This window comes from Pieris napi, chromosome 20 (genome assembly GCF_905475465.1).
Source record: "Pieris napi chromosome 20, ilPieNapi1.2, whole genome shotgun sequence".
NCBI classification, from domain to species: domain Eukaryota; kingdom Metazoa; phylum Arthropoda; class Insecta; order Lepidoptera; family Pieridae; genus Pieris; species Pieris napi.
This window is the reverse complement of record NC_062253.1, coordinates 7,601,117-7,857,337: the sequence shown is the minus strand read 5'-3', so window position 1 is coordinate 7,857,337 and position 256,221 is coordinate 7,601,117. Positions and strand designations below refer to the sequence as shown.

Sequence of the window (256,221 nt, the reverse complement as noted above, 5' to 3'; positions counted from 1 at the left end):
AAAGTTAACAATGGATGTTGTAAAAAAAGATCAGTCACATCTCGTTTTGAAGATGTTTTTTGACATATGTATGACAGGTGACAGTTATCTGATATGTGGCCTAGTATCTTACCTGCATTGTTAACGATGTCAGAAAGTGAGAGTGATTAGACAAAGTTTGGAATCACTGACAATTCCAAAGATACCATAAAGTATTCGTTAAAAGCATCATAGTCAAGTGACTTTGATATAAGTAATTTAATTAAAGATTTGTTTTTTTTTTCTTAATTTGTAATAAAAAAACATTTAATAGTGTTTTTTATAAAATGAATCATTTGCCTACAAGCCCTTTCTAAATGTTTATACTTTATTTGCAGTTGTAGGTACATTGATTGTAAGATTAAATATGTTTTTGTTATTTAATCTGAAAAATATTCTTTCTTGATCTTTCTTTCCCTGTACCCTTCAGATGCTGTACTCTCAAACACACATTACAACATAATTTAGAATAAGCCTTCGCTCGACGATTACACAAATAAAACACAAATTGTAATTATATTCGTATTTATTTTGTTTAATAATGAAACAGCAAATTAATTTGGGACTTGTTCCTGGTGTATATAAAATATTAATCACTTAGGACAAAATAAATAATAAATGCCCCTATGGCGTCTCAGTTAAATAAACAACTGAATTTCTTTATGCTTTGTCACTTGTGCAACATTCAACATGAAGAAATTGAACCGATGGCCTCGATTTAAAGTCGCACAATCTTCGTAACGGAGCTTAAATTAAAAAATCGTTCGGACCCATTACAATGAAATGTACAATCGGTATCCTACAAATGATCGGGTCCCTTCGGGCTAACAGCATTAAATCTAAATAAATAACTATAACATTACCGATCAATTGTACTGATAAAGCACATATTTACGCAAATACTCCGTTTACACTAAACAGCAATAACAGCAATGGCTACACATACGGTTAAGCAACATTTACCTTATTCAAAATCGCTTGGAAAATCGTCCGATCAACATTCGACATTATTACCAGGTGACAAGTACGAAAATCCCGTACGACATCGCAAAACTAGAGACTGTCCAGAAAAAGTTCTTTGACGATTAACCAAGCCTCCTAAGACGAGGGGCGTAAATTAAGTGTTTATTAAGGACTTATATCTAAAATTACACATTTCATAGCGTAGGGTCAAAGGTAAAAATCGAGGCCAAACAAATCGCCGCACTCCACGTCTGGTGAAAGGTGAATTTGCGATGGGCCCCATTTCATACAAATGCATACACCAATTAAAAACATGCATTTAATCGAAAGTATTAAATATGATGTGATCTTGAGATAAATTAATTAACTTAATTTTAACTTGATAGGAAACGCGAAAAATAAGGAAGCTATTTTAACATAATGCAAAACCATATTGTTCATGAAATTTAAAAAGACGAAATATCGCTTTTAAAATTCAAAAAGCAAAATTTATAAAATACATCATGATATCACCTTATCTAACACATAACCACTGTTACTATTTTAACGTCAAAATATTAGCAATTTTAGGTTTTTTAAGCACTTCAAAACTATAAGTCGATGGTCACATCACAATGTATTATTTTATCATGAACGACGCAAAAAATTGAATTCAAAATTATTAATCGCGTATGAGTAAAAAAAAGTTACTTCGTCCTATGTATGACATATGTCATATGGATTTGACATACGCGCTAAGTCTAGATTATGACAGTATGAGAGCGGTTCTATGAAAACAGGCCCATATCGTGAAGTGAGGCGATGTAAGCTATGTCATCATGGCCGCATGATGCAACACGCCCCTTCAGAGCGGACACTTCACTAATGCTAATTCTGATTCACTCGCTAAACAATCATTTAGATACGAAAGTTAACGTACGTACGTATACGTAAGGCAAATACATGTTTGTATTATTGTTGCAAAGTCTTTTACTCAGAGTCGACACAAATCCAATACGTTTCTGGCTTAAGTCACACTCAGCGCTACATGTCGACTTTGAATCTGACCCTGAGTTTTTAAACACTAAATGTATTTTTTAAATGTGATTTAAAACAAAAAAAAAACCTATACTTCTAAAACAAAAGGAGTGAGAGATATGGAAACGACACGGATATCGAGGAAGTCCGTCATTTTCAACGACGAGAATGAACGATTTCCTAAAAAGAACTTTTGGTAGTTCTCGGTGAAGTGTATTAGAATTAGCACCATTTAATCGTTCTGAGCCGTTTAGAGAAAATATTAATTCAAACAAGGGTCAAATATTACCAAATTATTATTATTAATGAGTAGACAAAAGAAGCGGAAAAGAGAAGAATTGAGAAGAGAAGAAATTAACAAAGATCAGTTTCCTTAGGAGTTTAGTTTACACGGAGGATTCGACTTTAAACATTCTCTAGAGAGAAAATTGATAAAGATATTATAACAAAAGAGATTTAGTAGTATGCGCCGGCGCTGAAATTAATGTATATTTAAAGATTTGACACTTGAATTCCCGCTAAACGACAATGTATAAGAAGTGACCACTCTGAGTTTTAATCTACATTAACCTAACGTCTCGCTGAGCCACTTTGGCTGAATTTTAACTAATTAATTTCTAATATATTTTGATTCACCTTAACCGCGGCGTGAAATCAGTTAACAAAGATTCACTTATTCGAAAAATAAATACACAATCGTATAATAGTAAAAACGAGAGAATGGAGTGACACGTCAAAATGACCGCATGAAACTGTTCACCCATTTTGCAATTATTTTAATGTTTTAATTTTAAACTTGACTTTTTCCAATATAATTAAATCTCACATAGAGGAAGTTCACATATATAGAAAGACTAGCCGTTTCGCGCCCGCTTTGCTGGACTATTTAAAATAAATTTTATGTTTCATTATTTTATTTTTTTTCATATTTTTATTATTCTTCTTTTTAACTACCCGCTAAGAAAATTGAAATATTTCGAAAATCGAGTTTTTAACAGATGTTGACGTTTAGAGGTTCTAGGAAGCCTCCCCGAATGTTTCCGCGGTGAAGTCCGTATGGATAAATTTTCATAAAAGTAAAACAGCAATAAAAAAATGAAGGAACGTTGGAATTTAATAAATAAATAGACATAAACCATCTAGGAAAAATTTCGCATCGAATGATGGTAGTTTCATGTCGATCCGATCGATACGATCAGTGGTTTAGGCGTGATTGAGCCTCAAACGAAGACCATTTTCATTATATATATATAGAAGATTTGTATGTATCAAATATTTCAAAAATTATTTCTAAGAACTTTCTACCTCCGAATACATTTCCAAAATATTTTGAAAAAAAAAAAAAGCCTTACTAAGTTCGCTAGTAATTAATCTCTCGTACTAAAGCGATTAACAGTTTCACGCGTCAAATGACCTTAACATAGGAGTTCCATTCAACGTCAAAATGAGTTTGACCCGAGATCAAAAATCGTGAATATGGAAATGAGTTACTTTTGCTGAATATTCACATGTTAATATTGCGTGGGTCGAATTGCAGGGTCAGGTGTGGGTCACTCGGCCATGCCGTTGATCGCGTTGCTTTTGGCGTTCGATATACCGCTATTCTGCAATCTAAACAAATAAAAAAATATTATTGTCTTTTCTATGGGTAGAATTTAGTCGATATTTCACTATATCAAATCAAATGTTTTTGACAAACAATTAGTGTTAAGTTTTGACACTTAGGGTCACAATCCCTAACTATGTTCATATGTTTTATTTATTTATTATTTGAATTTTATTTTGTACGAGGAATTAGAACCACATAATACGTGAGAACTTTTAAAGCACAATTAAAACTAAACGAATCTGCATCTTTCGGACAGAATATAAATAAATAAAATAATATATGTAGTAAAAAAAACTAAACAAAAGTCAACATTAATAATATTATTAATTAGGGTGTACTGACTGTGCAGTGGGAGCCTGCGCAGGCGCATCCAACCCCATGCCGGCGAGGGCGCGCAAGGCCGCCAGAGCGCACTGCTCATGCGAATGCGCCGTGGAGGCCCCTCCCCCGTGGCACATCACGGGTGGCTCCGTTGACAGAGACACCAGAGACAGGAACTCGCCGTGGTTGCGCTGGAACATTTAGGAATAGATTTTTTTTAGAATATTAATTTATTGGCTTCAGAGCAGTGAACGTCAATAATTATTATACATTTATTACAAGACCAAGGATACAAGTTCTTCTGTCGGAATAATAGAGTTGTGAATGTGAAGTTGAATGTTTCTAAATTTATTGCCAGATCTCGAATCAAACTTCAAACGAATGAGAAAAACTATCAATAAACTCCGTTAAACTGTATAAAACAGGACATTAAAATGGAGTAAAATACTTTGTTAATTAATTTTTAAAAAATCCATAATTATTTTTTTTATTTTCAGTCACATGACACAAAATCGATGTATAAATTATATAGTCTTAGAAGTTATCTAAACCTCGTCAGAAGAGGGTAGTAGTATTTCTTACCTTCGGGAAGTCAGAGAATTGTACAGTGAAGCCCAAGAGCTGTGCCAGGTACATCAGCTGATCTTTAGCGCCGGGCGTGTTTCCGCCACTTCCACCTAAAGCGCTGCTCTCGCTTGCCTTTACTCCTGGAAATTTAACAGATTGATTACCAAAATGAACAAACTTCTATTTTAGGCCAAAAATGTAATCCCGAGCTGACTCTTAAAAATGTATAACCCATATTTATTACACACGTATAAAATCATTTAAACGTGTTTTAATTGAAATCAGAATTATTGGTACAATCAATAAAAGAATCCGTTTCGTGCGTTTTTTTTGGTGAAACTTCTTTTTTTTGTCAGCCAATTATGTTTTTTTTTAATGGCTCTGGCACGATTTGTGCATTAGCCAGCGTCAAGTATAGGATTTTTATAATTCGTGCTTGTCTTTAGAAATTCGACCGTGTCCTCCATGTACGGTTTTTAAGCACTCGCCCGGTACCGCACAACCCTCCCAAAGGCCGAGAACAAATGTAAATTAAATTAAAACTTGCCCTCGAACCGGGAATCGAACCCGGTACCCCTCACCTAGCTGCCACTTAATAAGACCGCTAGTCTACGAGGCCCTTCAGTTATGTTTTTATACGATGTTCGATCTCTTTATTTAAACAAGAGTACTGAGAATATCCAAATTCCAAATCTCAAGGGATTAATCCTTAAGTACTAAAAAGAAAATTTAATCCTGAAGTATTAAAAAGAAAATTTAATCCTTAAGTATTAAAAAGAAAATTTAATCCTTAAGTATTAAAAAGAAAATTTATTCCTTGCTTACAGGAAACCAGCTCTTACAATAGATGACAAATTATTTGCGTCTTATGTTTTTAATATGTCTAAAATAGTAAATCACCATTGGTCTGCACTGGTTGACCAGATCTGGCGTGGTAGTCCACCATCAAAACTCCTGGCACTGGTTGTCGCATGTCACCACTAGTTTCATCCTGTAAGATAAATTTATGTTTTAAAAAAATATTCTTATGATTGAAATTGACAAATATTGTGTGTGTATTACACGCAAAGAGAAATACAAGCGGGTCTTTTAAAATTCGAGAATGAAAATGTATTAAAAAAAAAATAAGCATTAGGTATCACTCCCATATAATTGTCAATTCTTGGGTAATGTATAGGAAATATGTATGAAGCTTATCTTATATTATCATATGTTTAATTTTCTTTTTTCTACTTTACATTTAAATTTAAACTTTAAAAAAAAACCAATTTAACAGAGCACATAAGCTTTTAAACTTAAAAAAAAACAAATAAACTTTTAATATACAAATAAATTGCTATATAAAATATATTAATTTTTATCACCTTCCGTTTTCCATCAGTAGCAGGTTTCACATCCCCGTTGGTTATAGGCTCAGTTGTAGAGGTCAATGAACCCGGTTCACCGCCATTCGCCATTTCCATCGCCAAAAGTACATCTGTTAAAAAATATTTTTATTTATCTATTATATACATGTTCTTAAATAAAAAATAAGTTGATGTGGTGGAAACACAAACTGGACACAGTATGGCCATTGGAACTTTTAAGATTGGATGTGTTTTCCAACTCCCGCAAGCTTTCTTCAATTTACACTGGGCACTTGAAGGTTCTAACTAAATGTTAAATATTTGTAAAATTCATATTTTAATAAGAATAAGTGCACAAATTTTCTTTACCAATTGGCGTCTTTTTTATGTAAACAACGGGTTTTAGGTTTTATTAGTCGCTGAAAGACAACTTAGTATATTTTTTATAGCATACGGGCAGGAGGCTCATCTGATGTTAAGTGATACCGCCGCCCATGGACACATAGCCAAAAGGCTCGCTAGTGCGTTGCCGGCCCTTTTTCAAGATTAAATTTACGATTAATTAGTATTTATTGATTAACACAGCTGAAAACATTTACATTCATAAAGGCCATTAACCGCAAACTAAATATTGTAATAAAAAAGCTAGTCTTACTATGCGCAGCCCTTCGCTTCGCAGTCTTCTTATTGGGCCCCAAACCCGTGGCACTATGCGGTGGGGCATCACACTGTACCAGGAACTCGCGTCGTCTGGCGGCCCCGCGTTCCTCCAAGACGCGGTACTGGGGCGATCGGGCCCTAACAGCGTGCCTTGCGACCGCTAATCTAGATATCGGATTGTCTGGGGCCCCACCACCACCACCTGTTTCTGATGTATCGCCCGTAGCCCCTTCCTGAAAATTTAATTTATTGTATAGATTTCAGGACATTAAAACAATTCACGAAACCCACGAAATGGACCTCTTTATCTCAACTCAACTGAAAATGAAAAAAATTATTACTTCATTAATCCAAAGACTATTAAAATCATTAAAGTCAAATTTTGTCTGTCTCCTATTTCGGGATAAATCTGATTAAAATTGAAAAAAAATCATTTTGACACAACTTTTAGTTTCTGAGAAATTTACGAAATTTAGAACACATGCAGTGCATACATAATAATATCGAACCATAAATATTGCATTGGAAGACATTTTTTAAATATATTTTGTAACATTAATCAACATAATTCAACTTACAAAAGGGACTCGAGAATAATAATGTACATATATAATATGTCAAGGTTTAATCGTAAATGGATTATATTATGAAATGGCTATTTATACACTTATGAAATAATCAATTTTACCATCAGGCCACAACATGTTAAAATAATTTTAGACTCTAGTTAAGTTCGTTTTGGTTCCATTCATATCTCAAGACACAATTTTGGTTTGAGTGCTGTCATATATATCAAACTTCAATTGTCAAAACAGTTTGACAGCTCCTAAAACGTCATTTAAGTTTGATTGACGATACGAGCCTAGGAGATAAATCAAATTACCTTAATCAAATTCCGTGGCTTCTTCTTAGCAGGGGGATGTCGCCGCTTGTCCACAGCGGGCCTCGTGCGCAAGGCAGCCGCGGGCCAGCGCCGGCGCATCTCCTCCAGCATCCGCTCAGCTGCGCGACGCTTCGACACTTTCTTCCCATTGCCCTCACCCTCCGTCTCCATTTCGCCCACTTTGCAAATCGTTATGAACACCTGAAATTCCGACATTTTGAATTAATATAAATCATTGTAATATTTTAATTGTCAACTTTCGGTATGATGAAATACTATCAAGTTTTCAGGACACTTTGAAACCAGGGGACGTGCTTTCGAATCCAGGATATAAACTTTTTTGTATATGTAACAAAGGCAAACTGCGTCAGGACAAAATGTCATGGCGTGGCATAAACAAAATCATCTACTTATCTAATTCTTAAAATTTATATTTATATATTGATTTGGTTATAGTTTACCCTTAATATTTTTTTATTTTTATTTTTCCTTACTGGGTTGCCTGGAAGAGATAGCTTGTTATTGTTAATGATAAGCCCGCCAGTTACATCCCTAATAATAAATGTTATTTTTTTTAATTATAATGTAACGTAGTTAAAAAAACAAATAAAATAATTATAATTTGCTAAAATCTTGACATTTTCTAATATAATCGGAATGTTTACACAATAGTTCTATATTACATTACATTTAATATTAATAAAAAAAATAGGCTGTGACCCAAAAGGCTTGTTTGTTGATGTAAATTAAATTTACCCTCATATGCGGCGGTCCGCGTTCCGATTTGACGGAAAATGTGACGTTGAGATTCCTCTTGAGAGCCAACTCGTGGACCAAAGAGACTGGGGACTTCACATCCGAGTTGAGGAGGTCTGCTTCGCTTTCTCCTAATAATCAAAATAATTGAAAATATATAAAAAGTTTAACTTATAAATATAATATGAGTTATAATTGAAAATTGTAACAAAATAAATATTATAAAAGTACATTGTGATTTCATTAATTTATATGTTAAAAAAATTATATTAATAATTATTAATGTAACAGACTTCGGAGAATTTAGGTTTCGAATTAAATTAAAGTTTAGAAATTATATATTTGGGTGAAGAGATAAAGAAAAAGTTAAATTAGTGCATGATCAAAAACAGTTTGTCTTAAATGACATGACGGCCATGACAGGATGTCACTGTCAAATGTCAACTTTATTTCGCCATGACATATATATATTTCATTTTTGTAATGGCTGCCATTAAATTTATAGTTGAAACCTTTGAGCAAGATTATATCCTGCAATAGCTATTCTTTGTCTCTTGTTGTAATGTATATTAGAATTATCCCTCTCAATATCGATACACCCGCGAACATTCGAATAGATGGGAAGCCATATTAAAGCTTTTTTTTTACACTAAAGTAGTAAGTTATACATACTAAGAAAAAATCGTTACACTTCTCTACAAGTAAAACATAAAGTAAAATCTAAAATAAGTACCAGGTGTATCCGGATGCTGTGGCGGTGTTTCGTGATGTTGAGGCCTAAGGTCGACCAAGGCCCGAGCAGCTGCATCGTGTCTGGCTGCTTGAGGCGTACTGCCCTCACCCAACCACGCACGATCGCCCACGCATACACGGAATCTGCGAATAATAGTTTATAGAGTTAACACTATTTCTAACTGTACTATGTAATGTGTATAACAATACAAACATTATAAAGTTGTATTTTTTGTTTGTTACAAAAACTACTGGAATGCTAACAAAACTGCTTCACCGTTAGAATGCTATATTACTCAGTACATACATACGTATATAGGCTATAGTTAGTTCAAAAATATCGGTTCTCTGTAAAGTCGGTTTACTGACGATAGTTGAACGTGACGACGTCATAAGAAAATACTGATGGAATGGTTGCATTCTTCAAAATAAACTTTTAATTTTATTTGTTCGATAGATATTTTGTATGGATATAGAGAAGGAAGTAAATGGAAATCACAATTGAATTGATCAAGTTACATTTATTTGTACGCATAAATACAATTATGCCAATTTTTGTGTGCAACCGAGAGCGCGGAACGAGTGCTCTCGCTTGCACTTCAAGCCTTAAATGGAACGCCTCAGAGGTAACGCCGCATGAGTAATGTTTTTCCGTGCGTGCAGCGGGCTCCATCGAATTATAAGACGTTGTCACGTCAAAATATTTTTACGAAATAAATGTTCCGGCGTACGACTTTTATATTTACAATTGTACACTTACAAATTATATAATTATATATTATTGTATGCAATCATATATTACTACATCCCTGTACTTGAACATTTATATAATCTATTTAGCTACATTGTTGGCAAATGATTATATTACCGTTAGATAGTTAAAGAGAGCAACACAAATACTCATTTTAATAAATCTATAAAAGCGATGGTGAACCTCACCTATAGAGCAGCTGCGGTCCGGGCTCCATAAGCCTAGGCGGGTGCGGGTAAGGCGGCAAGAAGGGCAGGCGGTAGGGTGGAGGCAGGCGAGCTCTTGGCCGAGGGGCGGGTACTGGTGGAACCGATGTGTACACGGCGGGCTTGCACAGCTTCATGGCCAGCGCGTTTAGTTCCACCGTTGGCATTACTGCGCCTGCGCAAACAAATGTTAATGTTTATATGTTTCCTACTTTATCACAATAAATAAAATATTTTTATTGACATTATTAATGACCTGTAGTGGTCATTTACCACCTCTTATTTACTTCTTAAATATTTTTTTTTTTAAATTATATGTATGACTTTATACTTGTATACTAAACTTGGTAAAAAGAAATGTTTATTCAAAACTTTAACAATTATATTTTATAAAAGATTACTACATTTTATCTTTAGGTTAACTTGAAAGGAGCAAAATGATGAATGAAGAAATTCGCGTTTAAAGCCCTATCACAGCACGAATTGCTATGTCAGTGTCTCGGGGTGGACTGCGGACAGTGGAGAGCTGGAGCACTGAGGCACGCCAGCCCGTAATAACAATTACTTGTGTGAAACATTAAATTAATGTAATTTTATCATTATTTTTCTGAAATAGATTACTTGGCTTGCGATAAAATATATCGTGTAAATTTCAAAATCATGTTCTATTTACATTTTTGCCATAAAATGAATTCAATGTATCAAAAAGTGGCTATATTTGGATTTTTTTGTATCGAGCGAAGTTGTTTAAATCGAGTATCGATCTTTCAAAATGGATACATAAACCACTCAACTCCACCATATATTTTTTCCATTCACCCTACTTTAAAAAACGATGACGAAAAATGGAATGAAACAATGTACTTTTTTGGGGTATGGCGACCATATCTGTCCTTAAAGCTAATTAAGACGTTTATCACTTACCAGCATGCCTGTGATGATGCGAATGTGAAGCGTGAGTGGGAGCGGCCCTTGGCGGTGGCGGCGGAAAGCGGGTGCCGCTTAAGGCCGCGCTTGCTGCCGCGTGCTGCGCTCGCTTTATAGAGGACCCCTGTAACGCGTTTTCAAGTCAAGTCAAGTCAAAAATCATATAGGTAACAAAATGTACACTTATGATCGTCAAAAAGAAATATGTACATCAAATGCTTCTAATTTTACATTTACTGCCATTTCTCAAATCTAGGGCGTAGAACGGAAGAGAACTGGCAATAAACTCTCCGGCACTCTTTTTAATCGCCAAGTTTTTTGGTCCTTTAAGTCAAATTTTGGTCCTTCGAGCCGGGTACTGTTGATGGCATTTACTGACTAGTCTTAGCTGCACTAAAGTATATTATATTCTTTACTTATTTGTTACATGTATCTTCAGATTTCCAGTTATTACATGTTATTTTTTTGTAATAAGTAATTTATGTACTGAATTGTATGATTTTCAACATTTTCCTGATGTTTTACGTATATAACTTAATATCGTTATCAAAGTTACTTTTAGCTTAAAAAATATTTAATTAAATTACATGACGATGAATAAATTATACCTTTTAAAAATAATTAGATTTTCCTATAACATACCTCAGCGGTGTATTCCTCAGTATCACCCAAGCGAAGTGTTACTGTGAATATTTTTTTGTGAGCGGGTCCTGTCTCTGATGTGAGGCGATATTGATGCTTAATCTAAAACGAGTAAAGAAAATAATTATAATAATAGAAGTTCATAATAATAAAGCTTTATTTAATTCCAACCATATTTAACATTATAATTTGATACTTATTAGTCTATAATAATCAATAACAGTTGTTACGCTTGTATGAATTATTTGATTTCTAATTATAAATTCTATTTTGTAATTATTATTTAATTTATTTATTTTATTGTTTGATTATTAACTAATTTATTTTATTTTAATATAATAATTATTATTTTTATAATTTAATTAATGGACCCCATTCCGGTAAAAGGAATTCCATCCTTCTCTGTCGTTAGCTCTGTCTAACCAACTTCCACCCGCGCATGCTTCAATTTCGTCTGCCCATCTGGCCTTCGGTCGACCTCTTCTAGAAGTTCATACGAGACAAGTATCTACAATATGAAGACAGGCTCACCTTATTGTACCTGGCCAACTCGTTGACCAGGCACATGGGCGTCTTCTCTTTACTGTTGGCCTGTGCAGGCGACGGGCGGGGCGCCTCGCTCTCGCCCGCCGCCTGCTCCTTGTCGCTCTCCGCGTCCGCTCCGCTCGCGCTTACGCTCACGATCTCTTCCTGCGACTGATCGGTGGTCACTGACACGCTTGCCGTCGCAGTCATTGTTGTTACTAGAGAATTAAAAAAATATGTTGTATAGTCGGTTTACTAACTATAGTTGATCGTGACAACGTCATGAGAAAATACTGATGGAATGGTTGCATTTTTCAAAAGAACATTTTTTTTTTTGATAGATATTTTGTATGCATATTGTGAAGGAGGTAAATGGAAATCACAATTGAATTGATCAAGTTACATTTATTTGTACGCATAACTACAATTATGTCAATTTTTTAACTAACGAGCGCTGCCGAACGCGGAGGCCAATTGTGCCTCTTTGTCACTTTGTGCAAGTGAGAGCGCGGACGCACTCACTTGCACTTCAATCCTTAAATGGAACGCCTCAAAGCGAGGTAACGCCTCAAAACGAAATAACGCCGCATGCGTCATGTTTTTTCGTGCGTGCAGCCGGCTCCATCGAATTATAAGACGTTGTCACGTCAAAAAAACCGTTTTTATATTAAAATAAGTGCATGATATACATTTCAATAAACACATACGGCTAATCGCATTGTGGTTTAAATTATTAAATACAGCCTTCTTATAGTACTTTTGCAAATAAAAATCTAAAGCCACTATATATTTTGATTACCATAGACAACGAAAAGTAACTACTGTAAATACAACTGACCAAAATCTGAACTTAGCTTTGGCTGCATCGGCCGAATAGGAGAAGGTGGCCTGCACAGACCTACACAATCCCACATCTATTAAAAACTAAATACTAAATTAAATAGATATGACATCCTATGATTTCGACATTTCGTTTAAGATTGATGAGGCAGACTAGGCTACAATTTCCTTAATTCTGTATTATTAAAACTGGTAGCAATCTAACTAAAAAATTATTCAGTGGCGCTACGACCTTTTTAGTTCTAGGCCTCAGATTTCTGTATCTGTTTCATGATCTAATAGGCAAGTGCCAAGTAGGTGATCAGCCTCCTGTGCCTGACGCACGCCGTCGACTTTTTGTGTCTAAGGTTTGGCGATTTCCTCACGATGTTTACCTTCACCGTTCGAGCGAATGTTATATGCGCACATAGAAAGTCCATTGGTGCACTGCCGGGGATCGAACCTACGACCTCAAGGATGAGAGTCGCATGCCGAAGCCACTAGGCCAACACTGCTCAGAAATCTAACTGGCGCATGATTAACAGAATATATTTATATGTAAAGATATGTTTATTGGCGTAAAAATTAATGTATATAATAAGTATGTTATGAGCTGTAAATGAAGGATCTCATAACTCTTGCGCATATTTTAAACCTATTAAAAGCTTCTAACAATTAATTTACTTTAATATCGGTTCTATCATAAAACGTTTTACACTGTCTTATAAGCCATTATATAATATTAGCTCATTATCATTAGTCAACAGCGACATTGCCAATCCACCTACGTTACCCCAGAGTTATTTATCGTCTTAAATAAATTCAAGATAAGATAATAATTATTAACATTAGATTTAATACGCACAAAAATAAATACGTAAAAATAAACGTGAATATAGTGTAACAATAGATTTTGTATAGTAAACTAGCAGACCGGCCAAGCGTTGCTGTGGCTAAGGTTTTAGTTATATTACATAGTAGTAACCTATTCAAGGAAAACGGTAGAACACCGGTCATGGGGACCACCATGCTTTTTTGGTGGTAATGCCATTAAATTGTAGCGTTGTACGTTGGTACTTTCAACACAGCGCCATCTGTTAGAATTGTACCTATCAAATAATAAACAAATATTTTGCAATAAAATAATATTGCGGGTATAAATTAAGATGTAAGCTATCCTATCTTTTAAGTTAGATCAAACTGCACACGGTGTGCAAATTTGATTGATTTTTTTTATTAAGATTAAATACCTTACGGTATTATTAACAACTTGCTTGTAAATCGTGAAAAAGACTGAAAATAAATTTACTAATATACCAGGAGCCTGATGTGTGGTGTGAGCGCTGTGTTCTGCGTGCGCATGCGGCGGTGGCACGTATCCGGGCACGCCGCCGTATCCGCTGCTCATGTAGGGCCGACGGAGCGGGCGATTTTGGGGCTGCAATTGTATATAGAAATCCGATAACCAATTGGAACATACACATTTGTTTTGATAGCCTCCTGGAGATATTGTGACAAAGTTTTTCCTATCGCAAAATTCGCCTGACAAACATTTGTATGAAAAGTATTAAGTTCTTATCAAACTTATAATAGACCTTTCGCCGACGGTCTTTCGACTTACGAATTAGTATATTAACAGTAGTTCGATTAAGAATATTATACCCTAATACGCTGCCGTTCCGGATTTATTTGATGATAGATTAATAACTAATTAGTCATATTCGACATAATGTTTAAAACATAAAAAAAATTAAGATATTTAAAAGTTCTAATAAGATTTTTTTAAGTAATTTAAATTTAAATGTGATTATATTTAATAGTCATAAGCAATCTCCTTACCGGTGGCATATTATGATGTTGTGCAGGCGGATGATGCATGGCGCGAATGGCGTGAGGCGGTCTTTGACCGGCAGCATGGTGCGGTGCCACGGTCATGGTTCCCATGCCGCTCATCTGACCATGCCCGCCCATGCTACCGCCCGCCGCTGACGGACCCAGTGTCACTCTATACAGATAATTCTTCGTGGATTAAACTGCAGATCGCATATGTTGTATGTACTTTTAGTTTTAAAAAGCATTAAAAGTATGTTTTATAGCATGGGCATTTGATGTTAAATTATAACTTTAAGATCAACTAATTTAATAATTATGGAGGGTAACTAGATCATCCCAAATATAACATGTGAAGCATGTATAAAGCCACACAAAAGTAAAATTATTGAATACTACACCTTTTCATACAATAAGAAAGTTACAGTAACAATTAAAAAACATGTTACTTCTAATAACTTGATGAAACAACTTGAATATAAAACACATTTTTATTAACTTAAACAAAACTTAAAAATAAATATTTATTCTACACTTATACTAAAAACCACACAAAAACACAAAATCAACTTTACACTACACTAACATAGTACATGAGAAATTGGAAAAGACTTTCTAGGGGTCCATTTAGCAAGCTGCTCGCTGCAACACTGTTATTTCAACTGCTTTTTATTCAATAAATGCGATATATCAGGCTGAGCACAAAACTCACATTCAGTACTAGATCAGTTGGTATCAAAGCCACTGTCATATGTTCTATTCATGACCAGTTTAAGTAACAAAGAGAGCCGCAAAGGACCCTCCACATATCAACAAATTACACATTATTTGCATATGAATACTGCCGCCAGTCTATAGACAGGGTAAAACAGAGGGATTTTATTTTATTGAACAGTGTCAATGTTTGAGTGAGCCATTCTTTGCTCAAGTAAGATATAAAGCGAGATAGAATACAACATGTATTATTATGAATAATGTGTGTTTAAGGGGATTTAGGAAGTCAACGTGGGTTTTTCAATGAATCCACTTCTGTTTAGGCAAATAAGCTAAGTAGATTTAGGCTTAATTATTTAGCATTTACAACAATATAGAATATAGATTTCTAATACTGTAAAGATATAAATAAGAATGATATTGTTCAAAGTGGCAGTCAATCTATATGAAAACTTAGTTTTGCTTCTAGTGTTAACAAACATAACTAATATGCAAATTATTTGTGAATTAACGAAAATTATTAGTATAAATAAAGCTCATTTTTACTTCAATATGATAATATGACCTATACCTATTATTTATACTTAAATATGATTGAAACTTTTTGTTTGATAGCTTTGATTAAGCATCATCAACACAACATAGCACAAATAAACGTAGTTATCTATTTTCATTTAAGTAATTCCTTTTAAGCTAAAAAAGCTACTAAAATGGCCATTGGACCTTATTTAATTTATATAATATATCTAAATTTAAACTTGTATTAGTGTATTCTTGTTTATTCATAATATGCATTCCTAATTCTGTGTAGAATTAGGAATGCATATTATCACACTCAATAATTGTAGCCCAAAACAAATAACTTATTAAACTTTGAGACTAATGTATATCCTTTGCTAGCAAACCATTACAACATCTTCCATTTGATTTATAGTCAAGATTTGGCACTAATGTCAAAAACATTTTGGACTTAGACATAATATGAGAAACTTAATTCATTTTTAAATAATTAAATAATTATATCTTATGTTATTAGAGTTTATTCTAATGAAATATGATTCCTTAATTCTGCATGAGACACGCAAAAATTTTAATGCTGAAACTAAGAACTACACAACACATTCAGAAAAAGAAATATTAAGAAAAAGGTGCAGCATTTGCTAGCAAAGTGCTAAATCTAAAGATACAATACCTTGCACTATTAGATTCAGAATTGAGACATAACATATTTCAAAAACATATTGGATTTTTTTTTATAATTGATCAATCTGAATGTGCCATTTACTTTGCAAATAAACAATTATTATTATTATTATTACATGTTTCATAGTTAGATACTATAGTTAGTAGTCACAGAACTTCGAGCTATTAACAAAAAAAATGTGTTTACTGTTGATTGTGATATTTTGTATAGATATAATATAGAGGTTTGGCACTAAAAAGGGATTCTATTCCTTAAAATCTGCAAGCAACAGGTGTCTGTATTATCAAAATATGTTAGATTGTAAATATAAAACTTTTGATCTTATTGTTCATTTTAGTAAATAAAATATATTTTTATTTCAAAATTTTAAATCCCCCAAGTATTTATTTAATTACTTACACAGTATTTTAACAAACCATTTTTTTTGCTCCATTACACTACGTAAATAACCTTCCCCTTACATTAAATAAGACATGTAAATAATTTGGATATTGTTAGATAAAATTAAGAATTTACAGACCTAGCTACTTCAAAAGCTAAAAATCTGATGAATGATACGCAAATAAATAGTAAAAGAAGCCGATCGTTACCTAGTTAATGTTACGTGCCTGTTCTCTCTATGTATTTGATGCGGCGGCATCTGATGATGTGCAGGCATGCCTTGGTGGGTCGGAAGATGTTGGGGCGGATGTCCCGACATCGGTTGATGGTGCATATTCGGATGATGCATCATCTTTGTAATCGCTGCCGAGACACAAACAATTTCGGCATTAAACACTGATCACTCTGTTTTTGTATATAGTCAATGTTACTCTTACCGTCGAGACTATAATATTGTATTTTAGTTTAATACGCTGATAAAATTGTACACACCCAAGCTAATGTATAACTAAAAGTTTATTTGGCAAACAGTAAAGAAAATCGTTTCATTCAACATGCGGCCATGTTTAAAAGTGTTTGTGGATTTGGTCAATGGATAATGATTGATGATTTATGATTAGTGATGTATGAGTATCTGTACTTTTCCAGAGATTATATTTCTTTACTTTCTACAGACTTGAAATAGAAACCTTGGGGTCTAGCCATATTGGTGTCGAAAAGTATTCTACATACACTACCGCTTTTGCGTAATTGTACTGTCGAAAACGCTTCGTTCGTAGCCAAGAGGCATGTCGATACATTACCGCAAAGTCGACAACGTAGATGCGAGCTGCTGTTCGTAGCACCTTATTCCGTCATATTGTCTCTGGATTAAATGTATTCCTAATGTCACTTTTATAAACAAATAGAAGTTAAAACTTTACAATATTATTGTAAATTTGCAATTGGAAGCTGCAAAAGGGACATTAGAATGTCAGCAAGGTCGGAACAATTTTCGATTTAAGTGGAATTTACGGAAAGTGCAAAGTGAATATATGAATTTTTATTGCATGTTTAAATTAATTATGGTTTGTTTCATGTTTTCTCAGAAATTGAAGGCTACAAATAAATACAATATTTTGAAATTGCATAATCGCGATATATAATAATTAGTAGTACTCATACTTTGATATTTTTAGGATTTGACCTCACAACTAATCTGCAAAATGAAGAAGCAACATATTTTGTAACTGCTTAGAAGAAACAATAGAAATAGTACTGTGGATTGATAAATAAATTGGAGTGAAAATAAGGTTGACTAGAAGTTGATAAAGTCCAAGGAATTAAAAAACAATAGAAAAAAAACGTGGACTAGTGTGAACACTGAAATTAGAATTTGATTTAAGCTTTAATTAGGTTTGGTGTTTGTGCTTAAACATTTTTAATGTCAATTTGATAGCAGATTTATATATAAGTGTAGATTTTATTAGTGATTTGCTACTAGTTAATATGTAAATGCAAAATCTGTTTAAGTAAGAAATGAATAAACATTGTATGTTATGTATTTGTCAGTTTTATTTTTGGCAATTTACCTATGTCTTCTTTAGTAGGAAAAGCCATTAAAGTGGTTCACAATATTAGTTTATTTTACAAGAATATACAGATAACGCATGTATGAATGACCCGTACCTACTAATAGTTGGGAATATTAAACAAACAGCAAAATAAAAATGTTTCAGTTATGGTTATTTTTTATTAAAATAAGGCACCAAATATCTTCCTTAACATAATGCAGTCTACGTAGAAAAATAAGCATAAGTAACAACTTATTAAACAATACAGACATTACTACTGAACACACACAGGTGTACCAAATTCAATGCATTACTACCTAATGTAGATGTATTCATATTTATATATGTAGATAATTAACTAATAAATGTAAGTGTTAATTTGCAGCAATGTCAATATCTTGTTTGTGTGCTGTTATATACAAAAAATTGTTCAATTCATAAAACCTAACGCTAGATGTCGTGATGATTTCATAAAATTACTATGATACCTACAGTTACTATGAATACATCCTGGGCGATTAAAAAAAATAGTGATTGTTTCCTTAACACAACAATGGTAAATAATAATAGTTATTGTAAAGATATAATTCATCCCAAAATCTACAAATGCAGTTTGTTTATAATAATATCTCATTAACATTCCAACTGCTGAACTTATTAAGATTAAATGTGGAAGAACATAGTTTCAGTTACTGTTTCCTGTTCTTGAGGTAATGTTACTTAACCAACCATTATTTCATACTCCACTTGTCTTATTTTTTACATTATTCATAAAATGCTTCGTTCCCCATTATCAAATTCATTTTCAGGTAGGTACATAATATAACACTTAAATTAATTAAAAGATAAGACTTTAATAAAACTTGTCCATTTGTGTTTTTTTTTAATACTTTTAGTTGTCTTGTTGGCTTCTTTTTTTCTGAAAAGAAAATATTTTAGTTAGTACTTTGATCAAATAGAAAACTGACAAACTAAACCGTAAGATTGGTCCAAGGTTTGTTCAATAGGTAACTTTAATATAAAAACTCTTTACTTAATTCTAAACTTAAAAATATACTTAATTTGTCACTTTGCTGCTTATTTACAATTAAAGTTTTTAATAACCAAACAATGTCAGTAACTCCCAAGGGACTTGAATTCAAACTTCTCATTCATTAACAATATTATAATAACTTCTCTAGTATATTAACTTAGTAAATAATTAAAGAAAATATCTGCTTACCATTACTTAGTATTGCTCACTAGATTTTATATGTATTTCCAAAGTTTATGAAGTATAAATCCACTTTATTTGATTAATTTAAATCAATATTATATCATTAGCTTCTATTATAATTACAGTAAAATATATTTAGAACTTCTTATTAAGTATGTTCATTAGTGACTGCTTTCTCATCTGAAATATACAAATAAAATGTACAATCATTTTACTTTGTGATTACATAATATAAGCAATATTAAATGGTATATGTATTTTTCAAATTAAAGAACAATTTCATGAACTTACATGCAATATAAAAGATAAAAAAGATATCCAATATAACTAGGATTTACCTCTACTAATTTGCTGATTTTCTTGATATTTTCATATTTATCTGTGTCTATTATGTTATCCTCGCATTGATTCATAGAAAATTGAAAACTCTTAACTTAAAAATATTAACTCTATAATAGTTTAAATTATTATAATTACACGAGAAAGTTTAAAAAGAGACAGATAACATATTAAAACCATTTTCAAATTCGTTAAAACGTACAAAATATGACATGTTTTTAAAACGGTAGCCATTAAAGATGGCAATAGTTGTACTGAATTATTGCAAACAGCAGCTTTTGAGATCACGCTAAAACATGGCGGAGAAAAGCCGTTTTTTCTACACTGCCGAAACATTAATTGGCCGTTGGCTACCGAATAGCGTAAGCGTTAATGTGTGTCTTTTCGTAGCACTGTCATGGCGTCGCTTATTGTATCCCGATTCACGCCTTTAGGGCCTAGGCTACCGACTGTCGACACGAGCTGTCATTTTCATACAAATTTAGTTTTCGACTTTCTACATACACTACTGTTAAGCCATCTTGGCTAGACCCCCTTATAGAGACTGTGTTCCAAATGGCTGTGTTATATTTGACGGCCTAAAGGTCTAGATACCAGGCCATAAACTCCAAAAAAAAAAAAAAGAATGTTATATTTGACTTTGACGAAATTGACGTAAAACTTTGTTTATAGCCAAGCCAATCAGCGGTGTTATAACGTCTGCTAACCTAACTTTATTCGCACTATTTTTAATTATACAATAAATTTTCATTAACATGTTAATATATGAATAGTTAAACCAATATAAATTCAAAGTGATTTTTGTCGAATAAAGTATGTCATTCTAAAAACGTTTGCGTCTAAATATTAATCTTCTAAAATGTCGGAACCGACAACTCCGTAAGTTTTAAAAGTTATTTTATTCTGAGAGTTTATTTATGTATTTATTTACTGAAATACATACATATTGTATGACTTACAGACTATGACAATACGATAATATAGAGAAAAAATAAAATCAAATATATAAAGTATATATAATATTAAATACAATATTTTATATGTTTTATACCCCGCAAATCTGGTTGTTTTAGTTATTGGAAACAGTTATGGCGTTGGACCACATCACAAAGTCTTTCAAAGGAAGAACTGAAGAAAGTCCTAGATAAAAAAGAAGTTGTAGAATGTTTAAAGCAAGGCTTAGTTTGTTATAAGTCGTTGAGAACAGAAAAATTCTCACAACTACAGTCAAAATATAGTGATCAAACAAGACTATTAAACGTCGTCCAAACCTTGCAGAATTACATAGTAAGTATTGTTGTGGTGTAATGGCAATAATAAACAACTTAAGAATTAAGTCTGAATCAAGTTTAATGTATAAAAAATTATCTTTTTTCCAGGATGTTGATTGTTTCCAAATATGGGATTTGATAAAACACTACCTTTGTGATGTTTCATATGGCACTGCAGCAAATGCTTTGAAGAATGTAGCTTTTGTTGATACCCGACCATCATTTTTGTCACCAAATGTTTGGAATTTTTATTACGCTGAAAGATTGTTTCTTTTGAAACTTATACAGTATATGATTCAATTTAAGTCAGATGTGAATCATAAGTATCATGAATTATTTAGTAAGATTATCCAAGAAATAGGATTAAATGATTTAAAGACTTCACTTATAAGTCAGTTTGAGAAACTTTTATCAACACCACCCCCATCAAGGAAAATTCAAAATGATTTTAACAATGACACTGTTAGGCAGGACTGGGCTAAATCAAATCTAAGAGAGCAAGTAGCAATTCTACAGAATTTAATGATGATCGCAAGTGACTCTGGGATCTCTGACACTGAATTTATAACTTTGTTCAAGTTGTTTAGAAAACATGATTTTGGTAAGAACCAAGGTTTTAATGATCTCTTGGAAGAAAGGCACAAAGAGACAAGTCTTAGAGTCATGTACATGGAGATTGGACTGTTCATGGTCATATGTGATAGTAAGAAAATGTAAGTAAATGAATTTTAGTGGATGTTGATTTAATTTTATAACTTATTTTGTATGTTCTATTTTCATTTATGTATGTGTTTCATTGATCTATTATGAATTACGAGATAAGCATTCTGTGTATTTTGCTAGAAAGAAACCTCCAGATTATATCCATATTTTGAATTAATTTCTACTCCAGAAGATGGTATAACTTTTTGCTATCTTCATTAATGCTTTTTGTCCCTCTTTATTTCGTGAAATGGATGATAAAATTTCACAAAGTCTGATTTATATCTTATTTTTAGCCAAAATTTGTCTTCATGGATTGAAACAACAAAAACTACTGTAGAGACTGAATTTACCAAACTGCAACCTTGTACTGAACAGAGCCCCATGCTGATGATGTGGATGATGATAACTTTACAGGTAAATTTTTCCTAAAAACAAAACATTTACCCTGTTGAATATATGTTTTTGCTAATTAAAATAAAAACCCACACACATTTCTTAATTAGTTCCTTGGCTTAATTTTCTATATAGTCTGGTGTGTAATCAGCATTTTAAATATGATAAATTTTATTACTATTTTTGAAGTTATACTTCTTTAGGCGCGTTATGAAAAATTGATGAGAGTGAAATTTTACGATGCGCGCGCACCGTGACAGAATATTAACAGAATGAAGTTGCCCACGGAAGATGCTACGGCATTGGACATAATTTAAAAACAACATTCGAATAATAATAGAATTTATGTTACACTTAATGTAAGAGAATAATAATAAATATTTATTTATTTAATTTTTCAAATGTAAACTGAACTTTATTGACTATAATGACTCATTTTCCAGTCTTTGATTATTTAATTGTAATTAATTATTTGCATGCAATCAAAAACTATTTTTAATAATGCCAAAGAAGTATAACTTCTTACGCGCGTACATAAGTACACGCACCCTTTTTTTTTATTGTGCTCCATATCTCTTTATTATATGAAACTTTAACCAAATGCTAACCCGTTAGGGTTTAGTTATGTTTTGTTTCATTGTTTATTTCTACCTGCCCTTTTGAATTAATAGGTTTGACTACTACATATATTCAATTTTTTACAGAGTGAACAACATGTACGATTGTTTGAGACTCAGTACCACCATTATGGAGCCACAGCATTGAGAATGAGAGTCTTTGAGTTTATGCAACAAATGATTAGTAGCAATGTTTTCAATGTAAGAATCCTTTATAATGCTTAATTCTTTATCCATAAAACTATGAATTTTACTGTTACAGAAAATGATGACAACTCAAAAAACAGTCATTACTTTTCTCATTTTAAGCCTATCAAATAGATTTCCTTTAGAAACACAATATACAGATCTTAGTTTTTAAACATTTAATTTTTGCATATATCTATAATGATATTCTAAAAACTCTGGCATCTAAACATTAGTTAATAAATTATGAAATGATGTATAGAGTCATAAATCCTCCTATCCTGCTTTCAACTGGATATATCATGAACAAATTAAAATCTTATATATCCTAATAGAATGCTTAAGAGTAAGTTTTAGATTTAGGCTCAAGGGAGCGTTCAAGTATTACGTCACACAATTTTTGGAGATTATTGACCCCCCCCCCCCATGTAACGCGCCGTAACGTTTTTCTGTACCCAAGTATAGTAAAACTATTCGTGACCACCTAATGACTCTTTATACCTAAAAGTTACCATTATGTAGTGTAAAAATAATATTAACAATAACGCGTAATTCAATCTCCGCCCCGCATCGTAACGTTTTAAAAAAGGACCCCCCCCCCAAAATTCGTTACGTAATACTTAAACGCTCCCTTATACAAACTTTAATTAAACTTAATAATTTATTTATTTCTAGGATGATTCAACTTGTGCTGAAATAATCAGATACAGAGTATTTAGACTATTGAATGAAATTTGTGATAAATTTGATGGTGACAGTACCATCAGCTGTCAGCCTGGAGTTATGCCATTGTGTGCAGATTTAATCAAATATCCAACCATAGCCAAAGAATTCTGGCAGTTACAAAATGAGAATAACATTGGTGTTGTATCGTTATGGAATACAGCTTTAGAATATTTCCCCTTCAATTTTAAGGCCTTATCAGTATTGTCCACAAGTTTGGCTGAAGCCGGGAAGGAAAGTGTTCGGAATGTAAGTATGAATATTGAACATCGATAAACATCAGTGGGATGAGCATTTGGTGTTGTGCATAGGTCTTGGGTGTTTAAATATGTATTTATATGTCTATCTATCTATGTATGTATATCCGTTGCCTAGTACCTATTTCACAAGCTTCACCAGCTTAGCATGGGACTCGGTCAATTGGTGTGAATTGTCTTTAAAAAAAAAATTTGTTATAATAGTTGTCAACAATCAATTGATACAATCAAATACAATCAGTCATATTCCTTATATAAATATATTGTGTTATTAATCAGCTTTGCCTTGCTTCTTGTAACTGCCAAATTAACATTAATACAACAAAAAATTTTAATTAAGTTAAATTGAATTTTGAATCCCTGAATTGGACCCAAGACCACAGTCTTATATATACTGCACTATAGATACATACTCAGTGATATAGTAGAGTGGTAGTTTTTTAAAATATTGTCATCATATAGAGACATTAACATAATGTATAATGCCATCTAAACTTTTAGTTATGTTTGTACATAACTAATTCAAAAAATTAAAAATAAAATTCAGTGGCGCTACAACCTCGGTCTGGGCCTCAGATTTCTGAATCTGTTTCATGATCATTTTTAAATCTAATAGGCAAGTAGGTGATCAGCCTGCAGTGCCTGACACACGCCGTCGAATATTTGGGTCTAAGACATGTCGGTTTCCTCACGATGTTTTCCTTCACCGTTCGAGCGAATGTTAAATGCGCATTTAGAAAGAAAGTTTATTGGTGCACAGCCGGGAATCGAACCTACGACCTCAGGGATGAGGTGACGCTGAAGTCACTAGGCCAACACTGCTCCAAAAACTCCTGCTAATTCAAAAAATTAAACTTACATGTTACTTATATGTTTAATTTAGTTTTTTATGTCTGATTCCAAATATAATATCTAATAGACATCTGTTTCTGTTCCTTGGGTAAAATAAATATATATAAAACTCTAGCGACACTAAATTGACTTCGCAATTTCTGTAATTATAGAGAATTGTCATTTATTGTATGGTCTCAACGCAAACAAACTTTGATTAATTCTAGGTAGTTGTGTTTACAGTGTATTGTACCCTGAGGTCGTAGGTATAGGTCGGTTTGACGGACAGTCTTTTCATGATGCATATTCAGTTTGACATAACGCCTCGCGCTTATTCACAGACATTACACAAGCACAAAGTGTAAATGTGTTGAAGCCGCCAGCTTTAGATAACATACCAGTAGGAGGTCGTTCGAATTGGAATATTTTGTCTATTTGCGGATTTTAATCGTTGCTGGTATGGTGAAGGAAAACATCGTGAGGAAACTGATCACCTACTTGCCTATTAGAAAAAGAAAAAAAACAAAAGAACACGAAACATAATTTATAGAAATCTGTATTGATACTTAATATGCAAAAATCAAATCAAACTATATTTGTGTTCTCTTTTATAGTACACATATATAACAATACTATATCATTTACAGCTTTTAGGAGAATTAAAAAATTTACCAGTTTTCACCGAATTATACAATCCACAAGCAGTATTAATAACCGCCCTACAAGCAGAGGATGCAATTATTGGGAGAGACTATTGCCCACTCGGAGACCCCTCCTATACAATAGAAGCAGGCTCTAAAGCGACCATTTTGGATCGGAAAGAGGGTACAATGATTCATTTCCGCACACCATATTCTTATTGGACCGTGTTCAATAGCGAAATTGAAAAGGCATTAGATCGGAAACAAAGACATCATGATATCAATGTGACCTTGGAAAGAGTGTATGAAGGTACCAGGGTTCTGAAAGGTATACTTAAAGCATTGGTCAATGATAAGGAGATTCCGAAAAGCCTAGTAGCACCAAGTGAAGGGGTTTTTGATATATTAGTGAGGTTTATGAGGGCTGAAAATCCACCTTTGCCGCTCTTGGTTGAATGTTTAGATGTGTGCACTGTATTGATACCGTTGTTTTCGAAGGAAATTTATTCGAGGTAAGTTTATTCATCGGTGATTGGTCATCTTTTGGTTGGTTCTTGTGTTTTAAATAAAGATCGTTTTAAACCTTTTTGTCGTAAAATATATTAAGATTATTTTCAGTAATAACAAGATAAAAATCTTTTTAAACATTTTATCTTTCGCCTTATTCGACGTTTGTAGAAAAAACTACACTAACAATAGAAAAAAAATACTCTCATCATTTTTACTCCCTTACGCGCCAAAAGAAAGTATAACTTCATAAAATCTAAAATGTTGACTATAGCTAACTTCAGGGTGTCGGTTTTTTGTGATGTGCGCGCGCATTGAGTTTGTAATTTCATTTTTTAATGATTCTTAGCTTCATCACAAATATTAATTTGTGTACTTTAATCACATATCAACCCACAAGGCATTTTTATCTCGTAAAATTCAAGATTAATATGGGTATTATTTATTTTGAAGATTAAGTGATGGCCTAAATCAATAAAATATGTCTTCCCAAAGGGATTTTATTAAACAATTCTCAACTACAATTAACACGAAACTTAGGTACTTTTTTTGCTCATTTTGGTAATGAGGCAGCGTCTTTTTGCCTTAATGATTGACGTCACAGCTTACAGAAAAATTCGATACGTCAGTAAAATACGTGCTATAGGTACTCTAGATATATGTATCTACATTTTAATTACTTTTATGTATTAGAAATTCTAATTTTCTTCTAGACTAATAAATACCGGTCTTCTACCTCGTGTGACGAGGCAGCAGCTATCTCACGCGGAGTACGCTACTGGTGCTTCATTGGAATCTGGGGCCGTTGGGTCATATCTGGTAACTTTGGAGCAGCCTACTGGAACATACCGGTTCCTTACAGCATATATAGATATGCTATGCGCTTTTCATAAGGTAATATATATTTTGAATTAGTATTTGACAAGTTTTTTAAAAGCCATTTTAAGTTATAGTGACTCTAAATAAATTGGTATTTTTATATTCTGATAATTATTTAACTTTAAAAATCTCATAAACATTTTAAATTATAAGAACCCGCCAAAGCTATCCAAGATGGCGTCGCACCAGTCCCTTTGTCGTACTATTCTTGTAAACAACCGTCAAGCTTTTACTAAATACACAATCTAAGAAATCTAATTTCAAGGCGCTTTTAAAGTGCAATTGAAGCATTGGGTGCAACAAGGGCGTTCGGTACCTAAAGCCCGTTTTGATGTTATTACATTAAAACATGCACAGAGCCATCAAGTTTCGTATCCCAAAAACTCGTTACGATCAGCCGCTTCCAGATGGAGTAGGAATCATTAATTTCGAAGGTGGCGCTACGCCCTTGTTGCGTAGATAACAAAAGTGCGTTTAAATTCGAACACGTAAAACCTTATTAATATAAAAAATTACTGAAACGAGTGATTCAAGTGACTTAAGATCAGATGCTGGCCAGAGTGAACATTTGCCCCCCAAAATAAGGGAAAAAAGAAGGTTATGAATGTAAACTTGTGGAAAAGAAATGTTCGAAAGTTAAAGATAAGTTTCGGTGAGGAATACACATCAGCTCTAGGAAAGAAGGTTTAGAAAGGTGGTTAAACATTTTACCACGTGTTGTTCCAAAAAATGATGTATTAACCTCGATTAAAATACATAGAGATTTTTTTGTGATTTTTGGAAAATAGGTGAAAAAGCGCAGCAAGATACCCTCTTAATGTCGTGGTTAGAAGAAGTGTTAAAGTTGAGAGAATGTTGGGCCTGACAAGTTGAAACGAGATAATCAATGGAAATACTTTTTCCTCCTGGAAAAGGCCAGTTGCAGCTGATTCCCTTCAGTCTAGTGAATATTTTGATAAATGTGATTAAACACACGAAAGCCAGAAAAAAAATTAAGAAAGTTGAATATTTAAACGGTGATTGTAATAAATACACATGAATAACTTACTTTTAATTTAAAATAATTACATAAGTATTCAAATTGTTATTTATTTTCCCTAAAAATCAATGGAGAAATTAACGTCCTATGTGTTTTACCAGTTGGGTGCAACAAGGGCGGATAACGCAATAAAAAAAACGATGATATTACGATGTTTCTGATTGCTTTAAAATAGTTATAATACCTTAATATTTTTGCTAAATCATACGACTAACAAATAATAAAGTTAATGTAAGTCAAATTATAAGTATTAAAATAATATAAGACATTAAAACTTTCAATATCAATTTTCTCGAAACTCTATTTTACAACATACGCCCTTGTTGCACCCAATGCTTCAATTATTTCCTTAGAAAACTAATTTCTATTATGAAGGATCTCGTTTAATAATCATTGAATATTAAATATATAAAGATACTAGCCGTTTCGCGCCCGCTTTGCTGGACGAATTAAAATAAATTTTATGTTTCATTATTTTTTTTTTTTTTTCATATTTTTATTATTCTTCTTTTTAACTTCCCGCTAAGAAAATTGAAATATTTCGAAAATCGAGTTTTTAACAGATGTTGACGTTTTGCGGTTCTAGGAAGCCTCTTTTGTTTTTATTAGCGGGAAAAATTTTCATAAAAGTAAAACAGAAATAAAAAAATGAAGGAACGTTGGAATTAAAAAAAATAAATAGCCATAAACCATCTAGGAAAAATTTCTCATCGAATGGTGGTAGTTTCATGTCGATACGATCAGTGGTTTAGGCGTGATTGAGCCTCAATCGAAGACCATTTTCATTATATATATATAGATTATTATTATATAGCATTACACATTCACACACACCACACAATATTATTATTATTAGGTATTTATTGTCATATAAGTTATGGAACAAGTAATTTGTATTTACTTAAAAATGGCCCAAATATTGTATACAATTCTAGTTTCTATATGGTATAAAATATGTGTGCGAAAAGACAACTGTCAGGATTTGATGTCGCAATGTTTACGTTTTTTGTTATGTTACGTCGTTATAACTCGAAAGTAATTATAAATACTTAATATAAACAAATTAAAAGTATATTATTTGTTAAATTAAATGACGCGTAGCAAAAAACTTAAGTTCGCATAACTCCTCGCAATGGTTCTCTTTCTGCATGCACCAATATTTTCCCGCTCAAAAGCTTTTATTAAATCCTCCAGGCGACAATAGAAGATCGTTTAGTAACAGAACTACTTCTACCAGGCCTGGTTTTGCTTCTACGAGAAGTATTCCCCAATGTGTATGGTTGGAGATACCGCACGGTTGTAGAAAGACGGTCCCTCATACACAAGTGTGCGGATTTCTTCACTCTGGTGTTGCAACAAATGAATTGTAGTCCCAGTGTTACCACGTTGAAAAAGACTTGTGTCTATGGTCTGTTATATACGGAGAACGCTTTGGAGTTACTGAAGATCGCGTCTATTGGTATGTTTATTAATATATTTAAAGCCTTTGTGTCCTACACATTTATGTTTTATTCATATATATTCTAATGAGTAAAGATTTGTATGTATGTAACGAGTAAACGACTCCTTGGTCTAGTGGTTAGTACCCCTGACTGCGAATCCATGGGTCCCGGGTTCGATCCCCGGCTGAGGCGAACATCGATGTGATGAGCATTTGGTGTTGTTCTTAGGTCTTGGGTGTTTAAATATGTATTTATATGTATATCTATCTATAATATGTATGTATATCCGTTGCCTAGTGGCTAGTACCCATAACACAAGCTTCACCAGCTTAGCATGGGACTAGGTCAATTGGTGTGAATTGTCTTAAAAAAAATTACTAGACCTATTTCAAAAATTATTTCATTATTAGTAACATAGGCTATAATTATTAAAAATAATATATGCAAACTGCCAAAGTCAATACAAATTTGCCGCAATTAAGCCCGGGTCTATGTGTGGAAACGTGAGGCCACCAACCATTACCATTACTTAATCCTGGATGCAACATACCAGTCGTATTTTCTACGAGTCGTAGTTTCATCTATCGAATATGGAAAAACACTGAAGTCAATTTTTTTTCAGGTAATGAAACCCTGGAACGCCTAATCCATGACGAACCAAATTGGATTTCTGGTTCAGCGTTTCAGTACACGTTCACATTACAACGATGTATCGCTATAATTATATTCGCTTTACGAGAAAAGGCTCTAATCGGGTAAGCGTTCATACTAAATATGACTAAATTTGGTATATTATAAACCCTATATTTTTTTTATGATATAGCATACAAAAATACATACAACCCTTAATTTTCATCTACCCTCTACGATCAACCCCTATTTTTTATTTGTTGGTTAAGAACTTATAACTTGAACTCTGAGTTTTATATAGAGGAAAATCACAGAAAAACCTAAAAAGTTTTCATTCCGGAAAACTGAACAGTCTCTGGGGTAGCATAGCAAAATGTTCCATGTTGATATGTACTAAAAAGGTAGGCTAAGTAAAATCACATTAAGGAGAAACGAAGTTCGCAGGGGCAGATAGTTTAGTAAAAATAAATATAGTTAAAAAAAACTATAAATCACGCTTTTAAAGCACATCAAACTAAAAAGTGAAAAATAATTCCTAATTTAGGCTGAAAATAATAAACATAAATAATGAACAAAAAATACTGGTATTATTGTGAAAAAGCGTGGGTTGCTCGATAGACGAAAAATATGGCACAGAGCGCCCCACGCTTTTTCACAATAATATTTTTTTCCACTTTTTAGTCCTAGCAGCAATACGTGTTGTCTCAATTTAATCGTATTGCTTTGTGGACTTAAAAAAAATTTCATTGATTTTTTCGAGATAAACCTATGAAATTATTATATTGTCGCTGATTCTTTATAAGTGTACAAAGTTTGAATTAAATCTTTCCGTTTAAAGTGGGTCGAAATCGAGTCCGAAGGAGTTGGTTACATACATACATACATACAGGTGAAGCTAATATAAAGCGTGTAAAAATCAACTAGAAAAAAAATGCGTGTCTATGAATGTGTTAAGAAGAAATAATATTTTCTCATCAGCTGTACTTCAGTAAGCCCCCTGGAGCAACTCATCTTCGCTCAGAACAAACAAGTGGACAGTCTGAAGGTGGTTCCAAATGTGACCGGGTACATCAATCACGCCTTTAACCGGGGCCTTGCAGTACTCTCATGTCGATTACTTAGGAAATTCGCTGATGTAAGTTTAAATAGTAGATTTTGCTAGTGAAATGAAAAAAGGTCATTTTTATTAAATACTAGTGGACCCGACAGACGTTGTCCTGCATGATATTTCAAGCAATTAGTCAAACAAAGTATGAAAGTACCGACTGCAGCGCCATCTGGCGGGCTGATTTGTGAATCTAAACCATTCCCAGATCCCCTTGAACACACACAAAAAAATTCATCAAAATCGGTCCAGTCGTTTGAGAGAAGTTCAGTGACATACACACTCACAGAAGAATTATATATATAAAGATATGTTTGAATCAAAATACCAACGAATTCAGGCGAAAAATATTCAATCTTTTGAATTTTTCTCGAAGTCTTAGAAGTGAAACTTATGTTATTTAACATATATATATAATATATATATATGTATATTAACGCAAAATGTTTATGATTTTCGATTGCTCAATTCTGATTTACTATAGGTATAGTATATTAGTAGTAGTATTATATTTTTGGATGGAAGACACGAACGCACCCGTTTTCTATACAATAATGAGTTTTTAAGAATTACAAAGAATTTTTCATGCATTTGGTGCACTCCACGAATAATATTTGAAAAACTTATGATTAATCGTTTAGTTTTTAATACGTCTACCAAGAATAGAAAACCAACCCAGAGAAGTTTGAAAATTACCACTCCAGGTTTTTTCCATCTCCAGCTTAGAATTTCTAAGATTATAGGTACATGAAAGCAAATTTTCCAGGGCTTCCAGATGTCTCTCTTCGCTTTATTAGACATGACAGCGCATCAGGTGCGAGTTATATTTCTGGACAGATTGCGGGATGAGCACGAAAGTGTGGAACTCAAAGTTGCAATTTTAGCCTTTGTCACTACGTGTGTGGGGAAACAACCTGGGTTGACTGAAGCTTTCTTCATGATGAATCATGAACGGGCCAAAGCAGACGAGAACGAGAAGGAGAAAGAAGTTAAAGAGAATAGTGAAGATGACAGGTTTGAAGGAATTTTGGGGTATATGGCGGATTATTTGGGGACTGTCAAATCTGTAAGTATTTTGCAATCATTTGTATGTAAAGTTACTTTTCCAGGTTTTTTGCTTATGAAGTATACTTCTGTATAACTTTGATAGAACTACTATTTATTTCTTGATTTTAAAAGATATTTTATCTTTCAGGACGCTAAATTACTGCAAAGTCCGCTTCTTGGATGCATAATGGCGTTATTCCATGCCCTCTGGAAGAATAACATGCAAATCCTTGTCAAGAAGTTACAAGAACATCCCAATTTCTGGGATCATATGACCAGCCCTTTATTTAGCGAGATCCAACCTGATCTCCGTACTTATAGTCAAATTTTCAACGTCCTCGGAATAGAATTATTCGTTTCCCGGGAGAAACTTGAACCAAATTTCAAAGAAGTGCTCGAACGCTTCTTCGATACGAACAAAAATCAACTAGATAACTGGATAGATCATATATTTTCCTTCAAAGGTCGATCCCTTGAAGAGGTTACCGATAAGGTGCCGATCTGGTTAAGCTTGCTCACGTCGTGGAAAGATTTCACAACAATTTTCTGCAAATGTCTTCCGTTCAGTTTGAACATCGCGCACAAAGCCAAAATGGTTGCGCCTTGTATGAACGCACTTTTGCAAGAACTGGACGACTTCAAAGATGGCCGCCTTGTTGTAATTTTAGCAGAATTATACGTTATAATGCTAGCTAATTGGAAAGATGATTGCTTTGACAACAGAAAGACAAGTGCCAAACAGATTGACAGCTTACTTTCGAGTGGGGCAGCGGTTTATGAGCACTTGCATCTCAGAGCAGTCCGAGCTATCCTATCTATAGGAACTGTCGCGATAAGCAGCTTGGATTACGAAATTAAAGCGAACAGCACTTTGGCTCAAAGCATTATTCGCTCAGTGACGAATATAAACAGTTTGGAGCTCCAAAAGCTCTTCGATGACATCAAAGACGAGAACAAACTCGAAGAAGAGAACGAAATCCCGCCCATCGTGATCGCTCTGGCCATGCTCGAACAGTGTCTTGAACTATACGATGACGTTTTCTCGGGATTATCGCAGTGGTTTCAATCGACGAAGTTCGTCAACAAATTATTGTGTTGCCTCCAAATCAGTCTTCAAAATAAGCGTCACCAACACACGTCTTTAGCTGCCTTACGATGTTTGACAGCGTACGCGAGGGGACCCTTCTCGAAGGACCTGCTACTGAGCGATGTCGATCAGTTCCTGTGGCTACAATTGCTTCCTCCCAAAATGGAGACGAACTCCAATGGGAAAACTTGGACGCCGCAAGAATGGTGGAAAGTTTATGGGTACAGTTTGGATTTTATAGCCACGATGGTGATGAAGCACGGTCAGTTTTTCGTTGGAGATGCGATAACGTTTGTTGGAGTGCATTTGGAGCATATTGTGGAGGCTATATTGCTTCCGCGACAGATGTACAGTATTGCAGCGTTGAACCTATGTGCGTCGACGTTAAGTTTGATCGTTCAGCTGGTGAAATTTGAGGCAAGATGGCGGATTTTGAATATTAATTCGCTCATCTGTATTATGGTGAGTTAAATGCTTTTAATAGGTTATTTTTTAATCTTTCTTATCTGTCTTATTAAACGGTGTTTATTACTGACAGAAGTAACATAAAGAAAAAACTTTATAAAGGGTAGATATGCCAATATCATTCTTAATCTTAATATTTTGTCTTACTTTCAATGTATCAATCAAGAGCAGTGTTGGACTAGTGGCTTCAGCGTGCGACTTTCATCCCTGAGGTCGGAGGTTTGATCTCCGGCTGTGCACCAATGGACTTTCTATGTGCGCATTTAACATTCGCTCGAACGGTGAAGGAAAACATCGTGAGGAACCAGGCTTGCCTCAGACCTAAAGAGTCGTCGACGGCGTGTGTCAGGCACAGGAGGCTGATCACCTACTTGCCTATTAGATTAACAAAGGTCATGAAACAGATACAGAAATCAGATCGGACCTACAAAGGTTGCAGCGCCACTGATTTATTTTAATTGTATCAAATGATCATTAACTCATCTGTCTCATTTCATCATAGCATAGATACAATTTGACAGAAAGAGACAAGAGTTCTTTAGTTGAAAGAGTGCAGACTGATATAATAATAATAGGTTAAGCTATAAATTAAATATCCCCACAGCGTAGTATAAGTGCGTGCGTGTATCAGTGCGTGATGTTAATGTTGCGCGCGCGTCGTCCGTCAGACGCCGGCCTGCACTCTGATGACGTCACACAGCCTTCACCTACCGCCTTGCATAGGTATGGTTTAATTATATTATTTCGATCTTTTATTTATCGAAAATTAAATAGTAGTATTTTTATATTGCCAACATCTCTTAAAACGTGTTGAACGTTTAAAAATATTGTAAAATTTCAATTATTAATGTGTTTTTGTTATGTAAATTTGTCTTCTTAATGTATGGTCTGCCAAATATTCTACGTTACTTTTTAGGATGAAGCATTATTAATTCTTTTACATGCTTTTTCTCTAATCAATATTTTTTTCAGCCTTGAGTCAAAAAGGAATAATATTTCGCCATCGAAAATACTACACAGTCATAGTTAAAATAGTTTTAAAATTTTTGTAATTAATACATACAATGAAATTATTGAGGATTAAAATTACGTCTTTATTTATATTAAGATGTATTTTGCGCTGTATTAAAGTTACAATACTTATGTAAACATTGTAAGCAAATTATTTTTCAGGGTGATTGAAATCCTACACATGGCAACACTGTGCCTGCTGTCATTTAGTCCGGATTTGTTATCTCTACTCGCCGAGCCAGCTTTAGATTTAGAGCGCTGGCAACCCCTAGTAGAGTTGCACTTTGGAGCTCCCAAAATCACATACGAACATTTTCCTCAATTGACATTTGGAACAATTCTATCAGCTATTTGCTTGCTCACTCGCTCTTTGAATCACGTAAGTTTATATATTTTTGAAGTGAAAACTTCTGTAGCGGCGTTGTACACTATTTTTGGAATGGGTAAAAAATGTTAAACTCGCGTCAGGTCACGTGACCTGATCGAAAATTCGTTAGACGAATGGAGAGTAGACAGCTGGCGCGGCGTATTTAATGTAATATAAATTGTCATGTTTGTGTACGATAGCGCAGCAATAAGTAAATATTGTATTCTACCACATAAATTATAGTTTTATACTGATAATTAAAGCAATTTGTGCAAAATTATTCCCTAACCATTCCAAAATATCAAAAATGCACAACGTTAATATTCAAGTTTTCACTTCTGCCGGCACTCCTGGAGTGCAACCCGTCGTTTTTTTTTTAGTTTCTGTATGTACACAGAGGTACACACACCTTTACATTATAATCGCTCAAGCACACGTATAACTAGCGGCACGAAACTCTAGCGCTGACCGTTATTGCGCAGAAGTAAAAAATAAGGTACCTGAGGGGGGCTAGCGGAATGAAGAGCGTCGATTGGCTCTCCAGTCGCATTTTGTCCCCCGCGCGACAGTACACATGCGCAGCAATCCCCGCCACGTATCGGCCAGGGCTAGACTTACGTGCCGCTGGTTATATATTTAAATTTATGTAATTTATTATTAACTGTATATTTTTAAATAATAATTGTACTTTAGAAGAGTCTGGTTATTAATGAAATTTTATAAAAAAAACCGCAGTCGTGGTATTTTCAAAATTTAAATACAATTTTTTTTATTCTGTAGACATCCAGCGTCTGTTGAAGACAACAATAGAATGAAGTTTATTAAAAATGTTTTATTTATTTACACTTAAAAAAAAGCAATTTCATTTTCAAAAATTCACACAATTTTTGTATAGACATATCACGCAGAAGAAGTAAGCGGCTCGCGATCTCCTCGCGGGTCTGCGAGCGGGGGACGTCGCAAGGCGTGTTCGTGTTCGCACAATTCTCCCGGCGATCGACGACTCAATCGCAGCGAGTCAGTTGCGAGTGTGTCTTCTGCAGCGAGCGCTTTGCCTCCCACCGATGAGAGGTTGTTGGTTGGAGCGCTACACGCTACGCTTACGCTGTTAGCTTCACAGGTATAATTTTTAACTAAATTTCGCACAGATAATATGGCCATGACTTATAAACAAAAAATGTGTGCGTGTACTAGGTGTACACACGTAAGAAGTGAAACTTCTTTATGACCTTATTTTTCGAAAAATGATCTACTATATGCAACTTTACAGAAATTGGTTAAATAAAGTTAAATTAGATAAAGTTTAAAAAAAGGCTTTTATCATCATAGACATGAATACAAATACAATTATTTAATTTTACCTTATTACTAGTAAGATTATTACAGAATTTCATTAATTGTAATTATTACTATCATTGTTATCGTTATTATATATTTTTGTTATTAATGCCTTTTAATCTCGTCGGATCAACCGTGGTAGGGACAAGAAAAAGATGGCGCGTAACTGAAAAATGTGACGGTAATTTTTCCAACCCCGATAAAGAAGTTTGACTTCAAAAAGCAACATGGCGCGTAACCGAAAAACGTGACGATTTGCTACAAAATTTCACCCATACGTCGATAAAGAAGTTTCACTTCAAAAATGTTACATTAAATTTTTTTCCAACCCCGATAAAGAAGTTTCACTTCAATAATTCTTAAGAGGGGGAAACATTGATTTAATTACTACAAATAAAAGAAGCTAATCCATTTTTGATGTTATAGATAAATCAATTGGTTTTAAACACTTTTTGTAAAAATTACAGTCAAATTTTGAATCCTTAGTAAATCTTTTATTCGCATTATTCTTATTAAATTGAAATATTTCAGGCACTCCTAGCTGTCCGTGATCCAAGTGTTCCAAGCCGTCATAAACAACTCGTCAGACGAGAATTAGCATCCGAGCTAACGGTGTATCACGATTTCGTGCGAAAACGAATTTTGTGCGCCGCGCACGCGCGTCCGCATCTAGTGCGGAACAAACTTGGAGCATGGCCCCTTGGAGCTGATGAAAAGGAAATCAAAAGAATCGAAGAAGCAAGAAACGAAAGAAACCCGTCTCCGGAAGACGAGAGATCTTTGCCCCCACCTCCACCACCTAAGCGCGCCTCGCAAGACTCCATGCGAGAATTCATCTTACGCAAACATTTTTTGGACAAATGTGCTCAAACTCCCACTAAGGAACCACCGACCCCGGTATCGCACTCAACGCCAGCTTCGGATAAGAAAAGAGAAAGTTCTAGAAGCCTTAAACGTGTCTCTTGGGCAGAAACTACGAGAGATAGCGATGAAATTCTCGATACGTCGCTACAAGAAATCGAAACTCCATACTCTAATCTAACTGAAGTGCAGATCAACAACGACGAAGATTATTTCCATTTTATGTCTGTAGTTTTTCTTTATGTTTGCCAAACTGAATTATAATTTTTTTTTTAATTAAATGTTTTTTAATATTGGTTGTTTGTTCCATTGTCTATAAAATTATTTAACATTTTACGTATATTCGTGTACGGGTGGCAGCAAATAGAGTAAAAATATGTTGACAATTTAACCTTTAATACACCTAAATCACTTTGTCACAGTGGCTCTTTTTTAACAGGGGCCAAACAGGCAGGCTCCCTGATGTAAGATGTTAATTAGTGTCGTCGCTACTCATGGATGCACACTCACGGCCAGAAGGCTCGCCAGTGCGTTGCCGGCCTGGTTTCTTTTTACATCTCATAGCAAACAATACTAAGTGTCCTTCAATTTACTGGTTCTGACGAATTACTGATGAAAGGATTAGCCCAGCCTAGGCGACATAAATAGTAAGTATGGTTTTCGACGTTAAAATAAAATTATCAGTGCAATAGTTTGTCTGCCATTTACATACAGTGCAATAAGTTGAAATGTATTTAAAAAAATGTATATGACATATTTCACTTATACAAATTACACATATTAAGTATATCTGTATTAACTGAAACTGAGTTTGGTTATCTGTCTTCGTATTTTTTACTTTCCTTTAATGTCAAGTCATGACACGTGATTTATGTGACAATCTTTTTTGACTTTGACATTAACAAAACAGGTGTGATGTGTCAGGTGGGCAAGCAGTCAAGCTCAAGCAGCCAGCAGCATTCAGCAAGATTACTATTGTAGATCACGGCAATTATTTAAATTGACCACGAGATTGACTGCACTCAGCTTAGATTCAATTAAACAGGTAGGTAGGGTCAACATTATAGACATTTCAACATCTAACGAGTGTGTATTCTTTATTTATTACTACATTACATGTGTTGTCTGCGAAGGCCTAACAGCCAACCAGGCTTAATTAGAATATTATGCATGTAGCGAAATGAGAAGTGCTTTTAATAGACGTGCTTACTAGAAAAATATATTTCAGATACTATGGCACCGACAGCCGCTGCTGTAAGACCTAAGCCAGATGAAGACCCTACTGGTATTAGAGCAGTACTATTGGGACCGCCAGGATCAGGCAAAGGCACCCAAGTGAGTAGAAAATACAAGACGTTTATGTACTATATTTAAAATACATATTAATAGTTTTTTAGTTATTCACTCAAATGTACCAACCTCTTATCTTGTCTTTGTTTTTATTTAATTACCACAACATGATTATGTAACTTTATTGATAAAAGAATTAAGGTGAATCACGATTTTTTTAATTTTAAATTTTAGGCACCTCGCTTGAAAGAAAAATATTGCGTATGCCACCTGTCTACGGGAGATATGCTCAGAGCAGAGGTTGGCTCTGGCTCGGAGCTGGGGCGTCGCCTTAAGAAAGTAATGGATGAAGGAAAACTAGTATCAGATGATATGGTGGTGGACATGATTGATAAAAACTTGGACCAACCTGAGTGTAAGAATGGATTCTTGCTTGATGGTTTCCCCAGAAGTGTTCCACAGGCTGAAAAGGTAGGATATTTTTTTGCAAAATTATTTAATTGTAGGCAAAATTCAATAGATGAATTGTGTATTTAGTAATACTTTTATATTCCTTAAGTACATAGTAAAAAATACATTATCCTTTCAGCTTGATGGCCTGTTAGCTAAGAGGAAGTCCGCATTAGATGCAGTCATTGAATTTGGAATAGAGGATAGTTTATTAGTGCGTAGAATTACTGGCAGATTGATTCACCCATCAAGCGGTCGAAGTTACCATGAGGAGTTCCACCCTCCCAAAAAGTCTATGACTGATGACATAACTGGGGAACCCTTAGTAAAGAGGTCTGATGACAATGTAGATGCTCTTAAGAAACGGTTAGCAACATATCATCAACAAACAGTTCCTTTAGTAGACTACTACATGAGGCAAGGCCTACATCATAGAGTGGATGCATCTAAGTCTGCTGAAGATGTGTTCAGCAAAATTGATAACATCTTCAAGACCCGTATCTTTAGCAGAGCAAGATCATCATTATAATTGTATTAATAAGTGAAATGATTTGTACAAACTGTTTACTAATAATAATTCATTTGGTGACTGTTTAAGTATTTACTGTTTTTCATGATCATAGTTAAATCTATTTTAGAGATTTTTTTCTTGTACAAATACAGTGGATATTGGAAATATACTTTTTATTTTAAAAGCCTTGTAGATATTAGTTTTTGGTAGGTAAATTTCAAATTATATTAAATACCAAACTTACCAAATTATATTAATTACTAGACATATAGGTTCAAATTAAACAGCAGTAATAGTTAATAATTTATTGTATGCTAAATATTTTTACATATGAAATCTTTAAATGTAGTTGTGTCTATTTTTTCCATATTGGTTTGAAGACATTTTGAAGCTCAGACAAGGTCAAGAATTAATAATCATAATATATTTTTCAAAGTTCCTATTTCAATAACCTTCTACAATAATAATTATTAAATGTGTTTTAAATTTATTACCATATAATGGCAATAAGCATTTTTTCTATAGTTTTTTTATCATATTGTATATCATTGTGGTTCTCTGCATGTCTAATAAAACCAATTTATGATAGTTGTTGCTTATATATAAGTTTTGAAGCTTTTTATAAAGCAATTTTTGCTGACAATAGCATTTATATTATATATTCCATTATTGAAAGAAACTTAAAGCATTTTTATGAAGCTAATCAAGCCTTGTAAGAAAGAGTGTTAAAGTGCACTCCAGATGGATGCTACCTGGTATTATGTTTGTCTTTTATTATTAACAAAGTTCATTTCATTTTGTTGAATAGCTAACTCAGGATTATTATATAGTAGCAAAAACCATTAAATATTGTTATTTTATACTTTGATATAATTTTTTAGGACAAATAAGAATAATATAGGGATATATATTCAATAATTTACTTAAGACATTTTAGACTTGCAGAGAAAGTATATAACTACAAATAGAACAGGTATTTCCAAAAGTTCTGAAGGATATTCTAAATATGAGTAATCTATAAGTTGTCCCTGGGGTTCACAGCCGTACTTATTTTATTTGCACTTTCAATAATACGGAATTACACATTTACTAGTACATTATACAAACTTTACAAAATCTATGTATTGATGAAATAAAGCGTGGATTATGAAACTGAGCAAACAGATTAAAATAAAACAAAAAAAATGGTAAAATCCTTGTAATATTTATTTTGCATGATTCGTAACAAAATGCATTTGACAAATAATAATGACATCTCAAATACATACCAACAACACAGATATAAAAACGTAGACTAGTAGACACCTAGGTATTTATAACACCAAAAAGCAAATAGGCACCACCTCACTCACAAATACTTTTAAAATACAGCATATAACAAAATCCCGTACACTGTTTACTCTGAAATATACCTTAAACATGATCTATCAAAACAGCTATGCGATATATAATGACCAAATGTATGAATAAATTTGTTAAGTGAGGAAGGTACTACTTAAGATGTAAAGAGACTAACGTTGACCAGTTGAATCTGTGGCTAACCGCTCAGGTCGAGTTGTCCTTAGCGCTCGTTATAACTTAAGTAGCGCGTTTCAGGGTATGACAACATCCCAGTAATTTGTAGCCGAAGATGGTAGGTCGCTACAAATTGATCTGTCCATTTTTAATTACTTTCTCGTAAATATTCACAGACAGTTTTAAGCACGACATCTGACAAAATCCGTATGTCAATTGACAGATGGGATAGAATCGAAGAGTACTAAGAGTTAATTTGACAGATGGAAGAGTCAGCTTGTCAATGAATGTTAGTTTTAGTCAATAGACTCTACAATTTATGCTAATTTCAGAAATTACGGGGTTTTCGTTATATGCCGTTTTGAAATAACAAACGCAAAGCGACAATGATATGATTACATGGATATGATACTTTGATAGCTACAATCTTTATCTTACAACCTTAAGAAACATTTCACGATATTATTATTGTCTCAAACTGTTAAATTATCCTTAATCTGCTATGGGATATATTTTGGTTGTTGCATCGTGAAATGAAAGGGTAATACTAATGTACCAAACTATCTACAGATTTGTCATGGACGTTTGAGACTAACTCATTTCAAATAAATAACTAAAACTAAATATTTACAAGTGTTGGAGTCAGAGATAGGGTTTATTTGGTTTAGATTAAACGTAAAATGGTAGAAAATATAAAAGAAAACGTATATGAAATTTTAGGTCCCAAATACAATGTTAAACTTCCCGAACATTGAAATATCGATACAGATATTTAAAGATCTATTAATACTTTGTGTTATAAAAAAAAAACCAAAGAATTTGAATTTGCGAAACCTTTAAAAAAATTATGGATTTATATTGCATACCGATCTTTAAAAAGATAATTGTCAAGGTCTCCTGACAAAAAACTTTGAATTGAATTATATTACTTTGTAAGCGCTATCTGTATCACATTACAAAGTGATACGGTAGAATTTCCAATGCATACAAATGTATTGATATTTAAGGGCTCGTGAATTCATTCGTGTAACAGAGATAACGCTCTACGAAGTCACTCATTATCTCTTTCTAAAGGTCGATGCAATTATCTCTTATTTAAGTTTTCATATATAGCAACTCTCATGCCGCTTAACAATTTTCTACGCCACTACACTTTGGATACTCATACACATCTAACACTTCCCCTTACTTATAAAAATAGCTGTAAAATTTACATTACTTAAGTTCTAAATCATTATTAGTAATATTAAGATGAGATATGTTTATAAGTAAGGGGATAATACAATAAAGCTTTAATAACATTTATATATAACACACAAGCGGGTAAGCGCACTTCGTTAACTTGGATTATTGAAATGTCAGATTTTGACTTAACTAGATTCGGGTTATTTTCTAATAAGGGAGCGTTCAAGTATTACGTAACGTATTTTTTTTCCTTTTGAAAAACGTTACGATGCGGGGCGGGGATTAAATTACGCGTTATTGTTAATATTTTTTTCGACTTACACCACATAGTAACTAAAGAGTCACTAGGTGGTCACGAAACGTTTTACTATACTGGGGTACAGTATTGTACTTGGGTACTGAATAAGGTTACGGCGAGTTACATGGGGGGGGGGAGGGGGTTAATAGTCTCCAAAAATTTTCGTTACGTAATACTTGATCGCTCCCTTAACTAGAGTCGGGTTATTTTCTCTCTTCTTTGATAGAGCTACAAACGTCACAGTATTAAAACTACATAAAGGTGAGCGAAACACAGTGCACTAAGTCAAAAAGGCTCACTAAGGTACAAAAACGCTAAAACTTCTAGAAATTATTTACAAAATTTTGAAATGCATTCTATGCCCAAATATAACAGAAAACGCGTAAGACCTTCATGGCTGTTGACAAGAATAATCATCAATAGCCATATGTCTTAGCAAAGAAGTCTTGAAATTGGGCTAAAGCTATTGGTCAAAGGCTCAAACTGATTTGCGAGTCAACGCCATTCCAGTTTAGTGGTCGTGCAGTCGGTCGTGAGATCGACTCGACGAGCGCGAAGTCTTACGCTGGTCAAGATAAGCCGCCGGCGCCCAGCCTTCACCTTGACCACCTGCAAATTATTGTTACATAGTATCTATATACACAGAAATAAAGATACACATACATTAATTAATATATTTAATATCTAAACATACTTGTAGAAATCGAACTTTATTAAAAAAGTAGGTTCTGTTAAAACTCCAAAGTCAGTAGTAAATATTATAAAGTAAAATAAAGTCTGCTATTGCTTTCAAACCGAAAATATATTTAACATAATTCTATTCATATATAATTAAATATATTACATATAACTAGCGGATCCGACAGATGTTTTTCTGTACACACGTCTTACATAAAAAAAATATCTAACAATGTAAATCATTCTCGACTCTACTTTAACACACAAAAATTTCATCAAAATCTGTCCAACCGTTTAGGAGTTTAATTATGAGCACACAGAACAGAAGACTTATATAATTCTGTGGCCATAGGTCAGAATATGATAAATGCAATTTCATTACGTTATAGGGACAAGCAATTAAATTATTAAGAGATCTTGAAGGCATTATTAAAATATGAAACACTCGATATATGAACGAATGTACTTATCATTGTCTGATCTATGACCACAGATATATACCAGCTGTTTATTTGCTGTATAGATAAATAACCTAGTTACTGCAGCGCCATCTTCCGGGCTCATTTGTGAATGTAAACCATCCAGGGCGCCACCCAAACGCATACAAAAAAATTCATTCAATCGGTCCAGTCGTTTAAGAGGCGTTCTGAATTATATATATCATAAATGTTAATTGATCCGATGGAGCAGAAGGCTCACAGATTTCCACACCTGGCTTATCAGCCTATTCCCATCACCTAGTAATATAGTTACCTGCAAGTCGCACGTACCACCATCCCGCGCAGCCCACCTTAAGCAGCTCTGCGTGTTGCCCTTCCCGAAGAGATACCTCACTGGCACCCACCGCGGTGTAGTCCGACAGGGCCATGAGCGCGCAACCCACCGCCTATTCACCAAATCCCACGTTAACATTGTACCAATTGTACAAAAACAAACCTTTAGAGTTAGTGTCTAGTGTACAAGATTGTTCTGGGTACAAATAGTTATGATCGTAGAATAATGTCAGATTTGAAAAAAATCCAAAATTTACTTTTTATCATATTTGGATACTATATTGACTAAATATTACGGCTACATAAAAAAAATCCATGTGTTTTAAATTTCAAATTAATCAGTCTTTTGATAGAAACATGTGATTTTTCTAGAAAACTGTGTAATTTAATGTTATTATTATTATTTTGTTTCAAAACAAACCCGTTTGTTTGTTTGTATGCCAATTTTCATAATAACAGAATATGAATTAAATAGTTATGACAAAAACTAACATGACTATATTATTTTGAAATGGCTGCCCTGTAAAGTTTACTATTTGTCAGATACGTCACAATTCTACGACTATGACTTTTTTAATAGTCGTTGGAAGTGCGGTTGTTAATGTCAAGTATGCAATTACAGATAGAAGTGTATAATAATTATCGTGTGGTATTTATCACATTCATTTTTATTCTAGCTAAAGGTAGTGAAACTTGTCACGAGACAAATGTATGTCGTGGCTAATCTAGGCGAGTTTCCATGTAATGTTATTGTCCATATAGGTGTGGCATTGTTAATGTGTTACCGTTCATCTATAACACACACTCATGCACCTTAATCTTCCAATAACCACATCATGCGTGACCAAAACTATTATCACCTCGCGTGTAAAATGTTTTCATGCACGTTGTTAGTACTTTCATATTAACAATATTTTAACTGCGTTATTCATGATTTTAATAGTGGAATGCAGTTGAAATAATTTTAATATAACGCGTTAGTTTGTTTCGCGAAGCCATGCACGAGTACGTTGTTACGTACGCATAGTTTGGAAAACCTGAAGTCGATAATGTAATTTATAGATAGACTTAAATATATCAATATATACTTATAAATATATCCGAATTATATTTGATAGACACCTAACCAAAATGATAATTAAAATCGTAAATACATACATATTTTTAATCCCTACAGATAGTAACTTATTGCTATAACCTAATGTTTACGATCATCAAATATGTGTATAGATAATATATTTAATAATGAAGATATAGATCTACATTCATAAGAGTATAGTAAGAAGTCCTGACCTTGACAGAGACCAGTGTGTGCCATGAAAGATGTGCCGTGCGAGACTATAGTTTACCCGTATATATACGTAAATACGTCCCAATGAATCTATAGCTGGTAAATAAATGATACAACATCGATAAGCGAAGCGCACAGTATCATACGCACACGACAATGAGTACAAACAAAACACTTACACAATGTTAAATCAGCGACTACACGTCGTCTTTGGCAATAAAATTATCTAAATCAGTCTTATATACAAGGCCCGGATTGGGCTAGTACTGGGACACGTAAAACGTGGAGTTGGCTTGTGTGGAGCCCGATACGGAAAAGAACTGAACCATTCTGTGTATGGTACCGTTGAGACCGACGGCCTCCGTCACCTGTTGAAAACACAACATACATTGCTCCCTAGGCTAATTCCGAGTGACCAGTGCAAACGTGATCGAACTATAAGCGATGACTGTGGCAAAACAAAATGCGGCAGCGGTTGTGAGTCTGTTAGAGCTTGGTAAAGAAACGGAACGGAAATTGCTATATTCTTTTTTGGAATATTCCTATTTTATATTCTAGACGAATGTCGAAGCATAGATAACAAACCAATGATTATTTAAATTAACAAAATACATATTTGAAAATAATTAAATAGCGTAAGATTTAGTTTGTTTCTAAAAAACGTTTATTTTCTAACATATTTCCTATCCTGGTACCAAAAATTTAATATAAAACAATCGTTTTTAAAGGAATAATATGTAATACTTAAAAATAATCTAAAATAATCTTCTGCATTCAGACTACTGAAAGTAGTTGGATTACTGATGTGATATTGCAGTACGTAATTAATCTGTTTTCAAGTCAAAATGTCTATTTAAAGTTATTTATTTTATATTTTTTACATATTCTGTAAATTCCTAATAAAACACTTATGTATAAATTTTAATTAATATACTAAATATTTTATAAAGATCTATTTGGGAAGCACTCATTGTAAGTGAGTTTATAAAAGGCACGTATACGATGACGACCATATAGTTACTGAATAGGTTAACGGACTTTTTTCATTGTCCTTTGAGTGAACTGACTAAAGTTCAGCTATTCGCCAGTGCCTATATTGCTCTGTTTATCTATTACAGGTTAGGTTTGTGCGTGTATTTTTTATAGATTCTTCTGCAAGATTTTATTTTTTGTAAATAAAAGTCTACAGAATATTCACGATACAAAAGCACAACCCCGTTCCGTTTCTTTACTCTATCACCTCTATATTGAGATACTATAAGACACTTTGTATTAATTCGTGGCCTAGTTAGTTCCCGGGAAGCGAAGTGCGTCAGGATGGCAGCCTAGTCATGCGCTACCCGGTGACACCGGTCTAGAACCCACATTCCTATAAAATCACTTTCCACTTACATTATTGAGCACTTCACTCACACTGTAAACCCAAAATTAGTCACCATTATTACCGTTTACATCCCAGACCTCTAATCCTACAGTTAGTTAGCGGATTTTATATCCAAACCAGTCGTAAAAGATACGGCACGTAATATAAACAATCGACTCGCGAATATGATTGGTAATTGGATATATAACCCGTTTAGGAATTAGCCGAGAATATACAAGAGATATTGCCTTATTAGTTGTAATACAATTGATAATAGCCTGCTTGAACGCCATTTTTTATTATCTTTTCCTTAATGTTTTTAGACGTACACATTCAATGCTATTTTTAACAAAACGTAAAAAAATTATTAAACCTATCTTTTATGTTACAAACATAAAGCTCTGTAGAAAAATGATTACATAACATTCATACAAGAGCTCAAAAACTAGAATTTCACCGATTTAACAATAAAATTTTCTCTCTTTTAATCACAGCGTAAACACAATTAGACAGAAAGAGACGAAGGTATTTAAATCCGTTTAAATACAATGTCTTAATGAATGAGATCAAAGTTAAACGAAATTAACGTACGCACGTGCGCGTCTACGTACCGGTGCGTGCTCGGGTTCGTCTTCTTCGTCCTCCGACGGGTCTGTGGACCAGCAGGGCTCATCGTGATTATCACAAGAACCTGTTCGAGATGGATTCGAGGGTGGCTGTGGTCGCTCCTTTTGGGGACCCAGGTCCCAGGAGCTGGTTTGTATTAGTGTCCTGGAATTATTTTAACTTTCCGAATCAAGACTATTAAAGAGAATCTATTTATTATACCTATTACTATGTACTATACGATTTAAAAAAAAATGTTGAGACATCGGTTATATTTTTATAAGTACGTAAGTTGTACTTTAATGATTAGAAACGCGTATTTCTGACATTATTGTCAAAACTCGAAATTTCGAGTGCTTTCCGGCAATGGTGGTGACGAGAGACTTATATTAATTTAACAAATTTGATGTCAAAGTCATTTATTCATTTAGGCAACACAATGCACACTTAAGAACGTCAATAAAGAAATACATATTAAATGCTTCTAATTATACATTTACTGCCAGTTCTCAAATCAAGGGCGTAGGAAGAGAAGAACTGGCAATAAACTCTCCGCGATGTGGTCTAATTGTGAATGTCGATGAAATTAAAATGATAACTAACGCATATTAATAGGATTTCTTTAATATCATATTATTTACTGTATGTTGTATATATTTTCTTTAAATGACAGCTTTAAAGTGTATTTCGTTTAGTAAAAAAACTGTGACTTCGCTTAGCAATAACGTGTTTAAAATCACATCAAAACTCACCTATGATTCTGTGCGTATTGCCTGACCCGTTCTCCCTTGAGTTCCTTGAGCTGGTCAAGTAGAACCCTTTTGATCCTCTCGACCCACGCTCTTTTGATTTCAGCTGTGGGCGCACTTATCGTATGCACTTCGGCCCTGCCTTGACGCCATACTTCGAACTTACGCACATCACCCTTTACGGACTCGGTTAGACCGATTTGGGACATCTGAAAACGATTAATAAGGATATAGTTTTGACTCCAGTTTTACTGAAAAAGTCTAGTTTTTGCGTTTTTATTGTTAGGGTTCCTCGCCGACAGTTCTTGGTTCGAATACGGGGGAAATAAGATAGAAATCTGTTGCAAGTTCTTTCTGAAAACACTTTTTTTTTATTAATCATATCGCCCTTTGTCTTTGGGTAAAACATACTTTTCCAGCTAGGTTACTCTGTAAAACCGATTCCAATAATAATAACGTTATCTAACAATGAAATCCAATTCCCACAGAGTACCTCCAATTAGGATTACTGAAGATATTTTCCTGAACCAGAAACTTCAAATATCCATACAACTTTAAAAAATATATGAATTAATCGTGGATAAAAATTTTCATGGTTACCATGGTTACCATTATTTTCCTAACATCGTATACATGGTAACAAACGTTTTGTAAAGGTCAACCTCTTATTTAGTCTCACCTGCAAGTCATGTTTGAAGTGGTAAGTGGCCTTATTGTGGCTGTTCTTAGCGGCTGGTTTGCAGAAGAGCATGGCTTTTTCGTAAAGGAAAATATGTCTGCGTCGCGGACGTATACGCAGTCGGAGATCGCGTTTGGTCTCAGAAGATACGAGGAAGGATCCTTGTAATAGAAGTTCGCCTTGTTGATTGAGATCAACCTGTAAAGATATAAAAAAATAATATTCATTATATTAATAATGGCTCTACAATAAAATGGACTCCGCCCCTCCAACGTGTCATATCATGACCGTGCTAGGACCGTGTCATACCATGACCATGCTAACAGTAGCAGTGTAACAGTGCCATACTAAAATCGTGTCAGATAAAAACATATTCAAAGTAGAGATTTTGACGCTGATGAAACGATCCGTGGATGGAACAATGCAACACTGGTCCGTGAAGGCGGCAAAACGGTGAGCGGGTGGTGACCGTTGTATATGTTGCCTGACTATATTAAAACAATTTTATATAAAAAACCCTCATAACTCATTGACCATAGCATGGTCATGACATGACACAGTGTAGTGGAAATACTGCTTGATTTTTTAAATATGCATGATATACATTAGATTTTAAAAATTTATGTTAAAATATACTGACCGGTACACCAGTTATAGCGATCTGGTGCATGGAGTCATTCACGCATTTGAGGACCACCAACATACAGTCCAATGCCTGTTGGAGACCAGCACTCATTGTCCCACAATCGCTATACCGGAGGAGATCCTGGAATAAAATGATAATAATATTATTGCTTTATTATCTAAATATATTTTACACATTTAATATTACACTTTTAAGTAAATTGTAATTTGGGCAGAACATCCCATCAAATCCAGTTTGACAGTTAATTAAATTTAAAAAAGTGTACTATGTATGTGCGAATATGTCTGAACAACTTAAAACAAGATATAATTTCCTAAGAAACCTCAACAGTAGCGAGAACTGCTTTTGTACTATGTTACAGACAAATAATTTCTAAAATACATTTAAGGTCATCTTTTTAAGATTACTAGAATATCTATGTTCAGACATCAACGTCCGTCCTCTTTAACATCCAATATTGTCGATATTAATAAGAAGTTACAGGGTAAGTTGTACTATGCGCTGTGTTCACTAGTTTAATCACTCCTCACAAATAAGTAACTATTAAATGTATTTCGGTCCAGATATCGCTGTAAAGACGCCGGAGAGAAGGACCTATGCGTTAGCAAGTAGCTCGTGGGTAAAGCGTTCTCTAGTTTCCAAGTCTCACTTTAGATCGCTGCGCCAGCGGAGTAAGTAAATAATTTGTACTTAAGAAATTCAAAATGTGGTAAATGTACGTACGTATTAATGTATGGACCGGACCAAACATGTATCCGTAAGCCTCGTTCGAATTCAATTTACCAACTCAAATAAGAGAATATCATCAATACATAGTTGTTCTATGTACTAAACATGACGAAGTTAAATATTTTAAAAGCTTGGCACCCCGATACGGAGACTAAATTAAGTATTTTTAGATTAATTATTTTAGCAAGATGTCCAAATTTCCTCAGTTCCCGTTTATTCCTAACACCAATAAAAGGAATAATGATAACTGACCTTTAGTAAAAGCTGATATTTAGTAATCCTTTGCACTGGTTTGAGCAAATAAGCAGCTAAGGGTAGCTTGTGACCGAGACGTTGTTGGCAAGCCTGAAGAAATAGATGTGTGTCCACCAGTGTCTCTCGAAGCCTTTCTGAACGAGGTATGTTTTGGCAATAATAACTGTATAGGCGGAAGAATGTTTCTCTCTGAAATTTTTAATATTGAAGTATAAATATAAGGAAGAAAGAACAGAAGATCGCATCTACTCTAATGAAGATCTTTTTGGAAGTCTGAATGCCGTGGTCTAGTGTCATATAGACTGTAATATGGTCTACAAAAGTGATTGGTTAATGATAATGATCAAAATCCAGACTTTTATTACTAAAATGCCTGCAACGCACACGCGAGTCCTGTAGTATTAACAGCAGATAAGGCTCCTACCAGTTTATGCCTGTTCTATAAAAAGAATTTGAAATTACCTTTTCAACAAAACAGAGCGCGACAAGTTCTGTCGCTGAGATAGATTTTTCTAAATCCTTAAGAAATATTTCTTGATGGAATGTGAAGAGTTCGTGAAGGTTCCCAAACAGAACATCTGCCTGTCCAGCTAGTCCTGGTGGCAGGGCGTGTTGGTTTTCCGCTTTTTCAATTTCATCTTTGTATCCCTGTAACAGACAATAGAAGATTACATAGTGTTTCAGTCTCGTTCCGATGTCTCAAAATTTGTGTGCATGTGGGTGAATCAAGCGGAGCTGCTTTTCTAGTTATATTTAATTTAGATAAGGTGACGAGGTTCACAGAAGGTGCACATACATCCAACCTAATAAAGGATGCCATGACTTTGAACTGTAACACATTGTCTTTTAAAAAACAAAGCATATTGTGTAAAGATAATCAGGAATTTTGACTTTTTACTTGGACACATTTGTCTTTAAAGCAAACTCAAGCGCGAGCTAAGCTAAAAGATATTTTAGTACATGATGTACCGAGTCAAACGAAGACGGGTATTCACTGATGGCATCGCACCACTGTTGAAGACGCCTATCGTAATCTTCATAAATTGCTTCCAAACAATCGCGATGTGTTATATTTTCACCGTGCTTTTGGAAGATGTTTTTAAAATTCTGTAACGTCGACGACCAATTACTGAACGTCTGATTCTTGTTCAGGCTTCGAGATTTTTTGCGATGTTTACTTTGATATCGTTTGCATTTATGACTATATGTTTGTTTATGATTAATTGACAATTTTTCGCGCCTTTTCTTTCGGTACGATAACGTTGAATGCAAACTCCGCACGTAGCTCTCTGTGTTGCTCTTCGAACACATTGTTGAACGTTTTGAATGGGAGCCCGTGGAATAGTGGTCTATTATAGTGTTATTCCATTCTTTCATTATTCTTTTATAATCATTCATTATATTCATAAAAACATCGTTCGACGCTTTGCTGCTTTCCATTGTATCTCGTATTTCTGTACAACTGTTAGTTTGTAATTGTGAATCTTTGGTAATTGACGAATCAGTTAAATACTCTGTAGTCGATACGTGGACGTCCGTTTCTTTAAAGCCGTAGATGGGATTTTTTACGGTGTTCCCAAAAGAAACTAGAGTTGAGTTACTGCTTGCTAATGACGTCAGTTCAGTGTTTTGTCGTTCAGATACTGTCAAAACATCGGAATCCGGCAAGTAAACAATCTTCTCTTCTGTTTTCGGCGTGTCTTCATAACCAGGTAGTACTTCACCGTAATAAAAGTTTCCAATAAACGGTAAAAGGTACACTGGCTTTAAGTTCTTTTTCTGGCATTTTATTCGATTTGGTACGACACTAGGATTTTTCTTCTTTTTATTTTTCGTTTTATCGAAGAGCGATATTTGATTCGCATAGTCACTGAAAAGAGTCGATTCGGAGGTGGTTCTCGAAAGTTTCTTCTTTCGCGTTGTGGTGCTGTCATTTTTTCTGTAGTACCATGAGTAGGAAGTGCCAATGCTAAGATCGGCGGAAGACTTGTGGAGGTCGTATTTTCCATGTTTCATATTGCACTAAACAAAAAATACACACGCGACGGAGAGTTAGCATCGAGGTGTACTTTGCGAATGTGCTAAATGTAAAGCGTTGGCGTTCCATTGAGTGGGCCCGCTGCGCCTGAGCGGTCGTCGCGTGCGTGGCTTGTACATCAGATAAATGGTGAGATGTCAGATGGTCCATAGCGGGCCACTGAGCGTGGCACTACTATGTGAATACAATGGCATATTTAATTTTCAGAGCGCGTAACGCACAAGAGATATCGAGGTGCTTAATGGACCATATCAGCGAAATTACGAAATAGAGCAGGAAAAAATCTTACAGTGAGAATTGAGCCCATTTCCTGTACGTAGATTCTTTCAGTCTGTAGAAGTTCCGCAAGAACGTGGCCTCTCCGTGACCGCCGAGCCTCTGAGTCTTCTCCTCCAGAACTCTCTGACCCTCCTGACGTCTCCATCTGTTGATAAGGCAAAATTTGTTTTAGTATAAATTACTTACAATCCTGACTGCATTTTTAGGCCGTCCGAGCAACTGAACTTTTACCACTTTTATTCAAAACAAGTCTTAAGACAGCTATACAGTTTTATTATTTCTAAACAACAGCCACAAACATTAATTGACACTGACATATAGAAGATACTCGAACATCCGTGATACAGATCTAATCGGATAATCGCAAAGGATATTCGTATAAAAAAATAAATGCTTAAATTATAAATACATTTATTGTTGATAATTGATTAAAAATTACTAATAAAGGTTACATTCTGGTCTAAAACACAAGTGGCAATGGCCAATATAGCAAGATGCACAGATAAAAGATGGACTTCAAAGACAACTATGTAGAAGGGACCAAGGGGAAAACGAAGAAGAGGGCGCCAATGGTAGATAGAAGAAATAGAAGCGTTAGCAGGAAGCGAATGGAGAAGGAAAAGCATGGATAGAGAAATTTGGTAAAAACTGGAGGTCTTTATTTATTTTATTTATTCTTCACATAATGAAATAAAAAGGAGCGAAACTGGCGGCCTTGTCGCTTTCGAGCGATCTCTTCCAGGGCACCACTGTGAAAATTAAAAATTAGATAACGTAGGCGCAAGAAGTAAAAGCATACATAAGGCTACATATATTATTTAGACAAAACGAATGGAACGAAACAAAGCAACTAAATCATATGTAAAATGTGATCAGGACAATAATAAAAGCAGGTACACATGGATACATATGTAAATGAAAAAGTGCATATGAATCACGATAATTTTAGATAATTTAGTACGAAAGTTAGGGATACGTGAATTCCGATCGATGGTACTGAAGGAAGTAAGGATAACAAGAAAAAATTAAATATATCAAATTAAACTGTATATTGGAAATAAACCGGATTAATTATTATTATAGTTAACGGTCAAATAAATAATTTCGAAGGTAAAAATACTTTCCGGTATAGCATAAATTATTGTGAAAGTGTTAAGTTTCACCTAAATTTAGTCGGAACAAATGTGCAGAAATTGCATACGGTCAAGTTTAGCTCTAGTAACATGTAATCGAGTACGTTTGCTTGTAATTTCCGTTATTATTCCGCTAACCCGTTTTATACGTTATAGACATGCAATACTTAAAAACAGATTTAGGTATGTAGGTTGTAAGTTCCGAAGGTAATAAAAGTCGTAGATGAAATCTTGTATGAGGATTTTTTTTTTAAAGACAATTCACACCAATTGACCGAGTCCCATGCTAAGCTGGTGAAGCTTGTGTTATGGGTACTAGGAAACGGATATACATACATAGATAGATAGACATATAAATACATATTTCAACACCCAAGACCTAAGCACAACACCAAATGCTCATCACATCGATGTTCGTCTCAGCCGGGGATTGAACCCGAGACCCATGGATTCGCAGTCAGGGGTACTAACCAATGAGTCGTCATCCACCAGTCAAGACCAGTCGATTCTATGAGGTATACGTTTCAGCGCCAACTTCATTTGTTTATTGTTTCGCTGAGGTGAAGCCAAGTCTAGGTATCGTAATTACTAAGTCATATAAGATAGAGACAGATACCTTCTGTTACTTAAGTAAAAAACAATTCCTATAATAGTAGTAGTAGATTGTATAGGTTTAATTTCTTTATGAATATTACTACCATTTTGCAAATAAATTTAGTTCAACTTTTAAAGCTTTGAATGCTTTTGAAACTCAAACAACCTACTTTTATGAATGAACCTAATTTATACATTTTTAAAAATAAAGGCTTCAACTCACGTGAATATGTTGTTCGGAAAAATCCTTAACAATTTTGTATCCTGTTTTCAGAACAACGTTTAATGTATCCATCATTGCACATACATTTAATACATTACACTTTGTGATTCATTGCATTTATACGTAACGTTATTTAAAATCAGAACAGGATGCAAGAGCACATGGCGAGTGTTTTAGTAAGAATAAGGAACTGATGGTCGGGATATAAGGGGCGAGGGAATACGTTGGGTTTGTAAAAAAAGTGGTTGCCTCCACCCGTGTATTGTAAACAGATCGGCATGTTGCTCTACTTTAATTACATTTCAATGTTTTCTGATAAATTATGATTGACACGTATTTATTTCAAATATTAAAGAGGCGCTTGGCGTGTTTTACAGTTAGTCCAAGTCCTAGGGTCCACCAAAATCAATAATTGTAACTTATTATTAAAGTAATCTATTGAAAAATAATACTAAAATATGATGACTGACTGATGGTGATAGACTTCAAAATCATTAGATACTATTACTAACTGGCTTTTCATAATTTACTTATCCTATCATTTTAGAACAAATGTTTAAAAAGTCTGTCCATTGTGGTAAACACTAAATAAGTAATCAAATACCAATAATAATGTGAAGTGACTCAAATTTCATTTTAACTTCAACTTAAACAGAAAAATAGTTTACAAAGAATGAGTTAAGTAGAGCAACATATTCGGAGCTTAAAGTTTTAAAGAACGTGCTATGTACGGCTCGTTACAGAATTGCCTGTGTGTGTAGTACACTAGTGTTAGTGCACACCTGCCGACTACTGAACAATTATTATTGGAGTGTAGACCAAGCCTTGGAGAGCCTTAAAGAACGTGCCCGCCTGGGGCCATTACAAATTATAGATGCTTTTGATATTAATTGGTATAAATTATTAGTCGTATCGAAAAATGTTTTATGTACCTGTTTATATCAAATTATTTTTTTTTTTAAATCAATTAAGGATCTAACAATATTTCATTAAACTTTGTCTATAATTGTTTTCGATGTGAGTTTTTATTCTGTGGCAGCGAGCGTCTATGCTTTCTATAGACAGTTCTAAATTCGAATTTAAATACAACACAATAGTCAATATGAATTTTTTCGCCATCTTTGAGTGATTTTGCTTTGCGCGTAATATTTTTGACGCACAGAAATGCGAATGTCCGTTAGTTCTTTACTTTAATATAATAATGAAAGGGATGTTTCAAGGAATAGCCTATTGAAAGACGAAAAGCATTGATCTCGACTGTCAAATGTTATTGTTTATTTTTTGTATCTTGGTACAGCTGTAGCCGGTTTTTGTTTGGAGCACATGCAATGCAGCACGTGCTTTGAACTTGGTGGGAAAATAGATAGATTATCATATTTTAGAATACATATAACATTACTACAGCGAGAGAAATTTATAGGGTTATTGGATTGGATTTTATGATTAAATAAATAAAATGAACTTTTGTTAAACTACACGGATTAATAAAATATTTATAATTATTATAATAGATTTACATCATAATTTTTATAACTTACGCATTTTAACGGTCATATTACAATTAAAAAAATGATAAAATAATTTGATAGCACAACGGGCGGTAGGATTTGGTACCTGGAGTCTTCCTATCGTTCTCTTAACTAATAACCCTTACTATTCTTTATTACACAAATTGTCGCATGTCAAATTATGTCGATAATCTGTGCTAGATTACTTCGGTACTTATGTTGACGTATCCCCATAGACAATCGATGATCTCCTGAAGAGTACTCGACTAGTACTTCTTCAGATCCAGCTTTAGAACACATACTACTAACTACCCTAGGTAAGGGGAGAATTGGAAACCTTTTTCGATTTAACCTCTTCAAAAATATATGCATAAAGTTAATGATAGTCCATAGAAACTATTAGGAGGTTATTATTATGTTTATTTCTTTAGGTATCTATAAACTTTATTGAATTTAGTTCAAGAGCTAAATAAAATTAGTGTAAAAAAATCCCTGACCTCAGATGTTTTGTGAACTTGAACTGATCGTCCAATGTCCTTATAACGGACATCCTCAATTACTTTCATGTGAGAATTGTATATCTTTATTTTGCCTGACGTGTTTAGTATTACTCTTATCAAAGCGTGGATGAATATAAAGAAAGAGTATGTAATAAAATATTATATTATTTTCAGAATATTATTTTAATTTTTTAAGGATTTTACAAGAATCTTAGCGAGTCCTATAAATAAATTAAATAAAATAAAATATTGTCTATATTTTATTTTTAACAAGAATTGTGTTATAATACGCGATTGGACCTATATTATATACATATGTATATCTCATATAAGAGGTATTAGAAATTATAGGAAAGAATAACGCTATTATCATAAATAAGTTTTTCATGGCAAAAAACAAGCTGGAGATGTAAGTGATACTACCATGGACACACTGCCGGAAGGCTCACAAATGCGTTGCCGGCATTTTAAGATTTGGTACGCTCGTATCTTGTAAGACCTTAGTCTATTTGGTTCGGAAATACTTCCTAAGTGAAAAACAAAATAAATGTCTTGTATCGTAGTTATAATTATAAATTGCTGAACGGGAATACTTGACCATAATATACGAAAACATAGATAAAAATATACAACATATATATGTCGCAGCCAACGAGCCTTATTAGCCATTCAATCAACAGCCTAGCCTTTTAACTAAACAGCGCCGTTTAGCTAGCGGCCTGAAAGATATTCAGCCAGTTAATCAAACAGCTAGGCAAATGGCTTAGACCGATAACGTTACATTACTTGCCTAGCCTGTTGACTGTAAACTGCAATTTAGTTCCACTTTCTGCCACCTAGTGGCTAGCGTCGAAACTCTTCAAACTGTCAATATGGCGTCGGCAAACCACATCTTGGATGGTGTTTTCCACAGTTTAATGAAAAATAACAAGTACAATGGAAGAGGGTAGTGGCAATAATAATGTGAATTAAGCTGTGATATTGACTTTAATTTTTAAAGAAATATTTTTTTATGTCATCCATTTTATTTTTGTCACATGGTCACTCTATCGTACGAATGGCTTAAGCATTAGCTAGTTTATTCAATGTTGTTAATCGGCGCTGTTTAGTTAAAAGGCTAGGCTGTTAATTGAACGGCTAATTAAGCTAGTTGGCTGCGACATATACATAACATAGATAAAATCATCACATATAAAGAAATAATCGATACAAACAGATTCTACGGCTTCCGTAGTTTCGAGGGACATTGGTTCTTTAAAAGAGTTCAAAAGTCGAATCGATATTCGTAACCAAGGAAGTAAAGGCACATTTATCAAGTGAAACTTTTTCTTAATTTTGTAGCAACCTGTTTGACGATCTCATAAATATAAATGAAGCCATTGGGCACGCAACGCACGCACTTTTCTTTCCGCGCCATGTTCCTTTGTGTCGAATTGATTTTTAGTATAAAAGTTTCTTCTTGCCCATTCTTCTCCACACGAAACTACCTTTTGGAAGGGGCAACTAGAATCTTCTTTATATATATTTTTTTTGACGTTCAAAAGTGCCATTTTAGATGGTCTAATTGAAATAAATGATTTGACTTTGACTTGACTTTTCTAATATACATTCGGTATTGTTCATCGCATAATGACCTAATTACAATATTTGATTTTAGACAAAGTATCACGTATACAATATACTCATAATCACAGTCAAATATTTTAATGGTAACCTTGCACAATGCTTCCGTGGGCGTTTCCAAATCTTAACGGACGTAAATACTTCGAATGTTTGTGTATGCAAGATGAAAGACGATATTCATATAATTTTTAATAACAGTTAAGGATATGTTTGTTTTGTTATACACAGGTTTAAATTCCAAATAACAATATTAAAAGGTAACATTTTGAGCAGTGTTGGCCTAGTGACTTCAGCGTGCGACTATCATCCCTAAGGTCGTAGGTTCGATCCCCGACTGTGCACCAATGGACTTTCTTTCTATGTGTGCATTTAACATTTTCTCGAACGGTGAAGGAAAACATCGTGAGGAAACCGGCTTACCTTAGATTCAAAAAATCGACGGCGTGCGTCAGGTACAGAAGGCTGATCACCTGCTTGCCTTTTAGATTAACAAATGATCGTGAAACAGATGCAGAAATCTGAGGCCCTAAAAATTCTGTAACGCCACTGATTTATTAATTTTTATTATAACATCTGTGACCTCAGTTCTAGTATCAAGAACCTAATAGATTTCAAATATTTCATCAATAGAATGCTACGATATCCTCAGTTGCAATATTTTTTTATAAATACATATTTCTGTTGACTCGTTTCCACCCATACATAGGCCTTTGAATATGGATTAGACTACAAGATGAAGCCGTGATAAAAATTCGTGCGACAAACGAGGACGCCCACATCCGGGAACTTCGCACTACAAATCTTAAGGGCACTTCCCGATTTAATTAGCTACACTCAAGGGATCATAACATCCGCTATTACAAAAAATCTGATATCATGTTGATACAATTTAATTAAATAGAATTTTTTATACCTACATTAAAATATTTCAAGCATAGCTAATTATGTATAGCTTTCTACGCTGTTTACAAATATGTTTATGGTATGTCTTTTATAGACTTAAATAAAAATTATTCCAATGATTCCGGTGCCCTGGTGAAGACTATATCTTGTGCAATACAGTATTACTATATATTTGCACATTACTTGGCACTCTTTCATCAAACACTATGTCAATAGCCTTATATCTTAATCATTAACGTATAACCAATAAATAATTTAGTTTATTGTCACATATTTATATAATAACTAAAAGGCAAAATTACTAGTAATTAATAAAGCTTTTATGTTCATAAATGACCAGAATTCGAATACTCACGGCTGTTTTTCAAACATTTTGGAAATAAATATTGCCTTTGCTACTCAGAAATAACGTATTTATCGGTGAATTTTTTTTTCAATTGTAAAAATTGAAAAATGTGAAATTCATGAGCATTTGTTAATCTAATAGGCTAGTAGGTGATCAGCTCATGCCTGACACACGCTGTCTACTCTTATGGTCTAAGGCAAGCCCGGTTCCTCACTATGTTTCCCTTCACCGAGCGAATGTTAAATGCGCACATAAAAAGAAAGTCCATTAGTGCACAGCCGGCGATCGAACCTACGACGTCAGGGATGGGAGTCGCACGCTTTAGCCACTAGGCGAACAGATTATTAAGGGGCTCCTAGACGGGCCATTTTATCACGAAAATGTATAGCTGCAAGGGTGTGGCTGGTAGCATCAGCCAGCATTTACGGCTAGACTATGCAATACTCGGCAATATTTTTAGTATGGACGGGAAATATTGAGAAATATTTTTTGTATGTCCGAGAAATGCTTAGTGTCACAGCCGTATGGCCGGAACGATCGCTTTGCAATCGAAAATACTGCAAAATTTCTCAGCCATATTATTGCTGTCTTGCTTTACGGCCTAAGTGCGTCCCTTTTTCATGCTAATCGTAGAGTTATAGCTAATCTTGTTTAGGCATAGATACGGCAACGCACAATATACTGAAATTTCTCATGACTTACAGTTAACATCTGTGTGATTGCGCGAACTATGAACTAAACAATGTCGTAACAACGCAAAAACATATACAACAGTTGCGTAACTGATTTGAACCGGGACACTCCGTTAACCCGCCCGTTACACTAATATGGAACCTATATACACTTGCGCAAATTATAAGGCAAGTAAATCAATTACAATACGGTACTCCTGAGAAATATGAAATATAAGACTTGAGAGAGACGTTTGAGAAAGCTTTCTGATTCGAAAAACGATTTACACACAAATATTTCAATTTGTTTAATCTTGTGATGAGAGATACATTATACAAAACTGATTGATAGCTGTTGCTTAATTTAATTTATTACTGAATTATTCCAAATAAATGAATTATAACAACTGCAATTTAGTTAAATACTTTAATGATTAAATTTACTTTCATTTTGTTTCATTTATGATTTTTTACGATTATATACATATACATACACTTTTGCACACAAATTAATAATAATGTTAACAATAAACATAAAAAAAACATGGTGTAACTCGCAGCCTTATCGCGGCTAATTAGCGATCTATTCCAGGCAAGCCTATTTAGTATCTATTAAAATGCGTTTAAGATAAAAAGGGCCAGAGGGTTTAATTAAAAATTAGAAAAAATATTTTTTAATTCTGAATATAATTATGTTGCAGTCAGTTTTTAACACTCGAATAATATAGAAATTTAAGCATTTCCCGTTATTGTTCTCGGATTATATATTGTTATAATATATATTTTTGATAAGTACCTATATTAAACTAGCGGACCCGACAGACGTTGTCCTGCATACTTCAAGCGATTAGGATATTAAACAAAGTATGAAAGTACCGACTGCAGCGCCATCAGCCGGACTGATTTGTGAATCTAAGCCATCCAGGGCGCCACCTAGACGCATAAAAAAATTTGATTAAAATCTGACCAGCTGTTTAAGAGGAGTTCAGTGACATACACACGTGCAGAAGAATTATATTAAGGTTCTAGGATACTATGACTCGTGTGTATATACGTTTTTGACTGCGAAGAAAACGCGTGAACTCTCGACTATGTCTCTGAGGTTTCTTGAAGCTTGTTTATATGACACCAGTTTTATGACTATAACATAAATAGCATGGCAGTAGGAATCTGCTGCGAGTGGTCATTTAATAGCTGTAAACAGTTTTTATTACCGACCAGTGGTTTCAGCTAAGTTGTGGTTACTTTACACCGTGTTTATATTGCAAAATAAACTGATGCGTTGTGGGAATCTAAAGTGCCTTAAGAAATAATTTGTAATTCTACCCGACAGTTGATTTTAAAAATCTAATACGGTCATTATTTTGTTCCTTATTTTATTCTTACAATAACTTAATACTAATAGAATATGATAGTTATTAATTGAAAATTTAAACTGAACATATAAACAAAACAAGAAACATAAATCCTAAATCTTTTTGTAGAAAATTATGAATAATGCAATCTTTGTAAATTCCGCCAGTGTGCAACCAGGCAAAAAAGTGCCTTATTTATTATTTAAATAATAAATAAGGCACTTTTTTGCCTGGTCCACCACTGTGTGAACCTACTGAAGTATTTAAGAACCAATTTGACTTAGGGTCCTTCATACGACTAATTTTTAAAAGACCGGCAACGTATGGGCTGTATGAGTAAACAATAATTACATATTAGAATTTTTTGAATGTACTGTCATGTGGAATCAATAATTGCACTGATTGAAAAAATATTGCTGACACTCTGTCGAAAATAAAAAAAGATAGTCCATTGAAATGTTACAATTTGAGGGTCAAACTGAACATTAGTTAGAGGACGCAATTTTATTTATGGGACATGTAGGGGGGGTCAATACAAGCTTAAACCCAAGTTTGTGTGGTTGGCGCTCTTGTCCCCGGCCGCCATCTTGGAAAAAGGGGAGGAAACACGTTTTTGGCTATATCTCCTAAACTATCTATCGTACAACAAATTATATATTTTGTAGCAAATTGCCTTCAATTATGTCTATGAGATTTGTTATCATATGGCCCATAAATAAACAAACTCTAACAAATGTTCAGCCCATGTAACATTTCATTGGTCTAAGAGTATTTTTTGTATATTGATTTCTTGACCTATTGCCCCTAAAGTCGGGAGTTATGTAACTTCACATTATCTATGAGATGTTTAACATATTAAGCAAAGCAATTAACTTTCTTAACAGTCCATGTGACATACATAAAACAAATCGTAAATTTCGCGTTTGCTAACAAATATATAGGTTAATTACAACACAATTCACACAAAAACTTACAGAAGCCAACTTCCACGATATTTCTTCTAACACTTGAGCCCATTGCATTTGGTAACTGACTCTGTCCCTTTGTTCCTTGGACCTCTTCCATAGATGTTTCTCTTTCTTCTCCTCTTCACTTCTTAATACAACTTCATCGGATTCTATCGTTCTCCACGTTCCGGACATATCACAATTTGATTCGTTCTCCGTGTTTTCGACCATTTTTAATCATTAGTACTGAACATTTATAACAACAATGAAGAAACGCGGTCACTTTACGAGGTCGGATTGTTCTTCCGGGCGTTTGATTATTTATTTTTGCGGAATTTGTTTTGTGTTATGTAATATCGTGTCGTAATATTAATTGGAACCTTAAAGATTTGTGCTATTAGTAATGGTAATTATATTTGAATGTAAAAGTTATTGTTTGCGTTCTAAAAATAGGCATCACTAATTTTAATATTGAATTCGTAAAGCGGCCATGTTTACGGCAAATATACGTTTAAATTTAATTAATTATCGCAACTACATTTTAATGTTAAAAACTTATTATTTTTATTTCTTATACAAGTAGATGAAACGTTTAGCGACATTTTGTAAGAATCTCGATTTAGCGAAAACCGATTACGGGCATATCGAGGCGTGGAATATTTAATTACTTTGACCTGAATGGCAACAGAAATCATCGTATACGTATATCACATAACTTGTACATAAATTTAGCTACCGTGGTAAATTATGAACTTAGAATCACTCAAATATCGCTTCTAATCTAATGCTTTTGTAGTCCAAGTAAAGAAATTACCTATCTCGCTAGGCTTGAGGTTCAGGAGAAATGTATTAAAATATCATTTATATAAAGTTCATTGTTATCAAATTGACGTTCAGTCAACAGTACATTGTATATTAGTTTTATCTCTGTAATACTGCAGATGCTTAAGATATTAAACACAGATTTTGTATAGTAATTTTGTCACAAATAGAAAAGAGTGAAGGAAACCATCGTGAGAAAACCAGCTTGCCTTAGACCCTAAAAGTTGACGGCGTGTGTCAGGCACAGGAGGCTGATGACCTACTTGCCTATTAGATAAACAAATGAACATGAAACAGATACAAAAATCTGAGGCCCAGATCTAAAAAGGTTGTAGTGCCACTGATTTATTTATTTCTTGAACTCTAAGAAAGGTTGTTTATGGAGAAATAGAAAAAATAGTTTTAATTAGACTTAAGTTTTTATTCCGCAAAAGCGAACTTTCTCTATGGGATTACATAGAAAAATGTCCCATACGTTGGTATGTAGCTACTAAAAAGGTAGGCTAAGTAAAACATTCATACTAAGGCGTAACAAAGTTCGCGGGGGCTAGTTCAAAATATAAATACTGTCAAACCTTTGGACGCGACATATTTTATCAACTATCAGATTACAGACCATCTTATCAACATAAGTCACGTCAACGTTAGATCCAATTTATTCACATTGTTACAGTTATTATCACCATACAGGATTACATCAGAGCGTGGGAGGATCTTTGAACTCTGACCCATCTTCCTACTTTTGTACTATATCTTCCGAAGTTCATACGTAATACGTTATATAAAAACGCGTGATTTATAATTAACAAACCGTTCCGGCTTTTCAAAACGTTATTTAATATTTTCTCATACACACACATAGAACGCACATTCACGCCAACATTTATATTATATTCTACTACGGGAATTAATGGTAATGTTAATGGTATTATTTTTCTTATTCATGACATTTAGATTTATATTTATGCTGTTGTATATCTAAATATATAAAATAATACTTTAATAAGTATATGTCTTAGCTCAGGTTAAGATTCTTATTAAAATGCATTAATTGTATGTAGTATTATTGCATTATTTTAATGAAAGACATCGTAAGCTGCAACTGACATTTAAACTCAAATGACGTGTGTCAGGCAGAGAGCATAGATGTGATTTTTTTTAAAACGAATCGAATAAAAACGTTTTCCAAACCAATTAAACATCGATAACGACTCAACCGGATTAACTGTCATGCGATAGCTAGGATTTGTAGTCAGACGACAATTTAATTTTGTTATCCAAGTCCAATGTACATTGGAATTGGATGATGAACTTCGATTCAATACTACTAATGAAGTTTAAGGCACATTAATAAAACACAGTGAAGCCTTTTAGGACCTTTTAGGTCTGTGCTTGAGATTTCTGTATCAGATTCGTGGTCATTTGATTTTTATAATTGGCAAGAAAGACAACTTTTTGGGTCTAAGGCTATAATAAATTAAATAGGCTGCTTAATAAACGCTGGCCGTCTACAATCTAAAAATACGATTAAAGGACTGGCTTATGAACACACCTTACGCAGTGTTGGCGATGCTTCTGAGACCTAATATATATTTACGCAATTCATTCAATCACACACACACACAAAATAATTAAAAAAAAAAAAGTTTATTATGGAAGAGCTGGTAGCCCTGACACAGTCTGTATTTTTTTACTTAAAAGTGTCCCCAAATCTTACATCTTCTAATGAATTGTTGTCAAATGAATAAACACATTTTTATTTATAAGCCACGCCGGTTTCCTCACGATGTTTTTCGATTATGAGCGAGTGTTAATTGCACATAGGTGCACAGCCGGGCATGAAACCTACGACCTCAGGGATGAGTCGCTGAATACACTGCTCAATTCTTTAATCTTTCAATAGGTGTCAATCGATTTTTCTGTATGAGTTTGACATATTTGACAGCGCTCACGTGACTGAAAATTTGCACATGGACCTTAAATATCTAAAACTAAAATTTATTTATTTGTTTATAATTATTTAACTAAACTAAATAGTATATAAGAAGGTATATTATTTGAATTAATAAGAATCGCATTCATTATAACACGTTTACGAAGGACGAGACTACCCTACTAAAGTAGGTTACCATGATGGGAAGTTGACGAATTGTTAAGCTTGGAGTGGAAAGTCCGGCAAAAAGTGGTCCGACCCACTCTACTACCCTATGCCCGAAGCCCCAAGTGTGTCAAGACGCTCCGTTACATTATTACCCCGCATGGGTATTAAATACACATTAATGATGTCCTGTTATGTCGTGGTATACACTTCTAAAACTATTAAACTGTTTCATATAGAATTCAGTAACAAGTTTGTGATAGAGAGTTAAATATTTCGTATCACTTGTTTTATTTTTGGTTGTCAAACAATTTACTGCGACTTGTCAATCGGCACATATTGATAATATATTTATTATTAAAAGAAAGTACTAAGGGCCCAGATTTTAGGTAGCTGTTATATTATACCGATAGACGAGAAATCAAATATAACAAAATCTGTATTTTTGTCCCACTTTTAAAACTGGGTAAGATTCAGTATCGAGACGTACCGCCCCGTACTTCTCCTGTTTGTTAAAAACGTATCAAATTTTGGCGAAAGTTTGCGCTCCGTTCTGATCCTTGTATATAGTATCGTCGCTGTTGAATGATAACTTCGTATCTCCAGAGAACCAAACATTACAGGAAACGAAAAAATGTTTCATTTCGTCAATGTTCGTTATAATATTATTATGTGATTTTGACGTGATAACGTCTTTAAAATCGTTTTAGTCGGGTGACATGTTCAGAAACTTGTGTCACACCAAAACCTCACGAGCGCGATCGCAGGTATAACGAGAGAGAGACGGACCGATCTCTCGTCTCATCTCGAGCGCTGCCAGTTATTCCGTGAATGTATGAAGAAAAATGTATATCATAGTCGAATAAGTAAACTTGTCATTTTACACCCGAAATTTATCATCAAAAGTGTGAATAAAACGATAGATGTAATTTAAAATTTGAAAAAATTGTTATCTTCATTAATTCCTTACTTCCCAAAAACTTATATCACCAATAAGACGTTATCACGTAAACATCTCGATCGTAAACCTACTTTACAAATAACCAATATTATTTTTTCCATAGTTTTAGATGGTAAAAAGGACTTATTTATTAATAACATAAATAAGTCCTTACTGCATGATTATACCAGTAAAATGACATAAGAGTCTATTCTCGAGAATAAAAAATAAATGGTTGTTTGACATACGAGTTTATCATTCTACAGTGACGGTAGGTATGTAGTGTGGACTCGGTGTCCGTACTTAGACGCTCATTTATCCGTTGTGCGTAAAGTCCTGGCTAATTAAGTCAGCCGAGCTTCTTCCAGAGCCGTTCTGAATATATTAATTATATAAAAATGAGTCAGTTACTTCCTAATACAAAACCAGAATTCTAAAGACGAATATGGAATCGGAGAAAGTGGTTATTCCATGTGTGGAAATAATATTAAAAGCGCCAATAGATTTGTATATAAATACAATTCTACACTATTCATTCTAAATCGAATTGGTTACTAAAAATGACAATAGCACATACTGATAACGTGATATTATTAAAACAAATGATTTACGAAGTTCTTTTGTTTATAACGAAATTTCCGTGTTCTGTCATAATTTATATATACAAAAGTTTTGTATTTTCTCTCTATATAATATTTTATCTAAATATGTATAAAGCTTTTATTTATTGTATATAGAAAAACATGCGCGTCGAACTACAAACTCTATGCATTGTCTAAATATTTTAGCGTCTAAAAATAAAACATTTACTTTCAAACAACTTTTAGTAATAAGGAGAAATTGCTCAATTCTATAAAAATGTTAACAATTTATTTTCATTACAGTAATTATACAGGAAATACCTACACATGTTAGAAAGTAACTTGTGAACATTGCGATTACACAGTTCACGGTAGCAAATTATATATTTTATACTGAAATTATCTAATCGCGACAAAAAATAGTACGACCATATTTCAGGACAAAGTACACATGTCGAAAATTAATACAAATTATAAATTTAATTTTTTAAATATATTTCTTCGATAATAAAAACACGTGGCGTTTTAATTTACAATACCTACTAATATTGCATAAGTTCTCTGTACGAAATTTAAATTTTAAAAATATAATTTCTATAAGGTTCAATCGCTCTCTCCCTTTTCTTCGAAAAGAACGCTGCACATCCTCGTGACGTTCCATAAAATTTTTCCCTCATGCGCCTAAGAAGTTTCACTTCAATAAAAAAAATTAACTGCAGTAGTGTTAAGTAGCTTTCTTTCTATGTACGCAATTAAAACCCCCTTGTGAAGGGAAACGTCGTGAGGAAACCGGCATGCTTAAAACCAGTGTTTCCCAACGTGGACCCACGCCCCACCAAATTGATTGTTAGGGGGGCCTTTTCGAAAATTTATTAAAATTACTTGGAATTTGTTTTTTCAGATTTTTCTTGTTTTGAAAATTTACTTACTGTGTATCGTTAACAATTATTATGTGTGTTATATAAGAATTTTAGAAAGGCCAAGGTGGGGCATGGGACAAAAACGGTTGGGAAACACTGCCTTAGACCCTTAAAATCGACGGCATGCGGCTTGCGTCTCCCCCGTGTTTTACTTTTCGCCTCGTTAAATATATACTTTGTGTTAAACAGAAGACATAAAAGACTAAAAAACTATATCTCAGTCTATATAGTGGTCATAATAATCTGTCAAAAACTATCGTGTTACCCGCATGAACAAAATTTTAACTCAAAAAACAAAAGACAGCATTTTGACAAATGACAACTTTCTCTCAACACAAAACATTATGTGACGTCATCGTATACTTTTCTCCGTTTCATTAGAATTTACATAAACGAGTATACATGTAGATTAGGATTGTTATGTAATTCGCAAGCTGATGAGAGCGGTGTCTAATCTTTATGTATCTTTTTACCATAAGTATTTAGATTTATATAATAGTGGAAGGTTTAACCATAGTTGCTGCTTACGACAAAAATTCCTATTATGCTGATGACAGATAGCGTTTAAAGCTGTACCAAGATATTAACGCTGTAAGAAACATTTAAATAACCCTACTAAGTATATTTACTGTAAGTAAATATTTATTTGAGCAGTGTTGGCCTAGTGGCTTCAGCGTGCGACTCTCATCCCTGAGGTCGTAGGTTCGATCCCCGGCTGTGCACCAATGGACTTTCTATGTGCGCATTTAACATTCGCTCGAACGGTGAATTAAAACATCGTGAGGAAACCGACATGTCTTAGACCCAAAAAGTCGACGGCGTGTGTCAGGCACTAGAGGCTGATCACCTACTTGCGTATTAAATTGAAAAATCTAGATTCCGATTCAAATTGAGGCTGTACATATCGTTACTATGAAATTGCATTTATAGTTCTTTACTTTTTCTGGTTTGTGTCAACTCACTCAAAATAACTTTACAACCAACTACACTTATGAACGTCAACGGAAAAGATGTTAAATTAATTCTAAATTTACATTTACTACCAGTTCGCAAGCCAAGGGCGTAGAGCGGGCATGAAGAACTGGCAAGAAACTCTCCGCCACTCTTTAATCGCCAAGTTTTGATCAAATTTAAGTCATACAAATTGTTTGAAATGGAGCAAATCAATCTTAAAAAATTATCGTTAGTTTGTTTTAGATGTAATATATTATTTGTTTCAATTTTAATTTATCAATAAAAATAAACAAAAATAGCCTGAATTCGAGTATTATTATTAGGATTACATTAAGTTTATGTTATTTTATTTAATATTAGGACACGCTCTCCTACAGAGTGAAGACCTCCGCCAAATTCTACAATTTGTCTTTCATCTTCGCTATTATTTTGAAATCTTCACCGCTACCCTTTTATTTCATCTTTAATTTTATATTAATATCAAAAATAAATACCTACACGAAACGCCGCAGACAGTCATACATTTCATTAACGGTAGAGAGCATTACGCTCTTGTCCCTAACATGCGTATACTGTTTACCACAAAGTGAATATTTAATGGGGCTAAAAGTGTAAACCACGTGGAAGATGCAAGCCAGACAACCCATTGTTGTGGTGAAATTGCTCTACCATTAATTCGATTTCTTAACACGTTAGAAACTATGTAAACAATTGAATATCTAATAAAATTGTGAAGTGTTGATATATGTCAAAACTAATATTATCCACGAAGTTCTTATTTAAACTACGATTTGTGTCTTATTGCTCTGTGCCTGTTGATAACATCGTAATAGCGTAGTACCTCACGAGTTCTCTATCATATGTAAATACAAATGTTTATTAATTAATATCTGGGTTGTTTTAGTTTCTGTTTAGGTTTATTTTAAATAAGCGTTGTGCGTATATTTTTGTTGATTTTGTGTGTTTTTCCTTCCTTGTTTCTAATATGATTTCTGATGTGTATTTGTGTAAAATTTAAAACTTCATTATTTATTGTTTAAACCACGCCTACTGTTTTAGAATAGATAATTAAAAAGGAATACATAGAACCCTAAAATATATTAAAAGAGGTTTGTACATGTATAGATTGAATGCTGGCAGTATTTCCTCCCTGTATTGCGATACTTGTAATACAAATTAGTTATAGAATGTCACAATTTAGGCCTCGATATATATGTCACCGTAAATTGTAAAAACCGTTAGATTGTAATCTATCTCGCGAGATTGTAAACTGTCGAAAGATTGTCAACTCAACATACTGCTTGCAATTTAACGTATTATTATTCGGTAGTTATATGAAATTGTTGGGAAGTAAAATTAATCTGTAATTGACCAAAGAAGTTTGAATGATAACTAAGTTAGTGTAGTACAATCTACCGAATACTGATAACCGATAACCGATAGATTACAATCTAACGGTTTTTACAATTTTACGTTAACATATACACCGACGCGAAGTTACGAATTAGCCGCGTGTTATGGAAAAGTAGTTCATGTAAAAGATAAAAAATCATGAACATTGGACTCTCTTGTTGAACCAGGACTAGCGATATATGATATTTATTTAGCGATATATGAAGAGCGAATAAACAATAACAGTGCAAGCCACCGGGTAGTAATGTATTTCTACGTATCAATATGAAAATGAGTGATGAGTCATAAAACTGATAGTGAATCATATAGTAGACGACAGTTATGAAAATGTCCTTGTGATGAGGAAGAGGGGTTGACCGGTATAGTATTCTTATCAAGTTTTATATGCAAGTACTCAAATAATGTTTCTATCAAGTCAAGTCAAGTCTAAAATCATTAATTCATATAGGTAACACAATGTACCTAGTTGGCCTAGTGGCTTCAGCGTGCGACTCTCATACCTGAGGTCGTAGGTTCGAGACCCGTCTGTGCACCAATGGCCTTTGCACACTATGAAAGTAGTGTAAAAGTATTTATTAATGCAATTTTCAACTTTTGGAGTATGGCTTAGTACTCTGGCAGTGTGCCAATGGAGTCTTCTGTACGCGATAACACTTGCTCGTTTAGTAAAGATCTAAAATTCAAACAATCTAGAGGTATCACGAAAAGTAACGCTTATATCAATAAAAATAACTACGGTAAATAAACATCAAAACCTAATTGAACCTGATTTGTGGTATTTGCGCAAAGTAGGCGGTTCAACCAAGGAGATCCACATATAAGGTACTGCTACATTCCACGTGAATTAGAACAGTAACTCGTGCCAATGGTGACAGGGACCATCTGTCTTCGTCAAATGGTCAAGACGATCATGAATAATTTTATGTCGGAGCGAATTGAATGGCGTAGATAATTTTAGGGTAATGTTATTTTATCTATTGAGAGTTAAATATCTTCTTCAAAACTAAAAATTATAATAATTAATACTAAACTGTATAGGTACCTACTGTTCATTAAGTTTTAAAGGATTATACAAGCCAAATTAAAATAAAAAAATCAGTGTAGCATACAAGTTTTTTTTAGGTGTGGGCCTCAGATTTCTGTATCTGTTTCATGATCATAAGTGAATAGGTATGTAGGTGATCAACCTTCTGTGACTGATGCACGCCATCGACTTTTTGGGTCTAAGGCAAGCCGGTTTCCTCACGATGTTTTCCTTCACCGTTCGAGCAAAAAGTCCATCGGTGCATAGCCGGGGTTCGAACCTACGACCTCAGGGTTGAGAGTCGCAGGATGAAGACACTAGGCCAATTCTGCTTCAATTAATACTAAACTGTGTACTAATTAAGAGTTAAAGGATTATACATCCTAATTATCTAATTAAATTTTCGCGTGTTAATTTTCAAGTAAAATTTTAATACCTAATCAAATATTAATTACCTAGATACCGGAACACAAAAAATATTTAATTAATCACGGAATTAAATAGCTATTCCTCATTATACTTATATCAAAATAGATTTCGTAACTATAAGGAAGAAAATTCCTTCTACACGAAAATACATACAGATTATTTGAGTATAAATTATAAAACAAAATCTTCGAAAGCTAGTTCTGATTTTTTGGCGGTCTGTATGTGTAATACATTATTAAAAAGATTTAGAACATAGAAACAGTATAAAATGTAAATATGTATAAGTAATCCAGTAAAATGTTATGATACAAAAATGCGTTCGTGAGAAATTGTCGAAATTGAACAAGACGTGACGATAATATTTATCGTTAAATGAACCAAGTGGTTTTTTATCTTATCACGATGGGCTTAAGAACTTTTTATAAAGAATTAAAATATATTTATTTATTAATACTTCGTTGCAATAACATAATAACATTGACAAAATTAAATGATCTCTTCCAGGCAACCACTCACTATTATATGTAAAATAGTATAAATAAAACAAAAATTAATTCCTTTACAAATCAAAATGTAAAACTAACGATAGGTGTTTGTTTTATTGTGAATGATCAAAATCCAAAACGCTACCACATGTCATTACGTTTGCTGAAATCAAATACATTCGTTTTATTCACCACCCAGGCCCGAAAAACATGATTTATTTGTTGATTTAATTACGATTCGACAACAGGACTGTAGTCCAATCACAGATAGGCTACACGATCCGTCACTTCGTTTGACCAATCACAATCAAGCGAAAACGTCAGGACTCAATTCAATGTTCGATTTACAATCAATTTACGCGGCATTTTAGTATATCTTACAGTTCCGTTCTAGTTTCCAACTCGCAAATACATTAACAACGGAAAGGGTACGTAATCTCGTTAAGTGCCCAAGGGACAACGACCCATTGTAGACAGGTTAATGATATAGCGTTGATGTGAAACCATACTACCTTCATTAGAAATGCACTTGCTAAGTAGAAAGTGTTAAGAGGAATAGTTAACACTAATTCATATTATATTTATAAAACCTCGTTTCTTTTGAGCTCAGAAATTTGATTTGAGTGTTGTTTTTATAATCATTGAAAGGTCGTATCATAACCATCGTATTTTGTCGGATAATAACATGATTTTATAAATGAGAATTGTACATTCAAAAAAATGCTTCTGTTTTTATCACTTCAGGTGTATATCTCACACCGTTGAATTTTATTTTGCAAGGGATTTTGTAACAGCCGTATTATTTGTGTTCATTTTTAATTCTACCACGGATGCGATAGATCACTATTAATGTTACTATTACTATGTAGCACTAAGTATTTTGTAAGTAAGCGTAATTACTACAAACACTTCGCGTTAACTCTCGACTCTGAATCTGCGGGTTAAATGGACAATTATATCGGCAAGTACTTTCCATACATGGTAATGATTTTTCCGTTAAAACCATTACTAATAATATAGTAGTACATAAAATATATTGTTAATGTAATTTTTAAGTACATATTTTAAATTCCACATTTTTGTATGCCTTTACGAATAATTAATTGTGATATAACAAGGCGTAAAAGCAACAAGATAACTGATATAGCTGTGTTCTTGAACTTTTGTGAATTTGGTAAATGTCACAGTGCGCTGTAATATTTGTTTTGTTATATTCTTTTATTAGCTCATTCGGTAGTGAATTGCTTGTTAATTTACTAAGAAAAAAATGCCGGTAATTTTTTAAAGTTTTATCAATTTGATTAAATTTGTAGCCATTCTAATTTAATATAACGTTGAAACAATGTTATCAAACAAAACAAAATCGTTTACCGTCATCTTTACCTACGCTTAGACCTCTAAACAACCCAACATGATCTAATGTGGTCATAGGAGAAGTGATTTAAGATATTATTATTATATATGGATGTTATTATTCGCGCTAAGTTTCGACTCTCAATGTTACCTTTACACACTATAAACGCAATTATTTAAATTAGTCTTCACAATAAGGTTTTTGTTTAAAAGAACCTCTACTTAGTATGAAAAATTGTTTACCTTCGATTATCGTTTTCATTTCGGATAAAATAATAATAAAATTTATATTAGGCAAATGATAAAATACTAAACCGTTATTCCGAAGTGGAAATCAATGTTACGTTTAGACATATTAAATAAACGAATACGTTCTCATTTAAAAGTGCTTGTAAACAATCAATTATCGACAATATGTAATACCGGTAGTGAGCAAGAAGTTTGCTCGGACCACTAATTGCCAATTGTTCAGTAAACACGATTATCGCATAAACACATCAACTATTCTTACAAAAATGCAAACTGACTTATGTCAGAAATCGAACCGTCCAGGAGTACAAACAATATTTTGTGGAAACGTGTGAGAAAAATAATTATCGAAGTTTCGCGCAACCTAGCATTTAAATCTCTCACTGAGACTGAAATTGAAAAGCTAAGATCATTCTAAATAAAAAATAATGAAATCCGTGCTATTGAATGAGCAATAAACAAAGGAATGCGTTTATTCTATCATAACAATGACACTATTTAGGTCGTGATAAGTTAAACATTTATCAAATGTATTTTTCAATTAAAACCTCTTTTAGATAATCACTATAACGATAATTGTTATCACATTGTTAAACATTGTTCAGTCACAACACTTTAAATTTAATTCAATAAAACACGAAATACGCGCACGAATCGTTCGCGGCGAAGGAAAACTGAATAATTAATACACGAAAATAAATGCAATGATATCCTGTTAAGCGTCAAAGGTCGTTATGAATGTTTGATTAATCAGCTGTTAAAGGATTACTTATCGTGTTTATCATATTAATATTGTCTTATGCCAACCACTTTTTATCTTTATATATCAGATAGGACATCTTTTAATAATTGATAGAGTAAGGTGTGATAAAATTTGGTAACGCGTCCATGAAGGTTTCTGTGACATAAAATTAAATAGATGCACGCATATCTCCGCTTGGATATTTTTTTCTGTAAGTGTTATTAAAATTCTAGTTAAAACTGTGGAGCAATAGGTTTATTGGATTCCATAGATGTCGTTACAATCGATCATGTTAAATAAAAAAAAAATAAAAAAATAGCTTTGCGCGAAACCACGACTGAATCCAAAAGGTGATACATATTTAGAAATCAGTATCACATGTCAAAAATCTATTATTGGATTTGCATTGCCTAATTACCTCAAATGCCCTAAAACAGAAGTGTCAATGGGTGCATATAGCAAGATACACCGATAATAGGTGGACCTTAAAGACAACTGTATGGAAAGGACCAAGAGGAAGAAGGAGAAGAGGTCGCCCAAAAAAAAGATGGATAGAAGAAATAGAAGCGGTAACAGGAAACGAATGGAGAAAGAGAGCCATAGACAGAGTCAGTTGGAAAAAACTGGAGGAAACCTTTACCCGTGAAGGGGTTCCGATCGACGGTACTGAAGTAAGCTAGGATATAGGATAACAAGCAAAAGAAAAAAAATTTAACATAATCTAACCTGTGTATTATAATTAGTTTTTGTTATGATTGGAAACAAAACGGGCTTTATTATTATTGATTACCTCTAAATCATATAATAAAACATGTCATAAATCCAAGAAAATTTGTCAAACGGGTGTCAAGCTGATTTCAGTTTCCGAATCTTACCCTAAGAGTAATGGAGATTCCTTGTAAATTGAATTTTATTTACTCAATTATTAAATCTCTTTAATAAAAATGCAGTTTTACCGATTCAAGGTTGACTGATATTCATAGTTACGTATACTGTTATATAAACTACAGTATTTTCTAAAACTTAAATATTCAACGCGTCATAATTTTGTGAGTACCTATCTAAGTTATCTGTCATTCACCTTGAATTTTATATGTGATTAACTTCCGTAGTAACAATTTCTTATAAATTTCCCGCAAACAAAACCTACATTAAGTGAATATAATGTTAGCGCAGTCTACGTTAAGCCTTATTCATTTGTTAAACAAAATGACGTATAAAGCCTGAAATTCTTTAAAAATTCTAAAACAAAAGTGCTCTAAAAACCTAAAGTTTCACTTTTCAAGAGTATTGTCAAAGAGCTATTGTGCTACAGTACAAAGAGTATAAAACCTCACTATTTTTTCAGCGCACCGTCAGTTTTCCAGAATTTTTAAGGTACACGTTTTTCATAATGAATACGACCATTTTTCATGCATTGTTTGAAATTTTACGGTGATGTAGAGAGGTAGTTCAGTGTAACGTATGCGTAAATCTAAATATATACTTGTATACGAACAATGCTGAACATAATAACAATTATTGTTATATGCGCATAGCACGCATTTTGGCCAGACAATTTGGCCCACTTTAGGCAGAATTTGCCACGCTTTGTATTGGCTGTAGAAATTTTCACCGATACGAATTAAGGAATGCCTTTGAGATACACATAGGCCGGCATCGCATTCGTAAACCACCCAACGTTAATTACTTTTATTCTTTCTACATCCTGTCTCATAATAAAATTTGTTGAAAATGATATTGATACGAATTTATAAAAATGTGTTATTAAAATAAATTTCCTTGAAAATTCACATATTTACAGTCATTTTTGGTAGGACGGGTTCGTTTCTGTAAATGGTCATAATTATCGTTAAAATTTCAAGGTAAGACTTTGAACTCCGTTTATTTTGCCTACGCATTGAATTATACTAAATATTTTAGTATAGAGTAAATGTAATTTAAACAAAATTTATACTATAACTACATTTTTGACGTTAAATTAATCTTAATTATGTCGAGAATGTAAAAATCGTGAATCGTACCAAATTTATAATTAAGTAGAAATCTGATCATATACTAAAAGAGTTTGGAAGGCACTAGACTCAAAATCCAAGACAAAACAACAATAGTTGCGAAATTGCGCAAAATATCTGACCAAAATCTGCGTAGGATTGGATTTATAAACGTTTGGGGCCTTTGTCTATTATAGACACAGATCAGTAACTCCTATAATTAACAAGTCAACAACTTTCAAGTGCACAAGAATATCATAATTAATGTTTACCAGACAATGTTTTCTAGAATATTCAATCCATAGCTAGTATCTAGGGTCTCAAGATTTTTACTATAGGTACCTTTGAAGTATAACTTTCTACGCTCCATTAGCATAGCAAGATAAGCTTACAGTCATCAGAATCCCATCATTACTGAGTACTGATAATATCATTGAATAGTTCAACGCGAAAGTAGATTATTATTCACGAATGGTTTTATAGAAATGGGGTTTTTGGGCCGCACAAAAGGGAAACCACGTAAATGCAATATAAAGGATTTGAGTTTTTTATAACTGTTAGGAGAAAGTAAATACTGTTGAATGTACTCAATAATCTTTTTATAGATTTTTACATATAAATCAGGAAACACTTTACGTCATTTGAATTTTACGTAAGGGGTCGACGGACCTTGAGTTAGATGTGATAGATTTTCTCGACACCAATCTTACGACGAAAAAAAAAAGCCAACATCACGAGGTGTTCCCAGGCGGTCACCCATCCAAGTACTGACCTCGCCCGACGTTGCTTAACTTCGGTGATCGGACGAGAACCGGTGTATTACAATAGCAAATAGCAAAAAAGTGTCGTGACAACTTTTCGTAAGAATTTTTTCCGTGTAGCCCCCTTTCACAACGCGCGATAAGGAACTTCGTTCCAAAAGCTAATATTTGTAAACGCTCTGATAAAAATAGACTCTTATCACGATAGTAATGCATTATATTATGACTACATCAGAACCAGATAAATAATTTAACACATAAATTGGAGATTTTTCGTATATTAAAAAGATATACCTTATCACTACAGACACAAACGTAGTTAGGGTTGCAGTAAGCGCAGTCACATTCGGGACATTCGCTCCAGAAAATTTCCCCGTTACAGCCTAACCGGCCGCCGGTTTCCACCTCTACCCACGTCGAACGCTTCATCAGGACGATGGTAACAAAAATTTCACAAGTCCACAGTTAAGTACAAAACTAACACTCTGTCACTGCACACAAGATTTCTTTGTCTTTGAAAACTTACAAAAGCTCAAGAAAGCTCACAAACAAAAGACCGCGTGAATAAAGTACTAGGTTCGCAGAGACGCGAGAAGGTCGCGCGAGCTTGGCGGCAGAACCGCCACTCTACGGCTCATCGGATCGACTGAGTAATGAGTTACTCTGAACGTATGCGGTCCCGCAACGCACTCTCGAGAAGGAAGTCCTCAATGGCAACTTTATAAAATCATTTTCAAATAAATAATTTTATAGGATCTAAATGTTTCTGTCAAATATAATCAATAATAGACAATTGTGTGTTATTTTGAATCGTGTCGATTTACCGTTTATTATTTCGATACATTTGAATATAGTTTTTGAATAACTGTTTAAATAATTTATTTTAGTTGTTACTTAAAGTATTGGTGTATTTTTATAAAACTTGCCGATTTCAACATCGTAATCAACCTGTTTTTTAACACTTTGAATTTGTTACACATATTTACTTTTGATTAAATATAACATCAATCCGACCACAGATAAAGTATAACTGATGCAATTTCATGTTTCGCTGAAAGATGACGTCTAACTTCCATTCATGCGATAATAATGCGTTGTTTACAAATATTAGTGGCATACTCGCATTCTCTCATTCGTTATTACTTTACGATTGTAAACAAATGAATGGCGAAAGAATAATTAAAAAGAAAAAAACTGGGAAGGAATAATTTGACGATACATTACAAATTTATCTTCTGTTTTTTATTTATGGTTTATATTAGGTGTTTATTCTCTAACTAGCCAAATAAATGTTTATGAATATGTAATTTGGGAATTATTAATAACGTATGATATGATATGTACAATACAAATAATATAAGAGTTAACCAATTAATATGACTAAAAATGTAAAATGCCTTTAAATACAAATTTACGCGCCATTGTGTGTAGAATATGCGAACTTACGATTGTACCACCTTCTTGGTGGTAATATGGTACAATAATGTGGTCATTATTGTATCATATTCTTGCAATAAATTATTATTATTACTAATTACTTGTATTGCAGACCCTGTAGTTTCCTTCAACCTATTACAGTGAGAAGGAACGTTTCTATTATGCGACGTTAGTTGTCTAAATAAATCTCTTAACAAATTACAAGATGTAAAACTCTAAAAGCCGTAAATTTAGGTTACACAATTGTATCGTTTTCTTTCCGCAATCCGCAAACAAATGATGCACGTTTGTTTTGAATGCATTATTCACAGCACGACAATCTTTCACATACTTGTTTATATGTAAATTTTTAACAGAGTACATGCAAATAATATATAAATAGAACAATATTTAAACTACTAATAAAAAGCAATAATACTCGAGTGGTTAAGCGTTCGATTTTAAACCCGATTCGATTTTAAGGTTGTGTATTCGTGTCTGGCTGTGCCTCAATGAATCCTTCTATATTACCACATGATCGCAAGGTGAAAAAACACATCGTGAGGAAAGCGGTATCCATCCAAAAATGAACGTAGAGTGACCTAAATATCAAAAAAAATTGATTTTTGAAAATATTAATAAATAAAAATTAAAACATTTTTTGTATAATTTTAAAGTTAATAAATCTAATTACAATAGCTTACATCTTTGAAGACGTGAACGCCTAAAAGACTTTCTCTAACTATTAACCACTAAAATTTGAACATCTACTTCATAAAATATGCAAATATCTAAATTGCATGGTGTCACAATTTATAATAGCGCCAAAAATGTTATTACATAAATGTATTATTTCTCAACGTATATAGATCTATCGGAACTGGTATAACACTTTCGTTTCTAAATAAAACAGAGAAATCAAGTCTGAGTGGGACAATTCCGTGATTCGCGTCTAACCGATTAAATTGTGTCCAAATTGCTTGCTTCACGACGTGTTTTTAAAACGATTTTATCAGAATTTAAAATCATTACCGGTAGAATATATATATATGTAAATATGAGAGAAATAACATAGCATTCAAAAAGTATTCCTATTAACGTATTAATGAAGAAAGCAAGTATAATTATTGAAGATGATTCGATGATAAAATAATCTACAGTTGCTCGACTATAGAGTGACTTTAATTCATACAACTTAACTTAACTAACTAACAACAACAAGATAGATGTTTAAATCCATTATAAATTACAGAAAACCAACGACAATTCCTAACGTAACTAACGTTCATAATACGTATAACAATATTAATTAAAAAATCGTCTCTTTCATCTCAAAACGCCACGATTGTGATAAGGATAAAACATTTATTATTTGAGGCTTATAATTAGACACTAATATTAGTAATGCCTTAGAGTAAGGTAACGAGCTAGAGCTTAGAGCTAAGTCGGACTTCCGTATCTCAAAAATGTATTGGATTTTGACACAGGTGTCATAGTTCGCGTTCTCGTTTATGAATCGCGACCTTTGAGTCTTGACTGTTGTGTCACAATATTTAAACATTTATTTTTAATTACGTGTGTAAAGTCGAATGGCCCTACAACATTAGGTCTGGTCCTCAGATGTCTGTATCTGTCTATGATCATTTTAAATACACAAGTAGGTGAGCAACCTCTGTGCCTGACACGTCGTCGACTTTATGGGTCTAAGGCATGCTGATTTCCACGATGTTTTCCTTCACCGTACGAGCGTGAGTCAAATGCACACATAGACACGTCCATTGGTGGACAGCCGGGGAACGAACAGGGATGAGAGTCGCACGTTGAAACCACTAGGCCAACACTGCTCTATAGTAAAGTAATAGAAAGGAGAAAAATGTGACAATGTTCGTCTCATTAGTTCAAGTATATTACGTCTCCTATAATCAATTATACACTTTTCTAGTAATATATTTCTTACGCAAGGTTCTACAAAGAATGCGGCAATGACAGCTTGGGCTCAGTATTCTAGACGAGATTCAAGATAAATAATGTGAACCATACAATTATATTTATTTATTATAAAGCTAATGTATCAAAATTAAATATAATTAGAATATTAAATATAAACTAGAATAGCTTCACATATAATAAAAATAATTATACACAGAAGATATAATGATCTATGATGCTCTATTTTCGGTATACATGTCCTTTCCACAATAGTTCTTTAACTGGCGATAATTAACCGATACAATATACTCGTATCAATAGAACAGTTAACAGAGGCTAAAATGTCTCCTGATAATAACTGAAACCGCCGCCGGCCATACTCGTAATTCCCAAATGCGTCATCAGCTCCGAATTGGCGGCTCTCGAATTGGTACGCTTTAAGTGTTGTAGTCCTTCAAATGGGATGGTGGTGATGGTTATACTATAGCAAAATTATTTCAATATTTTTTAGATTTCTTGGCATGTCCTTATTATAACGTATATCAAATTATATGTCGAGCATTCCTAATACAGCTTCAGAGTAATAAAAGACTGTTAAGGTAAACTTCATAAATATGATTGCGTCACCGCGTTAACCACATATTATTGGCAACCACTTTCCTAATTCAATTTATTTATCATTGACGTAATGTATTATTACTAAACATACTTCCAATCTAGCTCAGCATGGGCTTACTTGTTACCCGTACCTTGCCATATACTATGCTAAATCCTCATGATGAAAACAAATGAAAATCGGTGCAGTTGTTAATTTATCGCACACAGCCAGACAGTGGTGAACTTTGATCTATATAGATATATGGCACACATGACGTATGGAAATAATTTATTAACTGCATATTTTTTGTTATTTATCTGTTGAATTACCTGACACAAAAGGTCATCACAAGGTGCTTCATACTGTAAGAAATAGTTAGCCTTTTTGTAAATATTTTAATCTATTACCATTTTCTTTGTATGTGATATAAGTGTGGTGTAATCTGTAATGGTAGCTTATTTTGTTATAAAAACAAAAAAACCATTTGTTAAGAGTAAATATTAAACATAAACAAAGTTATTTTCTAATAGAATGTTTTCACCTTAACAAACATCGAATCCTGATGCCAATTTGTACCGTTAGATTAATCTGAAGCATACAAATAATTATGATAATAGTAGCAGTACATAATTAATATTGACTGTTGAATAAAGATGCCCACGAGTGTTGACGGCAGACGATTTTGAAGTCATGATGACGGAGCATAACAAACAATTACTAGGAGATAGTTTCATTATATTACGATCACTATCAAATATGTATGAGTTTAGATGAATAAATCGATACTCGAGATGGGCAAAAAATGTGAAAGGTGTGCCATTTTTGACGTTTAAAACAAATGCTAAATAAAATATATATTGCGATAAGTTTAAAGGGTACTTTAAACCCTGACTAAATAAAGTCCAGTAAACTTTATATTTATTCTAGACTTTTTTTAAATAAAGGGAATAAAATCTAAGAAGGATCCAATTTAATTAAGAAACATATTTTTTTTATTTATTTATTCACACAAAACATTTATACAAAACCAATAACAAATAAAAACGATAAGGGATGCCACGGGCGGCCTTATCACTAACAAGCGATCTCTTTCAGGCAGCCCTAGTAAGGGAAAAAACAAAAAAAAAAAAACAAAGAAATATAATAGATAAAGTGTATTACTATTAAACATACTAGCAATCCAGCTCATCAGGGCTGAGATATTATGTAGCGGCTGGGCTAAAAGTATAGTAAATACTTCTTTGTCTGACTTAAAGGCTCTTTTATCTCTGCCGTTTAATACATTTAAGAAATTTATTAAAGAAAAACTGTGTAAAAAGGCTTACTATAAAGTTAACGATTATCTAGTTGATAAAAGGGCCTGGGACTAAGACTAGACGGCCTACTTCTAATTAATTTGCGATATTTGTTTTAAAATAAGTGTTGTTTGATGATTTGCTATTTTAAAAGAGTACCGAGAGTTTTTTACGCCTGTTTTTTCTCTCGGCCTACACCCTCTGTCTTCTTTGCCGATGAGTAGGGATGCCTACAAATTCAAATTTAATGACGTGGAATTAGTGATACATGTATCTTATGTTCCATAATAAACATATTTTATTTTTAACTAAGAGTGTCTATACGAAACATTGTAAACGTAGTTTAGAACCAATAACGGTAAAAAAACATTGAGCGTTGGGGGAGTGCTGCGGTATAATAGACTTCCACAAAATATAAAAAGTGCAGACAGCCTGGCAATATTTAAATTTAGACTAAAAGACCATGTCCTGAGTGATCCCAGTTACCTGCGTAAATGAAAGTCCTTGAAGCTTAAGCACGACGTGATAAATTGTATCTTTAGTATATAAGTTCTCATGTAAGTGACTATTGTCTGTTATGAGAATAAATCAATGTCTTTAAACCTAACGTAGAGAAATCTCCAAGTCTTGTTTCTTAATCATACCCTAACAGAATGTCCTTAATCGACAGGAACATTTAATGTACTGATATGTCTTTAGCCGCACTCATAATATTTAATATAAATATAGTTTAGAGAGTTTAATATAAAAGTAATACCTCCACATTCATGAAATATATACTTTCCTTTCGTCACATACAATTTATACAGTTACTAACGGTTAATCATCAAAAATGTTTTCGTTTCGAAGATTTCAATTGGCAAAATTGTTTAATACATTCGTAGACATTGAATATAAATCTTAATATATATAAATTACGCGTCACGTTGCAATTTGCACACCGTGTGTTTTTTTTTATTTATTTAAGTTAAAAGATTGGATAGTTTACATCTAAATTTATATCCGCAATATTATTTTATTGCAAAATATTTGTTAATAATTTGACAGTCACAATTCTCACTGATGGCGCTGAGTTGAAAGTATCAACGTTCAAAAAAGCATGGTGGTCCCCATGACGGGTGTTCTCCTACCGTTTCCCTTGAATATTTTACTACTATGTAATATAACAGAAACCTTAGCCACAGTAACGCTTGGCCAGGTCTCCTAGTGTACTATATAACTAGTTTTGAGTTTCGAGTAATGTAATTTTCAATTTTATTCGAATATTCGCTAGAGGAAACATTTTATAGGTCATATACTAGTCAAATAACTGATTATTACCAACTTTGGCACAAATAATGGTCAATGGCCATCATAATAACATGTAGTTCGCCCACTCTAAGCCTAATTTTGGCAGTGGCCGTGAGATATCAAAACTCAAGTTGAGAGAACTTGTAATAATTGCATGACATTTAGAAATATGTGTACATTGTAAATTTGTTATGGCGAAATGTTTTTTTGTGTAATCAAGGATTATAGATTTACCTACGACCCTTACTGCATCCTCTATGCGGCAAATGTACGAACTCAATAAAACGAGTTGAAGTAACTATTTTTAAACAATAAGACCAAAAGAAAAAATACTAGAAAATTGTGGAAGAAGTTGCCAATTTAATTACTTAGTTATACGAAGCGTTTTACTTATACTTTAACACAATAATTACTAACACACGATCAATGAACAAATATTTAAAAAGTAATGATGAATAAAATAAATGATGATTTAGTTGGCTGACAAATATCACGCTTCTAAGAGTATTATAGTGGCTCAAATATAATTATTTCGATTGGCCGTTTATTACTTTATTACCCTTACATATAGAGCATTGTTGGCCCAGTGGCTTCAGCGTGCGACTCTCATATCTCGAACCTACGACCTCAGAGGTTCGATCCCTGGCTGTGCACCAATAGACTTTCTTTCTATGTGCGCATTTAACATTCGCTCGAACGGTGAAGGAAAACATCGTGAGGAAACAGGCTTCCCTTTGACCCAAAGAGTCCACGGCGTGTGTCAGGCACTGGAGGCTGATCACCGACTTGTCTATTAGATTGACAAATCATGATGAGACAGATTGAGAAATCTGAGGCCCAGACCCTATTAGGGTTGAACCGCCATTGATTTATAACTAATTTGTAAATAAATAATAATTAAAATTCATTTAATATTTTTTTATACAGAACTGGAGATACGTTTCCCACCTGATGTTAAGTTAGATGTGGCCTATTAGATATTATGTCTATTCAACCGCCGCTTAAATGAACAAAATAAATATTTAAAACAAACAAACACAAAGCAACACCACGATAAACATTAAATTCAACTTGTATAAAGGTTTCTATGGGTATTCTAATAAAGACGTATTTTGTTGACTCGAATTTAATTCAAAACAATGTATAACTAAAACGTGATCTATGTATGTAAGATGAAAGTGTATACGAGTTTCGTTTTTTACATCGAACTTGCTTTCATTTGACCTTAAGTTGGACCTTTAAACAGCCTTCTGCACCGGACGTGGCATCATAATATGTTTCTTACACTTGTTACTTCCTAAATACCCGCGAGTTGGTGTTAAAAGTTTTAATCATCGGATTTTTCCGTCTAGTAACTGATTAATTAATTGTTTTAATTCTAATCTGTATTTATTGTTACGCATTACGTATATTTGACTTGGAATTACGGATGGTCTTATAAAAGCCACTATTTAGGACAATATACAATATCTAATAGAATTATTTTGTTGCAAAAGGTAGATATTAACTTTAGTTTATCGTTAAGCGATCTTTTCTAGATAATAAAAACGAATCTTTAAGAATTCTTAAAGAACAAAGATAATCGCAGGCCAAAAATGATTATAAGCCTGGTAATAATATCTCAACAGCGGGTTTTAATGAGGAAAAACGGGTGTTCAACCACGTGCAAGGAACACAGAATGGCACTAACACCATTGAGGGCTTCCCATGGCGTAGTTCACATGAAGTGGTCTGGAAAATGTGTGGGATAACAAAGGGTATTCTTTTTTGATCAAAGTAATTATAATTTTCAAAGGAATCACTTCCTTTAGAGTTTTATGGGCTAAGGGGATACCTATGTCTAATTTTTACAGATTTACTCTGCCAAAGATATACATATATTTATATGGTATAATAATTATTAAAGTTAATTAATACCTTATTGATTAAAGTAGTTGTGTTTGTATTTCTCTCTGTGTGTGTGCTTTAATTAATAAAATAAACGTTTTTCTTCTTTTATTTATTGTCAATCGGTAGATTAATTACGTAGGATTCTAGTATATTTTCGTAGTTACCGGTACGGTAAGATTCTAAGTAAAAATTTGGGGGCGTCATGCGCCAGAGAAGGGTCACCTAACCTTAAAACTAAAAAATTGCTAATGGTCGTAGAAATGTGTCAGTTCTATGCGCTTTCTGGATTTCTTATAATAACATGTGGTTAATTAATAGCACTACAGTTTAATTCAGTTCTATGTAAGTGTATATTAAAGCGCTTCACGAATTCTTATAATAGAACTAGCTTTGTTATGTACGCTAATGTCGGCTATGACATAATGTTTTTACAAGCTGTAAATATACGAGAGCAAATCAACCTGCGTTCACCTTGAGAAAGGAATGTAGCGTGTATTCGCTACTCCAATTTAACAATAACTTGCATAATATATCATTTTAAACCCCATAATTGTGCTAATTCAAACAATTAAGGCTTAAATGGAAAATATTTTTAGATTAATACATATATGTTTCAGGCGATTGTGTTTTTGCCGCACATTTATGTTCGGTGTCATTAATAAATTGTCTAGTACAGAAAGTAGGGGATTAGCCTGTGCTATTACAAATTTATTTGGGCCTAAGACGGTTTCCTCACGATGATTTTTGCCTGGTACGAGAGAGTGAAGTGAATATAGAAAGGCCGGGGCGTTCAAACCTCATAATTAATAATACGGTGAGGCTAGTAATAATTACTATTAAAATATAATACTAGGCTAATAATATATCTTAATATATATAAATTACGTGTCACGTTGTTTGTCCGCTATGGACTCCTAAACTACCGAACCGATATCAATAAAATTTGCACACCGTGGGCAGTTTGATCCAACTTAAAAGATAGGATAGCTTACATCTCAATTTATATCCACAATATTATTTTATTGCCAAATATTTGTTTATTATTTGATAGTTACACTACTAAGTACTAACAAATGGCGCTGTGTTGAAAGTACCAACGTTTCACATAAGCTACAATTTAATGGCATAACCACCAAAAAAGCATGGTGGTCCCCATGACTGGTGTTCTCCTACCGTTTCCCTTGAATAGTTTGCTACTATGTAATATAACAAAAACCTTAGCCACAGCAACGCTTGGCCGGTCTGCTAGTTTAATATAAGATTGTGTTTAATAAACTATGTGGACTGACGACATAGTCAGAAGGTCGGCTCACAGTGGATGCAGAGAGGCCAGTGCAGGGCGTACTAGCGGAAGATTTATCGAAATTTTACGAATAATACTGTAATAGAGGTTTGAGTAGACGTGTCTAAAACCGGACTACGCAATTACGTAATTAAATTTTCAATTGTGATAAGTTTTACAGCCTATTCAGAAATGAAAGTAGCTCGGATGCCCATCATGGCGTGTACAGGAGCAAGGAACTCTCAGCATGGTATCATGGTTAGTCTTACAAAAACCTCAATGTATGGAATTCCATCAGTCAGTTAACGAGCTCCCTTGAACATTAAATCTCAGTTTTTGTTTTTATCCTTCAACCAACAGTTAGATTTTGCCTTTTATCTAGAGATAAAAATTACTCAGGCGTATATATACTATATAATATACTAAGAACCGTGTAAGTCGTGAAGTTAACACAATTGGACAGTGGAATTTTGTAATAAAAATATCATTAAAAACCGCAAATTACTTAGGTATATAAAATTCTTGTTTTGTAAGAATGTCTCTGATAAGAATCAAGTTCCAAAAATATTTTACTATTATATAATACGTGTTTTGATTTACTGTTTATTTTGAATAAGCTTATACAAGAATGCTAAAGATAAACCTAAAAAGATACTTATTAACACACCAAATTTAATTATTATTATTAGTTAAATGAGAAACATTTAAATTGGTTTTGAAGCTGCGAGCCATACTTCAATATAATTAAAATGCAACCTAGAGGCCAGCAGATATGAAATAAAATAAGAAATAGGCAGTGGCTATCCTTAGTAATTTAAATTCAATGTTAAATGTAATTTGCGTAAATATATTATTTAATTAACATTTACTTAGGTATTAGGTGTGGAGTACAATTCATTTTTGACCTTGTGAATTGCATTCCTTTGAGCGGGAAGCTGTATTAAGTTGATTGAAATAATTGCTTGATAAATATAGCATAAAGCTCTTAGATGCAAGTAATAAACCTGTGTTACAACTCTTTATGGAGTTTGGCTTCAGATTTCAGTTTAATGGATTTATTTTAATATGGTAGAAAGAAAAGAAAAAATTGCATCATCGTAAGGTACGCGCCCGTAATTGCGCGTAATATTCTTGGAGATATCTTAAATCACATCAAAGAGGAATTCTTAAAAACAGCTATATACTACTGGCTACTATTACTCGAATCAAATCATAATGTAATTCATTCATATAGTTAAATGAATACTTATGAATGTCAAATAAAAATTATTTAAAAAAAGGTTTACATTTACTGCCAATTTTAAACCAAGTTGTCCTTGTTCAGTTCTCAAATCGAAGAAACTGGCAGTAAATGGCTACTATACTTCGTCATAGAAGGAGTGAGAAGAACTGGAAATAGTGCCGTACCTTTTTTAATCGAAGAGTTTTTTACAAAATCCACTATCTCCAAATTACACTATGCTCCTCATAACTTAAAGAAATTGTAAGTATAATAATAAAATAATAATAAACAAAATAGCTATTAGTCTGTGTTTTAAACTTTTAGTAACTACATATACTGTTGTAATATACGTATAGAGTATGAATAATATACTGCATAAGCCTAAGGATGATAAAAATTACGCACTCTTATCTGATACTTTGTACCCTTTACCATATAATATGTGCTATATACATTTGTTTAACGCGAGAACTACACAAATAAAACGTCTCTACCGCAACTTAAGAGTATTGGTTGATTTCGGTCATGTATTTGGGCCCCTACGTATATTTCTATTATAACGCTCGCTTATACGATAAGAGAAAAGACCGTATGGAACATGCCTTAAATACAAAAATCTACGATTATATTGACGACGAATAGACGAATAATAAATAACGAAAAAGATACAAAAATCTGAAGGCAAGGTACACACAGGCGATACTGGTTCATACACTTTAATTGTAGGCGTACGCACGCACACAACGATAAAAAGTATTTATCAAATTACAAACTAAACGGAATGTAGAGATATAGAGAGAGTTTAACAGGATTATGAATCTTTAATTTCATCAGTAATCACACTAGTAAATAGGTACAATGAGTTCATTATACAAATTGAATTTTCTCGTCACTTCATTCAATTGACTCTCCCTTTGTTCCATTTGGCCACCTTTGGCCTAGTTTCCATTTTATTGCCCATGGCAGCAGCTGCGTTGATTTAAATATTTAGCCCATACTAAGTTTCACTGTAACAATAAACATAGCAAGAAACTCATGCATTTTTATTCAAACCTGACGTTCGTCGTAGGAACGATTTAAAAACGTTAATCAAACTAAAATTAACAGCTGTCAATATGTGAAGTTTGACATGTGTCTGGTCTTGACTTGACTTGAGGTACAAATTGGACATGTTATTTGATGACTCCCATAAAGTCACTCAAAGAAATTAGGGTAATTATATAATAAATAAGATAATTTTATCATGTTTAATCCGTGAATTTGCGAATTTTTGTACCCCTAATCAAAAAGGATTTCCGGGACACAACAGTGCGTGAATACATGGGTTTTTCATTATTGAACGCGTTGCGTAAGCGCAGGAAGTGCACTGAACCTTTTTAAAACTATTGAAGCGAAAAATAGGCACCAGTGCCATACTGGCAAACCCTCGTTATGTATGACTTTCACTCACACCATAATTCATGTAATCCATTCAAGACGTGTGACCACAACTTAGTTGCGATCCGATGATTCCACTGATGTCACTTTGTGGCCATAGCGTTAAATGATATGCAATGGTCCAAATCGATTGAAATACAGGACGTAAATACAGTCAAGCGTATCACTAAAGGGAGAAACAAACTGCTTATTGTCTCTAAATGTAGAACAGCGTCTTTTCGCGGATTTTGATACTATGCAACAAACCATGGAAGAACCTGCCACCTCCAGCCCGCAACATCCAAGATGAAATGCAAAAGTCTTTGGAATATCAGTCGGCTGGGCTGGGAATTTAGTTGCATTGTGTTATAGTTTTATGTTTGTTTGTCTTAGTAATACTTTTTTTTTTTACTTTAATTGATTACATTTTTGTTTAATGTGTATAGCTGTCACTCTGCACTGTAAATCAGTGCTTCTGGTGACAGCAAGTTTAAGATGAATTTGGCCCATTTTTTATTTTAAGTTTTTATTGTATTTTTTAATGTAGATATGTCAAATCTGCCAGATTGCGTGACTGATAGGCTAGGATGTAGGGGTCCCTTTTAAAAAAAAATGTAGATATGTTTCATTAATCAAATTTTGTTTTATTCTTTAAATGCTACGATTCGTAGTTGGTATATTTTGTAAACCATTCTTATTTTTAAATATATATAGATCCAGATAAATAGAAAAAACCAGACAAAAATTAGTCATAACACGTCATCAAAATTTTCATGAAAATCTATAAAACTTACAAACCATTTTAATACAACTCGTTGGCAACATATTCCAAACATAATTAAAGCGAGATAGACCCATTACTTAAGGAATGCAATTATTATATAAAAGATATACGTAAGTCCTCAGGAAATAAACATGTTTCCTAAGAAATGCCCTTAGGAACTACCTGATTGACGGCTTCCTGGTACCAGCCCTAAAAAAGTGTTATTTAACTTACTTATATAAATTATACAACTTTCTATTGAATGTAATTGAGATATATATTATTAAGAAGATCGTGTATTATAAAAAAATGTATATCTAATCATTTTAATTAAAAAATTACGTTTTTTAGACAATATTTAGTTCGTGTAAAATGAAAATTCATAAATTGACTATTTAATTACTGGCATTTATGCGTATTGTTTTTATAATCATTTACTTGTGTTTCTAAGCATAGACATGGCATATGTGTTTTAAATAATAAGCTATTATTTATTCACTATGTCATAGAATAAACAAAAAATAATTAATATTCTATAGGCAAAGGGTCACCGGTCTGCGTGGTAATCATATCACGTTTTTACGTGGGAGTGCCATGCTGCTGCTTTAGGGCTTCAGCCAAATGGGCAGGCACGACCGGGGCAGTACCACTGTCTCACAGAAAACCGGCGTGAAGTGATGCAATAAGTTCATCTTATTGTACTCGCGTTTCGTGCGGTGAGTCATGAGTGAGACTCCCGGAGCCCATCAATCCCCCCCCCCAAAAGTATGAAGATGCAGTTTAAACAGAGATTACCCCAGGGGGGTACCACACGTTTACGCTGTGGAGAATCCCCTTCTGGGCGTCCATCATCGGAACAATTGGTATTCGATGGTGGATGCACAGGCTGCCCTTCGTATTCTGGGGTGGGCAAAAACTGCTCTAAAAACTTATGCATTAATAGGTTTCGATCTCGGGGCAAACGGAAGCATTTACCTAAGGCAACCCCTTCCACGCTCACGGTGGACTTTACAAATGTTAGGGGGCTAAAAACTAACCTAAACGCGGTTCACTTTTACTTAGAAACTGCGAAGCCGGCCTTATTCTTCCTTACTGAGACTCAAATATCCTCCCCGGCTGATACTTCTTACCTCTCCTACCCGGGGTACAAATTGGAACATTCATTTGTGCCGCGGGCGGGAGTTTGCGTGTACGTCAGGGAGGATATCTGTTCTCGTCGCCTCGGGACGCTTGAAGGAAGGGACCTATCTAACCTCTGGCTGCGCGTAGACTGCGATGACCATCCGCGATTCTATGCGTGCCTGTATAGGTCCCATAGCGGAAATGACGAAACTAACCGACTCATCGAGCACATTCAAACGGCTACAGATTCCCTGCTCGAAAGGGTTCCTACCGCTGAAATCGTGATACTTGGCGATTTTAACGCCCACCATGCCGATTGGCTTGGCTCTGATACCACCGATCACGCGGGAAGATCCTTTCACGACTTTGCTTTAGCCTACGACCTGACACAAATGGTCCCTGCGATTACGCGAATACCAGATGTGGATGGTCATAAACCCTCTTTGTTGGATCTTCTGCTGACTTCACATCCGGAGAACTATCAAGTCTCTGTTGACCCGCCATTGGGTTCATCAGATCATTGTGTGGTCCGGAGTATTGTGCCTTCTACGCGCCCTTCACGGCCCCGCTTTTTGGGTTGTCGCCGTATTTGGCACTACAAGTCAGCAGATTGGGACGGGATGCGGTCTTTCTTTGCGTCCTACCCTTGGGGGCCTATGTGCTTTTCGTCGGAAGCTCCAGATTCCGTCGCTGCCTCTGTCGCCGAAGTGGTTCTGCAGGGCATGGAACTCTTTATTCCATTTTCTGCGATGCCGATCGGTGGCAAGTCTCAGCCCTGGTTTAAACGTTCTTGCAAGGCGGCCTCGTGTCGAAAGCGAGAATGCTTTAAGGCATGGGCGGAAGCGGCGAAATCTCGTGATGCCAATACCAGCGAACTTAAAAAAGCATATAACTCAGCCTCCAGGTCCTTCAAACGGGAAATCACTAAGGCAAAGTCAGAGCACATTGCCAGATTTGGCGAGAGATTGGCCCAACTCCCTTCAGGGACTCGAGCCTTCTGGTCTCTCGCCAAAGCTGTCCAAGGGAATTTTTGTCAGCCCGCTATTCCACCACTGCACAGGGAGGATGACTCGCTGGCCCACACTGCGAAGGAGAAGGCCGACCTTTTAGGCTGTCTCTTCGCGTCCAACTCGACTTTGGATGACCGAGGAAGATCACCACCGACCATTTCGCGGTGTGATTCTTCGATGCCGGAAATCACATTCCGGCAACGTGCTGTCCGCAGAGCACTATCTTCCTTGGACATTCATAAGTCGAGCGGGCCGGATGGCCAATTGTGCTGCGTACTTGTGCTCCTGAGTTGGCTCCGGTCTTAACGCGCCTTTTCCGGTACCTGTACTCGCTTGGCACTGTCCCGAGGTGCTGGAAAACCGCATCGATACATCCGATCCCTAAAAAAGGCGATCGCTCTGATCCGTCCAACTATCGCCCAATAGCCATAACCTCCTTGTTCTCCAAAATAATGGAATCCATTGTTAACTGCCAGCTCTTGAGGTATCTAGAGGGCCACCAGCTGATTAGCGATTATCAGTACGGCTTTCGTCGTGGTCGTTCGGCTGGTGACCTTCTTGTATACCTTACACATAGATGGGCAGAGGCAATTGAGTCCAAGGGGGAGGCGCTGGCGGTTAGTTTGGACATAGCGAAAGCCTTCGATCGGGTGTGGCACAGAGCACTGCTCTCGAAGCTTCCTGCCTATGGGCTACCCGAGAAATTATGCGATTGGATCTCCAGCTTTCTGGCCGATCGGAGCATCAAAGTCGTCATCGACGGAGCATGCTCCGACCTTAAACCCGTGAACGCGGGGGTCCCACAAGGCTGTGTTCTATCCCCGACCCTGTTTCTTCTGCATATCAATGATATGTTGCAACTTAGCAACATTCATTGCTATGCGGATGACAGCACTGGGGATACTTTTTACACTGGCCGGGCAGGTATTTCTCGGGCAGTTGTCGATGAGTACCGGAACAAACTTGTGTCTGAAGTCGAAACTCTACTACGTGGAGTCTCAGACTGGGGCAGACTAAACCTGGTCCAATTTAACCCCAAGAAGACACAAGTTTGCGCGTTTTCCGCTAAAAAAACACCCTTTGTCGCTACTCCTCTTTTCGAAAACACTCTTCTTAAAGCCACAGCCAGCATTGGAATACTTAGCGTTGACATATCGAACGACGTTCAGTTTCGTGGTCACTTGGAGGGAAAGGCTAAATTAGCCTCCAAAAAGCTTGGTGTGCTCAGCAAGGCGAGACGGTACTTCACTCCGGGCCACCGCATGCAACTATATAAAGCGCAAATTCGGCCCCACATGGAGTACTGCTCTCACCTCTGGGCGGGGGCTCCCCAGTACCGGCTCCTTGCACTTGACCGTATTCAACGCAGAGCGGTTCGAATCGTCGACGACCAATCCCTTTCCGAGCGGCTTGATCCTTTGGCGTTGCGTAGAGATGTGGGGTCTCTCTGCATCTTCTACCGCATTTACCATGGAGAGTGTTCAGAGGAGTTGTTCGGATTAATACCTGCAGCTGAGTTTCGTCATCGGACGTCGAGGCAGAGTACGAAATTCCACCCGTATCACCTCGACGTCCGCCGTTCCACAACTGAGCGTTTTTCAAGGCAGTTTTTGCCGCGCACCACCACTTTGTGGAACCAGCTGCCCATTGAGGTATTACAGAACCAATTCGACTTAGGCTCCTTCAAGAAAAGAGCGTACCGATTCCTGAAAGGCCGGCAACGCACTCGCGAGCCCTCTGGCATTGAGAGTGTCCATGGGCGGCGGTATCACTTAACATCAGGTGAGCCTCCTGCCCGTTTGCCCCCTGTTTTAATAAAAAAAAAAAAAAAAAAAACGTAATAGATATACACGATCTATTACGAAAGTTATGCGCCATATACATATTTCTAGATTTTTCTCGCGATAAGCTAGCTGGCATACAGATTAATATGTTAGGAGTGGACATATGTCCTCCCGTCACAATTTTAAATTGTTTTTTTTAATTATACTTTTTTACGACATCTCATTGGTCTAGTGGTTAGTACCCCTGACTGCGAATCCATGGGTCCCGGGTTCGATCCCCGGCTGACACGAACATCGATGTGATGAGCATTTGGTGTTGTGGCCAGGTCTTGGGTGTTTAAATATGTATTTATATGTATATCTATCTATAATATGTATGTATATCCGTTGCCTAGTACCCATAACACAAGCTTCACCAGCTTAGCATGGGACTAGGTCAATTGGTGTGAATTGTCTTAAAAAAAAAGTGCTTTTTTGAAGGTATTATTTTATGTTTGCCTGTGACCTGAGGAACGATATACCTAGAATTTAATGTAATAATAAAATTTCTGATATAGTTTTCAATAAATTTAGCCATGTGCAAAGTTACAATACCAAAACAAAAATTGCACTATATCCTATGAAACTATAGCTTTCAAATTATTTTGTATATTTATTTACACTTTATTACCTTATACAAAAACATGCATATAAAAAAATAAAAAGCTGGTCACATATATTGAGAAATGTATTATATAGTACAAAGTATATAATAAAAATATAGTGGACTTCAAAATGCAGTATAAACTAATACTTTTGTTTGAATTGATAAAAGAAATCAGATAAGTATATACGAAAGAATTGGTATTATTTTTGATTTATATTGGAAATGTCGGTTCAAATTAGATACGCGGTTATCATTAGTAATAAAAAGCTTATTGAACCGTGAAAGCATCTATGACCTCTGCTTTCGCCTACTTTCCATACTCGACACTGGTTTTTGCGACTTTAAAAACTTGAATTAGAGTAATTGACGTCATAGAAAAAGTAAATAGTATTTTGTTTAGGCTAAATAGACCGCATTGAAACAAGATTATTACAGTATAAAAATGTTCTTCTAAGGGTCTTTCACAATGTACGGATAAGTTCTAAATTAGCTATTTATTACTTATTGGTAGGATAAACACTATTGTAGCGTTTCACGACTGTCAGATAGCGCTATTCGTCACATAAAGTCCATCATAAGTTATGAGTCCGATGAAGTGTCAAATAGCTCAATTTATCTTCCAAATAATTTATGTTTTGCATAGCTATTTGGTAGTTTATCCATACATTGTGAAACAGACCCTAAAGCTGTCAAGCACGCGAAACGTTCATTATCGTTTCATAGGTATGTCATTATATTATTTCTCATACAGTACTCGCTTCATACGATTTACAACATTACGCTGTATATTTGGTTCATGAAATATTAGCTACAGGTAAAGTTGACTGTCCTGAGTTACTAAGTAAGGTGTGTCTCTGTGTGTACAGTAGGACGCTAAAAAATATGCACCTAAAGTCAACACCAATTACAGAGGGAACAGCTTTATGGCTAGGCCGGCGAGTAAGTTTAACAATTTAACTGTTCGCCTTTAGTGTGGTGTCGGCAAGGAGAGCTCTGATATCTGAGTTCCTCAGAGGAATAAATACTATTATAAGTCTTTATAAGTGTATAAGTCATACTAAGTGTTTCTGAACTAATTTTTAGTAAGTTTATTGCTTTCTTTGATATTTATATTTGGATTTAAATGATTTTATTGTTACCCATCCAGTTAATTATTAAGTACTTAATTATATGTAAGATGTTTTTAGTGGCGTAAAAAGAATTATATTTATAAAAATATTTAAAAAAAAAAAACACTTCTTAGCATATCGTCTTAGCATTAAAAAAACGTCTTAAACGAGTCTTCCAGTATTGTAGTTACATCCTACAATGTTGTACAAGGAAAAACTTAGAAAGGTTTACTTTCATTAATAATTATCATTCTGCACTCGTGTGCGAGAGACGCCCTTGTAGCACCGAATTAAGCTGGCCTATGAATATTTATGAGTGCATGTCAACAAAAACGATAATTGAAATCGTGTACAGGTAGGAATGGTTCTGGATTTCTTTTTTTAGATTTCTAACACACAGCAATACTAAAATACAAAATTAAAAGAATAATCTGAATTTTGCTTAGTTCTAGTATTTCTTAAGGTAAATGTATTTACTCAAACGTTTCTCCGGTGAAAATTTGCTAATATGTTACGCCTCAATCATGTCTTCGACAATCTTTTTTATATATTTAATACACCAATATGACAATTTGATTCTACGTTATCCAATAAAAGACTCCACTAATAAAAAAAATTGTGCCGTTAATCGTGTAGTGATAATATAGATCCGGGTGAAGGTTAATTAAAGAAGACTATAATTTTAAATAAAGATATTTCAATAAACAAACCTTTTCGGCTAGTGGTTGTATGGCAGCACTCTGTGGTGGGACAGACTGCACGGGACGAGCAGGCTTAGCCGCTGCTCGCTGAAGTGTCGCTCGCTTCACAGTCACCATTAACCACACATCTTCTACTCTTTGTGATACCTGGGATCAGTAAGTAAAGGTTAAAGGAGACATTTCTGTTGAAGCATGTTTTTTTGAAGTAAAACTTCTTTAGACGCATGAGGTTAAAATTTTTACGGAACATCACGAAGATGTGCAACGTTTTTATCGAAGAAAAGGGAGAGAGCGATTGAGAGAGTGAGGAGGGCGAATTACCTTTTAGAAATTCTATTTTTAAAATTAAAATTTCGTAAAGAGAATTTATGAAATATTAGTATTTTATGCAAAATAATTTATTGAAATCTAAAATGACAAATTGTTAATTTAAATGCCGTGTTTTTATTATCGAAGAAATAAATTTAAAAAAATTATAATTTGTGTTAATTTTCGAAACTTATCTTTCTTTTTCCCTCCCTCTAGGTCTTGGAAATCTTAAGTTTTAGATGTTCATAAATATGAACAAGACTTAAAAATTAGTTTGCCAAAGAAGTTTCACCTTTGACATTGTACGCACGCACTTTTTTATTTAACAAGCGAATGTTTTGTAAGATCAGCCTAAAAGTTTGCTCATAAATATTAATAGAAATTTCAGCAGTATTTCCATAGGAGACGTAATTAAATTATAGTGGTTGATTAAGGAAAAAAATAATATTTTATTTATTATCTAAGGAACTTTACAATGGTGAACTGTGAAAGGTTTTAGCTTCCGATAGGATTAATGCAGAACTTTTTACATCTTTTCTTAATGTAATAAAATAATGAACGACTCTAATAACAGCTGTTAATATTTTGTTGTATTCGACTAGATGACATATTTTTTTACTTTTATAAATTGATATGTTTATATAGAATTTCTTCAAATTCACTATCGAACATCTCTTGAAATAATTATTCTTTGACTTATTTCCTTTAAAGTACAATAACCACAACAAATAGTACTACACTTTTGAGCGCCAAATCTTATTACTTCGCATGCTTTTTTTTTTAATTTTCGCCCATGGCGCAGGCTATATATATAGTCTTTCAACCATACCGCCTTTACTTCGCATGCGCTAGAGCGGGCGTCACACATCACAGATTAGTAAAATGATTTACATGTCATAGAATGGCATATTATAGAATAAATAAAACCTTATTTGCGTTTGTTTTTTTATTTTTTTTTAAATAAGCAATCTTTATCGTTTTTAAAATTAAATATATCGCAAAACTAAATTTTATGCAGAAAGTCAAGAAGCTAATTTACCTATGTGACAATTGCCATTTGCGTATACTTTTTGTTAGTTTATTTTGATTTATTAAATAATTGAAAAATCAATGTAGAATACATTCGATAATATTTTTTATTTATATAGGGTTTTCTATTCAGTACAAAGGTAATATGAGAAATTAACCACAGAGTAAATATAATTTTTTATCAATTCTATTTACTCTATGGTATTGGTAATTTCTACATAAACTGCTTATTTCTACAATTGCTTTGGCTCTGGATTGAGCTACTTTTTGAATATGTATTTTATTAGTTGAAATTATTCTTGTAATAAAAAAGATAAGTTTACTTGTGTAACTAGCGCCCTTGTTTCCTGTGTTGCAGATTGCATAAGCATCTCCCGGAACTCTTCGGGTGACGTCAGTCCGAATGACTTCGCATCTTCTATTAGTTTATCCACAGCTATTAGACCGCCTTCTCCCGCCAAAATTTCAACTCCAGTGGTACACCATTCATTTGCCTTAAAAATAAAATATAAGTTGTGAAACATGTGCAATGTTGTATTGTCTTTTATTGACATAACTTTTACACATTTAAGGAAAACAATTTTATCACCGGATTGAAGTTATTTATTATTTATAAATTTACAATAATTTTATTTTTAACCGACGTTTCCACATGACCACGCACGCTGTAAAGGACGCGAAACGTCGGTTAAATTTAAAATTATGTAAAATAAATGTAAATTTATAATTATACATAACTTCAATCCGGTGAAAAAAATGTTTTCTTTAAATGTGCAATGTTGTGATTAAGTTGTGTTTAGTTTTTTTACGAAGAATACATTAAGGACTAAGTGTTAATGGCCTTGGCAATTTTTTACGTAGAAAATACTATATTTAACTTGGATGCGACATTCGCTAAGATAACGCCAATTTTTTGTTTATTTGGTTTTAACAAAGTGAAATAAGTATTACGTAACTGAGCAAGTAACAACTATAATAAGCCATGAGTATATTTGACAATGTTATCGCATAGTCTTTAAGTAATCATATTTATACAAATGAAATAAAACACCTCAGTTTTTAATTCTAATGTCTATGCCTACAACTATGGTCTATGGCTATTAAACTTTACCTTGTCTATTCGGTCCATAACTTCTCTCGCTTTAGCCAAAAGCAGATTTCGTTTCTGTATTTTGTCCAACAGTAAAGCACTTGTTCGTCTTAATTCTTCACATTTTGACTCGATATGATCCACTGAACTCAATGGATCTTGCATCAATGTTTCACCTGAAAATGTTTTTTGAAATTTGTTATTAAGTTATTAATAAGTAAGGTTAAAAAAAAATCTTAATTATGCCAAAATTAATTAACTTGTTTAGGTTAACTAGTAGAAATTAACATTCGCATTCATGAAACAGATACAGAAATCTGAGGCCCAGACCTAAAAAGGTTTTTGCAGCACTGATTTTTTTTTAAATTCAACTAGTAATAACTAAACCAATCATGATCTTATGAATCGTATTAATTTAATTAACACTTCGTTGCAAGAAATACGCAATTAAAATAATTAAATAACGGGCGACTCTATCGCTTTCGAGCGATCTCTTCCAGGCAACCACCATGGTTAGTTTAAATTATACCATATTTTAATTTTACAAGTAACACGAGATCTATTATACCTTCGTCAATTACTGATGATGCAGCTTCTAGATCTCCATTGCATAGTTGTTCAAAATCGTTAGCCTCATGTATTAGGCCATCGACCCGGTTCGCAGTTTCGCCCACTTCGGTCATATCACATGCTGCCTTTAAATGCGTGTCTAAAGTCGCCTGAAAATAATTAAACATATAAAACCTCAAACTTCACAGAACCTCTTTAAGAAAATATATCGTCTATGTAGGTTGTCAAAATGTCTTAGCCTAGCCTTCTTTTCAGATTTAAATAAAAAAAAATATCTGTCACGTATTTATTTACGCTTTCTTTTTGACTTTTCTCAAGTGTTAAAGTTAGGATTCAGTGTTAAAATGGATATGTTAATGTCATCATTAATTTTAGTGCATTAATTAAATTAATTTTATGTGATAATGACTTTAGATATTGTATGTAATTTTCGTAAATGCAGAAGATCATTATCTAGTCAAGCTTGGGTCACGACGTGTTCACACGCATTTTGCGTGGAACATGGAAAAAGCGAATTTAGGCATAACGCTGAGAATTCATTGACTTGTCCCGCATGCGGAAATGAATTGCGAGATAAATTCGACGTTATTCAAGCTGATCTTAAACCAAGTGAAACATTTAAGTCAATAGTTTTAGCGGGATTAAAACCCGACACCATAATGGATGTAGCCATGCGTGCAATGTCATTTTGGTCATACCAAATTGAACAAGAGACTTTATATCAGGAGTCTTTAGCAAAGCATTCAAAAGAGAAGCTTCAGTGTCTAGAAGAAGCCAGTAATATAAATATGAAAAAACTTCACGCTGAACTGGAAAGTTGTAAACGTAAGATTACCACATTACAAACAGAATTCAATAAAAAAAGGAAACAAACGGAGGAATTAAGTGCAAAGTTAGAAGACAAGACGCGTAGACTTCAAAAATTGACATTTGAACTAGAGTCATACAAGCGAAAGGATATTAGGTCAAACAATTTTCAGGAAAGCAATACCAGTAATCGTGATGTCTTTATGGATATTTCTGAATTAGTCGTGAATAGAGTGCCATCAGAGCCTTTTATATTCAAACCTATGAAAGACCTAGAGGAATCACGAAGAATGAATTCCCCCAAAACTCCAATGTTTGATTTTCGTCATAGAAATAAAAATCGACGCGAAATAAATACAAGTTTTAATTTTAGACCAATACAATAAGTTGCATGATAGATTATAATTACCTGCATTTGTTTAAAGTTTAATAAAAATGTTCGGAACTTGAGCCAATGGTTTAATTTCATGGAATGTTTCTTCCAAAAGTTGTCGAATTGTTTTTCAGTCTCTTCGAGTTGAACAAGTAGCCTGAAAATTTGTTTTTGTTTAGTTATGAATTTGATCTTAAAAGTAAAATGAGCGTTATTGGCCTCGCTAAACGGTATAAAAATATTTACATTTAAATGCCTATTAAAAAACCTAATTTATAATCAGTTTAGTACTCCGATATATTTTCACAACACTACATCACAAAGTTATCACTATCTGCCATCGGGACACGACTTGTATGGCAGTACATTCCCGGCGACACAATTTTTGTTTAAGTTGGTAGGCTGATCACTTTTCATCAGCAATGTCGTAATATTACTGTTCTTATCACTTTGTATACGTATTATTGTTTTTTGAAGTCAACAAGTTCGTATATAAGAGAAAATTCTGAATAAATAAATGGAGATTACCTTTCAACAGCAGCCACATGACTAATAATATTATAAGTAAGATTTGGTTTTCGCACTTGGGTCAGCAATTCTTCGCCCTGCGTTGTCGCTGACGCCAGTTCGGTTTTTAAAGCTTTATAACTGAAAAGGGTATCAAATTAAGAAATTAAAATTAAGTAAGAATATTGAAGAATCAACAGATTTTTACGAAATCATTTTAAATAAAAATATAGATTGATATTGATATTCAATCAATGATTAATATCGATTCGGTTATATCAGTACTTGTATGAGCAAAAGCTGTACATTTTGTTTGAGTCATGCCCCGAGAGTATAGCTAGATGCAGGCACTCTCTTCAATTTATTCTCAGCCTTCATTTCATAGCAATTAGCATTTAATTATTTTGCATTTATTCTATTGTTGTACGTGAGTGGTTAATATACAGTAGAAATAATATCCTCTATTTTTTAAAGCATCCAGTTGACCCGGGAACCGAACAGTACTTATTGTTACTAAGTCAATTATTTAATATATTGCCTATATATTATACTAGCAGACCGGCCAAGCGTTGCTGTGGCTAAGGTTTTTGTTATATTACATAGTAGTAAACTATTCAAGGGAAACGGTAGGAGAATACCAGTCATGGGGACCACCATGCTTTATTGGTGGTATGCCAATAAATTGTAGCTTATGTGAAACGTTGGTACTTTTAACACAGCGCCATCTGTTAGAATTGTGACTATCAAATAATAAACAAATATTTTGCAATAAAATAATTTTGCGGGTATAAATTGAGATGTAAGCTATCCTATCTTTTAAGTTAGATCAAACTGCACACGGTGTGCAAATTTGATTGAAATCGGTTCGGTAGTTTAGGAGTCCATCGCGGACAAACAACGTGACACGTAATTTATATATATTAAGATATCACCATCCATCTGTTCGTATTCAAAATGGGAATGTTATTAAATGATATTTTTATTTCAAATGAATTGTAAAGTAATAAGTCATTGTGTGAGTATCTAAGTGTGTTTATGCGAATAGCACACTTATATATATATATATATGTGAGCTATTACTAGTACAAATATAAGCAAAAATAGACTCACCTAGATTCTTGACAGTCTAAAAGGTCTTTGGTTTGTGCGGGATCGTTTCCCATGTCGCAATCACATATTTCGTGCATAAACTCGTCCAATTTCGTGGATATCTCCTTCATTAAAGTCGAAAATTTCTCTAAAGCCTGTAAATCAGATACGATTCGTAAGTTTTTACGATACAATAATGACTTTTGATAATTTAGGAAATATTCAGTTTTTCATACAGCGATCAGCTATATGAAAATTCCCGGATATCTACATGGATTCAGAGCGCAAGGGTTTCATCATTTATAAGCCTACTACTTATACATACCTTAAGTGTGTGTTTCGTATAATTTGTGACTATTTATATTATATAAAAGCCAAGAAATAAATTTGCAGTAAAACGCAAACATATAATTCATATTATATACATAATATTATCATGGCGTTTGAAAATGGTAATTAATATTTAAAAAAATGGTAATTCGTTATTTGTAGGCACAACCTTTTTATATGATCTGCACGTACATGAGTTATAGAAAAATATAGTGTCAGTACAAACATTTAATCAGCTACTTGGACTTGCAATATATCAATAAAATAGACAAAAATCTTACCCTAGAGGCATTTGTAAGTCACAAATCTAGTAAGGAAAGTAACTAAAATCGTACTACTTGATCGTTGACGTGTATAAATGGCATTGAATTGTAAAGATTGTAACTAAACTAATGGTACAAAAACACCAAAAAAATCACCAAGTGCATTGGTTTTTAAAGGGCACCACAGTAGTAGTTCCTTTACTTAGAAACAAAATACTTAAGAGAATAAATGATTAATACTATAAATAAAAACAAAGAGAAAAAAGAACTTACTATCCGTTGTTGTATCCACTCTGAATGTGAGTACTGTAATTCACCGCCCAAATCTGGAGTTAACTGTGACCTGTCGAAGTGTTCGTACAACTCTTCCACACAAGAACAGACCAGCACACGAAACCGGAACTCCTCTTTGAATAATTTACTGCTCACTTCCGATAATGCCTTTTGAAGAAAGCTCGCCGGGCGTAAGACGTACACCGTATGGATTACGCCAGGGAAGAATTCCTGGAATGGTGGGATTTATTTTAGTATTTTTATCGGTTAAATAAAAGATTTTTGGTATTTAATTACGTAAAAACTCGATATAGGTACACTTTATAATAAAGAATAAATAAAACAATATTCGGTTTTTATACCACGTGATCCCTAACCTGCGACATTAGGGAAAGGATATTTATTGCAAGAACTAAATCGAATTTGGCAACTTAATATATTATACGTATTCCTAAAATGTATGCCTTTATACGAGAAATATATGATAATACAAATTATACACAACAATAATATCAAAACAGAAATTACAAAATAAATAATCATAAGAGTTAGTTCAGATTTCATTTGAATATTGGTCAACCATTAACACGGCTAACGCGATTGTCCCAAATACATATAAAGGCTTGACAGCTTACAAGAATAATCTTATATGTATGTGTATAAGTATAAGTAGTATTTAAGATATTGTTTTATACACAATAAACTAGATTTGAATAGTGCTCTGTCTTATTCATTTCTCGCATCCTCTCAAAGGCGCCCCTTTAGAGGATGGGAGAAATGAATAAGACACTAAGACTCGTTCAAGTCCTCATCGTAGTGTGCTGCCTATAGCTTTGAGAAAATCCCTACCACCTTGAACTTCTCATCGTACCCTTAGAGCTCCATCTGTTGCATTAAATCTTTTGTTGCAGACATTCCGTACTTATCTAGATATTTATTAATTCATACATACTTATGTCTTAGGGTACAAATGTAGGGCTTAGTTCTCACCCTAAAATACATACTTTCTTATTTCATTATTTAAATACATAATTTATAATTACAGAATCTATACCAGTTTAATCCGGTAAATGTTTTAAAACAATTAGTTATTGTGCTAGACAACATAGGCTGCAATTCCTAAAACAAAAAAATTACAAAAAATTTAAAATACTTATAAAAAAGCTACACTTACGGATATTCTCAATAACGTTGCTTTTACAGAGTTCCATCTATCTTTCCGCCGGTCAATTATTATGTGGAAGCCCATTTCCGCTTCCAGTAGTCTGAAAATAAAAGGATGCATACAAATAGACAGAATTGTTCAATTAATTCATCGTCGCTATAGATAAAATAACTCATTTGTCTATGCGTCTCAAGGTGGGATATAGTTGTGTAAATTATACATGTCAAGTGTCAACTCAAAAGTCAGTCAGTTGTCAAAAGGTGTTTTTTTTTGGGTTTGACGTGTAAAGTTAGATATTAGTTTCACGTATATCAGTCTAGCTCCCTTCACATCACCGATAATCAGCCTAAAGTACTCTTTCGTCTCTTTATGTCGAATTGCAAATATGTTTATGCTGTCATGAAAAGAGACAGGTACAACTAAGAACATATCTGTCAAAACTATGATTTGATATGTAACAGAATACGCTTCTAACTTAAAAACTATAACATATGGTTTTGGCTGTGAAAGTCGTATTTCCAATCGATTTAAAGAGAATTCCCCCCCCCCCCCCAAGTTTTAGTTGATCACTTTGTAAAATGCCATCGTATAAATGACCAAATTTTCGGTTTAGGTCCCTTAAAAAAGGAGCTTGGAACAATTTTTTTTACATATTATAGACTTTTAACAAGTTGTCATCAGTCTTCTGTGACTAATCAAAATAATAATTGTTTCGGAAATAGAAACCCGCATATGAACGTTTTAGAAAACACTAAGGTAACGGAACAAAATGGTATAACTCCTAATAAAGCTAAAATTTGTCGCGATGATAAAAATTTACTATCGCGTAAAAATGCAATCACCAGTGATTCATTGAGCGTGTTATCTGATAGTGGATTTCATCTTCATCTAAGATTGGGCCGGTTCTCCGCGTCGTGCACTGTTTGATACGAGCTATTTGACCGCGTGTGAAGCCAATAATATACTATATTTCACGTATGTGGCATTTTTCAATGCTATCAAGCAGTGGTATTTCTTTTTCGAAGTTTTCTACAATCGTCGGTTATAAAAAGGGCCAATCACGACATTTATTCCAGATATACATTTTTATGCACCACCATTTAGTCAAAGCAATTTTTTTATAGAACAGGTGGCAAACGGGCATGAGGCTCACCTGATGTTAAGTGATAACGCCGACCCTGGACCCTCTCAATGCCAGAGGACTCACGAGCCTTTAAAGAATTGTTACGCTCTTTTCTTGAAGTCGACTAATTTAAACTGTGACCATAAGTTCGATGACGTGCGTCAATCACCTATCCGTGTTTAGATCGCATTGTTCCATTCATTTGAGGTCTAAAGAAGGTGCTTTAACTGAATATCTATTGCTTGTGGACTTAGAATTTATTGTGTTCTTTCATCAAAGCTTTACATTTAAGTTTAATTTTGCAATACTTGTGGAAAAAGTAATGAAAAATAAAATAAAAAAAAAACAAAAAAAATTGATGCGGATTATATATCATGTTAAAATTTCAGCTCGATCGGTGCAGAACTTTTTGAGTTTTTGAAGCGTACACAAACCAACATAACATTTTTATACATATAGATAGCGTAAAAAAATACTTAAACTTACGAGGGCACTGAGGTGAGGTAGAGAAGAAGTCGGCGGTATTCACTTGGCGTAAGTACGTGGAAGTTATTGTTGTCTGGGAAGGTGATGAGAGGCCGGTGGTCCCGCGCCAAACCGCCAGTGGCAAGGGCATACTGTGGCAGCAATAACTCCCCAACATTCCGACCTTCGTCATTCTCGCTGCTGCATCCATCGCATTCCGCTTCTGTAATGTACAAATCTATAATATAAAAGACCATAGTATATATATAATAATAATCTTTATTCATTTTTTCTCACAAAAACTTAGTACATAAACAAGTGACAGTTATATACTATTATAAATAAAATTTTGTCTTTCTTCTATTTTGCCTGCAAAAAAAATTTATAAGGAAACCACAAGGGGTATGTATTTGCGCGTGTATGTGTGTGGGTGGGTGTCTGTGTGTGTCTGTGTACATATTATTACTAATAAAAAGTTAAATTAATAAAGCTAAAACTATTATACTATAGTTTTTATTATCTTTTTGTTTAGTAATAATAAATCATTTATTTGCAAGAAAATGGTACTTTATATCGATTAATTATAAAAATCCGCACAATCAGCCAAATAAAAATAGGCATGCAAATGAATATGAATGAATGAATGTTGATGAATATTTCATTAAGTCATATAATAAGAACATCAACCCCAAGTCATAATAATAAGTTAAGCTATTTATAATTGTTGTCAAACTTACAACAATTACAAACGCCCACGCTATAAATATCGTTGGTAAATAAGTTGCAAATTCGTTCGACGTCCTGGTGGAAAGAAAAACTTGGTATAATAATGAAACAAAAATCCTAATTGCTAAAAGCTTCCTTTGGACCATCCAAATTTTTGTTGGTTGATCGTATATTGGAAACATAATATTTTTACTGATCAAAGGGGATCGCCATCAATGACAAGGATGTACGGGTATTACTGTCAGTTAGGCCCCCTTTATAGAATACGCGAAATGAGACACTAGTTAAAAAGAAACATTTTTATTTATACAAACTTATTTAAAAATTATAATTTTTAAATAAGTTTGTATATTCATAATGTATAATTAAAAAATTATAATTTTTAAATAAGTAATTACTAGTAAACATTATATTAGTTGTTGAGTGTAATTTTTTGTAAAATTTATGTTCACTGTAGTTGTCATGTATTTTATAGATAGATTGTAACTTATACAATAGAAAATGAATTAAATATTTGCGGTTTATTTTAATAAATAAATAATAAATATCTTTGCGGACTTTTTACTTTGGTTTCTTGTTAGCAACGCAGACACGAGAATATTCATCTTGTATAATAAACTATGCAATGACAACAGTAAATATACATATCACGAAACCAATTACAATACCGATCAAATCGAATTTTTCGCCATCACATTCGATGTCAATCGACTACAAAGGTATTCGATTTCCCGACAATTTCGTTAGAACCGCTGACAGAGTCCAGGGATTGCAAACCAGTGGAACGCGTTGCATACTTGATAATTGACATGGTTTTAGGGAATAATTAACGTATTAAAGTACCTGTTTTTCTGTTTCGTAAATTTGGTTAGCAGTTCATTATAAGAAAAGGTTTGTGCAATGAAGTGATAATAATGGGAATGTGTAGAGAGTAGAGACGTCGGAAACCGCGTTAAGTGGAGAATAGTGTAGGCGGCACTGGCCTGGTGGGCCGCAGGAAGGAAAATAAGGAAGAAAACGCATTTTAATAAATACGTATTTGATGTATCGAAAATATTAGTATGATACAAGGCCATTGGAAATATCGAATTTGATTCCTTATAAGGAATTACTAACATTATATGTCATCCTTTTAGCAGAGCATAATTTCAGCATTCCTATTTATTTAGCGACTTTAGCATTATTTCCATGAAAATTAATCAAAGTTATGCTTATCAAATAAAAATGTTTTATACGTATATACGCCACTCTTACGGACTTATATCAAAAGTAACTATATAGTAGGTCCCCGTCACGAAACAACATATAATTCATTGACAATATCAGTTCGCAAAACGACTTTGATTTTCACGAAAAATCATTAAACTCAAAACTTACTAAATGACACTTTATTTTTTAAAGATCTAAATCTGGCAGGATGCCCATGGACACGCGAATGCGTTGCGGCCTTATAAGAGTAGGCCTTATAATGGTGGTATTCTTGAAAGAAAGAATATCCTTATTAAAGGAAATGCTAATCAAATATATTTATAAGAAAAGTAAGTTTTCTTGCAAAAAAGTACTAAACTGGTGTCCAAGACAAACGAAAAAGAGGAAGACAACTTAGAAGGTACATGGCAGAGAGCGGCACTGTGCAGAGAGGAATGGCGGGATTTGGAGATGGCCAAAGAAGGGCACACACACTATTATTATTAACTTTTCTTGACTTATATAAAGTATTTTAGACATTTTACTTACAAGTAACATAAGACAAATTGAAGCTTAAGATTTTATAGCCTAGTTTTTATCTTGAAAATAAACGGTGTTTATTCACATACACGATTTATCTGTAAAAAAATAAATTTCTGAATAAAAGGTTGACCTCTCCTGGACAATAGCAATGTTCGTTACCGCTGATATATAACGATACATCTATATACGTATATACCTGTTCCAACCCATTTACTAGTTCACAATATTGTTCATTACAATGTGAATTCAACTGGAAAACATTGTAACAACAATGAAACAGCTATAAGACAGTATGTTATTTTTTTCTAAACTTCGTTATTATGTCAAATCAACCTTTTAATATGCATCTGTTCTATTGATTAAGAGGCAAATATCTGACAGATATATTCCCGGTTCTGCACCATGTAACGTACGTATATTAATAAATACTATATTATTAATATACGTACGATACGTAGATAAATTTCATTGCTGCAAAGCCTATTAGAACAACATCAAAATCACGTAGAGTCAATTTGTTATCGCCGTTCTCTTCTTATTACTGCTGTCTCAACTTCGTTAGTCCTAATAAAAATTCTCCGGTAATACTAAAGATTATACGTAAGTAGATCAATGAACTCAATTAATCCGAAGGTTAATCAAGATATATCTTCAAAGCGGACTTTTGAGGTTTAATTCTGGGTTTCAAAAAATTCTTGTATAGGCAGAATATTTAAGACAGGTAAAGCAATATATATTCTGGAAATCATAAAAAAAGAAGAGAGGGTAGACACGCAGAGAGAATGTCATACAGATTTTATTTAAGAAATTGTGGTAGCACACGCACTAGAAGACACAAAATTCTATCCTTCAAACTTATTCAAGAAACACAACCTACAACGCAATCAATATTATTTTAAATTTGGCTTTAGAATGTTCTTCGCTGGTTCTTTGAGTGAAATCATCATAAGGAAACCATTTATTTATGTTCTGGCTTTTTGCCAAATTGAAAGGTATCCAGTATGGATTTTGGCTTTAGGTAAGCAGGTGAAAATTTAATTCACTTTTCATATACTTTATAGCTGTACCCCAAAGCTGGTGTGTTCCTAATCTAGAGTCTAGAGGATATACTACTAGCAGCTGGTGTACTCTGTCCCAGCGCTTAGAGTTAGTTTGAGTAAATAATGTGTTACTATTGTTTCCGTTAATTGTGATTACTACACATAATACTGGAATTTTCCTTTTCTATCTCTATTAGGTATATGTTGTAAAAGTGGGAGAAATACATATTAAGCTGGCGATATTACAAGTATAGTGCTGTTACTGACAAGTGTTACTTCACCTGTAATGTTAAGGGAATAAATGTTATTCCAAAAACGAATTAAGTCTAATAACATAGTTTTAACAAAAGTACTGCTGTCTCTTTTCATTACAGCATCAATACAAATTTGTCAGAAAAAGACGCTTCTCTCTGACACTAACGCGTTGATATACAGTCACGTGATAGTTTAAGACAATCATTATGTTACAATTCTCAATTTCCGCAATTTGCATCATTTCATCGGCGGCTGCGTTTTTGCCTCTGACGGAAGTTCATCAAAGCTTCATTACCTTTATTGTCGCACTCAGTAGTCAGTCATGCACTGGTTACGTCAATAAATTCAAAGCAGTCTCAAATTCGCTTCAGTCCCGATAATTTCGCAGGAAAGCAAAATATTTTACAATATGCGTTGTTTGGAGATATCTTGAGGGAAAAACTACAAAGAAGTGGCAATGAGCGAGGCATATAGCAAGATGCACAGATAGAAGGTGGACTTTAAAGACAATTATAGGACCAAGGAGACGAGGGCGCTATGAAAAGCAGGATAGAAAATATAGGAGCATTAACAGGAAGCGAATGGAGAAAGAAAGCCCTGGATATATATTTGAAAAAAGCTGGAGGAGGCTGAGACTGAAGGATGTCAGAATTAAGCTATGAAAAAAATTTATAACAAATCTAAACTGGACATTAGTAAAGATTGGAAATCAACGGGCTTTATATTATTTTCGAAGTTTATTTATTGAATATTTGGACGCTTTACTAGGAACGTAACTAATTCGATTTCATATCGGTGGCGGAAGGTGGCGATTCTATGAATTGCTAGATTAAAAAATCTTACGCAACAACTCTAAAGAGAGGGCAATGAACCTTTTAGACATTGTTCTAACGTTTCTAATTAAGATTATAATATCATTTAATGTTTACCAAATAACAATACCGGAAAACGTATTTTGATAATATATAAAAGGAAAGAGAACACAATTATTTCGCATAAGTAAAATATTCGACAATAAGTGTTCAACTGTAAAATTCTATGTAGTAATTGCTACCACAACTTCTCCTACAGAGTCCTTTATTAAGAGTTAAATCATAATTATACACTTAAGAACACCAGACACCAACATTGAAGCTGCAACTTCTTTCATTGTCCTAATCATAAATAAATCAGGAACTTAAAATTCATTATGTTATGTTATATAGATGATTAAATAATCAACTAGTTTATAGTTAACAATAAGTTTATATTTGTCCTTTATACTTGATGCATTCTTATGTATTCTTTACCTTTTCTTTAATAGAACAAAGGGCAAAGGGGCAAGAGGCTTATCTGATGTTAAGTGATACCGCGCCGGACGCTCACATTGACAGAAGGCTCGAAAGTGCCTTGCTTGCCTTTAAAGAATTGGTACGCTCTTTTCTTGAAGGAGCCAAACTCGAATTGGTTCGGAAATACTTCAGTGGGCAGCTGGTTCCACAATGGTGGTGCGCGGCAGAAACTACCTTAAAACCGCCCATTTGTGGAAAGCCACGAGGTGATAAGAGTGGAGGCAGGTATTTATCCAACTTACTCCGAACACTCTCCCTCGTATGCGGTAGAAGATGCAGAGAAAGTGACTGGTCGTACTTGTACTCATACAAAACCCAGTAATTAACAAATTAGTGATATTAATATGTTAATAATCTTAACATATAAAAGTTAATTAATTAAATACAAGTTTTATACGTATTTGTTTGTACTTGCCTAACTTTTGGCTCCTGAAGCTGATTTTCATAAGAGTTAACAAATATTTAATTCGACACATTTCGATCTTCAAAACTTCACTGTTCACATTACTAATGAAGTCCAGTAATAATTTTGACCACATAAACGTGAGATGCGTGCCATAGGCAAATGTGTACTGAATTGCAATTTGCGACAGCTGCGCACGCGGCGATCTTAACGGAGCATTTGCGAGTAAATCTTAAGATGATCTTAACAATATAACAGCTGTCTCAGCTGATATATTTAGGGTTGTCACTTTAGTGTTTTTATTTTACGATATTTATTTAAATATTTTTTATTAAATCTAAATAATATTATCCGCGCTATACTATACGTACCGTCTGCAATTATACTGTCTTATATCGGCTGGTGGTTAACACATGGTCTTTTTTTAAGAGTTATTAACCTGTAGGTCCTCGGTTCAATCTTGGTTATATTGTTTCGGAATGGTAGATTTGGCTAACCAAAACCTCAGTTAAAAAATTTAAATTACTCAGAATTGTATCTGTGGTATTAGGGACAAAAATAATAAATTAAATGTTTAAAAACATACAAACCACATTACAAATGGTGCCAATAAATAAAGAAAAACTCGCTATTTGGCAGCCCTAACATAGTTAGTTGCATTTATCAGATACAGCGGTTCCCTCACTTTGAGGTGGGAAAATTTTATTCCCATTGTTATTATTATGAAATGACCTAGTATAGGATTAACCGCATTACATAAATGTAATTTAAATGCAATTTTATGAAAGTATTGCTCAAACACTAAGTATTTTTATTAAAATTACTTCTATGGGTCTTTTCTTTCTATATGAATGTTATTCAAGCTGTAATAGTCTCTATTAAGACTGACCGATGTAGAATTACCGTACGACAAGTGTGCTTTCTATTTCATTCTCATGATGTGTCCGCACATGTCGGACACAGTACCAACAGCTTTTCGGTTTCATTCTGTTCAAACACCGCTTACCCACCTTAGATGTAACAATTAATAAATTAATTAATTAATTATATTAAGATACGATTCAGAGAGACTTACCGCTAAATAGGATATTCGTATGTCAAATCCAATGGGTTTTTGATGTCCGAGAGTTAAGGGCTAAGTTGCGAGTGAAGGTAAGAAAATATACCTGCCTCAATAGCTGTCTCTTCAATTTAACATGCTTTCGAAAGAGATAGCGTCTACTAGTTTGGTTGTTGTGGAAGGTCACATTTCAGCGGATCACGTGGCGGGATGCGGACAAGCCCCCGCTGTTACCGTGTCCTGCCTCTATTGCTGGTGGCGCCGATGGGTTTTAGTGGGTATACACAATAGCAAATCCCACATAAACCTCCACCACGCAGTCCCACCGCGGAAGGGTAACGCATTTTCCCACGAAAAAAAGGTATCACATAAAACTGATGACTACTTCAGTATGAAGTTGTGACTAGGCAAATCAAAGTTAGTCATCTGTTATAGATATTTAACGAGTTTTGTACAATTAAATCAGTAATTGATTTTTAATGTCAAGCGATGTCACGAATTACAGCTATACAAAAAGTGTTGAACATTAAAATTTTCTACGCTTTCTCGAAATTTCACTCCATTAACAATGTACCGTACACTATTGTATAGTACTGGTAATATTATACAATTTTATTAAACAGATAATGTTTGTTTTATTTAATAATTTCGAGATGTGATGTGTAAAAATCGAATTTGTCTTTGAACATGTGTATAGAGTATATAAGCTAATACGTTTTAATAATAATAATAATCAGTGGCATTACAAGCCTCATACTTTATTAGGCCTCAGATTTCTGTATCTATTTCATGATCATTAGTCAAGTCACGAAGGTGATCACCCTCCATTTCCTGACACATTCCGTCGACATTTTGGGTCTAATGCATGCCGGTTTCCTCACGAATTGAAAAACGGAATTTTTAATGCGCACACAGACAAAGTCCATTGGTGCACAGCCGGAGATCGAACCTACGACCTCAGGAATGAGAGTCGGTCGCTGAAGCCACTAGGCCAACACTGCTCTTTGACGTTTTACTTTCCTTATTTATTAATATTTGGTATTTTTTAGAAATACCTGTCATTTTTATATACATATATAAATCATTTATTTATAAGCTATGATAATTGAAAATGAAATTTGAAATCCTAACTAATTTAAGCTTAAAGTTGTTTTAACTTTATAATTCAATGTTTTGTGTTTTTTTTTAATTTACTTTGAATCAGTATTCATTATAATCTGAATATCAAGTGACCCCAAATTGTTAGAGGCGGTTTCTTTTGATACCTAATGTCGTTAATTAAGTCGTTATTTTGCTGCATTGTAAGAATTGAGATTATCTACAAAGAATAAATATACGTCGTATTTGTTCTTTGTTAGTTACACGTGTAAAATGCATTTTTATTCATTACCGTAAATTCCGAAACACTGCATGCTCCGTCGCACGCGACAACACACCGCGCCGCTTGTAATCACACTACTATTATCAGACATTACACACCCTTGACCTTAGACAACGAGTCCAGAGCACATACGGAATGTCAAAAACGTATTGGATTTTGACAAGTGCGAGTCATAGTTCGCGCAAGATTACCTTAACCACGCATTTAACTTTGTTAAACGTTTACCGCGAAACACGATGTTCTTAATACTAATCTCTTATCTGATATCGATGAGATAAAATCTTGTATCACTTATTTTGTTAAATGGATATGTTGTAACTGTCAAGCCTGTCAAACGTCATACGCCATCTTTGAATTTAGATTAATTTACCGATTACCAAAGACTTCATTATTAGTCATTAGATTAGCATTTCAGATACATTATAGAAAGTGTCGCTATTTAACACTTTCCGAAAATTGTGAGGACTAACGTTATGTTAAAAATTTATATAAATTTTGACATTAAATTCTAATCTTTATTATTAGGGTTACATAATAGCATAAAACTCCGTATCTATCCTATAGATATTATTACTTTATCATATAAAAAAACTAAATATATAATAATGAAGCAGCAGTGGTCTGTCTTCTGCTTGCGACTCTTATCCCTGAGGTCGTAGGTTTGAAACCTTTTGTGCACCACTGGAATTTTGATTCTATATGCGCATTTAAAACTCGTTAGTACGATGAAGAAGGTATCGTGAGGAAACTGACATAGACCTAAAAACAGTAGCATGTGTCAGGCGCAGAAGACTAAAAACAAATTATGACATACAGAAATCTGTGGTCAAGGCCAAGGTTATAGCCACAGGTATTTTTTTATTTGCTCATACCTCTTTAATTACAGAATAATCAAGCGTCTAACAGGCATTATAGATTACAAATTAATTAATTAAAAGTTTAAACGACAGCTAAGTCTGTTACTCAATTTGTAGAAATTAGGGTCAACGAAAACAAAGGTGTTAGAAATTTAGGACAAGATCGGCTGCATTGTTCCAAACGATCAAAGCACTTCAAGACATTTGCCGTCATCCAAACACTGCCGGTATGCTGTAACCTGTATTATTTATAGATTGCATTGTATGAGAATGAGATCGGGAGACATAAAGAACTACATTGAAAGAAAATAAACTCGAAAAGAATGTAGGAAGACCCCTTCGGAAAAAAATAGTAGGTATTGAATAGTTATGGTGAATTGGACGTAATTGCTATTTTGATTCTTTCATCCATTCAGCAGCAGTGAGCAGTTGTTATTAAAAACAGATTTTTCTAAGTGTAATTAATACTTCCTTATACGGTCTGCATAAATCCAAGAATCAACCTGTATGGGTTCAAGTATTTTACGTACCTTAGCATCATAGGGGCGGGGGGGGGTCTTAGATTTTCTTATTTGGAGATTACGTCAACAGTAATTATTTACTTTTTTACACATATTACCCACACATTTTAGTTGCTTAGAAATGAAATACATTTTCGAGGATTCCTACAAAAAATTAATACGTTTATGTATTATTATTTTTGCTTAGTTTTACTGACAAGAGGGGAGGGGTTAAATTGCAGTAAATCTGATTACGAAGTACTTGAACGGCCTCTATCTGGCACATAACTTAGTTCACCTTCTTGACTATGTACTAGATATCATCTAGGACCAAAAGTTGTAACGCGTCCTTCTTGGAACGTCACTCCACGGATTGTAGTCAAGTCGAGTAAAAAAGCGGCACGGTCGTACAATCCTTCTCTCGAAACAGTTTAGGTCATTTTCGACTGCATTTAACTTCGTTGTGAATAATATTAGAAGCCTTAATTTTCAAGTCGAATTTATTTAAAATATAAAAGAATTTTAATATTGATAAGATAATAAGATGTTAATAGGTTAGCTAATTACGTAATAACTTAAGACAGAAGGTCTGAGTAGGGACTGATTAAATTAACCGACTTTTTATTACATAGATCGCACAACTTACGGTAGACGTTCAAAACTTGTTTTTTACAGGTTATGTTTTTGATGCTACGATTAGTAATAATGAATAGTTTAAATATAAATCCAAACGTGAAATAACAGAAGAGCATTACAGACTTCGTGTTTAATTTTTGTAATAACGAATTACATCCAATTATCTTTCAACATTAACAAAAGATCCGGTTTATTATTAGCAATATTTTAAACGACAAAAAGTCTTGGGAAAATTCACATGCATGAATATAGTCTGGTAAGTACCTACCAAAAAATGTATTTAAAATCAAAGCGTTCAAGTACGTAAGCGTAACGAATTTGGGGGGGGGGGTCCTTTTGTAAAACGTTACGATGCGGGGCGGGGATTGAATTACGCGTTATTGTTAATATTATTTTCGACTTTTCAGTACTTTACACCACATAATGGTAACTTTTAGGTATAAAGAGTCACTAGGTGGTCACGAAACGTTTTACTATACTTGGGTACAGAAAAACGTTACGGCGCGTTACATGGGGGGATGTGTCAATAATCTCCAAAAATTGCGTGACGTAATACTTGAACGCTCCCATATGTGTTTCATAAACTGTGATAAATGTTTAACATCTATATTCATTTCTTTATATTATTAATTCATTATTCTAATAATAAATAAAACTATTATCAGTATAAAGTGGCTGTTTCTGACCGATTAAACACTTGTGATTTATGATAACCTCGTCTAAATGGCTCTCTTAATGAAGGACTATGTCGTTTGTTATTGAACGAAAGGGCTAGACGTCACTAGAAACACTTGCATGGTGTTTAAAAATACGCGATTGAAAGGTTTCTAATAGAGCTGTAATCCTAATTATACAAGCATTATACAGGGGCATTGCACTGTTAAACAATTTATCGTATACATTTAGTAACGTTAGGGAAAAGCTTTATGGATCTCACATTTCTCTATGATTATTTTTACATCGAAGGTGACAAAGGTTAAGATGAAACTAGGGTTTAAAAAGCCAGTTTCTTTGCATGTTAATGAAACATCGGTTGTTTTGTGATATTTTGAACAAATATTATTTGTTCAGAAGTAAAGCAAAACATTGTATAACTTATATTATAGATTTATTCGTATGTAATCATAGTTTTGCTGATGAAATAGAAAGATGGGTTTTATACGTTTTTATAATATTTGTATAAAGCTAATTAAAAAAGAAAGAAAACAAAAAAGTATATTACACATAATAAAAAAGGATAAGTATCGCAATACAATGAGGAGCAAACTTTTTAAATTTGTTTTAATATTTTCTTATTATTACTATGTAGGTTAAGAAAATTGTATATTTGATTGTTACAAGCTACCTATTCTAAAATAAATAAAAAAGGCTAATACTAGAATTCCCTGTGTCGTGGGCAGTGGTTAAAGATGGCAGGCCTCTGACAGAGAAAGAGCGTTGGGCGAAGAAAGTGCGTTTTTTGGGTAGCCTAGTAGGATTACGCTGTGTATGTGGTGTGGTCGGTGTTTGTTTCAGAAAAAAATGCATCTTGTACTCACAAATCTTTGTAAATTACTTGTTCAAATTTTTACAGAAATATATACAACTGAACAAGGATATGAGAAAAACGTTCCTGAAACAATCAACAGCCTTCTTACTCATGACGAAAGGACTGACATACATATTCTTAAAAGGATTTTCATTGTGGAAATGAAAATTCCATTTTTTCTAACAATCGCCTACGTTGCATCGAGCTCATGTTCTTTGTACTGTCACGTTTAGCCCATCAATGCATTTAACACGATTCTAATAAAAAATAATTTTAAAATACATTTCTAGTCGTTAAATAAGAACAAAACTTTGGGACAACAGTTATATTTTTTTCAGCTGAATTTAAATTATAATTAGAATTATAATTTAATTAAATTTAATTATAACCTTTTATTTTTATTATTTGGTTTGCTAAGAACCTATTTCTATAATTAAGTATTTACGAACCAATTCGACTTAGGATCCTTCAAGACGGCGTACCAATTTTTTAAAGGCCGAAAAGGCACTCGCGAGCCTTTTGCCATTGAGAGTGTCCATGGGCAGCGCTATCACTTATACCTAACACTTATGCTCACATAAGGTGAGCCTTCTGCCCCTGTTTAAAAAAAAGAACTAGAGTCGTAATTGCTACTAAACGTCGGATCTTCTGTAGAGAGCGCATATTTTGTTAGCCATTCTGTTTGTATAGAACTACGACTCGTAAGTAGTTAAGATATTGAAAACGGAGCGTTATTTTTTTTTAAATAAAGATAATTCTACATAAGCATTGCAAAGTAAACTTTTTTTTAATTATAAAAACACTGTCAATTGTCACTGATAACGAATTCATAGTAGTTGTTCCAATTTCTTCTTTTTCTCTAGAATTTTATTACTAGAATTATCAAAAATCACAAATTATTCAAATGTGATACGTCAAAATAGCAAAGACATTAAAAACTCTATGACGCAGTTTAGGTCAAATAGAAGACAATAGTGTCGTAACGCGAACATTAGATGTAGATTTTTAGCCACAGACTATAACTATAAAAAAAATCGACCATAGCCGTCATAAACTGATGTAAGAAATTATAATGGTTGAATGGAAGTTTCGTCGATAAACGATGTGTTAAATAGCCTAATTATTTTAATTACCTTACGATAAACGTTGCTTAAGAGAGGCGTTTATTTACGCACAGTAATAAGAACATTATAAGAATAACACTTATAAACTTGTAGGTGTCATTAGTATGTAAATAATGAGAAAAAGTTTCACTTTCTAGCCTTCCTGCAATCTACACACAGTCGAGAAAACTTTCTTTATTTATAATATTACCCTAAGAACACTATACAATCCTTAGACGTTCCGACTCTGTCAAGCTACAAATGTAAATCATTATTTTATCAAGAAATAATAAATTAAATACATAAAGTAAAAAAACGGACAATCAGGCACATAAAAGTAGGCATGCATTATATTAATTATCATAATGGTATAAGAACAGTTAAATTATTTATAATTATTGTCAAAACTTATGGTCTAATTACCCTCCAAAGCTATAAAGGCACATTGTCTTTAAAAATTGTATCATCTTCCCCTTTAAAGCATTACACGTATGGGGAGGTGACTAAATAGTTTGATAGCCAAGGCGTAACAGTTTTTTAAATATGTACATCGTGGTGCAACATGCAGGCACCCACTGCCGTGTTGGATCGCTCAGTAGATACAGGGAAGTCGCTTTAATCGTTTTGAATAATTTTTAATACTTTTTTATAGTCATAACTGCTTCTAGGATATATAAACTTGGTACTGTCAAAATATGGAGTTCAAAAAAAAGTGTCTACAGATTACAAGAGGATTTAATAGGCCTAATTAATATTAATTACTATTGTATATTTGCGCGACTTTCTTGTGTTAAAAGAGAAGGTACGATCTACGTACTGTTACCCGTACCCGCGTACAGACTGCGGCAAGCGGTTTTGATTTAGTGAATTTTCTTATAAATAAACAATTTATTAAATCATACATATATTGATAGTGCATTAAATTAAAATATCCAATCCTTTTATTTTGGTCTGGAATGTCATTATATAAACGTATTGATAAACCGTCAAGTACCAGGGTAACAAAACTGTTAAGAAGTTACCTCGAAAATCCCCGAACTTGTTGGAAACAGATATCGCGTCTATGATTCCCACCGTTTAATTTCATGTATGATTGATTAATCATGCGGCACGCCTCATGCTTGTAGCACAATTGCGTTACCTGTACTTTTCTATTCTCATTCTCGTTAAAGGTGTGGAGAAACTGAAATTCACATAGTACCGTAGAGCCTAGAAGATAAAGGACTTCGCTCGTGTACTTATCTATATTAGTAAAGGATACATGTACTAATTCTATTGTCAGACTGGTTCTGACGCAAAAGCCTCGTGCATTGTTCTGTGGCCTTGGTGTAGATATCATATTTTAATCACTACAAGTATAGTTTTGAAAATTAATTTGTACCGTATGCAAAATCTAATTCCTCAAGTAACGTATGAAGTCTACATTCCGTTTTATTCATAGTTTTATAAAGAAATACTTTAGGCACGTGAGCAGCCGGTGTTTGACACGTTATTCTTTGTCCTTCAACTTTGTTTTTTCACTTTCTTTCACCACACGAACTAGAATTAATGTGCTATTTGACAAGGTTTTCAAAATCAATACAGATTATTAACGTCTTAAGATTATTATTACAGACTACAGAACCTACAATTTATTTTTAATTTATTATCCTGTCAAAGGTTTGAAATTTAAATATTACATGTTAATTATTATTCTTAAATTAGATAAACACAGATATTATATTTATGATAGGCGAATAATATATTTCAAAGAATGCTACGTCAATGTCGATTCAACTAATCTGTGACCGTTTTGACATTGACCGACGTATATTTTTTTTTCAAATTCCTGATTATTATTTATAACGCTGTGTACAGCCCTGTTTTACACAGATTACTGACTCACGTCATTTTTCTTACTGCCAAATAGCCTATTGCGCACAAAGAAAGAATCTATTGATGTCAGATTTCGTACGCAGGGCGAGAAATATACGTTTTACCACAGAGCTAGCATAGCTCTTAAGTATTAGTAAGTTGCCATATAATAAACTTAATAAATTAGTAGTTGTATATAGTATGGTTCGTAAAAATCTATTAGATGACGTTAATTAGTTACGAGGTAAAATAGTTTTTATTAACTGTAAACAAAAAACATGTTCATGTGCATTACGCAAGTATTGTATATTTTCGTTTTAATTTCGCATATAATCTTCACTTGTTTTAACAAAGAACACCGGGGGAAATTCGCAATGACTAAAGCTTTTGTTTTGGTTCAAGGAATAAAACGTACTTCTCTTGTCTTCCAACGCGAGAAACAGGTTTAAATTTAATTCAAGATTTGTCACATATTGTGTACATTGTCATAAATACTTAGATTGTGATTTTAAAACATATTAAAACAGAGGAAATGGCTAAAGTTTTATGACTTAGGTACTTATATCAAAGAATATTCATACAATGAATGAAAAGTTGAATGAATGTCATCTTCCTCTGTTTTCGTTCTTATTCAACGTTCACTCAAGCTATTCTTCACAGTAAGGTTAAGGGCAACGTTCGCGGGTAATCACGGAGAGTGTGCGTGTATTTCATCTATTTTGGAATTAACTTTAGTTTCCGATATTAGCTAGGAGTTCTGGTATAAAGTTTCCTTATTTTCTCGATAGATGATTATGTCACTGCCATACTGATAAATTATGTTTTCGTGTTTATGTAATATGTATTTGAAGTTATACTTCTTTTAGCTCGTTAGGGAAAAATGATGACAGTAAATTTTTAAGATGCGCGCACCGTCACATAAAACCGACACCCTGAAGTTAGCATAGTCAACATTTTAAAACAAAAAATGTCAATTTCTTTAAGTATGTAGAAAAATTTTTATTGTGATATTTAAATAAACTTTATTTAACTAGATAATAAAACTTTAAAAGTAATAAATACCTTTTATCTATTGTTAGTGTAATTTTTTCTGCAAACGTAGAATAAGGCTAAAGATAAAAAAAATTTAAAGATGTTTTTCTTGTTGCGCCAAAGAAGTATAACTTCTAATGCAAATGTTTTTTTACGTTTATTAAGTCGTATATTTATATAAATTAAACATAATATAAAGCATAGATAGTCGAGACAAACTCGAGAGAGAGAGAGATAAGTAGGTACATAGCAAAAAGGTAATCAACAAATAAAAATATGAATGTATGTCGCAGATTAATTCGTGAAATCTATTGAATTGAGTTTCATTGCATCTTAACCATATAAACAGCTAAAAGTATAGCAGCAAAATGTTTTGACCTATTATTAGTAATCAAATCATTAATTATTGTGAGCCTTTTCATGAAATGATCTTTCTCTGAGATGTTTTGTTATCGGGCCACGACATATGGATTGCGTTCTTAAGTGGATAGATATTTTCTTTAAATAGGGGATAGCCCGTAGGACGTCTGATAACACCCGTCAGTTGCATCACAGGTGCGTCGACCACCTTTCAAGTATTGATAGTTTTCTCATTAGGGTCAATTGGTCGTAACGACAAGATATTAAAGAATTTGTTATCTAACCGTTAAATGTAACAGTTAAATGTCTCTCCGCGTTATTAATCGCTAGTTACGTTGATTAATTTATTCGAGTCATCCGGAAAACTTGGTTCGATTTCTAGATACAACCTGTATTAATTGTAAAGAACCAAAAATAGACGTGTTTTGTGACAGGAAATTTAGTCTACGAACGTATAAAGTTGATCTACGATTATTATTGCAGTGTGTTTAATACCAAGTTCGCCGGGTTAGCTAGTTGTTAATACACAAAAGCGTTATGCCATACGATTTGCGTACGCTGTGATATCATGTCCTCGGATTTCAATAGCCGCAGATAATAGACAAACAAATGCATACATACAAAGTACGTAACATGTTTAATATGATAGAACACGTTTTGTCGGCCTACTAGGGAAGGAAACCTTAGGCTAGATTAACATAAAAACAATTGTTGTAAAAGTCTTTAGAGCTTATTTAGATAACTAAAGTGAGACCATTTCTATAGTTTTTTTTTAATATACCTAGATTGTATTTTGTTTATCATATAATTGCATTTTTTTAGTCGACCTTAAAGGAGAAAGCAAGGTTTTTTTGTTGTTCATTGTTTAATAGATTTGGGACTCCGTTATTTCTTTAAAGCAGTGTTTCTCAACCTTTTTTGTCCCAACCTTAAATTTCTCAAAAAACACACCTTTTTATTTTTTTTATGTTTTCACAATTTTTAATATTTAAAGATTAAATTTTTCACTTAAAAAACATAAATTAGCGTTTAGGAAGAAATAACTAGGAAGTTGTTAACGAAAAACAGAAAATAAATTTTCAAAACATAATGACAACTGAAATACAAATTACAAACAATTTAAAGAAATTTTCAGGTCTATTATATTAACAATCAAATTTCTCTCCTGTGGAGCATGGGCCCCACTTTGAGAACAGTGGTTTAAATGTTATTATATATATATATATATTAGTTTTGTCGGTCATAGCCACAAACAGCGTTTTAGGCACTCCACTGGGCAAAGATCGACTTCTAACAGAAGACAGAACAGGTTTAACGAGCCGTGTCGAACTTTTTGCTCTTCGATAATCGTTTTGTTATTGATTCAACAGCGCTATAGTTTACATGGCTCAGGAGTTCAGGTACTTAATTTAATTCGATGTCGTCCATGAATATAGCATAAACAATCTTGTGTAAAAATATTAATTCCTGGGATTTGATTCAATTGCAAAATTAGGTACACAAATGGATAAACAAGGCATCTGCCCACCTTAATGCACCTGTAATTTACCTATTTTTAAACGAATTCAAAAATGAAATTGGTTTTATCAATATATTATGTATATCAAATAATAATTATATACGAAATAATTGCCAAATTGCCATTATTTCTTATATATAATCTGATAAAAGCCATGAGGCTGATTGCAGATGGATAAAAATTAAAAAATAAAAAACACATCAAATAATATTTATTAAGAAAAACACTTATTATCATATAAACGCAGATTATTGTTACATTTAAATAGGACGTTAATTTGTTTGTGCCGTTCGGCCTCTCCCGCAGAGGAAACTAATAATACAGCTTACGGAAAATATATTGCAGAACTTATTTTTGTTGTTTATGAAAAATATATTTTACATATAATTATTATTTTCTATTAATTATATCATTTAGATAACGGTGGGACGATGCCATTTATGGCTTAGTTTTGTTTATGTTATTGGTTATTCTTACTTTCTTTGTAAGTATTATATTTTTAGGTATAAGGTACGCCTAAAGGAACCATTCCTACCGAAACTAAATTCGAAGGAAGGATTTAGCACTTTGCTATTGTATATGTTATTTTTTTCACAACAACAGTATATATAAAGGGTATTTCAACAAGAAGTTTGTTTTTCAATTGTGGCAACACCGAGAACGTGATAGTTTTGACATTTAGTTTTTGGCGGTATTCGTAGCAGGTGCTTTGGCAATTATTACAATGAATTCAATTTCGCTCGAAAATCGCATTAAAATAATTCAAATCCACTATAAAAATGGTGGTTCTGTTAAAGTTACATTTCGTAAAATTCGTGATATTTTCGGCCAGCATAATCGTCCTTCTGAGACCGCTGTTAAGAATTTGGTCGCGAAATTTGAGTCGACAGGCTCGGTACAAAATGTGCCAACACCAACACGTGTTCGACCGGGTCGTTCAACAGAAAACATCGCCGCCGTGAGCCACAGTGTTGAAGAAGATCAAAATTTGTCAATTTCACGACGTTCTCAACAATTGGGGTTATCCAAAAGCACAACATGGCGAATTTTGCGAAAGGATTTGGCTTTGAAGCCTTACAAGATTCAACTGGTGCAGGAATTAAAGCTGATCGACCATTCAAATCGCCGCAGATTCGCTCAGTTCATTCAGGAACAACCTGCTGGTTTTTCTGAAAAAATCATTTTTTCAGACGAAGCCCATTTTCATTTGTCAGGGTACGTCAACAAGCAAAATTGTCGCATTTGGGCTTCTGAAAATCCTAAAGCAATTATTGAGAAGGCTTTGCATACTCAACGTGTTACTGTGTGGTGCACTATGTGGTCTGGAGGCGTGATTGGGCCGTTTTTTTTCGAAGATGAGGCTGGAAATGCGGTAACAGTCAATGGATCACGGTATCGCGAGATGTTAACCACTAAATTTTGGCCTATTATTGATGACATGGATATCACTGAAATGTGGTTTCAACAGGACGGTGCCACATGTCACACAGCCAATGAAACGATCAATTTATTGCAAACCAAATTTCCCGAGCGCATAATTTCGCGAAATTCAGCTGTTAAGTGGCCAGCCAGATCGTGTGATTTAACACCACTGGATTATTTTTTGTGGGGCTATGTTAAAGACAGAGTCTATACGGAGCCAATCGAATCGATTGCAGCCTTAAAACTCAAAATCCGTGATGTCATTAACGAAATAGACCCTCCATTTTGCCAAAAAGTGATTAAAAATTTTGATGAAAGAATCAACATCTGTCAGCGTGGTCGTGGTGGACATTTGCCAGATATCATTTTTCATTCATAATTGCCAAACTTTTCTCTTTGTAATACAATAAAAATTTTATTCATTTTCCTCTAAATTCTTTGTTTTATTTTGTTTTAGAAAACAAAGTTCTTGTTGAAAAACCCTTTATATATTACGTATCCTAAGAATATTTACTTCAAAATGTGTTTATCAGTTTCACGGTTTATGCACACATTTATTAAGTTTTATCAATTTAGTCAGTTTTATTCTAAAACGCAAATATAAAGTTTGTTAAAACTTACTTCCTCTCCCGAAAATAATTTCCAACTTATTGGGCACTTCGAAGCGTATTTTCATATCACTGGCCGGTCATTCACAACCGTTATTTCAAAAAAACTATTCCAAATTTAAACGGAATTTGACACACGCAATGGCGCGCATCGGTAACACTGCGATGACAACACAACGCGGACTGGCGCGTAGCGCGGTTTTGGCCTCGCGTCTCCCGCCGCGTCGCCCTAATTTACTATGCGGCTGTGATGTAATCTTTGTCAACTGTCAATCAACTGATAAGCGATAACTGTCATAGCAACGGCGTCAACATTCTTATAATAACCTTCTCTATCGGCATCTTATTAATACTAATTAGCTTTCTACATTTTCTCATTTTTACATTGCTTAACGTGATTGATTTGCAGTTTTAAACTTTTTTAGTGTTAAATGATGACAGTGATAATTGTTACTATGCTAACATCATGCTTATTTTTTTGCATTTGTAACATATTGAAAATTTGTAATAGGATAGGTACGCGTTGTGGGACTTAAAACTTGCGTGCTTGCAAATCGGTAATAAGTATTTTACCTACATACAACCATTAATCAAATTACCTTCGTGTAATCGGACTGTTTATACTTTATATTAATATTATTTTTATTCTGAAAACAAATTCCTGAGTAAAAACGAGAGAAGACTATAATAATGATTCAAAATTTACACGAATCGAAATTTGTGTTTACCTTATTTATTACATTATTAAAAATAATTAGGTAGGTACTTATTATTATCTCTAAATAACTACACATACATTAGTATGACTTTTTTTCAACACATCTATGTTTACAAAACAGAAAAGGTTTAAATTAGTTCTAAATTCTAATGACGTAAGTATGTATAAAAAACAAACGCGTCGAATTGTATTGCAAAAACTGCCTTAAAAAACGCTCAGTTGTGGAACGACGGAAGGACGAGGTGATACGAAATATCGCATCTAATCGGAGCATTATTCTATTAAATTTTAATGCATATATACAACGTTCCCTATTGGGTAGCTTCTCAATTTAATTAATTAAATTTAGCTTCATGTTCGCAAACTAATGAAGCCGTGAATCACGTTATTTTTGGATAGTGCTTTCAATAATAGTGATAAACATCCTATTTCCGGTGAAAGTGTTTTATTTAACAAGAACCAGTAATACTATCTAGGGCACATATTTATACTAAATTGTTTACTCAAACTCAAAATAGCTTTATTCATATAGGTAACCAAGTACACTTATCAATGTCAACAGAAAATATGTTAAATCGATTCTAAATTTACATTTAATACCAGTTCGCAAGGGCGTAGAGCGGGCAAGAAAAACTGGCAGGAAACTCTTCGCCACTCTTTTTAATAAGTTTTGAGTCATATAAATTGCTTGCTTCGTACGTTTAATTAACTGCCTAGCCTCTTTACTAAAGCGCCGTTTAACTAGTGGCCTGAAAGATATTCAGCCGTAGCATTTGTAACAACATTTAAGAAACTAGCTGGCTAATGCTTAGGCCATTAGTACGGTAGAGTGACCATGTGGCAGAAATAAAAGAGATGAAACATATGGTATAAAACATATTTCTTTAAAAATTAAATTCGCATCGAATGGTGGTAGTTTCATGTCGATACGATCAGTGGTTTAAGCGTGAAAGAGCCTCAAACGAACACCATTTTCTTTTTATATATATAGATAGAAGATTATAACGCCAAATTTATTCTAAATCATTCAATCTCTGTAAACTCACAATCCCTTGATGACGATCTAATAATTAACTAACTTAAATTTTGTTAAGGTGAAATATAATATGAAATATTTAAATTAACAAAAAATTGTCTAATATAATACTTGTAATAAAAAGAACAACGAACTCTGCTAAGATATACGTGGAATTTTAAATTCAGTTTATACGAATTAAGATGCAAAAAATCTTATCACTTCAGACATTCCAAGGAAATTAGTTTCAGTTTCTGATGTGTGAAAACAATAATTAAGACGTTGTAATAGTCTCACTCAAAAAATCTAAATAAGTCTATGCTGTATAAACTAAAGTACATTACTCATAAAGGGGTTTGTCAAGATATTAACTAAAACCTAGACTAACATTTATATATAGACTATACTTTTAAGTGCATTCAATTAAAATTATTAAACCAGCTGCCCACTGAAGTATTTCCAACCATTCCAAACCTTTAAGACAACATCATACCAAAAACTAAAGCGTAAACTGTGTCAATGGCGAGCCTTCTCCTTCCATAAATAAAGAGATTGAACATTTTAAGAATGGTCCCTATTGCTTTCAAGGGGGAGGTGATTAAATTTTTAAAGGCAAGGTGCCTTTATAGCGTGGGCGAGTATTTAGACCATAAGTTTTACAACAATTATAAATAACTTATTGTGATAATTTATATGACATTTGCAATTTTCATGCCTATTTTTATATGCTCATTGTGCGGATTTTTAAGTTTTCTTAATAAAAAAACTTCCTAAACTAAATTAAATACTATAATAATAAATAATATTTGCATATAATGCTCAAATTCATTAAATACTAGTTATGAACTGCGTAATAATTTTTGTGATATTGCGTGTAAATATATACATTATATATTATAACAAATAACCTATCGGACCTAGAATCTAGATCACTTGATACCCACGTTAACCGCAAAGTATTAAGTATTCAATTTAAAGATTACCCTATGTGATATTGAGCAAAGCTATGTGATATTAAATTTAAACACGTGATAGACTTGATTCGTATTGTTTTATTATACTGAGAAATAATATTTCCTGTGTCCAATGTCATTGTTCGCCATAACCATTGATACATCCTTTGAGGATTGTAACTGCCTATTTATTAGAGACCAAATACGTTTGAGGTTCACATTAGATCATCTATCTATGAATTACTTGGAGTACATATTTCTTTAAAGATTTATTAAAAATAAAAGTAGTATTTATAAAAATTATTGAGTACGGGTGTTATCATTATATTTTGTGTATTATGTAAGTATATTATATCTGCGTACAGGTATTTAGGTCCTGTATCTTTATTAAGCATTATTTTTGCGCCGTTCGCACCAATTGTCACAAATCTGTACTAATCTGTAAACCTTCTTTTTCTTCTTGGCCTTGTAGTGTATAAATAAAATATTTTGTGTATGTTAGTAAAATTCCGACGCAAAAAACAGAGTTTTATAAGTTCGACGAGTGTTTGTACGTGGTATCGTTGCTCCTAAACGTAAGGGCCGATATGACGTTGATTTTTAGAAAGCTAATTTATGGATTTCCGGTTCAAGGGCATCAGTTCGAAGGTTGTGGGTTACTCACATTTTTTTAATTACATATGTTATCTGGAAGGTTAAATATATATATATAAAAGAAAGTCGTGTTTGTTACAACACTTATAACTCGAGAACGGCTGGACCGATTGCCATGGTTTTTGATTTGTTGGATTTGTTTCCGTCCCGAATAGCAGAATAAGCAATAAAATATCGGAGAAGTTATCGAATAACAATAAATTAATTAATTAATTTTACGAATGCAAAAACCATATGGTGCCATCTGTTGACAAAACTACGCATCATTGTACGTCGAATTCGTGTCAGTTCAAGAAATTCCGATCTTGAGGTGAATGAGGAGATGCATAACCATGCTTTGATCCTGATCAAAAGATGTTGGATATCAGAAAGTGCTTAACATGCAGTATCGCCATATTGACGCTAGAGAGAAGATGTCTAATGTGTAAAACTGCCATTCTTCTTTCGCAATGGCAAGCAATAAAACATTTCTGTATTTGCAAAAAAGTTGTATTAATGTAATACTTAACATTAATGAAATCCTAAAATAAGTTAAACTAAAGTAACAACGATATTATAAGGTTGTAGGGCGGAACGAAGTTAGCCAGGTCAGCTAGTGAATTTATAAAAACAACTAGGAACTTATATGACATCTAGAGAAGATTATTGCGATTCCGAAAATCATAAAACGCAATATTTTAATCTATAATACATGATCAGTTCCACAGACAACGCTTAATTGCAGACTAAACAGAAAATAATTGTAGGTATTTTTATCTATAGCATTTACTAACCTAGTACTTAAGACAGTAAAAGTAACAAACATAACTACGTGTCTTGAAAATAAACATTATACATTGAATAGGGCCTTTATTGTTTTATTATATGTATTTTACAATGCTTAATAAGTTCAAGCAGATCCTAATAATTTAAAATGATTTTTATGTGTAATGTTTGTCACCCTTCCTTCGCAATTTTTATTGGTTTGATGGATTGTAATAGGGTGTCAGACGTTTTGATTAATCGTGAGAATTAATCCGAAAGTGTTGATTTCCGGTCAGTTTGCTTTCTTATTACCACTTGTTTAGCAATTCGAAAAATATTTTAAATAATCCACACAAGACTACGGCTGATGCTACAACTGATGTAAGCTAAGACTAAAAATATATTTAAAAAAAATCAGTGGTGCTACAACATTTTTAGGTCTGGGCCTCAGATTTCTATATCTGTTTCATGATCATTTGTCAATCTAATAGGCAAGTAGGTGATCAGTGTGCTCCTCCTGTACCTGATACACGCCGTCGACTTTTTGGGTCTAAAGCAAGCCGGTTTCCTCACGATGTTTTCCTTCACCGTTCGAGCGAATGTTAAATGCGCAGATAGAATGAAAGTCCATTAGTGCACAGCCGGGGATCGAACCCACGACCTCAGAGATGAGAGTCGCACACTGAAGCCACTAGGCCAACAAACTGCTCGAATAAAATATACAGATAAGAAAACCAGTACTAAAGGAATACATTTAAAAATACGTCGATGTAACCTACTAACTATGAGATTCGTCAATTCTTCAAGGAAGCAAAAATATTTAAGGATGAGCTACATAGGACTTCGTATGGCATTGTAAGAAGGAACAGGACAATGAAAACTCAAACAAAAGACGGGCACAGCTTGCATAGCAATCAGGCCAGCCGGTCATTTCTAACGTCACATATAAAGATACTTTTACAACGATTTACCGATAAAAGTGATCATTGGTAGGCGAATTAATTTGAGTAAGTCTAGCTTGCGTTTATATTTGCAGATTTTAAACGTTATTGCGTGCGTGCGTTATTTGGTGATTATACTTAGGTTTATTACTTGACTTGAGACTTAAAATAATAACAGACCAGTTCGTAAATTTACAACTTTCTTGTTTATTGAAATACATCTAAAACTAAAGTCATGTGATTCTAGCAGACGTCGCAAAAATAAACAAGAGAATTGGATAACAAGCTGGTCAAGTGGTTCATTCACTTTGTCATTCTTTTTATTAAGTTCACACAAAGCTTGTTAATTTTACTCATAAACAAACTAATGTAGACAAAGAGTGACCGAAAGTGTTTTGTTTAAACAAAAACTTTTTTAAACCTTTTTTATACCAATACAGCTTAGGGGGCGTTCAAGTATTACGTAACGTATTTGGGAGGGGGTGGGGGGGGGGTTTGTCCTTTTGTAAAACGTTACGATGCGGGGCGGGGATTAAATTACGCGTTATTGTTAATATTTTTTTAACAGGAAACAGATTGCGGTGGCGAAAGATACTTCCGGAGGCTAAGCCCCACAAGGGGCTGTGCAGCCATTGATGATGATTAAACCTTCCGATAACAAATAATGGCAATGCCACTCTTATGAATTTAGTCAGTTTTAAACTGAATAAGTCAGGTCTTTACCGCGACATTAAGTGTGCACGCGAATGTGGTGAATAGGAGCAGTATACAAAATAGAAAGAAGATTGAGCAGTGTTGGCCTAGTGGCTTCAGCGTGCGATTCTCATCCCTGAGGTCATAGGTCGTAGTCCTTTATATGTGCGCATTTAACACTGGCTGGTACGGCGAAGGAAAACATCGTGAGGAAACCGGCTTGCCTTAGACCCAAAACAATTGACGGCGTGTGTCAAGTACAGGAGGCTGATCACCGACTTGCCTATTAAATTGACAAATGATCATGAAACAGATACAGTAATAACTGATACAAAATAGAATACTATAGTGGCAAGACCTTTTATAAGGCACCAAAATTTGATAGACTTTTAAAAACCAGTTAATGTTCTGCTAGATATCAAACGCCCAAATTTTTAAATTAAGCATTGACTAACTGATATAGGAATGCTAATTACGTTTAAATGAGAATATTTAACACAAAACAGATAACGAGTGGGTTAAACTAATACGTAACCATTATACGTAATCATAATAACCATCGCATAATTTCTTATAGATCTACCTACATAAATAGAATAGCGCTGATATATGATCTATGGTTAGTAATATTGTAAAATAGATGATCTTGAATACACGTTTACAGGTACATTTCAAAGTTAATGAAATACCTAAACAATTTGGTATTTAATCTATATATAAAATATTTAATCTATGTATAAAAGGTGTCACAAATCGATTACCAATTCGATATGTTATAAAAAAGGTATTAATGTGCTTCTAATACTCACACTTAAAAAATTATAGTACCTTAAATAATTTACAAAGCGCGTCGAATTCCACCATATTTGAATTCACACAGCAACTAGTCTATAATAATTTATTGTCTTTACAGATAAGTTCAAGTACATTAGTTGTTCACAATAGGCAACATCATGCAAGTAATATCTATGTAATACAATATCAATAATATGTATGCTTATGTACATCTTGAAAGTGGGTTAATACTTCACTATTAATTAGAAAATATAGATCAAACATATTAAGAGTATGTATTGGTGTAAACATACCATTTACGCGTAGTTTGCGCTTAAAACAACACTTCCAAAACTTCATTTTGATTTAGTGGACGCACGCGCCGACTCAAGTGGTCATACACAACTGTCCGAATGAGGACGAAACAATGAGTTTTGTTTACAATTGATGCGGACTTAGTGCACACACCCCGTATTCACTGGGTAATCGGAAAGCGTAGGTGTCGTGTTCTGTACCCTAATTTACTTCGCCAATATAGGGAATATGTCATATCTATTTACATTTTCAACAACGCGTGTGAATTTTCTTAGGAGTCAAAACTGTACCGCCTCTGCAAGGCCCTGTCTATACACATATAACCAAAACTTGAGAAACAACTGAACAGATTCTTTCACGCTGACGAAGTCACACTATCTAGAATTACATAGATCGCAAATTTGTGTGAAATCCAAACAAAACTGTTTAAAAATCAGCCATATGCAATTCAATGTTAAAGCATCGGAAAGCGAGGTAGTCGATTTTTGTGTCAATAAGCATGAGTTTTCAATTACGAATAATTAATATTTACGGTATTCATACATTTAAAGGGAGTAAAATAATGTTATAAATTGTGTTCAAAATTTATCGTTTAATCATAATTTCCTTCCTACCTTCATCGTTTGTATTAATAAATTTAATAAACCTATAAAGTACTGGATACCTCGATGCGGCATGGATACTTAAATAATCTGCGTTTTTATTAATTTCAAGTTCTGTGGACAAACTTCATCACTATTAAGTCTTAAAACAAAATGTTTGAATAATAAAATACGAGGAAAATGAAGTTACAAAACAAAACAGTTTCGATGTAAACATTGTAAATAAAATCAAGGAACAAACAAATGCCAGTCGTTTTAAACAGTTTAAGCCTCATGAGGTAATTATGAGCATTAAAAAAATTGAGAACAATAAGGGTTCAATTGACCACTTAACCAGTAGTCTAAAACCGTATCATCACACTAGTATTAATAAAAGAAAGTGTAGTAGTGTAAAAAAGTTTATTCTCTATCACAATGTATTCCTACAGTTAAAAAATTTGGAACATATGCCGAATATTCTAAACGATCCGAAGCTTGACTTTAAAACAATTCGAAATTATAATACACTCTGTAAACTTTCCTAGCGCCCACAAATTATTGTCCGAATAAGGACATGCTTCGAATCACTGACACTATAAAAATATACGAGTAAGCATATTTTCTAGGCACATTTCTGTACTTTCTACATTACTGAATGGTTACACACTAATTCTAACTTAGTTTTAACTTAGATCGAAGAGATTTCAAACTCAAAATATATTCATTCGACACTACTCAGTAGTACATTTTTTTTAATAAGCACGTTTACAAATATTAATAATAACTAAAATATTTTTTATAGGTGGTATATTCTTCAATTCATTTAATAAACATGATTTAGATGATTTTAAACGATACATTTTTAAATTTTAAACCTAAAAGAAATTTGAAATTTATTCCTAAATAAAACTTGTTACAACTACTCTGAGGCAATATATAATTTATGTTTTCTTCTTGCCCTGTACTGTTTTTTATTATTTTAATTTATTGCAATCATATATTACTTATTTGTGCATAGCTGCAAGGAGTATTTCATAAAATTTCCACAATGATTAAAATTCGCGATTTGTTATAAAAGCAGTTTTCCAATTGATATGTATAAATCGAAAAATATTAAAACCTCAACATTGATTCTAAAATTAAATAAACTAATTCGAGTATGAAGGCACTGCTTTCATTAACTGCATACGTTTTGTGATGATTTAAATTAAAAAATATCGAAATAGTTAAAATACACTAGATATCCTAAAAAACACAATGAGCACTCTCACTTTGATAATAAAAGAAGAATAGGCTTTTTAAAGAAAAATATATTTTGGTTTATAAATTCTAAAATATATAAAATTGCTTTTCAATAATCATTCCGAAAGAGTAAGTGCCTACTCCTCTTAATTATCTTAAAATAAACTACATAGCTACAGCTAAATTGATTGTGTAAATATGCTTAATATTATTCTTAAAAATTATTGTATAATCCGTTCTCAACCAATACTGAAAAGGTCTATCTTTGCTAACTTATTGCCCGGTTACAAGTAAGTACGTACCTATAAAAATGTTTATGAACGCAGGCACAGCCTCCATCTTGAAATTATAAAATGTCAGTTTGACATTGCACCATTTGCGAGTGTTCTATATTCAAATTTAACGAATATTTTGTATCAAGACTAGATTAATTAAGGCTTCACTTTATAATCTATTTTATTTGTAATGAGAACAAAAATGGAATCTGCATCTTTAATATTCTGCGCATAAACATATTCATAAGACCAGTATGGGACCAAAGTAACTTATAAGTAAACTTTGTGCTTCCCATTAGTTGATTCCACAGATAATACATTATCCTGTCAATGTCTATACCAAGTGCCCTGTACTCGTGTTTGGAAATGTGATACAGGTGTCACTATAGCATAGGCTTGTTGTGGCTGTTGTACTACTGCGAGAGGAATTGTGTGCACTTGCTGTGACATTTCTACTGGCTGGCCATTATCTTCAGATACACCGAGTGGCTGTACACAGTGTTGTTGCGACACTTGTTGTACACCACCAACTTGTTGTGTTAAAACTTGCTGGTGTTGACTCACTTGCGGCACCAGCATTTGTTGCTGCATTTGCTGCTGTTGTTGAGACTGCTGCTGGTGTATCACAACATGCGGCTGACCTTGCATTTGCTGATGCTGAACTTGTACTTGTTGCACTTGCTGCTGCTGTTGTTGTTGTTGTTGTTGAACCTGTTGCTGCTGAGCTTGTTGTTGTGCGTGTTCTCTATCATGTTCTTCCTTTTTCTTAGCTTCCATAGCTGCTTTCTTGGCATCTGCTTTTTCTTTCTCTTGTTGTATTCTAAGCGGGTCCTTATTTTTATCGTACGTCATACATTTTCCGCTGCGGAATGGCACCATGTCTTTCGATAGTTCCTGCTTTTTCGTCGCGAACTTAACGTGAGGGAATTGATCTTTCATAAATGCGCGGAACGTCGAGTAGCCCATTAGTTTAACTCCAGGTTCAAGAATCTCTCCATACTCCTTGTAAGCTTCAAACAAATGTTTCCTAGAGTCACCTTGTATGATAACTGTCTTACTCCCCTTCTTGCCACTTTCGGCAGATGGTTGGACATCTTTAGGTGAACTTGCATGTTGTTTTAAATATTCTTTTAAGAAATTAGTTGCATGTTTATAAATATCCAAAGTAAAAGTGTTGTACGGCTTCTTGCCCACATTGCCGTGTATGCGAGGGGCCACTCCGTGCGTCATCACATGTTGTCGAATGCGTTTTAACTGATAGTGAGTAACATTTTCAAGGTACAGAAAAGCCTCCAGACATACCTTTCTCCCTTGGTATACATAACAGGCACGTAATCTCCTCCTAACTTTATGCCGTGACGTCTCTGCTGGGTTTGCAAGACTGGCCATAGTGATTCCCATCAAATACATGTCATGTTCACTTTTCGTCAATTCCGCGATATTAAGACGGTGCCGATACACAGCTTCAGGGTTGAGGCCGCGATAACAATTGTCTTTGCAATCACAACCTCTCCTCAGCCTTTCCTTCACCTGCAAATTAAAACAATATAGTTAAATTATTATTTTTTGTAGTATTGTAAATTACAAATCTAAAAAAATTACATGTCACATTGTTTGTCCGCTATGGACTCCTAAACTACCGAACCAATATCAATCAAATTTGCACACCATGTGCAGTTTGATCTAACTTAAAAGATAGGCTAGCTTACATCTCAATTTATACTTGCAATATTATTTTATTTCAAAATATTTGTTTATTATTTAAAAGTCACAATTCTAACAGATAACAGGCGCTGTGTTGAAAGTACCAACATTTCACATAAGCTACAATTTAATGGCATACCACCAATAAAGCATGGTGGTCCCCATGACTGGTGTTCTCCTACCGTTTCCCTAAAATGGTTTACTACTATGTAATAAAAAAAACCTTAGCCACAGCAAGGCTTGGCCGGTCTGCTAGTATTATATAAGACAGGCGGCAGTCGGACATGTCAGAACTAACACTAACTAACTTAACTAACTTTTTAAACAAAAGATGTGTTAGAAACTTTAACAAAAGCTTCCAAGTAAATATTTTGGTACCAAATTTATATGTATTATCAAAGTATGTCTCATCCTGTGTGTTGATATTATCTACTATTATGAAATTTATGTAGATAAATGTTTTTCAAATGCTTTTATATTCTTTAATAACTTTTACAACATAATGAAACAAAAAATCATAAATGTGGTTTTTAATTATAACCTTAAAAAAATTATTTAAATACGCAATTTGTGCATTAGCTAGATTTTTGACCACCATATAATAATTCATTTAAATATCAGCTGGGTGAAGTGTTAGTTGTAGTATTAATAAAATGTTATGTTAAAAATATATTATTATAGAGAAAATATAGATTTCTACAAATCAAGCAACGGAAAATTATATCAAAGGCGCTGTATAAATAAATGTAGAATAAATCATCTAAAAAATATGGTCCTACATATGGTTACAGGATATGATTAAACTGACTAAATAATTTACATCCAGAATATGGTCTATTATAATGTATTTCAATATGAATCTACATACTTGATGGGTCAAATGCTTTGTAGCACTTTAAACAGCTAGAGAGATAATGTTTACATTATGTTTTAACTGTTTTAGCAGAGTTAATAAAAATGGTTGACATACATCCATATATTTTATAGCATCAATAGATACTATAAACAAGTGATACATATTTGGTCTACTTATCATCTTTCTCTACCAAACAGGTTAAAAGTCTCTCATCTCTTTTAAATAAATAAATAAAGTTTCCATGGTTATGACCCGTAGGTCCACCATTGTTAAAGAAATGTCACTGTAAGGCATCAATTATTACCTGTTCAGGATTGTCCTCTAAAGAATTTCCCAGTACTTCATCATCACTATCAGACTCTGCTACTTTCTTCTTTCTTTTGATACCAGCTTTCTTCTCCATTTTAGGCTTTGTTTCCACATCCATCTCTTGGTTCTCAACATTAGCCTCAAACTCTATACTATATTGTGTCTGCATGCCTTGGAGATTGCCATCACCATTCTCAACTTGTATTGTATGGCCTTGCCATAATACCTGTAATTTTTATCCTAAAGTCAGCAATTGAAATCAGCTAAAAATACATATTATATGTTTATTAAATGTGCGGGCCTAAAACTCACAGAACCTACCATGTATAACAAGTGGTATAAAAGCAATTGCCACACAAAAATATTGAATATGCTTCGGGATTTTACTGGATACATACCTGTTCTTGGTGCCCATTATAGCTATGTTGTTGCATATTTTGAGAGCCAAGTTCAAATACTGAATGTTGTCCCATTACTGGTGTATGCCACTGAGCGCTTTCACCATATTCACCTCCCCCATTCTGGTCCGATGGTATTGATACGATGATTGCTTCTTTACTGTCAACACTACGCCGCTCCACTGATAACAGTGAATGCAGAACTTCGCTCGCCTCCTTTTCAGCTGGATTAACTACTTCCATTTTCTCAAATGACATCGAAACGCCGACTCTAAACTACAACCAAACTCTCATGTCAAATCACATGTACATATGTACATACGTGTATGTACATTGTATTACAATGGCCATTGAACGAACTACAAACCCGCCCCAACCGCACCATGATCTTACAACCCCGTGATTATTTCAAGAAAACCGCGATAACTTTTCAAATTCATGTAAATAAACATAACAAAAACCGTGCAATTATTAACCTTAATCGCGTTTTTTAAGTTTCATTATCGCATAGCGGATCGAACTCCTGTGGAATATTGGGCCATATAGTCATAGCAAAGGAAGGACAAAACTTACCTTTTTTACGCGATATCAAGATGTGAGAAACGTATAAATGAATCCCACGTATCAGTAAACGTTTGAGGATTGTTTTATATCACTTCATTTTGATATTATAGTCATAATTTTAGAGAAATGCACAAATATTTCACTGAATTCACGGAAGCAATATGGCGATACACTTTCCGTGAATAAGATCTGAGGACGCCGTAGAACACGTCATTAGTACAGTGCGCGGCCGCAAGGCGGCGCTGGTACCGCTGTTTCCGTATCGATATTCGACGCCGCGCAGCTGTCTCACTTTAGTGCGGGAGATTCAATTTTACTCCAAGGAAATAATTAAATGTTTTGAAGTAGTTTTGTTTGTTTGTAGTTACGAATATATAATAATATATACTTTGATTAGATATATTGTGTTCAAAACACAATAAGCATAAAGAATAACGTTATTGTACGTGCAATGTAGAAGATGTCTTGTATATGAAATATGTACATATAGTTTTCACAGTAAAAGAAAAATTAATTATATTATATTATATTAAACATTGAACTTACGGTGGATGAACGAGAAATGACTTTTTCGATTATTTCAACACACAAATACATCTACAGTATTTACAATTCTCTTAATCTACATATAGTAATACTAATAATTAAAAATTTAATTTAATTTAAATCACATGTACAATATGTATATATGTACGTCTATGTACATATAGTACATAAAATTAATTTACAATAAATTTAATCCTTTTTCGATTAAAATCTCAACATTCTTATTTCCGTAAGTAGTGATTCAACTGCGAGGGTCCGCATTAGCGTGGAACCGAAGCGACCATTCAACTTCCCCACATAATGCCGTGGTCGGTGACCACCCGGTGTCTGGCTGTTATCTTTATATTCAAACGACAAAATAAAATAATAATTTACTCACTAATAAATTAAACGAAAATATGACCTTTAAAATATAAAAAAATACAAAGTTTTTGCTACAGTTGTTTTTTTTAATAATATTACACTCGAAGGCTAGACACACTATATCTTTACCTCTCAATCAATTTTAATAGACTTATACGGACATTTTCAGGCAAATTAAGGTCAATAGAGACATTAAATAATTTAAATAACAAAGTATTTTTAATTCAATAGTGTTTTTAAATTATTTTATGATACCTATGTACCTGAGTAAATATTTATTAATTACAATTAGATGAAAAAAATCTCATGTTTAATTGTTATAAAGTTCTCGTTTAACGCTGAACTTATTTAGATGAAGTTTGCTTAAATCCCATCGACTCTGGTTTAATTTGACAGTTGTGACGTCGCAGCTCGCAGAGTATTAAAAATTTATAAGTATAGATTTTAATCTTATTTAAATATGTTACGTATATGTTTATCAACACTCTGCAGTCTCTCTCTGTAGGTTATAGAAAATATTATCATGACACGTTTTTTTTTATCATTAGTCGTTTCGGCGCGAAATATCATACAAAAATAAGTAATTTAAATGTATTAAGAATATATCGACTTTTTAGTCGTGGCCGATTTAAATATGTTACGTAAAATAAGTTAAGTAACTGAACGTATTGATAATAAACACGAATGGTTTGGTTCCGTCTTCACCACGGTCTTCGGCTTGGCTGTAATAAATAACTTATCAATATCTGGTACTTACTGTGTATTCTATATTTAAAACTTAGTAAAGATACACGTAATAGGAACTTATTTAAATAATTTATTACTCGTTCGTTATCGACTGATTACGCTCATAGTTACGTTAAATGAAACAAATTCAAACATTTAAGTAAATAGCTGGGTTCTTAGATATTATGTATACGTACCAACAGGAGAATCTAAGGTGAAGCAGCTACTGCGTGATTTAACTACTCCACCTGGCAATGGCCCGTCAGGCCACTCCATCCGTTCTTCCATTGCCTTCGAAGCACTTTTTTTAAATTGTTCTAAGAAACTGTCTATTTGCGTCTCAATACTTGTTGGGGAGTTGGCCATCGTTACCACCGAAACACCGCAAACAAACAACACTGTTTTCCGATTATGACATTTTGGTATTAATATCGACTGAGTATTTTTTGTACTTAAGAATTTTAATACAAAACACGCCGTCGAAAATCGGTATCGGACACTTGTAATTCGAATTCATTTTTCCTTTTTCAAATTTTAAAATTAAAACGCAAGTCTATTTGAAGCGCGACTTATTTTACTACGGATACCGTTATGCTGCACGAAGCATCTAAAATAAAGCGACACTCACCGACATCTATCGATCGCTATGAACAGCTGTAGATGTGTTGCCATTGTTTGTGCAACGACGTTGCTAGTAACAAAATATAAAGCCAATAAAAACGTTAATAACATTACACAGCAACTAAATATTTGTTGGTGAACAACAATATTGTCTTTATATTTTTATCATTTTTTATAGATAATTGTACCCAAATTAAATAGTGTTGGATTTAACATGCGTGAATCGAAACGCACGTCTCTGCCGGTCGTAAGAATATCGTGCTCGCTCGGCGCTTCATGGTTGGTTACGATTTGAGTTATCGTAGATCGTGCATGTAGTACGCATTTGCTACTTGCCGGCATAACTCGACGAGTGCGTTAATTTAGTGATAAATAGAGGTGACTGGAACTGTCACTCGAGAAGCCGGCTAAAAAATGACAAGTACGTAATATATTTAATACACAATTTAATCAAAAATTTTAAACGTAGATGTATGTAAAATAACTTTCAATAATAGTAAAGATATTTAAACATTTTATTTAATTTTGGTACATGAAGGTAGTCAAACTTGTACGGACTTACTTTATAACGATTAAACATACCTTCTCATTTATCACTATACATTTAATAAGGTGCAAATTAAATGATAATATATTTAAATCAAGGTATTCATCAGATTGACTTATATATGACAATATTTTAATATTAATTATACTTACTTAACAAAACTAATTTTATGCTGTTTTGGATATTGTCGATCATTAAAATGACACTTCTAGAGCGAAATAAAAAAATAATGTTTTAATCAAAGACGCGCACTTACGATAAAGGTCAAACGTTTGAAGGTCCCATGTTCCTTGTTACGCAATGGGAAATAGGAATCTGGTATGTAATTAGTTCTTTGTGAGTTATGATTTATGGCTTTATATGTCCCGTAAAATTATTGTTTTAAATTTATGAACTTCACATTTCAAAGAGAAAGATTCTAATTCAGAACTTACTTTGTCATTTCCAATCAAAGCCATAAATGGACAAAATAATCCAAATAAAATTGAAGAAATTTGTTACATAATTAAAACTCGTTTAACATATTTAAATAATTTATTTCGAATTTAAAATTAGACCACTTCGTTGTTTAGTGTGTGTACATTCTAAAAGATAATTATTAAAAAAATACTCTAATTGTCTTTGATTAAAGTAAACATGGTGGAGGGTCGAGGTTACACACCAACTGCCTATCCAACTCTCTCGGTACTTCTTTTAGAGGAAGAATATTAGTATTTGTGACGCGGGAAATATATTTTAGCCACAGACTATAATGTAAAACCTTGTCTTATATTTATTAGCCTCTTCAATCAACGCATTTGAGTCACTTTGTATTTGCCAATTGTCGAAAATAGGTTATTAATAATGTTACAATGAATAAAATTCAATATGATGAAAATATTTAGGAATTACATGACTTATTTTTTGCACTGATTTGTCTCTTAGCATATTCTCAACAATTTCTAGTTTTAAATCCAAAATATAAACATTCTATGATGATATTAAAAATGAAAATAGCAGAAAACCCGATTAAAAATAATAATTCAGTGCCGCTATGACACCTGGACCTGTTTTGTTATTGTTACGTTACTATTATAATGGAACGGACTAAGAAATGCCCTTTATAACCAAACAATATTTGCCTTCATATAAATTCTTTATGAATTAAAAATGTGATGTAAAACATCTCAAGATCAAGGCATATGAATTGATATTATGAATTTATGATAATGCTTGTACGTATTTATAGCATTGGCATGTTTACAATCGTAATAATACAATCTGATAAGAACATGCGTAAGCGCAATTCAGTGTAAGTAATTTTCAACACAACAATTTTACATGTGGAAAGTGTTAGCCTAATCCTAGCATGCGGTTCTCAAGTCTTATGATATAATATGCAATAACTCGCTTAACAGTGGTGCTATATGCACTTGATCGCTCTTCCAATAGCGATACTGACAGCAGTGGCGTAACTATACCATCTAGGGCCCTAGCAAATTCTTTTGATGGGGCCCTATCAGTAAGCATCGTCACGTTGTACTCATCTGAGTCATTCGAAGTTTATTCAAATAAATCCTTATTTCAATAAACTTCGAGATTTTCAGCGTACTCAATTACACGTTGTGTATGTCTCACTAAAGGCGAGAGGAAATGGTCTGTAGTCCCAACGCTAGCCCAATAATATCTTTGGGCAAGGGCCCTATTCGGTCGGGGTCCCGTGGAATATCGCCCATCCCTTCCACCCTATTGTTACGCCACTGACTGACAGCCATCTCAATAATGAGTTTGATTTAAATCTACATCAAATATGCATACCACGGAATCGGCAACGCTGTCTCTATTCTCTTCCGTTCTACACCCTTGATTTGAGAACTGGCAGTAAATGTAAAATAAGAAGCATTTAATATGTATTTCTTTTTTGACGTTCATTAAGTGTACATTGTGTTACCTATATGAGTAAATGATTTTGACTTTTGACTATTCGAAGTTACAGAATAACGGCGCTGGCGTGAGAATTCTGTCGGTCTTTTCTTCTGCTTCTTCTTGGGAAAATATTAATTGCGCATATTGGGGTTGAGAATAGCTCGAACTCTAGGCTGACTCTTTCATATAAACGAAAAACATGACAAATTAGCCACGCGTGATGGGTGGCGCCTTTTTGTTGTCTTTAATTAATACGTTATTATATTGTGGTCTTGTGTAATACAAGCCAAGCATAATTTGATAGTATTATGAAAACCTTATACGTTGTAATCATATTATATTTGCGTGTATTTTATAATAAAAATATAATTTATTCATATAGATGACTGAACAATTATTATATGCAAATTAATTTTAAAATAAAAATAATAATTAAAAATTGATAAATAGAAAATTAAAACAAATTTAAAAAGTTTGGTCCCTGTGGCGGTATACCTTTAATGCTAAAGTGCACAGGCGCTAATTAAATTTAAATTGTAGTGACCTCAGAGCTGGTGCTTTTCTCGCTCAACGAATAAGTATCTAAATACAGCGAGGAAATTCTGCCAGTATTCAATATTATTATTACGTAGGTTATAATTATTACGTAGGGTAAAATGTCATGTGGAACATGGTGTAATGGTTGCAGCTCCTTACAAACGTTGTGTAAAAAAAAAAAAAAAACATGGCGATTAAAAAGAGTGGCGGAGAGTTTATTGCCAGTTCTTCTCTTCCGTTCTACGCCCTTGATTTGAGAACTGGCAGTAAATGTAAAATTAGAAGCATTAATATTTATTTCTTTAATGACGAATCACAAGTGTACATTGTGTTACCTACGTGAATAAATGATTTTTTAAATTTTGAATTTTTAATAATATTGTAAATACTGTATCTTTTAAATTAATAATTTCTAGATCTTAAAACAATATATGCTTCAAAATGTATATTTATTGTCAGATCTCAAATCAAGGGCGTAGAACGGAAAAGAAGAACTGGCCATAAAATCTCCGTCACTTAAATCCCCAGATGTATTTTAAAATATGTTCGCTGCAACCATATCATGCTCTTTATGTCATCTTGGAATATTTATTTATAAATACAAATAAATAAGAAAAACAAAATTAACGTCTGCTTGAAAATAACATGATCAATGTTAAAGTTTTTACTTCCCAATCAACATGACTTCTGTAGTATCTGTTCCATCACATTTAACTGCATTTCAAAGTTCAAATAACATCCCGTTGCCATAGTAACTGATAAAACAAAAGAATTAAGCATTCATTGGTTTATTTAGTTCAGCTCGCTTAACTCCTACCAGACCGGCTGTACCTAAATAGAAAAGGACATTGCACCCGACCGATCCTGCTTCTTAAGTGTCTTATTGGAATACTATTCTTAACCAGCCGAAAGGATATTCTGTTATTTAGAATGTAGAGGTGTGTTTTAGTTACGTATAACTTTTTTTAATAGTGTAGACATAGACATATCATTTATTACAAACAAAAACACACACATAAACACACAAAATAACAATAATAAAAGAGAAAAAATTAAATAAAAAGATATTATGAGATATATAATTTTTTTTCCCTGTTACCATTCGGTTCGTCTCAAGAATGTGATGCGTGTGTGCTGTGGCTGTAATTGGCCCTGGCTCAGCATTATGCTGAGGAGCAGTATGTTCCACAGTGCTGGTCATTCTGCCAGAGACCACATAAGCTAGTTTGCGCCTCAGTCGCTGAAAAAAAATAAGAATGTATTAATACTTAGTAGAAAATAATAATTATAATTTTAGTAAAAGTTTGCAGTGTAAGTAATGATGTCTTGTATGTGGTGTGAAGTAAATAAAATAAAATTAAAAGTTAAAAATACGAATAATTGTTAAGAATTAGTTTTTTTTTTAAATTGTATTTTTAATTCATTTGTAATTTTTTATTTTATTGTGTGGCCCGGTAACGCGTATAACTTTGTTACTTTTAGTTATAGACAAATATTTGTAAGGAAATTAGGAATGTAGACTATACATTTATTTGTCATTTTTCTCTATACAAACAAGATCCTATAGATTTTGAACATATCAAGATTTGTTTAATGGATTACGACTTACTTTACGATAAGGTACGCTTAGATTATTTGTACTAGAAAGAATTTGAAGCAAACACCTTCCGCAAAGTCTTTTCATTCGCGGGATTGTCTGGTTATTAACGCGAAAATTAGAGATATTTAAAGATAAGCAGATAAGAGATATGGTTATACTGGTTGAGATAACATTTTTTCAAACAAAAGTTTTTTACAGTATTTTAAAAATCACCTATATCTTTTAAATTTTATATTCGTCCAGACTCTTGGCTTGTAATGTATAAACTTCGTAATAAAGTAAATGTTTACGCTACCACTAATTCGTAAATGTAGTCTTTGACTTAATAAATATACGTAAAACAATGTTTCCTTAACACAATTAAGCGCCAGCTACACAAATGAAACGTATCTATCCCATCTATAATAAAACACATTCAAACCAAAAAGCCGTTTATTCACTTTCTTTTAATTGCATTGTCATAATTTGGATATTTATCTTTTATTGATACTTAATAGCGACTTATTTACATACTTTTAATATCGATTAGATGTTTATTTAATAACAAGTTCTCTTTTCAAGATAACGTATTTTTTTGACTCATATAAAAATATATATATATTTTTTTAATTGATAAAGCTAGTCAACGCTCGGCACACTGTAACAAGCACTTATAGGCAAACATGACATACGATAATACAAATGTTAAACAAAACTAATTGTTTGTTGTTAAGTGTAAATTACAAAAACTAAACGAAAACCGATTTTAAAGACCTGGTAATCACACTAAAGTAAACATTGTGCAATCTTTACCGTTTCTTCCATCTTTACATTTTCAGTGTTTTCGTGGGGATTTCAATTTCCACTTACACTAAATACATTTTTATTGTAAACAAATCTCTAACGAATATAATTGCTAATTTAGAAACAACTTACTACCAAAACCACACTTACCTAAAGATATTTCGATTTTATAGAAAATATTGATAGCCGCTTAAACTATTATTCGGATTATACATCTTTGAACAAACTAATTATTTAATGAGGGTGAAATAGGACCTGGACTGAAGCGCGGTAAACCACGTTGATGCATCGGTCCGTTTTTTATTAATATAGGAAAAAAAAGGAAAAGGAAAAAAACGCAAAATCAGCTACGGCTTAATTTCACAGTCTTAGATGTAATTGCTTACTAACAATTTTGAAACGCATAATATAGAAATAACAATACAAGAAATGTTACTTTAGTGAGCAGTAAGTGATGAGGCTAAATCAGGTAGACACTTGATCAGCTGCACCGAAAAACCGACTTTCAGTACATTGTTTCTCTAAATTGTTGAAATTTAAACACAGTGTATCCGCTACATTTTCATATTATGTCAATAAAAAGAAAAAACTTATAATAAATAAAAATGGGACTAGTGTGTGATTCAAATAAAATATTTTTCTTAACGGTATTTCCATACTGAATATTTATATTGAGTTAGAAATGCTACTATTGAGATTAGAGAATGTTATCATAGAAATAGTGCATGTCTATGGTGCGTAAACGTCTATGGCAGATGGCCAGTTGCCTATAGAATTCTAAAATTGTTAATTGTCAAAATACATAAAGCATTATCGATCTAATAAATGTAACCAATTGACAATAATATAATAACATATTTAGGTCCAGGAAATATTGTAATATAGCATTTCACGTACAAAACGATATTTTGTCACCTTTATAGAATAACATATATGTATGTTATATATAACATAGGCAAGCACTTGGTCCCCTCCGATTGCGATTAAAGGCATCTTTATATTAGACATAGATTTAAGTAATCATATTCCTGTTTATTATTAATAAGACCTCGTTATAATATATGTAGTTACCTTTTTATATAAACAATAAATACCCTTTTAATACTCCAGTTACAAATTCTTAAATCGTATTTTATTAAAATCTCGCGTGAAATTTTGTATCAGTTGCATATCCTACAAATTATCTGACGTCACAACTAGTTTTATTTGAAAATTTATTTCTGTCGCGCTATTTTAGAATTGAAAGCGGAATGTATGTACTGTATAATGTGTCTAGGGAACTTGGAGCCATGTATAGGCCCACGCGACCGGCGACACATAATTCATAGTGCAGCTAATACAGAATTCAAGTAGCAAAGCGGTATTGGGGAACACTCTTTCGTTATTATATAACATTATTATAATTATATTTATATGATGCTTATCAAAGGCATTAGAAATAAATTGACTCGTTTGTTGTTATTTTATTTAGGTATTGCATTTAGTTCAAGTATTGAACTCGCGAGTTTTGGGCTCAAAATTTGATGTGAAAAATGTAAATAAATATTTGTTTAAACCTGTGTTTCCCAACCTTTTTTGGTCCATGCTCCACCTCTGCCTTTCTAAAATTCTTATGCAACATAAATAATTTACAATATTAAAATATAGAATTGTTCACTTAAATTATTAATAGGTTTTAATAATTAATAATAGGTTTGAGGAAAATACGACGAAATTGTTATCGAACAGGAAGTAAAATATTAAAACATAATGAAAAACTGAAATTCAAATTCCAAATAATTTTAATAAATTTTCAAATAGCCCCGCTTAATAACCAAATTGCATTCCACGTTGGCAAACACTGTTTGAAAGTGTCCTCCAAATCAACAAAAACTAATTGTTTCCACTATTACCATTACTCACATATGAGAAAAGAATATCTCCATCTTTAATAATTTCATTTTATTAAACATTAAAAGTAAAATTAATCATTGACAAAGATACTTATATTTTTCACAAGTGTTGGTGCGTAATACTGGCAACACCGCATTGTGTTGCTGTATTATGTTCTCAATGGATTTAGGATTAGAAACGCAACAGAAGCGCCAAGACACGTGTTCATATTTTTAGTACGCTGGTGGTACGTCACCAGTGGGAGGGTATTGCGCATTTCCTTAGATATCTCATAAACTGAAAAACAACAGCAAATTAAATTTATATTCCGGTATATCTACGTCGTTGGCATCGAATTAGAAATGACTTAGGGTTAGATTCATGGACGGGACTTAGCTCGAACTATGAATTCCGTATCTCAAAATCAAATACGATACGACGATACGATACGATGACTACCGAGTATACGATTTTACGCTACGTCTAAACTCCGAATCTTACTATGTAAACTAATTGTAGGCTGTGAAATAAAGTTAAGCGTCCCAATTCTGAGGGCCTCGCACTATTACCACGACCAATCCCTTTACGAGCTGATTGATCCCTTGGCGAAGAAATGTGGTGTCTCTCTGCATCTTCAACCGCATTTACCACGAAGAGTGTTCAGAGTTGTTCGGATTATCACCGAATGATCTACGAAATATCTTCGTTCCACAACTTAGCATTATTTATGGCAGATTTTTGCCGCGCACCACTATGTGGAACCAGCTGTCTAGTGAAGTAATTCCAAACCAATTCGATTTAGGGCCCTTCAAGAAAATAGCGTACCAATTTTAAATAGGCCGGCAACGCACTCGCGAGCCCTCTAGCATTGAGAGTGCTAGACCACCACTTAACATCAGATGAGTCTCCTGCCCATTTGCCTTGCCCCTGTTCTATAAAAAAAAAAAAATTCTTTGACCCAAAAATTACTAGTATTTTTTTTTCAGATCGAGCATGGGTTACGCTAGCCACAAACGACTCTTACGGCTTAGGAGCTCTCGTCCTGGCGCATTCGTTACGGCGAGTTGGCTCTGCCTATCCAGCCGTTGTACTCATCACACCTTCAGTAACCGACGCTATGAGGTAGGATTACAATTAAGTTGTACTTTAACCTACCGCAAATCCTTCTATAGTGCTACGTTTAAAAGTATGAACTCCAGGACGCCAATATATGGGGCTTTATAGTTAGCTAATACCCAAGATAATAAGCCATCATAACTTAAAATAATAACGAAACAATCGTATTCATTGTGATCGTCGTGTCGTCTAGTGAGTCGCGGACTTATTCAGGATCGCATCGGCTTCGAGGTTGTTTGAAGTTGTGTTATATACCCGGTTTACAATCAAATATTGAAGTTAACTAACATAAATACTGTTTATACATATATAGCTGTAGACCGTGGTTTTACAAAGATAAGTTTTCCCTATTATAGAAAAATAATTATTGTTTACATATATATAGTAAATTATAGTGTAGTTGGTTATAGCAAATAGCCCTCAGAAGTGGACCTACTATAACGTTTCAATTAACTTTAATGAGTCTTATGTGTGACTTAAACTACAAGTGTAATTATTTTAATATTTATTCACGGAACTTTTTTTACATCAGTGAACTAGAGCAAGTTAGTTGTTAAGTTCAAAACAGTGGTAAGTGGAAAACATAGATCACAAAAACAGTTTTCCCCGAATAGAGATAAGTAAGTGTAAGTAAACTTATGTTAAGTTTAATAGTACAATTAATTAGACTTTTATATTTATAAGTCTTAAGTTATTTTAGATTGTAATACCAAATACAAAAAAAAAGTGCGTGCGTACAAAATACACATGTCATGTCCGAAGTGAAACTTCTTTGGCAAATTAATTTTTAAGTCTTGTTCATACTTGTTAGACTTAGAGGGAGGGAAAAAGGAAGATATGTTAGAAATTTAATGAATTTAATTGTCACTAAATTACAAATAAAAATTATAAAATTAATTTTTTAAATTTATTTCTTCGATAATAAAAACACGTGGCATTTTAATTTACAATTCGTCATATGAGATTTAAATAAATTTTCATAAATTCTCTTTACGAAATTGTAATTTTAAAAATAGAATTTCTATAAGGTTCACCCTTCTCACTCAATCGGTCTCAATCTCTCTCTACCTTTACTTCAACAAAAACGCTGCACATGTTCGTGACGTTTCATCCGTAAAAAAATTACTTACCCTAAAGAAGTTTCAAAAAAACCGCGGAACATTTATTGTTCTATTTCCGATGTATAAAATAAGAATAAGAAATGGTAATCGCGTTATCACAATGTCGTGAAATAATTACACTCACTCCAATCTTACGACGTACGGAAGAGATTCGCAAAATCCTTGAAGACAAAATAAAATCTTAGTTACATCATCGTGGATGTCTGGATTGGAAACCAAATAAACAAGATTTCCCGAATGTATTTTTATTACGGTTATAAAAATTATTAATAATAAACATGTATGTTAAGGTCGATTAAAATGATTCTCTCCTGATTTCGTTTATATTATATCATTACATTAACTTTTTATATCGATGTTACTTTATAGCAAATGTGATCAAATTTTACCATCTATTAATATAATTTAAATCATGATATAATGACAAAGAATTAGTCTAGCAATTCAAAGGGGGAACGCTGCCAGTATTTTCGGAACCTTGCCTAACGGGACTCCTTTTAATGATATATTTTAGTTTATGTTAAGTTTAGTTATTTATTTCAATGTATATTATTTTATTATTATATTTCATAATCATGATATTATATAACATTTGAAAACCAACTGTGGTGTCTAGTAATGTTAATAATTAAAATGTCGAAGTTGAATGTAAAATTAAATCGCGTGTTTTGTTGTGATTGCTGAAAAGCATTCGAAACGTCAACATATAAATCAATGAAATGAATTTGAATTTATATTCGTTAAAGAGGTTTTATTTAAATATGTTTGTCGTAAATCCAACACAATGTAAATACAGTTAAAACATGCTTTAAAATGTGGTTAAATTACTCTGACATTATATTTAAAGTATATAAATACGTTTCTTGAACTATTGGTGTATCTAAAGTTATTTTTTACGATTTAGGGGTTGAGTCTGCAGATGAATTTACTTAAGTTTGCGAAACTTTTCATCAAATCGAAAATTCTGCATTGGACACTTTATTTTATTATGTTTATACGTAGGTACATACATATGAGTGGGAATGACCGATTGATATCAAATGATAAAACGTGTCTTTCAAAAGAATATCTGTGGTTCTTCTCAGTTCCTTCTAAATACATCATCGTGCAAGTATCTATGTCCTATTTAATCATAGAAGAAGAATAATTCTTAAATAACTCGTCTAAATATTTTAGCTCATAGATTATCTCTTGTCATACAGGGAGCGTCTTAGCGCAGTATTTGAGGTGGTAACTGTTGACGTGCTGGACTCCCAGGATGCAGCTCACTTGGCTCTGCTGCAGCGGCCAGAGCTGGGCATCACCTTCACGAAGATACACTGTTGGAATCTAACCCAGTACGAAAAATGCGTCTTCCTCGATGCTGATATACTGGTAAGATTTTATGTTTTACTGAGCGTACAAATTCCTGAAAGGCCGGCAACGCACTCGCGAGCCCTCTGGCATTGAGAGTGTCCATGGGCGGCGGTATCACTTAACATCAGGTGAGCCTCCTGCCCGTTTGCCCGCTGTTCTATAAAAAAAAAATTTTACTTGAGAGAAGTATGAATATTTAGTTGTTTTAATTAATCTTGTGTATACCTTTTCTTTACGTATGAATCTTAAATAAAATTTAAACGCCCCATGTTCCACTTTCGTATTTAAAATCTATTTTATAATACACAATTTAATAATCAGTATTTGGCTTAGATACTAGCGTAAAGATATTGGCTGTAGAATTCGTTGCAAAAAATTCAACAATGTTATATTCCTGGAAGACAAAAATAAATGTACTAGGTTAGTGTGTCACATTTTAAATGTTACAAACGTTATTTTTGATACGTTCTGCGACACAAATCAGTCAAAAGATTCTTAAAAACATGTAAGTATTATTTTGATACACTATATTTAAACAACATTAAATTTTTTTTTTAAATAAATAATTATTTTCTATTAACACTTAATAAGATTTATATAATATATGAAACGATACAAAATAATCAAATTTTTTAATAATCTATATAATATAGATTTTTATGTAAAACATTCATAATAAATATTCAATTGAGAGATTTTCTGACTGCGGTTCTAAGAGTAATGCATTATCAGTACTGATAGATTGATACAATAGATAATAGAGCTACGAATTTCTAAAGATTTATCTGTGGAAGCAAATAAGGCTTGAATATTATTTTGATAGGATCTTTGGTGAACGTATTTAATTTAAAAATAAACACTTAGACGTGGCTTACTTCTTTTAATGTATTACATACAATAATTTTGTTTTTAAAGCATTTTCACAGTCAAATTAATAATAAAATTTGTGTTTCGTATTTAAAATTATTGGTACTTACGTATTAACGCCTAAAATTTAATGGTAAGAAAATATAGACATGTTCCATCAAAATCGTAATAAATACAAAAAACCTATTATTATTTATTGTTTGGTTAGGTTAGTATATTAATATTTTATTTAAATAACTGTTTCCGGTGCGTGAAAGTGGTTAGGGGTTATTAAAAATCACTTGGAGGTGTTCCAATCAAGGTCCCCGAAGACACCTATATAATCAGTATCATCAAATTCAGGCGACTGATTTCTAAATCGTTACCAGAATTTTGCCGCGGTGGCGTTAATACTTAAGTACCAAATTTTTATCTCATTCGGATATTTGCTTCATCTTCTAGTTCGTAGACCTGAAATATCTAGACCAATCAATTTAAGATCGAAGTCATAAAGCTATTTCTAATGTTCACAAAGTCAATGTTAGCGAAACACGAGACATCGCCCCAAATATTTTTTCTAATCATTGGACGCGTTCCAAATCACAAATTCCTGTTCCTAGCCATTAAAATGTCAAACACGTCGTCAAGTGTTTAAAGTTTTTATAATTTCCTTTACAAATATTTAATTTACATCTGTCCTTTACTGGCATTAATATGTTAATATTTATTTGAAAACGCAAGTTTACGCGGCGCGGTCTGTGAAATTCTTACAATGGCGATCATTATAATTTATTGTATCCGATACATCAAATGTCGGTACCAAATATGAAATATAAGTATTTCAAGAGCCTTTATTTTACTTTGTTTGTACTTAACATTCCCCTTAAAGAATTTCCGATTATCGTACAGGATCCATTTTTCATCACAGGTAATGTTTCGATTTAAAATCCCTTCAGTATTGTGCCGGTTGAGTAATGTAACTCAGCAGTCGACGCGAATTTGTCGACTTATTTCACTCAATTCGTGAGGTACCCAGACGTAGATGATGGATCCGCTTCATTATCAACTTTGGTCTCCGGCCGTTCAAGGGACTTGTTCTGCGGGTCGAAATTTCCAGAACGAAAACGTTGGAAGTTAAAACGAAAAACGCACTGTGTTTTCTTTTGCGACTCCGTCACATCATTAATCCTTCGAACCGATTTTGCCTGGTGCCACGGTGGGACTTGTACTCGTAAATAACGCGATATTTCATTTTTTCATTTTATAAATAGTGACGCAAAGAAAAATAAATTAAAACGGGAAAATTAAATGAATCATGGTTTTCGAAAAACAAATGCACGAGAAAACGCTGTAAATTTGGAATTCCTAACCAAAGAGGATATAATTCAGGTCAAAGTGGCCAGTACGAGAAAACGTCAATTTCATATCTAAGGACGTAATATTAAAAAATCACGACATAGATGATGATGATATAAGTATTAAATATAGCCTAAACACAACATGGATCATCAAAAAATACTATTTATTTTATATTATGCACATTAAACATTTGGTCTATGCAGACGTTGCGAATATCAACTTAGCAGTCATTTAATGAAAATACTATTCAATAAATGAACGAACAGAATCCATTGAGCAAGGTACTTAGTTTTTATCGCGGGTTATTATGTCAAATGAAGTTCCGATAAAAGTATAATCGATAAATATTTTGAGAATATCACGTTTACTGTGGAAGGTATTTTCGTGAATGTTTGGCCTTGAGAAACGTATTGATAATATTGTCTCCGATCGTTGGATTTGTATTAATCCGTGAACGTCGAATTAAAAATATTTCCACTACAATGATAAACAAAATAATGTGTATAGTCACACAAAAACATAGACACACCAATATTTATAAGAATAATTTTACTAGGGTAGCCCGTTCATTGTTATTCTTTTTTAATACATACATTTGGTTTTGTAATTTTTATAAAATAAATCTTTGAAATGACTTAATGCGGCGATGTAAGTTGTAAAAATGTTTAATAAATATAGAATACTGGATGACCCGGTGAACTTCGTATCACATATTTTCTGTAAAATTAAATTTGCACGTTTTTTAATTCTGCAACAGATCTGTTTTGTAAAAAAACTGCGTTCAAAACAGATTTGAGAGATCGGGCATCATACGATGAAACCATTATGAAACAGACAAATTTCTGAACGTACCCACAAATATTTGACAACCAAGTGACATTTTTATATTTCTAGAAAAACTTAAGACATGGCAATAAATTGAAGCTAGAATTGGATAATTGAATTATTAAGCTTATATTTTTGTTTCTTTTTATTTTGCGTTTGTTAATATACATGTTTCACTTTTACACCTTCCCTGAACTTCCACAAATATTTCAAGATCAAAATTAGCCAAATCGGTCCAGCTATTCTCGGGTTTTATAAATACATATGTATAGCAATTCATGTTATGTACATCGATTTAATATAACATGTTTATTGTCCAATGGATCTTATATATAGCCATAACTCGTCACTTACATACAAATTAATTTAAATGATTTCATAAAATGCATAAATTGCACAGTGATACGGTGTAACCGTTTAACTGATAGCGATACTGTAAACTTTCGAGATACTTTTGCGACATAAACACATATGATTTAGTATTATCTACCTTTAATAAAATTGTTAGTAAACATTTATAGTATAGAGCAGTGTTGGCCTAGTGGCTTCAGCGTGCGACTCTCATCCCTGAGGTTGTACGTTCGATCCACGGCTGTTTACCAATGAACTTTTTTTCTATGTGCGCATTTACATTGGTTCGAACGGTGAAGGAAAACATCGTAAGGAAACCGGCTTGCCTTAAACCCAAAAAGTCGACGCTATGTGTCAGGCGCCAAAGGCTGATCACCTACTTGCCTATTAGATTGACAAATGACCATGAAACAGATTCAGAAATCTGAGACCCAAACCTAAGGTGTGCCACCTAAGTGCCACTCATTTTTTTCATGATTTGGACTTGATTGTAGACGCAAGTAGATGAGTATGTACAGGATTGTCGAATTGTTAATTTCCAATGTATTACGGCATTCTAATAAACAATAAACTACAAGCTCCCTCCTGTGAGGAGGTGAACCCGACCGCCGCTGTGAAAACCGCTGTGAGAGTTCGAAAAGTGAGTTACAGAATCGCAAGGCAGGTTCGGCTTGATTCTCTGTCACTGACATTGCGTCTCTATGCGAATTCTACAATTCTACAAAGTGTGCTATGGAGAGTGTTCTGAAGACTTGTTTGGATTGATCCCTTCTGCCACGTTTCCGTACGAGCCGTATTTACTCAAAAGTTCATCCGTATCACCTTGACGGCTTGAAGTCTTCCACGGTCCGCTTCTTCTTCTTCTTCTATTTTTGCGAACTAGTGAACTGTGAATCTTTCCTGGAGATACGACCTCTTCTCTTAAGGCCGCACCCACTAAAATACGAGGGCCATGGGCTGCGATGACTGCCCTTTTTAGGCAAAGACTAATTTGCCCCTTTATCCTATAAAAGGAAGATAAGTAGGCACTCATTACATTACCTATATAAAAGAAATCTGTTATTATTATTATTTATATCGTAACAGTAAAAATACGGTTTATGGCTGTTTGGCTGGGTATGCTTTTGTCTGAACAGAATAAATTACAAATTATCTCAAACACGCAGTATGTGCGAACCAATGTGGCTTGCTGTTTCGTAAACATCTACCCCGCTGTTGCCACTTGCTCCATGCAGTAACATCTTTCTCGTGGGATTTATTTCCATACAAACTGGAAGAATAACATTCCTTTATATTTCACTGTGTTGTCTTTACAGGTAGTTCAAAATTGCGACGAATTGTTTGAGAGAGAGGAGCTTTCCGCAGCTCCCGATGTCGGCTGGCCCGACTGCTTCAACTCTGGTGTGTTTGTCTTCACACCCTCAGCAGACACCTTCAGTAGACTGATTACATTTGCACAGGAACGAGGGAGCTTTGATGGTAAGCACTCTTATATGTTAATCCTGTGTATCTTTATTAATAAACATTACTAAGGGTCTGTTTCACAATTTATGGATAAAGTACCAAATAGCTATGCAACACATAAATTATTTGGCAGATAAATTGTGCTATTTGACACTTCATCGGACTTATAACTTTTTTTTCCTTTATGGCTCTGGCACGGTTTTTGCATTAGCCAGCGTCAAGTAGGTATAAGATTTTTATAAGTCGCTGTTTTAATTATTTACAGTTTATGAATAATAAAAAACGAAGGAAATTAATCGCGACATAACATAGATGATTGGAAACGCATTAAATTTACAACAAAATCAGAATAGTTACATAAGGGGAAAATAAATCAAAATTATAGTTCAATGTTATTATTTACAATAAATATACTTATAATACTATATACAAGGGGATTTAAATCTCGAAGAAGTAGAAATATTGGTAGGAAGGGGAACAGAGAGAGATACTAAAGAAGTGTATAAGGAAGAATGGTCATATTTAGGACAAGAAAAGAAAACATGATTCAGGCCAGAATAGCTCTCGCCACACTCACAGGCGGTACAAACTTATAACTTATGATGGACTTTATGTGTCGAATAGCGCTATCTGACAGTCGAGAACAGCAACAATAGTGTTTAATCTAGTAATAAGTAATAAATAGCTAATTCGGAACTTATCTGTACAACAGACCCTAAGTACTTAGGTTTTTTGAATATGGAATAATTTCCTGTGATTTTGCATATAATATCGACCAACCACGTGCTCCTGAACTACTTTGAGCACTTGGTTGTATTGATATGTAATTTTAATGATAATTTTTATAGGAATTACGTTTTTGTTAAGCAATTTACATTTTTAATTAGGGAGAAGGGATGCTTACGGGTTTATCGCCGGCATTAATCTTAACTAAAAGATGCTTTAATGTATATTAATATAAAATAATGTTTTTTCTAGGTGGTGACCAAGGTCTACTTAATTCATTTTTCTCCGACTGGTCCTCTGACAACAACAAACGACTACCTTTTCTCTACAACGTTACGTCGGCCGCTTTTTACTCATACCTGCCCGCGTTGAAACAGTAAGTTTCTCTTATTTGTAATACTTCAGAATTTCTATACCATTTTGATCAAAGAATTTTATCATATAAAAATAAAATAATGTTAATGCTAAAATAATGGTATTAATTTTATAAGATTTTTCACGCGTTTTTTTAACCTAAAACACCTACTTCTAGGAAATACCAAATTACAAAACAGGTTCTATATTCGGCTGCGTTTTAAAAAACTCTTACAACCGGAGCTTCATAGTATACAACATTACTAGAAATATAGAATACATAGAAAAAGTCATAAAATTCCAAACGTATCAATGCGAATACAGCGTTGTAGATATGTACTGGGAAATTGGCTATCATCACTACATTGTATAAAACAAAGTCGCTTACTCTGTCCCTATATCCTTATGTATGCTGAAATCTTTAAAACTACGCAATGGATTTTGATGCGGTTTATTTTAATAGATAAAGTCATTGAAGAGGAAGGTTTATATGTATAATAACATTCATTAAATAGTGGAGAAATACTGTTATTGTTGAGGTTTCTAATGTGATGTCGTAAATAATTATTTTTTTCCCGCTTCCATTGCAAACGCAGGCTGAACCCAAAATCCAAATCCAAATTAAACGCGTGCGGGCCCACGCGCAGTAATGAATAAATCAAAACTACTGGATCGATTTTAATAATTTTTCAGTGATTGACATAGGCTATATATTTTATACCCGTGCGAAGTGAGTCGCTAGTTTTATGTAAAGACATTATCCTAACCTGAATTTATATTCTTCAGGCGGCCTCACATTCTTCCTAAGCTTCTCAGTTGCGATATTATAAATATTAATTCTAGACAAACCTGATTCTCAAACGTAACGCTGACATATTACCCTCGCACTAAGGCAAGGGCTGTATGCCCTTCAGTACCAACCCTTGCTCTTGGCCTTCTGTATCGGTATAGGTAATACAATCGTGGTTTGACAGTTGAGAATTTTAGACTCGTAAGGTAGTATTGTCTTTTATTGACATAAGTTTTAGACATAGAAAAACACTTTTTGAACGGATGTGAAGTTATGTTTTACTATAAATTTACAATTATTTTACATAATTTCAAATTTAACCGATGTTTCGCGTGCTTTACTACTGCCAAAAAATATGTAAATTTATAATAAAATATAACTTCAAATCCGTTAAAAAAGTGTTTTTTTACACGTAATAGGTCTATAGGTCTATATATTACAAGAGCTGCTAAGTTTAAGAAACTTATGTTTCGCTGACAGCACAGCTACCCCTTGCAAAATCAAGTCCGTGATCAAATACACCGCTCACACTTTCACATGGGAATCTATACCGCGATTGTAGATGTCTAGTGTAACCTTTTAACACGGTGGTTGAACCTTTTCATACGTTGACCTCATGAACTTGATTCTCAGGAGATAACGAACTCGTTTCTATTTAAATTTTTACGTAAATTATACTATTAACGGAAAATATAATTTAGGAAGTTTTGTCTAGCGAGATGTTGAATTTCATTGCCATTTTACAATTTGATGTACGTCTCACTTCATACGATTGGTTAATAATTTGAGTTCACAAAAATTAATAATTGTTTTTTCTTCGGAGAAGTCTATAATAAGATGGAATTACGACTGATACGTTCAAATAAATTGTTATTTATTGAATTATAATTTTATTAATTTAATCATGCGTATAATTTGTATTTACAATTTGCTTAACCTACAAAGTAATAATAAAAAAAATTCAAAAGAAAATTAAAACAAATGTAAAAAGTTTGGTCCCTGTGGCAGTGTACCTTTAACGCTGGCAGCATTTTCTCGCTGTATTGTGATACTTATTCGTTGAGCCAGGAAAGCACCAGCTCTGGGGTTACCGGTACTATCTACCAGGCGCCAACATACTTAAATCTTTCATAAGTGGGGCAGTGCACTTGAACCCCACGAGTCTCTACTCCAAAGGGAATAAAAAATATTATTACTATTTTCTATTTTTTTTTTTCATTTATATTACATACTTAATCATTGTATTTTTTAAATAACTATTATAATATCCTTCACAAAGTAGTATTTTACCTAAAACATATTATGTGTTAAGTTTATGTAAGTAAAGTTCTGTTAAATAAATTTCAGTTATGGGCAGAATTTGAAAATCATCCACTTCATCGGGCCAGCCAAGCCTTGGCTACAACATTATAACTTTGAATCTCAAAGCGTAGACGCTCCAGAGCACTTAAAAGGTTTCTTACAAGTTTGGTGGAATCTCTTTACTTCCCAAGTTCATAATCAGCTAGACGAAGCAATGGTAAGATTTATTATTTTATATTATATTGTTTTGCTGATTAAAATACGCCATTTTTGTAAATAATCACGAATGATTAATGAAACACTATATAACTCCAACAAGTAGTTATCCATATAATTCATATACTTTACATAAGTTATATGTCTAGGTCTTAAAATAGAATCTAAAAATATCTTGCTTCATGTAATACGAGAAATCTTGACATCGTTTCCGATGGGTATCAATTACATTTCTGTATCAATTGCCGCAATGTAAAGTGATCTCTTATTAAACCGCAATTTCTTGATCTCACACCACAATGTCGATGTCTTTTTTGCCATTTCAATATAACAAATCCATTTACATTCAACCGTTTGACCTGAACACAATGTTTTCTAAGCATTTCCAAATGGATTCTAGTGAAGAGGTGAGAAATACAATAGTGATTTCCTTTTTATAGGCTTTGTAAATTTTCTTTTTCTTTGCGCTTAGCCCTAGTTTGCCATACGATATTTTCCTAAAATACTAACATTCTCTTACTCACCTGATTTGTTCATTTGCACGAATTAGTTAGTTTTTAGGTTGTGGATGGTGTTAGTATTTTGGCGAAAATATCACCGTTTACTAAACACACAAATAAATTATCGAGTTTTGATAAAAACAAAATAAATTGTAATTCATTTGCTTGTGTGTTTGGGACATGGTTATTTTTTTGCAATATTTCACTAATCACAGCTTGAATTAAGCTTATGCACTTGTTTACTTGCGCGAGCTTTTTTCAAGAACGCATGCAACTTGTTTGTTTACTTTTAATCGATAGGGAAATCTAGAACAACCTTCGGAGAGTCCAAGAGATGTTGGAGACGTAAGCGACCTCCTACCAGATGTTGAACAAAGATTAAACTATGCAACATATGACCCAGTTCCTGACCCTACATCTGAATTTCCATGGCATCATCCAGATAAACAAATGGAAGAACGAGAGTCACTAGATTTACATGTACCAGAAATTATTGATCCATGGGATTTCTATCGGGGAAACATTCTGCCAATACCAGAACAGTCCAAAATCTCCAGTTCAGATTCCCCAGATCTTAATGAAGTGCGAAGAATTGCGTGGGAGCAAACACATTATCCTATTAAAGAACATACGAATGAAAATAATAATTACGATCAACACATTCATCATCACAAACCTTTTAACAGCAGTAATCATGATAACTATCATGAATCTAACAATACCAATACAGATCACCACGTTGCACATAAATCAGATAATATTCACGAAACACAAAACTTCCACAATCATTATGTAGAACCAATTTATAATAGCATAGATTATTACAATTCAAACCAAGAGCCTCGAGTCAATCATTTACCAAAAACTATACACACAGAAAACAACGACTTTACTCATAAATCAATAAAAACCATTACTGACGTACCATCGGCTAATCACCACGTCTATTGTGTTCATATGGATCATCATAAGCCAACCCAAAAATTATCAAAGAATGAAGATAATTCCCTAAATGGTGAAGTATATGAGGAAGACGATACAAATGAAGATATCTTACCAAGGCATCCATACGATGGCTATTACTTAAGACACCAAGTGACAATAGATTCGCGAGGAAAAAAGTTATGTTCTCATGAAATACCGCCTAGTTCTCCTTCTCCACCACCTGAGAGTCTAGATGAATATGAAGATGCGATCGTTCCAACAGAAAATGGTTTTTGTATGGAAGCAGAAGATGAAGTAAGTTATTTTAAGAAATTTATAAACTCCTTGGTATGTTAAGTATGTAATTATTCGCTCCGTCGTCCACGTTATTCTTTCTCCTATATCTGTGTTGTTGATAGCTCTTGACACGCTTTCTCGCATGATTTATCTAATTGCACGAAAGTAGATAGTAAATAATACCTCACTGTTTTATTAAAAACCATAATTTATATTTGAATGTTTAAGTATTTGATGAAATAGTTCCGTTTTATAAGACACTTATACATTTTTCAGACTGGTGTAGCTGGAAACTTGGCGCGAGTTCAGCCTGGCGTACATTTGCAGCGCGAAGCGTTAGATGAATTGTCGCGCCGTCAGGGCTGGGAGTCTGGTAACATTGACTACATGGGCGCCGACTCTTTTGCAAATATTTGGGCAAAAATTTCTCAAACTTTGAATGAAGGCTCTCAAACTACGAAACAGTCTTCGCCTCCTAAAGATTCACCTTCGGTAATAGAGGCACAAGAACCCGTACAAGACTTAACCGAAAAAGTGGCATCTGTATCTCTGGATGAATCAAATGATATACCAGTACCTGCAAGAGAAGCTGCTTCTGCTGCAGGTAACACGGGTGAACCTGTTTCAAAATCTTTACCAAACATCCAAGTAAATGTTCCTGAAAGTAGTCCTGAATCCGTCCTTAGTCTAGAATCTAAACCTACTGTTACTGAAACCAATGCAAAGACCGAAATATCGGTACCTAAAGTTACAGTGCCTGTTGTGGAACAACCAGTAGATAGTAGTTCTACTGAAATACCTATTGAGAACGTACCTGTTGTTGCTCCTCAAACGGAAATTTCTGAGACATCCAAAACACCTTCAGAACCACTTGTTTCCTTAGAGTCGCATGAAACACCCGTGGAACCCTCTTCTCAAGTGCATGATATTGAGACCAAAAATGAAAATGAAATTCCTAAAATAGATGTGGAACAGTCTACTGAAGTGCATGTTCAGGAAACTGCACCTGTAGTAGAAACTGCACCTGTAGCAGAAACTGCACCTGTAGCAGAAACTGCACCTGTAGCAGAAACTGCACCTGTAGCAGAAACTGCACCTGTGGCAGAAACTGCACCTGTAGCAGAAACTGTAACTGTAGCAGAAACTGCACCTGTATCAGTTGCACTAGCTGAATTACCAGATAGTCCAAAGCATGAAACTGAATTGCATGAATCTAAAGTGGTACCAGATAATGGTAATGACAAAAAAGACGAATCGAATGCTGCGACCGATGTACCTAATATCGAGACTGAATCGCATGAATCCCTTCCAGAACCAGAATTATCTGTAGTTCCTGCATCTGAGCCTGTATCAGAGCCTGCATCTTTACCCCTGCCAACTGAGACTGAAAAGAGCGCATCAAAACCTGAAATTACTGAAACACTAGGGGAACAAGTAACGGCAGCACCTAAAGCCGACGAATCGAAGTTAGAAACTTCATCAGAAATCCCGTCTGATATCCCTGCATTAGATCCTAAACCAGTGACTCCTGTCCAAGAGAAGCCGGATACCGACTCCGTGCCTGAAATCCCGCAACAGGAAAAATCTTCTGAGATAACGGAAAAGTCTGTTTCCGACAGTCCCCCGTTAGCTAATACTCCATCTACAGAAGAAGTACCTAGTGTCCCGGCGGCCAAATGTGAGTAGAAACATGTATCGCGCCAACTAAGGCTAATTGGACGGCTTTGCACTCAATTCACACCGATTTTAATTTTGCAGTTTTCATATTCTTAACTAATTTATTCGTTTTCGTCGTTTCTTGGATGTTGTAAAAAATACCCCTATCTCATCCCTAGAAACGTGATTTTTTTCTTTTGTGCCGTTTGTGCTTTTGGATTTGTTACCTATACTGAGCATTCGTTTCAAAATTACGTTATTATTTCACCCAGCTCTCGAGGAGGCAGCCCAAGAGACGCGGCTTTGATACAGGTAATAACTTATTGCACTTGGACCCAACACAACTTTGCAATTTCATATTTCATTTCTCCCGCACATCACTAGCCTAAAATATTTGCAACATTAACGAAAGCGTCATTAAATATAAATTCACCCGTCCTTGAAATCACTTTAGATATCTACGTAAATTTGGCAGATGTTGGGTAGCGTCCAAGTGAGTGCAATATGTAGGAGCGGTCAACGTCATACGTTCTAATTTTGACAAACATTTTTTACATCTAATTCGTAAGCTATATCAAGACGAAATTAATTTTTTCCTGGATTACGTTGACGTTGTGCTTAGTTTTAGTTCACTGTATATTAATAATCTTCTAGTTTGTTTTTGATTTTTGCTTCCCATTTTCACTATGCAAGGAAGTTATGGCGAAAAGGTAGAATCCGTAGAATCTTTATAATCTAAAGCATTCGATCTTCATAATTTCCTTGTGGCGTCTGTCTTAACCTGACTATTTCTCTGTATTAATCTGCTTGCATTCGAATTAACAACGTGGCTATGTTTTCCCTCGACTTGTTCCAGGCCCTAACCGAGCTTGCTCTCTAATGTGACCGCCATACTAACGACACGTCTAACTGAAAGAGAGAATAAAGGCGGGAATAAATTGGTTGTGTAGTGGAGGAGCGTCGCAGGCCGGCGGCCAAACTGCAGCTGAAGCCGCCTTCTGTCGCCGACCCCCTGCCTACACCTGACAGCGAGTTTGAAGACGCCGCATCCCTAGCACAGTCCATCATTGCCAGCGAATTGCGTACTCCAACAGTCACCTCCGCCTCACCACCCACTGGTCCCACTTCTCCACAACCGCAAACACAACAAGAACGACTCGATGTCAAAAAACCTGACGTTCCTACGCCACCAGTAGGCGCTGTGTCTCTGTCACAAATTGGCGTCAAACCTAAAACAAAGCCTACCACAGCCGCTCAAATAGAATCGTCGGTATCCGAAAAGACTGAGGCTGAACCACCCAAGAAGAAAGTTGTTAAGAAAGTAGTGAAGAAAGACAGTGCCTCTAGTGGTGAAGCGCCCGTTCCCCCCCCGCGAAAGAAAGAAAAGAAACCCAAAGAGAAATAAATGCTCGCGACACGCTTAAAGTTCCTCAGTGCCATAACGTATCTAGCCTTATGTTTATGTTTTATGTATTGTGTAACGTAATACTTTATCATAGATATTAATCAAACGACACGTCCATAATGTTATAATTTTTATACGATTTTTAATGTGCAATTTTATTTAACAATGATTTATATTAATTGGTACCTAATTTTATAGCTGATAATTAATAACTGTAACCAAAGTAAAAAACATGTTTATAAACGTTATTTATTAATTCTACAAAATTTTCTATATTATAATCTATTTTGAAAGAAAGTTTTTATTTATTTTAAACCTTCTGGTAAAAATCTTACGATTAATAATCTTAAAAAGGTATAATAATATGTGACACCATAGTGTTATAGATCTTCAGTGTAGCAGTGCCATCTAACGATGATACATTTAAACTTATAAGAATTAACTTCTCATATAAACGTCTCTATGTAGTTTAAGCATGGATACACAGATGGCAGTCAAAATCTAAGAATCTATGATATCCATTGTCAGCTTTGGGTATTGCAAAGTATTAATATTCTAAATGGAATTTTAAGAAGACAGTTATTTCAATTGACAACATTTGGAATAAAACATTATTATTGTAAATATAATTCATAATTGCTATATTACTCCTTTCCTTTTGTCTGTTGTCATTTTATGTGTTAACTGTCAGTGTCAATTCAGTGCTGCATTTGTACAAGCAAAAATAGAATTTTTACCATTTAGTTTAGTTTTGGTCACGCTTTCGGGTGGTGGTGTCGGTTTCATACTGTAATTTAGCATTTCATTTTGATTGTTTACAATCGTAATTTCTTGATTTGAGTAGTTTAAAGGTTTGCTTTATTAAATCTGTGGACTTTCTACCTAAAACAGTGCAGTTCAAGTCTTTGTATCGTTATTGTATTATAATTTATACGTTAATCGAGTGTATCTTGAATCGTTGAGATCAGAGAACGCAATGTTGGACGGTGTTTGAAAATGTGAATCAAAATGTGCCGGTGAATCTTTCATTCGAATCTAAAGGACCTTGTTCTGAGTGAAAGACATTACGAAAAATGAGGTTTTTGGCGTTTCTTCTTTTGCTTCCAGCATGTTTTGCACATCTCAACGTCTATCTTAGTAGTGCAGAAGTATTGAGATTATTGGGTAAGTAACAAAATTTGAATTATTGAGGATTTGCAGATATTGTATGTCTCTTGATATATAGTAACAATATAAAAACTCTTATTTAATCATAATATTTACACAACACTCTGTTTTAATCTAATTCCATGCTTAAAATATATTATAAATAAATGAAATAATAATATATCTATCTACCTATATTTACCATTGCTAAATTTATAAAGTATACCTGTTTAACTAAAGATATTTTAATGTAGTATGTATATAGTAAAGGTAGATTTTCCAGTTATTTATTCAGTTGATTATTATAAAACTACATTAACTTTACAACATTAATATGTGACAGCTTAGGTATTGAAAATAAATTTTGAAATTTACCGATCCAACATGTGTTGAATCAACAGAGCTACCACATTATATTCTTAATTTTGTAATACAATCTTATATTTTTTATGTTAAATCAAAATGATTTTTCTTCATAAGGCAATGTAGTAGAAGTTATTTCACCGATCATGTATATTACCATCCAGTTATCATTGGCAAAGCTTGATAAGGTTGATATCGGTTGATAAAGATGATTTAGGATTAAATATTGTATCAGTCTATATATAAAAATCCTTGAACCATTGAAATTTTTTATGATTACCTGTTAAATTAAACATAATTAATTACATACTGGAATCATTTGATATTTCATTATGTATTGGGAGTTGCTGGGTTAGGGTGGTCTTTCTATTTGTTTAGTTCTATCAAGACCACTATGCAAGAATTAGAGTTCTTTATGAAATTAATTTTTTACCAAAGATAGCCAGACGAAAATCTTTTGATAACCATTGTTTATAGAACTAAATATAATTAATATTTGGAACCCACAGGAACTTGGCATAATTGCTTAGATAAAAAAAAAGCAAAATGCTTAAAACCCTTAATTAAAATGTAGCCCTTACATTAACACACTCTATTAGACATAGTTCCATGTTACATGCTGACATTGTAAGCTTTTGAAGTAAAGCAACCTTAGTGATCAGTTTGATAGATTTTGAGACCATTACAAGTTCCAAATGATAAAATCTCTTTGTAAAAGAGAATTAAATTGTTATATGCTCAATAAAATATACAGCATAAAAAGTATAAAAAAAGTTCTACCATCAAATGTTAATCCTAATTTTATTTCACGCCAATTTTAGTCGTAAAGGCGCCGATCGTTATCTATGGTCTGGTCTTAGTTTCCCGTTTTTATTATTCGAAGGTGACAAAATAAGCTTTTCTCAAAATGCGTCGTGTGGTGAACAGCTATAAAGCGATTAGCTCGTCGATTGTTGACCTTATGTCTACTGCGAAAGGCTTAAAATGGATTGAAATATGTTAATAGGATTAGTATGAGCTTACATTTCGTTTTAAAATATTCACAAGACGTTAGAAGAATATTTGTTTAACAATGTTGAATATAAATTAATTATATTATAAAACAAGCAATGTTTATTTATAACGTATTTATGAATACTTATATCGACAATAAATTTACGGCACTATTTTTGAATTCAGTAATAATTTTAAATACATATGTAGTTTATTTAATATTCCCAAGTGTAACCCATGTTTATTTTCTGTAGTTACTCGTATAACCCCAAAAAGGGGTATAAAATGTATATTTTATTATATGTAGCAATAATGCAAACGTAACAAATACTTTTACAAATGTTGCCCGTTAAGTCAAAGGGTTAAATTAAAAACGTAGAGAATAGGTGAAACTTACGAGCAGGTATCATTAGTTTTTTGTCGCCTTTGACAAACATCTATCTCTGTCACAATGGCCATCTGCCCTTTTGTTTAAATTTGAATCTATTCAACTACTACGGAGAACTACGAGTTACGACTCTTCAACAATGTCTGCTCCACTTACAGAGTCCTTTACCACTTCAATTGTCGTTATAAATCTTTCTTAATGGCATTATACATTTAACTCTAGATTTGTAAGTAAACATTCTTTACCGTTTTGTCTAAGATATTACTGAAAAACGAATAAATCGCCTTGATATTCAACTCTAAGCTTAAGATAATTGCTTGTTGCAATTTTTGTTTTCTTCTTTCTTAGTTTGAATACAGTAGGTATAACATCTACTGTCTGTATTCATTTTGCGTTAATTTTTAGTTAGAGTTTAGCAGTTACATTTGTGACTATATTCCAAATCATGGGCCAAATATAATACCAAGTTATAACAGGTGATTATAAAATGGTAAGGAGATCTTTTTAAAAAGTTTTAGATTTCGTTAAAAAAATATGTAATACAATATGTATGTGTAAGGTTTCATCGTAGACACGCTAGCTTTAAACATCCGTTGTGTGGCCTATAAACACATATAAGTTGATTCTTGTGACTTAACGGGAAGGGTCCGCAAATAGGTCTTGGTTAGTGTTTCCCAACGGGGGGCGGTATGATCAACATAAGAATTTTAGGATGGCTAAAGTGGGGAATGGCACAAAATAGGTTGGGAAATTCTGGCAATAGGTTCTACGGCAATTCCTGCGCTCGGATAATTAATATCAAAATATACTTTTTTCCTTAGATCTATGGCACTTATGAATTTTTACTTTAACATGGTTACACAACCAAAACATAAGTACCAAATTTCCAATTCAAGATAAAGATAAGTTCCACAACTAAAAAATATACCTATGTACATGATTGCTAAATGAAAATGTCCACAAACGACTTTCTCTGCCATCCAAAACAATTTTTTTAACAACAATTAAATTCATAGTCACAACTTAGGTTTAAAGACTTTATTTCTCAAAAAGACAAAAAATATCACTTACATGAGAATAATACTCTAGATTAACATAACATTGTAGTCGTTCTTTAAATCAAATCACAATAAAAGATAGCCGTACATGCAATAAACTTAAAAATAAAAGTAACCAAAGAAATATGAATTATAAGAAATGAATTTAAAAGTAATTTTGTCTAACATATTCACTTAGCTTCGATTTGAATGAATTGATTTCTATCAAATAACACTTCTGTAATATTTTTTATATCTGTGGGTAGTTTATTATACAGCTGTGTATACAGCATACAACTTTACACAACAAAATGTAAAAAACAAAATATAATAATTATATAAATGGGCCAAAAAACCAAGTCAATGTATTTATTTAAAACATAAGACCTACAACGCACTAGCGGCTGGCCGCAATGCGGTGTGCCGCTGCGGCGGGCCGCACATCGATAATTTCATCGATTATGAAACCGCACGATAACAACGCACTGACTTGCGGTCAACCGTCAACCGCTCCGGTTGATCTGGAGCTCCGGCGAGCCGCACCGGTTGAATGATGCGGCGCGCCGCGTCCCCTCCACGCACTCGGCGCGGTTAGCCGTCCTACCTACGTCATCACATATAATTATTTAACAAATGTAAACAAAATATTGTAAACCTATTTTAAAAGAGTAAAAAATAAAAAAATAAAATATGTTTATTATGGAACATAAGATACATGTATCACTTATTCCACGTCATTAAATTTGAATTTGTAATATTTCAAGAAGCACTGACGAGTGACGATTGCGGCAGACCGCAATAGGACCGCAATAGGGACGGTTAGCCGGAATACGGCAGGCCGCTACGGCGGACCGTATATACCGCGGCCCGCCGCAGCGGCACACCGCATTGCGGCCAGCCGCTAGTGCGTTGTAGGCCTAAGAGATTTGTAATATGGATATTGTCACTGAGACGTTGATAACTTAGCTAATTACGTAATAACTTAAAACAGAAGCTCCATTAAGTAGGCACTGAATAAATTAACCGACTTAATGTTACTGGGATCTCACAAATTTTACGGTAGAAGAACTACGTACTTGTTTTTTTTTACACGCTTTATATTAGCTACACCTGTATGTATGTATGTATGTAACCGACTCCTTCGGACTCGATTTTGACCCACTTTAAACGGACAGATTTAATTCAAACTTTGTACACTTATAAAGAATCAGCGACAATATAATAATTTCATAGGTTTATCTCGAAAAAACAATGATTTTTTTAAAGTCCACAAAGCAATACGATTAAATTGAGACAACACGTATTGCTGCTAGGACTAAAAAGTGGAAAATAAATATATGTAGTTTAAAAAAACTTTAAAACACGCTTTTAAAGCACATCAAACTAAAAAGTGAAAAATAATGTGATAATGTAAAAAATAATAATGTGAAAAAGCGTGGGGCGCTCTGTGCCATATTTTTCGTCTATCGAGCAACCCACGCTTTTTCACAATAATACCAGTATTTTTTGTTCATTACCATTTTCAGCCTAAATTAGGAATTATTTTTCACTTTTTAGTTTGATGTGCTTTAAAAGTGTGTTTTATAGTTTTTTTAAACTATATTTATTACATGTTATGTTTTTGATAATATATTTCTTGGACACAAAGATTTGTCATTAATTCCTTTGTGAATATAAAGGTTTTGTAATCGTAAAAATATTTTATGTTCTTACCTTTGTTGAATTAATGGATACAATCCCTTTTCTAAGAAATTTGTCACGTTATCTTAACAGTATCTTTAGGATTCTGACCTATGCCAATACTGCGTGCCTTATCCTCTCTCTCTGTATTTTGAATAAATGCATCCGGACTCCTTTGTTATTCTAATAAACGCTATTAACGCGCCATACGGATCTTATTAACAATGAATAAACATCTCTATATAAATATGGGCGTAACTATTTTTTATGTAAATAAAGAGGGCCTAAATAAATTTTGGATTTAATCCCTTCAGGTGTAATCCACGGCTTTTTAAGCTTGGTCAACGTGTGATTAGAATAAAATTTAGGGTTGAAGTACCTAATTGAAATATATTTGAGTTATCGTGGTACCTATAGTAAGTTCTGGCGCGAATTTTCTGAACTGATTTTTGTCCTGTAGTTCAAATTTTAATAGCAAACTGTATACCAATTCTATGAATATGTTTTACGAAGATTCGTTTAGATAAAATTAGTTTTTATAGGAATTTAACTAACTCGAACATGGTAGGTTTTACAAGGGTATACACACTCAAGAAAATTGGACGATACTTGCAATTTGCTGAATAAAAACTCAACAAATATCGAATTAACACTACTGTAGGTTTCAGTATACAATAGACGAATATTGTTTCAATCTTTTTACGTTGAAAACACTTAAAGCCGACGCTGGAAATAGCATTAGTAAGGTGGATTATGCTTGGATTATTGAATGAATATTTCCGATTTCAATTAGGTATATGCGGATAGCAATCGAGTGTAATTAATGAGTTTTTTTTTCATAACTCAATCCATGGAGTATTCTATCATAAGTATCTTATTGGGGTTAGGTTTAGTTTGTAATTGAAGTATGTATGACTTCGATTTCAGATAAGAGAGTCACATTACATAAACATTGAGACAAGTGTATTGTTTTTTTATTGCTTTTGAATTATTTGAATTACTCTGTACTCAGAGTCGCCCATTAAACTATCTTATATTTAATTAATAATTTGTTGGCTATCGAACTCACACTCCTTTGGCTCAGCGAACCAAACATTTCCAGCTCTCTCTTGTCCTGTGCCACCTTCCACCAATTGCTGACTTTCAGCTGCAGCAGGTCTTCCTTCACTCTGTCGATCCAGCGGTAGTATTCGGCTACGATTTTTTTTGTTTTTGTTTGATTGATAAAAAGATAACCATTGAATATATTATTGATATTTAGGGCTTAAGTAACTCTTAATAAATCACTTTGAGTGTGTTGTACAGATTATCAGTATTTCTAAGAAATATATATATTTTCAAGTGTGTAATATCATTTTGCGCGGCCCTATATGCTATAATTATTATTCTTGAAACACAAAAATATACCTATACAGTTAGCTTAATAAATCGCCTGTCAGAAGTAAGATAAACACCTGGGCTCTGTTGCAGACAGAAACAAAGGCGAGTCGCGGTTCATAGATTTCCAAACATGATTAAACATAGCCATTAGAAAACAAACAGAATGACAATCCAGGTCAGACTTCAGCTGAATAAATAGATGTTTATAAATAAAACGAAGCTCCGCGCGGCCAATTTGCTTACAATGCGTGTCATAGACATAATTATCTCATAAATGTACTCTATGGAATCTGTTCTTTATGCCCCAAATGTCTCATGGCTTAAGAGCTGAAATTGTATGTTGTGCATAGATAATAGATTTCATAGAGTACACCGAAACCTACAACACGCATTGTCTGTGGCAAATTTAATGTTATCTTATTTAATAATAATTTATTCTAGATTATCTAAAAACTTTTGATATTATGGATATTCTATGGATATAAAATATTCTATATAAAACCTATTTCCGTATAGCGACGTTTTTGTGATTTGTTTCGATTTAAATTTGTAATTGACTTGCAGTTACTAAATTATATTCTTAGTAGAAGCTTCTTTTGAATAAAGAGGTTTCTGATTGGGGTGAGGCACTCCCCAGTTTTTGATGTAATAGGAGTTGCTATTTCTATGTACTAGAAGAGAAAAAACATATTGATATATATCTTTTGTTACGTATGTATCTCTATATTGTTTATATACCTGGCTTGCAGTTACTAAATTATGTTGTATTTTGCTTTGATGATAATGTTCAGTTAAGTAGATAATATGTAATACATACTTTTAAGTAAATATCCCCTCTTACTTTCTGAAGATGATTTTTCACCTGTGAAATGGATAATTAAGAACCCTTCAAACAGTGTTAAGTCTTACCGATAGATGGCGCTCATACGTATTATTTATATTATTTATTTTGACTAGTAAAAATAAAGCTAAGCAAATGGCAAATGACATTCTCTCACGTTTCAGTGAAAAGTTCTGTTGAATAAAAGTCACGAAGCCAATACACCAAGGTAACAATAAATAGAGAAATTACATTTCGAGTGATTGATAGTTGGTTTTATTCAAAATAATAGTTCGTTCGATCACGACACGAGTTTTGTGTTAGCCCGGCAATTTGCCCCAGAATGGATGGAGACGTCAACGCGACAAAAAGCTCCGATCGATCAATGATGCGCGGGCGCTTGTCACGTGGCTATAGTTTCCAACAAATTGATTTAGTTGATCGTGAATTTGGTTTTACATACTTTTGCGGACTCGGTCAATTTGTAAAGATTTTAGGTAGCCTTATATTGCATAATAACCCGTTTTTTTGACAAAATGAAAATAAAAATACAGTAGATAAAGTCGAGAATAATCAGTAAGAAACATATTTTATGCGCCTAATAGAAAGATCAAAATAGTTATACTATAATATAGGACACGTTTTTAATGTATTGCTATAAGAATTTCACACATTTGAAAAATGCATGGTTAGTCGTTACTATAGAAAATGTTAGAAAAACTCTTTCCAATTTCAATATAGTGTCGGAAATAATCACTTTTAAGAGCACGACGTCTCGCGGGACGTTGGGAGTGCGAGACAATGGCTGAGAGTAGAACAAGATGTATTGAGGTGTATGGAATGCCATATGATCCTCTCAAACCTACCTCGATGTTGGAATAAACGCGAATTTAATACTCAATGTATATGACAGCAGACGAGTTCCGCTGACAATTAGTGCTGGAATGCGCTTGAAGCGTAATAGTGAGCGCTTAAAGGGTTAATCAAGCTAATTTGTAGGGACTCGTCTTAAGCAACAAAATCACCTCGATGTATGTTGTAAAGCTCAAATGCTTAATTTGGGTAATTGTTTTCGTTTTTGAAGTTATACTTCTTTGGGCGCGTTAGGGAAAAATTACCGATACCCTGAACATAGCTAGGTATAGTCAACATTTTATTTTGTAAAATTTAAATAAACTTTGATAGATAGATAGACTAGACTAGATAATGCGTTATAGTAAAACTTTCATTGAATGAAATACCTTCTATTGTTAGTGTCGTTTTTTCTACAAACGTAGAATACAGTTTTTGAAATGATTTTTATCTTGTTACGCCAAAGAAGTACATATAACTTCTAACGCGCGTACATAAGTACACACACGTTTTTTTGGCTTTGCCGTGTCTAGCTAAAAAGGGGTTTTTTTTTAGCATAATGTTATAAAGCGTTTCATATGTTTTGTAAGTCGAGTTGTCGTTATGTTTCTGGCTGATGGATTAACATTTATACGTTAATTTCCTCTGACCCGTAGATGATGTGGAAGTAAGGGGCAAACGGTCAGCATACCCTTCTCTCGGCAAGCTGACGTAGACCGTCACGAAGTGTCCATCACATGCCACCGTTGACGAGTCAGTTTGAATCCAGTTTAGCTTAGTTTAAAATCTGACAATGATAAATGATGCCGACTGATTACCATACAGAAATAGCATTCGGCTTAGCAGTTATTTTTCGTAAGGGTTTTTACAAATAATTAACAAAGTTGAACGCTAATATTAGATGCTTATATAAATACTATTTTCATTTTATAATTTAATACAAACAGCACACAACACTTCACGTTTTAAGACATTGAGTTTCATTAGGCCCGTTCATTATTAGACAAAGATTCCAAAGTCTTATATATATATATATATATATATATAATAATAGTATAATATATATATTAACACTTTTCAAGCGATCTCGTCCAGGCCATGAGAGAATTTTTTTTTAAATAAGGTGAGCACAAGAAGTGCAAAACTAAGACACATATTTAGACAAAACTAATGAAACAAAGCAAAGCAATTAAACTGTGAAAGGGACAATAATAAAGAAGTACACATGAATCACGATAATTTCAGATCAGTACTAGAACGTACAGAGTACAGAACAGTTAGACTAGAGCTATAATTTAATTTACCGAAAATAAAATACTTTATTTACGACACTGTTTATGAAAGGACACTATCCCACGCTAGCGTTCGTTTTTATTAACAATTGTCTCCGCGTGTCACCGCACGCCACATAAAAATATTAGGACTCCTGTCGCGATGCCACAGTACTTAATTCAATGCCAGTGTTTATTCTATTCAGAAATGTCCCATTAGGGATTACGCTATGACAATTTGTTTTCTATGCGCCATAATTGAATGGGCGGTTGGTTTAACACGTGACTGCTAAGTAAATAAAATGTATAATAACACTATTGTCAGTTTCGCGTGCATTATCCGAGTGAGCGCTGTTATTTATGACAAGAAAGTAGGTTTATTTCTCGCAATGGTTTTGTGTTACCTTATCTAAATCGTTGAATGCACTTACAGGAATTGAGAAATGAAATATATTTTCACCTCGTATCAAACGTGAGTTCCTCCATCTTGTCTGATATATGAATGATATAAAAATGCGGTTTACGCGTGGGTAGGACCACACACGCGCCCCTCCATTGCCCCCTACGCAAATATGTGAGGTAGCCGTTTACTAAACTCACGCTTGCCTCCTACTTACTGCCTCTATGTACACTATCACTTAACAACTGCCTTCCTAATCAGCTCTAAACACGATATACCACTATCAATACCAAATACAATTCTTTACCTCGTTAACAACGATAGCCATGGATCAAAGCGTTAATTTAACATTAAACTCGTTTTGTGGAAATCTAGGTAAACACTATTAGTGGTCATTAGTGGCCAAAAGCTCGAAATTAGAAAGCGATAGCCGAAATATCACAATGCGAGATTTTCGAATTTCAGATTCAGTATTGTCACAATTAAGAAGCGTGAAATATGGCACTGTGAATTGTCACAACGCGACAATGCACCGTTTAGGGAGAAGGACCCAAAACAAACAAACAGAACACAATTAAACGAATAAAATACTCTGGCACAATGCAGGGCAGCCAGCACGTCATAATAAGGCTTGCTTTGTTACCCCGGTTGTAAATCATACAGTTGGAAAAGAATAGCACACCATAAATAAAGGACACAATTTGAATGGCGTGCTCTCTATTGGGACACTAGTCCCGCAGCGATTCGAATAAATGAAATTTATTCAAGGAAACAGCAAAAAGCTCTCTTCACAGTAAATTGACTCAACGTGTATATTGTCCGGTAACTTCTAATCAAATTTGAATTTCCCAATTAATTTCGGTTTTATTTTTATTACCAAGTTACGGTGTATTTTAATTTATTCCATACTTAAACTAATCTAATAACGTAAGAGCGTTACAATTGGTAATAAATGAACTTTAATGGCGTTCCAGTTAAAATGAAAATAGTAAACGCATAAAAATATTGAACTGCAGTCACTTTCAATTTTAATGGGTTCGTAAGAAAGCAATTAAACTGGTCATTATGATAGTATTGAAGAATTTAACGCGGTCGATGTTGTTACTACTAAAGTTTAATGGTTCACTGCACCCCTGAATAAACAAGCCTATTTCAAGTTAAATTTGCTTGCACCGGATATGGCTGCCACTCGAGCACATCCATCATATATTCCTCTAAATGAAGACTCGCCTCTTGCCACTTGACATAACGTTGCGATCGCGGACAAAGAAATATTATTTGCTAGAGAGGATGCGGTCAACCGCGTTTTATGATCTGTAAACCTTGTTATGTGCTTCTAAATAATAAGGTTTTATTGGCCGCTGGCGGGAATTGACGAATGCCTACTTTATGTTTATAGTCGATCGTGTCCTAAGATTTATGTCTATCCTGAAGTTTACTGCTAATGCAATGTGCGACAGAACCCATAACTTTTCGAATTCAAAAAAGGAACATTTCATGGCTCATATCAGATAGGTTGTGTTTACTTAAATCTTTAGGAAGTTTGCCTTCGATCGTAGCTTATCGAAAGACCACCGCCGTTGCAACTCAGCGGGGATTTGGCACATTTAAACAAAAGCTCCGTGATATCTTTATGCGTTGCATTATTTATTAAGGTTCTGTTTGACCTTGTGTGGCTTATGTTTACATGTGACGGGCATCTGACGTGAATTGATCGAGGATGAAGTGAACATGCTTGGAAGTGAATTCGTATGTATCTCAGCGTGAAGTTAGGATGTAGCCAGTCATGGCTCCGTCGGCTATGCCTCCTGCGGCGAGCGTCTCGGGACCCGCAGCTTTAAATTTAAATCCCTATTAGTTTTTATATCCAGTTAACCGTCAAAGAGATATAATTAATCCGTTTATAGGATAATAAGGTTTCTTTAAAGAAAATGTAGGTACTTCATTTCGATATTTGTCTTCGCTCGAGTAAACTTGGAACACTGGAAGTTCAAAAAATATTTTTGGGGCGTCGTACAATACAAATATTGATCGAAATCGTTCTAAGGTGCTCGTGTACAAACATTTGGTTACCGAGGTCATTACTATCTATCTGTATTACTATCTGGTACATAAATGTATATTATGTACGCCGTTCGATTTATTACGATTTCCTCGTGTCGCTGCATTTGGTTCCCGCAATCGGGTTAACTTTATTTCTGGCTCAGTTAACATACCAACGCTCTGGGCACCTTTAGCATTAATGGGTGCAACGTTTATTTAACCGCTCGTAACTATTTGTTACGGTTGCATGTGGATTGGGGATTAACAGAATTAAAGACGCCATATTAAAGGCGTCAATTCTATTTTTAAAATTTAAAATAAATACTTAAATCAGTGGCGTTACAAACTTTTAGGTATCAGATTTCTGTTTCTGTATTATTTGTATATCTAATAGGCAAGTAGATCAGCCGCCTGTGCCTAACACACGCCGTCGACTCTTTGGGCTGAGCGACTGAGGCAAGACGTTTTCCTCACGATGTTTTCCTTCACCGCCGAAAATACACACATGGACAGAAAGTCCATTGGTGATCAGCTAGGGAACGAACCTACGACCCCAGGGATGAGAGTCACTCGCTGAAGTGCCAACACTGCATATTTCATCATTTATAAGGTTTACCATGTAATATTTTTTTTAAATCGTTATCGTATTTTTATAATGTAACACATTGACCAATTATAAATAATGTACTATCCATACATACACCAGTCTTATTATAAATTACAAAAACATTGATTTCTGACGCTGTCTCTTTTAATCACAGGATACATATATATATAGGATTAAAATGGACAATTTTGCATTTTTATGAAATTTAGTACGACATAATTAAATTTCCACTCCCACTTTTAGTTCTAATATCATTAAAGCTCAATCGCTAACTTTAATTTAAATTAAACGGACCTCCACTAACCATTAACTATTTCGTGCTGTCGCCACAAAAAGAAATAGAAGGGATCGTGTGTCGCAGTTCTCAGATTACATCTCAGTTGGTTCGTGAGTTTGGGACATGCGTGCTTGTGGGCTAAAGTCACGACTTGGACAAAAGAAAACAAGTTTATGCAAATATTGTTCAATAAGGTTTCCAAGGATTGATACTCACGTCCTCTCCTATTGTGAGATTTGGAGGTGATGTCTGGAACTTATAACTTATTTTTAAAATAGAGAGCAAAAAAATTATTTAGTTATGGACTCCCACTAGGTACTAGTATAGGATCAACTTTTTTGATTCTACTGTTGAAACTGAATTTAACTTTAGCTTTTACTAAGATAGTCTATTAAAAAATATGACAATTACATAAATTTAATGGCATAGACAAAGGTCAGAATGGCATATTAATAGTACACATAATTATCGACAAATACATTAAATCATTTATCTAACTTTTTTTTGTAACGGGCAAACCGACTCATCTGATGTTAAGTGATACTGCCGCCAATACATTGCCAGAGTGCTCGCATGTGCGTTGCCGGCCTTTTATGTTATTACACTTATAAAATAAACCATCTCTTTAAAAAAAATCGGTAATTCCGAATAAAATATAGGCTTTATGTTAATAGATCTACTCAGTTAATTTTTAACACCCGTTTATAACCGTGATTTAAAATTTCTCTATAACGTGAAGTGAAGTGAGGTGTGGCATACAGACGTTTTTTTCTTGCAAATTCAATTCCGTCTCGGAAACCGAGGGTACAACGATTGGAAAATGTTTGCTTATTTTTTAACTTATTTTTAGTTGTCTGATCGTCTGGGTGGTGTGGTTCATCATTGCTTTTTTGTTAAATCAATTTACGAGAGGCGATTATAATAATTTACTTCGGAAATACACATTTTTCACGTTAATAGCCTTTGTGTAAAAACAATGTTACTTTAAGCAGCTCTTTAGGTCTGCAACCTCTTTAGGTCTGGGTCTTATATTTCTGAATCTGTTTCATTATTAAATCCAATAGGCAAGTAGGTGATCCTGTGCCTGACACACGTCGTCGCCTTTTTGGGTCTAAGACATGTCGGTTTCCTCACGATGTTCTCCTTCACCGTTCGAGGCTCGAGTAAATGTTAAATGCGCACTTAGAAAGAAAGTCCATTGGTGCACAGCCGGGATCGAACCTACGACCTCAGGGATGAGATTCGCACGCTGAAGCCACTAGGCCAACACTGCTCACTTTAAACAGTCTTTATCGTATTTAAATTTCGTGTCGTCACTTGTTTTATTTTATTTGCAGTTGTTTTATGCTGCGATTAAAATACTTTTTTGTTGTGTTAGTTTGCCACTGTGTCGTGACTTATTATATAAAGAGCACCGGTCTCGTTTTCCAACAGTAGCTTTAAATTACAAGGAATTATATCGCTCTAATTTAAAAGGCGGGGCTGAGTGTGTTTGTTTTAGACTCAACTTTAATCATACTTTAAAAAAGGAACTCCCTTGTTAGCGTAATTCAGATTTATAATCTTTTTTAAATGCATGGGCGATGAAAGAGTTCTATGTGAACATTGTAGATGAGTTAATTAGTTTCATTCCAAATTTGAATAATGGGCTATTGTTCGCTGTATCTGCGATCTTATGTTTCGTGTTAAATCACCTGTTGCAACGATAAAGAATTTATGTTTAGACTATATACATTGGTGAACATATTGAATGTGACTGGGACTGATTGACGGCAATTCGAGGCGGTATCCAAAGGTGCTTGTTGGGATAATACGAGCAATCTATCTCGCGGTAGTCGGCACCGCGTGATGGCTCTGATGGGCCCACGTCTCGTTATTGTTGTTTTGCTTTATTGATAAACGCTTTACGATATTAGTACCTTGTTATGTTTGAATAGCTTTTTACATTCGTTACAGCGATGATTGAAACTATTATCTACAATATTGAGCATGAATTGTCGACGTTAATTAAAATAGAAAAACTGCTGATCATTTAAATATCCTCCATTTCGTTCTCGACAAGCTAAATCTTGAAAAATTCATAGAACGCATAATCACATTCCCATTTAAACGTTTTAAACCGTCCGAGCTTTAGGAGCTTTCTCATTTTGTTGAAAATCACGTAGAAACAAAATAGCGTGATTATTTATGATGACTTCTGGTTACGTGCTCGACTGGATGTTTATCGCTTGATAACGATGAAGCTTTTCTATCGGCATTCGAGCTTAGAATATTATATTATGGCGTGCGTGGGCTTCAAATGCAACAGATAAGTATCGTATGTACAGGGTGCTCCAGCTTTCACCGTTGTGTCAGAAAGCGCCCAATGACCGGTGTTGTGACAGCCTCCCACGATAACGACCATGTTTATGCGCGCGCGCCGACCGCCATGTTTGTTTTATCTCGATCCAACGCTCGAGCGTGTTAATAAATGTCTTGTATTGGAAAAAATCTTATCTTCCTTTTTTATGATCGTATGTTTTATTTAGACATCGGTTATTAATAATAATGGATCCTTCAGGGTCGTTAGATCAAAATTTAAGATCTTCAACGTGTAGTGACTTTTTATGTTTGTTTTGTTTTTTGTTCGTTGTCTCGGTTTTATTGGGGTTTCGAGAGGGGACGTGTTGCTGTGTATTTTATATTCAAAACAGACGTGTAACCTGCGGTGATTGTTAGGATATTAATTGAATATGTTTTATTATACAGCCCACGTTTTAAATTATGTGCATGTATAAACATTCTCACATCAGTTTTTTTTGCTTCGCAGTGTCAAGTGCGGCGTGCCAGCAGTTGGTTTTTACCTGAGTTTTGAACATATCTGAGCTTATTAAAATGCAAGTTGGATACTATAAACATTCCAAATGTTCTTTATCATTTCTTTCAAATTTCAATAAACGTGGCTACTGTCACGTTCCTCTATTGATAAGTTGATTAAATTTTTGATCAAGCCATGGCTATTTCACGCCTAGTTAGTGTGGAACTAATTGACCATCCCCGAGAAAGCCGGGACGTCAACACATCTACGAATCTGTAGTTAATCCCGACACGAAAATTCGGAAAGCCGTGTAATTGAATCTAATGAAGTGTAGCCGGGGTAAATAGGTCGTATCCCGGATGTTTCGATATGAAATCTTAAAAATAGACAAGATGGACTTGTGAGAGACGTAAATGTTTATTTCGAATAAAAAGGCCCAAAATGTACAAAATGTTTATAATAAAAAGGCCCAAATGATTAAGGTAATACCTTGAAATTTGTATTGGTAGGATTTCAGGTTTTAATAAAATTTATGAGGCAAATGTTTAAACTTATTATAAGTGTGCAGACTGAGAGTGCGAGCCCGGCGGGCGGTGCCGACGGGCACCTTGCTCTTTTTGCCCATTGTTTACTTACGGGCAATGTTAAAATTTTATGATTCCCGTCGTGACTGACGGGGCTGTATTTTCTGAACGGCTGCCAACTCGATAATTCTCGGTTACGTTCGGCCCATTATCGTTTTATTTATGGGGCAAGATGGCTACGTTTTGATTAATTCAACTGATGCATTTCGCTGGAACACGACTAACACTTTAGAATTTCTGGACTAGGACTTTTCTTTAGAATAATTTAGTATGAAGTGTAAGAAAAATGCATGCTATGACACTAAATGGATGCTTAGCGATAGGCAGACGGTGGATGGCAGGGTGTAAACAGTGGAAGTCGAGCACGGCCGCCGTCTACGTTGAGGACCCTCGACGGCTCTCCGGAATTGCTCTCTTGAAACGAACGATTTAAATTCCCCGTACCCTGTTTTTCCTTTAATTTCGACAAATACAGATCGGCCTCTAAGGGTCGGTATTAAGTTAAACCGTTTTCATATATTTTTTGCAGGATCAACGTTGACATTTTGGGTATTATCAGGTAGCAATTCATAAAATCACCAATTTCTTAAAGAGGAATATGTTAGTTAGCAGCTCCGTTTCCGTGAAGGCCTAAAGTCAATATGTAGAGAACAAGAAACCAAACACGTAGGAAAAGTATTATGTGTCCTTTTCAATATTTTCCTTTCACCAAGCGTTATAACCTTTCTAAGTTCCCAAGTAAATATTTGCAGCTTCTGTGGCATTGTAACAAATTCTTTACCGTATTGAATAATATTTGCTAAGCGCTGTTTGGCTTGTGGGTTTGTTATTGGACACTGGCCACAGTTGTTAGTTTCAGGAACTGTTTGAACACCTGATACACTTCAAGAATTATTTGTTAACGGTAGCCGACCTTATCGAAGTGATAAATTTCGTATATAAATCTCGTATCGTAACACGATGCTCGATAAGGAATCGATTTTATAGCTACCGTGTGATAACCTCGAAGCTAATTGATAACGCACACACGTGGGGTGACTTAATTTCTTCAGAGCGAGAGAAATTTGTATCTACATTACTGTTCGTGTCACGTTTGTGTTTTTTAATTAGCCACTCGGGCTGTTGAGTGAAATGGGCTGCTTTTTTGTTATGTCTCAAATTACGTTCATCGTCACAGGGGTGATTTAGTGCAGACGTAGTGCAACCAAAATTGTCTTTGTGTTTTTAATTCAGCTTCAAAACTGTCTCGTTTCGTCGCTTCGAAAGCGTTAAGGGAATGTTACATCGACGATATTATAGTTACTCCAATTTTGAACTATTTAAACGTCGTGGTTATTTTGTATGTTTTCACAGTGATTTAGTGCAGACGTAGTGCAACCAAAATTGTCTTTGTGTTTTTAATTCAGCTTCAAAACTTTCTCGTTTCGTCGCTTCGAATGCGTTAAGCGAATGTTACATCGACGATATTATAGTTACTACAACTTTGAACTGCTTAAACGTCGTGGTTATTTTGTGTGTTTTCACAAAGGGATTGGTGATGATCATCTAATCGAATGATCATATATTTGATGGGAATAAGGAATCTATGGAATTTATCATCTTGATAGACTTCTAGTACCATCGTACTTACAAAAAGAAAATATTTGTTACTTTGATTGTTTCGCGTGTATATATGTATATTCATTGAACAGTATTGATGCCAATGGAGCATCAATTTGCGCATTGTTAGCGATTACCTTTGGAGAGGTCAAAGCTAACCAGGATTCCGATATACCTGTCAAATATTGACTGCAATTGGGGAAATACATATGTATACAATACTTACGATTGCAAACATATGTATTGGATGGTATTAATTATTATATTAATCCGCTATATGATTAGTAAGTTGCGTACATTTTATATGCAAGGAAGTTTTGGTGTCTACCCGCTATTTTTGGTGTAGGTTTTCTTCATCGCACGAGCGAGTGTTAAATACGCACTTGTAAAGAAGTGCATTCCATTTGTGCAAGTATTTAGTACGTTTACAATGGTTTTTAGTTTTTACAGCGACACAAGGGTTTTTCAAGATTCCATATTAGTAAATATTCCAAAAAAATATCGCTTTAGTAAGTCGAAAAAAAAATAGAGTTAAAATAAAATCTTACACATACGCATATTTGCATCCCAAACTTCGTTATCTAACTGCCTCAATATTATTTTATAACAGCCTACCTTTTTAATAGCTTTCTAAAAGCCCATAGAGACTGTTCGCTTTTCGGAAATAAATTTTATAATAAGAGTAGATATCTTTAAAACTAGAACATTCTATAGTTATAGAATTCGAATCCAGGGTAAACAAGTTACGTGATTATTTATGACTACGATAGCTTATTTGTAACGGTTTTTGTCGATATTCATTAATTCTCCTAAATCTGAAGTGACATTTTCTGTGTCGCCGCACATAATTAAAGGTATTCAATAACATCTGTTTACTGATGTGAGGATTTAACTGTTATTTCAGTAGGTCTACTGTTATATACAACGTACTACGTTCTGAAGCCTACTGTATAGTTTCTGGGTCAAGTTATATGATGTTAAACAATTTAATGCTTATATAAATTCTATTATTTATTTACAAAAGCTTGCTAACGCTCGGCCACTGATACATTGGTACTTAAAAATAAAATACAAGATTTAACATGACAGGCACTGAGGCAAACATAACAAACCCGAAGAGAGATAAAAATATATCGATTTATAAATTATAAAAAATCCATTCTCATTTCAAAGTGTGAGGAGAGCAACTATATTCAGACTAAGCTCGTATATTAGAATGCTCAAACTGAATATCGGTGAATTTGAGCGCAAATGGGATGATGGGTATCTAGTAAATTATAATTAGACTAAAGAGTGTCGGATGTTCTCAAATTTTAACGTCGATGATTTAGCCGTCTCACTAATAAAAGTGGGACAACTTGGAAACAAAATATACAGTCTTTATAACACTAATTAAAGCTGTTTTTTATATACCATAAAAACGTTTACTAAAGATATTGTTTTTTTTACTGTTATTTATTCCTAGATAAATAATTACTTCTTCAAGAACAAGATCCTTTACCTAAGAATGTAAGCGAAACGTATAAGATTTTTGACAATCTTAATTCTTCAAGTTTAGTCATATCAGTAGAATAAACAGTATATTCCCAAATATCCTAAAATTTTCGGAATCTACTGTAATTTTGTCCGTCACTCAGTTTTAAAGTGCAAAAAATCCGACATTCCGTCTGTCAAACTAATGCGGAATTTCGGAGCACGCGAGCAAAAAGGGACATTCATCAAATATATTTTTAAACACCCTAACCCGACGTTGCTGAAAGTCACGCCTCCTTAATTAACTGGTTTTAACGTAATTCGTTCATTATGAGTTAACCTATAAGTAGATTTAAATTAAATAAATAAATCAGTGGCGCTACAACCTTTTATCTGGCCTTCAGATTTCTGTATCTGTTTCATGATCATTTGTGAATGTAATAGGCAAGTAGGTGATCAGCCTCCTGAGCTTGACACACGCCGTCGACTTTTTGGTTCTAAGACAAGCCGCGATTTTCCTTCACCGTTCGAGCGAATGATAAATAGGCACATAGAAAGAACGGGATCGAACCTACGAACTCAGGGATGAGAGTCGCACGCTGACGGCACTATGCTATTAATAAAGCGAAAAAGGTGTTTTATTATCATATGCAGTAGATAAATAAAACATAAAAATTGGTCCAGCCGTTTAGGGGTTCAAATGCAAACACACGCATAGAATATCTCTATATAAGATATTGTAATGTTATTATTTTTTATTTTTTTTAGTAACTTAACTTTTAATAAAACTTTATTTTTATTTAACTAAAGTATTAAAGGACTATCTGATATATTTAAGACTTGTAAAAATACTTACATGTCCTCAAATCGACTTGTAATTGCTTAAGTAAATTGTTTTATTTCCTTAAATCCAAGGTATTCAAGAATTTAATTACACTTACTGTAATTAATGTTAGTGGTTATAAAGTACGGTGAAGTACGACGTTACACGCAACACCTCCGAGACACCCTCTTCATATCCTCGATAAATTTTCCGCTTTTCCCTCTAAACTCGCTTCAAGCGTTGGAAACTATTTTCAAGGTGTTTATGTTAAAGTAAGAGAATTTATTATATAAGAAAATTTTATAGACTACTATTTAGTTTGAAGGCGCTAATATAAGGCATTTAGTTGAAATTTGCAAAAAAATACTTTTTGAAAGCTCTATGCGCTGAATAGAGAAAGCAATAAATATATATGAAAGAAAAAATATTATCAAATTGATAAACCGACGATTTCTTTTGTTATTCAAAAGCTTATCATCTAAGTTTGACTTGAATGAGTTCTAGAGAGTCACAGGCCACAGCCTTACGTTTTTTACAGGCTTTAAATTTACTTACAACCGAAATTAAAAAAAAAATGTTTATACGAGTATATATATATACCGTTAATATTCTATTAGAATATGTAGATTTTAAGGTATTTAAATTTATTTAAAAAATTTAAAATAGGCTTTAACATAACAATATTAATATTAAGAAATATACATGCCTAATTACAACTGAACTCAAGCGAACGAAAAACAAAAGAATGCTACTAAAAACAAACAAACTTGACGTAATATATAAACACACATCCTTCACTAATATAAGTCTAATTGTTCCCTCGTTCGAATTTTGAATTTACGACTTTGTACACGTTGACCAAATCTCGTTAAGGATAACAATAAGGGATCCTGTTACCGCGTTTCCGGTGGGTAACTTTGAAAAAAGAATCGAAAACTTTTACACCTGACTACACTCGGGGCCTCGAACCGAACCGCTGTAAATCTTTCTTGGGTTGTACTTAATTCTTAGTTAATCCATTTATTGTGTTTATAAAAACTTTTATTTTATAAAAGACGCGTTTTTATTAAAATTTTCTCAATTTGAAAATATGCCAATATGTTCGACTATAGGCTAAATATCAATGACTTATTAAATTATTATTTTATAAGGACGTGTTTAGTTTAAATGAAAACATAATGAGAGGCGATAAAAAATAACAAAGAAATCACTAAATGCATTTATATTACATGTGACCCGTATCATATTAAGAATGTCAGCCAATTAAATCAGATCGTTATAATTATAGGAATCCTAAATGCTCTCTCTATGCTTTGAGAAATTACGATTAGTATTTTTAAATATAGAAACTGACAGTTAACAATAGAAGACTAGTAGATTTCTAAGCAGTAGTAATACGTATTCAATGTAGTTTCAGCCTTCTACATATCTCTCTTGGAATGGACATAGCATTTCCACCAAACGTCATAATAAAAAAAAGTTTAATAAAACTTCTGGTCTCTTTTGATAAGTGTCACGCACAAATCGACATAATGCAGGAATCTTTTTTTACCCGGATTTATTGAAGGACCGCGAAATTGAAATACCCTTAATAAATAGTTATTAATAAAGCTACAAATGAGTTTGGTTGACGTTCTACGTGAAATATAAACAAAAATACATATGAAAAAGAAAAAAAAGCTTTATTATATATTTAAAAAACGGATATTCAGTTAGAAAGTGCACTAGGATTCCTTGTGTCGTGGGCAGCTAGTCTCTTCTCTGACATGTTAACGGTACTTGAAATAATTTATAAATAACACTTATATTTAATAATTAAATTATTGTTGCACAATAAGAATATTTTCTGTTTTAGCCCTATGGTTGAGAAGATTGTTAGTGAATGTATAAAGTTTTGAATCGTTACTGAAAATGTTGTTTTATAAGTTAGTTTCAAAGCACAAGTTTTTTAAAAAATTTATTTGTTTGATAAATAGCTAGTTAAGAAATTCGTATGTTGGTGTTATAAGTTTGAGGCATAAAATTTGATAGGTTTATGAACACGTCTTTTATGTTACAGTGTTGCTATGACCTTATTTCGTATGTTTGTCATATATTGCAAGTTACATAATACTTCTTTGATGAAAGATTAGCTTATTAAAGCCGTCTTTGTGCGATACTGTGATCAATCGGATCAACAAGTGGATTTTTCTTTTTGAGCGTAATTAACTTTCGTTAGACGTAAATAACACTTGATATATATGTATACAATTCTACTTTACGTGAGTTTGTCACTGAATTCTTAAACGGCTGGACCGATTTGAATGATTTTTGTATGCATTTGGGAGGCGCCCAGGATGGTTTAGATTCACAAATCAGCCCGGTAGATGGCGCTGCAGTCGATACTTTCATACTTTGTTTAATATCCTAAACACTTGAAATATCATGCAGGACAACGTCTGTGGGGTCCGCTAGAATTAACACACGCAGAAATTTGCTCTCTCCCATAAGAGTAAAAAGCTTTCAAAGATATTTTAAGTAAGTCTTCTACGCATTACCAAGTCAATCTACGATTTTTTGTGTCAACATTTGATTTTAAACAGAAAGTCATTAACTTGCGACAATCCGTCAAATGGCCGACACATGATGTCTTCCGGTATTGGCCAATAAAACTGTCGCTCTGGCAACATGTAAAGAAGATTTTATGGATTCCCGATGATTTTTACGGGAAATTTTTATGATTATCGTTTTCACACGGGATGTTGATAGCGGTTTCCCGATTTTTAATCCTTGTATCTATGAATTGGATTGAAAACTACACCTTCCAATCTGCCTATAAATCATAACGGCTGTATATTATTTTTTCCTAGAACTTTGATGCGTCGCCACAATCGTTAAGGTGGGAACTGACCAATGTTACGAAGTGTAATGTAACATGTAATGTAATGTTGTACAGCGAGCATTCGTGCAGTCAGTACGTCGTGTTACGTTGTTTTTCCCCGTAACACGACGTACTGACTGCACGGAATACTCGCTGTGTAACATTACATTACATGTTACATTACACCTCGTAACGTTGGTCAGTTCCCACCTTTAAATGACGTGAGTTCTCGGAGGACGAAATTCTTCAGCAATACTAATACAATAGACGAGATATATATAGTTTTTTCTTTTGACTATAACAAAAATAAGAGCATACCCCTACCTCATAGGCCGTTAACACACCCTCTAAAATGAGTGACCATCGGCTGCGAAGACTGATTCTAATTTCAAAAGAAGCAGTTTGTTTTAAAATTATTAATTCGTCCAAATGTTCCATTGTTTTACTAATGTTTAACTAGTAAAACTCCGTCATAATTTTATGTTGAGAAATGAGTTCGAAATTCTTATATTGAAAAATATATCTTATCACCTACAAGATACACGGTAGGTACTGCGTTTACTTGCGTTTTAGCAGAATCAGCAGTATAGCGAGGTTAAACGCTTTTTTTGTCCCCTACCCTCGACGTAGTGAAGTGTATAACTCCACACACCTTCACCTCCGCACTTTGTTTTATTTCGCATAATTCTACAATAAGTTTGCCCTAAAATTCCCGCGCTAGGGGACGTATTGTACGTTCCTTTATTCCATACAAATGCTTCTATAGATTTTTTGTGAAAGCATTATACTACGATTGAATGGATCTTGCGGGCGTGATTTTTCTCGCGATAAATACAATTGAGATATTTAATATTCTGTGCACCTTTTTGCTACCGAACTTCGTAAGAGCTAAAAAATGGTTTTAAAATATATGTGCTCTTAAAGGATTGGATAACGTGTGATCGATAGAATATTATATACGTAATAATATATATATTATTTTTGTTTAGTAGTTGTGTGAGTCTACATTGTTATCTATTATTTTTTTATTTATGCACTTTTCCCTTAGTATTTCTTGTTTCCTTTATATGTTTATTTGTTTATAAGTTCTAAATAAGTAATGCAACTTTAATAAATAAAATATTTTTAGCACCACGCGTCACAGTATTATAACTTAAATATTTTTATGAAAAATTCAGCTTAGCCAAAATCATGTTCACGATACTTTGCCGCTAGATTTTAACTTCATGGTCGCATAAATAAAATGTTAAAAAAAACTTTGACTTATTTAGGTTCAAAGAAGTTATTAAAACATACATGTCACTTACATGAGTAAAAATTAATAATAATAAGTAATCTATATATATAAAAGAAAGTCGTGTTTGTTACAACACTTATAACTCGAGAACGGTTGGACCGATTGCCATGGTTTTTGATTTGTTGGATTTGTTTCCGTCCCGAATAGCAGAATAAGCAATAAAATATCGGATAAGTTTTCGAATAACAATAAATAAATTAATTAATTTTACGAATGCAAAAACCATATGGTGCCATCTGTTGACAAAACTACGCATCATTTTACGTCGAATCCGTGTCAGTTCAAGAAATTCCGATCTTGAGGTGAATGAGGAGATACATAACCATGCTTTGATCCTGATCAAAAGATGTTGGATATCAGAAAGTGCTTAACATGCAGTATCGCCATATTGACGCTAGAGAGAAGATGCCTAATGTGTAAAACTGCCATTCTTCTTTCGCAATGGCAAGCAATAAAACATTTCTGTATTTGCAAAAGAGTTGTATTAATGTAATACTTAACATTAATGAAATCCTAAAATAAGTTAAATTAAAGTAACAACGATATTATAAGGTTGTAGGGCGGAACGAAGTTAGCCAGGTCAGCTAGTAAGTAATAAAAACAAAAAGTAAAGTATTTCACGCTACCGTCGTACGGAATTATTGCATTAGAGTCCATATGCCAAAAAACTACGCAGGCGTATTCGAAACAGGTCCACTGCTACTATTTCACGTATCTCAGAAGACAAGCTGTTGTTTCTGTTCAATGTTAGTGGCGGCGTATTTAAAAAACTTAGATGAATTACAAAAAATGGGCGCCACAGGTCGCGTTATCTTATGTTATTTGTCATATCAAGTAGCTCGTTTCTTCTTGCCGCCTCAAAAGGCGCCGCACAGTAGCTTACGAGTATGGGAATGCTTAACACTGTCACATTTCCTAATCGGAATATTTAGACTTTCAAGTCATTAAAGTTATCTGATTACCGAATTTGTTGAGTATTTGTGATTTTATCGTTTTCATAAAACTTTTACATTCGTATGTAAAGGATGTTTGCAATTAAAATTGTTTTGCTTGCTAAAGCTCTACACGGTTTCAATACTAGAACTCCCTACAAATCGCTAGGGAATTCACTTCTGTCCCTTTTTTTTTAAATGAGGTGGAAATGCGCTTACGCAGGCCCGCGCATTGGAGTCGAGTTTGACGCGGGGACTGTGGACTCCCTGTCCTTAGGTTAGCTCCATCTCTATCTTCCTTTGAATCTCTACTGTACCTACAAGCATTACCTGTCCACATTATCGTGATTCATGTGTCCTTATTCATTGTCTACATAAGTTATAATAGCTTTCTTTCAGTGGTTGTCTGGAAGAGATCGCTCGAAGCGATAAGGTCACACCAATATTTATTTATTTTCGGATATTTTTTTTAATTTAGTATTAAAAGTACATATTATTAGTCTAGTCAATAGGCGGTATCACTTAAAATCAGTTGAGCCTACTACCCTTCTACCACCAACCTCCATTTTAGTAGCAATATTAGGTAACAATCTTTATATGGCAAAAAAGTTATCCGGGTCAGCTAGTATATAAATAAAAAATATTACGTCTGTTTTACATTAACCCCTTGAATATAAAGGCGTCGAATCAATTAGTCTATGACCATTTTGCATATAAATTGTCTTCAATATTTATTTGTATAACGCCTAATCGCTATAGCGGCACGGCTAAACAAACATAATTAATGGCGTTAATATTATCGCTTTAATCATATACGGTTGCTTCATTTGCATGTAAAATCCACAAACTTGTTTGAATGGGATGGCTAATTTACGGGTTAACAAGCATATTATGTACCTGTGTCAATATGACATTTATTTAATTACAAAGTTTCCTGATACATTAATATTATGGTAGTAACCTTTGGCTTATTTTTGAGGCCTGTTAAGAAAAAACCTGTGTCGTTTTAAAATAAAACTTCGTTAGTTTATTTCTCTTTTCTGCACCTCTGAAGAGTTTTATCACGAATAAATCGTCTGTTTAAAATGTATCAATCTGATTTGTGTATAGTAAATCGAATGCAGGGAATGCGCAAATCTATTTCCATATCGGATATTAAAATAAACTACTAACTACTTCAATCATATTGTATACAAATTGTTAAACATTATTTTAATTAGAAATTAATACGGTTTAGTAAGTCATAACATGATGTATGTTGTTAACGTTCCAAGATGAATATCAAATGTCTATAAATTTTAATTATGTAAAATTATACGTATAACAAGACACGTCCGCCATATAATGGGCCTAAATTCGTGGAATTGTTTTAGTAGCGTGTACGAAGTACGTAGATTAGATTTATTAAACGTATTCCTAAAATTTAAATTATAATATTTAAAGTCTTTCTTTGTATTAAATAAGCTCTCCTCAAAAAGTAGGTATAGTAATTCGTCATTATTTGGAATAATGTTTCAAACTTGAAGAATCTGTAATTTACAGTTTTTAACTAAACCATCAAGCTTTGGTGATATTGCCAGGAAAGAACCGAATAGTCTCGACAAGCTGGTAGGTAGAGAGGAGCAGAAGAATTCGGGGTCGAACGCCTACTACGCTTTGACCAAACTTAAATATTTATGGGTCTCAAGTTTTGGAATAGAGCGGTGTGTCGACGTATGGGTTAGGGTTTTTCAAAACAGACATGACCTTCAGTAATGAAGACTACGAAAAAGAGAAAAACTAAAACACCAGGCTTTCTATAGCAGTAAAAAATCGCGATTTAATGTTTTAAATTTCATCTGATACTAAGCCGCCATATCTATAGTAATGGTTGATATAAATCATCAAGATTCCTTTAAAGATGTATACACTTAATATTTCTTCTTGGAACTTTAGGCTATGCGATAGTCTCGCATCTCATTTCGAGAACTAAATGCTTTGACAGCTCTCGAAACTAGATGTAATTTATACGTTCTAGTAAGACTCAAAATACAATAATAAAAGTCCGTTTAATACGGTACGAATTTGTTATAGCGACATCTATTGGCAAAACAAAGTATTATGAAAGCATTCGTCTTTTTTTATGATTAACTTCTCCTAACATGTATAATTTTAATAAAGTATAAATCTGTACTCTATACTGTAGATTTTGGTAAGCGAATTTGCATTAACTTTGAAGTTCCAAGAAACTGCCACTTTTTCTCTTTCTTTAAACTGGTTCCCATGATTTGTGGACAGGTGGCGGCGTCCTTTGATGATGCCGCTACACGTGCTGATCTTAGTTTTTGTTATAGATTTTTGTTATTCAATACGAAAGATCGAATAGCTTTTTGTTAACCGCATAGATCGGATTCTATTTTAATAGACAAAGATGTTGGATTTCTTTTACTCTATAGTCTTATCTACTAGGTACTGTAAAGGTACGTGGAGGTATAATCTACAGAATCCATACCTTTATGACTATTTACCTTTAGATAAACAAATGTACGGAAGGTTCTTTCATAAATTGCGTCAGAAAATATATAAAACTAATATATGAATGTTTCTTGTTCGCAGGTCTAACAGCTGAGCTGTATTATGTAAGAGATGGTCAAATCAACTCCTACGCACTTAACTTCGTTGTTCCCGTTCCTGCTAATATTGGAGAGTTGCATTTTTCGTGGCAGAGCTTAACAAGACGACCGGTAAGGATTTTTTTTATACCTAAGTTCCTTTATAAACGCACGGAGTGAGTTTGACTACCGATATACAAAACATTACTTTTTTCCTAAAAAATAATAAGAAAAGTATAATAAATATTATATAGCATAAATACTTATACCCTTGTTGCTTATAGTGTGGGGGTGCGTAAATGAATTATATACAATGTCGGCGTAATATTTACATCGTATGTAATATAGTCTTATTATCGAATTGCCCTAAAATAGGATTTACATTTACATTTAATGATCACAAAATTGTGTTGATTTAATAATCATCAATCAGAAGGATCACCTATTTGCAATGATGTGTCTAGGGTTATTTTTCACTAGAGGTATGGGGGTATTTCTTTAGGTAACACAACATGTTGGACTATGGCATGGAGCACCCACCATTTTTATATACCGATACTTCTATATGCCAAGTATAAATGAAACTGACGAGAGAGTCCTCTGGCTCTATTGAGTTAACTTCAAAACAAATAGAATTCTAAACATTCCCTTTTGTTAACAAGAAAACGATTTCGAACCATTTGGTCGCAGTAAAACAGTTTCTCTGTATCGCTGAAAACAATTAATGAGTGTCATTGACTTACTATAAAAGCTTTTACAGTAGTGATTAGTTGTGAACTAAACTTAGATACATTTGAAGAAATGATTAAGACAGTTTAATTTGTAGTAATGCCTTTTTATCACTTTGTCATTTTCCGACTTAAATGGCAACAATTCGATAGAGGAATTTTAAAAACAGTTGATTTGGCAGTCTCACGAAACGATGAGTTATAGTAATAAATCACGTTTATTTAAAAAGTGCTTAATAGCAAAGATAAAATATCCTGCTTTGGAACTCCTTACCTCTTGATATCAGATAAGCTGTCTTTAAATTTATTTAGGAATCTTCTTTTTGAACTCTTCTGCCTCGTAATTAGCGACATATATTAATTATGACTCATTAACCCTAAGATTAGCTTTCATATTTTGAATACTAATTTCATTAGATTTCTAGTTGGTATATTTCTAATGTTACTATTTATGCACTTCTTGTACGTTATCCTCAGTTGGTGTTTTTTTTTCATACTAGAGTTGCCTAGAAGAAATCGCTTGTTAGCGATAAGGCCGGAATACATAACCAGTTTCTTATATATATGTATATTTAAGATAACGAAATGTAATTAATATGATGTTTATTTGAGACAAAAACAATTCGGATCCCTTCAATATATGTGTCAGGTGATAACGGGTATAGATTTTCGCCGTGCATTATTAATTGTAAATGCTAGTCCATATTAATATATGTCCTATATCCCAGGTGGGGCAGAAGGGACAATGTTTCGCCATTGCCATCTCTTTAGAAGATATTATTTAACTTATGTGTATAAAAGTTATAAGTTTAAACATATTTTATCATCCTGTCTATAAAAACCTCATTAATATTTTTAATAAACCTATGATGTAATCGTTTGAGAAGTTTGTATATATTAGCGATAATCGAACAATGGATTGGTTGTGACTGTTACGGGTTCGTATGCAAATTAATCGGATGTTTAAAAAGCAGGTAGCCATTTAGAAATATTTTGACTACGCTATTTAGAGATAATGATTTCAACTGTACGTGATTTTGCATAGCTTCTAGCTGCTTATCTTAATATATATAAATTACGTGTCACGTTGTTTGTCCGCGATGGACTCCTAAACTACCGAACCGATATCAATTAAATTTGCACACCGTGTGTAGTTTGATCCAACTTAAAAGATAGGATAGCTTACATCTCAATTTATACCCGCAATATTATTTTATTGCAAAATATTTGTTTATTATTTGATAGTCACAATTCTTACAGATGGCGCTGTGTTGAAAGTACCAACGTTTCACATAAGCTACAAACTAATGGCTGGTTTCCCTTGAATAGGTTACTACTATGTAATATAACTGAAACCTTAGCCACAGCAACGCTTGGCCGAGTCTACTAGTATTATATAAGAATTACTAACATCTATTTTTTAATTAAATTACGATATACTAAACTGATGTTATAACATTTCCTATGGTAATGTCGCCTTTGTCTCTTGCTATACTAAATCAAATCGTATTATTAAAGCGTTATAATCGCTTTTGGACCGAATGGAAAACAGGGTTTAATCGGGCAGGAAGCTCACCTGATGTTAAGTGATACCACTGCTCAACGCCACAGGGCTCGCGAGTGCTTTGCTTGCTTGATTTTATGAATCGCTATTAATTGAAGGATCCTAACGACTCATTGGTCTAGTGGTTAGTACCCCTGACTGCGAATCCATGGGTCCTGGGTTCGATCCCCGGCTGAGACGAACATCGATGTGATGAGAATTTGGTGATGTGCTTAGGTCTTGGGTGTTTAAATATGTATTTATATGTCTATCTATCTATAATATGTATGTATATCCGTTGCCTAGTACCCATAACACAAGCTTCACCAGCTTAGCATGGGACTAGGTCAATTGGTGTGAATTGTCATTAAAAAAAAAAAAAAGTCAATTTGGTTCGTAAACACTTCAGTGGGCTGGTTTCATATAGTAATAACACTCAGTCTGTGGAACGACTGCAGGTATTAATCCGTACAACTCCTTAACACTTCATGGTAATTGCAGTAGAAGATGCTCACATCTCTACGCAAAGCTATGGGAACGTTTTTTAAAATTAGTACCTAGTCTACTAAAGAGAGACATATTTACTCTATTCGCATTGGCATTAAACATGGGACTTATTTTATACTCTCAAACTCATTATAGACCATGTGCCATTGTATTAAACGAAGAAACACATCGAACATTTTATAATTATTATATATATATACTTTCTTCGAGTTTATTTTTTTTATGGAAATACATTGTCTTATCATTCAGATTTATAAATTAGTTCTGATACCTTATCCGGGTGTCTAGGATTAAGCATGGATTAAAGCGTTTATAACATGGGTTTTTCTTGATGGTTCAGCTGAACGCTTATGTTCTTAAAGTATTAAGTTTCTTATATATTTTAACTTCCACTTATCTTGATTAAAGGTTTAACCACTTGATGCAACCACTTACGTGGATGTATTTTTATTCGTAATATTAAATTACTTGTGTAACTATGCATTATTTTTCAGTTATTTATAAATAGTTAACTTGTATTGTAACGATTTAGAAATCCGTCGCCCGAATTTGATGATACTGATTATGTAGTTGTCTCGGAGGACGTTGATTGGAACACCTCCAAGTGATTTTTGCTGCCGGAGTTGTGTCTAAGTATTAAAAAAAAATATTTTAAATTTTGTGAAATGTATTAAAATTCGTAATTCTAAATCCAACCCTTCTAACTAATGTAATATGACAGTGTCTGGTGTTAAACAGTACTCTCTCTTCAGTCGGTAGGTCTGAGCGTGGTCAGCAAGGAAACATTTGGAGCGGTCTGTTTCCACCGGTTTCTGTCCAGCGCCTCTCTTAAAGTGTACAGATTTGAGGACGATGCGTCTTTCACTCGATCAGTCCCATCTGCTACGTGATCTTTTGCCTTCTGTGTTACTACAATCAGTTTCTCTAAGTTCTCATCGCCTTTGCCCATTGTATGGCCGAAATATGATATAATACGCTTCTATTATTTATTTAAAAAAAATATATTGATTGGGTTTTTATATCTAAAGTCATGATGATTACGAGACGTATTTTAGATATAGAAAAGCTGTCAAATACGTTGTCTATGCCCTGTACTAATACTATAGAGGTAACGTGTTGTGTTGTGATCTATGGATTTTATAAATTATCGATTAACGGCCAAAACCAATATGCAATCTCAATCCAATTTTAGCTGTCATAGACTGACAATTCAATCCATTTCTAAAGAAAAGCATGCCAATATTCAATACATGGACTGAGATACCAATCTAATTATTCAACCAATCGTTCAGAGGGCGGAGAAGAGATTGAAGATTGCCCTCTGTATGAAAATGAATGTTTACTCATGCCAACAACCTATCTGTCCATTTTGACAGTGCTTCGATTGGCCAAATCAATCTCGGATTGCTATCGGTGAAACTCGTATGATTTGGGTTTGGGATTGCGACCTAACTTAATATTCATTGGGAAAATTTATTCATCTTCCTCATCTTCCAGTTCTAGTGATAGTGATTTGGAAGTTTAAATGCAATTATCCGATTGGGATAGTAATTCTGAAGCTGGAAGAAGACAACGTACTTCTGTGCGAAGACATAAGAAGACAAGAATTTATTATATCCAGGGCCTGAATGACGCCGAATTCACATTTAACAAAAGAAGCTTTGGAGACACTTTTACACAAAGTGATGTCTATCATATATGACTTCTTGCAGGTTTCATCTTTTCATCAACTTTTGTAAAAAAAATTTAAATATTAGCTACAACCAAAAATATTTGTTACTATAGATACTACCTACTAACTCCACTTCAAAACCTCAAGACTCCAGCAGAACATCTTTATAACGAATCTCAAATACGAAGCAGAAATGTGGTGGAAAGGACATAATATGGTGTTTGGAAAAAATCGGTTTGTCAAAAAAGGTTTTGCTTCAAGTATCTCGTGTACAAGCCGTGATAGTGGCATGTGCAGTGTTGCACAATATTGCTATTGATATGCGAGATGAACATTTTGAACTACTGCAACAAGTAGATGAACAAGCTGATGATATTGATCAAAGCGCAATTGACAACGTGGGAAATGCAAGTGTACGAAGTAATCTTATAAGTGATTATTTTGCTTTATTACTATAATATTTTATAAATTACAACATTTTTGAGATAAATTAAATAAAAATTCAATGCTTTTATTTAAATAAAAATACATGTTTATTATCTTCATCATCATTGTTCAACTCGTCTATATACTGTAAAATAACCTTTTGCAGTTCATATGAATGCGAAATTCATATGAAGTTCATATGAAATTTTTAATACAATACATCCTCGCTCCAGGCACAATATCTAATATTTTCCTAATTTATTTAACAATATATTTTTTTCTATGGCCCATAATTCTCTTTTATGCTCTCTTTCTTCCTCTTCAAATGCTCATTGCTTTCTCTTATTTAGAAGCTCTTCCTTTCAATTGACTTTCATTTCCTTCGACAGACAACAATATCATGTCTTTGACTTTTTCCTCGATAGTAGTAGCAGCACTAGGGCCACCTCCTGTACGATATGTTTCAGCATGTTTCAAGGCAGACTTTTTTCTTGTATCCCTCTTTAAGCTTTAGCACTGCGAAAGTTTACCCCACTTGTGCTATTAAACAGCGCCTCCAGCGTCTTCCAGCACTGCTCTTTCTCCTGCCAGGTGACTGAGTCACTCTTTTTATTTTCTAATATATTTTTATGGTCAGCAACAAGCGAAGTTAGAAGGTCAACTTCTTCCCGGCTGAAATTGACGCTTCTTTCACGTTTTTGCGTAGACATTTTTTTAAGTTTAAGAACCAACCTCGAATCACAAAAACAAGATACACAAACTACTCAGAGAAAATTTATATTTGTAATAATATGTACTAAAATACTCAATAACCTAACAAACAAAAATACCATATGAAAATGACAGCCCGTTTCGTTACAAGTAATATTAAATGACCAACAAAAAGGTTAAGGTCCTATGTTTTTCTATAGAATTTTGTAACTTTATTTGTTCGTAACAAAAAAACAAACAAAACGTTGCATAGCTATTTGCTACTTTATCCATACATTGTGAAACAGACCCTATTAGTCTTACTTATTTTATTTCGTTCCAAAAACAGCAAACTTTTGGTATGCTTGAACACAACATATTGCATTGAACGAAACGCGGTCGAGAGGCAAGGATCACGCAAAAGATTGCTGTCAATCTTTTGTCAAATAAACAATCGGATAGCAGAAATGTTTATTGGCATGCAGATTGGAGATCGGTCTTTAGATATGAATCAGTCCAAGATTGGTTATAATCATAGATTGAGGATACATTATTAATTTTGGCCGTTTATAAATTGTTCTACCAATAGAAAGAAATGTTATTTGAAAGTGTCATAGGCTTTACCCTATATATATATATTAACTCTAAAAATGGAAAAATTGTTTCGTGGTAGTCGGATTTGCAGAGTCGAAGAAAAAACAGGAACGAAAACGTTTCTTACTAACGCTGCATTAGCGATGAGTGATATATGATTGAGTTGTAGAGAAAAGCTTTTATTCTTATTTATTTAATTACTTATTAAGCTTACGACAACACACACAGTACTTAATCTATCTACTAATTATTTTACAAAATCTTACATTTAAAATGTGTGACAATTAACGTAAACATAGTTATACAGCTACCTTAGCATGTATCTAACTTTTATATTATATAAAAGCAAGAACGCTGCGCTATCAGTCTACATCTGCACTGTCTGTTCGCTTCACCAATATCTAGAAAGCTTTATGAGGTTTTTAGGTATTCATTTTTCAAGGTTAACGTGTTACGGTTCCCGGGGCGGGTCGCTAGTTTACAATAAGGCATGTTGATATAAAACTCGTGCGATTGATTTCTCTCGAGGTGGTAGAGAGGTCGGTACAAGGATCTTACAATCACTTTTTTGTGAAAATTTTATTATTTCTTTTTAATCTGATTCACAAACAAGACATTCATAGTTAACTTGCGAGTCACCTATTTATGTATTTTGGAGGAATAAAAGCGATATTAAGTGATTATCTAAGAGTATAAGTTTGATTTATTTACACTTGAAACACATTTTAAAGTTAAATTAAAAAAAAATATCGCCGATACATACGGGTCACATCCAAAGCGTCTTCTCACGAGCTAAACTTATCCAAAGCTTATACGAATGTATTATTGATGGCAGACACGTACGGAATAACAACAAATGTTGTTTTTATGTTAAAATCGATCGCTTGTTATGCAAATATTCAGTTAGCCGATCCCAGACAGTTTTATATCCTTAACTATATATTATGTGCATTTAAATGTATAACGAAACGAGTATTAAACTTAGTTTAAAAGTCGCATTACAGATTTAGATTTTTAGGTAAGGGAGCGTTCAAGTATTACGTAATGCAATGTTTGGAGATTATTGACCCCCCCTCCCCCATGTAACTCGCCGTAACGTTTTTCAGTAAACAAGTACAGTACTGTACTCAAGTATAGTAAAACGTTTCGTGACCACCTAGTGACTCTTCAGTTACTATTATGTGGTGTAAGTCGAAAATAATATTAACAATAACGTGTAATTCAATCCCCGCCCCGCATCGTAACGTTTTACAAAATAAACCCCCCCCCCCCCCCCCCCTGCCAAAATTCGTTACGTAATACTTGATCGCTCCCTAAAAAGGTGATAAGACATTGTAGCAGTCGATCTTAGACGGTTTTCTCCTAATTGATAAACTCAAACTCAAAACTCAAAATATCTTTATTCATATAGGTAAACAAGTACACTTATGAACGTTAAAAAAGAAGTTAAATTAATTGTAAATTTACATTTACTACCAGTTCGCTAGTCAAGGGCGTAGAGCGCGCAAGAAGAACTGACAAGAAACTTTCCGCCACTCTTTTTAATCGCTAAGTTTTGACTCATACAAATTGTTTGAACTGGAGCAAATCAATCCCAGGGATTAGGATCATTTAAGTATTCGTCACATTTACAAAAAGTTTTCTTGATTATTTTACGTTTAACAAGGGCTGTTAATTTATTTAGTGATAATTCTCTAATTTCGCTCGCAAAAACACTGGTGCACGGCTGGACTGGAACGCATAACCCCAGGAATGAGTAGTACTATAAAACGTGTTAATTTTATTCCTTTTATATCTTAGAATTATCGCAATGAAACATATAACCGTTTAGAGTTCACTGAACTTATCAAACCATCTGTTTATTTAGGACACATTTGCAAGTTTAAAATTTACAGTGCCATATAAAAAGACGGTGAAAATACGATGCATTGTTTAAATTGCATTTAACAAGCATCATATGTGAGATACAATTACTATTTCAGTAGGTTCTTGATTGCGACTACCTATTTACTGTGGCGGCGCTTTTGACCGCGCTAAGCAAACATTTGTTGAAGTGAGGGCATGATCGCGCCATTGTACATGTTCCCCGACTAACTAATATTTAATTAGAGGCTATGGTGTCGCACCTCCGTATGCGCATGCGTGATGAGGCGGCCGACCGGCAAAGGGCCCGCGGCGAATACTGTTTGCTCTTCCATTCATGTTACCGGCCAGTGATTAGTCAGATTATGTGCTTGGAACACAAATAACTACCTCGTTATGCTGGCTTATACGCATTGTTTGTTCTTGTCTTAATAATAACCTCTGATAATTACGCCCGAAATTATTACACAATGTTTAATGTTAGATTAACTTACAAATCGCGTTTTAATAGTTCATTGTTTACGTAAAGGTGGGTTATTTATCTAACCATTTTGGGCATAGTGTCTTTTACTGTTACATAGCTTTTTATTTATTTATTAACACTTCGTTACATTTATAGAAAAACAAATAACATAATACATAAATATTATAAGGGGTGCTACTAGCTGGGGGGCTAGTAAGGAAAAATACTAAAAAAAGAAAAAAATGCATAACCAAATCTTAATAAAAATAAAATAGAATCCTTAATCTAAAATAATACAAAAAAATTATAACTAAACTAAAAACTACAAAGTTAATCTCACGGATTCGTGAATTGCGATGCAATACAAAATAATAAGAAATACAAGAATTACAAAAGTCACGATTGAGAAGGATAGGATAGGAGAAGGTTAAGAAATGTTTATATAAACGAGTTTTTAAATATGTTAGGGAGGTAGCCAATCCCATAAATAGCATATCACACGTAACATAGTAAAAGGGATCTGAGAATTTGTATTCATTATTAAAACCGTTATAAATAAATTAATATAAAAAATGTTTGTTCACAGTTACCATACACGCTGCGAGTGGATGTCATCTCTCATCCCGAGGCTTTACACCCGCCAACCTTCAGTATTCCAAGTACTGGCCTGGTGCCAACTGAACCACAAACGTGGCAAGTGGATCTGCCCTGTACACACACGGTAGCAGCTGAAGTGGACGTCACCATCGCCCTCAACATCTCTACTGGTTCATCATCCACGACATTACATTTTAGGAGACGTAAAATATGCCTTAAAGATGCTCCACGACCCGCTGTAAGAGTGGATAATGCCCCTCATGCTCCCACCTCTGCTGATATATTCTACGCTGGGGCTGGTTGTGCTGGTGGAGTCATTATTTTAGCAGCGGTCGCAGCAGTGGCTTGTCGAGCTCGCGCCAGAAAACTTCGGAGAGCAAGAAGCGATGAGCAAGATGCTCACGCTTTCTTACCAGACTCTTCATGCAAATCTGCAGCTAGCTATACAAGCTATCGGCGTCCAACGTCTTTACCGCCGGTTGCTCCTGAAGAAAGGGCTAGAGATCTCCAACAAAGAATAGCAGAGTTGACAATACAAAGATGTCGAGTAAGGCTACGATCAGTGGCGATGGAAGGCACCTTCGGTCGTGTATACAGAGGAACATATGCAGACGAAGATGGCAGGGAACAAGAAGTGTTAGTCAAAACTGTGGCTGAACATGCATCACAAGTACAGGTAAATTCAATAGCTACTTTATTAATGTTTTTCGCTACTGTTAAGAAGTTTCGTATTTTTCTTTTGAAGGATTTTTCTTCATTTAGCTGAACTACATCAAAATCTTGCTGAAAAAAGATTATACATTCGTTGTTAGATTAGCGATGACTGCTTCATACTCCTGCCTTAAAAGTTGCAGGGGTATGTGGGACTCGACCTAACTTAAATTAAAACTTCCCTTTGAACCCGGAATCGAACCCGGTACCCCTCACCTAGCTGCCACATACAAAGACCGCTAGGCTATAAGGCAAAGAAAGCCTACCTTTTCACTGGGCCATTTATTTCTATAGAAAATTTCTTTTAGGTGTCACTACTTCTTCAAGAAGGCTGCATGCTGTACGGGCTTCATCATGAGCGGGTCCTATCCGTTCTGGGTGTCAGCATTGAAGACCAGACGGCACCATTCATTCTGTACCCCTGGGGTCCAACCTGGAGAAACCTAAAGCAGTTCCTATTAGCGTGTCGAGGAGTTGCTGTAGGTGGGGCAACGGGTGCTCCGCCCCCTCCATTAACAACTCAACACGTGGTCAGAATGGCACTTCACGCCTTGGATGGACTTTCCTATCTACATTCGCAACACGTACTGCATAAGGACATCGCTGCAAGGAATTGCGTGTAAGTAAAAGCTTCCTGTAAAGTAATGTGTACTGCATAATTGATTGGTATTTGTTAAGCTCTTTCCTAGGCAAGCTTTTGTTGTTGTTCGATATTGTCAATGTTTGACTAACTTTTAATGTATAATTTAAAAGAACATTTAAAATCTTCTATTTTGTCTAGAAATCATTCGGAATCATTCCGAAAAAATCAATTTGGACAATAAATCTGAAAATATACCATATTTTAACAATTTGATTAGGTATTTTTCTATGTCTATACTTAAAGTACAGTGTTGGCTTAGTGGCTTCAGAGTGCCACTCCCATCACTGATGCCGTAGGTTCGATCCCGCCTGTGACTAACGCACTTTCTATGTGCGCATTTAACATACGCTCGAACGGTGAAGGAAAATATCGTGAGGAAACCGGCTTGCCCTAGACCCAAAAAGCCGACGGCGTTTGTCAGACAGATCAGGCTGATCACCTACTTGCCTATTAGATTAAGATAACTAAACAGATGAAATCTGAGGCCTAGACCTAAACATTTTGTAGCGCCACTGATTATTTTTTTATTACTTAAAATACAGCTTTTATTAATATATCCTAAATATTAATTTTTGTCAACAGAGTTGACGAGAATCTACGTGTAATGATAGGAGACAACGCGTTATGTAGAGACCTCTTCCCGGCTGACTACCACTGTTTAGGAGATAATGAAAACAGACCCATCAAATGGCTGGCTCTTGAGACACTCTCAAAGAAGCAGTTCAGTCCAGCATCAGATGTATGGGCGTTGGGAGTACTTCTATGGGAATTGACGACGCTGGCACATCAGCCATATGCGGAAGTCGATCCATTTGAAGTAGCTGCGTATTTGAGGGATGGTTATAGATTGCAGCAACCGGCCAATTGTCCGGACGAATTGTGAGTACAGTCAAAGTCAAAGTCAATCATTTATTTCAATTAGATCATCTAAAATGGCACTTTTGAACGTCAAAAAAAAATATATATAAAGAAGATTCTAGTTGCCCCTTCCATAAGGTAGTTTCGTGTGAAGAAGAATGGGCAAGAAACTCCACACTTACTCTTTTAAAATAGGTTTACAATATTTTGTTACATTTGTTAAATAATTATATGTGAAGACAATGTACTCTTAGTATACATGTTCCTCACATATTTACAAATATCGAAACCGTAGAATATTAACATTAAAGAGTAATAAAAATATTAAAAAAACACAACAAAACAAACTCAAACTCAAACTCAAACTCAAAATATCTTTATTCAAGTAGGTAACCAAGTACACTTTTGAATAGTCAAGTTAAATTAATCGTAAATTTACATTTACTACCAGTTCGCAAGTCAAGGGCGTAGAGCGGGTAAGAAGAACTGGCAAGAAACTTTCCGCCACTCTTTTTAATCGCCAAGTATTGTCATACAAATTGTTTGAACTGGAGCAATTCAATCCCAAGGATTAGGATCATTTAAGTAGTCCTCAAATTTATAAAAAGCTTTGTTGATTAATTTTCGTTTAACGAGGACTTTGAATTTATTTAGTGATAATTCTCTAATTGCGCTTGGGAGTTTGTTGTAAAAACGAATACAATTTCCATATAAGGAGTGGTTTATCTTTTGGAGCCTGGTTGGTCGTACACTCAAATTAGTTCTATTTCGCATATTATACTGGTGAAAGTCACCATTTGTTTTAAAATCGTTTATATTTTTTTGGACATACAACAAGGCTTCAAGAATATATTGACCAGATAGTGTCATAATATTTAATTCCTTAAACTTATTCCGTACCGACTCCCTCGGAGAAACACAACAAATACCCCGAACAGCCCGCTTCTGCAGCACAAATATGGATTGAACCTCTGCAGCAGCACCCCACAATAAAATGCCGTACGACATAACGCTATGAAAGTAGCTATGATACACAATTTTAGCCGTGCCGTAATTTTAACAGTGTGTGAGATACAAAAAAATAATAATAATAATAATTACATTTGTAGCAAAATAAATTAAAAATAAATAAATAATAATAATAATAACAAAAATATGTTAAAGCAAAAAATCAGCAACCAATTTGATTTTGTCCAGGCTCTATGATTGTGATTTATAACACATAATATTAATTTACCCTACAATAAATAAATATACAAAACATTTATTGAAACTTATTTTGGAATTTGATTTTGTTATATAATAACTATGCTATAAAACACAAAACAGTTTGGAAATTTTGATATTTGGAAGTTGGTTGAATAAGATAATAATTTAATCAGAACCAATATCTATCGGCTATTGAGACAAGACTCTACCGCTATTACAATTATTAAAAGGATTTAAAACATTACATACCTTTCAGTTGTTGCTTTAATAGCGCAGCAAGTTAGAACGTTTGAATTAGTTGACAAGAACAAACAGTAATCTTATTGGTTGATGATTTAATTAAACATACTAATAATAATTTTCCCCCCAGGTTCGCAGTAATGGCCTACTGTTGGGCGATGTCACCCGACGACAGACCAACGCTACCACAACTGCAAATATTTCTACGCGACTTCCACGCTCAACTTACGAGATTCGTGTAGAGAACGTTTAACCAAAGACAATAGTGAAGTGTCAGTGCGTTACCAATGGCCTTAGCCTAATAAGGTTTTACTGTAACTGTAGCACTTTTTCAATAAAAAAATTATTCGACCAATGCACGTTAGTGCTTCTGTTTAGTTATAAAACAGACTCTTTGTTACCATGGTTACTGTGTACGTTACCATGGCAACACGGTGCTCGTTTTATAACGCCATGTGTTCAGTTGTTATATTGATGTGTTCTACCGAATTAGAAATTTTTAGCGTAGACAGTGCTTGTGAGTTTTGGCACTACGTACTTGAATCTGACATATGCCTTTTAAGGAAGACTTTTGAGAGCTAAGGCCCAGGATAATGCTGTAAGACTGATAGTGTAATTTAGATATCAACACGTGTTTTTGCTTCTGTTCTTGGTACAGATCATATATTAAGAATCTCTGTGTAATTGGTTGAAATTTACTATAATTTTTTTCGCACAGTCTATTTCTGACTACATAATGTCAGGAATATAGTTTTTTGGAATTTTATTTGTTTAACAACGAACTTTTTAATTGCTACACATAACAAATACGTAATCTTTACCGAATGTTAAACGATGTCCATAATTTGAAAGAAATTAAGTTTTTAATCCAGATCTGTAACTACTTTTAAGAAAATTTTGACATCTTTTTCACAGAATCTATTAAGCTTTGGGTCAAATGTTAACCGTCGCCGTTTGATATATCACGCACAAAGTTACGAAATCCTTTCCGTGGTCAAAATAATAACTGATAACATAATCTAAAGGATATTTTCTAATCACTCGTGATTCTAGTAAAAACTTAATTTCATTCAAATATGATACGTAAAAAGCTATATAGCTTTTGGAACCTTAATTCGGCAAATATGACGTATTTCTGACGTGTCTGCAAACATTTCGAACGACCCATTAACACAGAGAAATTTCGCCCTAATTCAGAACATAAGCAAAAATATGTGGGTTGTTACTGCCATATTAGATATAAATGTAAATAAATATTGATGTGCCTCAAATATTGTAAATTTTATATTACAAGACAATATAAATGTATGATTGTTTGGAACGGGAACCATTTGGAGGGAGAATGCTGGAGGAAAAATTTCACGTAATACATATTAAATTAAATTAATAAATATATATCAAACGCACAGTTGTAACATGCGCTGTCTTTGTTTTCATCAGCGTAAATACGAAAGGAAAGAGACAAAAGAGTACTTTAAATGTGTGCAATTATACTGATGGCGAATGGCTCATGAAATAAAAAGTAATTTAGACTTAGAGCTAAGTGTGATCTCTCAAAATTGTATTGGAATTTGCCTACCCTCAAAACAAAAATGCAAAATTATTTGTTTTTTTTTAAATATTAGATATTTTTAGATTTCGTTCATTGTTATAATTAATTCAAATATTTAAAGAATGCAATTAAGATTTTTTTTATTGAACGGGGGGTAAACTGGGATGGTCACGTGATAAGTGATACGGCCAACACACTCTGCCAAATGGCTCGCAAGTGTGTTGCCGGCGTTTTAAGAATTACTATACTTTTCTTGATGGACCTTAAGTCGTTTTAGTTCAGAAATGCTTTAGTGGTCAGCTGGTTCCACATAGTGGTAGTGCACAGCAAAACTGCCTTAAAAAACGCTCAGTGGAACGACGGACGTCCAGGTGATACGGGTGAAATAATTGTTCTCCACAGTATTCCTTCCAGGTGGTGTTAAACCCATCCTATATATTAAGTGCCAAAATTGTGCCAATTTTGGAAAACCCAATAGAAATATCAACAAATTATCTGTTTAGCTTAAGAAAGTTTAGCATTTTGGTAAAACGGTTTATTAAGACACGCCATTATTAATAGCTAGCAGAAAATTTAGCGCCAAAAGTTGTTGTAACTTTTAATTTGCTTGTAATAAATGTTTCTTTTTTAATAAATTTATGATTTTATTTATCTTGTGTGAAGTAATTTTGAGTTTTTGAAGTAATATATGTGGCGCGTCTTAGTGAAACTTATAATATTGAGAATTGTACGAAAAATTATGAATGTATAAACGCTATAGATAATTTATTTCTTATGTAAGTACATAAAAGACTTAATGTATATGTAATGTAGCTATGTATATTTGTAAATATTTTGTTAATTATGTCAATATACGAGTGATTATATTGAAAACTGTCTTTTTCTTAAGAACCTTGTTAGAACTGTATCAGTGACGTAGTCTTAATGGTTACAAGGATTTTCGAACTTGAAATATCCCATGGCACATTTTTAAGTCTGTATTTTTAGGCGATCAGCTTGTAATTTCTCTAATAAAAAATTAGTGTACGGTGAACTAACGGTATGATAGAAATTTGGGGCTCATTTGGAGTAGGTTAGTCGCCAGCGCAACAAATAATATGTGAAACAATGAAATATCGCTACATTTTCTTTACCAATAATGTTTTTCACATTATTTCATAGTTAGACGGGCAATTTTTGACAAATACAGGCTAATAAAACGTTGATAAGTAAGAACTTTGATAACCTGTAAGGTGTTATTGCTTGTATTTTGTTTACGAATTACAAGAAAAATTTAAGATCCGCAAATGATTTAGATCACTATCACTCACTTGGCTGCGACCCAAAAAATTTATGCGAATCAGTTTCATTAGAATCGGTTTAAACTAGTTTTAAAAGAAAATGAACCACATGATTGTAGAATCTTTTAATTCTATATCTATACGTTTACAGAAGCAATAAAATACAAGCTCGAATATTCTTTTCACTGTAGTTATTTTATGAAATATTTCAGACCAGATTGAAAAGCAGTCGTGGCCGAGCGGTTAAGGCGTCTGACTAGAAATCAGATTCCCTCTGGGAGCGTAGGTTCGAATCCTACCGACTGCGAATATTTTTTTATATTAAGCCATTTTATTTTTACTAAAATGTATTTTATAAATATACAATATTTTTTTATATGACAGTCAGTCTTATATATAGAGTGATAAAATACAATAATTCATTAAATTGTCAACTAAATCCGACACAAGTTAGTAATGACGTCGTTACATTAAAATTTTGAATGCTTTTTCATACATCTGAATAAACATTTAACGACCAAGACGTAATGACATCATTAGTTTAGCGTTTCTTTTTTATACTTTTAAAGCCTCAATATTTCAGTTATAAGTTTGATCTTGTTAACTCTGTGTAACTATGGAAGGTAAGGTAGACATATTAAGATTTAACTGGGGTAATGGCGTTTCATTAGAAGAAAATTAAATAAATAAGTGGTATGGAATAATAGAGAGAGTGTCAGACGTTAATAATATTATTGGAATTAGATAATATTTGAAGCTTTCAAGTGCATATTTGTACGTTTGTTTTGTTACGTGATCCTCATTTAGATAAGGTATATTGCTAGTTTGGCCGATTTCTTGGACTGTTGTCTAAGTTTCAAAATCGATATAGTATTACAGATTTTTTATTTGAATTGGTAAAAAAGAATAAAATAAGTATATATGAGTTAAAAACATCGTATCACATATGCTATTCAATCTTAGTAGAATTAAAACTATCAATTAAGCACAAAAATATAGGTCGGACGTACGTTCTAATGACACGAAAACACAGTAAAAACCCACCCCTGTTTGCGAACGATTAATTAACGGGGGTAAATTACAATTAGTGGGCGCTACTGTACGTTTTATGTTTACCGTGTTATGAATGGACCTTTTACGACTAAAAATTAATTAAATAGCGTATGATATATTTTTAATAAGACTTATTGTCAATGTTCAAAGGTAGAATGTAGAGAGTATATTTAGAAGCTATCTTAGACCCTATAGACGAAGTGTCTTGCACATGAGTCTCAATTAAAATATAGCAGACATATAATTGGGTCTTGCCTTGTGGGACCTTGCGGACCCTGGATTGAAGTCGAAACTGCCCTAAACTGATCAGGCTGGTGTTCTATGCTGGATGTCCTCTTACCCTGCGGAACTTCAGTAAAGACTAAGTATATTTTGTACATTACGTATTGATTCCTTAATATGCTTAGGTTCGAAACGAGTATATTTGTGATATTGAGGCACGTTTTTAAAACCTTATTATCTTTTATAGGTATGTAGCATACACACCCTATGTAGCATCGCAATTCATTAAGGAAATGTCGCAGCAAGAAATATAGTCACCAAGCTAATTCTTTCTATTTTTACACGCTTTATATTAGCTTCACCTGTATGTATGTATGTATGTAACCGACTCCTTCGGACTCGATTTTGACCCACTTTTAACGGACAGATTTAGTTCAAACTTTGCGCACCTGTCAAAGATCGATGACATTGCAAAATAATAATAATATAATAATCCGAAAAAAAATGAAAAAAATAAAAAAAAATTAACTAAAAAATAAATAATTAAAAAAAAATAAAGGTAATAAAAATAATGCTCGATAGACGAAAAATATGGCACAGAGCGCCCCACGCTTTTTCACAATAAAACCAGTATTTTTTGTTCATTACCATTTTCAGCCTAAATTAGGAAATATTTTTACTTTTTAGTTTGATGTGCTTTAAAAGCGTGTTTTTTAGTTTTTTTTAACTATTATTTATTTTGTGTTCAATATTCTTTTGTTAATTATTTTTCTAGAGAAATTAACACATTAATTAGCTTACTTCTTAACATAAAATTGTTTTTTTTGCTAAGTTCACTAACTAATTTTTCTAAGGAATATCTTTATAGAACTACATGAAATATATTATATAAAACTTTAAAAGATTTTTGTTATCCCATTGATGAGAGCTAGAAGAAATAATCATAGCTCATATGTTTGGTACCCTTAATTTCTTGTAAATAGGGGAAAATAATGACGTTTTAGTAATGTCATCCATTGAGCGGGAAGTAATTACTGATCGGTTTCTTAACGGGGAGATAGGGCATGCAATCCTGTGTAGTGGGGTAGTCATTGTTCGAATTTGCGGGTACTTTCAAATATTTTGTCATAATGACTTGTAGTTTTATTTATTGACATGTTTTAATATAGTTTGTATGTATTTAGAAGTATATTTACGCGAATAACGCAAATAACTTCACTTTTAAAACTCTTAAAACACAATTATTTTAAATCAAAAATAACACAACAGTTCCGCTATTTCGTGTTCTTATGCCTATGTCTACGAATATTTAATTCTATCAACAATTTTATATCAGGAAACGCGTTTTCAAGTCATTTTGTAGTCTATTATGTCAAAGAATTAAATAAAATTTATTGGAAGTTTTTCAGTAAAATAACTGTCTGGAAGAGATCGCTTATATTTAAGGTCATCCATTACCTAATAATTTGTGTGTGTTGAATAGTTTATTTTTGAAAGGTAATTTAAGAATAAAATAAAATAGATACTAACTTGTATTAAGCTGTTGTAGTACATGTGTATTACAAACGCGTAGTATAGAAATACACTAAACAAGAAAATAGTGTTTCAAGTCCAATACGAGGGTGAAACAATAGAAATAAAACTTATCTTAAGCCAGGGTCTCCGGATTGTGACCCTTGGGGGATCAGCATAATCGTATGAAACAAATGTTTCGGAATTAAATCTTGCCCTTACCAAACAAATCTCCAAATTGCAAAGAAATTGCACAGAATTAAATGTGTTTCGATGTTCATTAGTATACATAACAAAGAGTTTATAAAAATAAATAAGTGGCGCTACAACTTCTTTAGGTCTACACCTCAGATTTCTGAATCTGTTTCATGATCATTTTTAAATCTAATAGGCAAGTAGGTGATCAGCCTCCAGTGCCTGACACACGCCGTCGACTTTTTGGGTTACGACATGTCGGTTTCCTCTCGATGTTTTCCTTCACCGTTCGAGCGAATGTTAAATGCGCATATAGAAAGTCCATTGGTGCACAGCCGGGGATCGAACCTACGACCTAAGGGATGAGAGTCGTACGCTGAGGCCACATTTTTTTTAATTTTTATAATAATTTATTTACTTCAGACAACATCCATCTTGGTCTTAATGTACTAAGTTGTTCAATTAGTAAATTTAGCAGCATAGAAAACTAATTATTAATATGAATTCTAAACTGCTTAAAAATATATGTGGCACACAGAGCCGACAAGGCCTAGTAAATATATATCTTTGGTAAAATATAGCCTTATTATAAAATGTTTCTTTTTAAATGGAGTGAACATGGGCAGTCTTCTACTAACTCACTGTCGTAGTCTCACTACTAACGTTTTCTCTTATCTCAGTCCTGAACGTCGCGTAGATCTCACCTTTAAAGAATTTCACATCTTTAACAAGTTCAACGTTTCACATTATATTTTTGACGTCATTTCACGCTCACGAGTAAGATATTATACTATTGAAATTTGACAGTACTTGTAGGATCGAACCCTAAGTAAAAACCTTTTCTTTATTTAAAAAAGTCTATGTTCAAAATAAATTTTCGCAGTCGCCGGCGTCAGCGGAAACGTTGAAACTAAAAAACAGACATTAATTTACGCTTGTGAATTCAATTCCATTTCCTGCTCTTTTATTTTCCACTTCATCATTCATTGTTAAAAAGTTAACTGAAGTTTTTTTCAGTTACGAAAACACCGACTTATAATTTTAATAATGAGTTTCATAAATGTTTTCTTGTAATCGCAATATAAATTCATTAAATACAATTTAAAGAGACTGGTCCTAAACAAACATTACTGTGTAAATAATACTTTAAAAAGAACAGTGGCGCTACAACCTTTGAGGTCTGGGCCTCAGATTACCGTATCTGTTTCGTGATTAGTTTTTTTCTAATAGTCAAGTAGGTAGTATCAACCATGACCTGACACACGCCACTTTTTGGATCTGAGGCCGGTTTCCTCACAATTTCCTTTTCCGTAGAAGCGAATGTAAATACGCACATAGACAAAAATACCATTTGTGCTGTGATTCGAACACACCACCTCTGGTTTGCGAGTCGCACGCTCAACGAAAGAAAGTATATTTACTTTTATTTATTTATTTAGTTATCAAGCTTACGACATCACACACAGTCCTAAATTTACTAATTATTTTACAACACTTACATCTAAAATGTGTGACAATTAATGCAAGCATAAGTTTCTCAAACAAAATCAAATAGAAATTTAAAAAAAAAATACAACTAAAACACACACGACAATACAAGCACACATTAAAATAAAATAAATTTTTTAACATAAACATAAAATAAAATTTTCAACAAATTTCATTAAACTGAAATACTTACTTTATTAAATATATAATACATTTATTAAGGGAATAGTTCATCTTTTGGATTGCTGTATTTTCTTAATGAGTGATAATTAGCGATGACAGAAGAATTAACACGAGTGCGCATTATAGATTGCATATATAAAATTGCAATTGATAAATAATTAAAATGTCTGTTTCGTAATAAATACCATGATTGATCGCAGAGCCGGATAGATGGAGTGATCAATCATTTAAATCAATTTATACGGAGACAATTTGCGACAATTTTTCCAGATTTCGCACCTGCGACAGTTTTGCAATTACTGCGTAGATTGTTTAATATTCATTTTCAAGTGTTCTTGTCTAGGCATACAAATGAAACTGAAAACTATTGAAATGTTTCAGATGTAACAATACAAATCAATGATTTAAAATCGGTAAATAGAAAACTGAATTTATTTCTAAAAAGTTAATTTGAAGATTATATCATACGAATATTTTAAGGCCGATTTATTATCTTATTAAGGGGCGTTGTACATTTTTACATTTATTATACAACAGAACACAATTTTTTTTCTACGTTTAAAAATTTTGTGTTAAAATGTTGAACTTGCTAGAATTAAAATTACATTTATGAACAATGAACTACATATAAGATGGCAAAAGTGCATAGATAATTAAATATATATAATATATATATTATATTTTAAAAAATCTCCTTTTTGTTCCTCCCATACAAATCGCTAATTTCATATGTAAGGACTTAATATTATAGGTACCCAAGTTATACACAATCTTTTGGTTTTAAAAATCTTTATTGAAGTGTTGAACTTGCCATTAAAATTACATTTTTTAGACACGAGTTATTTCTGTTTATAACTGCCGTGTTAAAAGGTTTCCTTGAAAAGGATCGGTTGAAAGAAAATGAAGTGTCACTTCGAGTGGAATAAACAGAAAAGCGAAATGGATGATCACACTATCGTGAATAGACATCGGATTACCTTTGTAATATGAAAATTGCATTAAAATCAGATTAGTGGATCACTAGTAAATTACAAAATTATTGTTTTTTGATTGAAGACAGACACCTTTGAAGTTTCCATTGCATTACCCTCATTGGCTTGGCTAGTAATAAGCAGTTCTTCAGGTTCTCCCTGAAGGTGGATTGTTTACCTGAAACATCCATACTGCCTAAGAAACAAATACATCCAAAACTTTTTTGTATGGAACCAAATGGGCAGGAGGTTCACGTCCGACTCAGACGGTCCATGGGCAGCGATATCACTAATCCTTAGAGATACCGCTGCCCATGAACGCGCGTAATGCTTGAGCGGTTGGCAGCTGTTTAATAATTGGTAAATATATGTTATTCAGTGAGCAGAGCCGTGTGGGCCTAGTGGCTCCAGCGTGCGACTCTCTTCCCTGAGGTCGTAGGTTCGATCCCCGGCTGTCCACCAATGGAGTTTATTTCTATGTGCGCATTTAACATTCGCTCGAACAGTGAAGGAAAACGTGAGACAACCGACTTAGACCCAAAAAGTCGACGGCGTGTGTTAGGCACTGGAGGCTGATTACCGACTTGCCTATTAGATTTAAAAATGATCATGAAACAGATTCAGAAATCTGAGCCCCAGACCTAACGAGGTTGTAGCGCCACTTACATAAATAAATGTTTTTTACAGGGTAATCTATCATATCGGTATAATATCTTCATGCTTATTCCGGTAAACAATTGCAATGTTGCCACATAAAAATATATTAAGCCTTTTAAAAATATGAATAGAGAAATCTAAAAATACAGAATCTAAAATCAAGCCTTTGTTTCTAAATCTCGAATTTTTAAGATGAAAGCGCACTGTTAGCGAAATATTCTTGCTGCATCAAGTAATGAAATGCTGGAAAGATATCCTCCTTTTTAGATGTAAGACAAAGCTTCAATATCTCGCCTTTTTGCTCATAACTTTTGTAATACTCCAAAGCTTTTAGATAAAGTAGGACTACGCTACAGTAGATTTAGCGTGCACCTAAAATACAGTAGAGTTTTTGCAGCAGATGTTCATATCTGTCAAAATATAGCGATAAGAATATTTCATAGCGGTGACATCTTCGAAAATTCGCTCTGGCAATAGATCTACGAGATTAGTGAACCTACCTCTAGCTACCTGTACCTGTGCTGTAGGGAATTAAGCTGAAAAACCAGTACTTATTTTTGTGTAATTCAATATTTAATGAAATACATATCATAATTAAACAATAAATTACAGCGAGGAAATGCTGCCAGCATTAAAGGTACATTGGCAATGTATACAAAACATTTTAAATTTGTTTTAGTTCACTATTTATCCCTTTTTAATAATTATTATTACTATATAGGTTAAAAATTACAATATTCTATATTATTATATTATTATGTGTTCTCATTTGAGGCATGTTATATATAATAGTTGTTAAATGCATTACCTCGCTTTTTGAGCACTTGAGCAACACATCCGCCCTATCAGAGAGAGTTTTTGAATAGACAGTCCCATGTGTTTCGCCGTATATCCTATCAATCTGCGTCAGTGGCCAGTTTAAATAATGATATGCAGAGAACAGAACTTTATATGAATTAGTAATTTTTATTACAATATATATAATACACATTTGAAAGTTTTTCTCATACATTTTAAACCAATGTTTTGGTCCTAAAATAGTACCTAATTAAAACATATTAGAACATGACAGTATATCTACAGAATTACAGTAGATCTGGAGAGACTTCTCCAAAATGCGCCGTCATTTTGTTTTAGACGTTCGGCTCTTCGTTAACCTAAATGGATTTGCTTTTTTGTTTTCGATAGATGAATTGATTCAACGAATTTATGATCTCAGTTTTGGCGAAAGTTCGCTTATGTCTGAATATAATTAAGCTGACGAAACTATGCTATAAAAACAATTTACATAAATTAGTACATGATACTAAAACATATTTGGAGTGAAATGTATTTATTCAAGAAGCATAAATTAACTATTTAATTAATTAATTGCAAAGACTAGCGTGTGATCAAACTATAAAGGTTGTTTTACAAATAATGCATAATTCTAACTTATTAAAGTCAAGTAAAAAAGCTTATGAAGACATTTGAAAAGAGTTTTTTGAAATGTTTATACTTTACATAATCCACTTATAGCGTATTTATCAACGATAACGAAGTAAGGATCCTTCCTCTAAAAGAAAAAACAAGAAAAAGAAATACAAAGAAGGTATCCTCGAACAGTCTTACCAATGACAGGTCGGTCTGTCAGCCCCAATTGCAGTTTTCTTAGATTGTCCAATATCAAAACGTTATATTATATGTTTTTATTCAAGGTGTGACCTCGTCGTACTGAATGTAGGCGCAAATTAAAGGAATTACCGTAATTTTTTGATAACTTCTTATGGGAGGGTAAACCGTTTCGTTACGTAACGCGTTACGGCGCCAGTCTGTCTAGCTTCCTTTTCTCTCACGCATACGGCATCGGTAAGCAGGCTCCTCCTCTCTCACTCTAACCCACTAGCCGTATCTCGGACTCTTTTTTTTCGTTTGGTGTGCGTTAGATATTAATTGTTGACAGTGAGCTCATAATGGTGGTGAGCTCAAATGGTTCCACATAGTGGTGGTGCGCGGCCAATATTATTACTAAATAAATATCTCACTCTGGGTAACTCATATCTGAATCCTGGTCAGTAGTAAGATCTGGCGGCAATAAGTTTCCTCAATCGATTTCGGTCCAGTCCTGTTTTTATAATCTTCTTAATATATATAAATTACGTGTCACGTTGTTTGTCCGCTATGGACTCCTAAACTACCAACCGATTTCATTCAAATTTGCACACCGTGTGCAGTTTGATCTAACCTAAAAGATAGGATAGCTTACATCTCAATTTATACCCGCACTATTATTTTATTGCAAAATATTTGTTTATTATTTGATAGTCACAATTCTAACAGATGGCGCTGTGTTGAAAGTTCCAACGTTTCACATAAGCTACAAATTAATGGCATAACCACCAAAAAAGCATGGTGGTCCCCATGACTGGTGTTCTCCTATCGTTTCCCTTGAATAGTTTCCCTTGAAATGCTGCCAGTGTTAAAGTACACTGCCACAGTGACCAACCTTCTTCACATATGTTTTGATGTTATATTTATCAAAATTATTATTATTATATGTAGGTCTATCAAGGGTATCAATAATAGCACTGCAATTAACAATAATGAATTTTTGTTCCGATACAGCACACATCAATAAGAAATGTCCAGTTTTAGATCCTAATCATTTTTAGATCTGTACTTATTGGAACTTAAGTAAACTCATTACCTTATTCAACAATAATAAATGTTAGATATCATTAAATTGATTAGCTTAATATTTGTATAGAAAATATAAGATTAATTTTATTAAGGAACGTTAATGTTATTCAAGGTATAGAAAACAATTTCTAAAGCTCGAAGCTCATTTAATTAATTAATCAATAGCTGGCGTATCGGTGCGGCATTGTTTACATCGTTAATCTAATCCAATTAAAATTTTAAAAACAGAAGTTAAAACAGCGCTAAGGAATATTTAAAACGCGATTTTTAACAGTGTTGGCTTAGTGGCTACAGCGTATGACTCTCATAACTGAGGTCGTAGGTTCAATCCCCGGCTGTGCACCAATGGACGTTCCTTCTATGTGCGCATTTAACATTTGCTCAAACGGTGATGGAAAACATCGTGAGGAAACCGACATGTCTGACCCAAAACGTCGACGGCGTGTGTCAGGCACTGGAGGCTGATCACCCACTTGCCTTTTTAGATTTAAAAATGATCATGTAATAGATTCAGAAATCTGTAGCCAAGACTTAAAGAGGTAGCGCCACTGATTTATTTATTTTTTATTCGAGTGCTTTACATCGTGGTCAGCGAGAAACCTATTTAATATTATAATTAGTCTACTAATATATAAATTATTCTCTCATATATATTATATCTTTGACGTTAACATGCGAGGAATTAGCCAAATAAAATATATTAAGAAACAGCCTAAAGCAGTGTTTGCCTAGTGTGACGCGTGACGTTCAAGGTCAAAAAATTTCGCAATCATTCGAATTCATATCTCTAGAAAATATATTTTTTAAACTATATGTAACTAAGGAACTAGCGAACCCATCAGTCGACCTGTCTTATTGTAAGTTTAACCAATTTCTATTTATTTTGAAATAATTTAACTTTTATTTTAAACCATTCTCGAAGCGAACTCACAAATCTCATCAAAATTGGCCCATTGTAAATTTATATTTATAACAAGCACACGGATATTGTTGCAGCGTAATTTATCATATATCCTTCGTGATATAATCGAATATCGATATATCGAATAGCTGAACAACTAATCAAGACTAATTTAGTAGTAATATTACATAAAGATATGGTATATATAGCATACAGGTAATCTTAAATCTTAAACTAACTTACCATTAAGCGAAAATTCCATTCGGGCTTATCTCAAGAGATACAGTGTTATGTTAGATTCCCTTCGCACCCTGCTTAGAAATTATTCGTAATAATATAATTTCCTCGTGGAATTCATGGTAATTGGAACATTATTTTAAGGTTTATTTGTTGTTAAATTTGTTAGACATGCAAAAGATAAGTAAAGGGATTGTCGCTGAAGTTAGGCGCGAAGTTATGTTGAAGCCAGAACTAAAGAGAAGTGTAGAGACACGCCAAGAAGTTAGGCATAGATACGAATTAAGCGAATTCTAAGAAGTATGTAAATTTATTGATAATAGAATGTTATATGTACACTTATGAACGTCAGAAAAAATACTGGTTTTAAATTTACATTTACTGCCAGTTCTCAAATCAAGGGCGTATAACAAGAAGAACTGGCAATCAAGTCTCCGTCACTCTTTTATATCTCCAACATATGGATTGTGCATATGATGTGGTATAATAAAAGATTTCTATATATTTTTTAATAATTGTCAAAGTAAAGTATTTTTATGTAATAAACCCAGCTCATCCGGCGAACTTATTAACAGTTAATGAATGTCATGTTACGAAAGTAATACAATGACTATAAGACAAATATTAAGTTCACTACTTTTTAAAAGAAATCAACACAAAAAGAAATAAGCGCCTGAACGCACGCATAAATATTTGACAATCAATATAATACAATATAATATAATATAATATAATATAATATAATATAATATAATATAATATAATATAATATAATATAATATAATATAATATAATATAATATAATATAATATAATATAATATAATATAATATAATATAATATAATATAATATAATATAATATAATATAATATAATATAATATAATATAATATAATATAATATAATATAATATAATATAATATAATATAATATAATATAATATAATATAATATTATATAATATTATGTCAGTCCTTTTTCATTACTGATTTTAAAATAAGCCATTAGATTATATTGTACGTTATATTTATGTACGATTTATATACGTTCTTTTATGTGAAGGGAGAGTTTACCGTATGGACCTGCTGCTACACGCCATCGAGTTTTTGGGTCTAAGGTAAGCCGGTTTTCTCACGATATTTTCCTTCACGGTTCGAGGGAATATTAAATACGCACATAGAAAGATAGTCGAAAAAATTGATGCACAGCCGGTGATCGAACCTACGACCTCAGGGATGTGAGTCGCACGCTGCAGCTGAAGCCACTAGGCCGACACTATCAAAATTATATTTCAAATTTCTACAATATAAACCAAACTAATAACCTCTTTTTCAAGTCGGTAACAAAAAGATTACCTGCAGCTATATGTGTACTTTATCTCGGCTCTAGGTCGATACCATGATCGTGACGAGAATTTCTACTTTGTTTTCGCTTTTGACCGAATTTCGTTGTTATTATTTCGTTTGTCGGTAAATCGGATTCTGTTATTTTGATAAAATTGTTGATAATAGACAATATTTATATAAAAAATATTTATTTATATAATATATTTATACTAATATATATTTTTTTATAGTACAAGGGGCACCCGGGCTCACTTATGTTAAGTGATACCGCCGCCAATGGATACTCTCAATGCCAGGAGGCTCGCGAGTGCGTTGCCGGCCTTTTAAGAATTGGAACCCCTTTTCTTGAAGGACCCTAAGTCGAATTGGTACGGAAATACTTCAGTGGGCAGCTGGTTTCACATAGTGGTGGTGCGCGGCAAAAACTGCCTTGAAAAACGCTCAGTTGTGGAACGGCGGACGTCGAGGTGATACGGGTGGAATTTCGTATTCTGCCTCGACGTCCGATGATCCTATACATGACGCTTTGGCATCCCATACTAAAGCCCGTCCCGTTTTCCAAGGAATCAACGACATTTCTTTTAGCCAACTAACAAACTGTGCATCGGCTTCCCATTGAGAATACTCCAGCTCCCTCAAAGACAAACAAGACACCCACTAATAAATGCGTCCATGTGCTGTGGTAGTTTCCTTTTATGTCCGTCCCAAAAGCTCCAAAACTCTTTTTTACAAATAAAAATGTCAATGTCAGTTGTCAGTTGAGGCACGACATAATTTTATGGGTAAAACATTGTTGAGTACAATTTGTATGACTCGAAACTTAACGATTAAAGAGTGGCGGAAAGTTTCTTGCCTGTTCTTCTTGCCCGCTCTACGCCCTTGACTTGTGAACTGATAGTAAATTTACAATTAATTTAACTTTTTTTGACGTTCATAAGTGTACTTGTATACCTATATGAATAAAGATATTTTGAGTTTGAGAGGTGTAACAAATTTGGCATTTTTTGGCGTACTTATTCTATAATTTCTCACCCAAAGGAATTTTCATATAATTAACTTATCGCCTGTGTTACACCGTAAATACTTGAAATGAGAATTTCTTTGTTAACAACTCTGTTAAGCTAATTGCTTGCCCATTGGGATCACTGACACTAGTTCTTTTGACACCAATTTATTATGTTGTTAGTGGTCGGGTTATGAGTAATTATCCTAATTCAGAATGCTGGTATGCTTAAATGAAATTTATTGTTCTGTAATGCAGAGCGCGGACATATCGTCGTGTAAATTTGTATCTGTCTATTGACTGGTATTTGTTTTAGACAATTACTTACATAAAATTAGAATGCTTAATAAAAAGATCTCTTACTTACAATTTTTAACCTAAATTGAAATGTTATCACAGTCTTCGTACGTGTGTGTGACTAAAATTATTTAATAAATGCCTTATATACATATAATTATTGAAAATTTGTGTTGTTATTTTTTCTTTGTATTATTTTAAGTTGATATTTCTGTGTTGTGTAACTGTTAATAGTTGGTGCAAAGAGATTATTTTTTCCTTAACCATAAATATCGTTATAGAAACTTTATTTCTCTCACAAACCACTAGTGACTTTTCCAAGTGACTACAAGTTACTTTTTTAAGTGACTTTATTAGGAAATAAAGAGGTACAGCATAGTAACAGAAAAGTCAAATAAAATATGAAACAGTTTCACATACAAGTAATTAATACACAAACATGACAGCAGGACTGTAAGTTAGATAGGCAATAATTATCTAGTTTTAGTTGAACTTGCTTAATTTTTTGTACAAGATAAGCTAATAATACTGCTGATAGAAATCCGTCCCGAAAATACTTAACTTTATATGAATTCTTTTAATAATGGGAAAATGTCACCTGTTGTACTTAAACTAATTGAAAACACATCGAGTTACACAGAGCAGGAATTTAATTTACATGCACAATGCAATCAACTTCGCATCTGCATATAAATTATATCTGAGAAATTTCATTGAACTATATTATTGCAATATGCGACACTCATGTCATGTGTTCAAATCCCGAATGGATTTAACTTTTATTTGTACTGTGAAGGTGAGTTATGTTAACTTATAATTAATATACTAGCTGGCCTGGCGAACATCGTACCGCCTAACAGTCGATTCTTCTTTTTTTTAAATACTTATTCTGCTATTCGGGACACCGGTCTAGCTAGTAAGATAAAAAAAGTTGATAAGACAACAAATACATTATGTCAAAAAATTAAAATTTACCTTCCCGGAACCCCTCCACTAACATTTGAACTTTATGATATTATGGTATTAAAGTTGAAATTGAGTTTTAAGTATTATTACGAATATTTTGTATGGGAATATAGAAAAGTGTTGTTTTTAGACGTTTTCACAAAAAAAAATTAATTTTTCTCTCCGTAAGAACCATCCTCGTACTTCAAGGAATAATATAAAAAAATCAGACAAATTGGTCAAGCCGTTTTCATGTTATGTCGTGACAACGGAAAACGGGTTTAATTTTTATATATGTAGAATGTAGATATATCATTTATTTATTCATCACCTCGTTGCAAATAAAGGTACAACTTAATTACTAAGGAGGGCAACCTGCGCTCTTTGCTTTCGACTTTCTTTGAGGGAACATTCAGGCATAGACAATGTGTGGGTAATACGTGTAATTAGTAAATAATTACTGTTAATCACCAAATAAAAAAATCAAAAACCCCCCCTGCCCCTATAGTGCTTACGTAATACTTGAACGGCCCAAGTACATAAATGTGAGACCAAGGTTGCAGCGCCACTGTTCTTTTTAACGGGATATAATTATTTATTTATTTATTTATAAAAGCTTGCCAACGCTTGGCACACTAATACATTGACAGAAGAAAAATAAAATACAGTTTTCAATGTGTCAAGCACTTACAGGCAAACATAGCATACAAGAAGTAATAAGAAAATCGCTCTCAAAGTCTGAGGTGAGCAACTATGGATGTCCAGATCCAGCTCGTTTAACAGAATGCTCAATCTGGACATCGGTGAATTTCGGCCAAAACGCGTTCTCCGGAAAGGAGGGATAAATGGAATGATGGGATGTCTGGGATATCTACTGGGTACTATATATATATAATTGATGTTTGTACGGCCAAAATAACCATATATTTCGCCAAAATACACGAGATCCATGCGGACAAACGGACAGTCTAAGCTATAAAGCTTTCATTTCTATAAGTAGTTTATTAAATGTTTTCATATAAATACCTCCTTCGAATGTGAAAAATATTATTCCACACCATAAATAATAGACGTGGGCGCATCAAGCTGATAACAACATTGTTCTCTGTTTGCGAGTTTGGTCACTGTAAATCTGGCGAGATGTAACGAACCTATTGTGGATGTATGCAGCGTTTCCATTGTGACGCGTGTACAGAAAATAAATTTTCGTAAAATTGTTTTTGATATCTAGAAATCGTTAGAATCTTTCTCATTTAAATTACAGTTGCTGAATGAATTTGTTGTTTAATATTTTCTTAATATTATTTCCCTTAAATTGCAAACCTGTCACTATTGGACGATGTGACTGCTTCTGTGAGTTCCAAGTTTCTTCTTCGGAATTCTTATAGATTAAATAGTGTTATTATGCTGTGGCTATTGACAAAACTTTGCAAAAAGTTGGCAAACATTTTAGGCCATACTTTGGTAACACTGAATATGAATAAACTATAATAAAAATAGGTAATATTTAAATCATCTAATTGGAACATTTGCTATAGGCATAAATACCATAATTTCTAAAGTCTTAAACGAAAATGATGCATTATCACTTCCTTCTCCAAACAAAGTTCGTCTCAAACAATGAAAACAAATCTCATTCTAGATATGATAAGAAATGCATATGACTGGGCTGATATTGTCCGAATATATCACTTGACTCACCCTACTCACTCCTACATAATATAGTACATGTATAGTTACTAGCATAAGACCTTTGATTTTACCATATAAATTTATAAAAGAATAACTATGTTTTTTTTATATAGGCTCACCTGATGGTAAGTGATACGCACATGGACACGCCCACGTTACAATGCCAAAAGGCTCGCAAGCGCGTTGCCGGCTTTTTAAGAATTGGTACGCTCTTTTCTTGAAGGGCTTAAAGTTGATGATGGTACCTTGTCCGTATCGGTGCACAGAATACATAGTGATGTTTGGTTTTTCCTTTAAAACAGATCGCTTCAGGGTACCTGTGGCCTTAGCAAACTAAGCAGTTTCTAATCTCCCCTTTCCTAAAATGGGGGTTTATTTACTCAAACTAGCGGGCTTGGCGTCTCCCATCGGGCCCGGACAATGACTACTCCGGAACAATCCTCATGGTAATTATAGGTAAGTCGAAGCCCGCTGGTGGGACCCGCGTCACCTCTAGCGCTTTGCTAGCATATTACGGCAATATTTCTGTGGCATAATCTTTCTAACTGTAATCTTTGCTTGAGCAACATCTATGATACATTGATCAAACTTTCGATAAATTCTGTCCATTAAACCAGGGCAAAAAATTGTTCACACTGGCTTGGTCAATTCACATCGGCTACAAGTATGTTAAATTATCGTAGGAATAAAACTTACACATTGTAGATCTCCTGCCGAGTGCCAATAAATAAATCTGCAATTATTACAAAGGCACGCCTAGCCCCCGTTCCAATTACTTCTACATTAAAATTATTACAAATTACAAACCAATGGGGTCCAATACGATACAGGGTGATTACTAAATTGCATTGTGGCTTCATGCTGCGTTAATGTGGGTATAAGAATTCTGCTATAATTTGTAACGGAATTTTAAAAACAACAAAGGTTATAAAATACTATTGCATAAAGACCAAATCTAGAGAAAAATATATTACAATTAGAGATTTAGAGACAATCGGAAAATACAATTTATATATTGTATTATTGTTCTACGACGAAGAATTTAAACACTTTCTGCATTACTACACTTCTAAAGTAGCAAGCATTTCAACAATATAATTTTTAGTTATGTAAGATACATACATATTTCCAGCTGATTTTGATTTGACACTGACACGAGAGTTAAGATTGTCTTATGAGACTGGTTGTCAGTGTACACATGACGTATGACAGATACGTCACTTCACTACCTATAGTTCTACAAAAATGTATTTTTAATACTAGTATAGCCTAGCGGTCTTATTAAGTGGCAGCTAGGTGAGGGGTACCGGGTTCGATTCCCGGTTCGAGGGCAAGTTTTAATTTAAATTTGTTCTCGGCTTTGGGAGGGTTGTGCGGTACCGGGCGAGTGCCTAAACCGTACATGGAGGACACGATCGAAGTTCTAAGGCAAGCACGAATTATAAAAAATCTTATACTTGACGCTGGCTAATGCACAAACCGTGCCAGAGCCATAAAAAAAATACTAGTGTAAATTTTGATACACCCTATATTTATCCTACAAACCGTCACATTATATCAAATTGAGTTAGCAACTTTATTGAGTTAAAATCAAATTATGAATCTCTTGTCTGCTTAAATAGGTTTTGTTAGTACAAAATTCAATTGTGGAACCAACGAAACGTAATTTAATTCGTTACTTTAATATAGGTCGACTTTTAAACGAAAATAATTGCAAGCCAAATAAATAGCAAATATATATTTGAAATTCTAATATAGCGTAACACTTTGGTGTTCGGACATCTGTCTTGCGATTCTCTAACTCACTTTTCGAACTCACACAGCGGTTTTCACAGCGGCGGTCGCGCTCAAATCAGTCGTGAAGCAGTCCTTTTTGATTTGGCATTCTAATAAGGAGGGAGCTTTTAAATTATTGTTTATCAGAATGCTGTGAAAACCGCTGTGAGAGTTCGAAAAGTGAGTTACAGAATCGCACGGCAGTCGCTGATTCCATGTCGTATAAACAATCGTAGAACCTTCACGTTACCGTTACGTAATTATTACCTTTAATTAAACAGTTTCGATTATTTTAAACTTAAAAGGATTTCTTATAGTAGCATCCATAACTTAAAGTCGAACCCGCCAAGCTTTTAAGATTTGTTTTAATTTTCTACTTATAAAGTAAAGTAAATACTGTATATTTGTGTAATACGGGAATATACATATTAGACAATTATAAGATAACTAGTGGACCCGACAGACGTTGTCCTGCATGATATTTAAAGCGATTAGTAAAGCAAAGTATGAAAGTACCGACTGCAGCGCCATCTGGCGGGCTGATTTGTGAATCTAAACCATTCCCAGATCCCCTTGAACACACACAAAAAATTTCATCTAAATCGGTCCAGTCGTTTGAGAGAAGTCAGTGACATACACACTCACAGAAGAATTATATATATAAAGATAATACGTACCTAGTTCGGTACCTATTTAGATTTCATTAAAGTATCGTAACATACTTTCCATTTCCATTTATTCTGTTATCTCATGACCTACGTCTCGTTCTCTAGTCAATAAAATGTTAGATAATCTAGAAACATATAAATGTTCAGATTTGAAAAGGCAACCCCAAGCAAAACTCTAATTGTGTACGAATTGGGACTTCGTGTCATATTCGATTGTACGTTCATAATCCTGTAATGCTGGGCTTTGTAGCCATATGTCGTCTTTGCACTCGCCGACGTAGATTAATTCACAATAGTATTTCTGTGTTGACGTGTTAGATTTCACGGGGACAATGCGTTTCGATATAAACGATGTGAAATTGTAAAAATATCGTTATAATAGCTATTGTGAGATTGATTTGCATCTGCCGTTTTGTTATGCACGATTTTTTCTTACGGATTAATGTTTGAACTAAAAGTTGTATGGTCAATAAGACATTCGCAGTATTTCTTCACGGTACCGGAAATATAATCATAGCTTATTCTATATAAACTATACGTTACTTGCTCTGATAACTGCTCCAGGAAAACAATAAGCATAAAAATAGTATATAAAAATAATAAGCTTTCATCTACACTACTGGAAAGCATGAGATTCCTACAAAATTATCAAAATCAAAATACGTTTATTTAATTTAGAAGCGTCTTAGGGCATGCTTATGAATGTCAAAAACGTTTACAAAATTCGCGAAAGAGCAAGACTACGCCATCCGTTCGCAAAACTACCCGGAGGTCTTGTTCTGAGAAGAACGGGCAAGAAACTCAGCAAGTTTTACCCTCCCTCTACATTACAATTATTCAAAGGAAAAAGTCATAAACCACAACGTCATTAAAGTTACATAAGTAAAAAAAATATAAAAATCTGTTCTGTGATTTACCACATTCACCATTACACACAAATCAAATTATAATAATATAATTACAACTATTGCCAAGCGTTCTTATCTTCCAGGTAGTCATTGACTTTGTAGTAACCTTTACATTAAGGAAACACTTGAACTCAAAACGATTAATTTATTTTAATTATCCTTAAAATGCGTCGAATAAATTAAGCTCAGGGTCTATCTTTACTTCACACACCCTTTACCCTTTCCTATAATTTTGTCCTTTCGAGTCCTAAGGAGCCCTTGAACCCAATAAATTATGTCTATCTAAGGATGATATATAGGGATCAAATGATGAGATTTTACGTAAATCACACCAATAATTTGCTCGTGGTGGCAGGTAGAGAGATTTCTATAGGAAGAAAATTAAGTATATTTTAGACTCGGTCAATTCTTGATTCTGCTTGGGTGACTTTTGAATATGGATAAATTAATTAATGAGTCATTGATTTTCTGATGGTCTTTTTTTATAGAACATGGAAAACGGGCAGGAGGCTCACCTGATGTTAATTGTATCCGCCCATGGACACTCTCAATTCCAAGAAGTCCACCTAGTGGGAGGCCGTCCAACGCTTCGCCGGCTGGTCTTTGGCCTCTTTCCAGGACTTTTTTGCCCCATTGCCCATCCACTTTTCGGGCAATAACTCATTGCCATTTAAGCTTATACGCTCTTTTTGCTATGTCAGTGACTTTAGTTCTTCTACGGATCTCTTCATTTCTTTGATCCCGAAACATCGATCATAGTAACTTCCATAGCTCGTTGTGCGACGCAGAGCTGGTGTACCAGGCTTGAAGTAACAGACCAAGTCTCAGAACCGTAAGTCATCACTATGGTAGGACGCAATGAAGTCCCCGTCCGAGTCTGTTTGAACGTGATAATCTCAGAGCTACCGAACGGATCTTTGTACGGTTTTCACAAATAGATAGTGCGATGTGTGTGCAAGGTTTATGTGTATAATTTATTATAGTGTAATGCATGTTGACTGAAACATAAAGATTAATGTTGAACACATCATTGCCAACAACCAAGTTCACGCGAGTGAAGCGTAAATAAACGCTATTTAAATGTGAATATTTGTTAGAAATATGTATTAGGAAGAGTCTTAATACTGAAGGAATGTTAAGTGACGAACATTTATAAAAACGAGTCGTTTTAAAATTTGAAAGCATAACATTTTATTATACTAATTGTTAAACATATTTAATATTTCAAAACCACTTACTACTTCCGAATATCGAGAAGTGTATGCGGGAAATTGCTAAATATGTAGGTAGTTGTATTAAGTGGGTTAGTTGAAACGCGATATTAGTCCGCAGTTCATTTCGAATGCTTTATATTTAGCACATTTAATCAAAGTATTGAATTAAGCGCTTTAAACAAAACAATTGGTGCTGCAATTATCATTCATCATCGTTCTGTTTACGATCAGCGTGTATCATCAATTAGTAATAATAATAAAAATGAAAAATGTATATTTTTTTTGTTTTAAAATTAAAATAAATTTAAAAAGTTTAGTCCCTTTGGCAGTGCACCTTTAATGCTGGCAGCAATCCTGGCTGTATTGCGATACTTATTCGTTTTTTGGTTAGCTTTAGGTATAATAACAACTTTTTAGGAATAACATGAATATTAACAAAGTAATATTCTTGTTATTCCTTTTGATATTTTTTTATTATTTAAATTCTATGTTTATGTCAAGTACGCTATGTACGCAAATATAATATGTACGCTTTTAAAATACCGGAGTTATATTAGTGCTAAGTTCGACTCGGCTTTCCCACTATATGTTCCTTCACCATACGATGATCGCACTATACAAAATCAATTGGTTAAATAGCACACTTTACCTCTAAAACTGTACATAGAAAAAATAACCTGCAAATCCGCATTGTTTTTTTTACACACTTTATATTAGCTTCACCTGTATGTGCGCTCTGTGCCATATTTTTCGTCTATCGAGCAACCCACGCATTTTCACAATAATACCAGTATTTTTTGTTCATTACCATTTTCAGCCTAAATTAGGAATTATTTTTCACTTTTTAGTTTAATGTGCTTTAAAAGCGTGTTTTTTAGTTTTTTTTAACTATTATTTATTAATTATTGGATATTATTTAGCACAAACACCTTAGATATACTAAACCTAACATAGGTCGTACATTTTTGGTGTTGGCCTAGTGGTTTCAGCGTGCGTCTCTCATCCCTGAGGTCGAAGTTTCCAAACCCGGTTATGCTGTATTATAAAAAACAAATGAACACGAAATAGAAGCCAAAACCCAAAGGTTGTAGCGCCACTGGTATTTGTGTCAAGAATTTAAAGTAAACTCATTTAAACAAAAGCACGCAACGCAATTTTCGATTGCTGAATGTATGAAAAAAACGTATTTAATAAAGAGTTTTCAAATTAGAGGAGTGGATATGAGTGACGGCGCACTATGTCTTTTATATTGCTTGTGATATGTCAGCTATATTCGTGCAAAACCCATATTTGGCTGGTATCCTCCACTTGGCACTCGTTCTTTGCGTTTCATCATTTATTATAGTAGTCTCATGATGGATTCCAGAGTATCCAGTCGTTAAGCATGTGTGTGTATACCACAAATAACAGTGTGTAGGAAAACAACATCTTAGACCCAAAATTACAAAAAAAAATCATGAAAAAATGAAAGAAGAATATAAAAAATGCCACGGTTTACAATAATTTAAAGATCTAAAATGTCCGCCAAAGGTATTTTATTAAAGAACCTTTGAAGAAAGAGCCTTTGGGAGCTTAGAAAATGAGCATATGAATTAAAAGGAAGCTTTTCTTGTGTGCTTCCTGTACTAACATATGGATTTCAAACTTGGGCGTCCACGAAAGCGCAGCATACAGGTGTGTCAAAGATCGATGGGACGATGTTTTATAGGGAAGAAAAGAATAGATACAATAAATAATTATTCATTAAGAAGAGTAACAGGTTACAGATGTTGCAATAAAAAAAAAGAAATGAACTTAAGTGGAAATAGATGGGGCAAATGACAAGAGGAGCAGAAAAGTAGAGCAAGAAAGGAAACTGGTGTCCAAGGTACAATTACAGGAAAAGAGGAAGTCAATTTATAAGGCGAATAAACCGGATGAGGAAACAGCAGTTGAGAGTGGCACAGTGCAGAAAGGATTGGCTGGATTTGGAGGAAGACTGCCAAAAAAGGGTACACATACCTATCTAAAAAGAATGAGATGATAAATATATAAATGTGTTTCAGTGTAAAAGTATCCGAAGTAAAAGCCATTTATTATTATCTATTTTTTTTAAGACCAAGTGGATAAAACTAATAATAGGCTATAAGTGCGAACGCGGTTCAAATCCATCTCATCCGACCCTCTCTTTGCATACGTATTACGCATACTCATTCCCAGATCTCAGGATGTTTTATAAGTATCTAAGTGGGGTTACACACTGTCTATATAACTATTATTTTAAAACTGATCACATTCATCAGCGTAACAATTTGTTTGGCTAATCAGGTGGCGGCGTGGGTCAATTTTTTTACGGTGTTATTTTGAAATCCATATAATTATAAATTTTTCTATGGGACTCTGAATTCCCTGGAAGATCTAATCGTTTGATCGATTAAAAATATTGTAAACCTTCCTTGGGTTTTCTGAAGTTAGTTAAAATTAAATAATATGGGAGCAGTGTTGGCCTAGTGGTTTTAAGGAGCGACTCTCATCCCTGGAGTAGGTTCGATCCCCGGCTGTGCATTAACAGACATTTAAGGTACGGTGAAGGAAAACATCGCGAAGCACGCATTAGACCCAAAAGGTCAACGGTGTGTGTCAGGCATAAAAGTTTGATAACCTACTTACCTATATGAACTCGAAACAGATCCAAAAATCTGAGTCCCAACCCTAAAAGGTTGTATATCTTAATATATATAAATTACGTGTCACGTTGTTTGTCCGCTATGGACTCCTAAACTACCGAACCGATATCAATCAAATTTGCACACCGTGTGCAGTTTGATCTAACTTAAAAGATAGGATAGCTTACATCTCAATTTATACCTGCAATATTATTTTATTGCAAAATATCTGTTTATTATTTGATACAATTCTAACAGATGGCGCTGTGTTAAAAGTACCAACCTTTCACATAAGTTCTCCTACCGTTTCCCTTGAATAGTTTACTACTATGTAATATAACAAAAACCTTAGCCACAGCAACGCTTGGTCGGTCTGCTAGTATATGTATATATAAATAAATAATAAATAAAATATCTAATACATAAATATTATAGTGGCGTGTAACGCACAGCTCCCGTACCCTGTAACTGTCAATATTGACATTTGAAGAAGTTATAGAGTAATGGTCTAGTTTTATAATTCAGTTTTAATAAAACAATACAGGGTAAGATTAGTCAACTTACATAATACCCCATTTAGGGACAAATACGTCCAGTTTACTCGAATAATTCCCAAATATACTTTATCTACGCGGCACAGCGTAGCAAGACATTACTTTTTATGATTAAGTGGACAATCATGAGCGGGAACGATATATCTTTGCTCAAAATAGGACAGAAATAAAATATTACGACTTTAGTGGCATAGCCGAAATAGTTCAAAATAGTTTTATAACATTTTAAGAGTTAAACGGTTATGTGCAGTTAAGCTTTACTTGAATTATTCATAGTAAGATTTATTTATGAGTTTTTGTTATGAACATCTTGGATACTTATTCTAATTTGAGATTATCCTACGGAAGTAATGTCAAAAGTGAAAATTAAACACCTGTTTTTTTTAATATGAATAATATGTTTATAATAAAAATATATAAACTTCTATGTAATGCATACCTTTGAACAGACATTATGTTCTTTTTTATGTAACAAGAGGGTATGGAATTTAACATCCATTAATAAATTAGTTTAAAAGGGTAAAGTCCTCTCCCTTATATTGCCTTGAAAACATAAATTACTTGTCTTGACGATATTAACATTTATAATAATTGTAGGCTATATGAAAATAGGTTTTAAGGAATCACCAAAACAGCAAGAGATTCACTTTTCACTCTCTCTCTAAAATATCGTACTATAATTACTAATTAACGACTGATTTAGTTGTAATTAAACTAAATGGCTTAAGTATTCATTTAAAGACTCTGAATACAGATTGTATACCTCTGTTTCAGGTGGTGTAAAAAATTAAATGAGATCGATTGATACTTCTATAACATAATAGATCTACGTCTGAAGCTCGAGGAGTTTTTTACAAAGACGACTGACTTAACAGAATATTAACTGTGAAAAATTATATTTTTCCTCCGAATGCCTCGAAACTTGCGGAATTTTAATGACCATAATGAAGAGGGATGTTGGAACAATTTTTCACGAGTATTACGTGATAATGACGCAATATTTTATTTCTAAACATTTTCTTTAATATTTTTTGTCTCTTAAAGAAGGCATGATAAACAATTATTTAGTTTTGTCACCATAGATCATACATAAGGTGGTCAGCCTACTGTGTCAGACATTTTAAATCTTAGACAGCATTATTATGTTATTCACTTAAAAGGCATGTAGCATGGGACAGACACATTACTTTCATTACAATCGAAAAAAAAGCCACTTCTATCCCTAGTATCCACGCGATCGGGAATATCTGTGTCCGAGAAGCTAAACTACGCTTAACTGACTATTATTAAGGCCCTATCCCAGCACGAATTGCTGTGTCAGTGTCTCGGGGTGGACTGCGAGGCGCAGTGGAGAGCTGGAGCACTGAGGCACGCCGGCCCGTAATAACAATTAGTTATATAAAACATTAAATTAATGTTATTTTATCAGTTTATGCTGAAATGGATTACTTGGCTTGCGATAAAATATATCGTGTAAATTTCAAAATCATTTTCGTCATAAAATGAATTCAAAGTGCCAAAAATTGGCTATGTTTGGATTTTTTTTCTATCGAGCGAAGTTATTTAAATCTTTCAAAATGGATACATAAACTACTCAACTCCTCCATATATTTTTTCCATTCGACCGAAATGATGACGGAAAATGGAAAGAAACAACGTACATTTTTGGAGTTTGCCGACCGGGTAGGTCCTTAAGTAGAAAGAGAACTGTTTTACAATTATTTCTTGAGGCAATTCTATCACACATTATTGATATATTTAGGTACATGGGAGATCAGCTTTAATAATCTATATATATAAAAATGAATTGCTGTTGGTTTGTCTAGCTATAACTCGAGAATGGCTGGACCGATTTGAATTATGTATATAATATTTGTCGAAGTTCAGGGAAGGTTTCAACGGTAGAGCACATAAATAAAAAGTAAAGAAAAATACTAAAAACGACAATTGAACTTTCCAATAAAATCTGTTTTTAGCTTGAAAATATTTGATATCTTTTTTTGAAATAAAATGTGTTTGTTATACATTCATAGATGTCTTCAGAAATGTGTGTTTCATAGCTGTAGTATGAGGTCCGATCTCTTTGTACTGTTTTAAAAATTGTGTATTAAGCTTTGGCAAAAACATATGTAGGTGATACGAAGTTTACCTGGTCATCTAGTTGCGGTATATAAATCGCCTGGTACACAGCAGGCGCACATTATTAGGGTCGAGAATCGCTCGTTTAAACACTAAACAATCGGATACTCCCGCTTCATTTATACTTTATTTAATACATAGAACTAATTAAATACGTTGACCTACATAAAAATACTGAACGCATATGAGAATAAAGAACACACGATGCGTTGAATAAAGCCTTTATATTTTTAAAATAATGCAGTTTTAATGAAAATGAACAATGCAAAGAAGCTTTCTCATCTCTCGTGCCTCATTCGAATTGTTAAAGCCTTATATAGTGCTGAATATATTTTAAGCATTTTATTAACGTAATCTATATTTGGGGTATGTTTTAGAAACAAGAGAGCGAGAACTATGACTGAAATCCTATACATTTTTTATGTACGACACATTTCTTTCTTTTCTTTCACTAGTTATTTGTTTAGTTAGGAGACTAAATTACGTTAGCGAAGTTTTTTACGCGTACACAAAAGGGAACTTAAAATAGGCTACAGTACACCTATAACTAATAATTGTGTACGTGCATCTGTAGCACCGTAGCTTCTAAACATGTGATGTTTTAAAGCCGGGTCCACATTTGTAGCATGTTGACGTATCACGATCAGTCGTATCGTATCTAGTATTTGTATCATAAATATGGACGCTCATTTTGTCCATGTCGTATTTTTAAGGCGTATCTTGTAAAAAACGCGTCCATACTTATCAAATGCTGTATCATGTCAGTGTATCGGCTTTAACTTTACAAATATAGACGCTTCACTTTTCTTCCGATGTATCTTTTCCTGATGCGCGTGTCTTTTAGTGCACCTTTCCCTTCTCGTAAGGTTCAGTCATGTCTTCGTTCTCAAACGGTTTAGCCATGTCAGCAATTGTTCACAGTTTGGCGGTGACTAGCGCCTGTTATATTATCATTAATAGTATTTCACGGCGCTGGAAGTGTTTAGAAACCGAAACAAACATGGTGGAATACCATTGATGCGAGATTTAAAATTTCATCTTACCAGCGGAAAATACAAAAATTTCACTCGCATATCACCCATTGATGTTGTGTATTCCCTTTGATGATCGCGAAAAAACCGACACAGGATGGTTCGGGGTGTATCAAGTATCGTATCGCGATACAGTATCGTGATACAGTATCAAAATACGTCCATACCACCGATCGTGATACGCGTATCGGATACGAGGTGTATCAAGATACGCGCTTAGTGCGGATCGGGCCGTATCCGATACGGCATGTATCATAAACGGGTATCATTTTGCGTCGAAACTAACGATCATGATACGCGCCGAAGCCACGCAACGGAGATACGATACACCGAAATGCTACAAATGTGGACCCGGCTTTAGCTGTTCAATCGAGATAGTTCTTGTTGATGGATCTGTTAATGCGTCCTTTGTTAGCTGAAACAAAAATCTTAAATGTATAATGCAATTTTGAATAGCTATTTAAAAGGTCCCTTAAAATTATTAAATTTATATTATTTATGATATAGTTGAAATACTGACACATCTTTAGTCAAATTTTACGTTTAGCAATTGCTTTATCGTCTGAATTAACGTAAACTTTCGTATGTTATGTTTTCGAAAACATTTTTTATGTAAATGATGATAGATTTAAATAAATAATATATATATATATATATAAATAATCTAAGATTTGCCTTTTTAAATGTTTGTTCGTTTGTTTCGCCTGTTGATGTCCACTGGGGAATTAGGCCTCACCCCCAAATGTCCAGTACGACCGGCTCCCCGCGATCTGCATCCAACACGCTTTTCCTACACCCTCACCAGTTTTTTTGAAGTTATACTTCTTTTCGCGCGTTAGGGAAAAATTATGAGAGTAAATTTTTACGTTGCGCGCGCACACCGTCACAAAAAGCCGACACCCTGTAGTTTTTTTCTACAAACGTAGAGTAAAAAAATTTTCTTGTTACGCCAAAGAAGTATAACTTCTAACGCGTGTACATAAGTAGACAGACGTTTTTTATTTTTACTTTGAAATGTTGGGCCAATCCAAATAAGTTTTTTTATTTCAGTGTGCCTCGTAGTCGTAATTTATATTAATTAAACAATAAATAAAATATGCTCGAACTGCCAAACATAATAATATTTTTAATATTTAAAATAGACAAATGCGGTAGGTCTGCCATAAAAACGTCTCTGGCTGGGAAGTGAGGAAAGATGCGGGTGCGTAGCCACAGCAAATTAGTGGTTTGTGTTTTGTCGCCTTTATGACAGTTGAAATATGCAGTCAAAAAATAAATAATATTTTCAGCCTAAATTAGGAATTATTTTTCCCTTTTTAGTTTGATGTGCTTTAAAAGCGTGTTTTTTAGTTTTTTGAAACGATTATTTATTTTTTTATTTTTTAGTTAAATTTTTTATTTTTTTGACGTGATAACGTCTTTAAAATCGTTTTAGTCGGGTGACATGTTCAGAAACTTGTGTCACACCAAAACCTCACGAGCGCGATCGCAGGTATAACGAGAGAGAGACGGACCGATCTCCCGTCTCATCTCGAGCGCTGCCAGTCATTCCGTGAAACTTGTCACGCGGAATCCTCACGAGCGGAGGCTGGCATAGCGTTCGAGTGAGTGGACCGATCTTCCGTCTCTCTCACTCTAGCGGCATACAAACGAATGGAGATTTGTTATCTTCATTAATTCCTTACTTCCTAAAAACTTATATCACCAATAAGACGTTATCACGTAAACATCTCGATCGTAAACCTACTTTACAAACAACCAATATTTTTTTCATTTTTTTTTCGGATTATTGCATTGTCATCGATCTTTGACAGGTGCGCACAAAAGTGGGTCAAAATCGAGTCCGAAGGAGTCGGTTACATACATACATACACTACACAGGTGAAGCTAATATAAAGCGTGTAATATAAACCATGCAGTTCGCACGGGTGGTACTGAATTTAAACGATACATATCGGAGCGATAGCCTTTACCGGACTTTTCGGAATTAAAAATTACGGTAATTCTTTCAACAATCTTTAATACTGAGAGTATTAAAAATGAGTAAACTTCAATATAATCTTGATATAATGATTTCGACAAACTTTTATCTGAGACACTAAAAGAACCATCTATCTATCATTTGGTGCTGCTGAATCTTTTTTTTATAGTATAGGGGAGCAAACGAGCCTATGGTGCGCCCAAAAAGGGCCTATCCATTTTAGGGGGAAGCGTTGCCGGCCTTTGAGGAAGGAGTAAATATTTCGTAGAAGAGTATGTCGTAGCGATTTTATTTGTATTGTGACGACACTTTTTAAAAGATTTAATTCATCTGTATGCGCAGTATGGATTTTTTTGAATTATTTTAGTAGTAACTTCTTAATAAGACCGTCAATGGATCTGCAAGCGTCCTGGTATTGTGTCCATGGGCAGCTAAGATGAACATTCCGCCCATTGGGCCCCTTTTTCTATAAAAGTGTAAATTCCATGTCGTCAAATGTCGAAATGACTTTGGCTGGTTTGTAACTATAATAGTAAAAAAGTAAAATAACGATTTTTCATTCAAATAAATGTATGTTACAACATATAAGTACAAATACAAGTTATAATAATTCATCCAGTAAGAATTGTAGTTGTAACCATAAAAATAAATCAGTGGCGCTACAACCTCTTTAGGTCTTGGCCTTAGATTTCTGAATCTGTTTCATGATCATTTTTAAATCTAATAGGCAAGTAGGTGATCAGCCTCCAATGCCTGACACACGCCGTCGACTTTTTTGGGTCTAAGACAATATGTCAGTTTCTAAATGCATTCCGCAATCTGTACGTCATTTGATCTATAATTGTTTAGTCAAGCCACATTTCATATACCTAATTGAAATATGGGGTACAGCATGCAAAAACAAAATTTCTACAATACAAACACTACAAAATAAATTAATAAAAGCACTATTCAGATACAATTTTTTAACACCTACTAATAAAATCTACCAAGAAACTAAAATTATGACGATTAAACAACTATATGTTTATAGCACCTGTATCCTTATTAAAAAAATTTTAAATAACTCTCTTCATAGTAACTTATCATTTAATAAAATCAAATACACCACTACACGCAATACTCGTCGAGCGAGTTTGCTTATCTTGCCAAAGCCGCGCACAAATTATTTAAAGAGATCTATTAGGTATGAGGGTGTGCAATTGTTTAATCGGTTGCCGTCTAAGCTTCGTAACATTAGCGTGATTGATCAGTTCAAAAGGGCATTAAAGACACACATCAGAATGGGCCCATTAGACTAGAAGAAGAATTGGGCTAGCTGATGGCGACGTGTATCTCGTTTGTATATACTTATGTTATGAATCCTCACTATTCGACTATTTATATTATACAAATACTTCTCCTTATTGTCATAGATTGGTTTGTTGGCATCAGCCATTTAATATCGACATTGAGAGTCTATTGTTTAAAGGCTTCTGCTTAGTTAGACCGCTCAATCGAACTGAGGGCCACACCAACCAGTTCCTGCATTTAAGCAACCAGCATTTGTAATTCCAGTTTCGTGACATTTCGTGTACTCGTTCCACGACCGAACCCGAATCGACCACCGAGTCGAACGGCAGTCATAGGAACGAGTGTCAAAGATTACTTTAATATTTATAGTCATTGATTTAATATTTAAAATTATGATAAATAACGTTTAATAATAATAATGACTATGGAGTCATTATTATTATCGACCATTGAATAGTCATTTCGAAATTAACCATTCCTATTAACGGTTTTACACTAATTTGACTTGACGTTATTCATTTAATATAATGACAATGGCATTAATTAAAAATAAACGTGATTTGAATAATAAATTTGTAAAATAATAATAAGTAATCACAAATTCATTACACTTAATATTAAATTTCTCATGTAAATAAAAAAATAATTTTTGTAATGAGAAATAAAGTTCTTTAAACATTAACACGTTCACTGCGTAACAGGCCGATATCAGCCTGCCGCGGTATTTCCGCTGGTGCGGACGAAGAAATCTATGTCCCTCTCGCTGGTGCGTAACGATTATCTCAGCTGTTTGTAAAAATTCGACAGGGACAAATATATATTTCATCTTGCGGTCAAAATTGTAGGTTTTCCCCATCAAAACATAACGGCAGGCTTTTATCGACCTACCACGCACTGACGCTGCTTTGCATCCGCTGAGTGCGGCAGTGGGCCTATTTCAGCCCGCCCACCCAACAGGCAGCTGGCGACCCGATACCGCACAGAGCGCGCGCCCGGCCAATTAGTGTTGTGTTATCTAACTGATCTAACGTAGCGTTCGATAAAATCAACGATGGCAAGCAATATAAGAAAAATACAAATTTTGGAAAATAGAGTAATTCTCCTTGCAGTTATTGACAGTGATAGTGACAGCAGTGAAGAAATATTTTCCACTGAGAAAATTAAAAAGTATTTCTGTTTCCAAGACAGGCATACATAAGTAAAAAAATACATTTTCAGTTCTTTTACGACAATTCTGTTTTATTTTCGATATCCCCTTATTTCTCTGTCCCATCACTACTAAAGTTATAATCAAGTGCGGTTCAGGTCGACATCGGCCTGCCGCTTTTCCTGCTTTATTGCTCATTTCCTGTTTGGCAGATCCCGGGGCGAATCAAACCTAAGGAAGTTGGGTTCAAGGTCATTCTAACAATATAAAAAAATATATTATACATTATGTTTCCACAAAGTTATAGCAATTTAATCTATCCTAGTGCTGTTGGGTCTAGAAAGACCTGCCACGCACCGGCAGAAATATCATTGGGGGCGCATTTTGGCCCGCCGCCGCACCTGATTAAGAATTATGATTTTACTTGCCGCAGTGAACGTGTTAAACATTTCCTCACGATGTTTTCCTTCACCGTTTGAGCAAATGTTAAATGCGCACATTGAAAGAAAGTCCATTGGTGCACAGCCGGGGATCGAACCTACGACCTCAGGTATGAGAGTCGCACGCTGTTGTAACGTTAGTAACGTTACAGTACGTACAAGTTGTAACTATTACAGCATTTAAAAATTAATACCTTAAACAATAACATCTATAAAACTTTCCACTTTCTAAATATCAAATAAGAATTAGAAAAATTACCGTTTCCTTCCTCAACAAATGCGGTGAAGAACTCTGTGGGCATAGGTTGTCGTCAGGCGATCAGTCTTTCAACACAACATTGCCAGACCCACGCAACTAAATGTGTCTGCACTGATGTTTCTGTTTCCTCTATTTGCTACTTGACAGCTCGTTTTACACACTGTTTTCATTTAAACGATTGATTTAAGTTGGTGTACCGATTTTCTGGAAAATATATGCAATTTGTTAAGGATGGTACTGAAGCAGTTATAATACGTTTCTTAACTTATACTATTATAAAAATGCATTAGAATGTGTAAGATTTAAGTAAAAATACTTGCTCTTCTATAACAAACGTAATAGTTTATTTCATAACAATTTATTTGTTTGTTTTTTCAGTTTTTTCAACTGTTTACAACAGGCGTGAATGCATGACCGAGTGTGTGGGTGCATGTGAACGAATGAGTGAGTGTGTGGGTAAAAAACACATTTTTATTTATTTTTAAAACTGTTTTATTGTGTGCGCGACTCTATCACTGTATGGATTTAACATTTTCGCGCTATCTCGACTATAAATTACAATATTAACCAAAGATAAACATTTATTTTTCCAGATAAATTATTCAGTAGCCGCTAATTAAGTTCAGGAAAATACCCTGAGGCGTCTACATTTTAAATGCAAAAACAATGTTTTAACGCTTATGCTAACGTTACAGAAATCAGAATGTTGTGACGCCACTGGTTTTTTCGTACGTATTGACATTCTACAATTGATTATAGCAGTGACATATCACGTAGCAAAGCGCTATAAAGTTGATATCATGAAAGAGGGGTCTGATATCAGACCCAACTGCGACAAATCGACAGATTATGGTAATTTAACTGTTATTGAGATAGCCTATAAGATACTCGAAGCCTTAGGAATAATTGAATAATTTTATATGTAATCAGTAGAAAGTGTGTACTTTTGAGACATTTCACCAAATCGTGGTCAAGTACAAAGTAAAGTTATTTTAAGATTTTGTGTCTGTCAAGCTTCAGTACTAAAATTCAAACTCAAAATTCTTAATTTGTTTAGCTATTATACATATAGTTCAGATTGAGACCTCCCTAGTAAGTCAAAGATCTGAGACAGGGAAGCTTCGCTCTTTAATAATAAAAAAAACAATGTTTTAACAAAAATCACTAACATAATTGGTTTTAAAAATGGTAGTGAAAAAAAGAAAAACATAATAATAAATATATGATGATTACTGTGTTTTCGTCAATGACCAACAAACCTAAGTGAATGTGTTTATGAAAAAGATGGATGAAGCAAAAATTTATGATAGAGAATTAAGTATTGATTCTGTTTTGTTATAGTTGAGTGTACCCAGCCAATGGTTTAAAATCGTTTTAAATTTGCTGTATATAAGATTATGCAAGCTAAAAGTTTTATTTAAACTATTGTAGAGATAGGCTAAGTAGGCGAAGAGCTTACAGCGATATTAAAGAATTTAATAATTAATGACAGAGAAATTGATTTATTTCATATTAAAAGTTATTAATAATACGATAGAACTACTCAATAATACCTACACTGATAATTGTATAATTATATATACAGATGAATAAAATATATACCTAGACCTTATAACGATTAATATAACATGCAGCTCTTGTGAACTCAGCCTACTCAACAGCCAACTCAACTTGTACTCTACAAACAAATAGGTGTACTTCGATAAAAACCTTATTAATCACATGTATCGCTTTCGTGAGCGGTGTCTTACCAAGTTGGGATATCACCGCGGATTCCGAGAAGAACCGGATTCTTGCTAGGAACTCAGTCTCTCCATTATATGAACCCGACCCGTAAGTATCGTCGGTATCGTCGGACTTAAGAGTCGTGTGGTATGTCACTCGCCTTTTAAAACTGAGTACCGCAATGTCACTAAGGGGTTATAAGATTACTTGTATAAAAGTACTAGTTTATTCAAATGTTACTTTATAGTGTTCAATTGATTTATTCTTGCTACAGAGTACAATGTGATAAGTTAACGTATATAAGTATTTTAGTAATATAATGAACACTTTAAAAGTCGTCAAGGAAATACTTCTTAATTCATATTTGCTTTGAACTGGCGAATCAAAGTCAAAATTAATTTGCTGTAGATACTCAAATCAAGTACGTTAAAGAAACTTTAAGATGGGGCAATGAATTCTCCGGTTTGTCACTTTTTTAACGTTAGTTAAATAGTACCCTCCTATTAATTGCTGTATGTAATAATTTTAAACCATTGTTTACCGACACATAAATTGTTATATAACGACGTTTCATATCCACTTCCGCAATGACACACTTCCGTTTTCACACTAGTGTAATTGTCGTGGGATTTATTACATCCCCTATTCATGATATTACTTTTAAACAAAGAAGTTCTTTAGCTAGATTTTTGTTAAGTTAGTATTAGAAGCTTATGAGTTGGTTCGGTTCAAATTTATTTTTTTGATTGATAGTCGGTTATTAGTGGCAAGTATGTTTTTATATACAGTAGAACCAGCTTAATCACGGTTAATAAATTTTACAATTCTACAATACGAACCTGCAACTTGAGACATGTATTCATACATTTCTTAACGCTTAATTCGTCATTCCATTGAAACCTAATACGCCAACAATTATATTATCAGAGATTTCTATTGATGATTCTATTGTAAAAATAATTGAAGATCTTATTGAGAATGTGAAGACACACATGCATACAAAAAGAAGCCCTTAGTGAAAATGAAGAAGTAGAAGATGAGTTAACTTCGATTTTGTCAAACGCCCAGGCATTATCTATAAATGATTTATAAATGTAGCTTCTTTGAATCATAGCGAATCATAGTAAAAATTAAATATTAAAAATTTTATTGCTAATCTATCAAAATCTTTCTGTGTAACCAACCAAATTCAGTGACTATTTTAAATAACGTAATTTTAATAACACTATGTATTTAATGTAAGCTATAAATGAATATTTTAAATATTGACACAAGCAGTGGTGGCCTAGAGGATTCAGCGTAGCCAGAGGGTCGTAGCTTCCATCCCCAGCTGTGCATCTATTATTATCAGTCTATGTATCTAGCTCTAGCACTTGCTCGGACGGTGAGACCACATATCGTGAAGAAACCGATATGTCTCAAATTAAATCTACATGTGTCAGACAGAAAAGCCTTCTCTATGAATTAAAAATGATTTTAGCGTCCGGAATATATTTTTCTAAACGACTTAATCGTCAAGTATATCCGTACAGTTTGTTACCCGTTCATAAAACTATACAAGAAACAGGAATAGTATTAAACTTTAATCAACTAGACCAAACATTAAACTAGTATTAAATTACTGAACAATAAATAACGTATTTATAGTTACACAAAAGCTGTTTATGATCGGTTTATTTACGGCTGTACAATTCAGAGGCAACATGATTAATTACTGGGTTACAATCCAATATTGTTTATGGATTTTACTATCACAGCACACAAATATGGCTACCTTATAAAAAATACACGTCCAATTTTATACGTTCGTATTCGTTTTTAAATGGCGAATTTCAACTATAGAGGTTTTAATCATTAAAAAAAATAATTGGGGGCCTCATAGCCTAGCGGTCTTATTAAGTGGCAGCTAGGTGAGGGGTACCGGGTTCGATTCCCGGTTCGAGGGCAAGTTTTAATTTAATTTAAATTTGTTCTCGGCCTTTGGGAGGGTTGTGCGGTACCGGGCGAGTGCCTAAACCGTACATGGAGGACACGGTCGAAGTTCTAAGGCAAGCACGAATTATAAAAAAATATTAAACCGTCATTTGTTTTGTTGAAGAATCGAGTCTCAGTAGTCTCATCTGAAGTCAAAAATTTCTATATTTTGCTAAAACAAGGACTTTGGCGTACCTACAGGAGTCAAACATAGTTACGCCTCGATTCTGATCCTATCATCCTAAAGTCTTGGTGCAAAATATAAAGTAGTACTAAAAATTTATTTAAAAAAATCATTATTCTTTTATACTAGTTAAAACGTTTAGTCAACGGTTTAAACAGACACTAAATACTCCATGCTTTAAAAATCCAAAGCTAAATGGATTATTGACAGCAATTAAACGTCAAACGGTTGTTATGACGTGTCAATACTTCACACCAATTATACGCTGTTAAAGTCAATTACAAATTCTATAGGGTGGGAATTCTGTTTATTTAAAAGCTTGTCGATTGTTCAACGGTACCTACCGCTATATCTATAAGAATTATTATCTATGGATATTTTGTATAGATTTAAGTTGGCATTATTTGGGGGCCTCATAACCTAGCGGTCTTATTAAGTGGCAGCTAGGTGAGGGGTACCGGGTTCGATTCCCGGTTCGAGGGCAAACTTTAATTTAATTTAAATTTGTTCTCGGCCTTTGGGAGGGTTGTGCGGTACCGGGCGAGTGCCTAAAACCGTACATGGAGGACACGGTCGAATTTCTAAAGACAAGCACGAATTATAAAAAAAATCCTATACTTGACGCTGGCTAATGCACAAATCGTGCCAGAGCCATTAAAAAAAATGTCATTATTATGTTAATTCATCATTACTACGTGTTAAAGTTTTATACACAATAGTACCGATTTTGAAGCAATATTTTTTTAGTTTTTACCAGTATTAGGGTAAGAAAAGCTAGCTTTATATCAATAAGTTTGAATCTGTGATAACTAAATATGATAGCTGAGGTTGTCATTAAGGAATATATGTTTTCATGGAAGAAAGAAGTCCTTAATACGATGAAATGGTTTGCCTTAGCTCAGTTAAACGCGCTACATGTGAATTGTAAAGGCTGATCGCTGAGGCAATCCAACTTCTTGATACAACAGGAACAAGACGACTAACGGCCAAAACCAATATGCAATCTCAATCCAATTTTAGCTGTCATAGACTGACAATTCAATCCATTTCTAAAGAAAAGCATGCCAATATTCAATACATGGACTGAGATACCAATCTAATTATTCAACCAATCGTTCAGAGGGCGGATAAGAGATTGAAGATTGCCCTCTGTATGAAAATGAATGTTTACTCATGCCACCAACCTATCTGTCCATTTTGACAGTGCTTCGATTGGCCAAATCAATCTCGGATTGCTATCGGTGAAACTCGTATGATTTGGGTTTGGGATTGCGACCTAACTTAATATTCATTGGGAAAATTTATTCATCTTCGTCATCTTCCAGTTCTAGTGATAGTGATTTGGAAGTTTAAATGCAATTATCCGATTGGGATAGTAATTCTGAAGCTGGAAGAAGACAACGTACTTCTGTGCGAAGACATAAGAAGACAAGAATTTATTATATCCAGGGCCTGAATGACGCCGAATTCACATTTAACAAAAGAAGCTTTGGAGACACTTTTACACAAAGTGATGTCTATCATATATGACTTCTTGCAGGTTTCATCTTTTCATCAACTTTTGTAAAAAAAAAACCTACTAAATCCACTTCAAAACCTCAAGACTCCAGCAGAACATCTTTATAACGAATCTCAAATACGAAGCAGAAATGTGGTGGAAAGGACATAATATGGTGTTTGGAAAAAATCGGTTCTCCAAAATCGGTTTGTCAAAAAAGGTTTTGCTTCAAGTATCTCGTGTACAAGCCGTGATAGTGGCATGTGCACTGTTGCACAATATTGCTATTGATATGCGAGATGAACATTTTGAACTACTGCAACAAGTAGATGAACAAGCTGATGATATTGATCAAAGCGCAATTGACAACGTGGGAAATGCAAGTGTGCGAAGTAATCTTATAAGTAATTATATTGCTTTATTACTATAATATTTTATAAATTACAACATTTTTGAGATAAATTAAATAAAAATTCAATGCTTTTATTTAAATAAAAATACAAATTTTTAATACAATACATCCTCGCTCCAGGCACAAAATCTATTATTTTTCTAATTTATTTAACAATATATTTTTTTCTATGGCCCATAATTATCTTTTATGCTCTCTTTCTTCCTCTTCAAATGCCCATTGCTTTCTCTTATTTAGAAGCTCTTCCTTTCAATTGACTTTCATTTCCTTCGACGGACAACAATATCATGTCTTTGACTTTTTCCTCGATAGAGATCGGGGTAAGAGGAGTAGCAGCACTAGGGCCACCTCCTGTACGATATGTTTCAGCATGTATCAAGGCAGACTTTTTTCTTGTAGCCCTCTTTAAGCTTTAGCACTGCGAAAGTTTACCCCACTTGTGCTATTAAACAGCGCCTCCAGCGTCTTCCAGCACTGCTCTTTCTCCTGCCAGGTGACTGAGTCACTCTTTTTATTTTCTAATATATTTTTATGGTCAGCAACAAGCGAAGTTAGAAGGTCAACTTCTTCCCGGCTGAAATTGACGCTTCTTTCACGTTTTTGCGTAGACATTTTTTTAAGTTAAAGAACCAACCTCGAATCACAAAAACAAGATACACAAACTACTCAGAGAAAATTTATATGTGTAATAATATGTATTAAAATACTCAATAACCTAACAAACAAAAATACCATATGAAAATGACAGCCCGTTTCGTTACAAGTAATATTAAATGACCAACAAAAAGGTTAAGGTTCTATGTTTTTCTATAGAATTTTGTAACTTTATTTGTTCGTAACAAAAAAACAAACAAAACGTTGCATAGCTATTTGCTACTTTATCCATACATTGTGAAACAGACCCTATTAGTCTTACTTATTTTATTTCGTTCCAAAAACAGCAAACTTTTGGTATGCTTGAACATGTTGTGTTTGGTTGGTATGTGAACTGTATATTGCATTGAACGAAACGCGGTCGAGAGGCAAGGATCACGCAAAAGATTGCTGTCAATCTTTTGTCAAATAAACAATCGGATAGCAGAAATGTTTATTGGCATGCAGATTGGAGATCGGTCTTTAGATATGAATCAGTCCAAGATTGGTTATAATCATAGATTGAGGATACATTATTAATTTTGGCCGTATAAAGAACTAAATCTTTTGAGTTAATAAACCTAGTGTATTGAATATAAGTGCAAGTGCGGTATCTCGGACACACGAACATAGTGTCAAAACATTATAGAACACTAACGGCCAAAATTAATAATGTATCATCAATCTATGATTATAACCAATCTTGGACTGATTCATATCTAAAGACCGATCTCCAATCTGCATGCCAATAAACATTTCTGCTATCCGATTGTTTATTTGACAAAAGATTGACAGCAATCTTTTGCGTGATCCTTGCCTCTCGACCGCGTTTCGTTCAATGCAATATGTTGTGTTCAAGCATACCAAAAGTTTGCTGTTTTTGGAACGAAATAAAATAAGTAAGACTTAGGGTCTGTTTCACAATGTATGGATAAAGTAGCAAATAGCTATGCAACGTTTTGTTTGTTTTTTTGTTACGAACAAATAAAGTTACAAAATTCTATAGAAAAACATAGAACCTTAACCTTTTTGTTGGTCATTTAATATTACTTGTAATGAAACGGGCTGTCATTGTCATATGGTATTTTTGTTTGTTAGGTTATTGAGTATTTTAGTACATATTATTACAAATATAAATTTTCTCTGAGTCGTTTGTGTATGTTGTTTTTGTGATTCGAGGTTGGTTCTTTAACTTAAAAAAATGTCTACGCAAAAACGTGAAAGAAGCGTCAATTTCAGCCGGGAAGAAGTTGACCTCCTAACTTCGCTTGTTGCTGACCATAAAAATATATTAGAAAATAAAAAGAGTGACTCAGTCACCTGGCAGGAGAAAGAGCGGTGCTGGAAGACGCTGGAGGCGCTGTTTAATAGCACAAGTGGGGTAAACTTTCGCAGTGCTAAAGCTTAAAGAGGGCTACAAGAAAAAAGTCTGCCTTGATACATGCTGAAACATATCGTACAGGAGGTGGCCCTAGTGCTGCTACTCCTCTTACCCCCTATCGAGGAAAAAGTCAAAGACATGATATTGTTGTCTGTCGAAGGAAATGAAAGTCAATTGAAAGGAAGAGCTTCTAAATAAGAGAAAGCAATGGGCATTTGAAGAGGAAGAAAGAGAGCATAAAAGAGAATTATGGGCCATAGAAAAAAATATATTGTTGAGGATGTATTGTATTAAAAATTTGTATTTTTATTTAAATAAAAGCATTGAATTTTTATTTAATTTATCTCAAAAATGTTGTAATTTATAAAATATTATAGTAATAAAGCAAAATAATCACTTATAAGATTACTTCGCACACTTGCATTTCCCACGTTGTCAATTGCGCTTTGATCAATATCATCAGCTTGTTCATCTACTTGTTGCAGTAGTTCAAAATGTTCATCTCGCATATCAATAGCAATATTGTGCAACACTGCACATGCCACTATCACGGCTTGTACACGAGATACTTGAAGCAAAACCTTTTTTGACAAACCGATTTTGGGGAACCGATTTTTTCCAAACACCATATTATGTCCTTTCCACCACATTTCTGCTTCGTATTTGAGATTCGTTATAAAGATGTTCTGCTGGAGTCTTGAGGTTTTGAAGTGGAGTTAGTAGGTAGTAATCTATAGTAACAAATATTTTTGGTTGTAGCTAATATTTTTTTTTTTTTTACAAAAGTTGATGAAAAGATGAAACCTGCAAGAAGTCATATATAGACATCACTTTGTGTAAAAGTGTCTCCAAAGCTTCTTTTGTTAACCTAAATCTAAATGTGAATTCGGCGTCATTCAGGCTCTGCATATAATAAATTCTTGTCTTCTTATGTCTTCGCACAGAAGTACGTTGTCTTCTTCCAGCTTCAGAATTACTATCCCAATCGGATAATTGCATTTAAACTTCCAAATCACTATCACTAGAACTGGAAGATGACGAAGATGAATAAATTTTCCCAATGAATATTAAGTTAGGTCGCAATCCCAAACCAAAATCATACGAGTTTCACCGATAGCAATCCGAGTTTGATTTGGCCAATCGAAGCAACTGGCAAAATGGACAGATAGGTTGTTGGCATGAGTAAACATTCATTTTCATACAGAGGGCAATCTTCAATCTCTTATCCGCCCTCTGAACGATTGGTTGAATAATTAGATTGGTATCTCAGTCCATGTATTGAATATTGGCATGCTTTTCTTTAGAAATGGATTGAATTGTCAGTCTATGACAGCTAAAATTGGATTGATATTGTATATTGGTTTTGGCCGTAAGTCTGTTAATGAACACTACCTTAGTTTAAGCTATTCACTAGCATTGTGAAATTATTTACGTGAAACTTAAGTCAACATAATATTGCTTATTAATATAATTATTGTATAGGTTAAATAGTAATTCATGTAAAGTCGTACTCTCTTTTGCGTGCTTTATTCTAGGAATAAATTATTATTATCAATGTAAGCATATTTGTACCATTGGGCTGAACCTTCAACATTGAAGCTTCATTTCTGATTCAAAAATAAGTCTGTAATTTAAAATAAATTTAATCATGTGAAAATACTACATCAGTTATCTGATTAAGTTATCACATTGTTTTCACATAAAATTTAACTAATGTATACAAAATATTGTAAACCTATTTTAAAAGAGTAAGTCTTGCCCATTCTTCTCCACACGAAAATACCTTTTGGAAGGGGCAACTAGAATCATATTTATATTTTATTTGACGTTCAAAAGCAATTTTAGGTGGTATAATTGAAATAAATGATTTGACTTGACTTAACTGATGTTACCAATGCAGTCGTGCCCAGCGAACACGCTATCAATACCAAAAATATCAAAATACCGGCAACGTACTCGCGAGTTTGGCAGTGAGTCTGCCTATTTCTATTACTATACTCCTTATTCTATTAAAAATACCAAAGACAAAATAATGTTCTTGTGGACCATTCATAGATTAAACAAACGGGCTGTTAAATATTCAATAGGGCTCCATCGAGTTCATTTATAAACGCGAAAAACATGTGCAACAAATAAGAGGGATGCCAGGATTAAAAAGGATTTCAGAGGCAATAAAGACCGCTCTAAATTTAAGGTTGTAGATTAAAATCTGCTGTCAAGGACAGACATTACGCATTCGCACTTCACTTTGAATCTTGCCTTGGGGTTTTCGTTATTTAGGGTTCGTAATGTTGTATGTATGTATTTGGGTGTTTCAATATGTAAAGGACTTTACACGTAATGTGATCTGAAATTTATTTATTTAAAATTAAATTAAAATTGAGCAGTGGGCTTCAGCGTGCGACTCTAATCCCTGAGGTCGTAGGTTCGTTTCCCTGCTGTGCACCAACGGACTTTGTTTCTATGTGTGTAACATTCGCTCGAACGGTGAAGGAAAACATCGTGAGGAAACCGACATGTCTTAGACGCAAAAATCCGACTGACGAACATGCATGGTGTATGAAGTGAATATGTCTGTCTATGAGAGAGGTATGTCAGGTCCGTAGCAAGTGGATATCTCTGGTCTCTGCCTACCCCTTCGGAATAAAAGGCACGAAAATATAAATTAATAAAAATTAAATGTTTTATATATATACATATATAATATCGCGATATATATAATATCGCGCTTGCCTTCTGGCAGTGCGGGTGTCCATGGGCAGCGGTGTCACTTGGCATCAGATAAGCCTACTGCCCGTCTGCCTCCTGTAACATAATAATAATAATAATATTGATAGTAGCACAAACCTTTGTTTAAACACTTCTTGAGGAAATTTAAAGATAAAATCTACGATCGATTCACGACGTGTTTCCCATTTAATTTGGAATTTTCCTAAAGCAATTCTTGTCACACTAACGATCAGAGGAAAAGTGAAGGGTCAATTTAAGCTTTAGGGCAGGGTCAGGAAAATTAGGCCCCGGGGAGTGGAGTGCATCCGACTTGCATATGTTCACTAGTGGACGGCTTTATGCCATCAGTTACAAGAATTTTGTATATAATTGAGTTTTCGTGACATAATTCCTTTATATACCTTATTAAACAAGAGCAACATCTTAATATATATAATTTACGTGTCACGTTGTTTGTCCGTTATGGACTCCTAAACTACCGAACTACCGAAACTACCGATATCAATCAAATTTGCACACCGTGTGTAGTTTGATCTAACTTAAAAGATAGGATAGCTTACATCTCAATTTATACCAGCAATATTATTTTGTTGCAAAATATTTGTTTATTATTTGATAGTCACAATTCTAACAGATGGCGCTGTATTAAAAGTACCAACGTTTCACATAAGCTACAATTTAATGGCCTAACCACCAAAAAAGCATGGTGGATTGGTGTTCTCCTGCCGTTTCTCTTGAAACTATTCAAGTATTATACTATTATATAATATAACAAAAATCTTAGCCACAGCAACGCTTGGCCGAGTCTACTAGTATATTTATATATTTTTTAACCGTTGGCTTATCAGACTTTTACTTAAAAGAATCCCAGTATACTCTGTTATTCAATAAACAATATTCTGACTGATTAGGCACTAAATTATTTTTTACCTTTGGAGTAGACTCTTGGGCCGTGTGGTTCAAGTGCACAGGCGCTAATTAAAGAGTTAAGTTGGCGCCTGGCAGATAGTACCGGTGACCCCAGAGCTGGTGCTGGAAATGCTGCCAGCGTTAAAGGTACACTGCCACGGGGACCAAACTTTTTAAATTTGCTTTGTCTTTTTATAAGTTTTAATTATTACTATTTAGGTTAAGAAAGTTTCTGGTAAGAATTAATTTAAAACAAATTCGACTTAGGGTCTTTCAAGAAAAGAGTGTTCCAAGTCCGGGAATGCATTCGCAAGCCCTCTGGGTATCACTTAGCATTAGATGACTCTTGCCCGTTTGCCCTTTGTTCCATAAAAATAATAACGACGCTTTATTATTATTAAATTTCAATAATATAACGAATACTTTGCTTGTTAATACCGAATAAATACAATTTGCAAGTCACGTCCCGTTCAAAGCCGTCCAAATGCAGTTTGCAATGAAGTTATCAAGAAATTTAGGGGCACTACTGGTGGTAGGGTGCACAAAAAAGCTAACACGTCGCACAATTGCTTTGCGTTGGGGAGTTTTAGTTTAAGAGATGAACTATTTATTTATAATAGTAGGTGTTTACTTCTATTAACATTGACAATGGCAAATGTCTGTCAAAGTTTACTTAACTAGATTTTTACGGAAACTGATAAAAATCTACTTGAAAGGCCTTTTAAGTTATCATAAATTTTATTTCACAATAAAGACAGCCGTCTTCTCTAATAACGTATTACTTACCTGTTATTGTGTTTAACGAGAGTACCTACACAGAAATACAATATATTTGTGTTTATCTGTTAAAAAGAGTTTTAGAGCTGTAGGTACTACATACAACTACTACTACAACACTATAAACTGATTGAATTTGGGGGCCTCATAGCCTAGCGGTCTTATTAAGTGGCAGCTAGGTGAGGAGTACCGGGTTCGATTCCCGGTTCGAGGGCAAGTTTTAATTAAATTTAAGTTTGTTCTCGGCCTTTGGGAGGGTTGTGCGGTACCGGGCGAGTGCTTAAACCGTACATGAAGGACACAGTCCAATTTCTAAAGACAAGCACGAATTATATAAAAAAATCCTATACTTGACGCTGGCTAATGCACAAATCGTGCCAGAGCCATTAAAAAAAAAAGAAACTGATTGAAATAAGATAAAGTCAACTCTTAGACTATTTGAGAAGCGAATAATAAATAACTGTCTTATTCATAGTGTTAAAAGTTTAAACCCTCTATTGAGCAATCGGATGAATGCATGTCCCTTACAGTTACCAGCTATTGTCTCGAGACTGAAGTTCAATTCAAAGTACTCTTGATTTATTACGTAAGACTGGGGTCTTAAAAAATAATAAATGTTAAAAAAAATACTATAAATGTCTTGGTCTAGTATTTATAAGTTTACGACAAATAAATCAGACTTTTGAAAGTAAGTGCTAATATGATTACTTCTTTCTTCATCTCATAAAGCCACGCAGCGCACATTTTGTATCGATTATTCGGAATTTAAAATCGAAAAATACTTATATTTAATAGCAGTGTTGGCCGAGTGGCTTCAGCGTGCGACTCTCATACCTGAGGTCGTAGGTTCAATCCCCGGCTGTGCACCAATGGACTTTCTTTCTATGAGTGCATTTAACATTTGCTCGAACGGTGAAGGAAGACATCGTGAGGAAACCGACGTGTCTTAGACTCAAAAAGTCGACGGCGTGTGTCAGGCACTGGAGGTTGATCACCTACTTGCCTATTAGATTTAAAAATGATCATGAAACAGATTCAGTAATCTGAGGCCAAGACGTAAAGAGGTTGTAGCGTCACTATTTATTTTATTTTTTATACCAATTTTTAAATTGTCACTAGGTAGTATCTTTTACTTAAGAACTTTTTTCGCAAAACCTTCTTTGTGGCCTGATAGAGTTTATCTTTGCATAAGACTATCTCATTGCAGTAGGTTTAATAATAGCTTTATACGTAGTATTTCTCATAGGATATGAGGCAGCCGCCAGCCACTGGCAAACAAGCAAGAAAAAGTTTCACTTCAAAGGGTCTAGTGAAGCGTTGCCCAGCCATTTACACTCGGTTTTAATCAATGAAGTTCAGAACCAATAGGTTTCCACACAAAGGAAATAATTGAGAGGCTGATGCTTACTGAAAAATGGTTTTAAGACATGGGCGTAATAAAATGTATTTAAAAATATCCTTTTTGATCATCTTTTTTCTGCCTCGTGAGTAGCTACTACTTTTATATATTAACTAGCTGACCGGGCAAACGCCGTTTTGCCATGTATATAATAAAAATAGGGGTTGATCGTAGAGGGGTGAAAATTAGGGGTTGTATGTATTTTTTAATGCTGTATCATAAAAAAATAGAAATTAAAAATTTTGTCTAAAAAATAAAATAAAAAATTTAGGGGTGGACTACCCCTAACATTTAGGGGGATTAAAAATAGATGTTGGCCGATTCTCATAGATACCGGATAAGCACAAAAAATTTCATCGAAATCGGTCAAGCCGTTTCGGAGGAGTATGGCAACGAAAACTGTGACACGAGAATTTTATATATTAGATTCTGAGTCAATTAACCTTAGGCTGAGCTTTTACATGTCTGTTTATACATAGTACTATTTATACCTTTTCTTTAGATTTGATTTTATTTATAGTTGCATGTTATTTTTTAGTATCTTTTTGTAAATTAATTACGCATCTCTTGTACTTTACCCTCTGTAGGTGTTCTTTTTTTTCTGTTCCATTTTAGGGTTGCCTAATAACTTATGTAACCTACTTACTTTTTGTTTTTTCTTCTATATGTATAATTATGTGTATTATGGCAATGAAGTATAAATAAATAAATGTAATGCTGTATATATTTCTTCAATTTGCGCAAAAACACTTCTACGCCCGTTTCCATTATTGTTCTTTATTCTTATCTTGCCTCCAAGCCTTAAGTAATCAAGTTTTTGCTGAAGTTTAAACCGGTGAAAGGCGTTGTACAATGAGTCTAAAGCTATACAATTATCGAAAACCTTTGACCAAGCCGAACTTACTAGCAATAGGATTACATTACGTATATTAATCTTTACTAATATTATAAAGAGGAAAGATTTGTTTGTGAGGAATTGGTTCAAAAAGTACTGGACCGATTTTAAAAATTCTTTCAACATATGAATGCTACATTATCACTGATTAATATAGTATAATATATATAATACTATTTTAATTGCAAGAAATATATAAGGGTATATATTCTAAACCTCAGTGAAATGTTCCTAAAAATTATCAATTGATGTCATTTATTCTGTTATCATTTTTGCTAAATACATTATTATTTATGTTTATGCCAAAATGTTTAAAAAATAAATCTCCACCCATGCGAAGCCGGAACGGGCCGCTGTTATATTATAAAGCAATTAAGCATTTTTTTTTATATTGTTTTATAATACGTATACACGTGTAAAAGTATTATTCTCAAAGTTCAATACTGACTGTACCAAGAAAGCCATTTAATTGCTTGACAAAAGTTCCTCACTTAAGCCAAAGCTACAATAGAATCCGGATTGCAAGACTTTATTGAATTGTGGCAGACTAAGACGGTCTGATGAATCTCTCAAATGGAAATATAAAAATATTGCCTTTTATATGAAAATGCACGTTTTCCTTTGTAACGATTCTGGCCAGATTGTTTGAGAACTTATAGTTCTTAACGCTTTTGTTATTATTTCGAAGTCAAGTAGAAAGACTTGAGAATGCCTGCACCAATTCGAAGTTTAAAACAAAAGGAATATTAAAACTTTATTTACGGCTCGCTGGCTTTTGTTTCGTTGCAGAAATAGTTTTTGAATTATTTCGACACAGTTTGGAGACCTAAATAACGTTTTGATTTTTCAAATCTGGGTTAAGACTGTTGAATCGTTTTTAAATTACAAGTTTTTGAATGATTAAAACGTTTTCAGGTTTTGAATATAAGAGGTTGAATAAGGGCAAAAGAGATTTTACTAAGGGTCAAAAATAAAATATTACAACGCGTAAATGTATGTCACATATTAAAGTATTAATTAGTAAATATTGCGAAAATATATATTTTGATTAACAAAATTCAGTCTAATTGTGAGAAGAAACGTGTGAGAAGAAACCTATAATAGAGGCTATATATAGGAGATACCCTAAAACAAATAAATTTAAGCGTAATGCTAGAAAAATAAAACGGCTCGCATTGTTTGTTCAACAACCCCAAGAGGCCAGGAATAACTCAAAATGACAGTTATTGTCTATGCGACGATAACTAGGTATTCGATTGAGTCGTTAGTTGTGAGTCACCGGGTCAGGGGTGAACTCTCATTATCATTGGACATCCCTCAACTTAATGCACCCTTCACGTACTTATGGCTAAGTGGAACATTGCAATAGCATTGTATGACTGTGCCCAGTAATAGTGATACTAATAATGAACTTAATAATTGCCTGTGCCGGTATTGAACGCTCTATATTGGTTGTGGACTCGTCTCGTGGTGAAGTGGTGTTTTCCTACCACGATCTTAAGTTTCCGTCGTCAGCATCCGTATCTTGACAAAAATACTATTTCAGCGTTGAACTGCGCGATTACGGATATTTAGAGATCTTATCTAAAGTACTCACAAAATCTTCAGGATTCTTATCGCTATCACTATTCGTTGGGTTTCTCTTAACTTTCACAATATTTATAGGAAACTAGCGGATCCAACAGACGTTGCAATCTGTAAATCAATATCGACTCCACGTGAACACACAAAAAACTTCATCAAAATCTGTCCAGCCGTTTAGGAGTTTAATCACGAACACATGCACAGAAGATTTATATATATACCAGCAGTAGCACCATCTGCCGGGCTGATTTGTGAATCTGAACCAGGGCGCCACCCAAACGCATACACAAAAATCATTCAAATCGGTCCAGCCGTTTAAGAGGAGTTCAGTGACATACACACGTACATTAGAATTATATATAAAACTATAGAAATGATACGTGTCAAATGCATAGCATTTAATTCCACAACATTGCTAAGAGTATACTGTTAGTGGAACATTCCAAAATTAGTATTAATCTGTCTACATAAAGTTGTCTGTTGCTTTTGCATGAACTAGTGTTGTTGTAAATTTGGTAGTGAATTTTTTAGATGTAAAATTTTTTTTTAACATACAA

The 256,221-nt window shown here is 33.8% G+C and overlaps 8 protein-coding genes, 1 long non-coding RNA gene and 1 other non-coding gene across 28 annotated transcripts; 6 read left to right on the top strand and 4 right to left on the bottom strand.

Annotated features, from left to right (window-relative positions):
- Nucleotides 1-3,191: 3,191 nt before the first annotated feature.
- On the bottom strand, nucleotides 3,192-17,477 carry LOC125059731 (double-stranded RNA-binding protein Staufen homolog 2). Of its 4 annotated transcripts, none has more exons than XM_047664274.1 (18): nucleotides 17,364-17,477; nucleotides 17,081-17,234; nucleotides 14,582-14,747; nucleotides 14,060-14,180; nucleotides 12,762-12,821; nucleotides 11,930-12,141; nucleotides 11,399-11,500; nucleotides 10,754-10,880; nucleotides 9,812-10,004; nucleotides 8,874-9,016; nucleotides 8,141-8,271; nucleotides 7,385-7,585; nucleotides 6,497-6,734; nucleotides 5,860-5,972; nucleotides 5,396-5,486; nucleotides 4,511-4,635; nucleotides 3,950-4,119; nucleotides 3,192-3,609 (listed from the first exon to the last, which is right to left on the bottom strand). In XM_047664274.1, exons 2-18 carry the CDS (start codon nucleotides 17,221-17,223, stop codon nucleotides 3,549-3,551), a joined length of 2,397 nt encoding a protein of 798 aa, XP_047520230.1. In that variant the 5' UTR covers nucleotides 17,224-17,234; nucleotides 17,364-17,477; the 3' UTR covers nucleotides 3,192-3,548. The 4 variants fall into 4 exon arrangements, with proteins under 4 accessions (XP_047520230.1, XP_047520228.1, XP_047520231.1 ...); XM_047664272.1 differs by having other exon boundaries at nucleotides 17,309-17,465; XM_047664275.1 differs by having other exon boundaries at nucleotides 17,099-17,234; nucleotides 17,309-17,465.
- A 3,164-nt stretch (nucleotides 17,478-20,641) lies between these two features.
- LOC125059484 (nucleoporin Nup188) lies at nucleotides 20,642-37,677 on the top strand. The gene is made up of 17 exons (XM_047663898.1): nucleotides 20,642-20,858; nucleotides 21,053-21,266; nucleotides 21,359-21,963; nucleotides 22,249-22,369; nucleotides 23,053-23,166; nucleotides 23,827-24,123; nucleotides 25,610-26,115; nucleotides 26,824-27,004; nucleotides 29,223-29,487; nucleotides 30,093-30,225; nucleotides 31,079-31,235; nucleotides 31,972-32,271; nucleotides 32,401-33,801; nucleotides 34,409-34,527; nucleotides 34,978-35,194; nucleotides 36,078-36,302; nucleotides 37,052-37,677. The coding sequence occupies exons 1-17, from the start codon at nucleotides 20,839-20,841 to the stop codon at nucleotides 37,643-37,645; spliced, it is 5,469 nt and encodes a 1,822-aa protein (XP_047519854.1). The 5' UTR covers nucleotides 20,642-20,838; the 3' UTR covers nucleotides 37,646-37,677.
- A 604-nt stretch (nucleotides 37,678-38,281) lies between these two features.
- Nucleotides 38,282-39,797, top strand: LOC125059491 (adenylate kinase). Its single transcript, XM_047663919.1, has 4 exons — nucleotides 38,282-38,426; nucleotides 38,610-38,716; nucleotides 38,906-39,142; nucleotides 39,261-39,797. Exons 2-4 carry the CDS (start codon nucleotides 38,615-38,617, stop codon nucleotides 39,648-39,650), a joined length of 729 nt encoding a protein of 242 aa, XP_047519875.1. The 5' UTR covers nucleotides 38,282-38,426; nucleotides 38,610-38,614; the 3' UTR covers nucleotides 39,651-39,797.
- Nucleotides 39,798-42,715: 2,918 nt separating this feature from the next.
- On the bottom strand, nucleotides 42,716-140,470 carry LOC125059488 (guanine nucleotide exchange factor DBS-like). 7 transcript variants are annotated; one of them, XM_047663910.1, is made up of 20 exons: nucleotides 140,065-140,469; nucleotides 106,172-106,373; nucleotides 104,572-104,662; nucleotides 103,398-103,628; nucleotides 102,553-102,686; nucleotides 101,464-101,583; nucleotides 100,972-101,092; nucleotides 99,754-99,904; nucleotides 99,207-99,361; nucleotides 98,419-98,589; nucleotides 96,767-96,904; nucleotides 52,727-52,861; nucleotides 50,862-51,047; nucleotides 50,397-50,588; nucleotides 49,410-49,535; nucleotides 48,770-48,967; nucleotides 48,094-48,299; nucleotides 47,347-47,506; nucleotides 44,062-44,194; nucleotides 42,716-43,239 (listed from the first exon to the last, which is right to left on the bottom strand). In XM_047663910.1, exons 1-20 carry the CDS (start codon nucleotides 140,231-140,233, stop codon nucleotides 43,142-43,144), a joined length of 3,117 nt encoding a protein of 1,038 aa, XP_047519866.1. In that variant the 5' UTR covers nucleotides 140,234-140,469; the 3' UTR covers nucleotides 42,716-43,141. The 7 variants fall into 7 exon arrangements, 6 of the variants coding, with proteins under 6 accessions (XP_047519866.1, XP_047519868.1, XP_047519867.1 ...); XM_047663912.1 differs by lacking the exon at nucleotides 140,065-140,469 and adding an exon at nucleotides 132,303-132,453; XM_047663911.1 differs by lacking the exon at nucleotides 140,065-140,469 and adding an exon at nucleotides 125,510-125,684.
- On the top strand, nucleotides 99,901-100,978 carry LOC125059490 (E3 ubiquitin-protein ligase CCNB1IP1-like). Its single transcript, XM_047663918.1, has one exon. It carries the CDS (start codon nucleotides 100,160-100,162, stop codon nucleotides 100,946-100,948), a length of 789 nt encoding a protein of 262 aa, XP_047519874.1. The 5' UTR covers nucleotides 99,901-100,159; the 3' UTR covers nucleotides 100,949-100,978.
- Nucleotides 133,288-138,466, bottom strand: LOC125059489. The gene is made up of 4 exons (XM_047663917.1): nucleotides 138,242-138,466; nucleotides 137,669-137,944; nucleotides 137,266-137,496; nucleotides 133,288-135,931 (listed from the first exon to the last, which is right to left on the bottom strand). Exons 2-4 carry the CDS (start codon nucleotides 137,924-137,926, stop codon nucleotides 134,729-134,731), a joined length of 1,692 nt encoding a protein of 563 aa, XP_047519873.1. The 5' UTR covers nucleotides 137,927-137,944; nucleotides 138,242-138,466; the 3' UTR covers nucleotides 133,288-134,728.
- Nucleotides 140,471-140,753: 283 nt separating the features above from the next.
- Nucleotides 140,754-164,578, top strand: LOC125059485 (uncharacterized protein KIAA0754-like). Of its 10 annotated transcripts, none has more exons than XM_047663903.1 (10): nucleotides 140,754-140,909; nucleotides 148,719-148,854; nucleotides 151,172-151,343; nucleotides 156,023-156,185; nucleotides 157,149-157,272; nucleotides 159,388-159,559; nucleotides 160,359-161,297; nucleotides 161,556-161,883; nucleotides 162,592-162,957; nucleotides 163,886-164,578. In XM_047663903.1, the coding sequence occupies exons 1-10, from the start codon at nucleotides 140,903-140,905 to the stop codon at nucleotides 164,338-164,340; spliced, it is 2,862 nt and encodes a 953-aa protein (XP_047519859.1). In that variant the 5' UTR covers nucleotides 140,754-140,902; the 3' UTR covers nucleotides 164,341-164,578. The 10 variants fall into 10 exon arrangements, with proteins under 10 accessions (XP_047519859.1, XP_047519863.1, XP_047519856.1 ...); XM_047663907.1 differs by lacking the exon at nucleotides 162,592-162,957 and adding an exon at nucleotides 163,208-163,247 and having other exon boundaries at nucleotides 163,792-164,029; XM_047663900.1 differs by adding an exon at nucleotides 163,208-163,247 and having other exon boundaries at nucleotides 161,556-162,957; nucleotides 163,792-164,029.
- A 500-nt stretch (nucleotides 164,579-165,078) lies between these two features.
- On the top strand, nucleotides 165,079-207,722 carry LOC125059746 (tyrosine-protein kinase Drl-like). Its single transcript, XM_047664294.1, has 6 exons — nucleotides 165,079-165,504; nucleotides 192,558-192,685; nucleotides 201,626-202,312; nucleotides 202,656-202,966; nucleotides 203,573-203,869; nucleotides 205,428-207,722. Exons 1-6 carry the CDS (start codon nucleotides 165,414-165,416, stop codon nucleotides 205,537-205,539), a joined length of 1,626 nt encoding a protein of 541 aa, XP_047520250.1. The 5' UTR covers nucleotides 165,079-165,413; the 3' UTR covers nucleotides 205,540-207,722.
- Nucleotides 207,723-208,354: 632 nt separating this feature from the next.
- Trnas-aga lies at nucleotides 208,355-208,436 on the top strand. Its single transcript has one exon. It is a non-coding gene; the product is annotated as a tRNA-Ser (tRNA).
- Nucleotides 208,437-226,841: 18,405 nt separating this feature from the next.
- LOC125059917 lies at nucleotides 226,842-244,576 on the bottom strand. The gene is made up of 3 exons (XR_007118747.1): nucleotides 244,427-244,576; nucleotides 233,568-233,573; nucleotides 226,842-226,858 (listed from the first exon to the last, which is right to left on the bottom strand). It is a non-coding gene; the product is annotated as an uncharacterized LOC125059917 (long non-coding RNA).
- Between the last annotated feature and the right edge of the window lie 11,645 nt (nucleotides 244,577-256,221).

Excerpts from the sequence above, each read along its gene's own strand:
- LOC125059731 (XM_047664274.1), bottom strand. The coding sequence starts at position 17,223 with ATGATGCATCATCCGAATATGCACCATCAACCGATGTCGGGACATCCG. Across the intron at positions 14,748-17,080 it reads AGGCACGTAACATTAACTAG|AGTGACACTGGGTCCGTCAG; the intron begins GTAACGATCGGC and ends TTATCTGTATAG. Across the intron at positions 5,487-5,859 it reads CTACTGATGGAAAACGGAAG|GATGAAACTAGTGGTGACAT; the intron begins GTGATAAAAATT and ends TTTATCTTACAG.
- LOC125059491 (XM_047663919.1), top strand. The coding sequence starts at position 38,615 with ATGGCACCGACAGCCGCTGCTGTAAGACCTAAGCCAGATGAAGACCCT. Across the intron at positions 38,717-38,905 it reads GATCAGGCAAAGGCACCCAA|GCACCTCGCTTGAAAGAAAA; the intron begins GTGAGTAGAAAA and ends TTTAAATTTTAG. Across the intron at positions 39,143-39,260 it reads GTGTTCCACAGGCTGAAAAG|CTTGATGGCCTGTTAGCTAA; the intron begins GTAGGATATTTT and ends TTATCCTTTCAG.
- LOC125059746 (XM_047664294.1), top strand. The coding sequence starts at position 165,414 with ATGAGGTTTTTGGCGTTTCTTCTTTTGCTTCCAGCATGTTTTGCACAT. Across the intron at positions 192,686-201,625 it reads AGAGCTTAACAAGACGACCG|TTACCATACACGCTGCGAGT; the intron begins GTAAGGATTTTT and ends GTTTGTTCACAG. Across the intron at positions 202,313-202,655 it reads AACATGCATCACAAGTACAG|GTGTCACTACTTCTTCAAGA; the intron begins GTAAATTCAATA and ends AATTTCTTTTAG.
- LOC125059485 (XM_047663899.1), top strand. Across the intron at positions 148,855-151,171 it reads TCAGTAACCGACGCTATGAG|GGAGCGTCTTAGCGCAGTAT; the intron begins GTAGGATTACAA and ends CTTGTCATACAG. Across the intron at positions 156,186-157,148 it reads GGAACGAGGGAGCTTTGATG|GTGGTGACCAAGGTCTACTT; the intron begins GTAAGCACTCTT and ends TGTTTTTTCTAG.
- LOC125059489 (XM_047663917.1), bottom strand. The coding sequence starts at position 137,926 with ATGTCATTTGAGAAAATGGAAGTAGTTAATCCAGCTGAAAAGGAGGCG. Across the intron at positions 137,497-137,668 it reads ATAATGGGCACCAAGAACAG|GTATTATGGCAAGGCCATAC; the intron begins GTATGTATCCAG and ends TAAAAATTACAG. Across the intron at positions 135,932-137,265 it reads TAGAGGACAATCCTGAACAG|GTGAAGGAAAGGCTGAGGAG; the intron begins GTAATAATTGAT and ends TTTAATTTGCAG.
- LOC125059484 (XM_047663898.1), top strand. The coding sequence starts at position 20,839 with ATGTCGGAACCGACAACTCC. Across the intron at positions 26,116-26,823 it reads TCGAAGGAAATTTATTCGAG|ACTAATAAATACCGGTCTTC; the intron begins GTAAGTTTATTC and ends ATTTTCTTCTAG. Across the intron at positions 34,528-34,977 it reads TCACCTACCGCCTTGCATAG|GGTGATTGAAATCCTACACA; the intron begins GTATGGTTTAAT and ends ATTATTTTTCAG.
- LOC125059488 (XM_047663910.1), bottom strand. The coding sequence starts at position 140,233 with ATGGCCAACTCCCCAACAAGTATTGAGACGCAAATAGACAGTTTCTTA. Across the intron at positions 99,362-99,753 it reads ATCATCAGTAATTGACGAAG|GTGAAACATTGATGCAAGAT; the intron begins GTATAATAGATC and ends AAACATTTTCAG. Across the intron at positions 44,195-47,346 it reads ACGAACCCGAGCACGCACCG|GCGGTGGGTTGCGCGCTCAT; the intron begins GTACGTAGACGC and ends TTTGGTGAATAG.
- LOC125059490 (XM_047663918.1), top strand. The coding sequence starts at position 100,160 with ATGACTTTAGATATTGTATGTAATTTTCGTAAATGCAGAAGATCATTA.